Source organism: Dromiciops gliroides, chromosome 1, assembly GCF_019393635.1.
Source record: "Dromiciops gliroides isolate mDroGli1 chromosome 1, mDroGli1.pri, whole genome shotgun sequence".
Taxonomy (NCBI): Eukaryota; Metazoa; Chordata; class Mammalia; order Microbiotheria; family Microbiotheriidae; genus Dromiciops; species Dromiciops gliroides.
In genome coordinates, this window is record NC_057861.1 from 98,728,233 (window position 1) to 99,016,590 (window position 288,358).

At 37.4% G+C, this 288,358-nt stretch overlaps 4 protein-coding genes across 8 annotated transcripts; 2 read left to right on the forward strand and 2 right to left on the reverse strand.

Moving 5' to 3' along the window:
- Positions 1 to 12,546: 12,546 nt before the first annotated feature.
- Positions 12,547 to 67,687, forward strand: OC90 (otoconin 90). The gene is made up of 14 exons (XM_043991651.1): positions 12,547 to 12,601; positions 20,128 to 20,193; positions 22,204 to 22,263; positions 23,579 to 23,753; positions 30,073 to 30,185; positions 30,550 to 30,678; positions 33,962 to 34,003; positions 40,232 to 40,282; positions 42,122 to 42,175; positions 48,448 to 48,564; positions 57,069 to 57,243; positions 62,741 to 62,847; positions 67,190 to 67,487; positions 67,648 to 67,687. Exons 1-14 carry the CDS (start codon positions 12,547 to 12,549, stop codon positions 67,685 to 67,687), a joined length of 1,482 nt encoding a protein of 493 aa, XP_043847586.1.
- An 18,434-nt stretch (positions 67,688 to 86,121) lies between these two features.
- EFR3A (EFR3 homolog A) lies at positions 86,122 to 237,104 on the reverse strand. 5 transcript variants are annotated; one of them, XM_043967141.1, is made up of 24 exons: positions 222,447 to 222,680; positions 211,212 to 211,349; positions 190,249 to 190,325; positions 184,584 to 184,711; positions 177,569 to 177,719; positions 164,462 to 164,583; positions 161,802 to 161,951; positions 155,815 to 155,952; positions 150,670 to 150,748; positions 147,650 to 147,785; positions 140,721 to 140,885; positions 136,318 to 136,432; positions 133,401 to 133,452; positions 130,800 to 130,972; positions 129,766 to 129,841; positions 122,135 to 122,296; positions 121,704 to 121,835; positions 120,207 to 120,274; positions 118,881 to 119,008; positions 109,023 to 109,114; positions 100,655 to 100,703; positions 97,648 to 97,751; positions 90,395 to 90,444; positions 86,122 to 88,597 (listed from the first exon to the last, which is right to left on the reverse strand). In XM_043967141.1, exons 1-24 carry the CDS (start codon positions 222,454 to 222,456, stop codon positions 88,492 to 88,494), a joined length of 2,601 nt encoding a protein of 866 aa, XP_043823076.1. In that variant the 5' UTR covers positions 222,457 to 222,680; the 3' UTR covers positions 86,122 to 88,491. The 5 variants fall into 5 exon arrangements, with proteins under 5 accessions (XP_043823076.1, XP_043823068.1, XP_043823084.1 ...); XM_043967133.1 differs by lacking the exon at positions 222,447 to 222,680 and having other exon boundaries at positions 86,122 to 87,224; positions 88,503 to 88,597; XM_043967149.1 differs by lacking the exons at positions 211,212 to 211,349; positions 222,447 to 222,680 and adding an exon at positions 237,086 to 237,104.
- A 23,371-nt stretch (positions 237,105 to 260,475) lies between these two features.
- LOC122755888 (non-POU domain-containing octamer-binding protein-like) lies at positions 260,476 to 262,107 on the forward strand. Its single transcript, XM_044004860.1, is given in 2 exon segments — positions 260,476 to 261,772; positions 261,775 to 262,107. Coding segments are annotated over 2 exon segments (1,410 nt in total). The 5' UTR covers positions 260,476 to 260,500; the 3' UTR covers positions 261,913 to 262,107.
- Positions 262,108 to 285,661: 23,554 nt separating this feature from the next.
- On the reverse strand, positions 285,662 to 285,916 carry LOC122736603 (40S ribosomal protein S27-like). The gene has a single exon (XM_043978940.1). It carries the CDS (start codon positions 285,914 to 285,916, stop codon positions 285,662 to 285,664), a length of 255 nt encoding a protein of 84 aa, XP_043834875.1.
- Positions 285,917 to 288,358: the final 2,442 nt, after the last annotated feature.

Sequence of the window (288,358 nt, forward strand, 5' to 3'; positions counted from 1 at the left end):
AGGAAAACTCCCAGGAATATTATAGCCAAATTTCAGAGCTCTCAGGTCAAGGAGAAAATATTGCAAGCTGCCAAAAAGAAAGCATTCAAGTACTGTGGAGCCCCAGTCAGAATAGCACAAGATCTAGCAGCTTCTACATTAAAGGACAGAAGGGCATGGAATATGATATTCCAGAGGACAAAGGAATTGGGATTATAACCAAAAATCATGTATCCGGCAAAACATCATAATCTTTCAGGGGAAAAAATGGGACCTGAACTGAATGGAAAATTTGACTTTCAAATACAAGACCCGAGAGAACCATAAAAAAATGGAGTTGGGTGACATACCTGGGGTCATGCAGTGGGTGACTGTCTTGTGTCTGAGGCTGGGTTTTGGCTGGGATCTCCCTGGGTCCAGGGTGGATGCTTTGTCCACTGTGTCACCTAGCTGCCCCATGATGACATCTTTAGGGTTAAATTGAGGGGTGAGGGGAATGTACTGAGGGAGGGGGAAGGGCAGAGGTAGCATGGGGTGAAATCCCACGTGAAAGAAACAGGAAAGGGTTTATGGAGTGGGGGAAGAGATGGGGGAGGACCAGGGCAGTAAATGAATTTTAAACTCATCAGAATAGGCCCAAAGACCTTAATCTCATCAGAGTGGGCTCAAGGAGAGATTAACACACACACTCAATTGGGTGGAGTAATCTATCTAACCCCCCAGGAAAATAGAAGGGGAAGGGGATAAAGAGAGAGGGACAAAAGAAGGGAGGGCAGATTGGGGGAGGGGACAGACAGAAGCAAATCCCTTTTGAAGAGGGATAGGGTGAAAGAAGATAGATAATAGAGCAAATATCATGGGGAAGAGAATAGGATGGAGGAAAATATAATAATAAATTAAAAATTAAAATAATAATCTTAAAAAAGAGAAAAGGGGGAAAATTGTACCAAAAATATTTAAAGCAATTCTTTGTGGTGGCTAAAAATTGGGAATCAAGGGAATGTCCATCAATTGAGGAATGACTGAAGAAGCTGTGGTATATGATTGTAGTGGAATGGTATTGTGCTATAGGAAATGACAAACAGGACGATCCCAGAAAAACCTGGAAAGACTCATATGAACTGATGTATAGTGAAGTGAGCAGAACTGGGAGGACATTGTGCATAGTGTCAGGAGTATTGTTCGATGAGCAATTGTGAATGACAAGACAATGATCCAAGACAATCCCAAGCGACTAATGAAGCATACTATCCACCCCTATAGAAAGAACGAATAAAAAGAGCACTTGTGGATTGTCCATATATAACCTATATCAGATTGGTTGATGCCTTGTGGAAGGGTGAGAAAAGGTAGGTAGGGAGAAAAATTTGGAACTCTAAATCTTATGGAAATGAATGTTGAAAACTGCTCTTACATGTAACTGGAAAAAATTAAATAAATGTTTGTTGAAAAAAAATTCTTGGTGTGACAGGACCACACATGATAAGAGACTGATAGGAAGCCATCAAATACCAAGGGGTTGGAAGACTGTGCAACCTGACAATCTACAAGATTGCCCTGGATCCCAGGCAGTTCCCAACAAAGACAATTAATACCTCATAACTACCTATTGCTTACTAGGCATAGCTAGATTTCCTTGTGAACAGAATCAAAGCAGGGATGGAGAGTAGACCAAGAGGTCTCCAAAGGGACGAGACGCCTCCACCCCCTGTCAGTGGTCGAAAGACTGTCAGGGCTAGGTGATGGTTTAGAAGATAAAGTCTCAGATGGAGATGAAACTAGGTATGGTTGCTGGCTACCCAGGATAGGTGGGGCAATATTAACCGAAAACAGAGAAAAGACAGAGCTGCCCAATTATTACCCTGAAACTCTGTAAGAGGATAACCTTTGAAGAAGAAAAGCCAAAATGAAAACAGCTAATTAGCAAATTGATACTTAAGTGAGGAGATCAAAGAGAGCAATTAGATGTCCTTGATGAATTCAGATCACAAGCCCAAGAAAATTACATCCCTAAGTACTAGTAGAATTGTCATATGAGATTTCTGGATTATTTTTGGTGATATTTTTAAGACTGTTTGACATAAGAGAAGTACTGAAGGCCTAGAGAAGGGCAAATACTATCCTTATTTTTTCATTTCCCTTTATTTTTTGTGGGACAATGAGGGTTAAGTGACTTGTTAAGCCCCACAACTAGTAAGTGTCAAGTGCCTGAGGACAAATTTGAACTCAGGTCCTCCTGAATCTAGGGCCCATGCTTACCTAGCTGCCTCATACTGTCCTGATTTTAAAAGGGGAAAAAAAATGTAAAAGATCTTGATAAGCTTTGAATATTGTGCTAAATTTAAGATTAATTTCAATAGGGATAAATATTATGTCTTACACTTGATTTCAAAAAATAAACTTCTGAGGTAGAATGCAGAGGAGGCATAATTAGAAGTTTAGAAAAAAATCTTAGAGTCTTAGTGAACTTGTAATATCAAGAGAGGTATAGCTTTTGGAATAAGGAAATGATAGTCCCCTGGTCAGTGTCCAAGTATACTCTAGTGTTCGTTTCGGAGCCCCACATTTTCAGAAGGACATTGATAGGCAGAACAATATTCAAATAAGGTCAATCAGGATAAAAGAAAGCTTGGAGCCTATGCCACTTAAAGACTGGTTAAACAAAGTGTAGTTGTTTATCCTGACAAGATAAGACCAAGGAGTAACATGATAACTATCTTTAAGTGCTTGAAAGGCCTAACATATGAAAAGGGATCTGCCCTTGACCCTCAAGCACAGACCTAGGAGCAATATGTAGGTTAAGCCCAAATTTAAATTTGATCTAAAGAAAAATGCTTTGGCAATTAGAGCTACCCGACAGTGGAACAGCTGACATAGTGAGTAGTGGAAGGTCTTATTCAAGATCTTCAAGCAAAGGTTGACAGCAGTTATTCTTTTTCAATTCTGAATTCTGTGGTTCCTTCCAGACAATAACTGATCATGAGAGCGGGACTGTCAACAGCACCACTATGGGAAGTTCCTCAAGGGGAGCTATGGCCATTTCAGTGGGTAACCCTCTCAGTTCAAATCTGACCTCTGAGACTTGCTATTTAGGCAACCTTGGGCATTAATTAACCTCCCTCCCCCTCAGTTTCCTCATCTCATAATGAGTTTAGACTAAAGGATCTTTTAACGTTGCTTCCAACTCTACATCTATGATCCTATAAAATGAAACTAAAAATTATGAAATTAAGTTTATATTGAACACAATACTGGCGATAATTGCAACTCTGCACTAATTCTTACAATGAACAAAGATCAAATGTTGATTTGTGGGGAGTATAATTTTTTAAATGAAATTACATGCACTGATAAAAATACCTAATTAGCTATAAACTAAAGAGAAATGTTAATTAGAGAAGATTTGGGAATTAAAAGACCCAGATTTGAACTTCAGCTCTGCCACATAACTCCCAGTACAACCTTGGGCCGGTCTAATTACCTTTTGGAAACCTTTAGTTTCCTCATCCCTTAAAGGGGGGGCAGGGAGACTTGGCTGAATGATATCTAAGATTCCTTTTAAATCAGTGCTTCTATGATAGCACAATACTACAGTCTTTACTTGACTTTGAATTCTGCTGTATGATCAAAGACAGGATCATCATTACAAAAATATTTGAGGGGTTCATTACATTCATATCATTCTCTTCTGAAATGCCTACTGACAATCAGGAAGAAATTGATCAGACAAAAACTGGACAGGATGGTCTTGGAAATGTTAGTGTTAAGTAAGAATAGTAGTCATTAATTGTGTAAGTGGTGAGTTCATGAATATATTCATTTTACAACGTCCCTCAGTAACTTTCTGGGGAGGCAGTATAGCAGACTGGTTTCTGAGGCAGGAAAATCTGAGTTCAAATTCTTCCAGTAAAATGCACTGGCCAGTTACTTCACCTTTCAATCCCTTGAACAACGTCCTACGACCATAAATTGCCAGAAAGTTGTTGACCTGCTGATTGGTAGAGGTTCTCTTATTTATACATAGGGTGTTCCCTATATGAATCAGCAATTCTGAAACAATTCCATATTCAAACAAAATGCAACCTCAGAACTTTGAGGACTCAAATAATGAGTAACCGATATCTGTATATATTTATACACATATACCTTATTCTAATACAAGGTTTTCTGACTAAAATAATACAAATAATACAACATTTAAATGTTTATATGTAAACACACATGAAATTCATTGGTCCGATTCATCTACTTTTAATTACTACTAGTAAAATATACCTCTAAACAAGAGAAATTATCAATTGTATTTCCTCAAACTTTGGATTAAGCACCAGCATGTGCTCAACACTGTTCTAATTACTTAATTAATATCATCTTAATTACTTAATTAATATCATCTCCTTTGATCCTCACAACAACCCTGGGAAGTAGGTGTCATTATTCTTATTTGACAGTGCCTTGCCCAGGGATCACGCACCAGTTGACTACATGAGGCCTGAACTTAGATGGTCTTGACTCTCTAGACCTGCCACCTGATTGCCCTCATTTAACAGAAAAAAAAGTAGTTTAACAGAAAAGAAGGAAAGATCTTTTTAACAAAGTAAACTAAATAAAAAAATCACAGAGATTGTGGTTTTCTGAAGGTTATTTTTTCCCTTTCGCTACGAGTGGAGGGAGAGGCATTTCACTCATGATCAGTTTCACTCTTTGAGCAATGAATGGATATATGAATGAATGAACAAATAAATAGATAGATAAATGGATGGATGGATGAATGAATGAATGAAAAAGTAAGAATGAATTCAATGAGGAAAGTTCTTCATAAAGATGCACACCCAGGAGCACAAATTTTTATAAAAATTAGGATGATAAAAATATGTATTTTTCATAAACTTCCCTTCTTGGTTCTTACTGAGAAGTGAACTCAGATTTTTCAAAGGAAAGCAGCCTCTTCCCTTAGTGGTCAGAAGGGGAAGGGACCATAGTTAGCCACTTTCTCAGCTGATTATCTCTGATTGTCAGAAGGCTATTATTAGCCACTCCACTCTGAGCTGAGTTGAGCAACTAAAAATTTATTGTGAAAGAGAGAAAAGAAAGTAGGACATAACATATGCATTTCACTGCTTTAAAAAAAAAAAGGCTGGGGGGCAGCTAGGTGGTGCAGTGGATAAAGCACTGGCCCTGGATTCAGGAGTACCTGAGTTCAAATCCGGCCTCAGACACTTGACACATACTAGCTGTGTGACCCTGGGCAAGTCACTTAACCCCCATTGCCCCGCAAAAATAAAAAAAGGCTGGGGGCCTTTACAGTGTGAGGGTAAGAGGGCATTATTATAAAATATCTAATTGAAGAAAAACATATGAACTAGTGAAACTTTTCCCATTCCCTCAGGACCCATCATCTTGTCCTTGAATTAAAATCTTATCCACTCTGTGGGGTTAAGAATTTAAATCCATGCAGAGTAAATATATACATGCATATTCACGTACATGTAGCATATTTATGTATGTATATATTGTATGCATTTATGGTTATATATAGATAGAGATAGGGATATGGATATAGGTAGATAGAGATATGGATAGAGATACAAATACAGATTAGATATAGGTATGGATATGAATATAGACACAGATACAGACATATAGATACAGATCAGATATGATATAAATATGGATGTGGATAGATAGTGATATAGCTAATCTGGGAGTCTTATATCTATGAGTTGGATAAACAGACAAATTAAAAGGGCTAGGTAACAACCAACTAATACAAGAGGATAAATTCAGGAAAATTCATTAACAACAAACCCTTTCAAATGCCTGTGTCCTAAGCTAAAATACCAAACCTTTCAATCTCTAGGTACTGAAGTTTGAGTCTAGCCTAGTCACAGACCTCAGCTCTGCTGAGCACTAAAAGTGGCAAAACTTGTTGTCTGGGTCACCTTTGTTGATCACCTCAGGCACACTGAGGGATTGGTCACCACCCCTCCCATAGGAGATGGATATGATCATCCAGGACAGAAGGAGGGTGGTTCCATCAAGTCTCAAGCCAGGATCAGCAGGAGAGAAGGAATCTCCTGCAACTGAGTCAGTCCAGCTGCCTCTGTGTTATTTGCCTGACCTCAGTGAGGTGGGGGGGGGGAGCCCTTAAAAGCCACAAAATCTTTCAACATCCAAGAGACCTCTGTTGGGATGTGAAACACCGTAACATTATTTTCCTCTGCTTTACCCTTCTCCCCCAAGAATACCAAGCATCCTTGTAAAAACCCCCTCTTCCTAGAGAATCATTGTAAAGACTACGTCTTCCAAGAGTGTCCTCTTGCTCCAAATGCAGATTCCAGAGAAGCTCTTTGCAACCAAAGATACCTATTCGTGCAAGTTTTGCTTTCAAATTGACACAAACAGTGGTATTTTGCAGGACTGGCTATTATACTAACAGCCCAAGAACTGATTTTTATGTATTTTCTGAAGTAATGTTTTATCTAGAACTGACATCTAATCATAGTGAGAATATAAGCCTCTTCTAAAGCTTTAAGACCTTTAAGAACTGACTTACACATAGGCAGAATAAGTGACATCAATATTCTATGACTTGAGAGATACTGAAAGACTTAACTCAAAATCCATGCTCCTGCCAGCCAGCTACAGGACTTTAACCTTTTATTTTTTGAGAGTCATAGAATCAATATTGGAAGGAAAACCCAACGTTCCTCTGGACTAACTCATATAAGTCATAATCAAAGAGACTCTTCAACAATACTCCCAATTAATGGTTATCTAGAATGCTTAAATATCAGTGCTGTAGAAATACATCAATACCTAAGGAAACCCATTCCCTTTTGGACAGCCCCTCCCCCCCACCCCCAGTTATTAGAAAGTGTTTTCCTTGCATGGAACTGAAAACTGCCTCCCTATAATTTATTCCCTAAGTCAAGTGGACTTTGTCTCCAGGCATATCCTGTTTATCTGCAAGCATGTTTTGGGAAGGGGTTAATACATTAACACTTGGAGTTTAGTTCCTTAGTTTCTAGTTGTCCCCTGGGAAGGCTGAGAGCAACACCCCAAGTGAATGGGACATAGGACTGGTAAATTTTGATGTGACAAGGCTAGGTCAGAGGTGGGAAGAAAGGGAAGAAAAGGGAGAAAAGGGAATAAGTAACATCTGAGGATATTATGAAAATGAAGAGCTGTTCTTTTGGAAATGAAGGTATGGCAGGTAGGTGGCACAGTGCATAATAGTGCTGGGCCTGGGGTCAGGAAGATCTGAGTTCAAATCCTGCCTCAGGCATTTACTAGTTGGGTGACCTTGGGCAAGTCACTTAACCTGTTTCCTCATATGTAAAATAGAGACAATAATTGCATCTACTTCACAGGGCTCTTATGAGCATCAAATGAGAAAATGTGTACAGTGCTTTGCAAACCTTTAAGCTCAATATCAATGCTAGCTATTTTTATTTTTTGTACATTAAATGAATTTTCTTAAATCAAATCCTCTTGTCTTACTAACATTACTTCAGAGATATTTTGTCCTTATTTTTAGTTTCTGAAGAATTCAAAATTAATATCTTTGTGAACAAACACTTGAGTGCACTAGGAAAGCTGCCTGTTTAAAGAAACACTGTATTTATAAAGGAGAAAAGTCTCACTAGTTTGGTAAATCCTGGTTTTCTTTAAAGGGATCTTTAAGGGATCTTTGATAAAAGAAAACGGTGTCTGAACATTGAGTCACACTGCTCTCCAGTCCTTTGCTGCTGTCAACAGAGCCTGGTATGCACAGGCCATCCCTACTCAATAACAACTGGTATCAGATGCAGCCAGCTGTGGATGAGGCAGCTGAAGGAAGAATGGGGACATGTTGTGTGGCTTTCATCCGGCTTTAATCACTGAGCAGTTCCTTTGCTAAACCCGAGTCATATCTCTGGGGTTCAAAGCCTTGAAGGAAGGTAGAGAACAGACAATCGATTGTTTTCTAATTAGTGGCAGGGTAACTGAACAGGGGTCCTGCTGGCCAATGTCCTATGCAGGTGAGCATCTTAATATAGAGCCCTGAGTGTTTAAGTCTGGATTATCCTGTCCCCTCCCTCCAATTATGTTTTGACATTTCATGAACAGTTTCACTCACAAATGAGAAGGGGCTGTTGGCTCGAGGGTAATCACTTCAACTGGAGGTAGGGAGTATAAATCACTTAGTCCTCTCTTTGTTCATAGCCATTATCATTCATCCAACTGAACTGGAAGAAGACCGCTTGGGTAAGTGTTCTTTATCCATGTGCTACTGTTGGGTGTAGATATGATGGGTGAGTAGGGGTGGAGGGGGAATGGGGACATCTCAATATGGAGATGGGTAAAACACTTGCTAAGCTCTTATTACTGTGTGGCAGGCTCCGTGCTATAACTAAACTTTAATAATGTACCTGAGGTTCCAAAGAATTGTAAGCATCTTATTCTATAGGGCCCAGAGCCAACAGAAGCTAATGAATCCCCTTTTCAATTCTACCCTCTATGCCCCGCTGAACGAAAGGTTCTTGCAATATGTCTCTGTCTCCATTTGTGTCTCTGTGCATATGGGCAGGAGACAAAGACAATAACTCAGACATCATCACAGCAAGCCCTTTAGGTAGGTGGAAACAACTCCAATTTCTATAGTCTTTAAAGTTATGAAAGCACTGCCCTCCCAACAAACCTCTTAGGTGGGTAGTATGAGTTTGCTGATCCCTTTCTTGCAGATGATGAAACAAGATCAGAAAAGTTAAATCACTTGTTCAAGGTGACACAGCCAGGGGTTGATGAGGCCAAGATCTGAACTCAGCTATCACTGGACCCCAAGTCCAGCATTCTTTCTGTCATACCACCCTAGCTCTGTAAGTAATGGTGAAGAAGCCAGGAAATGAGAGTTACTTCCATTTACGTAGCATTCACCATCCTGTGAGACAAGTAGAGTAAAAATTATCATTCCCATTTCATAGATGGGGAAACAAAGACTTTAAGAGATCAAGTGCCTTGCCCAAGGTCACTCAGTAAGCATCTGAGTTAGGAATTAAACTGAGGTCTCTGGCCTCCCAGGCCAGTGCTCTTTCTACTATGCCGTGGTGCCTGTGGAGGAAGGCTTATTTTACAAACAGGGGCATTCAAAATGATTGCATTGGTACTTTGACATATCAGTTCCTCTATCTAAGTATTTGAAGGCCCTGTTAAGGAACCTCTTCATTATGATCAGAAGAGCTGGATCTCCTTGGATCTGTTCTTCTTGTTTGCCTTTCCTTTGACTCCTCCTCATCATGTATCTCCATCCCTCGAAGATAACATTGACAGGAAAAGAAGAGGGTCGGTATAGCAGTGAGAAGTGAAGAAAACTACATCCCTTTGCCTTGGTGATGGTGGGAAGCTGTGGCATCTTCATGGGCTGGTTCAGTGGTATGAGCCTCAAGGCCTTTTAAAGAATTATACTGGAATCAAAGATATCTTCATCCTCCTCACTTCCTCCTGGGCTAAGTCATTAGCATAGCCTGCCACTTAAAATAGTAAGTGAAAGCAGGGGAGAAGAGCAGCGTGGGTTAATCAGAGAGAAATGAATGATAAGCAGAATAGTGATACAGGACGTGTGGAAACCCAGGGACTGCCAGAACCAATTAAACACTGAGAAAAGGAAAGAATTTTTTGGGGGGAGGCAATGTCAGGGGGTGCAATATCAGGAAGAGATGAATTGCTTTTGTATCTAGTTAGTCAACAATCATTAAGAATATGCCAGGCACTGTGCTAAGTGCTAGAAATACAAATAAAAGCAACAGCCTGATGTCTTCTTTCATGGAGCTCACGTTTCAATGTGGGGAGACAACATGCAAATATGTGTAACTATACAGGATACATACAGAGGAGATGGAAAGTAATCTCAAAAGGCATGGAAAGGTAGGGGACAGGCCTAAGAAGGTGGGATTAGAGCCATCTTAAATCCAGGAGTTAGAGGTGAGGAGAGAAAGAGAGAGCATGGGAGACATGGAAAATAGCCAGTGAAAAGGCATGGGATTCAAAATTGTCTTGTCTAAGGAGCAGGAGATATCTCAGTGTGGTTGGGTTTTAAACTGCAAAGAGAAGTAAAATTTAAGAAGACTGAAAAAATAGGAAAAGACTGGGTTGAAGGCTTTTAAGTGGCAGATGAAGGATTTTTATTTGATCCTTGAGGTGACAGGGAGATCCTAGAGTTTAAGTAAGGGGTTGGCATGACCAGAACAGCTACACTTTAGAGAAATTACTTTGCCAACTGAATGGAGGATGAATTAGGGCAGGGAAAGACCAGAGGCAAGGAGATCAGTTAGGAGGATTAGGCAATAGTCTAAGCAATGAGGGTGTGTACAGGGGTGAAGTAAGTGGAGAGAAGGGAACTTCTATAACAGATACTGTGAAGGTAAAATGACAGGATTTGACAATGTATGTGTGAGGTGAGTGAAAGCCAGGAGTCAAGAATGATGCCACAGTTTCAAGCCTATGGGATTAGAAGAATCATCATGCCCTTGAAGTCCAAAATGAAGGATTGGGGTGGGGTGGGGTGGAGATAATGTTTTAGAGTTTAAGATACCTCTGAGCCATCCAGTTCTAGTTATACAAGAGATGGGAATGTGGAGTTCGAGCTCAGGAGAAAAACTTGGCTGAATATATAGACCAAGGAATTGTCTGCATCACTAATTGAGATAATACAAAGGGAGAAGATCAGAAAGTCCAGGACAAAGTGTTAGGGAACACCTGGGGTTAGTGATTTTGATGAAAATCCATTAATGAAACTGACAAGATAGGATGGATAGAAGGAGAATCAGGAGAGAGCAGTGTCAGGAAAACCAAGGGAGGAGTGAGTTAATTAGTGATTGACAGTGTCAAAATTATAGAGAGGCCAAGAAGGATGAGGACTGAGAAAAGACCATTAGATTTGTCAATTAGAATATATCTGGTGACTTTGAGTCACCATTTTATTCATTATAAACCTAAAATCCTTGTTATTATACATTTAAAAGTAGGAGGAGATAGACGGAAGACTCACTGGTCTCATTAACTTTGTCTTAATAAGATGGATAGAGGTAGAGGAAGCATCTATATGGTGCAATGGATAGAATGTTGGGCCTAAAGTCAGGAAGACTCATCTTCTTGAGTTCAAATCTGACCTCAGACACTTACTAGCTGTGTGACCTTGAGCAAGTCACTTAACACCATTTGACTCAGTTTCTTCATCTGTAAAATGAGCTGGGAAAGGAAATGGCAAACCACTCCAGTATCTTTGCCAAGAAAATCCCATGGATTGAGTTGGACGTGATTGAATAGCAACAACAAGAGGTATAACAAAACACACAATGGTCTGAGAAACAGTAGGCCTGGGCTAAGTCTTGGCTCTTATCCTTATTAGCTGTGTGACTGGCCAAACCAGTTAACCTTTTTGGACCTTAATGCTGTACTATCCAAGAGAGGGGGAACTGAATAAGAGATTCATTAAGGATTCTTACACATTTTACAATTCTAAAGTCTCTTACAACTCTAACATTTTTTAATTTAAAAGTTTCACTTGGTAGAATTTATGTAACTGAGGAATTAAATATTCCAATTCTGGTATTACCAATAATCTTGGAATTAAGTAGGTCCAACTCTGGTAGGTGTCCTATTTTCTCCTTGGTAGAATATTTCCCACAGCACTGGTGTCTTCAGATTCCCTTGAAACTACTTATACTCCCTAGCAGAGGAGAACATTCTCACGGTATCAGGAATCCCGTGCTTTCTATCCGTTGAACTCACTTGATAAGACAGGTTTGATGTCTTAGGAAGTTCTTTGCTTGTCAACCTCAAAAGATCCAGGGGACATGTCATTATCAGGTCTGAATCTCTGCTGAATACATGAAAATTTTGTCTCTGAAGATTTATCCACATTTTATGGCTATCAAGGTACTATCAATATATTGTGTCAGAATGAAATATTTTCAGTTCCCTGCAACAGTGATTATAAAAACAAACAAAAAAACCCCCCAAAAAATGCTAGGAACTAAAAGAGACCTTGAGCAAAAGAATATATTACATCTGGAAGAAATTTTATACCATAATGTTAAACCTGGAATGAAACTTAGAGATTATCTAGTCCAATCCTTATTTGAGAGATGAAGAAATTTTCTCTTAAAAATCCTAACATTTTAATAGCAAATTAAAGTTTGCTAAGTACTTTCCTTCCAAGAACCATGGGAGCTGCAAGTGTTGCTGTCCCCATGTTATGGATAAGGAAGTTGAGGCTCAGTATCTGATTCTGAATCCAAGTCCTGCATTCTAGCTCCTACGGCAGGAGCTTTGGGAGAAGAGAAACGCCTTTCTGAAGGTCACGTGGTACCTGAATAGCAGAGATCCAGGACTGGAACACAGGCTTCTGAAATGCAGTCAAGTGCTCTTTTCACTGACCTATACTGCCTTCCACTGACAAAGGTTTCCTGTATGTATTTGGTTTGCATACTTAGTAGTATCTGTTGAATTGAATTGAATTGAGATGAGCAAGTATTCTTCCTCATGTTCATTCAACAGGTCGCTAATTCATTTCTTATTCTTTGGATGAAAATGATGCTTGCATTTATCTTTATGAGTATGTTGATGTTGCCAATTGCTGGTAAGTGAATATCCTTTTTCCAATCCAACCTAGAGTAAGCTATCTAACGAGCTTTGAAGAATCCTTTTGGATGAGGTCTTAGCTCTCCTAAGAGGAAGGAAGGGACTGGAGAGAAAGAGGTGGTACTTTTCTGTAAGTGTGAATGCAGAAAGTATTTTCATACATGTTAGAAGTCCATTATGGGCATGACTGTCTTAGGTATTTGTGGCCTACCCTCCTGAAGGCCCACACCCTCAGGTCAATAGGGAAATTATATTAGGATCTCCCTCTACTTATGCATTGTAATAAGAGCTGAAATTATTGGTATGGGCTCTTCCTCTAAGCTTGATACCTTAGCAGATGGTTTTGTGTGACAGTTTGATGTGAAAAAAACAAAAAGAAAAAGAAAAAAATTATTCTGGTGGCCAATCAACTTCTTTGGGATAAACTTCCCCAAACATAGTTGGGCTGGTCCTCAAACAACAGAAACACATCATATTCCGAACTCAAGATTTTCTTGTTTTGAAAAATGACCTGTCAGGATAGTCACAGACTTTGGGGCCTCAGTTTCCTTCTCTGTAACACAGAGACAATAATACTTATCCTGGCCACCACCTAACTTGATGAGGAAGGGATCTGAAAGAAGGTAGTATGGCACAATGGAAGGGGTATTCCCTCTAGAGCTAGGAGGTTCAAATCCTGCCTTTGACACCGATTGTGTGATTGACTTTGAGCAAGTCATTTAATTTTCCTAGGCTCCAGTTTCCTCATCTCTATAGTGAAGGGGGTGGGAGTGTGGGGACAGAGATTTATTAAATGGCCTCTGAGGGGGCAGCTAGATGGCGCAGTGGATAGAGTACCGGCCCTGGAGTCAGGAGTACCTGAGATCAAATCCGGCCTCAGAGACTTAACACTTACTAGCTGTGTGACCCTGGGCAAGTCACTTAACCCCAATTGCCTCACTTTAAAAACAAACAAAGAAACAAAAATGGCCTCTGAGGTCCCTTATAATTCTATTGCTATAAAAGGGCTTTGGGAAAATATGACAAGACATGCAAATGAAAGATGTCATTTAAAATTCCATCAACTTATAGACTTTTAAAATTAATCTTTAACTCTACAAATTATCTTTCTTAACTATCCATTTATCAATATCTCTAAACTCTCTTATTTTTCTTCTCTCTCTCTCTCACCACATTGTTACCAAAACTGAACTCTTTTTTTACAACTTCTTTCCAGATGAGCCATCTTTGATCAATAAAAACATTAGATCCAAACCGCTACACTGTTCAATGGCATACGCACTATGCTTCCACATAACATTCACTCACCTCTCTGCTTTACTTAGGTTATTTTCTCTGCATGGAAAGCCCTCTCTCTTCCTCTGTTCTTATTTTAGTTCAAAATGGATTTAGATCCTTTGAGTCCTACCATCTCTGGAATTCAATTTGATTAAACAAATACTTATTAGCATAAAGCCAAATTCATTGAAATATGGGAATTAGGCTAAGAGTCAGGAATAACTTGGTTCGATTTCCATCTCTGAAATATACTAGATATACAGTCAATTTATATAAGCTTTCAGTAACATAGGCAGCTCTCTAAGTCTGCAAGCTGCAGATGAGTTGTCATCTATATCAGTAGAGGGTATCTCCATGCTGGAAGATCCCTATGCAGGTGAAATCATGAGTCCAGACCTCCCAGAAATGTTCAAGGCATTGTTCTTGGCATTGAGTATGCAAAAACAAGCAGTGATTTTCCTCAAGTAACTTATATTCTACTGAGATTGGGCAGAGATAATTCATACAAGTATAACGCCACCTCCAATTACTTCAGACTACGCTGATTTTTCCTGCTGTGAACTAGAATCAGAGAAGTTTCAGAGTTAGAAGAGTTCTTTGAGATTTAAGGCAAATCATTTAATCAGCAAGAAAACTGAATAGCTTATCACTCAGGCCATTTCTGTAAGGATACCACATAGCAGGGACTCTGTCCAAATCTCTCTCTGATCCAACAAGAAACAGAAGACAGTGAACTTTCCCAGCCACAAAGGAAAAAAAATGATGAACAGATGAAAGTCTTGGGGAAAGGCAAGAGATGTGGCATATTTGGTGCAACATTGAGGCTGAAAGAGATAGAAGCCAGCTCAGTTTGACAACCAGTGATTTTCACCACTAGGTGTCTCACACCTAATCTGATACTTTAGATTGATTGGTTGATAATTAGTAGAGATATCTAGGTAGGTGCATACATAGTTCATACCTACGATTGACTCAGGGAAGTGTTCTTATCTGACAAGGGCAGTTATTTTAAGGGGGTGGAGTGTGGGGGTGATTGGTTGATTGAATGGAATCACCTACATTTGAATTTCAATTCCAGTGTCCAACCCACACCGTAGCATGTTGTGCCAACCTATCAATCCAACACTCTTTTCAATCTCATTTTTTTTGCCTTTATGACTTTTCTCTTTTTTGTTCCCTATCTTTCTCTACCTCTGAGTCTTCTAAGTGAATTAGCTCAGTCATAGAATCAGATTTTAGACTCTTAGATTTTAGAGCTGGCAGAGACTTCAGAAGTGACCTAAATCCCTCATTTTACAGATGAGAAGATGGAGGCCCATGGCAGCTAAGGGACTTTCCTAAGCTCATATAAGGGGTCTAGATCAGAGAATGAATCTAAATCTGAATTCTCTGACTCCAAAGTCCACTACACTTTTATGCTATCTTCCAACTCTTGATGATATGGAAGCATTTACAACCTATGGTGAGAGTGTAAGGGAGTTGATTACTAAAAAAAATTGAGAATGAAGGAAAAAAAAACACCTATTGGTAATCATATCAACTAGAATTCTGGAATAGAATTTAATTATCAGTCGCATAAAGAAAATAAAATGTAGTAATTATCAAGTAGGTGATAATATTTTGCAATTACTTCTCCAGTGGAGAGCAGCCATTCTTACACCAGTAGCTGTTGTGCTAATTAAACAGATTGTGGGCAATTATGCTGCATTTGAAAGATGCCAGAGCTATTACAGGGCCTTTGTGCCTCTGACTAGCACCTTACAAGGTTCTTTCTTTCAGAATCACAATAAAGACCTGCTTTTCATTGGGAAGGTTTATATTTTTTTCAAAACATGATGAATGAGCACTCCATGACACTTTTGGCATACAAATGGAATTTCCCTAACTGTAAAGAGTTTTGTTCTCACCGATCATTGCAATAGCCTCCTATCCAGCTTTTGCATTCCTGGGGTATCACACCCCTCAACCATTCTTCACAAAGCAGTGAGATTCATTTTCCTAATGCACAGTTCATGTTACTTACACTATTGACAACCCTTTCATGTATCTCTCTTGCTTACCAAGTCTCCACATACACCACTGTTGACCACCCTCTCCTCCTGGATACCCTCTCCTCTCTGGATTTTCATGCCACTGTTCTCTCCTGGTTTTCCTCCTACCAATCTGACCACTTCTTCATTGGATATGACACCCTCTTAGGCTTGGGTGTATCCCAAAACTTTGTCCTAGGTCCTCTTCTCTCCACACTTGGTTAACTTATCAGTCCTTGTGGGTTTAAATAGCATCTCTCCACAGAAAACTTCCCCCCATTGTGTGTTTTTTTAATAATTTGTTGCTACAGTACTTTCTAAAATTATGGCTACTTATATTTTAATGACTATTACACCCATTTTGGCAGTAAACATTTATTATTAATATCAAATATTAGTAAAGTATTGACTGTGTAGCATTTAACACACACAGGAAGAAAGCCCCAGCACCATGTTGTCTCTCACAGAGTACACATGGCTTCAAGGAGAGTTCAGAACCCCTACCATACCTACATTGTTCTAAGAGGGAGAGTACGCACCAAGCAACAGCATTTAAGTCAAGAGAACAGATCCAAGAAGCTAAGAACTCCATCCAAGAGGACAACCTTCAAGTTGTCAAGGCTTTTGACCTCTTTTGATAATGTCACTATACACTGATCAAAGCTAATTGGTTAGCATCATTCAATTCCTTTGGTTGACATGCTTTGAGGGTGGTCCAAATTAAAATGAGCTCTACCTATAACATAATGGTAAAGTATGCAAAAGACCATCACTGAAGACCAAGGCAGGAGAAGTCCAGGTGTGATTTAATCCCATCAGATCAATTTAGTTGGACAAAAGAGTCTATCTCCATCTCTATTGTACCCTTAGGCTGGCCCCAAAACAAGGTTAGAACTTCCGCAAGAATTGAACTTTCTTGGGTGAAGGAATAGAGGGACTGAAAATGATCTGGGTCCCCCCAAGAAACTCATTATTATTAAGTATTTTCTCACAATTCTATCCATCCCCCAACTCTGTCTTGATCAGAGACATCTTAAACTGAATGTCTCCAGGGTCTAAGTAATTTTCTTCCTCACCCTCACTCTCCAAGTCCTACCACATTTGTGCTCACAAAATCTCTTCTACTTGTTTTCTTCTCTGTAACCACTTGTGACCACCTTTGTGCAGGCCCTCATCATCATTGTACTACTATAGTAGATTGCTGAGTGTTTTCCCTGACTTCATCCTCTCCAATCCATCCTACACACAATTATAAAAATAATTATCTATAACACAAATATTTACAGCATAGTAACTCACTTGGTAGAGCCTCCTGAGCTCATATTGGTCTTATCAGTTACATTTGGACATACTGTAGTCACCCCAACATACTGGTGTCATTTTGGTCCTCTTGGAAAATGAAGGACAACAAGCAACCAACCAACCACCAACAACCTCAATTGGCAATATTCCCTAAGCCCTGGTACTTTTATTTGGTGGGAATACCTCTTTGAATGAGGTATAAAATAACTCAATCAACATGTTTCATGTTTATAATATCATATCTAAAATGTAGAGTATAAAAGAGCACCTGCCTCCAACTGGTGTAAAAATAAATCCATACCCACATATAACTAGCCCATAATTCCTATTCCTAAAACCTTTTTAGCATCAACATGGCAAAGTTGATTAGTCATCTTGAAATTTTAGCTGAAGAGTCTAGTTTAGGGAAATTGAGTATCTCAAATCTTTGGTACTTGGGAGCTTTACTCATACTTAAGATCACTTTATCCTAGAAGAAATTACTTCTAAACAATAGAAATAAGTTTTATTTTGTTTCTGTTTCTGGAGAAAGTTTCAAGGAGAAAGGGTGATCAAAAATACCATAGGCCAGAATAAAGAGGGATAAAAATTTGAGAAAGGGCCAGTGGAGTCAGACATTCTATTCTGGCCATAAATTTTATGTCAACTTTGCCTCTCAGAAAGAAGAACATGGAGAAGGATATGTAGCACCCTCTCAACACTGCCCTTTCCCTTCTCCAGTAGGTTAATAGGTCAATTATCAGGCCAGTGTATTTGATATAGAAACCTTATTGAAATACTGCCGTCCAGCTCAGTTGTTTTGACCTTTGAATGGCTCAATGCCTGGCCAATTATCTAATGATGCTCAGCCAGACAGTGGCATTAGTGAAAAGAGGAGGGAAAGAGGAAGCATCCAAACTCTTGCTTTTTAGTTGTTCCATAACTATTTTCCCAACGTATTGCCTTGGAACTTGAAAATGAGCCATTTTCAAGGTCCATTATAAATTATTTATATGCAGAGACTTTTAGGAAAATGCCCTGCTAAATCCAGATTAGTCTTCTATTCAGTAAAGCAGACCTTACAGGAGGAAACTCTTTGCTGATAGTTAGGCAAAGTTCCTATTTAAATACACGATCATGGGATTGAGGAAGCTAGGTGGTGCGGTACCGGCCATCCCATCAAGAAGGCCTGAGTTTAAACATCCTGACTCAGATATTTACCAAGAGTGTAATCTTGGGCAAGGCATTTAACTTCTCTCTGTCTGTTTCCTCATCCATAAAATGAAGAGGTTAAACTCTATCTTAGGGGTCACTGAGTACAGCCCCTTCATCTTACTTATGACAAAACTGAAGCCCAAGGGGAAGAGAGCAAGTTACCTGTGAGCCTTATAATAGGATTTAAAGCTAGAAGGACCTTAGAAAAATTTGGTCCAATGTACACTTGAAGAAACTAAGTCTGGAAAGGAGAGGTGACTGCCCTGAGGTCACCAAACAGTAGAGGGCATAACTGGCATTTGAACTCAATGTCTGACTACAAATGCAAGACTCTTTCCACTACTCCAGAGATTCTTAACCTTAACCAGGTATTGGACTAGATGTCCTCTGAAGTCCCCCCCGGCTCTGGGTTTCTGAATTATGAACACTAAAGATATTGATATGCTTTTTCAACATGTCAGCTAGTGTTGCTGAATTGTTTTTTTTTCTTTTCTTTAATATTTGGCTATGAGGCAGAGGGTTTTGATCTAAGGTTCATGAACTTTTTAAAAAAAATATTTTGATAACTATATTTCAATGTAATTGGCTTCCTAAAAAAAATGTAATTGGTTTCCTTTGTAATCAATCATACATTTAAAAACATTATTATGAGAAGGGATTCATGGGTTTCATGAGACAATCAGGAAACAAAAGAAGTTAAGAATTCCTGTCCTATAAAATGCCACCTGAACTGGAACATTGAAAAATCTGTCTGTTTGTCTGCCTATCTATCTATCTATCTATCTATCTATCTATCTATCTATCTATCTATCTATCTATCTATCTACCTACCTACCTACCTATCTGTATCTATTAATAGACATATAAATATATAGATATATTTTATCTATGACATATATAACACTTGTGGGACTATATATATATATACATACACATATATACACACATACACACATATACCCATACATAAATTATGTATGTATATACTTTTTTTGTTGACTTATTTCAGTCTTATCTGACTCTTTCTAACTCCATTTGGGGTTTTCTTGGCAAAGATACTGGGGTGGCTTGCTATTTCCTTCTCTAGCTTATTTTTCAGATGAGAAAACTGAGACAAAGAGGGTGAAGTGACTTGCCCAGGGTCATAAGGCTAGTAAGTATCTGAGGCCAAATTTGAACTCAGGAAGAAGAGTCTTCCTGATTCCAAGCCCAGTGCTCTATTCACTCTAGCATCTATCTGACCATATATTTACATACCTACCCACATCCTCATCCACACACCCACACTGTTAGACAGACAGACATAGATAATATATAGAGATGTGTATAGATATTCATGTGTGCAGTGGATAAATGTATATATATGTGTGTGTGTGTGTGTATAATTTACATTGACCATATGTGCATACATACATACACTTCAAACACATGCAGACATATATATATATATATATTCATACATGTGTGTTTTTTCATTTATAATATTTACTAAATCACAAAGAATAGACAAATAGGGCCTAGGCAGATCAGTGGGACAAGATGGTATAGATGGTCCCTGCTTTACATCCTGATGTTAGTATAGCCTCCCTATCTACGATATACAAAAAACGGGTTTCCACTCTATTTGTTCTCTTACCCCTTACCTTCCTTCACCATCCTTACAAAGTAGGGAGATTTTCATTATTTAAAACCGTTCTTCCTATCTCTTTGTCATAAATAGGTGGACAAGAAGGGGACACACCTGACCTTCCATCAGAAATTACTCAGGGACTTCCAAGAAATATAAGTGAGAATCTCTTGAATTTTTCTTATTAAGTCTAACTGGGGGGAGAGATTTTGACAGAGGAGGAAAATGCAACTTCCCATGAGACAGGTAAAGAAGTTTGTTTTCCTTGATGGTGAAGGAGTTAATCTCTGCATTTCAAAAAGATTCAGAAGTTATTCTTTCTCTTGAAAATCCTGCCTCTTGGTATGTAGTCTGCCATGCTTTTCCCCCATATTCACCACTTCTGTTTGATGGGAATAGTCTCCTAATTTATCCCATTGGTGGAATTTCTAAAAACAAACAAACAAAACAAAACTGCCCACAGCTCTGGTGTCACAAAATTGCACAGTCTAGTGTCTGACTACCCCAAAGGTATGTGTTGGTGGGGCTGGGGTTATCTCATGACCTTTCTTTTTCCTTGCTTGTATGGGGAATATCCTGTCTGCTAAGATGATTGTTGTAGGAGGCTGAAGAAGCCATCTTAAGCCAAAGTTATCAGGGTGGTATATTTGTCTGACTTGCCACAAGAAAAGAGGATGAAAGGTTTATCTAGCTTTCAAGGATACATCTTACATGGCAAGGATACATGATAGTATTGGTGCGACTCTGGCTCTGATGAACATCTCAACCCCTTTGTCTCCTCACTCACCATGGAGATAATGCCCATAATGGTAGCTGGTTCACCTTTCTCAGGAAAGAGGAAACCTCCTGAAATGCCTGAGAAGGCCCCAAATATGGGGTCTGGGTATTTTTGTCTCTGTAAAAGTGCCAAGCACTATATTTCTGGTACAAAGCCTTCAGCCTACAGGTCAGTAATCCCTAGCTCCCCTGTGACTTGAAATTCTATATTTTCCATGTTCTAGAGACTTTCCCTTTGCAATAGCTATTTGTTATACAGAGATTGCTCCCTCCCTTGTCAAATGTAGTCTTGGTCATATGTATGTTTTTACTTCTGTCTGTTGGTATTCCATGTTATGAAGAACTATATAAGAACATACCTTCGGGCAGCTAGCTATCCACCCTAGGGGGAAGCTGAAGGGGTTTAACATCTCAATTCATTCATATCAAGCATCCTCAATCTATGACTTCCTTCATATCCTTTTCTTGAAGGGCTGGTTAGTGTCAATAGCCATTCCAATTATTCCCTCCTTTCTCTTTGTACTTTTATGGTAATGCCAGAAGGGGTAGACAGTGCTTGTACCTGACCATTTTCCCATGATGTCCCTTCCTGGAGCAGAGACTTATGTTTAAAAATCTTATCTACCCCACATTTCCCCTCACCCTCATAGACAAGAACCCAGATTTGTTACAATGGGTTTTTTTTTTGTTTGTTTGGTTTGTTTTGGTTTTTTGTGAGTCAATGGGGGTTAAGTGACTTGCCCAGGGTCACACAGTTAGTAAGTGTTACGTGTCTGAGGCCGAACTTGAAGTCAGGTCCTCCTGAATCCAGGGTTGGTACTCTATCCACTGTGCCACCTAGCTGCCCCTGTTCCAATGTTTTTGAAGGCAATTGAAGCAGGCTCTGTGGAGGGCTTGAAACTTGGTCAGACATCAAAGATGCCAAAATCATCCACCGCATCCCAAGCCATCACCAATCATCTTGATTTTTGTCCTGTCACCAGGCTTCAGGGACTCTGGAAGACAGAGAAAGGCTTTGTGTAACTCTGCCTCACTCAAATCAAATTCAAGCAAGAATCACTGGTTCTCTTTGAAAACAGAGGAAAATCAACAATATTGCATGACTGGCGCCTTAAGTGACATTTTTTCTAGCCCTAAGTAAACTTCCTTTTTCTATCTCCCAGGCAATTATTTAGTTGCATGGTTATTGACAACAGCTCTCCCCCAAAAACTCCCCCCAGATGGATTGTCCTACCTTCCTGTGGGAACAGAAAACAATTATAATACCCCATCCTAAGCGTTCTCTAGGTTCTAGCAAAATGGAGATCTTGCCATGTAATGATGTCTTTATACAAACTTATTATCCCTTTCAGGATAACACATTTTTTTTAAACTTTGTATATTTCTTCTTAGATAACATCACATTCTTCAATGGGGCTTTTAAGGATGTGGAAAGTGTAACGTTATTTTTTGGTAAGTTGAATCCCTAGTTTGTAAGGATAATATTGAGAGAGATATTATCATTGTTTGGGATGCTTGGAGTTCCATTCATTCAAAATCTACTCACAAAGGATGGCCCATATAGGTAGGATCATAGAATCCCTGATTTATAGCTAGAAGAGACCTTATAGGACATCTAATCTACCCCCCACACCGAGGAAATGAGGAACCTAAATCCTAGAGATGTTAAGTGATTGTATCAAGGTGTACAGGTATAAGTGCTTGGGAATGCCCAAGTCTTCTCTGACTCCAAATTCAGCATCTTTTCTTCATCAGGTTCTAAGTATCATCCTAGGTACTGGGGGAGACAGGAGGCAATCTAGATGAGTAGAATCACTACTCTAGGGACCTAGAATCCAACAGAGAAGATAGGACACATATGTAAGTTTATGATGCTATATTAGCATTATATAAGAAGTACTTCTTCTAGAATAGATTTATCAGAGCGTAAGAAAAATGCATTTTCCTTTTGTAAAGGGCCCTCTTGCCGATGACTAGAGATGGAAAGTAATTTATCCAAGGATGCACAGCTCCATTGTTCCAAATTCAGGACCCCTAATTATAGGCCACTTCCCTTATTGCCCCTCCAGAATAGTAATACTGTTGTTCTGTCACGTTGTTTGGTCATGACCCCATTTGGGGTTTTCTTGGCAAAGATACTGGAGTGGTTTTCCATTTTCTTCTCCAGCTCATTTTACAGATGAGTAAAGTGAGGTAAACAGGGTTAAGTGACTTGCTCAGGATCACATAGCTAAAAAGAGTCTGAGGCCAAATTTGAATTCAGGAAGGTCTGGCACTCTATCCACTGTGCCACCTAGCATTTTTAACATTTAAATAGCACTTTATAATTGCATAGAATTTTACCTACATTATCTCCTGTGTTCTGAACAATAAGCTTCTCAGACTAGTGATAGGCTATTCCATTTTATAGATTATATAATCTCTAGTATTGATGAGGAAATTGAGGATTAGTAAGTGACCTTTTCTGAGGTGATAAAAGTACTAAATGGTAGAACTGAGATTACAATTTAAGTTTTCTCATTCCTACCCTACGGCTCTTTGCCCTGTGCCACATACAAAATTCTTCCGTGTCTCTCACTGTATTTAACAAAGTGCTGGGAATATATAAAAGTAATCTATAAATGCTTGTTGATCAAGAATACCATGATGGTGTCAAGGTAGTGAGTGGCTTGGACAAGAACTCCTTGTGGCATTTAGATGAAGCCCTTGATTTCCATGTCCTTATTCGCAAAGAACTTATTTTTCCCTTCCCCTCCCCTCTCTGCAGACTGCTTGGGGTCCCATTTCACCTGGCTTCAGGCCATTTTCACCAACTTTCCAGCCCTGATCCATTTTGTGAACAAGTTGAAATGTGCAGCTGGCCTCTGCCCCAAGGACTTTGAAGATTATGGCTGCTCCTGCAGGTTTGAGATGGAGGGGGAACCCATAGATGAGACTGACAGGTGAGTTCCTTTAATCAAAGACTTGGGTAATGGGAGGGAGGTTACTGGCTGCCAGAAGTAACAGGAATTATATAAATAGCTTCATCGGCCAGAGAGGGGCTAGAGGAAATCAGGAGTGCATTGGCTTCTCAGAACATAGTACTCCACTTTGGGAAATCTCAAACTGTTAAATTCTTTCTGGATGTGTGAGTAAATCAATAAAAGAAATATAAGATGGAGAGAGAAAGAGAGAGCGAGAGCGAGAGCGAGAGCGAGAGCGAGAGCGAGAGAGAGAGAGAGAGAGAGAGAGAGAGATCAGCTAGATGGTTCAATGAATGGAGTACTGGGCCTGGAATCAGGAAGACTCATCTCTCTGAATTCAAATCTGACCTGACTCTGACTAGCTGTGCAACCTTGAACAAGTCACTTAATCCTGTCTGCCTCAGTTTCTTCATCTGTAAAGTGAGCTGGAGAGGAAAATGGCAAACCACTGCAATATCTTTGCCAAGAAAACCCCAAATGGGATCATGAAGAGTGAGACGTGACCAAAACAAGTAAACAACAAATGACTATGTCTTTATATACTCAAATATACACACATGTAATATGACAAGATATGTATAGAATGAGCTAGAGCTAGAGTTAGAGAGCTATATAGTGTCCCCAAAGTCTTAGCGTGATTGTAAGTTTGAAGAGATGAAAACTGTACTGTGACACTTTGGAAAGCCTGTATATATTCTATTTTGGACAGGTCTAAATAAGTTTATATTTGTGTAGATGACAAGGGATATAAGAATACATACATATATCTATATCTTCATGTATGTGTTCATATTTCCTGTATATGTGTGTATTCTTACATTCCTTGTATATGTGTATACACACACAAGGATGTTATATTGTTATATGGGTATCCAAGGACACACACATATGTATATACATGTGCATATACAAGAAATATAAGGACACACATACAAGGGCAATATACTAATACATGGACACAAGAAACGTAAGATACACATAGATACATAGACACATATGTATCCATATATAGACACTTATATACATACATATTTTATCTATACATAAGATGCACATGCGTATACATATATACACATGTACATGTATGCATAATACATACATAAATGTGTGGAATACAAGGAAATACACAAACACAAATGCATGTATAAGAATATAAGGATATAGTTGTGTATAGATTCATATATGTGTAGATTCACATACATGTGCATATATGTGTGGATTCACATACAGAATATAAGGATACACACATGTATGTGTGTGCACATATACACAAAGACAAGATAGCAATATAAGGATACACAAGGAATGTAAAATGCACAAATGTATGTACATTATGCAGATATGTATGTATATTATGTGTGCCATAGTCCTTATGTGTGTCCTCATATTGCTATATGGTCCTTGTATATGTATGTGTTCTTATATTACACCACATGTATTATATATAAGGGTATGTATGTAATATAAGGGCACGTGCATATATGTATGTATGTGAATATATACATGTATATGCAAGAACTATAAGGCCACACATATACAAGAACAATATAGCAATATAAGGACACACAAAGAATGTAAGATACACACATATATGTGGAATATAAGCACACGCACATATATACGTACTAGGACATATTTAGAAATATAAGGAGGTGTGTGTGTGTGTACACAATTCACTGAAGTTCTCTAGGTACTTTATTGTGATGTGAAGATGCCCTTAGATTCTCAGAGGTGATAGTTAGGCAGGACCTTTCAGGCTGGAAAAACTTGAAGTAGGGATCCAATGAGAAGCTGTATGTTTGTTGTCCAAGGCCTTGGTTAGCCAAGTTTAGAGACATTCATCATCAGCCTGGCTATGGCGATGACATTTTTGACAAAAGCAACTCGGAAGCCACAGAAACTTAACTGGCTGTCTTACCCTGCCTCAGCTTCTCCATCTGGGAAATGGAGATAATCATAGCCCTTACCTCCCAGGGCTGTTGTGAAGATTAATGAGATAATGTCTATAAAGCACATTGCAAACTTAAAGCACTATAAACATGTTAACTATTATAACTCTATTAAATCATAGAAAGGTTGCAATCTATCAGTGAAGGGAGTACCCACTCTGTTGAAACCATAGGTTATTAACATATTGAAGCAGCAAGCATTTACTTAATCATGATCTTTTTCTACTTTACTCACTAAAAAGTGTATGGAAGGCATGGATATTTACTAAAATGAGGACTATATTTGGAGCTAGAAGACCTGAGTTCAAATCCAGCCTCTACCACTGATCTACAGTGTATAGCCTTAGGAAGGTTACTTAACATCTATGAGCTTCAGTTTTCTTATCTGTAAAATTAAGATGATCATTTTTACACTATTGATCTTACAGGATTTTGAGAATCCACTGAAATGTTTGTTCAAAGGCTTTGTAGAGAGCTAAGGAAATTTGGGCTATTATTAAGCTTCTTGAGGACTGTAAGGTCCAAAATTGTCTGATCTGAAATAAAAGAGATTGAGTCAAAGCTCTGAGCCAATATCCGTTTATTAAGGGAATCTTACCACCCTTTAATGAATAGGACCTCAGTTCTTCCTCACTATCTGAGATGTCCCCTGTATCCAGGGCCTTACTTTTAGAGTTCTTGATACCCAGATGCACAGAAGAGACAGAGTAAAATACAGAGTCTCATTGGTTGATAGACCTTGCTCTTGGTTCTCCAAGAGGGTCAGAAATGATGTATTCACATGGGTGATCACAAGATGGGCAAGGCTCAAGAGACATCTCCAATGACTAAGTGATCATAAGATTGATGCCTCCTCATGTTGGGCAAGAGAGGATTGTCCAGAGGTATAAAAATAAATTGGGGGGGGCTTTCCAAATCACATTAAACCATCCCATCCATCCACGTTGGGCTTGGTCACATTGATTAAGAAAAGATGGCGGGGGCGGCTAGGTGGTGCAATGGATAGAGCACCGGCCCTGGATTCAGGAGGACCTGAGTTCAAATCCGGCCTTAGACACTTGACACTTACTAGCTGTGTGATCCTGGGCAAGTCACTTAACCCCAATTGCCTCACAAAAAAGAAAAGAAAAGAAAAGAAAAGATAGCAGAGGTCCAGAGTTCTCACACCCACATTGGCCTTGGTCATGCACTCATGAGGCCAAAAGGATGCTCTAGTCAGCATTCTTGTGATTAAACAAGTGAATTTTATAATAAGCTAGTGAACTAATAGATTATAGTTTAAAATTACCTTGTAGTTTAAAGTTTGGGGACTATTCTAAGAAAGAATTTATGCTATCTAACTGTCCCTGAATACAATATATGTAAAGTATAAATTAATAGCTATATTAAAATATTAGTTGACTAGGCTGACTAAATGCATATTAATAGATAAATATGACACAAATAGTCACTACCCCTATGGAATCACACTAAACTGAATAATACTGATTAGAATAAATAGGGGTACAAATAGTCAATTATCACAGGACAAACTGTCTTATTAATTTTTATATTTCTCAACACCTAGTAAAGGTCTATGAAAGGAATAAAAATGGTACAAGTTTGATATAATCATGAAAAGCCCTTGACATGGGTCATTAGAGGCACCTGGGCCTCTCCACTCACTTTACTGTATCAGGTTGTTAAAAGTGAAGTCTCAGGCAGCTAGGTGGTACAGTGGATAAAGCGCCGGCCCTGGATTCAGGAATACCTGAGTTCAAATCTGACCTCAGACACTTGACACTTACTAGCTGTGTGACCCTGGGCAAGTCACTTAACCCCCATTGCCCCGCAAAGAAAAAGAAAAAAAAAAAGTGAAGTCTCCTTGTTATAGAAGGGGTTAGCGACTTGCATATTATTAAAAAAGAAATAAACAAAAAAAACCAAACTTTTTTTTTTTCCTGTTTTCAAACCTTCCCATGGACATGGAATGTTTTTAAAGACCTCCAGGCAAAAGGTTGTCTTTGTCTCACAAATTCTCAGTAAGAATTCCTTGAATATACATGTTTACATTCTGAAATGAGAGATAGATTCAGATCAATGAGTTGGTAGGAGGAGGAAATCCTTCCCCTGTTCCCCACTACCTTGTTCTACCGCAGGGATGGGGGTGGGAGGCTCCCAATTGTATAAGCATCAGAGACTCAGAAGCAAAGCAGCAATCCATCAAAGTCATGGCCAGACCAGAATTACTAAATCATGCATGTTGAAAACTGAAGGACGGGTGAACACCCAATTTCATTTTCTTCACATCCTCTGAGAGGGTACTTGGGGCCCAGAGAGAACAATGGGAGAGAGGTAGTTTCCTTGGAGATTTGCATACCAAACCTGAATAAATCTTAGCAGATTTATTCGGAGACCCATTATTTTTCTATCTCAAATGTCACAGGCTTCCTGATTGAAGGCAGCTTTTGCCCTGGGTGGATATGAAGTTTTGATTACCTTGTCCATCAATCAACAAACATATATTGAGCTCCTACTAACATAGTACCACTGTGCTAAGGAATATATATATATATATATATATATATATATATATATATTGGACAGTTACTGGATTAGAGGAATGTCCTATATGTAGAGTGCCTGATTTCAGCAAGGCATTTAGCAGAGAATGAAAGTCAGCACTGTGTCATCATGAAGGGGATAGACTTGAAGTTGGGATTTTGGCTCCACTACTCTGACCTCAGACAGGTCACTTCACTTATGCACCTCAGTTTCCTTTTCTGTCAAATTAAGTGATTGGATTAGATGGACTGACCTCTAAGATCCTTTCCACCTCTATACTTATGAACCAATGATCCTAAATTACTCTCTGGACCTGCAAAGTAGGGACAATTACATGTATGGACCCTAGTTCACTGGACTTTAGTGAAGATCAAATAAGATTCAGTATGTAAAGGACTTTGTCATACATAAAAATCAGCTATTACTAAATCGATATGGCTAAAATGAAGAGACAGAGATTTGATAATTTAGTCAGGTTATATGGGACTATAAAATGCACAAGGAATAGAATACATATGTATATACATACATAATACACATATGTGGAATATAAGGACTTACACAGTGGTACTGGTTAAGCAACTAGACCCAAAAAGTGTTGATCATTGGGTTGATATCAACCTAAACAAAAGTGGAATGTTCTAGATTTATGTTAAGACATAATCTGAGGTATTTACAATCTATCTAGAGTGAAAAGATATAGACACTTGAAATATGGAGCTTATCCAAAGGAACACAACCAGGATGGTGAAGGGTCTCAAGACCATTCTGTATAAAAATTAAACAAAAGAACTGGAAATGTTAAGCCTTAGAGGAGCCTTAGGTGGAACTTGATAGTTATTTTTGAATATTTTAAAGATTTTCTCATAGAAGAGATAATAGATTTGATCTGCTAGGGCAAAACTAAAGGGACAAGGATGGAATAGAGAATCAGTGTAAGGACAAATCTTCTAATAGTTAGAGCTAGCTGAAAGTGAAATATGTTGTCTCTGAAGAGAGGGGGTACTTTGACTAGTGGCTGTCGAACTTTTGCTTGAATCAGCAAGTCATCAAGGAGACTTGGGTTTGAATCTTGGTACAGCTTTGACCTGTCCTGTGACCTAGGACAAAATCATTTCACTTCTTTGGGCACCATTTTCTTCATCTGTTAAACAAAGGAATTGGCCTCAGTGATCTCTAACATCCCTTCCAACCATAACATTATAGGTTCTAATGTTCTATACTCTCAGATCCCTTCTATATTCTAACTATAATCAACTAACTTTAAGTAATGCTATATTCTAACATTCTATCTTCTTCCTTCAAGCTCTGATTCTAAATATCATTTTTCCAGAGGGATTATATTATTCTCCTAATGGAGGAAAAATTATACTATCATTGATCTAGAGTTCCCTTAGATGTAATCTAGAACAACCTCCTTGTTTTTCTGAGGAGAAAGCAGGTCCATAAATTTAAGCAGATTGTATTGGCAGTAAGTGTCAGAGGTGGGATTTGAATTCAAGTCCTTTGACTCTGAATCCAGGGTTCTTTCTATTCTTTTTTGTTTGTTTGTTTTGTTTTTGTAGGGCAATGAGGGTTAAGTGACTTGCCCAGGGTCACACAGCTAGTTAAGTGTCAAGAGTCTGAGGCTGGATTTGAACTCAGGTCCTCCTGAATCCAAGGCCAGTGCTTTATCCACTGCGCCACCTAGCTGCCCTGGTTCTTTCTATTCTAACAAGCTGTTTCTTTATTCTGATGATAAATAAACAGGGCGTTCTTTCCTCTCACTCCCCAAGTTTCAATTTTCTCCCCATCTGTGTATCCAGTTGTTGTTTCCAGCACCGAAAATGTTATGAAGATGCTGATGAACTGGAGTGCACCCGAGACCTAACCAAACTTTCCATGGATGTCACTTGTGACAATCAAATCATCACTTGTGGTAAGTGAAATTCATCTGATTAAGTCCAAGGTATCCTGGTGATTCTAGTATAACTGGTGTGTTTGGGGATACAAAAAGAACTTCCCTTCCTTCCCAGGATACCCACTGTCCAGGGGAACACAGAAGTTGAATTAGAGGATTTCTCTTACTATTCTATCATAGTTTCTGGGGCTAGGACAAGCTGGAAACACAACTGGGACAAATTTGCATGCACTGTCCTAGCGTCCTGCTTACAGAACCCCCTCTTCCCTCATAGGATTCAAAGGATCTAGAGTTGGGAGGGATCATAGGGATCACCTAAAGGGAAATTAAGTAAGTTGGGGAGTTTTCTCACTCCTCTACATTTGTTGGTCAATCTCTCCAGAGTCCAAGGATCCTTGTGAGCATCTTCTGTGTAACTGTGACAAAACGGCCATTGAGTGTTTCCTTCATTCACACATCAACTCTTCCCTGAATGGCCTTGACATTGCCTTCTGCATGTCCACAGTCACAGGTAAGAAAAACCAGATTGGGTTTCTCAGTTTCCTCAACAATATTTGCTGTCAGTCACTGGCTTTACCTTCTCCTCCTCATTATTATTCTCTCTCCAGTATAATTCAATGACAGCTAGTCATAAGGGGCCTTTATAAGCCTTGTTCTCAGTCCTAAGGGAGATCCTGGTTCTCACCTCCAAGATGCTTAAACGCTAATGGGGACAAATAACTTTACTATAAGATAAAGTGAGATAAGTGGGTAAAAAAGAGAGCTAGGCATAGTATGCTGGGAAATATGAGTCAGGAGAAAGAATTTTCAGATAGATAGAGCAAGCTTTTATTAAATGTTTACCATATGTCATGTACTATGCTAAGGGCCAGGAATACAAATATATGCAAAAAAATACAATCCTTATCTTCTTCTTTTTTTTTTTTTTTAATGAGGCAGTTGAGGTTAAGTGACTTGCCCAGGGTCACACAGCTAGTAAGTGTTAAATGTCTGAGGCCAGATTTGAACTCAAGTACTCCTGACTCCAGAGCCAGTGCTCTATCCACTGTGCCACCTAGCTGCCCCTCAATCCTTACCTTCAAGGAGCTTATATTCTAATGGGGGAAGATAATACATGAGAGGAAAACGAAATGGGGGAAAAGCTGGGAAGGTAAGGTTGGGAAGATGGGAATATAGGAGTAAAGATCAGGAGAAGAGCCAAGATAGAAGAGAGCATGAATGGCCTGAGTGTCTATTAAGAACATTAGGTCAACAAGCATTAATTTTATGTTTTTGTTTTTACTTTTGTTCTTTTCTACTGTACTCTTCATTTTTTGAGACTGTCTCTCCATCTTACCCAGGCTCGGCAGCAGCCACTCAATGGCCCAACCATTCAGCTGATTAGTCTAGAAACTTTAATTTGCTCTGTTTCCAACCTGGGCTAGCTCACCCTTCCTCAGGTAGCCTCTGTCTCTCCTCTCCTCCCAGAGGCTCACCATACTGGTGCTGGACTTGATATATACCCCTAATCAGAATTAGCCCTGTGAAAACTTAGAACTCCCAAGCTCAAGTGATCCACCAAGCTCAGCTCAAAAATAGCTCAAAGTGCAGGTATGAACCACCAAGCTAGGCTCAATAAGCATTTAAGAGCTTACTATGTGTCAGGCACTATAGTGAATGCTGCAAATACAAAGAAAGGCGAAAATATCCCCCCTGCCCTCAAGGAGCTCACGGTCTAATGAAGGAAACAACATGCAAACAACTAAGTACAAACAAGCTAGAGATGGGACAAATTAGAGGTAATCTCATAGGGCACTAGCATTAAGGGGAACAAGATAAAGCTTCTCATAGAAGGTGGAATTTTAGCTGACATTTAAAGGAAACCGGGAGGAAGAAACTTGGAGGGAGAACATTCCAAGAATGCAGAACAGCCAGTGAAAATATATAAAGTTCAAAGATGTCTTATATGAGGCTATGTGATTATGAGTGACTTGTACTAGCAGCAGTGATTAATATACAAAAAATGAAATAAGAGTTGAGACCTGTGTTCTAGTTCTGTCTCCTCTACAAATTTGCTGAGCCTCTTGCAACTTTTCCAAACCTTGGTTTACTTATCTGCAAAATGGTGACAGTTCCAACTGCCCTATCTACTTAAATAGGGGTTCTGAGAATGAAATACGAAAATGTGTCATTGTGGGAAATTAGAAAATGCCATTTAAACATAAGCCATTATTATCATGACATGGCTTGCAAATAGTCCCTTGCCTACTAGCCCAGGATGAGCAGCTATTTGTAGCCAATGAATAGGAAATAAGAATGTTCGTTTCATTTATTTTACTCCCACTAGGGACTGTAGGAGAATAATTTTTTAAGCTACAGTCTCAGTAATTCTTTTAATAAGTGGATTACTTAAAATATTTTTGTCCACATACTACAGGGAGGATCAAAAGTCACAGTGTTTTAATAACTTTTTGAAAAATTTTTTCTTTCTTTTTCACCATTTTCAAGATTTGATTTTTCACACATAATGTAAATTCATTTCCTATATATGTTATATATGATGCTATGGTTTTATAAATTAAAAACAAAAAATAAAGGAGCTATTAAATATTGAAACTGCTTCGTGACTTTAGGCTCACTTTATATATTCTGTCCTCAAAGGGTGATTTCTTGCTCTCTTGCTAGGCTGCTGCATTCAAGTGACTTTCTCCAGAAAGTTTAGACTAGGCAGCACTAGTGAAGCAGGAAGACAAATGAATCTGGGGTCAGGAGGACCTGGGTCTAATTAGTGGTTCTGTGACCATGAGCAAATCAATTCTGTGTTATTGTTGTTGTCTAGTGGTTGCAGTCATGTCCAACTCTTTGTGACCACATTTGGGGTTTTCTGGCAAAGACACTAGAGTGGTTCACCATTTCCTACTCCAGCTCATTTTACAGATGAGAAAACCAGAATCACACAACTAGAAGTGTCTGAGACTGGATTTGAATTCAGGTGCTATACCCTAACCCCAGGCCCTCACTCAACTCTATGAGTTTCCTTTATAACATGGAAAGACTGGTTTTTACACTATCTATTTCTCAGGGCTATTGTCAGGAAAGAGCTTTGATGAACTCTCAAGTACTATAGAAATGTAAGCCATTCCCACCCAGCTCCTGTGTATCCACCCCACCATGGACTCCTGCCAGGAGTCTCATCCTTCCCTTTTGATAGCATTCCTCTGGAGATACTGAATACTGTAACGATTGGAATGATACCACCTGCTGGAGACTTACTGTAGAAGAGTTCTGCCCATGAAGCAAAGGTCTTTGAGGGCAAGACCAGGAGTCTTTTCTTTGGCATCAGGAAGTGACGCGGGCTAGTGGGAGGAGGAAGGAAGAGACTGGCGCTCAGTCTCTCTCTCTTTCCTGGGGACTCTGGCGGAGAAGGGAGCTAAAAATGTGTTCTCCCTTTAATAGATAGGAATCTAGGCCTTTCTCTCTCTCTTTACCAAATTCTTATTCTCCTTAATAAATGCTTAAAAGTCTAACTCTTGCTAAGGCTTGTAATTTATTGGTGACCACTCATTAGATATTTTAGACAGACTAGCTAGAATTTTAGCCCTTAACAATACCTTAACCCAAAGGTGTTTCAATATGAACTGAACCAGATTCCTAAAGCCTTTTCATCTTCTTTCTATCAAAGCTTGTCCTGTCTCCCAGTTCTATAATTCTATGATTTGTCCCTGGATGTTCTTTATACCTTGGTTCTGAGGCTGAGCTTGAGAGATTGGAAGCTCAGCTCTCTAATGTTCTCTCCCAACATACTCACTTTTCAGATACGAACAGCAAGGAAGAGATCATGACCCTTCCAACTGACCGTAAGTCTTTCTCATTATACCACGTCTCATTCGAGTACTGAGGCACTAAAATGGGGAGGTGTGGGTGAGTGGGTACAGTTAATATAAGCTTAAAGGAATTACAGCATACTTTCCCTCCAGCAATCCTACTGTGAGACTTTAAATGAATAACTCTGAACCTCAGTTCAGTTATCTGAAAAATGGGGATGACTATACCTTCCCTATGTAGTCAAGTCAATAAGCATTTATAAAGAGCTTACTATGTGTCTGCACTAGGCTAAACACTAGAGATACAAAGAAATGTAAAAATCATCCCTGTGCTCAAGGAAAAAAATGACCTAATGAGAGAGATAATAAACAACCATGCACAAACAAGATATATACAAGACTAATTGGATAGCCTATGAGGGAAGGCACTAGCACTAAGGGGAACCATGAGAGGCTTCTTGAAGAAGGTAAGATTTTAGCTGAAAACTGAAGGAAGCCAAGAGACTTTCAACAACAACCTACTTCCATGGCTGTTTTATCAGAAAATGCTATTTAAATATAATCTATTATTATTATGAAGCTTGCAAATAGCCCCATACCTTCTGGACCAGGATGAGGAGTCATTTGTGACCAATGAATAGGAAATAAGAATGCTCATCTCATTTACTTTACTCCCAGTAGGAATTGTAGATGGAATAAGAAAATGTATGAATATGGGAAATCATAAAATTCCATTCAAATATCAACTATTATTATCATAAGACTTGCAAATTGCCTCTCACCTATTGACTTAGTCTGAGGAACCATTTGAACCAAATGAGTAGGAAAAAAATGCTCACTTCATCCATTTTATAATGTTTTTGAATCATTTAATTCGTGTCTGACTCTTTGCGACCCCATTTGAGGTTTTCTTGCCAAAGATACTGGAGTGGTTTGCCATTTCCTTCTCCAGCTCATTTTACAGATGAAGAACTGAGGCAAAGGAGATGAAGTGACTTGCTAAAGGTCACACAGCTAGTAAGTGTCTGTGGCTAGATCTGAACTCAGATCTTTTTGACTCCAGGCCCAGTGCTCTATTTACTGCACCACACAGCTGCCTGATTCCTTTCATAATACTCAAGTATTATTAAGCCTATTTTATAAATAAATGAGTTCAGAGCACTTAAGTGACTTGCCTAGTACCACACAGCTTGGAGAAAAACCAGGATTCATAGGACCATATATTAAGAGCTAGAAAAGATCTTTAAGACCATCCAAGGCCATCCCTTCATTTTACAGATGAAGTCTATAACAGTTAAATGACTTCCCCAAATCTACCTAGGTTATAAATAGCAAAGTCAGGATTTGAACCCAGGTCCTCCTGACTCCAGGGCTAGCACTCTATCCATTGTACCACCTAGCTGCCCAAACATTTTACAGAAGAAGCTCTGAAAAGTTAAATGTCTTTCCCAAATCTACATAGGTTATACATAGCAGAGTCAAGATTTGAATGCAGCTCCTCTGACTCCAAGTCCAGCACTCTACACACCATAAGAGAATTCCTCCCAAATAAAAGCATCTTCCAGTGGGCATTGCTGGGTTAAGCTGGAAGTATCTATGATGACAGATGTGCTAAAATTCCCAAACTCAGCTATTCCTCTGCTCCCAACAACAGGAAACATTAATTACCTTTCATAATGAGACTAATTCAAACATCCAAGTGCAAAACAGGTCCCCATGCTGTACTTAACAGATGTGAATTTGCATTTGTTAGGATGTAGACCATTAAGTACCCTTTTTCTCCTGCCCTCACTGTTGCCTCCCTTGGATAATTAAGCTGGTCTATGGGCTGCCTCATGATGTTATTGAGGTAGAGGGCTTAGCAACACTCAGAGAATTCACATGGACCAGCAAGAAAACTACAAAAAACATCTGCTCCCCATCATTCCTCACCAAGGTAATGCTGGGCTCATCTCCCCATGACTGAGTGTAGAAGTTCATTACCAGCTGGGGTCCCAAAAGAATTCTTCCCCCTTTACCCTCTATGGTTCAGGGCACAGTCCCAACCAGGGCCATGGGGCTATAGTTAGTCCCCTTTCTCTTTAGGAGCTTCCTGGATGCTTCAGGGTGAATTGAATACTGAATTCCCCACTACTTCAAAGAGAAGTTATAGAGGGCATTTTTGATCCGATAGCAATTGAGGTCCCTTCTAACTCAAAGACTCTATGTATTTAAGAAATCAAATCATGATCTCCAGGGTTTTATTATCTAGTCCTTTCTGGGTAGCTTCTGAAAAGTGTCATGACTTCTCTGGTCCTGGCCATCACAGACTTAACCAAGGGATGCTTAGCATAGAGAATGGCCTGGTAGTCTGGAAGTCCTGGCTCTGCTAATTGCTAGTAGTGTGACCTTGGGTGAATGACATAAAACCTCACAGAATATCAGGTTCCCTGTTAGATTTTTAAGCCTCTTTCTATCCCCAGTGCTTACATAGTGCCTGGTACATAGTAGGTGCTTAATAAATGTTGATTGATTGATTGTACAATAAAAGGGTGGTAGGATCACAGGTTGGATTGGAAGATCCCTAAATTGCTTTCCAATACTAAAAAGTCTATCATTTCCATGAATTGAGCCATTTTGGGGGAACAAATGAATGATGGTAAAGCACTGTGACTGATAAGTGAGAGACCCTAGGATGCCATTGTATCAGAAGTTGGTATCAGACCCAGGCTTGAGTTCCAGGTTTGTCCATGACTGTCTATGTGATTTTGAGCAAGTGAGATCATGTGTGAAAAGCATTTTGTAAACAGTGGAGCCTGTATAATCTTAGATGCTGTCTATCATTCCTTAGATATGTTGTTTCCTTTAGCTAGAATGTAATTTTTTGAAGACTATAACTTGTGATTTTTATCCCCAGTGTACTTAACATATATTATGCATTTAAAATTTAATTTTATTCAAGATGGTAATGAAGATAAGGATGATTGTGATGGGGAGTGGGGAGCCCAACAATGATACTTGTACTCATCCTTGACTGTCAAAGGTCTTTCCTATGAGCAAGAGTGAAAATGATATGTAGGGTCCTCTGGGAGTCATAGGGTGTGGAGCAAAGCAACTTGTAAACACCTAAATGGTGTGGAGATGGAAATTCTAGTCAGAGTCCATGTTCCCTTTTGATGTTCTTTCCTCATTTAGATAGGGAATTTTTTGAGCTACTACTAAAGTCATGGTCAAGGGTATCGCCAGGGGCCAAGGGGAGTTGGGGAAGAAGGTAGTTCCATTCCACATCATGTTCCACCTTCATAGGATCAAGTAATTTAAGACACCAAAGAGTCTGGGATCTTAGAGATCATCTATATCAACTTTCTCTTGGAAAGATGAGGAAATTGAGGCCCAGAGAAGTCAAATCACTCACTCAAAAGGCTTCACTGAGATGGCAGTAGGGCCAGGATTTGAACCGTTTCTTACAGTCTACTCTAAACTTCAGAAAGCTCTTGAAATTATACCTACATTGTCAGGCGTTCTATTGCCTTCCTCCTATTAATTATTTGTATTATTTAATTTGATAATATTTAATTATGTAAGTGGGGCATAACAGAAAATAAAAGATTATACATAGCATAAACTCTGTGGCAAAACTAGGCCAATCATGGTTCACAGAAACAAGCAAACTTGCACTACAGTATTCCTCTGAGCCAGAATCCTTCTCCACCATCTTGGCAAGGCCATTCTCCAAGACCCTCAGGTATATCTATCATCTTATTTTAGAGACACAGGCCTTAGCTGTGAAAATCCCTATAAGTTTGGGAGAATCTATAATGTTGAGTGATGGTCCTTTTTTTTTTTTAAGTGAGGCAATTGGGGTTAAGTGACTTGCCCAGGGTCACACAGCTAGTAAGTGTTAAGTGTCTGAGGCCAGATTTGAACTCAGGTCCTCCTGACTCCAGGGCCGGTGCTCTATTCACTGTGCCACCTAGCTGCCAAAGATGGTCCTTTCTTGATAATTACTCTTATGGTATTTTGTACTTGAAACAGCTTTGATAAGAAGGGGTTGTGTTTGTTTTTAAATATTCCCTTTCCTTCCACAGAGCTTCTTACCCACAAGAGCTCTTTGGCACCATGGACATCAACTGTACTAACAGAAGGTATTATTAGAGGAAAATACAAAAGAACTACCACAAAGAATATGTTTTATTGTTTATTCACTTACTTTGACTCATGATATCCCAGAATGATAGAATCTCAGAGTTGCAAGGAAACTCAGAGGCACCTAGTCCAATCCCCTTGTCTTACAGATGAAGCCCCAGGAAGAGAGTGACTTGCCCAAGATCACAGAGTAATTGTCAGAGTTGGTACTTGAGCCAATCTCTTCATATTCCAAGTCTAGTCTTCTTTCTGCTCTAATACCTTTTTGAGCCTTAGTTTCATCATTTGTAAAATAGAAACAATAATTTCTGCCTTACATGTTTCACAGTGTCCTTATGAATAAAGCACTTTTTGTAAACTGTAGGGATATATTTGTATATACATGTGAACTTTGTTTTTATCACTTTTAATATTCCAATCTTTCTCTATTTTCCCATTTCCTGATGCTCTTCCACACCCTCCTGACCCCAAGATCACTGGTTAAGGACTCATTTGGGATTTTTGTTTGGAGCAACTAGTATACAAATGGGTTTGTTAATAGTCATGAAGATAGCTCGAATGGGAATTGCTAGCAGAGAACTTTGCTGATGTCAAAATGGGACTTTGGGAAAGTAAACATTTCCAAGTGTCTTAAAGAAGAGAAATCCCACTTCTACAGGAAACCTTCCTCAATATCTATTGCCTTCCTTCTTTTATTTATGTTCTATTTATTGTCTATGTAGTTTGTTTTATATATACTTGCATTTTGCCTCCTCCAAAATTAGATTGTAAGCTCCTGGAGGGCAGAGACTATCTTCTGCCTCTTTTTGTCTCTCCAGCTCTTAGCACAGTGCCTGACACACAGTAGACACTTAAAAAATGCTTATTGATTGAGAAAAACTGGGGGTCAGAGACAACTAGAAAGTTCCAGGCTGAATATCTCGCTTAACTCATTGCCACCATAGAAATGTTGCTGACTTTATCAGTGGTGACCTCCCACAACACTGTAGGCCTATGATAGAGGTCCCTGTTGTGATGAGCTAAGCCCTAAACCAGGACTGAAATGGTCCTGAAAATGAGGAGGGAATTATTTGGAGGCACCTAAGGAAAAAAAATGAGAACTGGAAAGGATCATGGAGATAATCTGGTCCAACTCTTATTTTAAAGATGAGCAAACTAAGGTCCCCTCTCTCTATGGTCTTCAAGAGCTGTGCTGTTTCCCTGCCTCTACTACTAACTAAGGGCATGATCTTAGAAAAGTCATTTCACTCTTCTTGGCTAGTTTCTTCACCCATAAAATTATGGGGTTGAACTATAACAAAGCTTCTTTTTGTTTGATTTTCGGTGGGACAATGAGAGTTAAGAGACTTGCCCAAGGTCACACAGCTAGTAAGTGTCAAGTGTCTGAGACTGGCTTTGAACTCAGGTCCTCCTGAATCCAGGGCCAGTGCTTTATCCACTGCACTACCTAGCTGCCCATATAGCAAGGCTTCTTAACCTTGTGTGTGTGTGTGTGTGTGTGTGTGTGTGTGTGTGTTTGGACATCCATGGTACTCTTAGGGAGTTTAGTGAACCCTAGGGACCTTTCTTAAAATAATGCTTTGAAACAAAGTAAAATAAATAGGATGGCAAAGGGAATTTGATCACCTTGAAACAGTTATCAAAATATATATTTTTAAAAATACAATAAATGTCAAGGTTGTATTTCATTATGGGGCAGCTAGGTGGTGCAATACAGTGTCAGGTCTGGTGTCAGGAAGACTCATCTCCCAAAGTTCAAATCTGGCCTCAGACACTTACCAGCTGCATGACCCTGGGCTAGTCACCTAACCCTGTTTACCTCAGTTGCCTCATCCTGGAAAATGAACTGGAGAAGGAAATGGTGAATCACTCCAGTACTTTTGCCAAGAAAAAACTCCATATTGAGTCATGAAGAATCAGATACAACTGAAACGACTGAACATATATATCAATATACCAAATATATATCAATATACCCAAATATACATTTAATAGAAGTTCACTGACCTCAGCTTAAGAATCCTTGGACTAGAACTGGTTCCTAAGGTTTCTTCTAGCTCTATCATTCAGTGTTCTCTCTTGGCATTTACACCAAGTTTGGATTATTCGTTCAAGTTGTGGCCTCTCTTTTCACAGTCATTCCTGAAGTGCCTACAGAGAGCAGCTTGGAGGATTCTTCTGTGGAAGGTACGTAGAAGGGATTTTCCTCAGCATTATTTATCAAGCCCTATAGGGAAGTATCTCCATTAAAATTCTCCTCTGCTGTCTAATGAGAGGGGGTCCCTTCTCAAAGAAAGTGGAAGTGGATTATAAAATGCCAACCACATCCTACAAGGGTAAAAAGGCTATAAGTATAGCCTAGTGATAGATGTTGTCATTCTTCCCAGAACCTCAATAAGATCTGAAGATCTTAGTGGACTTGCAGGCTCAAGATGAATCAAGAATGTGATATCTGACATAATCTAAGGCTGAATTAAAAGAGGCATAGTGTCTAGGACTCGGAAAAGAGCAGTCTCAATGTACTCTGTCCTAGTCAGACCCCAGATGAAAATGTTGTGTTCGTTTCTGGGTGTCATATTTTAGGAAAGACATTGATAAATTGGGGAACATTCAATGAGGAGGAATGGGATTGTAAAAGGATAGGAAATCATGCTATTTGAGTAGTGAGTAAATAAATGACAAAATTTGGCCTTCCAGAGCCAAATTTTTTATCAGTGGTGACCTCCCACAACACTGTAGGCCTATGATAGAGGTCCCTGTTGTGATGAGCTAAGCCCTAAACCAGGACTGAAATGGTCCTGAAAATTAGGATGGAATTATTCGGAGGCACCTAAGGAAAAAAAAAATGAGAACTGGAAAGGATCATGGAGATAATCTGGTCCAACTCTTATTTTAAAGATGAGCAAACTAAGGTCCCCTCTCTCTATGGTCTTCAAGAGCTGTGTTGTTTCCCTGACTCTACTACTAAGTTTTCTTGTTGCAGTGACATTTGTATTAGTCTTTAATAGATGAGTAGGAATTCAACAGTTAAGGAAGGGAAGGAAGAACATCTGGGAACAGGGAAGAATCTGAGCAAAGCCAAGGTGCAGGAGAGCCTTGATTGTGTTCGAGAGGAAACAAACTATCCATGTTAGTTACTGGAGCATGGAGCACAAGAAGAAGTAGAGTTCTACCATGTTGTAGAGGACCTTGAATGCCGTGTAGAAGAGTCAGAAATTTTTCCATCTGCTCCCATTTAATATTCGCTACATCAGAAAACCTGAGGGGTAAACAAGGGCAGATGTCATCATCGTTTTGGTAGAAAGGACAAATTTGTAATTTTGTTGATATAGGAAACTCCTGGTGCAAAACTCTCCATCAATGCAGATGAATACCTTTTCAGCAACTTATAGTCTTAGATAGTTGCCTCAGATACTAAAAGGTTAAGTGACTAGGGTCACCTAGTCAGTGTGTGTCAGTGGCAGTACCAACAACCTTTAACCAAAAAGGGTTAATGTCGGTCTGAATCTGAGTTTTTCTGACTCCAAGGCTAGCTGTCTGTCTCCTACACCATGCTGTATATTACCCTCATTTTACAGAAAGAGAAATTGAGTCTCAGCAAGATTAGCTAGATTTCCCTAGATCATCTAATCAGCAGGAACCCTCTCCCCACCAGACTATTTTTCTTGGTATCCCTTTTCTACTTGCTTCAAAGATCTTTACACATTGGAGGAGGGAAGTGCCTGCTTTCTCATTTTAAGACAGATGAGCTTTACCCAAGCCTTTTGCTTTAGTTGGTTTAAGGACCAGCTAGTTCTTACTGCTCTTGGTCAATAAACACTTATTTGGATTTATAGTCATGTGCTTTCAACTGGCACTACTGTCTTAGTTCATGGAAACCAACAAGTGATGGGAGCCCAGAGAGAGGTTACAAGGTCTCTAATTGGCTTCCTCTTCTATCATAATGAGTCTACCTTCTGAGAACAGAGGTGAGATGGAAGGGAAGAACTGGCTTTCATAGAGAATTTTTTTTTCTATTTTGTTCAGCTGCTGTCAGAGGACATGAAGGTACAATACGCCCAGAGACTATAGCACTGCTAGGTAAGTGGCTCGTGGATTGTTTTTTGCCTTGGATATTTTTATTCCCTGGCTGTGGAACAGATTAATGAAGTCAAGCGTGTTGGTGTATGAGGGCCAGGGAAGAGACAATACAACACAGACGATACCACAAAGAGAGCAATTGAAATAATTAAGGTGGTCAGAAAAAATGGATGTCAATTCAAGAAATATTAATTGAGCAATTACTGTAAGCAGAACACACAATAATTACTATCCTTAGTACCGGGGGCAGAGGTGGGAAGGGGGGTATAAAGTAGAGACCAGGATGGGGAACCACATGGAGAAAAGATCCAGAGCTGCTGAGATAACCAACTATTGTGAATCCTATCAGACTGTTTGCTGAAAGTTAAACCTAAGTACAGATAACAGATTTTCTATTTTGAGCATTATTTCATGTCATTCCTTAGATTAATTTGTCTAACTATAAAGGATGTGATTCATGCTGATTAGCACCAACCCTATATTGGACTTACCAATGGTGGAAACGAGCTAGGGGATTATGATAGCTAATAATTACAAGAGAATGTATATAGTGCTTTAAGGTTTGTAAAACAGTTTGCAATTCGCTCATTATTGTTACTGTTATTATTATTACCTCATTTTATTCTCATAACCACCTTAAGGGGTAGGTGTTATTATTATTTCCATTTTACAGCGGGGGAGGTGGGGGACTGAGGCAAGTGGAGTTTGTTTTTGTGTGACTTCTACAGAGTCATGGAGCTAGGAAATGTCTGAGGCAGAATGTGAACTGGCCTCAGGTCTAGCATGGCTCTACTTATGGGGGTTACTGGAACCTTTAGAAAGGTCACTGAGTAGAGTGTCATCTGGTGAATACTTCCATTGTTGACTCCTTCTGTAGATAACTAATACAGTGACATGTAACTAATGCATATGCCACAATGGCATATCTAGCATTTGGCACAACGCCTGGCATGTGAATGAATGCTTGTTAGTTGACTGCCATGCAGTCTTTTACAAGATTAAGGAAGGTGACGCTTTAGCCAAATACCTGAAGGGTTCCAGACAGATGGCAAATATTAAACAACAAGCTATCTAGCAAAAAACAATGTACCCAGGACACATTTTTAAATTTCATCTGCATTATTAACATTTTCTTGGTTACTTTCTTAGGTCTAGATGATCCACAAAATAATAAACTAAGCCCTGTTTTGTAGCATTTGCCGGTTTCCAAGGTGTAAATGCTTACACTAAAAATTTAACAATCACCTCTCATGAACCAGTTGCACTAGCTCTAGTACACCCCTGGTCCCAAGAAATGGAAAGAAGGAAGAATGACTGTAACATGAACAGTGCTGATTTTTGCTTTATATCTTGCCTTTGTGATCCTGGGTAGGAAGAAATGAGATACCTTGCATAAGAATCTGCATTGTCATTCTATATGCCCAGTCCAAATGTGAAAATAATAACCTTTCAAAAACTCCACTCTGATCCCTCATTGTGGCACAAGGGTGACCATGAACACAGAACACAAGTTCTGTCATGCTAAAAAATTGCTTTTAGCAGGGTCACAGTGACACAGTGTAGCCAGCTTGGTTAAGTAGACCAGTAAGCCAGCCTCTTGATAATAGAAACACATGAAAAACATTATGTATAAAATTGTCCTCAGTCTTACGTGGCCCCCTTCTGGATCTGCAGTGATAATAAAAGTCTAAAAGCAAAAAGACAAAGTGTGCTAAGAATCATACAAATTTTAGACTTCCAATTAATTTTAACTTAGTTGTCAATAAAGATCCTTGCCTGGTGACCAATAAATGGGCATTCTAGAGGAACTGAATCATATTAGTTTTGACATATTTGCTATAAATGCTACGACAAGACAAAAGAAAGTTGTAGCTAAATGGAAGGATGACTCACATATATTTGTCCTTGGAGAAACAAAGTAGTTGATGTTAGTTGATTTTATTGCACTAGACTTAGAGTCAGGAAAAGCCAAGTTCAAATCCAACCCCAGATACTTATTAGCTATATGGACCTGGACAAATGGCAGAAGTAGGTTTTAAACACCAGTCTTCTGATTATTCATCCAGGGTTCTTTCTGCTGTACCAGCACACCTCCCATGAGCTTACAAGGTCCTTTTATGAGTCTCCCCGGAGCCCTCATTTTGTGGAGGGGCTCAGGGCAGGCTTCATTCTCCTCTTTGATTCTCTCTGGCTTCTGCACTTTGCCTCAATAACTTTGCCTCAATTTCCTCAACTGCAAAATGGGGATAATAACAGCACCTATTTCCTAGGATTGTTGAAGAGAAAAATGATATGATATTTATAAAATGATTAGCACAGTTCTTGGCATGTAGCAGGCAATTATATAAATGCTTATTCCCTTCCCTTCCTAATCCCCTCCCCGCTTATCAAAAGGTAAGAGGAAACATCATTTGATGGATTATTTTTTATTGTATTACTTACAATGACCATTTGCAAAAAGACAACCATGACGGTAATCATAGTTTTTTGCCATCTGTTACAAATAATAACAAGGTAAAGAACCCCTATCAAGAACTCAGAAAGACCCACAAAATTAAGTCAACATACTCTAATAGGTGGATAGAGTGGATAGAGTGGTCGACCTCAAGTCAGAAAGACTTGAGTTCAAATCCTGACTTGGTCACTTACTATCTGTATGACTCTGGGCAAGTCATTTAACCCATGTCTGTAACCCATGAATGCTTGTCTGCATCAATAGCACCCACTTCCCAGGGCTGTTGTGAGGATAAAATTAGATAATACTTGTAAAGCACTTTGCAAAACTTAAAGTGTTATATAAATTCTAACTATTATTTTTGTTCGATTTCACCCATTCTATGCAAAAAGGTAAGTGGCCAAAATGGGTGAAAAACATGTAGAAAAGGAGAAAAGTTAAAGATTTGGAAACTATACAGAAACCTCATGCCCATTTATCATGAATACTTTGAAAAGATTGAGAAGAACATCTTAAAAATAAAATCGAGTATATTTTAACAGACAGGAAAGTCCTGGCTACTGATATGGCAATAATTTCCAATGCAGGGAAAAGTGAGTTTATAGGAAATATGGCAAGACCTGAGTAAGCCAGATCATAGTAAGAGTACTGAAAGATAAAACTCAAAGAACAGGAGGAAAAAGTGGGAAAGATCTGCAAAGATTTTTATTGCCAACTTTTTTGTCCACCAGTGACAGAGAAGCCATTATTTTAGGACTTTACTATCACAGTCTCCAATGTATAACCTGCAGAAGTAGAAATATCACAAAAGAAAACAAAGAGAATTCAGACTAGACCAAGACTACACAGAGAAGATATATGCTAGGGTTAACACAAATTGGAGAGAGTTGGGGGGGGGATTCTCAAGATGTTTGAAAAAGGGGAGGATGCCAAATGCTTAGAAACATCAAGAACTTGATTATCTTTCCACCCACCTTCCCCATCCCACACAATCCCAAAAAGCAACTTAGAAGATAACAATTATCCATTCCTCAAACCTACTTTCACATCTCAAGAAAAATTGTATGTGAATAACATGGACACACATCAAAGATTATAGTTCCAGAGATTGAACATAGCCTAAGCAGAAATATGAATCTTTTAGAGGGTGGACATGGAGTAGTCTGGTTTGGCTGCAGCAAAAGGTGCATAGATGGGGAGAAGAGTATAAGATAAGGCAAGAAAAGTAACATGGCCCCAGATTGTGGTGGGCTTTGAATGCCAGGCAGAAGACTTTGAATTTTACAGGATGTACCGAGGCACTGAAGATTTTTGATTAGTGAAATGACATGAAGAGATCTATGCATAGATTGGACTAGACTAGAGGCTATCGTTGAAGATGGTATAAGAAGGAAATAGGCAGGCTTTGGCAAACTTTCCTACAGCAGAACACCTCTTTGCAGTCACATAGTTGGCTGAAAATGCGGTCACTACAAGATCCCCCTGTACTTTTTTTAAAAGTATAAATTATTTGATTCAGAAGAACTAACTGCCCTTTTTGTTGGCTCTGCTACAATAAGATCTCTCCTGTACCTGCTCTAAAACTCACACGAGTCCTTGAAAGATGTAATAACAGGGAGGACTTTATAAGAAAACTTCTAGTTATCATATCAAGTGAGGCTTGATGTAGCACATGGTCACCAAAAAAGCTTTTGCCCCTTTTATAAAGGATGCTGAGTTCTGAGCCCCAATGGAAGAGGAATTTCCTACAAATGATGAATCTTTCCAGATGTTCCTGTTTCCAGATGACATTGTGCTGATAGTATAAAGCCCCAGAGCTTCCTTAATGAGATCCATAATCACTCAAAAGAGCTCAGACAAATGTAGGAAAAACCACAGGGAGGAAGAATGTGGTCCAGGTTGAGACCTATAGTTAATGAGATCATAAAATCTTACATTTAGAGCTAAAAGAGGACCTGAGAGGCCTTCAGGTCTGACCTCATTTTATAAATGAGGATACTGAACCACAGTGAGGTGAAAGGACATAGATAGGGTCACACAGCAATTAAGTGTCTGAGGCTTTGGATTGGAACCAAGATCTTGCTAACTCCAAGACCAGTCTCATATACCTATACGTATATCTGTATGCAAACACACATACACATATAAGTATCTATGTATGTGTGTCTCTATAGACATAAACATATGTACATACTGGGACATGCATAAAGCTAAGTGGCATAGTGGATTGAGCACTAGACTTTGAGTAAGGAAGACCTGAGTTTAAATCCAGCCTTAGACACTCATTAAATGTATGACCCTGGGCAAGTAATATATGTGGTTGTGTGTGAACATGTGTGTGTGCCCACTGTGCATGCATGGGGATACAATGTACACACTCAATATAAACACATGTTGCATGAGTTATATGTAGACATCTGTATATTTGTACATATGTGTGTTTACCCACAATCTTTTTAACGTCAGTATTCTTCCAATAGTGATATATGACTCTGAGTCATAGAATACCATGGTCTCCAAAAGAATTCAATTGAAGGTTCAGCCAAAGAGCAATGTAGAGCTACCTGATGATCAGAAGCAGGTTGTACTATGTTATGTGAAGCATTTAGCATAGGGGAGTAGATTATTACCAAAGAATTATATGATCTGGAAAGGAGATGGTCATAGAAAGAGTAAGAGATAATGGACAGCCTGCATGTTCCACTTATATACAGAACTAGGTAGGGACACTCAGTAGGTTGGGTAGAGCCCTTCTTCAGTAGAATTTATGAGAGGACCTTGGACAAGAGTAATAGAATTATAAGGTATGGGTTTACCTGCATAGCTTACATCCTATACACTGAATTAAATTACCCATATTGGTGAAATCAGAGAAGTATCAAAGTAAGAATAATAAACCACATGTATAAAGTTCTCTGTTATTTCAAAAAGGTTTGCATGTATTCAGGCAAGCAAATACTTGTTAAGCAACTAATATGTACTATGCACTGTGCTAGATGCCGGACATATAAAGACAAATATTAATAGGATTTCCCCTCCAGAAGCTTACATTCTATGGGGGGGAGGGGACACCACATGTACATCTATAAGCATACACTAAATAAATGCAAGGTAATTTGGAAGACAGGAGAGGCCTCATGTGGAAGGCAGCATTTAAGCCAGACTTTGGAGGCAAGGAATGACTCTAAAAAGTGGGAGGTCAGGAGGAAGTGTGTTCCAGGCATGGGGCACACAGCCTTTGCAAAGACACAGAGGTGTTTAATGTAATGGCCTGTGTGATTAGAAAGCAAAAATACCCATTTGGCTAGACCAGTTGAGTGAGGTGGGGAGCAGTGGTATTCTACTGTGTAGATTGGATGAAATCTTGTTATTCCCCATTTTATAGATGAGAAAGTGAGGGCTTAGCAAGGTGCCCTGACTCATCAAAGGGAATAGATACAGTTACTAAGAGTTAGAACTCAAACCCAGTGTACCTGACTCCAAGTAGAAGCCTCTTCCTTCTGGGGTCATTCTAGACCATCACATTCATTTAATCACAACTCCCATTTGATTGAAGTCCATTAGCAATTCAAATGAGTAATCTCCTACAAATAAGTAAGTACAAGAACCAAAACAAAAAAACCCAATAGAGGGCACAGAAGAGATAGTCACCCTTAGAACTAGGTCCTAATGAATTCTCAAGGGTGAGAACCTTGCTTACCCAGCATATCTGAAATCAGAAGAATCTTAAACCCTACTTACATCTTAGGCAGGGCCCACTGACTAATCTGCCCAATGAACACTTTCTATATATGAGCTACCATCTATGTGTTTTTAGGCTTCCAGCAGCCTGTTTCCACAACCAAAGGAGTAATGAATCCTTTGTCTAGCCTTAAATCTGGGGAGTCGGAGGTGCAAGCTTTGGAACTGATCCCTAAGGAGACAAGAGGAAAAGGTAAGTAGGAATGCAAGCACTGTCCTTGGACCCAATTTTTAAAAGTCCCTCTTGGCTATATAGATATGAGAGATCCATTAACTCACTTGAAAGGAGATTCTGACCTCCAAAATGGCAGTATTGCAATTTTGAATTTCCAAGGTGGGTTTGTTTTGCTTGACTGTATATGTCTGTATATGCTTGACTGTATGCTTGACTGTATATGCACACACATGTATGCATGTGTATATATGTGGGAGGGAGAGAGAGTGAGAAAATAATGGGGAGAGGGAAACAGACAGACAAATAGGCCGACTGACTGACTGACTGAGACTGATACTATCTTAGGAGAGCCTCACCCTAGTCAGTAAGGCAAACTCAGTAAATAAGACAAAAGGAATTTATTAGTTCACAAAGGCAGCAGCATTGGGTGTAGCCAGTCTCTATTCAAAACTGTCACTGCTTTTTACGGACAAGAACAAGCAACTTTCATATGAGGGAAAAAGGATTATTTATTGGTACATGTAAGCATGATATGAGATTAGTGAGTATGCACAAGTCTTCTTATGAAGCTTAACTGGTACATACTCAAAGTATAAATAAGGTTTTAAAATGGAGTCACTCAGGTTGACTCATCACAACTAGCTGACATTGCACACACACACACACACGCACATATGTATGTATGCATTTATATGTGTATCCATATGTATGAATTTTTCAGTTCAATTCAACATTTATTAAGCACCTACTACATGTCAGTTACAAACTGTACTAAATGTTCAGAATACAAATAAGAAAAAGATGATCCCTGTCCTCAAGGAGTTTATAATCTAATGGGGGAAGAAAACAACAAAAGGAAGGTAGAAAGGGGAGAAGACCAACAGGGGGTATTAAACATGCATATTGTATACACACCAAAAAGTGCACACATATACACTTATGTGTATATGCACACATGTTATTATAAACACATATGACAACAAATAATGCAAAATTATTAGTAGATATGGTGTTGGAGGTCGAGGGAAGCTAGCTATAGAGTTGTTCCCCCTCAAAAAAGAAATATATATATATATATATATTCATTGGTAGCATTTTTTTTTAATGCATAGAAGAGAACAGAAGGAAATTCAGAAATGGAGAAGCAGGACATCTTTGAAAGTAAAATATTCAATTTATTATATTCTTTTTAAAAACTAAATTTTCTTTTTTCAATCAGTGAAAATCTACATTCTTTCCTTCCCACCTCCCCACCCCATTGCTACTGAAAAAAAATCCTTTGATACAAACACAAAATTTGGTACCAAAAAAAATAACAAAGCAAAAGCAAGTTACTGTATTGACTTTGTCCCCCCAAAATGCCTCAATCTGCACCCTGAATCCATCGTCTTTCTGTCAGGAGGCAGGTGCTGTACTTCATCAGGGGTTCTCTGGAGTCATGGCTGGTCATTGCATTGATCAGAGTTCCTAAATCTTTCAAAGCTATTTGTCTTTATAATATTGTTGTTTTGTATAAATTGTCCCCTTGCTCACTTCACTCTGAATCAGTTCATACAAGTCTTTTCAGGTTTCTTTGAAAGCATTCCCTCCATCATTTCTTACAATACAATAATATTCCATCACATTCATATATCATAACTTGTTAAGTCATTCCCCAATTGATACATACCTCCTTAGTTTCCAATTATATATACACACATAAGCTGCTATAAATATTTTTGTATACTCTTAGAGTTTGTTTAGAATCAATCCCTCCCTTAATCTACCTTCTCTCTTATTCCTCCCTTTTCATTCTTTTACTGGTTTCCTGTTTCCCTATTTAGTAAAATGTACTTTTGTGCCCAATGTATTTAGTAAAATTTAGTAAAACAGTATTTAGCAAACAGTATTTCTGTGCTCAAATGTGTGTGCATTCTTCCACCATTTCATATGACTGTTCACCTGTTCCCCTACCCCTTCTTCCTTAGATGTATTGATTTTTACTTGTGTATAAGTACCTTATGTAGGATACTTTTCCCTATACTTCTCCCTTTTTCCTCCCTAGTATATGCTTCTTCTCTTCCCTTTCCATTCTTCTTTTAAGATAATCAAAATTACTATCAGTACCTCTATTTAATTAGACTCCCTCTATGACTCCTGATGATGATAGTATTCTGAGGAGACACATGTATTATCAACCCACATTAGAATGGAGATAGTTTAATTTATCGTTTCATCCCTCATAATTGTTTGCTCATGCTTATCTTTTTCTGTTTCTCAACTTCTGTGTTTGTACTTCAAAGTTTCTATGTAGTGCTGGTCATTTTATCAAAAACAATTTAAAAGGCCTCTATTTCATTAAAAAGTCCATTTTCTTTCCTATAATATTATACTCCATTTTCTGATTAAGTTCTTGGTTTTAAACCTCTATCTTTTACCTTCTGGTATACATAGTATTCTAAGCTCTCTGTTGCTTTAGTGTTAGCTACAAAATTGTGTGTGATCCTAACTTTGGTTCTCCAGTATTTGAATTATTGCTTCCTGACTGCTTGGAGCAACTAAGTAGGGTAGTAGATAGAGAACTGGCCCTGAAGTTGAGAGGACCCAAGTTCAAATGTGACTTCAGACACTGACTGTGTGACCCCCCCTTAACTCCAATTGCCTAAAACATCTGGGGACATCTCCAGTCATCCTGATTTATATCTTGCTACTGGACACAGATGACTCTGGAAGAGAGATGACCTTGTACAGCCCTCCCTTTTAAAATCCAATTCACTGAGGGCAGCTAGGTGGCACAGTGGATAAAGCACTGGCCCTGGATTCAGGAGGACCTGAGTTCAGATCTGGCCTCAGACGCTTGACACTTACTAGCTGTGTGACCCTGGGCAAGTCACTTAATCCTCATTACCCCGCAAAAAAAAAAAAATTTAAAAAATCCAATTCACTGAAAGTCATGGCATCATCCTGATGTCATGGTCCTCTTGGACAACAAAGGACAGACAACAAAAATCCTGGATGCTTGTAGTATTTTTTTACCTGAAAGCTCTGGAAGCTAACTCTATTTAGCTATAAAGTTCCTAGAAGTTTTCATTTGAAGGCTTCTTTCTGGAGATGACTTGTGGTATCTATTTTCATTTTTTCATTTGGATTTAAGAGATCTGGGTAAATCAATCAATCTAGAAAGATTTATTAAATGATTACTATGTTCCACGAGGCACTGTGCTAAGTGCAGGGGATACAAAAACCAAACAAAAACAAAGAAGGAAGAATGAAAGAAAGGCAGGCAAAAGACAGTCCTTCCACTTGAGGAGCTCACAGTCTAATCAGAGGACAACATGCAAATAAATATATGTGAAGCAAATTATATACAGGAAAAATATGTGCACTATAAAAGGCTTACTTCCAAATGAGAACTAAATTAGGAAAGCAGACACTTCACCTCTGGGAGAGTCCATAAGATGAATAGAAAAACACCAGTTGCAGGAGAAGAGATTCAGGCCTGGGACTGTCAGGATCATAACAAGTAAATGGTAACAGTAAAATGCTGGAGAACTGGGGATGTGAGTGTTTGGCTCCACTTGTCTCCCCAAAGCTTCATGCTTTTGATGGAAGCTACTGGGCATGTTCCATAACCTCTCAGTATTCTAGGCAACTCTCCTCTAAGACTATAATCAAGAGAGAAGGTAGGGCAGTTAGGTGGCACAGTGGATAAAGCACTGGCCCTGGATTCAGGAGGACCTGAGTTCAAAGCCAGTCTCAGACACTTGATTGACACTTACTAGCTGTGTGACCTTGGGCAAGTCACTTAACCCTCACTGCCCCACAAAAAAATTAAATTAAAAAGACAGAGAGAGAAGGTGCCAACCTGCTTTGGTAAAGGGAGCTTTCTTAGCCAGGAGTTACTTATACCAATGGAATCTTACGTTCAGGTCCTATCCCTAATCCTGTCCCTAATGGCCATCCCTGCCCCCCTGTACCTGCACTGATATGCTGTTATGTGTTGGGAGCAGAGTCTGCCATCCCTGTTCTCACCTGATTCGGCTGCTCCTATCTGACTACAGATTCATACTTTCAGCTTTGTGTCAGATGAAAATCTGATCAATATACCATTTATGCTTTTATCCAAGCCATTGATAAAACTTTAAATGGTAGAGAGCCATGCAGAGATCATAGGGATACCCCATGGGAGCTCTTCAAAATTGACATTTAACTACCCTCTCAGTTAGGTTATTCAACCAGTCTTAAATTCATCCAATTGTACTATTGCCTTGCCAATAAGAATAGCAGGAAAGACTTTCCCAAATGCTTTGCTTCACTAGATATTCTTAGCCATCCATTTAATGCTTTCTAGAATCTTGCCAGGTAGCAAAGTCAAAACAAATGATGGCTTCTAATTGGCAGACCTCATTCTCTTCATTTTGTTTTGTTTTGTTTTTGAAGATCAGGATATTTGTTCTTCTCTAGTTCTTTTGTAACTGTCTCTTCTTCCATGAATTTCTGGAGATCACCGACAATTTCTCAGCAATTCCATCTTCTAATTCTTTCAGTATTGAAAGATACCAAAAGATTCATTTGAGAAAGGTGACTTGAACTCATCAAGGGCTGTTATGCCCTTGTTTATCTTGGTTTTGTATTATGCTTTGCTGTCTAAAGATCATTTTCCTTGGGAGAGAAAATAGAAACAAAATAAGCATTGAGTAGCTCTGATTTTCCTTTGTCATCAATTATCTTCGTTTCATCCACTCCAATCAGGGCTCCTGTCCCTTTGTGACCCTCCTCTTTTCCTCAACATAGCTAAGAAAACAAAAACAAAACAAAACAAAAACCTCCTTCATTGTCTAGCTTTTGTTACCAGCCTCTGCTCATTCTGACTTTAGCATTTTTAACCCTTCTCTTTTTATGTTTTTCCTATTTTTTTGAAAATTCAGTGTTATTTTCAGGTCCACATTCTCTCTTTCCCAACCCCAAACCCCCAATGAGTAAGTAAGAAAAACAAAACCTGCTACAATTCATCTTCCTGAGTTTAAATCTGGCCTCAAACACTTACTAACTGGGTGACCCTTGGCAATTCACTTAATCCTATTTGCCTTAGTTTCCTCATCTGTAAAATGAGCTGGAGAAGGAAATGGCAAACCATTCCAGTATTTTTGCCAAGAAAACCCCAAATTGGGTCACAAGGAATTGGACATAACTGAGAAACTGTATATATGAGTATATAAAAAAACTCACATACATATACACACATATGTGGATATACACACGTGTGGATATACATATATACACATAAGCTTGTATGCCTATACATACATTTACACACATGTGTATTGTATGCACACAATACACATATATGTTTCATCATGAGTTCTCTGGAATAGCGGTTGATTGTTACCTTAACATTCTTCTTACAAAACTCTGCTGTGCTTTTGAATTCCTCTTCTGTTACCTGCCTTTGCTTCCATCTTTGTACATACTCTTCTTTCTTGAATCTAAGTTGGTGAGTTCCCAATGCATCTTTAGACCATTCCTCTTTTTCCTCACATTGAAGTTCTTCCTCTTTGTGTGTTGAATATCATCCTTGACAGCTTCTCGTCCCTCCTAGCTTAACTTCTCCAACAGAGTTTCAGCCTTCATTGGAAACTTATGAAATACATTAGACCCAAATCTAGAGTGCCTGTCAGGCTATTTCTCACCTTCCTCTCCTCTATGATAAACTCAATGACAATGGTCATTTTCTTTTCAAGGCTCCCAGCATTTCTATTCCAGCAACCACTTGTTCCAAATTGATGCATTCTAGTCCTATAAAGCACTATCAAAGGAAGGCAAACTCCTGTGGGGACTAGCCTAACCTTTGATGCTGATGTCAAAAAGGACAGCCTAGCCTCTCCTGTCTTGTTAGAAACAAAGCCATTGTTATCAAGTGTGATGCTTAGTAGAACTACAAAGATGGAAACAGCCCTTATTTTATAGATAAGGGAACAAATGTGAGGAGAGGTTAGGTAGTGAAAGAATCAGGAGGCCTGGTTTCCCTCCTACTAAAGTGTTAAATTCTTCATTGGATCTCACAATAGTTTTTCTTTCTTTCTTTTTTTTTTTTTTTGGCACAGCAATGATGGTTAAGTGACTTGCCCAGGGTCACACAGCTAGTTAAGTGTCAAGTGTCTGAGGCTGGATTTGAACTCAGGTACTCCTGAATCCAGGGCCGGTGCTTTATCCACTACGCCACCTAGCTGCCCCCTCTCAATAGTTTCTCAATGAGAAAATGTGAAACCTGCTCTTCTAAGGCATAGGAATATCCATATTCCAGCATTTAGCAGAATATACAAACAGACCTGCTGTATCTAGGCATTTTTTCTTAGGCTCTAGTTTTAAATCTATGTGCATTCCATCACTACAGCAGAGAAAATCAGGAGCAATAATCTCAATTGGACTCCAAGGCTAAATGTCTCATTTGGGTGATTGAAGGTAACTTTTTTGACCCTTTGAAAGATAATTGGCTTTAGATATGAGTAGAGCTTCTTTTAGGGTGATGAGAAGAGGTTTCATTCAAATATCCCTTGCTGAAAGGCAAGTTACCTGTGCTTTCTGACCTTTGGCTCCTCCAACTTTTAATGAGAAATCCTCTGGAGAAAAGATGAGCTTGGGATCCAGCATTGCTTACTGGCTCATTACACATTTGGAAGCTCATCCATATCTCCCCGTGGCAGAAAGACTAAGTGTAAATATTTCCTGAAGTCTTAAAGGGGAAATATTATTGTTAGTAATCAAGTTAGTCAAGGTCCAATCTGGTTCAGCTGCCCCACATTGATCCTGGTGGGGTAAGAGGGTGGTATGTCCATCTCCTGCTCCCCCCCACATACACACACACAAACATCAGGCATTCTATTGAGAGCCAAGAGACCTATATTTGTATTCCATTTTTGACATTTTCTGCTTTTGTAACCCTTGGAAAGTTAATTTACCCAAGATTCGGATTTCTCATCTGCAAAATGGGGACATATGACCTCCCTACTTCATAGCATTTTTATGAGGATCAAATTAAATAATTAGCAGAAAGGGCTTTATTAGTATAGGGTGCTACATAAAGGTCAGATAGCCTTAACAGCAGCAACAATTAAAATATTAACAACAATACTAATAACAGCCACATAGGCTTATAGGGAAATGGGAACAGATTTGTTGCAGGGGACTCAAGGTAATGAGACAGCAGCTGGGCACAGAGGAGGTAGGAGTGGATTTGGAATACAGGAAAAGTATCAATAAAATAGAGTTTTGAGAGCAGAAGGCTAAACCATGCCTTAAAAGAATACTTCAGATCAATTGCACAGGCCTGGGAGTCACAAACAAAAAAAAAATTGGGGAAAAGAGTCATGGATTCTCAAACATTTAGAATTAAAGGGAAATTAAGATATCAGCTAGTGCAACCACCTTATTTTATAGAGAAAAAAACCAAGGCCCAGATTCAAATTGAACACTCCTCTTTATGTTCTTTAAGAGGAAAGTACAGGGCAGCTAGGTGGTGCAGTGGATAGAGCACCAGCCCTGGAGTCAGGAGCACCTGAGTTCAAATCCGGCCTCAGACACTTAACACTTACTAGCTGTGTGACCCTGGGCAAGTCACTTAACCCCAATTGCCTCACTAAAAAAAAAAAAAAAAAAAAAAGGAAAGCACCATAAAATATTGGGACCACACATGGGGGGGGGGGGAGAAGAAGTAGAACAAGAAGATGGGAGCTACCTTGAATCTTGTGATTCTACATCTCCATTATCCATTATCCCCTATCAGAGATGCTGTTGTCAGAATATGGTTAGGATATACAAGTCCCCAAAGTAGGAAATTGGTGGCAGTTTTCTCTGTACCTATCCCTCCTTTGCTTCACCATTGGTCCAAAGGTACTCGGTGCCTAAGCATTGGAGTGTTCTGCTTGGGCCTTTTCTTTAAAAAGATCATAAGCTCACTGAAGGTGGCGGCTGTCTTTTTGTCTCTCTTTGTATCCCAAGAACTTATCTCAGTGCCTGATACATAGCAGGTGTTTAATAAATGTTTGTTGATTGATTATTGCTTGATTATTTAGGAAAAGCAGAATAGTGTAATGGATGGAACACTGGACTTTGAGTTAAGAAGACTGGGGTTCAAATCCCATCTGAGACATCTGCTAGCAGTGTTGAACCTGAACAATTTGTATGTCCCCTCTGGGTCTCAGTTTCCGCATCTGTAAAATGAGGATGTTTAGACTAGATGACCTCTAAGGTCCCTTCCAACCCTAAATCTAGAAGCTTGTGGTCTTCAGCTGACAGTTAAGAAGGTCAATGGCTAGAGAAGTAGTGTGATTTTCCCAGGGTCACACAGTATCACAAACAAGTCTGGAACCAAGGTCTCTTGACTCCAGCCCTATAGCCTTCCAAAGGTCCTCCCCCTTCCCCACAAGGGCTCAAAAGCCACTCTTATAAAGGCCAAGGATTCCACTGTCTTAAAACTCAGGTCCCTTGATGTCCTGAACAGATGAATATTTGATTTTTTTTCTATTTCTTTTTTTTTTAATTAGATTGTGACAGATTCACCTTTGTGCAACTGGGAGACAGTGGAGAAGTCAAGCAGGAGATGCCACAAATTGGAGAAATGCTCTTTTGTCTGACAGCTCAGTGCCCAGAGGACTTTGAATCTTATGGTTGTTATTGTGGCCAAGAAGGAAGGGGAGACCCTGTTGATCCGTTGGACAGGTATGGGGGGGGGGTTACAGCTGTGTGATATGGATGCAGACTGGCACAAAGTCAACTGGTTCATTACAACTGAACCCTGACTTAAACAAGATAACCAGGATCAGGAATACTTTTATCAGGGCTCCACAGCTGTGTGTGTGTGTGTGTGTGTGTGTGTGTGTGTGTGTGTGTGTGTGAGATGGGTTCTGTGGCAGTCTGGTGAATCTTATTGACCCCTGCTCAGAATAATGTTTTTGAATGCATAATATAAAATACATAGTGTTGCAAAGGAAAACAATTACATTGAAACACACAAATATATATACACACAAACACATTTATTTATTTACTTGTTTGTTTGTTTAATTCTTTATTTCCCCATCCAATGTTATAGGCCCCCTGAAACCTATCCATGGATCTCTTGGGGATCTATGGACCCAATGCTAAGATCCCCTGCTATGAATGATCCTAAACTTGTTTTATCAGCAAATACCAGCATGAAGGATATGAATACTCACTATACTTATTTCCAAATGAAGGAGGACAAAAGAATACTAATGAGCTAAACAACCTACATTTATATAGGATTGTATAGTTGCAAAGTATGTGAAGCAGATAATATAAGAAGTGATCAAATCCAGCAGGTCTATTCCAGTCCTTTAGCCCCTTCCCCAAACAGTGTCTCCCCCTCCTCTACCCTGCTTCTTTATTTCTTCCATCTATACTGATATAGCTTGTATGTACATAGTTGTTTATTTGTCTCCCATTAGAATGTGGGAATCTGGAGGACAAGGACTATATTTTTGCCTTTCTTTTTATCCCAGTCCGTAGTGTTTCTATATTTCTTGGTTATAGATGCCATACTACTCCTGGTCTCTGCTGTGGAAAAAAAATAAGCAAAACAAAATGAAGAGAACAAAACAAAAACATATACAAGCCTGAATTTATGTGTCTGATTTCTTGTGACCCCATTTAGGCTTTTCTTGGCAAAAATACTGGAATGGTCTGCCATTTCCTTCTCCAGCTCATTTTTATTTATTGTTTTAATTTTTTTTTCTTTCATCAAACATTTATTTTATTTTCCATTTACATGTAAGGGTGGTTTTCAACATTCATTTTCATAAGATTTAGAGTTCTAAATTTTTCTCCCTCCCCCCTCCACAAGATGGCAATCAGGTTATATATGAATAATCCACAAGGGTTCTTTTTATCAGTTCCTTCTATAGGGGTGCATAGTAAGCTTCCTCATTAGTTCCTTGGGATTGTCTTGGATCATTGCACTGCTAGGAGTAGCTAAGTCATTCACAATTTCTCATTGAACAATACTGCTGTCACTACGCACAAGGTCCTCTCAGTTCTGCTCACTTCACTATACATCGATGTTCATTAGTCTTTCAAGGTTTTTCGGGGATCATCCTGTTTGTCATTTCCTGTAGCACAAGTCCATTCCACTACAATCATATAACACAGCTTTTTCCATCATTCCTCAATTGATGGACATTCCCTTGATTCTCAATTCTTAGTCTCCACCAAGAGTTGCTATAAATATTTTTTGTACAATTTTTTCCCCTTTTCTCTTTTTCATGATTACTATTGTTAACTGTTTCCCTTCCATCCTATTCCCTTCCCCATAATATTTATTCTATTATCCATCTTCTTTCATCCTATCACTCTTCAAAAGGGATTTGCTTCTGTCTGTCCCCTCCCCCACTCTGCCCTTCCTTCTTTTGCCCCTCTCTCTTTATCCCTTTCCCCTCCTATTTTCCTGCAGGGTTAGAGAGATTACTCCACTCAATTGAGTGTGTACATTATTCCCTCCTTGAGCCAATTCTAATGAGATTGAGGTCTTTGAACCAATTTTGATGAGTGTTAGGCTCATTTACTGCCCAGATTAAATAGATTACTCCACCCAGTTGGGTGTGTCTGTTAGTCCTTCCTTGAGGCAGCTCTGATGAGTTTAAGGTCTTTGAGCCTTTTCTGATGAGTGTAAAATTCATTTATTGCCCTGCTCCTCTCCCATCTCTTCCCCCACTCCATAAGCCTTTTCCTGTTACTTTCATGTAGGATTTCGCTTCTGCCCTTCCCCCTCCCCCAATGAATTCCCTTCACCCCTCAATTTAACCCTAAAGATGTTATCATCTAGCTAAGTGACACAGTGGACAAAGCATCACCCCTGGACCCAGGGGGATCCCAGACAAAACCTGGCCTCAGACACAAGACAGTCACCCACTGTACAACCCCAGGTATGTCCCCCAGCTCCAATTTTTTTTTTTATGGTTCTCTAGGGTCTTGTATTTGAAAGTCAAATTTGCCATTCAGTTCAGGTCTTTCCATCACAAATATCTGGAAGTCTTCTTTTTCATTAAAGTCCCATTTTTTCCGCTGAAAGATAATGATGAGTTTTGCTGGGTAGGTGATTCTTGGTTGTAATCCCATTTCCTTTGCCCTTTGGAATATCATATTCCATGCCCTCTGGTCCTTTAATGTAGAAGCTGCTAGATCTTGTGCTATCCTGACTGGGGCTCCACAGTACTTGAATTCTTTCTTTTTGGCAGCTTGCAATATTTTCTCCTTGACCTGAGAGCTCTGGAATTTGGCTATAATATTCCTAGGAGGTTTCTTTTTGGGATCTCTTTCTGGAGGTGATCAGTGGATTCTTTCAATTTCTATTTTAGCTTCTTCTTCTAGAATTTCAGGGCAATTTTCTCTGAGAATATCTTGGAAGATGGTGTCTAAGCTCTTTCCTTGAGCATGGTTTTCAGGTAGACCAATAATTTTCAAATTATCTCTCCTGGACCTATTTTCCAGGTCAGCAGTTTTTCCAAGAAGATATTTCACATTGCCCTCTATTTTTTTATTCATTTAGATTTGCTTTATTGTGTCTTGGTTTCTCATAAAGTCACTGGCTTCTATTTGTTCAATCCTAATTCTTAGGCAATTATTTTCATCAGAGAGCTTTTGTACCTCCTTTTCCATTTGACTTTTCAAGCTGTTGACTTTTTTCTCATGTCTTTCTTGCATCTCCCTCATTTCTCTTTCCATTTTTTCCTCTACCTCTCTAATTTTATCTTCAAAGTCCTTTTTGAGCACCTCTATGGCCTGAGACCAATTCATATTTTTTTTGGAAGCTTTAGATATAGGGGCCCTGATGTTGACATCTTCCTCTGAGGGTGCCCCTTGGTCTTCCTTGTTACTGAAGAAACTTTCTATGGTCCTCACCTTTCTCTGTCTGCTCATCTTGCCTTTCTTTTACTAGACTTTTAGCTCCTTAAAGTGGGGCACTGTTTCTAGGCTGCAGTATCCCAAGCTTAAGAAGTCCCAGGTGGTATGATTTAAGGAGAATCAGGTTCTTCCCTTGCCTGGCCTGTTCTCTGGTCCTTAGATGACCCCAAACCAACTTGCCAATCAACCAGCTTTGTGTGTTGTGGTTGTTAGCTCCTATGAGCCTGTGCTCCTCCCCCACCTGGGCCACTTCTACTTGAGCCTACCACCTGGTTCTCAGTAGGGGTGTAAAATCCAAGTTCTGCCTTAGCACCAGCATAGACCCCTGTAGTCTCTCCCCTGCCCAGGGTTCAGTCCACTCACCCAGACTGTAAGCTTAGTTCCAGATGACACTGGTGCTTCAGCTGATTTAGAGGCTCTGGAGGTCTCCTTTTCTGGTGAGGACTTCCTGAGACTGGATCTGTGTCAGTGTGACTGTGGGGTTGGGACCGACTCTTGTATCAGCACAGCAGCTCCCTCCTTCTGACCTTCCAAGCCGTTCTTGGTTAGAAGATGATTTCAGCACATTCTTCTGTGAGTTTTGCTGCTCCGGGCATTTTCCTATGGCCTTATTTGGATGTTTTTTGGAGTGATTGTGTCATGAGTTCAGGAACTCACTGCCTTTCCTCTGCCATCTTGGCTCCGCCCCGGAAGTCTCTCTAGCTCATTTTTACAGATGAGGAAACTGAGGCAAACAGGGTTAAGTGACTTGTTCAGGATCACACAGCTACTAAGTTTCTGAAGTCAGATTTGAACTCAGGTTCTCCTGACTCCATGGCCAGTACTCTAAAAAAATTAAAAAACTCTTAGAGCTAGAAGATCTTTAATTCAATGGAGTTCATTTCATGTTTATTATCTACTAAGTGCCAGTCCCTGGACTATGTGACTATTAAAGCTAGCAGGGGCCTTAGAGGTTGTCTAGTTCAGAGTTGTGTAATCCAACCTCTTCATTTTACAGATGAAGAAACTGAGGTTCAGAGACATGGAATTGACTGCACTATGTATAGTGAGATTTCTAGAATGTAGCAAGGGCCACTAACTCCCTAGGAGTTTAGTTTCACAATTAATTCTTGAATTAAGTGCATGAATGTCAACAGCAGCATTAGAGCTAAGGTTACAGGTTTTTTATCTGTTATTATGCTCATTTTGTTCAATTGCAATGGGTATCAGTACAATCACATTCACAAATCTTATGCTTACATGGTGGTGATAGCTCAGGGTTCTCTCCTGGATTTTCTTCCATTTTCTCATTATAGTATCACACTGCTGACTTCATCAACTTCAATGGGTTTCATCTCTATGCAGACATCTCTTTCTTGCTTTGAGTCTCAAACCACCAACTGCCTATTGGGCATTTCAAATGGGACATCCCATGGGCATCTCAAACTCACAGCTCTTCACAACCTGACCCCTACCTACCTTTCCAACCTTATTACACTTTATCCCTTCTACTTTATAATACTTTCACATTGTCCTACTGGCTGCTCCTCACACATAGCATTCTATGTACCTTTACACTATTCTCCATGCCTGGAATTTTCTCCCTCCTCACCTCTAACTTTCAGTGTCCATTGCTTCCTTCAGGTCCTATATCCAATGCACCCTTCTGTAAGAGGCCATTCCTGGGTACCCCAGCTTTCTCCTCTAAGATTACCTTCTATTTATTCCATGTGTAACTTGTACACACCTGATTTTTGACATTGCTCTCATTAAAATGTAAGTTTCTTGATGATAGGGACTGTTTTTTACTTACTTTGTACTCCCTGGACTTGCATAGTGCTTGGCAATACTAAGCTTCCTAAATGTGGATTGATTAACAAAAAAACCTTTGAGTTTAAGTGGACACATTATTCTACTTGAATTCATTTGTTGGGTATGTCATAGCATGATTGGATGTATTTAACAATTCACCTCTTGTTAGTGGAAAGTCCTGTAAATTTTCAATCAATATCCACATCAGCATATGACACACATTGTGCACTCAAGGCACAGAAAGCAGAACATATGGACTTTGCCACCATTACAACTTTGTTCCTCCAAAGAATTTGTTGGCCAGTTTCACATAACCCCAGGGAATCATAGAATAGAGTTTTAGGAATGTTGCTGTGATAGGCCTGGTTGACAAGAGAGCATTGTTAAATATATTGTCTTACTTTTTCTTAAAGGAGGGGTTATAGGAGTTTGTTTTGAAAGAGAAAACAAGATTGTGCCTGTATGGTTGGTACCTTTGGACAATTGACATTTTGCTTTGCTTTAGGTGTTGCTTTTCGCATCATTGTTGTTTGGAACAAGCGAAGAAATTTGGCTGTGGGTTAGAGAGGAGTTCAAGATCCAAAGTTACATGTGAGGATCACAAACCAAAATGTAAGTGATTCTATGGCATCTGTTGCTCAGGGCAAGCCAGCAAGGAATCATGGAGTGCCTACTATATGTCTACATGGTCCTTCCCCCTGAGCAGCTTAATAATCTGGTTAGAGATATGAAATAAATGCAATAAAATATATGAATGTATATAGTAGTAGGCCTCCACCAGTCACAGATGACCATGGATCAGCGCCTTGAAGAACCACAGGCCACAGTGTGGCTGAGCAGTCCGATGTGGGAGCCGCAGCTCCTGAGTGCCTTATAACCAGTAACTGCCGCATCCCATGTTGTATCTATCCCATGAGGAGCAGCTGGAGTGTCCTCTCCACGCGCTGGCCTGGGCAGATCAATATGGAAAACAAGCTGTTGGCCATGCAGCAGGTTTTCCCTCTCCGTGATATTGGTGGATCCAAAGGAGAGGCAGAGCCAATACAGTTTGGCACCAGTGCCCCCGCAGGAGTTGCCACAGGGATGCGATGTCCAACATTCAACTGCCTAAGGGACTCCAACTCCTGATTTTTCGTCCGGGTTAACTCCCGAAGTCCCATATATGGGTATAGCCGCAAGGCAGCGGAGGTTTAAAATCAGGGTTTCCTTCCCCTAGGTGGGTTGCCTGCCAAGGCTAACAAGCCCCACCTGCCGAAGTGACTGGTTTTAAGGCACCAGTGACTCACCTTCGCCCCTTCTCCTATTAGTGGAAACAGTTCTGCCACGAGAAGGCCAGGAGTTGGGCTTCAGGTTGTCAGAGGCTATTTGAGATGCACGCTATTGGATCATTTTATAGAGAGTGGGAGCTTATCTCCACCCCCACCCCGGCATGACAAACCTTTTGGAACCATATATATATATATATATATATATTTATATACATATATACATTTGTAAATATGTTATATATGTATATAAATATATATATATAAGTACATATAAATACACAACAAAATAGATATATGCTAAAGTATTTTTAGAAAATAATTATACAATAAGAAAAACACAAGAAAAATTAGCAAAGTAAAAGAAAATAAAAAAGCCATAATAAAACTATAAACAATTCAACTTTCAACTATGCTGAATTTTGTAAAGTTCTAGTGGTGCCTTTGTTTTTTATACCGTTGTTTCTCCCCACCCCACCCCCATTACAATTATTTTTAACAATAACAGAGTTAATTCATATGCATTGACAAAACAATTGTCTGGAATATATGCATATTCTATACCCTTAGTCCCTTACCAAGAGGAAGCTGATGTATTTCATTATGTATTGTCCAAAGATTGATTATTGTGACTAATATGAGTCTGTCTGCCTTATTTATGTTGTTGCAATCATTGTGCATATTGTTCTTCTAATTCTACTTATTTTGATCTTCAAATAGATGCTAGATAGTCAGCATTATCTTATGATGAGCTAGACTAGATGGCTCTAAAGTTCCCTAATTCCATGAAATAGTTATTTTAAATGGTATTAGCTCCAATTAAAAGCAGTATTTTTCAATGCATCAAGCAAAGAATGTGCATTAAACATCTATTATGTGTGCCAGGCACTCTGAGGCCTATTAAGAAATATATAATAGAAGGACTAGAGTACACAGAGATCATGTTAGATGATGATCAGTTGAAGAAAGTGGGAATGTTTAGTCTGGAGCAAAGAAGGCTTAGGTAGAGTACAAGAGCTGTTATCAAATACAAGAAGGACAATAATGTGGAAGGGTTATACTTGCTTTTTTTGACCTAAGACAATAGAACTAAAAGCAGTTGAAAGAAATTGTAAACAGCCAGATTTAGGCTAAAAGTTTAAGCTGTCTAAAAGTAGAAGGGGTTGTTTCCCCAGGATATAGCAAATTTCCTGTCAATAGATATGTTTTAGTAGAAGTCAGATGACCACTTACTGGGGAATTTATAGAGGCATTAGAAATTGCAGCTCAAGTATAGATTGGAGATTATTTCTGCAATATCTTCCAACTTTGTGTATTCTTTTAAGAAGACAGAGCCCCTGTCCATAAGTCACTTGCCATCTAGCAGAGGAAATAATCAATCAATAAGTATTTCTTCAGTACCTAACATGTACCTTACACAGTACTCAGTTTTGAGCATAAAAAAAATAAAAATAGAATGAGTCCTGCCTTCAAAGAGCACACATATAAAAATAAGTAGAATTAACAATACTAAGCAGCATATCCTAAGATCCAAATGAGTGGCATTGGCAGTGTTTTGAACAGAGTAGGCACTTAATGAAGCTTTGTAGAATTGTATTCAGGGGAGGAAGGAGAGATAGATCAGTTTTGTCTGAGATCATCATTGAAGCCCTCATGGAAGAAGTAAGATTTGAGTTGGACCCTGATGGGTTGACTGGTTTTTTAAAAAAAATTATCCTAGTTTCAACTGAATGACAAGGTTTAAAGACATGTAGCAAAGGGTGAAAAATGAGAGTCAGAGTAGATAAGTTCCATTGGGAAAAACCTTCACAGAGGAGATGGGAATTGAGTTGACTCTTGAAAAATGGATAAGATTTACACATGCAAAGATTTTGGGCACTGCAAAAGAAAAATTTGCAAGTGGAGAAGAGGCAGTATAGATAAAGTACAAGGGGACAGCTACTGAAGTATAACTAGTGCAAAGATTGTAAACAAGAGAGAAGCCTGGAATAGTTAATTGATGAACACTGAAAATCAGGATCTGATCAAAGAACTGATAAACCAAAATGCAGCTTAAGCTACCAGGTGAAATAATAATAATAATAATACCAATACCAATAATTTACATTTCTATAACTCTTTAAAGATAGGATAGATAGATAGATAGATAGATAGATAGATAGATAGATAGATAGATAGATAGATAGACAGATGATACAAATACAATCAAAGAAGACAGTCTCTGCCTTCAAGGGGCTTACACTCTATGTGGGAAACAAAATATAAAGGAGTGCTGCAAAGTGGAGGGGGAAGAGTAATTCTATGTGTGAGTGGAGACTTTATACTTGCAAAGCACTTTTGCACTTATCTTTTTCATCTGAGTCTCATAATGACTACATGAATTCTATAAGGAAGGTGGAATTATCTCCATTTGATATATATAGGGAAGCCCTGAGACATGACTATGTCCTAATAGGACAATTGCCATTCCTATCTCACTTTGCAATTCAATAAATTCAATCCATGAACTTTGTATTCAGTGCATATTGTGTAAAGAATACTATACTTGGATCTAGGGCAGATACAAATTACAAAAGACCAGCATGAAGAATAAGGGAGGTGATCATCTGCTTTCCTCCACACCAGTCATAACACACCTGATATATTGTATCTAGTTCTCAGTCTCACATAGCTCTGATGAGTAGGAGTCTGTCCAGAGAAATGTGAGAAGGATGATAAGAGAACCCAAAATCCTACTATATGAGGGATGGCTAAAGGAAATGGAAATGTTTGGAGTGGAGTAAAGAAGATCAGATTAGATGAAGGGGAGCTACACAGGAAAATTCAAATCTGTGTGGGGAAAGCTAGCTGGTGCAGTAGATAAAGCACCAGTCCTGGATTCAGGAGGACCTGAGTTCAAATCTGGCCTCAGAAAGCTTATTAGCTGTGTGACCCTGGGCAAGTCACTTAACCCTCATTGCCCTACCAAAAAAAATCAAATCTGTGAAGGGTTGTCACATGGAGGAGAGAACAAATGTTTGTTTTGCTTGGCCCTAGGTGGCAAAACTAGGAGTAATGAGTAGAATTTACAAGGAAGAACACATTGGGTAAAAATAAGAAAAAAATTTCCTAAATGTAAGAGTCATCCAGAAGTGGACTAGGCTGCTATATAAGTTAGCATGTGAGTTCTCCATCACTGGAAATGTTCAAGCAGAGGCCAAATGGTCACCTATTAAGGTTGCTATAAATGATAGCCATGCTTTACGTAGGGGCTAGACATGACTATCCCCCAATCCCTTCCAGCTGCTTTGGTTCTATGATTCTAAGGTCAACAATCTCTCAAAGTGTTTGCAGTCCAGCAGAGCATTCCATTCCCTTATATTATGATAACACAAATTTGAGCCTGATAGAAGCATTATAGTTAACACATAAGAGGTAATGAGGTAGAAAGAGTAGTCAACCTAAAATTTGAGAGGATCTGAGTTTGAATCCAGATACTGCTAGTAACTTAGTAATAAGGGGCAAGTCATGAAACCTTCAGTTTCCCTATCTTTATAACGGGGCTGATAATATCCTACTTCCCATGTCACAACACTATTCTAAGGAAAGCTTTGGTAAAATGTAAAGTTTTATTATGTACACGTGAATTACTATTGGTGACAAGGATGCAGCCTTCTGAGTTGTCCATTGTTTTGCCTTTGCTTTTTTAGGTAGAGGGCAGAGTCTGTGTGAAAATCTTCTGTGCTCCTGTGATCAGACTGCTGCTGAGTGTATGGCTGCTGCAACATTCAATGAGAGTGTCAGATTCTGGAGCAGATCTAGATGCCAGGAGAATGGAACACTATGTGAAGACAGTAACCATGAATGGCCTTTGGCTCCCAATGATTTAGGGTCCAGGAGCTCAAGCTCTGAGGAGAACAGCAGTGAAGAGTCGGTTGCTTCCCACGTGGGGAGTTTCAGAAGAAAGAAAAGATTTTTGGGAAAGCCATTTGGCCATGCTGGTTCCAAGTCAGCCCATGGACAATAATTCAAGTTTCCTTCATTAGTGAAAGAGAATAAAAGCAGGTGTTCTAGATCTCTATTATTCCAAACTTAAGCTCTCTGAAGCCTTGGATGACTCACAGGCTGAATCACCATAATAAAGACTCTTGTACATTTCCCCCCACAGGTGTGATGGGAAGATTGAGAAAATAAAGAAGGTGCTTTGAAAGTTAGGAGTCCTGCACACACATAAGGCATTATTATGGGAGACTTGTTAGAATGCAAGATCAGAGGTGTCAAGATGCACCTCTTGTCTAATTTGTACTGCATGTATTGTATTGTGGAAATTAAATAAACATTCAAATTCATTTGTTTTTAGAATTTCATCATTTTAGATGTCAATGCACAGGTATTTCTTGGGGCATATATGGGAGAAGGGATGAGAGGGTGATTCTCTGAATACAGTATTTGAATGCTATTCCTGGAAAAGTGGAGCCGATGATAAAACTAAAGGTAGGCAGTTCAGATAAAGGATGTTTTAATTAATTTATATACCACTTACTGCCAGGCAACTAGATGGTGTAGTGGATAGAGTGCCAGACCTGGAGTCAGGAAGGCTCATCTTCGTAATTAAAATCTGGCCTCAGACATTTACTAGTTATGTGACCATGGGCAAATCACTTAACCCTGTTTGCCTCAATTTTCTCATCTGTAAAATGAGCTAGAAAAGGAAATGGCAAACCACTTTCACCTAGTTGCCCAGAAAACCCCATATGAGGTCATGAAGAGTCAGACATAACTGAAAAACAAGTGGATGACAACAAAAACCATTTACTTATATAGAAGCATGCATGTCACTGTGAAACTAACCCCTGTCCCAGAAATGTAGAAATATATTGTGGGGCACCGGGAAAAACACTGACCGGGGAAGCAGAAGATCTAGCTCTGCTAGTGATTCATGGTGCAGTGACTGAACAAGTTGCTTTCCCTTCCTGGGCCTCTGTAAAATAAGAGTATTGAACTAGATGACCTCTAAGTCCCTTTTCTAACTCTAACAATCTGTGAGTACAATTCCACTCAATTCAATTTAAATTCACCACCAGCTTCAAGAGCTTTCTTTCAGGGAGTTGTATACAAGGAGCACAATTTAGTGCAACAAAAAAGACATTTCTTAAACAATAAAGTACACTCTCAATGACACTTCGAAAAGATAAATCTCACGCTATGGATGTTCATGCTGTTCTAGATAGGGTGCTGGCTTTCAGAGGCTTTGTGTCATTGTAAACTGTATGTTTTTATTTATTCAGCAACTTAAAGCCAATGAATTGTAATCTCTGTAGCTAGAAAAAAAATGTTAACCTCTTGTATTCCCTATGTATCATATCTTGAAGTAGGCAAAAAAAAATTAGAATCAGAAAATGCAACAGAAGGAACTTCAAAAGTTATGTAGTACCATTCCTACTCAGGAGTCTTTATATCTTTGACTGGTGGTTGTTCAACTTCTGCTCCAATATTCTTCATGATGGAGCCCTCATTGTGCCTCGTTTTTTTTTTTTTTTTTAGTGAGGCAATTGGGGTTAAGTGACTTGCCCAGAGTCACACAGCTATTAAGTGTTAAGTGTCTGAGGCCGGATTTGAACTCAGGTACTCCTGACTCCGGGGCCAGTGCTCTATCCACTGTGCCACCTAGCTGCCCCTCCCCTCATTGCCTCTTAAGGTAATCTTGTTGGACCACTCTGTTAGGAAAGTTTAATCCTGAGCAAAACCTATGCCTTCCCTTTATTGATTCTGTTTCTGCACTCTAAGGCAAGTCATAAAGTGTATCTTTAAGTAATTTCTAAGACTAAAAAAAGAGACTACTCTGAGCCTGGTTTACCACCTTCAGCATATAGGTTATAAAAATGTTTAATGAAGAATGGGCACTCCAAGGCAACTAACTTTCTTCCATTTTGAACACTATTTCACTTTACTGTCATTTGGAAACCCTTAAATACTTCCCCCACCTCAGCAAGTGTAGGACTCAGAGTCTACTTAGAATTCTGCTTCTTTAGGTAAAGGTTTTGTCAGTCTATTAAATTGGAAAAACTCGGGGGCAGCTAGGTGGCACAGTAGATAAAACACTGGCCCTGGATTCAGAAGGAGTTCAAATCTGCCCTCAGACACTTGATAATTACTAGCTGTGTGACCCTGGGCAAGTCATTTAGCCTTCATTGCCCAACAACAACAAAAAATTGGAAAAACTCCTTTTCCCCAGCCCCTCCTAAAAGAAAAAGACTTCAGAATACACACACACACACACACACACACACACACACACACACACGTGTGTGTGTGTGTGTGTATGTTTGTTTGTTTACTTGTTTATTTATTTATATCCTTTATATTTATTAGAAAATTATTCTTTCCTGGGATCAGGTTTTGAAAGATATGGAAGGAAGGAGCATACAGGATTAGCTTTTTAGGCACCTGAGGTAGTCAGATAGGGACCAATGCTGGGAAGAATGGGGGAGGCTTGAGGTGCTGAATATCCATGAATTAATAATTTATGAAATTATCAAATGGAGGCAGTCATGACCAGGTCTTTGGATACTTGCCAGAAAAAAAACCCCACAATTGACAACAGGAAAAAGGCTCGCAATCACACTTTAATTAAACAGAGTATGGAGGCAAAAAAGCTTGTGAAGGCAGAGACAAGTGATGAAAAGTGATACAGAGGTAGACCACATGGGAAATGGATGGAGTGGGGAAAGAAGGCAGATAGTATGGGGAAGAAGATGGGGAGGGGGAGAGGCAGAGAGTATCGCTCATATAACCATGGATTAGAGTTGGGGAGCATGGATTCGAAAGAGAGGGAAGAGTACTTGGGGGTGGCAGTGGGGCAGGAGTTTGAGGTCTCATTTCTATAGTTTTTTTTTGGTGGAAACAGACCAACTCCCATCTATGACACCTTGGGGTTAGTTCATTGACACAACCAAATTATCTCAAAGTTATCAGTAAAACTTAAACATAACATATCCATATCATCTCAAAGTGATCAGCACTTTTTGATATTCTTCTGGTCTAGAACTGTGATGGTCTGGATTTTGTCTAGAATTCACATATCACAGATCCAGAACCTTGACACCAGCACCTATATGGATTCTCCTGATCCAGCACATGTTATCAGGGTATGAATTTTGGCCAATATATGATAAAATTTGTAAATCCTATTCCTTTGACCTTTGAGACGGTTTGTACATGACTTTCAGGTTCCTCTTAGCAATTTCCTTTCCTGCTATTGTCCCTTTATACAAGCTAACATCAATTTACTGACCATACTGACTAGAAGTGGGGAGGGACGGTGGTCAGGAGGACCAACCAGAATAAGATACACTTTTAAAACAATCCATTTCATCTATTTCATAATTTTGCCACAGCACAGTCCTGCTTAAACCTATTTTTCCTTTAGGTTTGCATGGCTCAACATCAATCGTTTAATCAGATTCTTATTTTTAAGCTATACACAGGTATCTAGGAACAAAAAGCTTGGCTACTCTGCCAAGTGTTTCCCATTGAAACTTCATCACTATCTCAAAGTTAAAAGAGCATAGAGGGCTTTAATATTATGACTGTTTACCTTCAGATGAGTAGGACATAAGTTAGGAGGTGATGGTTTGGGGAGGGGAAGGGAAAAGATTTAAGAGAGTGAGGGGAAAGGAAGAGAGACATCTTATTTCAGGTTAAAATATATTAGGATTGGGGGCAGTTAGGTAGCACTGGACCTGGATTCAGGAAGACCTGAGTTCAAATCCAGCCTCAGATACTTGACACTTAGTAGCTGTGTGACCCTGGACAAGTCACTTGACCATCATTGCCTGCAATAAAGAACTTCAAATTCAACTCATTTATAGATAAGAAACAGGTTAAGTGATTCCCACTGTCTTACATGGTACCTGAGCCCAGATCTTCCTGGTGCCAGTTTCAGCACTCAGCACTAGACTATACTGACTCAGTATTCTGCCACTGAGATGGAAGTGTTCTTGGACATGGGAATGCAGCATAAGAATTATGCCAAAGTTTATAAAGAAATGATTGTTTTGATTGTCATTCGGTTAAACTCAGACTCACAGAATGGAACTTAGAGATAATCTAGGCAGTCAGCGAACTGCAGCCCAAATCTAGTCCATTCTCTATGTACACATAGCCTGAGATAAGAATGGCTTTTACATTTTTTAAACACAAATTTTTTTTTTAATGTAAAAGCCATTTTTAACTTGAGGGCTGTACAAAAACAGGCAGAGGACCTTGGTCCTTGGGCGATAGCTTGCTAACCCCAGATCTAGATAGGCCAACCTACCTCTTTTGGAGATGGAGAAACTGGACCCAAAAAAGATACACTGTAAGGTCACAGTTAGCAAGTGTTTCTTCTAATTCCAACTCTGGGGCTCTTCAGTGGGTTTAGGTAAAGATTTCAACAAATTAAATCAAGAAGCACATTTTATATGTGCTAAGTCCTGGTGATGCAAAGAAAGGCAAAAAATAGACCTCAAGGACTTTAGAGTCTAATTGGCGAAGCAACATGCAAAGAACTATGGGCAAACAAAATACAATCAGGATAAATGGGAGATAATCAACAAAAGGAAGTTACTAATATTAAAGGGGATTACAAAAGCTTTTTTAACTGTGACTCAAAGAAAATCTGGGAATCCTGGAAACAGAGATGAGAAGGGAGAGAATTGTTAAAATGAAGGACAGGAATGACAGGAATAACCCTAACCCTAACCCTAATGCGACCCTAACCCTAATTTCTCCCTAACCCTAACCCTAATGCAATCCCTAACCCTAACCCTAATGAATGACAGGAATCAGGAATGGAGTTATATGTACAAACAAAAGCAAGGTCAGTGCCATGTTGCTTTTAAAACTACCATCATTCCTTGCATATTGTTTTACTTGACCTGAAACTTGAACATTACAGAGGGGATGAAAAAAGTCTAAGGACAGTTTTGGCTGTAGGTTTTAAATCACAGAATGTAGGGTTTAAAGGGAACCCAGTTACCATCAGGTATGGCAAATCCATAACTGAAAGAATCCCCACTGCAATATAGTTTATAGGAAGTCATTTGGCCTATGGAAAATCATTACTTTATACAATACAGATCATTTCTCTTTTGAAGAGTTGTAATTATTCGGTTTTTTTTTTCCTGATTTCAAGCCCAAATTTGCCTCTGAAATTTCTACCCATTTCTTTTGATTCTACCTCTGGAGCCAAACAGAGCAAATCTAAACCCTTTCCCATGTGACAGAGTTTTAAATACTTGAAGATAATTAGTATGTTCTGGGAGTTTTCTCTTCTACAGGTTAAACATCTCCAGTTCAAATGATAATCATATGATGGAATTAATACCATTTACAAACCTGGTTGCCTTTTTTCAGATGCTGTCTAGCTTATCAATAGTCTTCCAAAAAAGTAGGACTCAAAATGAAACCCAATACTCCAGATGTCATCTGACTAGGACAGAGTACATTTGGACTATTACATCTCATTATTAAAAGCTATGCTCCAGAACATTAGCTTTTTGGATTGACACATCACAATGTTGACTCAATTTGGCCTTAAACTCTGGTAAAACCATTAGGTCTTATTTTTTTTCCAAAAAACCCTACAAACCATGCCTACTAAACTTGTACTCATAAAGTTTATTTTTTTTGAGGCAAAGTGAAAATTATCACAAATTTATTAGATTTGTATCAAATTTCATTTTATAAAAATTAAGTCCACATATTATTCTATCCTGTTAAGATAAAGGTTTTATCATACATTATGTTAGTTATACCTCACAGTTTGGAAAATTCTGAAAATTAGATTATGCAATTTATGTCTTTATCCAAGTTATTGATAAAAAGAATAAACAGGGGCAGCTAGGTGGCACAGTGGATAAAGCACCGGCCATGGATTCAGGAGTACCTGAGTTCAAATCTGGCCTCAGACACGACACCAGCTGTGTGATCCTGGGCAAGTCACTTAACCCCAATTGCCTTACCAAAAAAGAAAGAAAGAAAGAAAGAAAAAAGAATAAACAGACCAAGCAGAGATCTACAGGACATGTTAATTGAGACTTCTTTCTAAGTTGACATCAGCTCCTTAATAAATGTTCTTTGAGTGATGCCATTAAGCCAGGTCCAAACTCATATGATGTTAGTTATAAACTCATCTATGTCATCTAATTATACTATTTGTCTCCATCATTTCCATAAGAACAGCATGAGATAGTCTATCAAACTCTTCACCAAAATCTAGTGGAAGTGGGTATAGGTTCTTTTTCTGTTGGCCCATGTAGGTTATGAGTGCCTACGTGGATCTGTCTAGATGTGGCTTTCAGGGAGACAAAAAAAAATATTTTTCTAAAATCTCTTTCTCCAAGGGAGACTTTGATTCCTGCCAGGAAGGAAAGCAGGCAGTTGGGGCCAGTGGCTGGCCAATCTGCTCTCCTTAGAAAGGGGCAAGATATATAGCTGCTCCTTTAAATATTGTTAGTCTAGGAGAAATATTTTTTAGGCTCAAGCTACTATCATTTAAAAAATATATTTTTCTTATTTTGAGGTCAAAGTTTCCTTCCTCCCCTTAGCCCCTCCCCACCCATTGAGAAGGCAATATGATACCCACTCTATATGTATGAAATCATGCAAGACACATTTCCATATTAGTCATGTTGCAACAAAGAAAAGCAAGAAAAATAAAGTGAAAAAATATATTCTTCAATATCCATTCAGAGTTAATCAGCTATCACTCTAGAGATGGACACCATTTTTCCTCGTGGGTCCTCTGGAATTGTCTTTGATCACTGTGTTGATTAGAGTAGTTAAGTCTCACTGTTGATCATTGTTACAATATTGTTATTACTGTGTACAATGTTCTCCTGGTTCTGCTCACTTCACTCTCCATCAATTTATATGTCTTCCCAGGTTTTTCTGAAACCAACTTGCTCATCATTTCTAATAGCACAATAATATTCCATCATAATCACATATTACAGCTTGTTCAGCTGTTATCCAACTGATGAGTATCGTATCAATTTCTGGGTTTTTTGCCACCATCAAAGAGCAGCTATAAGTATTTTTATACATATTATTTTATACATTTTCCTTTCCTTTAATCACTTTTGGATATAGAACTAGTCGTGGTACTGCTGGGTCAAAGAGTATTGTGGTATTGTAGTTCTTTGGGCATAATTCCAACTTGTTCTGTAGAATGGTTGGATCATTTCACAACTCCACCAATAGTGCATTAATGTACCAATTTTTCCACATCCTCTCCAGTAGCTGTAATTTTTATTTTTGCTCATGCTAACCAATCTAGCAAGCATGAGGTGGTACCACAGAGTTGTTTTAATTTGCATTTCTCAGATTAGGAGTGATTTAGAGCATTTTTCACATTACTATTGATAGCTTTGATTTATTCTTCTGAAAGCTGTTCATATCCTTTTGCCATTTATCAATTGAAAAATGGCTTTTATTTTTATAAATTTGTACCAGTAACTATATATTTGAGAAATGAGATATTCATCAAAGAAACTTGCTGTAAAATATTTTTCATCGTTTCCTGCTTTAATTCTAATTTGTGCTACATTAGCTTTTTATTTAAAAACATTTCATGTAATCAAAATTATCCATTTTACTTACCATCCTCTTTCTTCTTTGTGTACCAAGATAAGATAATGGTGAATGATTTAGATATAAAAGGTGATATCATAAGCAAATTAGGGGAACATGGAAAAAATTACCTGTCAGATAAGGGAAAATTTTATCACCAGTGTGAGATGTTGATCTATGCCTAGGTTCTGTCAGACTCTCCAGTTTTCCCAACATCTTTTTTTGGTCAAATAGTGAGTTCTTACCCTCAAAGTTTGGATCCTTGGGTTTACCAAATGATAGATTACTATGGTCATTTATCTCCCTATATTGTGTACCTAATTTTTTCCCATTGATCTGCAACTTTATTTCTTATCTAGTACCAGATTGTTTTGATGATTACCACTTTGTAATACAGTTTGAAATTGGTATGGCTAAGCTACCTTTTGTCACATAGTTTCCATTGATTCCCATGATAATCATCATCTTTTGAATTTTGTTATTATTTTTTCTATAAAATAATTTTGTGTTAGCTTAATAGGCATGACACTGAATAACTAAGTAAATTAATTTAGGCGTAATTGCCAGTTTAGTTACATTGGTTCAGTATACCCATAAGCAATGAATATTTCCCTGTTTGTTTAGATCTTTTTATGTGAAAAGTGTTTTGTAATTGTGTTTATATAGTTTCTGAGTGTGTCTTGGCAGGTATACTCCCAGTATTTTACACTGTCTGCATGGAATTTATCCTCCCTCTTTCTGCTGGGTTTTGTTGATATTTAGAAATGCTGATGATTTATTTGGGTTTATTTTAAATCCTGAAAATTTAGTGAAGTTGTTAATTGTTTCAATCAGATTTGTAGTTGATTACTTAGGGTTCCCATCATATCATTTGAAAAGGATACTAGTTCTGTTTCCATATTGCCTATTTTTATTCTTTCTATTTCTTTTTCTTGTTTTATTATTATAGCTAGCATTTCTTATACAATAATGAATAATGGTGATAATAAGGGATACCCTTGCTTCACCCCTGATCTTCTTCAGAAGGCTTCTAGTTTATCTCCATTACAGATAGATAGTGTTTGCTCTTAGTTTTAAATATTACTTAACATTTTAAGGCTTCATTTATTGCTATACTTTGTAGTGTTTTAATAGGAATGAATGTATTTTGTCAAAAGCTTTTTCTCTATCTATTGATATAATTATATGGTTTTTGTTATTTTTGTTATCAATATGGTCGATTATGCTTATAGTTCTCCTAATATAAAATCAGCCTTGCATTCAAGGTATAAATCCCACCTGGTTATAGTGTTATAATCTTTGTAATATATTGCTGTAGTCTCCTTGCTGTTATTTTTTTTAATTTTGCATTAATATTCATTAGGGAAATTGTTCTATACTTTCCTGCTTTTGCTCTCTCTGATGTAGTATGAAGACCATGTTTTTGTCATAGAAGGAATTTGGTAGGAATCCTTCTTTACCATATTTTATCTAGTATTAATTGTTCTATATATGTTTGGTAAAATTCATTTGTAAATTTATCTGATAATGTCTTGTTCAATTTCTTTTTCCTAAGATATGCTTATTTAAGTAATTTATTTCCTCTTCTGATAATATTTTTATAAATATTCATCCATTTCACTTAGATTATAAATTTTACTGGCATATAACTGGAAAAATAACTCCCAATAGTTCCTTTAATTTCATTTTCATTGTCGGTGTATTTGTCCCTTTCATTTTTGATACTGGTAATGTGGCCTTCTTTCTTTTTAAAAAGAAAATTCACTGATGGTTCATTATATATTTTAAAATAAAAGTAGCTTATTTTATTTATTACATTTTTCCTTTCAATTTTGTTAATCTCATTTTTAACTTTCAGGATTTTTATTTTGGTGCTTAATTGTGGGTTTAAAATTTATTCTTTTTTAGTTGCATGTGCACTTCATTGATCTGCTCTTTCTCTGACTGATATGTGTTTAGAGTTATAAATTTTCCCCTCAGCACTGCTTTGAGTTTTATCTGACAAATTTTCTATTTTAATTATCTTAACAAAATTAATAATAGGTTCATTCTTTGACACACTCATTCTTTAGGATTAAATTATTTGGTTTACATTGTTTAGCATATATTAATCTATACGCCCAGGACCTTTATTTAATGTAATTTTTATTGTATTAAAATCCTAAATGGTTATTTAATATTTCTGGTTTTCTGAATTTGTGAGGTTTTTATGCCCTGTTGCATAGTTAATTTTTGTGAAGGTGCCATGCACAGCTGAGAAAAAATGTATATTCTTTTCTATTCCTATTCAATTTTTTTCAAAGGTTTATCAAATCTAACTTTCATTTCCTTATTATTATTTTTTTTATTATATGGTTAGATTTCTCTAGTTCTGAGAGAATAAAATTGAGGTCCCCAACTAGTAAAGTTTTACTTTCTATTTTCTGCTGTAACTCATTTTGCTTTTCCTTTAACAATTTGGATGCTATGGGGTAGCTAGGTGGTGAAGTAGATAAAGCACCAGCTCTGGATTCAGGAGGACCTGAATTCAAATCCAGCCTCAGACATTTGACACTTACTAGCTGTGTGACCCTGGGCAAATCACTTAATCCTCATTGCCCCACAAAAAAAATTAATAAAAATAAATTTTAAAAAGATTTTGGATGCTATGTTTAGTATTTATTTTACTTCATTATCAATGGTACCTTTTAGCAAAATGATGTTTCCCTGATTATCTCTTTTAATTAGGTCTTTGTTTGCTTTTGCTTTGTTTGAAATTATGATTGCTATCCCTGCCCTTCTAATTTCAGTTGAAGTCAGATTATTCTCCAGATCCTGATTTTAACTTTTAACTCTGTGTGTTCCTATTTGAAGAGTGTTTCTTGTAAATATAATATTGTTGGATTCTGGTTTCTAATCCATTCTGCTGTGGCAAAAATTATTTGTGGTAAAGATTAGTATCAAAAGTTTTAGCTGAATCATTTGAGAGGGGCTACACCTGGCCCACCCTGAGATTACACCTGCTATTGAAGCGGCTTTTGAAGGACCACCCCTTTTGGAGAGGAAAATTCAAGGAACTTCCAGAACACCAACTCTTAAGTGACGGTGGGAATGGAAGTTCACTCTCTCTGGCTGTTGACTTAGCTGTGGTGCACGCAGGGAGTTCAGGCTGGTGGCATCTGGGGACCTGGTGGAGCACGTTTTGTACTCTTTTTTGGGTGACTGCTGAGTTACTGCAGACTGACTGGGTTGATGAGTTAATGACAGAAAACCCTAAGTTTAGTGTTAAGACTATCTATCTGCATTTCTACTTCCTTATTTCCTTAATTGATTTCACCTTTGTGGTCTAATTAACTCCCAAGCAATAAAACCTGATCCTTTATGAACTAAAGCTCAGAGGCTCCTTTTCTTATTGGCCTGGGGGGGGGGGGTGGCTCTGTGTGTGTGTGTGTGTGTGTGTGTGTGTGTGTGTGTGTGTGTGTGTGTGTGTGTGTGTGTGTGTAAGTATAAAAGGGGGAGATTAATGCTCTATATATCCAATTTTGACTCTCACACTGCTATCCACTTCTGTTTTATGGATGAGTTCATCCCATTCATATTCATAGATATAATTACTAACTAGTAATTTCCCTCCATCCTATTTTCTTCTCTTTATCCTTCTCTTTTTATCTATCCAGTCTCTCGTCAAAAATCTATTTTGCTTCTGACCACTGCCTCCCTTATACACCCTCTCTTATATCCCCTCTTTTTTAGCCACTTCCTCCCTACTTCCATGTAAAATAAGGTTTTCAATACCTAACTGAATTAATATATATATGAATATATACACACATATGCATACACTATATATGTATGTGTGTGTGTGTATATATATATACACACACATACATACACACACACACACACACACACACACACACATATATATATATATTTCTTCTTTAAACCAGTTTGGATGTGAGGTTTAAGTATTGCCTGACCTGCCATTTTACCCTCCACTGTAAAAGTTCTTCCTTGCATGTATCTTTTATAAGATAATTTTTCCCATTCTTCCTTCTCCCATTGCATCCCTCTTTCTCACCTTTACATTTTTGAGATCAGCCCAAAATGACAGATTCACACCCATATCTCTATCTATGTAGATTCCTTTTAACTGCCCTATTAATGATATCATTCTTCAGAGTTACATGTATCATCTTCCTATATAGGAATATAAACTGTTTAACTTTATTAAATCTCTTATGATTTCACTTTAATGTTTACATTTTTATGCATTTCTTGAGTCTTGTGCTTGAATATTAAATTTTCAATTCATCCCTATTCTTTTCATCAGGAATGCTAAAAAGTCCTCTAATTCGTTAAATATCTATTTCCTTCCCTGAAAGATTATACTCATTTTGCTGGGTAGGTTATATTTAGTTCTACTCTTAGTTCCTTTATCTTCTGGAATAGCATATATTCCAAACACTCAGTTTCTTTATGATGCTAGCTTCTGAGTCTTTTGTGAAACTGACAGTGGCTCCATGATATGGAATTGTTTTTCTGGCTTTTGTAGTATTTTTTTCCTTGACCTGAGAGCTCTGGAATTTGGATATAATGTTCCTGGGAGTTTTCACTTTCATATTTCTTTCAGGAAATGATTGGTAAATTTTTTTTCAGTTTTTATTTTACCCTTCAATTCTGGGTTACCAGGGTAGTTTTTCTTTATAATTTCTTGAAATATGTCTGGGTTCTTTTTTTAAATCATGGATTTTAAAATTATCTCTTTAAACTATTTTCCAGGTCAGTTGTTTTTCCAATGATAAATTCCTCCCCCCCCCCCCGTTTTTCATTCTTTTGTTTTTCTTGTTTCTTGATGTCTTATGGGATCATTAACTTATATTTACCCAATTCTAATTTTGTTTTTTGGAGGCAATTGGAGTTGAGTTCCCCTGGGTCAGACAGCTAGTAAGTGTCTGAGACTAGATTTGAACTCAGGTTCTCCTGACTTCAGAGTCACTCCTCTATCTACTGAGCCCCCTAGCTGCTCTTTAATTCTAATTTTAAATTAATTATTTTCTTCAGTGAGGTTTTGAAACTCTTTTTCCATTTGGACAATTCTCTTCTTTAAAAGTTTTTTTCATCAGCCTAATTTTGTACTTGTTCTTGATTTTAACCATTGTCAAAGTAGCTTTTTATGGTCAGGTTCTTTATTTGTTGTCTGCTCATTTTTCCAGTGTTTTTCTTTACTTTGAACTTTATATTAAAGTTGGGAGGTGGGAGGGATTGTCCCTAGCTTTTTCAATCTCCTGTTTTCACAACTGATTCTAGAGATCTGTATGTTTGGGGTGTTTCTAAGGTGGTGTGATACAGGGAGAGATGCAGTCACTGCCTTCCTGATCACATGATGTTCCATCCTTAACTCAGGAAGGGTCCTTGCTCCCTTGCAGCTGTAAGCACTAGTACTTCTTTCTTCCTCAAACAAAACCAAGGATCTTCCTCCCTTGCAACTGCAAGTCCTTCTCTCTGCTCTCAAACTGCAACCCAGAACTGAGTATGGGAATGGAGTTGTAAAACAGCAATAGGTCCTACACTTAGGCTAGCACCAATCCCCTGTAATCTATTTTTTTTTCCTGACCATTTGTCAAATCTCCTTACTATCTCTGGGTTGAGAGCTCTTGTAGGTGTTGCTACTGATGTCACTGCTACAGCCTTCAAAGCCCACAACTGGTGTTGTGACTGCACTCCTGCCAGCCACCACCAGTGTCACAGAACTTTTCTTTATACCTCTTAAGTTGCCTTGTGCTTGAAAAATGTCTCACCCTGACCTCACCCTGAGTTGGCCGTGCCAATCCAGAATTCTATTTTATGGGTAATTTTAAAGTTGTTGGATGGGAATGTTAGGAGGGTTCAGCAGGAATGCTGCTTTTACTCTTACCACCTTGGCTCCACCCTCTAAGCTACACTTTTGATGACTATTCCTTAATAGAAAAGGAGGGCCCCAAACATTCTCTCTCATACATGTGTGTGTATATCTATATCTGAAGATGTGTGCAGTGGATATAAGCAGACATAATAAACATGTTTATGCACATGTATGTGTGCACACATATTCCATTCCTACAAAATGCCAGTTTCACAATGAACAGACATAGCAAATAAACATATTTATCAGTCAATAGCAAAATGTTAGAGAAAGTATATATAGAACATATACCAAACAATACTTAAGAGTAAATAATTCCTCCCATTAGGATTAAAATAATTCAGATAAACCAAAATAATCTCAGATCTCTCCTAAGGAGGAATTCCTGATGTCTCTACTATATAGCAAGCTGGGGTTAGGGGCATGAAAGAGACTGACAACTCCTTTACATATCAGCTTCTTCCTAGTCTTTTTCTCCCTTCATTGGCTTGAAAAATGTTTGGAATGTGACATTTCTTTCAAAGCTGGAAGTTCAAAGATTACAGATTTCTCTTCTCTCCCACTGTCACCTACTCTGCCCCTCCTTCACATAGGCACTGGATATGGAGCATTCTCAACCAATGAGAAGAGAGTCCCATAAAACAGTCCTTTTGCATTAAGGGTTACACTAAATATACTATTTCCCTGGTCTACTCATTTAGTAACACTGTCAAAAAAGTCGCTAATGCTAATTTGACAAGCTAATTACATTAATTTCCTCCCACTCCTCAAGCTTTTGCAATCTGGCTTCTGAATTCATTACTAAATGAAACTGTTCTCTCTAAAATGACCAATGATCTCTTAATTGCCAAATTTGATGGTCTCTTAAAGTCCATTTTAACCTCTCTGTTGAATTTGACAATGTTGAGCATCCTTTTCTCTTAAATGTTTTCTTGGCTCTCCTCTTTGACCATTTCTTTTTGGTCTCCTTCAGTGGTTCATCATCCATATCATTTCACTGGCTGTCTCCAATTCCTGGAATTGTTCTTTACTCATCTGTCTCTGGGCCTCCCTGAAATGCCTGCTAAATTCCCACCTTCTATAAGAAACCTTGCCAAGTCTTCTTTAATATATTTTCTACCATTTATCTCCAATTTATAGTTATTTGTTTGTGTATTGTGTTCATGTTGTCTCCCGTATTAGACTGTGAGCTTGAGAGCAGGGATTATTTTGTCTTGTTTTACCTTTGTATCCCCAGTACTTCATATACTGCCTAGCACATTATGACTACATAGTAGGCAAAACAAATGCTTGTTGACTGTTCCATCACAATCCATCCTCCACAGAAATGCTGAAAGGACTTTCCTTAAGCATAGATTTGACTGTATCACTACATTACTCAATAAACTCCAGTGGCTCCCTATTGCCTCTAGGTTAAAATACAAACTCATCTTTTTAGCTTTCAAGTCCTTTACAATCTGACTTCTTCCTTCACTAAAGATCTCATCATGTTATAGACTGCCTAAACCTTCACACAACCTTCCATCTCCAGTTGCTGTGCCTTTACATTAGCTATTGCATCCCTTCTTCACTTTTACCTCATAATATTCCTCTTAAGATGCAAGATAAAGAGCACCTTCTATACAAAGCATTTTCTGATTCCAACTGCAGTACCATTCCTTCCTACCTTGTATTTGATTTTAAAAGTTCTGTACATACTTATATGTGTACATGTCTCCCTGATAAAATGTAAATTTCTTGAGTAAGGTTTAGGGAGCAGGTACTATACTTTGTATCCCCAGAACCTAGGACTGTACCTGGCACATTCATAGAAGCCTTTAAAATGTTGACGAAGCCATGCTAGTAGCATTTTTAGGGGTTCATACCTATCCTTAAATAATGTTTTATAAGTTTTCTAGCAATTGGAGTCAAGTTCACTGGTTTATATTGGAATGAATGGAAGAGACTCCACTCTCTTCCCTTTAAAAAAGTTTGGGATGTTTTCCATTCTGCACTCTTGTGGATCCTCTCTTCACAATTATTCAAAAATCACTGAGAGTGATCAAGTACTCTTTGAGGATGTATGTGAATCAATACTTGGATTTATAAAGGGCAACAGAATGCTATTATTATCTTAGGCCTCAACTATCAGGAGCCATTTTTCTTGTGTCTTTTCTAATCTAACTCATTATCCTTGGCATAGGAAATAGAAGCAAAATAAAAATTTCAGAAGCAGTTCAGAAGCAGCTCTACTTTCTTTCTCTTGTCAGTTAATGTCTCATCCATCTGGAACAGCAGTCTTATACCTACCTCCATTGATCCTCTTTATTGTCATACAACCTTAAAAACAAACAACCACTTCTCATTGTCCTTAGCTTACCTAAGCTGCTTATGAGTATTAGTATTCCTAGTATTCTTCTAGCAGGATCATGGTAGGCTTTTGTGTATTTTATGTTTTGTACATTTTTTAAAAATCCAAGATTCTGGAATTATCTGTGTATTCAAACAAGCCTCAGTTTCCACATTTGTAAATGAAGTCAGCTGAGGAAGATACTAAGGTCTCATCTATCTTTAAGTACTATGATCTGTGATTTAGGTGAATACCATACTTTCTCAGTGAGGAGAGGGCTACATCTGTGGAGTACCCAACTCTATTGACTGCCTACGATGTTATAAGGGTTATTTGTTATTGTTATTTGTTTATGGGTTACTTCCTAAGGAGCTAGATAGTATAAAGTGTTTAGCAACAATGCCTGGCACATAGCAAGTTCTATGTAAAATGTTAACTATTAAGTAATCTCTTTGACTCCCATTTCTGAAGTTTTAAATTGGGGAAAGTAGCATCTACTTCACAGAATTGTTGTGAGGATCAAGATAATAATATGCAAAGTGCCTTGCAAAATTTAAAGCTATATACAAATATTATCTATTTCTATAGCATCTATTATGAATCACCCTGGTAAGAAAAGGTACTAGAGTGTACTTCAACATGCCAAAACAGAAGAATGATACTTCACCCTCCCCTCCCCAACCATTGGCCAAGGGATGAATCTCATAACCTTTGGTTTCTTTAGATCTTTTCCCATGAATTCTATTGGGACACAATTAATCCTTCTTGATGAAAAATTGTGCTAGATTTGTTTACAAAGTTCTCAGTATTGCTGTATTCCTTGCCTCACATATTTTCAAATCATTTCCTCAAAGCCCTATTTCCCTTCAAATGGGAGACTAAGTGGGGGAAATGGTAATGTGGTAGTGACCACTTGAGTTTCTTGGCAAATCAGATCTGCTGCATGGTGGTGCACAGAAACTGATATTGACTGTTATACATAGACTTCTAATTCTAATTCAAAAGGTGATTGGCAGCCTTGTGAAGTGTAGATTTGAAAAACTTCATTGTGATCAATGAAGGAGTAAGAGTTTCATAAAACTGATGATGAAGCATGTTTCCCACATCTTTGCAGAGAGGTGGTGCACGACAATGCAGAAAGACATGTACAATCACGGACAAGGTGTTGATTTGTTCTATTTGATTATAGTAGTGACAGGAAGAGTTTCTGGGAGGAGGGACATATATGAATGTATTATGGGAAGGATTCTAAATCTTCCTAGTCCACTCTCAGGAAAGCCTATTTAGGCACCTGGTTGCCAAATGCTGAGAGAGACCATAAAATCTGGATTGAAAGTGACCTCAGGAGCTATCTGGTCCAATCCATATTCCATCAAGAATCTCCTTGCCCAACATATTCTACAAGATGTCATCCACCTCTTACTTGAAGAACTAGGGAATGCACCATCTTTTCAATTTTAGCTCTACCTCTGCTACAAACTATCTAACTCAGGAGAACAACTAATAGCTTATATTTGCAAAGCATTTTAAATATATCGTCTCCTTTGAGCCTTATAACAACTCTGTGAAGTAGACACTGAGTCTCTGAGAGGTTAAGTGAATAGTCCCTGTTCATACAATTATGAAGTTTTAGAGGTAGGATTTGAACGCAAATTTTCTCCTAATTCCAACCAAATCCAACATCATTTCTACATTAGCACATTAACTTTAATCATTATTGCTTTCCCTCATTGGTGAAACAAGGTTCAATCTGGGATTATAGATTTTACTTTTCTCTGACTTGTCATAAAAATGTCATCCTTTAGACAAAATTCATAAAAAGAACCATGGATATTATAGGTTATGGGGGGTATCAGGGTTGTGAAGGAAACAACAGTAATCTAAAAACCTAAGTGATTCAGTCACAACTTAGGACATAACAGTGAACAAATTTAGAATCATCAATCAGATATGCCTAGATTTAGGTTTGTGCTCAGATAAAAAGATTACATACAACCTCGTGATCCCATTCAAAGGTTTAAGTGAAGGAGTTCCTAATGGAGAAACATATTTCTGAAATATGGCAGGATGATGCTCCATCTTAGTTCAGATTGTTCTTTCAAGCTTAGCACTTAAGGTTTCTCTAACAGAGTTTAAAAAAAAGTGATACTAGTAAAAGAGATATCAAAGTCAAGCATATAATTCATCACCTATAATTTGAAAACAAAACAATAGTACACTTAAGATCTAACTTTTAATAAAAGGTAGGCTAAGATTTACGTGACAATGCTTTCAACTATAGTTCTGAATATTCTTAATCATATAAGAACAGATTCTGATGATGGAAAAGTAATTTTGTTCTCACCTAAAAATATCAGTTTTCAAATACACAGCCACAGCAATATTTGCTATAAAACTGCACATGACATGACTACTTAATTTTTTTTGGTTTGTTTTATTGCTTACATGTGAATCACACAGTGTATCCTTATATTTCATGAAACTAGATTCACTACATTCAGTACAGATTATGCCAGCATGGATAAAACAAGATAAAGTAGTCTCATTTCCATACCTACAACAGCAAGAGATGAATCTTACTTCTGGAAATGAGGTTTATCTTATCTTGAACTAACAAGCAAAGTTTACTATTATTACGAGATACAGTAAGTTCAGAAAAATTTCAAAGCAAGCTCAAACACATACAAAACTTGTTGGACTCCAAGTGACAGTCAAACTTTAATGCAACGGTCACAAGTACTAGAGGCCCAGTGTACTTACTGTATATTCTATACTAAAACTCTTCAAGAAGAATGAAATGATACAAAACAACTGTGTACATTAAAACAGAATACTTGACAGTTTATTTGACTTAATACCTAGAGAAAAAAAAATCAACAGAATCAGATGGTGGACAAATCCAATACTCTCAAGTCTCCAAAATGCCTAAGAGACACATACACGTGTGCCTGCAGTGTTCCTGTGACACAACAAATAAACCAAAGAAAATATGTGTTTTCAGAACTTACAGTCAACAGAGTCAGGTCAGTAATCAAGGATGTATAGGAGTCTACTGTGGTTAAACTAAGGAAAACTCAAACCAACAATTTATGAACAGCCTAAGTGAAAGGTGCAATAATAGCCAATTACATTTCCTAAGGTACATGCGCCAAGACATGCATTAAATTTAAATTTCCCAAAATAAGAAAATATGTACAGCAGTTTGTATATTGCATGAGTGCAAATGAAAATACATTCTCAATTTTTTTATTTTCATATTATTAAATTATATTTCTTTTTTCATACAAAAGCACACAGTGTTAATTTATAAAATGGCATCCAAGAGGATGATGATTGTTCTGCATTCTGTTTCCCCCATTTAGATTCTTAAAAAAAGGAATGTAGGTCAAAAAATATCTTACCTTCAAAAGAAAATCAAAGTGGGAAACAGGACAAAAGTAGGTATTGATGCAAAAATTCTTGTTTGATCAGGGTGTCAGGCTGTAGCAGCAAAAACCCTAAAGGATATTGGATAGGCTATTTTGTTGTCTACAACTGTGAGCACCCAGTTAATTGGAAAATGGCTAGTTTTGAGAACATTCCATCTCGTTTCAATGTGTCATTTCATAGGTTTAACTGATTACAACATGGAGCATGCACTACTATACTTCCAAAAAGCATCAAGGGAAACCATTGTTTTGGTTACATACTGAAAAGATTTACAGTGACTTTGCTTATATCTCTTCATTTTTCCCGTTTCAAGCAGAGCCTAAATAATACACACAAATTCACATGAACACTTTATTACAGTTTTCTAAATGAAAATATTAAGTTCCTTTTAGCTTTTGAGATGCTTATGCTGCTTCATGTAAATGGCAATGTAGGCTGAAAAATCTTCCACTCAAGGTACTGGACTGTGGAACAGATGATTTTTAATCTTCTGAAGAGAATTTCAAAACGGACCATGAAGAAAAAAAGTGTTTATTAACACCCAGTGCCAAGGAATTCACCAAAATACATACCATTTTAAGAAAATACTATCAAAATCATGTCAGTATACACAAACTGTACCACTGGTATTAGCAGACATATAAACCTATGAAATTCAGCACACTTGTTCTCTAAAACCACAGGTTAGTCTAAGGTAATTCTAAAAAAACCCAGATATACATGGGTACATTTGATTCAAATCTTACAAAATGAACTTAAAGTCAACATTTGGGAATGTTGAAACTATAGGGCTGATTAAAAAAATAATCACTATGTAAAATGGTACTGAAAATTTAAATTAACATACTATGAAGAGAAATGTATAGATTTCTCTTTTTTTATTTTTATGAATTCACAAGTGAACAATTAACTTCTTAAAAACGTCTTTCTATACTAAATATATCTCTTTCAATTAATGGAGCCACATCAAAAAATGACTGCAATTTCATAGCATGGCCCATAAACTATATATACATCTATGATGTGAAAAATATTGCACAGTTTGGTGCTCTAAGAGGAAGCTTCACACTTCTCAAGCAGAACAGTTCAACTTTCAGCAGAAAACACAGTATAGCAGTACCAGATTTGTAAAAGTATGTAATTTTTTTTAGATCACAGTCTTTGAATACTTATCACACAAGAGTAATTTGTTACTGTGAATAAGCAATGGTGGTTTTTAACAACTTATTCTAAAGCACAGGAGAAAAAGCCACCAAATATGAGTCTCCAGGATTGTGAGCAAATATATATTTTTGCTATTCTATGCAACAAGAAGTCAAAGCCATTCTTGCTAAAATAGTTCTGTATAAGCTTATAAAATACATCATATAGATATACTCTGTATATTTGTAAATTTCCTTTAAGGATTTGAAAAAAAATAACTTGCTTTGGAAATAAGCATTTATGAAAATTTAAAATGATTCAAAATGTGCTATAGAACAACATGAAAAAAATCTCACTTGTTCAACTTTTAAAAGCAATAGGAATTCAAATGGAAAAGTAAATTGACATGACAAATCTGTATGCTCCAATATACTTAAGAAAATAATTTTAAAATGTCTAAATTGCTCTGGAAATCAATCATCTGGTTCAACTTTAGTTCCATAATTATTTTGAATGAATATGTTAACTGGGATGAAGCAAATTAACCCTAAAAACTGATTTTAGCCTTGATTTTCAACTTTAAACTAAAAATGATTCAGCAGACTCCATAAGACTCAATACACACAGAGATCTGGAAACTTCATCTCATAAACTGGGACAGATTGGTACTGGGGATGTCCAGATGTAATGGTCAGTGTTCCTGATGGACTCGGAGGTGGACTGTAAAAGAAAAAAAAGGCATTAGCGGCAGGTATTTTTAAAATTGGCTGCCCTCCCCCTTCAAGAATTCTATTTTCAAATATATCAGTTGACATGACCTCCCCAGTTAGATTACAGGAATGTGACGTTTGCCAGAAAATAAAAGATAGTATTACTTGCCAACTTATCATTCTAAACTTCAGTTCTAATATTCAAGTCCAAACACTTGATAATTCAAAAGCTACTGTACTCTGAGTGCTCCAGGTCAGAACTGAAGAATGACTTATGTTTTAAAAACAAAAACAGCATTTTGGCTTGCTGGTTTCCAGCAACATTGTAGCAAGGGCATTATTTACTAGACTATGAAGAAGAAAAAAGTTGCTTATAATATTAAGGTCAGAAGCCAAAGCTGGTCCTTCAACAATTAAAAGAATGGTCTGCCACAGAAAAGCAAGCAAAGGGCAATGGAAAATACAGGAATATGGTATTATGCAAAGGAGGAGGGTATGGAAAATGTGAAGAAAGGATGAATAAGCAAAAGAGCAAAATTGCTGAGCTTCTATTATAGGCTAGCATGTAGTTTATAACGTCAAAGAATTCTGGAAGGCTATAGGACGCTAAAAAACAACACAAGGTATGAAGGACAAGATCATAGCTCCAACAAAGAAGCTCACACTTCTGACTCATATTGAATTTGAAATCAACTAAAGGGAAGTTAAACTTAAGCTTTTCACATGTTAAGTCATATCTCCCCCATTCTGTCCTTCACCAACTGATTTTCTGGAATCCTAGCATGGGAAAAAATGAGGTAACATGTAAAGTGCTCTGCAAAACTCAGGAATCCGGCTTGTAAGCTAGTCCTCCTAGCTTTGTGATATCTGCAAATTTGATAAGCATGCCATTTATACCAAAGAAATAGAAAAAACTATCAAAAGTAGACACAAAGTTGTAAGAAATCTGAAGCTATTTTTAGCATAAGAGCAAATAGGTTTACACATCACAACAGGCCAGGGAATGAAAAGGTATTATGATCCTATGGTTTTATTTCATTCCCCTCAATCTAAGTACACACAAATCGATCTGTAATGTCTATTTGGTGCTAGTTTATTTCCTTTCCTTTTATCCCTTATTTGTGCTTCACTGCTGTAGTTATCTATAAGTGAATAACTGCTGTAAGAGATCTATTTATATAAAATTTAAGATTTCTGTATGTATCCAATAGATCAAGTCACTGTGTCTACTTAAGTTCAAGGTCAATCAGCAGTTAGCTAAACTTAATATTACATTACTTTGGCACAAGCACAGAAGCACTATTTTAAAAGGGTACTTTCTTAGAGATTTCTGGGTAAACAGAGAGTATATTAAGAACAGAACAAAGTAAAAGTCAAAATAAAAATGTTCTGACTGTGGCACCAAGTAAGGCAATGTTAGATAAGGTACTGTCCCTCGAAAATCAGTTATTTGAATCATAATATTTATTCTTAACATGCTAAAGCCCTGCAATGAGTAATGTGACACTATGGTTCTTGGTAAGTCACCTCTACAACCTAGTGAGAGTCCCCCAAGCCTTTTCAATAAGCCAGGAAAAAAAAAAAAAATTCACAGAGGCAATCTCTAGAACTCAGCTGGTCTGTTTCTTCAGGACAACAATTTTGTACATACATAAGAGCAGGAGAGTGGAATGGAGAAAAGAAAGAAAATGCTGACTTCTATTTCCTTAAATGTTGTTACCACAACTGTTTAAAATCAGCTTGCAATAATTTCTGTGAAAGAAGAGTTAGTCAATCCTATCAAGATTTTACATTTATAAATCCTTACCGTATGGTAAGCTCCAGTATCTGTGCAAGTCTATCATGAAGAAAGTTTGCCTGTGAGGAGAAAGAGAATAATGGAGAAAGGAACATTAAAAATGCTAAACAAAGCTGACCATTTTCCAACGATTTATTTACATCATTACACATAGGCCTAATTCAAAACAGTAAGATTTAGCCACTAAACCAACTGGTCAAAATATTGATTTTTGTAAATGATGAATGGTTGACGTTTCCCAAGTCTTTTCTGGTTTCTTTGCATACACAGGTACTGCAACATTCAGCACCGCTGTGACCCAGTGTAACTTGAGAATTATTTAACCCAACCAGAATTTAAAAAAACAAAAAACACCAAGTCCACACTTTACAATGGTCACTGATAAACTGATGAGTATCCAGAGGAGGGCGATCAGGAAGGTACAGAGCTCTGTGACCATGCTATGGGAGGACTGGTTGAAGAAACTGAAATTATTTAGCTTAGAAAAGACTTAATGGAAATATGGTAGTTGTTTTCTAGGATTTGAAGGGCTAACCTAGGGAACAGCGTTGCATAGAGAATGCTGAACCTGTGGATAGGAAGACCTGGGTTTGAATCTTACCTCTAATACTGTGTGGCCATGGCTGCAAGCAACTTAACCTCTTTGAGTCTCAGTTTTCTCATCTGTAAAACAGCACCTATAGTACCTACATCTCAGGGTTATTAGGAATCACATTATCTACCACATAAATGTTTTGATGATCACTTATTATGCTTGGCCTTACAGGGCACAACTAGGAGAAGTGGTTAGGATTTGCAAAGAGGCAAATTCAGGCTTCCTATAGGAAAAACTTCATTAAAAGTAGGTATTTATAAAAGTGGAACTGGCTATCTTGGAATGTTTAGAGTTTCCTCCAAAACAGTGGTAACTGAGCAAAGGCTGGATAACTACTTTTCAGGGTTATTCCCTATTCAGGTATGGATCTGACAATGTAGTCTCTGAATTCCATTTCAATTTGAATTCTGTGAATTAAACTCTAGCACCAAATAAAATCTTTACAACTGATGTGTATAACGCCTAACAAGTGAATTACTACATGAAAATATAAGTTGTTTTCACTAAATAGGTTTAAAGTAAAAAATATAATTTGGAAATTTCATTTCCTTTCCTCTCTTTAAGTATGCAATAACTAATACCAAGCAATAACTTCAATAAAATCAATTTAAAATACAGTAGAAAGAATACCTGGTTGGGAATCAGGTGACAAGTCCTAGTCAAGTAAAAAACTCTAGTTCCAGTCTATGTAAAACAATAGCTATGGGCAGCTAGGCGGCACAGTGGATAGAGCACCAGCCCTGGATTCAGGAGGACCTGAGTTCAAATCCAACCTCAGACACTTGACACTTACTAGCTGTGTGACCCTGGGCAAGTCACTTAACCCCAACTGCCTCACCAAAAAAAAAAAAAACAAAAAAACAGCTATGTTTCTTTAGGAAAGTTATGTGACTGTGAGATTCAATTACTTTAATTCTATCTAGTGTTAGAAGGGACCTTAGATATCATCTTGTGAAACTGCTATTTTTCAGTAAAGAAACTGAGATCCAAAGAGATCAGTGAATTGGCCAAAGTCTCACACACAATAAAGGACAAGTGATTTGATCACAAACATTCTAACTATATATTCCATTTTCTCTCCACCACACATAGTACCCTGCACATAATAGGCATTTCATGTTTGCTGAATTAAGTATACCATGCTGACTCCAATTCATCTATAAAATCAAGGGTCTGAACTATATAATATATAACATTCCTATGATCTATAAATGTTTAAAATTCGGGGGCCTTTTGCACGGCAAAATGCTGTATATAGAATCCCATTATAACAGGAATATTATTTCATAATATAAGTGAATATACACATTTCATGAAATATAAATGAAACTTATAAATTCAAATCTGCTTGATCTATGCAGGAAACAACTTTGTGTTGCAATTTAACCTTACCAAATACTCTTTTTTTTTTTTTTGGTTCATTCAATTGTGTCTGTCTCTTTGTGACCCCACAGACCAAAGCACACCAGGTCCTTCTACCCTCTGTTATCTCTTAAAGTGTATCCAAATTCACGTTCATTGTTTCCATGACTTGATCTGTTCATCTTATCCTTTACCTTTTTGTCTTCAATCCTTCCCAACATCAGGGTCTTTTCCAATGTGTCCCATCTTTTTATCATGCCACCAAAGTATTTAAGTATTTGTCCTTCCAAAGATTAGCCTGAATCAATTTCTTTAAGTATTGACTGATTCTATCTCCTTGCTATCCAAGGAATTCTCAAAAGTCTTCTCCAGCACCACGATTTGAAAGTGTCATTTCTGCAGTGCTCAGCTTTCCTTATAGTTCAACTCTCACATACACTGGTACTGGAAAAACCACAGCTTTGACAACACAGACATTTGTCGACAAGGTAACGGCTCTGCTTTTTAGTGTGTTGTCCAGATTTGCTATCGTTTTCCTTCCAAGGAGCAATTTTCTTTTAATTCATGATCGCAGTTGCCATCTGCAGTGATCTTTGAGCTCAAGAACAGAAAATCTGACACTGGTTCCATTTCTTCTCCCTCTATTTACCAGGAAATGATGGGACCAGTTGCCAAGACCTTAATTTTTTTTATGTTAAGCTTCAAGTCAGCTTTTACACCTCTTTCACCCTTCTCAAGAGGCTTCTTAATACTCAGAGAGATTTGAAAACTCATCATCAATTGAGATGGTTCTTTCATTGAAGCAGATTGCAGACCACAATGTAACTCGTGTCTGTGTTCTCTCACAAGGTCACAAGAAAGGATGTACTACCCATATCCATGATTTATTCTGCCACTGGGAGGATACCAATGGAACATTTTGTCTACCTTTAATCTCTTGGTATCACCATTCATCCAGCCTATCTTTCCTTTCTATCACGTAATTCCTTGATGACATCTTTAATTCTGGTCTTTTTCAGTCTAGCATTGTTTATATGATGTAGGTATATGTGCACAAAAACACATGTATAAATGTACACACAGAAACACACTGTCACCTCTCAACAGCCCTCTAAATAATATTAATTTTTATTTTTTCAAAGATAGCTGTCCTCCATGTTTCACTGTTATAGGAGTAACAATGTGGGTAGAATGTTAGTATTTTTTTAAAAGACTGTTTGCTTTCAAGAGAGCTACAAGCTCATTAAATAAGCAATGTAATTTCCTAGAAGGAAGAAATCAAGCCTATTCTCTTGTTCAACTCTGGGCTCTACTCACTGTCTGCCCCAGATATACATATTGAGGGACAAACTCTGTTAACAGCGGCTCATAACCTGAGGTTCACAGTCCCTTGGGGATCCACAACTAGATTTCAAGGAATTTTGATTTCAATTACTTAAAACATTTTTTCTGAGCAGACAACCACAGATTTCACCCTTGCATAAAACCCTTGCATAGGTTGTCTGTCAAAATGAACACTGAAATCTGGGTAATAGATATTCATCTAATTGTTCTTTCCAGGTTGGACAGAGGCCAAATTCCTTTGAGATGTCTTTCAAAAGGCTCTACCATATTGCAGCAGGAGCTTAATGTAATCAGTACAATGGGCGCATTTGTGGCACCTCACTCTTCACAGAAACTGGATCTCTGTCATTGCAGTGGCAAAAACCATTAGCAGTATAGCTCCTTATTTTGCTTCACCTGATGTTTAGGATCAGAAGGTCATTGTTTTTGTTGCATCTTCCAAGAAATCTTAAATGATTTTGATGTACAGAAAGAAGGCAACTTTGTAAAAGTGCTGGTATAGTGGCATTCTGTTATACCAAATTAAGGACTTTTTTTGTAATCAAAAAACAATAAACAAAATGAGTTCTACATCTTTCTGTTCATTGTTAGTCAAAGATGCCCATTGTAAAATATTACTTATAAAAGTCTCCTTGTTTATTATTATTATTATTTTTTTTTTTTAGTGAGGCAATTGGGGTTAAGTGACTTGCCCAGGGTCACACAGCTAGTAAGTGTTAAGTGTCTGAGGTCGGATTTGAACTCAGGTACTCCTGACTCCAGGGCCGGTGCTCTATCCACTCCTTGTTTATTATTAATATGCACAATGAAGATATTCTCAGTTCATGTATAAATGACTTTCAAAGACTTTATGCAGATAGAAGAGGAGGCATATGATTCAGCATTTACCCAAGTACTCTAGTAGACTTTTTCTCCATATTTAAGTACTGCATTTTTTTCCATGGTTCTGTTATCTCCCTCTCCTTCAGAAATACTGTGCTCTCACAATTATGTTATCTATAGAAGAGATGTCCTCTACACAAACTTGACCAAATCCAGTTGATTTTTGCATCTGTGATCCTCTTTTTTTACAATTTTATAAGCTCTGTCTGGACTATGAAGTTAGAGCCAAAGTGAGGTGATTCCTTTGGCCTTGAAGGAGAAAACAGTTTGATATACTGATTTTTGAAAATCTTTACTATTTTTCTTTCTCTTTATCATTTTTAGTCCTCTTTCCATTTTCATCCTGAAATGGCCTATGGCATCACTTTACCTAGTTGAATATTTTGCTAGGCTTTCTTTAAGTAGTTTTTCCTCTCCATTGCATTGCTCTGCTTTATGGAATGATATTTCTTATAACAGTCAATCATCATTCTTCATAAGGTTTTAGAAATGAGTTCATATTTTTAACTCAACATTACCTTTGGTAGCCATCTTGCTAGCAAGTAAGTCAGATGTTTGTTATAACTAAGGCACTTTCTGGACTCATATGTCTCTTTGTGGTAATTAATTTACATAGCTTAAGTTTCAACATCATTTTTGCTATTTCCCAATTGTGATTTTTCATGTACTTTTAGGGTTGTTTCAATTACACAACCAAATTTTTCTCATTATATTTATAATTTTCAAAAATTAATCCTGATCTTAGGGTTGACAAATCAATAACAAGCTTTTTTCCTAAAAAATAGAATATATTTTGTCCTTGATATTACTTGGTTTGCCATTTCCAACACCAACCAATTCTCAGGTTGATGACAGCGTCAATCATCTAAAAGTGTGAAGTTTCTGTATAAAACTTTGACCTTTCTTATTCCTAATTGTTTCTGTTACTCTCCATTCTAACCATTCTCTTGACCAAATATCAGAGAATCAGTTAATTTAATTCAGGAGATCTTATCGAGAATTTCATAGAATTTCACTACCACTTCATCTTCAGCAGTGACAAGCATTATCAACAAGTATGTCTCCTTCCACTTGGCTGCAATTCTTTTCTTCTGATTTCATTAATAAAAAGAATATCCTCTAATAATACATCCAATCACTGGTCACTCACCAGGATGTGCCAATAATAAAATTTAAATGTATTGACAATCTAAAGATTATGCAATTCTTAGCACCTTCTTCTACCATCATCATGGTAGAAGTCAAGTGGGTTATACAGGACAGAAGGTCATTTGAAATGTTTATTATATGGGTTGTCAAAATCCCAAGGAAAAAAGTCATCCCTGAAATTCTATTCTGATGCCCAATATTGCACCACAAAATAGAAGTATGGATATATTAAAAACCTCTTTTTTAATAAGTGAAAATATTGAGCAATAATGTTTTCTTCAGGATAAATTCTTTCCAGATTTTTCTGTTTGAAAATGTGTAGAAGACTCTTCTTGGGGAAAGAGTGATACAAACTTCATGCTTATCTACAGATCACAGATTTTGCACACCACACCACAAACACCACCCCTCCACCCTTTAAATTATTGGTACTATGATCACTGAAGGTTAATGTTCTTTTTTGCATTTAAGGATTAAGATACTGATCAAAGGGAAGAAAGACTTCAATTCTTGAGATCAAGGAAGGAATTAAATAGGGACTACTCTGAAATGCTAATCCAAACTGTATTTTAACTTTTTAAGACCTTTTCCTTGTTCAATATTCCTATAAATGTTAGCTTACAATCCTGGGGCTTGGGGACAAGTCTAAGGACAAGGTGAGGAGAAGGGGTTCAGGTAGGTTATGCCAGTTAAGACCTTTCTCTCTCTGGAACAGACATGTAGAATAATGTTAGGTTAAATAAAATCATTTCTGGCAGACTTGTGTCTAAAACATAGAGTATATGTTATTAATATTTTTTTCCCCAATGGAGATGACCTTGGGTTCCTGAGGACTAGGAGAGCAGAGGACCAAACTAGCTGACTTTGGAAAGGCACATAACTCACAAGATGGCTGATTGGTGATGATTTTTTGAGGGGCTATAGCAACCTAGGACAATGAAAATATATGGTTCTGCCATTTACACTAGTTGCATTTCCTATTTAGTAATTTTATCAATATGATACAAAAAGAATTTCATTTTAACAAAACCAGAAATAACTAATTATTTATAATAAAGCAATTTTCCATGTCCCCTGGGTAGTACAATCTAAAGAAATGAAGTATGTCTTCCTGGAAGAGGAAGACTATTAGCCATGCTGTACATATTATTAAAACAAGGGCAAAATATAAAGTATTACTATAAATATTGCTATTTTGAAGCAAGCCTGTGAATTCTCCAGTGAAGTAAGCTCCCTATAAGGAACTCCTGCTAATTCAGATGGGTAGCTTCTCTAACACTTAAAGCTATTTGGGACACTGCAGGGTTACCTGACTTGCCTAGGGTCATAGAGCCAGAATGTGTCAAAGGTGAGACTTGAATACTGATTATTACTACCACTAATAATTCACATTTTTATAGGACTTAAGGGTTTACAAAGTGATTTCTTTACAACAGTCTCTGAACTGTAATATTACTAGATCAAATTGCATGATTTCATGACTATTTATTGACAGAGCTTTCAGAGCGGAGGGGAGATTTCCTGGTGTCTTGTTAACCTGTCTATAGTTTAAGAGTTCAATTAGGAAATAATTTTTTCACAAGAGAAAATAAGTTCACAAATTATCTAATATAACAATTTAATTGGCATGTCTTTTATCCCCAAATGAATCAAAATTGAGAAACAAACTTGCATTTTGTTCTTTGGGCATCTTTAGGCTTTGTCTCTTCCCTTGTGAAGTCTTTATTCTATACCTCTAGGAGGTGTTAATTAGTTCCACAGAAAAGCTTAAAGCAGACTTCAGTTCCTCTGCAGTTTCAGCAGTTCCATTTGGAATTTCTCACTTGTATTTTTATTAAGTATTACTTAAAAAAAATAAAAACTACTTGGATGCTGACTATTTAAAAAACACAAATAAACAAGATTCTGCCATAAGGCCAAACCAGCTCACTTTGGATTCACACTGTGCTGCAATTTCTTCAAAAGGTGCTTTCTGAAACTTCTCTATCACAAGACGCCTCTTCTCTTTTTCTTGTTCTTCCATTCCATTGGTATCTTTAAAAACATTAAAATGGATTAAGTTACAAACTAGATACCTTAAAGAGCACTTTTGATAGCAAGACATTTCCCATAAAAAACCAAAGAATTTACATGACTAGTGTTAGAATCTACATTGATTTTGTGTGTGTGTGTGTGTGTGTGTGTGTGTGTGTGTGTGTGTGTTGGGGGTAGGGGGTGGGGAGAACACCTGAGATGAAAGGATGGCATAAATAACATAACATGCTTCAAATTTCTAGTTGATTTCAACCTAAGCATAGAAACATTTTTAGAAAGTCTATTAGATGAAATGGTAGGCTAAGACTAAGGAGACTTGGATGGTAAGTCTTCACCTGTGTCAGACTTACATTTTTGGTCTCTGTCTACAAAATGCATAGACATTTACATATAAGTACAATCCAATAGACAGGTGATCTCAGAGATGTGTGTATCCTTCCACCAGTGTAGATAGCAATTGATCCTCACTTCTCATGCTGTAGGAGTTTTGTGTATAGACTCCCTTAAATCCTCCATGGGAGGATTTATGATTGTGCTGTGAGCCTTTACTTTAGATTTCTTGACATTGCAAAGTTATGACTAGACTAACCAAGTTAGTGATGAATCTTTTGAACACTATAACTAAATCTATTTATTGTTATGCTTCACCATGGAAGTTAAGTTCTTATCTCAGTTTTAAAGGTAATAATAACAGCTAATAAAAAATATTTTTTCAAGTCATTTTTCAGTTCTGACTCTTTGTGACCCCATTCGGAGTTTTCTTGGCAGAGATAATGGAGTGGTTTGCCATTTCCTTCTCTAATTCATTTTACAGATGAGGATACTGATGCAAAACAAGGTTAAGTAACTAGCCCAGAGTCAGACAGCTAATAAGTGTCTGAGGCCAGATTTGAACTCAGGAAGAAGAAGGGGTCTTCCTGACTCCAGGCCCAGTGCTCTATCTACTTTGCCACCTACCTGTCCCAATAATAATGATAGCTAGCATTTAGGTAGTGCTTTGCATTTTGCAAAGTGCTTTACCAACAGGATTTAATTTTATCCTCGACAACCCTGGAAAGTAGGTTTTATTATTCTCATTTTACAAATGAGAAAAATGAGGCAGACAGTAGTCAAGTGTACTTATAAGTATACTCCATTAGTAGTAGGCTTCCACCAGTCACGGACAACCATAGATCAGCGCCTTGAAGAGCCACAGGCCACAGTGTGGCTGTACAGTTCACCATTAAGCACTGATTTTAAAAAAATTAATTAGTTTTGAATATAAATTTTAAAATGTATTATATATTATAGTTTTGCATTCCTTAAAAGGTAATGAACCTAATTTAATCTTTTCTGAACTATTTGCGGTCCTCATCAACCTACGTTATATATTTTTTTGTTTGTTTTTTTGTTTTTTGGGGAGCAATGAGGGTTAAGTGACTTGCCCAAGGTCACACAGCTAGTAAGTGTCAAGTGTCTGAGGCTGGATTTGAACTCAGGTCCTCCTGAATCCAAGGCCACTGTGCCACCTAGCTGCCCCAACCTACATTATATATTTTAATAAAATGATATCCTTAGAAACTAATAAGGTATAGGAATATTGGGGGGGGGGAGGCAGGGCAATGAGGGTTAAGTGACTTGCCCAGTGTCACACACCTAGTAAGTGTCAAGTGTCTGAGGCCACATTTGAACTCAGGTCCTTCTGGATCCAGGGCTGGTGCTTTATCCACTGCACCACCTAGCTGCCCCTTTATCCACCATACCACCTAGCTGCCCCAAAACTAATGAGGTATAAAGGACTATTTATTCCCCAGTGCCTCTATTTTCTTCTCTATCCCAATATTAGCTATTTCTTCTGTGTCCAGTCCCTATGGGCAGGGCAGTTGGGTGGTACAGGGGATAGAGTGCCAGGCCTGAAGTCAGGATGGCTCATCTGCCTGAGTTTAAATCTGGCCTCAGACCCTTACTAGCTGTGTGACCCTGGGCAAGTCACTTAACCCTATTTGTCTTAGTTTCCTCATCTCTAAAATGATATGGAGAAGAAAATAGCAAATCACATCAGTATTTTTGCCAAGAGAACCTCAAATGGGGCCATGAAGAGTCAGACACTACTGAAACAACTTAACAACAATCCAGTCTCTACTACCTCTAATGCTAAGTTCTCTTCTCACTCTGATGGTGGGTCCATGGCTCTCCTGAACACTTCATGAATGGACTTTGGTACCACTGTTTTGTTTTTTTTTTTTCCCCAGAGCGCTGTTTAATTTACTCACAGAATCATGTCTTTGTTTCACAGTTACTAGAAGTCTAACCTCTTGGATAGTTTACTTAAAAGGCAGTATAGTATAATAAAAGGAGTGGTAAACTTCCAAATAGGTAATTTAGCCAGGGTCAAATCCCAAACTGGACATTTATTAGCTGTATTATCATGGACAAGTCACTATAAGTCTCAACTTTCTATGGAGATAATAATTTATCCCCACTATTATGGGGATAAATACTCTTGCTCTAACACCGGGTTATGAGAATCAAATGAGATAAATGTTTAGTCACTTGGTAAACCTTAGAATGCTACACAAATGCTAGACATTATTATTACTACTATCAATGGAAAATATTTTAATAACTTTCCCTAGAAAAGTCACAACAGTTAAAAAGGGAAAACATTCCCATATTGAGAAAATAATTTAAGAGGCTCAAACAGTGTGGCTTCAAATCACCTCTATGTCTAACAAGAAACTAAAATAGTACTTTTTGCTTCTTTCTTCTGACATCTAAAGGCAGCTAGGTCGGGCACGTAGGGGCAGAGAGTAGGACACAATTGAAATGACTCAACAAATAAATTCCAACATCTAAAACAAGGATCAACATAAAGTTGAGTTTAAAAACGTTACTAGAAAAAATAAAAATTCCCCAAATCTTACCAATTGCTTTTTTTAATGCTTCAAAAGTTATTTCTTCAGTGGTAGTGACCTGGAAAAAAAATGATTTAAACAGAAATTAGTTGTGGAAGAGACTGCTATAAATATCAATGTAATCTAGTCATAAGTGGTCTCACAATATTCAACGTTTTTCTTCTTTTCCTTTTCTTAAATCACAAAATGCCAAATAGAGCGAAGGAGAAGCTAAAGAATTTATTGAAAAAAATGCTTGTAGCAATAGCCCTTTGTTTAATAAAGAAACTTCACTGTAAATGGAAAGCTTATATGGTTAGTTAAAAAAATAAAATTACAATTTAATACGTAAGATAAATTGCCTGGAGGTGTTCTATATCTGGTACAGAATACCTTCGTGCTGCTTGTGGCAGGATATAAATTTATAATCAGTGTCTATGCTGAAATGTAAGGTGTCCCCAAAGATGACCAGAAAAATCAAGGTACAGGGGCAGCTAGGTGGTGCAGTGGATAGAGCACCAGCCTTGGATTCAGAAGGACCTGAGTTCAAATCCGACTCAGATACTTGACACTAGCTGTGTGACCCTTGGGCAAGTCACTTAACCCTCCTTGCCCTGCCAAAAAAAAAAAAAAAATTAAGGCACAGCTCTAAAAGTTTTTATTAATGTAATATTCCTTTAAAGGCCACCTATATTAAAGCCAAAGGATGAAGCACAGTGCTTTCTCCTGCTACGCCTGCTTTCTGCTATAATTCTCATACTTATAGTGTCCCTACTTCTTTCAGATCCTTCTTTCAGGTTCACAATCTCATTTGATTTGCCCCCTCTCTCTAGTATAGCCCTGAAGAGAGATTCATCACCAATTGTTACAATACTTTAAGTTCTGTCTATCCCATCTTCTCCCCAAGGATATCCTTTAAGTAACTACTAGGGTACTTTTAGCTCAAAGAACTCTCTTACTGGGCAATTAAGGCTTATGCTTACTCCCAGTTATTCTTCAAGGGAAAAGACCTGGTGAGTTTCTCAAACTGCTATCTCTCCTCCAGCCATCTCCTTGAAGGAACCAGTCTCAAGTGATAATAATAGTTCAAGGAAATAGTTCTTAAAAAGGTGGCACAATTTAGTCTATGAGGTCTTCAATATGCCTACCCTGCTTACAATTTCTTCTTCATCCAGACTCCTAAGTGACTGTAACATATACAATTAAAACATCCAAATCCCTAAATTATAAATGGATGATAGAAAGAACATCTCTAACAAGTACTTATTAAGTCTGGTTAAGCAAAGATCTAATTCCATGCATATTCTTCAACATAACTTAAGGACACAAGGGAGACCGATGATTTATCTTATCTTTAATATTATAGATATATACCTGACATTTCATCAGTATAAGAAAGCTGACTAAAAATGAAACTTCCTCTACCAATGCAGAATAACAATTGTTCTGTAATTTACAAAGAGTTTGCTGGAGCATTGGAAGACTAAATGACTGCCAATGATGACACAGCCATTTTATGAAAGACAGGACTTGAATCTAGGCCATCCTGATTCTGAGGCCAGCCATGATTCTGACAAAAAATGAAAATGATCCAATTTATGTTAATTCTATATTTATTATTGTATTACACAAAAATTAAAGCAGACCTTTATATGATTTTAGGAGAAACACAAGATCCTTCAATTGCTGAGACTTTGGATAGGTTAGCTTTCTTGATAAACAAACAAAAAATATGTCTGTAGTCTGACTATATCTAAATTCAGAATTCCTCATACTTTTGTTTTTCCCAAGGCATCCCGACTATAGGAAAGCATGAAAAGACAAACAATATCTCCACTGAAAGTTCCTGAGACATATCACCTCTGAAACCTATCACTCTCATGGGAGACGAAAAGGACTTCAATGGTCATGTAATGTAGTCTATTTTCTAGCTAAAAAAGGAACCCGTATTACAACATATGTGACAATTATTATTCAAACTGTGCCTGAAGACCTCCCATGAGGGGAAAACAACTAACTAGCTACTGAAATAGCATAGTCTACTTACAGATCTCGGTGTTAGGAAGTTTTTGCCTACCTAGACCCTTGGCAACCTCCCTGCACTGCCTCTAGGTCAGCCCTCTGTGGCCAAACAAAAAATTAATTTGCATGGTAACCTTTCCTGAATCTTTTCTTCTTCGAGCTAAATGTTTCTAGTTTTTTCAGCATATTTCATGGTACAGCATGAAGTAGAGGCAACTTTGCCATTCTGGCTGCCTGCCTCTAAACATTCTCCAGTTTCACAACGTCCCTTCTAAAATAGTGCCCAGAATTCAGCATAGTATTCTATGGTCTTACTAGGGCAAAAGTGCAGTGGGACTGTAACTTTCCTATATGTGAATGGGATGATGGTTTAATATAGTCTAAGTCTACATTACCTTTTTTGGCTTCCATATCATATTGTTGGATATCAGCTAGGTGGCACAGTGGATAGAACGCCAGGCCTGAAGTCAGGAAGACTCATCTTCCTGAGTTCAAAACTGACCTCAGATATTCACAAGCTGGGTAAGCCTGGGCAAGTCACTTCAACTCTGTTTGCCTCAATTTCTTCATCTGTAAAATGAGCTAGAGAAAGAAGTGGCAAACCAATCCAGCATCTTTGTCAAAAAAACAAAACAACCCAAAAGGAGTCACGAAGAGTTGAACACAACTGAAATGACTGAACAACAACAAAATCATACCACTGATTCATACTGAGTTTATCATATGTTAATGTCCCCCTCTCCATCTTTTTCAAACTAACTAATCGTGGCTTCCTCATGATTTGCTATGACGTCAGTTTCTTGAACTCAAGTGTAAACCTAATATTTATCTCTACTAAATTTTAGTTTCTTAGATTCAGTCAATTTTTGACCCTATCAAGGGGGGTGGGGGGTGGGCAGAGATTATGACTCTCATCTGGCATGGTACCTATTCCTCCTCTCTTTGTGCCACCTGGAAATTTGATAAGGATCTTATCAATATCTTTATTCAAATCACCGATTTTTTTTTAAAGGTAGACAGTATAAAGCTAAGAACAGATCCCAGGAGTGCTCCATTCAAAATATCCTTCCAAGGTGACATGTTATCACAAATATATTCTGAATCTAGCCAATCAACCATTATGAGATTTCTCAAAAGACTTCCCAAAAATCCAGGTAAACTACATCTGCATCAATACTCTGATCTACTAATTTAGAAAACCTGTTGGAAAAAAAAATATTTTTTCCTTTCCTTTTAACAATCTTACTAGTAAAACATTATGGAATTTTGCCAGAAACCAAAGTAAAGTTCATTGGCATATAGTTGGTGATTCTATTCTTCTTGCTTATCCAAGATAGCCACTCCCTAATTGGCTATTTTCAATGTGTTCTTTCCAGGGCAAAGTAATTCTTGACAGAGAAAAGAGAAGCAAAATGTGAATTATACAACTTTTCATTTTCTTCATCTGCCTTACCTCATTCAATTTGTACTCGTCACGCTACTCTTATAAGACCAGCCAATGCTGCTGTAGCTATTCACACATTACCTGCCATTGTTTTCATCACACAGAGACAGACACATACACACTTTTTAGTTTAAGTTGATGGATAAATTCCTTAAATCTTTCACATTAGTTTCTTCTAACAATTTACTTCCCTTCCCTCACTGGAACAAAATTTCCCTTTTTTGTGCCTTCAGAATATCATTCTCAATAGCTTTCCATCTCTCCTGTGCTGACTTCTATTATAGAATTTTAGTCCTAAGACCCCTACTTAGTCATTCTTTGAGCCCTCTGAAATCTGAGCTATTAAATCTAGGACAAATGTCAAACTATGACCAGATTTTCTCTCTATCACAAATTCAACTGGTTAGGAGAGAAGAGTCACTCCCCTACTAAGGTGCCCATGATTTCTACTCTGGCACTAATTCCTCTGTTGGTAAGAATCAGTTCCAGAAGAGAATTCCATAATAGATTTTAAGTTCCTTGAGGGACCTGGCAGTGACTAATTCACAGTAGAGACTCAAATATCTGTTCATTTAATTTAAAGTTCTTTGAAATATTTTTTTTCATACAGTCAACTCATTTGAACAGATCAATTTTCCAAAAGGGATGTTCAATGATTTTTATTCTTAATATAAATGTTAAGCCAAATAGCTTAAGTATATATGGTAGAAAAATATATTTACTCAAAAGCAGAAAAACACACTTCATATAATGTTTCTCTTAATCAATAGTTAACTACAACCCTCCTCATCCTTTTTTTTTTTTTAATAAGGGATGGAAAATAAGACAAAAGGAAATAGAAGTTTCTGAAAACAGAAAAACCTGAACAGATATCAAGCAGTGACTTCTTTTTTATAAGCCAGATTCTGACCATATAAGGCAAAAGAAAATCACATCCACAGTTGTTTACTCCAATCATTCGTCAGATTGGTCTTTGTGAGCTTGTGGAAAAGAAAGGCAATAGTTTCTCTGATTGTACCTTAAAGTTAAATTATTCTTTTAAGATTATTAGTCACTTTAATAACTAAAGAATATTAGCACAGTAAGAGCTGACAAATTAATTCATGGATTTAAAAGGTTGGAAAAAGTGACACTCCAAATTAACCAAAAAGAATACTAAAAGAAAGTAATCTTTATTACCCTAGGAAAATAGAACTTACATGTTACAAAATCCATAAAGTAAGATGTTTGAATGTATTCATACATTTAAAATTACATTAAAAAACCTTCACCTGCAAGTAAATGTGTGTGTGTGTGTGTGTGTGTGTCTGTGTATGTCTGTGTGTGTCTGTGTGTATTAACAGACCTGATTTCATTGGTATTAGGAACTCTTGGTGAGGAAACTGATAAACACTGATAAGTTTATCAGGAAACTGATAAACATATTCATACCAATAATTCCTCTGAAATTTAGTGTTTTAGGGAGATGCTAAGGCACTGCAAAGTTAAGTATTTTGTCTAGGGTCACAGAAACAATGCAGCATGTGTTAGCAGTGAGGCATAAATTCAGGTCTTCCTGACATTGAAACCAACCATATCTACTGTCATGGCTCATATATACACACACCCACACACAAACAACGCATGCACAAAAATTATAATGTCAACATTTAAATTTTCTAAAAAAATGGATGTCATCTGTTAGAATTTAATTATAGTCTACTAAGAGGAAAACATATATACATGAGTCAATATATAAAATGAGGATGGAAGACTGATCCTTTGATTTCATTGTTCTAAGAATGACTCATCAGATGAAGAAACCCCCTTAATTAATGCAGGTTTGGCACCTTCTCTGCAACTTTTCTTCTCAGAGAGTTGCCTAGAGATCTGACATATTGAGTGAGTTACCCAGAACCATACAGCTAATGTGTAGTTATCTACTCTCATTACAAATGCCATGTACAGGGAACAGCAAGTAGCCCACTTGGGCTAGAATATGTAAGGAAAACTATCTTGTCTATAAGGATACAGAAAGGCATCTTAATAAATATCCTGTAAAAATCAAGATACACTAGTATAAGAAAAGGATGTCAGTTTGGTAGGCTTTGTTCTTACTAAGCCCATACTGACTCCTAGTGATCAGCTCTATTTCTTCAAAATGCACACGAATCCATTCTAGAATTTTGCAGGGCATAAAGAAGCAGCTCACCAGTCTAGTTTCCAGAATCCATCTATTTCCCCTTTTCCATGTTTTAAAAATTTTGATATTTATTGCCTAGCTGGAAACTCTGTACTGTTACCTTGTATTAGAGCATACATTTCCAATAAGTGCTATGTTGAATGCTGTCCTGGTGAATAAGTTTGAAGCTGGAGTTTGGCTCAGCTGAATCTAATACTGTAGGATATTCGACTATTCAGGTGCCCTGGATGAGACTTGTTTGACTTTACTGCAGCAATATAGAACCAAGTTTGCAGTACAGGAGCTTCAAATGGGAACACAGGGTAACAAATGCCTTTTAATATAAAATTCATCTTCTGTTTAAAAACAATGAAGTACCTTCCCTCCCCATGTGACTATTTCACGCTTATCTATGAAATGGACTTCTCAGATCCATTTCCAGATTATTTCAGTAATATCAGGTGTATATAAAAGGCAGTATCTAAATGAACAATAGTAATTAAAAATGAAGTATGAAGAATAATGGATAAGATGGTTTTATATTTGGCAAAAAAACCCTATTATATAAGAAGACCTACATTTAAAAAGTAAACAATCCAAAAGAAGTGAGTAGTAGCAACCAGACAAATAAACAGCAAATAAGAGAGATTACTTGCTGCAACTACTAAAGGGAAATTAAGTTACTACTAGCTTTAAAGCAGAAAAATCTGCAAGTGAAGAGAGAGGAGATTTCTGATTAAATCCAATTGGAAAATATAATAAACTGCCCATAATAACTTCAAGTCTCATTTTAATATTTGGAAATGCATCACTGATGCAGATCACAATGCTTCTATGACATGGTAGAACGTTTTTAAGAGTTTGGTAGTTTTACACACGAACAAATTCTTCACCCTATTGTCATCCTGGTGAGATACTTTCCTGAACCAATCTGGTCTTTGGATGAAAAATTTAACAGTACGGATCATTTCCTAATTCGTAGGAACTGCCAGAGCTTGCTCTTCATTGGCATGGCTTTCAAAAACGTAGTCATGTCAATGCTAGAAGGAGACACTAGAATAAGATTTAATTAAGCCCAGTCACTGACTACTTCTACTTAGTGAAAATCGCATGGATAAGACAAACCAACCACTGCTGCACCTGGCTAGCACAACTGTGTCTAAGAAACCAAGTCTCAACACAAATCAACTATCAGGAAACCTCAAGATCTGGAAGTTGCCACATGGTAACATGAGAAGTGATTTTAGATGGTCTTTTCCTATTTTGATACATACCCTTTTTTTTTTTTTGGTGAGGCATTTGGGGTTAAGTGACTTGCCAAGGGTCACACAGCTAGTAAGTGTCAAGTGTCAAATCTGAGGCCAGATTTGAACTCTGGTTCTTCTGAATCCAGAGCTGGTACTCTATCCACTGCGCCACCTAGCTGCCCCAATACATACCCTTTTAATGCTTTATTTTGTGCAAATGAGTAACAAGGTTTCTTAGGAGGTAAAATATTTTTTAAAAAAGGTAACACATTTTTGCATAAAAATAAAGAAAAGATTTGACAGCTGCTATTTCTGCTTGACTATTGTGATTTTCTTGGATAGATGACTAAGCATAGGTGAATGGGTGAAAATCCTGTAATAGCATTACATGATACACATTACATTATTACATTACATTATATTCTTCAAAACAGGGGGGAAGCTCTGAGATGATTATTTCAAATAAATCAATCTCTGAATAATCTGGATTAGGGGATATTAGGGGTTATATGATAACACTAAAGTCAAAGATATAATTTCCATCAGTGGAAAAATTCCCTAAAAGTAGTTTGCTGCCGTGACCACATGGAACAATTCTATCTGTAGCTAATACATGTTTAATAAAATGACCTGATATACTAATTATATGATATGTTGTATGTACAAAACTTTATTTCTTAGTACAGTCTCCATATTGGCTATGATACTATGAATTTATCCCATGAGATTACAAGATTTCTCTACGATACCATGGCATAGCTACAAAGTTTAAATTGCTTTAGCAGGGAAGTATGCTCTGAAAAGCGTATAACTGAATTGATAAGCTAAATAAGATAAAAAGAACTACATCAATCATGTTTTACCTAAGCTTGACCCAAAAGAAGAGAAATCTACATACGATTCCCTTCCACCATTTTTTTTTTTTTGCAGAGGCAGGGACTATTGAAGTAGAACACTATAAATATCTACTGTTGGCCATGACTGATGTGTTGATAGTTTTGTTGAACTGCTTTTTTCTCCCTCTTTCTATTTTACTTCTTTATCATATGGTGAGGCTTTATTTTAGAGAAGGGAGTTATTGAGAAATTATGTATTATAAGAACACAATGTAAAAAAAAAATTTAACCATGAAATAAAAATGCAGAAAATTACCTTTCAACATCAAAAGGTTCAAACCTAAGTCATTTTAGTGACTAAAACTCCTAAAATATCTCTATTTAAAGGATAAGTTTAGTTGGCATACTATTTATTTCATTTGAAAGTAAGTCACTGGGGGCAGCTAGGTGGCGCAGTGGATAAAGCACTGGCCCTGGATTCAGGAGGACCTGAGTTCAAATCTAACCTCAGACACTTAGCTGTGTAACCTTGGGCAAGTCACTTAACCCTCACTGCCCCACAAAAAAAATTTAAAAAAAAATGAAAGTAAGTCATTGGTAATTCTGTTTAGGTGCACTGGGGGAAAAACCTGACAAATATTATGACTGCTTCAAAACAAAGCTTCCAGGTTAACTTTCAATAACTTACCACATCTTCAACAGGGTTGCTGCCTGGTAAAATATCCACCTGAATGGATACAGTATCCACAATGCTCTTCCTCCTGGAAAGTCGATCTTCATCTAGAAAAAAAAAAATTGTAGATTTTTTTCCCCATCACAAACAAAATTCAATTTTTATTTTTAATCTTGTTTTTGATACTTAAAAAAAAAGCCCAGAGTACTAATATTCTCTACTTAGAGAAAATATGTATAAGAAGGTTCATGAATATGTTTAGTGTTTGGTTAATGGTGGTGAGTTACAAGCTTTGTCCTTCATCATCCCCTCTTCTCTAGTTTTTAGGGCTTTCCCTCAATATTGGTTTGTTACCCTATCTACAGACACACATCTTACCTAACTCCAAAATAGATTTCATTTTCTCCCCCTTAAACTCATCCCTTTTATTTATTTTCCTATTGCTTTTGAGAGCATCACCATCCTTCCAGTAACCCAAATTTGCTACCTTAGTGTGATCTTGAACTCCTCACTCTCACTGTCTTTTCTTTTTCTATAGTCTTGTGTAAAAAGTCTTCCCTCCATTCACAAAGCCACTGACCCAGAGCAAGCCCTTATCAAGACCCTTACTTTGTCTACTGCAAAGACCTTGCCCTTAATTAGCTTCCATCTTAACTACTACAAGACTATTAATTGCCCTTTCTGCCTTAACTTTCCCTCTATTCCAATCTGTCCTACACACAACTCCTACAGTAATTTTCAGAAAGTGTAGGCTCGATCATGTCAACCCCCTACTTAACACAGTCCAGTGATTCTCTATTACCTCTAAGATCAAAAATAAACTCTTCTATGTAGCATATCAAGTTCTTCACAACATGGTCCTTTGTTGCTTTTACAGTCTTACAATCCAGTCTAGCTGGCCTACTTATAATTCTTCACATTTCTGTGCCTTTGTCTTGGCTGTTCCACATGCCTGGAATGCTTTCTTTTCTTTACCTCCATCTCGTAAAATACTTCTTCAGGAAGCCTTGATTTATCACCCTTCCACCCCCACCTCCCCACCGCAGTAGCCACTACCTTCCTTCTAGGGAGTACATTTTTTTTTCTTTTTCTTTCTTTCTTTCTTTTTTTTCAGGGCAATAAGGGTTAAGTGACTTGCCCAGGGTCACACAGCTAGTAAGTGTTAAGTGTCTGAGGCTGGATTTGAACTGAACCTGAATCCAGGACCGGTGCTTTATCCACTGCACCAGCTAGCTGCCCAGGGAATACATTTTTTTTTTTAACTTGCCTTTACTTTACTATTGTCATATTTTCTTTGACATTTGTCAGTTTTAGCCAGTAGTCAATATTAACTATTCTGTTAATGTCAAATCTGTAATTTCTTAATTATATGAAATTAATTGGGGGAGGGAAATAATGCATTAAGATTTTTCACACAGGGGCAGCTAGGTGGCACAGTGGATAGAGCACCGGCCCTGGAGTCAGGAGTACCTGGGTTCAAATCTGGCCTCAGACACTTAACACTTACTAGCTGTGTGACCCTAGGCAAGTCACTTAACCCCAATTGCCTCACAAAAAAAAAAAAAAAAAAAAAAAAAAAAAAAAGATTTTTCACACATTACTCAAATTTAAATGCAAATTTCAGAGGTTTCTCTGAACTGACTGGAAATTATAAGCCTCATTATATAAGTCTTTACCAAGCTTACATTTTGGTTACTGCAGAGAATCTAATCACTTGTATAACTGATAGAGGCACAAAGAAGTGAAATAGTCAATTATTCAGCATCTCTAAGGTTTTTCCACTAATGTATCTTATATATAGCTACATATGTACATGTTGCCTCTCTGGTTAAATGCAATTAGTCCCCTAAGGCCAGGGAGTATTTCACTTTTTTTTGTACTCTGTGTACTTAAGTGAGTGAATATAGTTAAGTGCTTAATAAATGTTTATTTAATGCTGAAATAAATTTTCCATTGGTTTGCATGTTGCTATATATCATCCTAGTTTATTTTCATTAGTCAAACTTCTTGAAGGAATAATCTAAATATGCTAGCTACATCCATCTCCTTACCACTCATTTTCTCAATATCTTTTAATTATCTATTAATTTTCAAGGGTCAGATTGGCGCCTGGAAATTGTGTCTACCGCCTGTGGGTCATGTCAATCAGTGTTACCAGCCAATTAGCTTGGAGCTGTGTGTGGGGATGGCCCTGCTTCCTGTTTCAGAGAGGGCTTCTGGGAAAAGCGGTCTTTTCATTCAGGAACCAGTTGTTGGCAGGAGGAACACACACTCACTCTCTCTCTCTCTCTCTCTCATAGCTAGATGAAGGCTGTTCCCCGACCCCCACCCCCTCTCTTCCTCCCTCCCTCCCTCCCTCTCTCCCTCTCTCTCTCATAGCTAGATGAAGGCTGCCCCCCCCTCTGCTAACCCCTAATATACTTTTAAATTTTTTTTTTTAATTTTTGCAGGGCAATGAGGGTTAAGTGACTTGCCCAGGGTCACACAGCTAGTAAGTGTCAAGTGTCTGAGGCCGGATTTGAACTCAGGTCCTTCTGAATCCAGGGCCGGTGCTTTATCCACTGCGCCACCTAGCTGCCCCCTAATATACTTTAATAAATGCTTAATGCCCAAAGACTGGTGCTAAAGCTTTTCTAATTTAAGGTGACCACTCATTAGATTTTAAACATCACAGCTAGAATTTTAGGCTTTACAATGTGAACCATATTCCACACCCAAACTAGTCTACTGTCCATTCTTCAAATACCTTTCTAACTTGACAACTCTCTAAATTTTCTTTGTTATTTTTTCTACCTAGAATGTGCCCATATCTCTACCAACTAAAATTCTATACAAGGCTAGCACAAATATCATTTTTTTTATAAAGTATTCATTGATTATCCCAGACAGAAGTGATCTCTATTTGAGAACTCCTATAGCATACTGTTTTTATTCATGTCACTTTTCCTGAGTTACCTCCCTCTCCCAACTGTTCTTATCTTCTCACCTAGATTGCAAGCTCCTTATGTATGTATATACTGTCTCCCTGAGTAGAATGTATATTCCTCTAGAACAGAGACTAATTTACTGTTTATATCTACAGCATCTAGTACACTGCCTGTGCTTAATAAATGCTGGTCCAATGAAGGACATCTTTGTATTACCATAGAACCCACCTGTACCTTTCATTTAGTACGCTAATCAACACATATTTCTTAGTTAAATGAATGAAGGTACAATGAAAAAATATTTGTTTTAGTTTTTTTTTTTTTGGTTTGTTTTTTGGGGCAATGGGGGTTAAGTGACTTGCCCAAGGTCACACAGCTAGTAAGTGTCAAGTGTCTGAGGCCGGATTTGAACTCAGGAACTCCTGAATCCAGGGCCAGTGCTCTATCCACTGCGCCACCTAGCCGCCCCGAAAAAATATTTGTTGCACTATGATAAACATTCATGTTATCTTGAAGGACTCTAAATTATCTCCTTGACCTTCTAAGGGAGATTCTTACAGTTAAATATGACCTTTCAATCTGTCTTTATAATTTGTCTGTGACTTGTTTATAGTCTCTATTCATGACCTATACTTAATAAGGCTCATGAGAATTAAGACTTGTTAGTTTTACAACAACACATCCTACTAATTGATAGACCCCACCCAAATTTCTCCCTCAACCAAAAAGCAAAATCAAATAATCACCACCAAAACAACTAATTTTAGATCAGAGGTGGCAATTTAAAGAAAGAACAGAAAAACAAACAAAAAACAGAACAGTATAAGGGACTTTTTTCAGCAAACCCCCACCCAAAAAAACCCCTGCATAAAATGGATATGAAAGGGGCAAAAAATAAATAAATAAAACTGAATGGGAACCTCTGCTGTTTTATTTTTAAAACCATATTCTCTTCACACCAGAAAAGAAAAAAAAAGTTTTTAAGATATATTTTATGACTAACTTTTGCAATGACTATGGCTGGTAATTATTACATAATCTATTGACTAGAATTTAAATGAGGAAAAGGCCAAGTGTAAATATAAGCAGAACACAATTCATCACATCCATAAAAGTAAACAGGCTTCTCAAAGTACACACTCTCACAGTGACAGTATCCAACAGACAACACTCCCCACATTAGCCAGCTTGATCCTATTCCTATTTTTCAAAAAGGTAATAATTTAATATATTCTTTGAGAACTATCTTATTCCTTACTAAATTGAAAAGACTTCAGATGGCATTAATTAGGCATCCCTTGAGCTCTGCATTCTGAGTATTCTTTAAAAAAAATTTATTTCCCCAAGATCTTTTGCATCACTACTTCAAGTTCAACAAGACCATCTGCAATTTCCCTTTTTATCTTTTCATTCTTTATTGTAGTGCCTTAGAAAATCACTAAGTATAAAGGTACTGCCTCATATTTATCTTTTTCTTACTGAAAAATATGTTATTATGACCTAACTTTCTGAAACATCATTGAGACCTAGAGCCCACTGCTATAAAAAATACTTTGCTGCCACCTTGTGTATCTTTATATAATACACATTACACAGGACAGCTTGAAATTGTGTGTGTACACATATGTATATATATGCCATACACAAACCTATTTTTCAAGTCTATATATCAACATACATAAGTATAAAAGTTAATTTAACCAATTACTAAATTTGCAAATGAACTAAGAAGAAAACTAGCTTAGAGCAGTGGATAAAACCACTGGACAAAATTTTTGGTTAAGATTATACTACAGAGCTAATTAGAAAGTTAAATTATATATACAGCATCCCTTGCGTCCAACTTCATAACATTCAACACGAGAAAATATATAAATGAAAATTATTTTATAAATGGGGAAGATAGGAGATACAGTGGATGGAGTGCTAGGCTTGGAGTTGGAAAGCCGCAAGCACAAATCCTGCCACAGACACTTACTAGCTATGTGACCCTAGGTAAGTCACAACCTCTGTTTGCCTCAATTTCCTTGGCTGCAAAATGGAGATAATAATAACACCTACATCACAGGGTCCTGGTGAGGATCACATGAGATAATATCTGTAAAGCACTTGGTGTAGTATCAAGTACATAGTAGGTACTATATAAATATTAGCTATTGTTGTTGTTGTTAAAACCTAAGGCCTCAAAAAATATTAATGAAAGAACACTTAAATATTATAGACATGCTTCTGCATATCTAATTCACATGCATGCAAGGTCATAAAAAATAAACTGAACACATCAGGGAACTCAAGAACTAGCTCTTATTTATTTTTCTTCACTCAGGTGAGAAGTGAAAGCATTTATATTATTCTCATTTATGGTTTAATGCTATAGCTGGTTTTTATAATGACATTAAATGGTTTTATCAGGCTGTTTAGCTTATCCCATTTTTCTGTCCAAAGGATAATTTCACTTGTTTATACCATATCACATTACCTTAAATAAAAACACTGTTTTATTACAGGGAGGCTGAATGTACCTCCTACAACATATCCTTAAGATTGGTTTCAATGGAATCTCTATTTATTCCAATTGCTATATGCTAGCTATTTATTCAGTATCCTAGGCTGAAAACATTGGAATTGACCTTAATTTATCCCTTTGTTCCACTCCTCAATAATATTTTGCAACTGAACTTGATTTCTAAGCTAGTTTGGTTTTTTCCCCCCCATTAGATGGGCAACAGACTTAGAACCTCATGGCATTTGAGGAAGGAGAGGATCTACTCCAAAGCAAATTCAAATTCAACACAAATTCAAAGGTATTATAGAGCCAGTGCTACCAAGGGTTCAGAGCTTCTGAACTGAGCTCCACATGCAAGCTATCTCCTAAATGGGCAACATCTGCCACCAGACTGGGATAAGGTCATGGAGCAAGCATCAAGTGTGAGTTCAATATCAATAGGTCATTGATTATTTGCTGACAAATATGCCTGGCAGAACTCCTTGATATCTCTACCAGCCACTTCCACCCAAACTCCCTATTTTTCCCGAGAATTGACCTCATTGCCTCATGGAAACTGCCTTCATGACCCCATTTGGGGTTTTCTGGACAAACATACTGGAGTGGTTTGCTATTTCCTTCTCCTGTGGATCCATTTTGTCAGGCAGAGTTTAAGTGAATTGCCCAGGGTTACACAGCTAGGAAGTGTCTGATTCTGGATGTGAACTCAGATCTTCCTGACTCCAGACCCTGTACTTTATCCACTGAGCTGCCAGCTGCCTTTGGTGCCTCTAAGTTATTATACTAAAAGGCAAAGGCAACATTCAAAAAGTTCTCACCAAGCAAGACTACTGGGCCAAATATATTAAGAAATTTAATAGGAATAAATGTAATATCATAAACTCAATTAAAAATAATCAAAGTTACAACCTTACATTATAGAAGTCCAAGATTAGGGAAATAAAATTCTCATTGTACTCTTTTTTGGATCACATCTGGAAGCACTGTGCTCTTAACTGGTCATTTTAGAAGGCAAATTTGGGGGGTAGGATGACCAAGATGGTAAAATGTCTCAATACCATGCCCTTTTAGGATGGTTTAAAAGAATTCTAGAGAATTTTGGGTTTAGCCTGAAGAAGAGAAAGAATGTAAATGGGCTGCCTGATTAGAGGTCTCCAAACAAATAATTATGGTACATTCTAGATGGAATTCTTATTCAAGTTAAGACTTCACTAGATGGTCTCTAAGGTTCCTTCCATTTCTAAGACTCTGTGTTTCAGTGGCTTCTATTGGTTTGCAAAAGTTCAAAAAATTAGAATTCTATAAAATATACTTTAAATTTTACTGAAAATAACAAAGAACAGTGTTCTACATTAAAAAGAACTATATAGTGGCAATCAGGGAACATGCATTCTATTTCCTACTCTGTTACTAATTAGCCATGTGATCTCAAGCAAATAATTTCACTTCTACAGGCCTTAGTTTCCTCAAGGGTTACCAAGGGTTCAAAATGAGCATTTTGTCCTAAATGATTTATTTATTAGGTCCCTTCTAGTTTTAACATCCTGTGATTATTTATTCATTATTCATTACTGATTCAGAAGTAAAATGAAGATTTTGCAATTTCTAATGATTATTATTAAGAAAATCAATGATCATTCTAAAGCATTTTTAAAGTCCAATGATTTTATCAAATTATTTAAATCTTAGACAAATGAGAGTTCACTACAAGTCACTGATATATTTTAAGTCATTCCCTCCTCTTCACAAAAACAACAAACAGGCTGTTCTTGAATATATTTGGCAATGTTAAAAAGTACCTGTAAAATACCAAAATTATATTCAATAAGAATAAGAGAAATCACTAGGTAGATATTCCTCTTCTTAAAAAACAGCATTTAAAAACTATCCCTCGTGGGGCAGCTAGATGGCGCAGTGGTTAAAGCACCGGCCCTGGATTCAGGAGTACCTGAGTTCAAATCTGGCCTCAGACACTTGACACTTACTAGCTGTGTGACCATGGGCAAGTCACTTAACCCCTATTGCCTAAAAAAAACAAAACAAAACAACAAAAAAAAAACCTATCCCTCAAAATGCTTATACATACACACACATGTATATGTATACACCACTGATTAATTTGATAACAGCAAAGCCTAAGGAACAGGGAAATTCTTACATCCTCATATCTACTAAGATTTTCAGAATTTTCTGGATCAATGACAGAAAGGCATTAAAAGTGACAAACTATTGGATGAAAAAACCAACCATTTTTAGAAAAAAGAAAAATGCAACAACTAAATTGAAATTAAGCATATCTAAGAATTTTTAAAAGAAACAGAGAGGAATAAACAAAAAAGGGAAAATAAACTATGGCTAAAGGAAAGGTTAAGAATAACCACTAAGACCACAACTACAGAGAACAGTCTTCTGGTCCAGTTCTAAAAGTCTTCTAAAAGCATTCTTATTTTAAGCTAGGTATATACTTTCCTATAGGGCAGCAAGGAAAAGGGGAGGCAAAACTGACACTTGAATTTACCTTTGTGCTTGTGTCTGTGTTTATGAGGTTTTTTGCCTGAAGGAAACAAAGCTAAATCCAAAAATTTCATAAGAATGAAAAAAAAAATTAAGTCTTAATATCACATAAGTTCTATTACTGTGTTTTATTCTAAATATTTTCATTTCCCCAAGAATTCCTGAGGAACAGAATCTGGGAAAGTAAAATATTAAAAACTTACACAGTCACTGAAATTACACTGCAGACTATTATTCACAATTATTACAATAGTACACATTCTCTATAAACAAGATAGGGTGATATTGAGAAAAAATTATTTTAATGACAGTTCCATTAAACCACTTAATTATACTGAAAAAAACATTTTCTTAAGGAGTACATCTACATCATTTCCAATATATAAAATTTCAATGAATTATGTCTGATTTTCTAGTTGAAATTAAGAAATAAACAAAGAAGATAAGGCTAAGACATGCTACATATTTAAATAAAAGCAAATGGAAGGCTGGGCAGTTTGCCAATGTAGGAACATCTAAATATGACTTAAGATAATGACATTTACTATATATATTAAGTTTGAGGGAAATCATTGTTTCTTGGAGATCTCATTTGTACAAGAAAAATGATTAACTCCCTTATGTCAGAAACAAAAATTCAATGTTCTCAAAAGTTTGCATGTTTCACTTTTCGTTACTTCAATAGCTAGTATTTCTGTCACAAGTTAATTTGCTTTATAATATAAATCAAATAATGTTCACATTTCCATTTGAACAGGAAAAATGAAGGAATAAAAACTAACAAGAAGCAGAAGTGACAGCAACATATCTCGTCATGTACAATGTTCCTTTATTTTCTAATCTATAGCCACGAGTACCTCATTCACTTGAGTCTGTCAACGCGCAATGGAAAAAAGACTGGTTTTACTGAGCTTAGCACTTACACCTTTGTGAGAAAATTAAAGCATTACATGATAAAGTACCCATTCTTTGATTTGAGGCAAACAGGTTCTGAATGCAGGCCAACGCACTACCTTCTTTTAACCTATAGAGAATCTCTGTTTCAGGAATGTGTAAACAGTAGTGATTCAGTATACCTTTCCATTGCTTATAGGAAGAAATGCTGATATTCATAAAGAAAGCATAATATTTGCTTCTGTCAGTTATTTGACTATGCTCAGGGCTTGTGATTTGCCTGGTGTGGTCCCTTTCTCCAGTGATGCAAATCACAACTCTTATATCACAATACTTTAGTTAGATAATCTTAGGTTATTGCTGGGAATGAACAAATTCATCCTCCCACCAGGCCAACTTCCTGGTTGAGCCTCTGTGATTTTAGCTAAGCTAGAACTAAGAGAACAGATATGTACTCCACTGTGATGGTTCTAGTCCTTGTAAAATGGAGGAACATAAGAGAATTTATACTTTGCTAGAAGAGCCTTTAGGAAATCAGGAATAACTCCAACCTATGAAGAGGCATTGCAGTGACATTTGATAGTTCTCATCTTAAATACCTCTGTATAAAACCTATTTTCTGTCATTAAGTTTAGCCAAAGAAACACAGATATATTTGCACTAAACAATTTTGTCCAATTTTCTGAAATGAAATAAAAAACAGATTTCATGGGGAAGAAAATATTTATTTTAATTCCACATAACTTTCAGTTAAGAGATGCTATAAAAATATACTACAGAAATTTCTAGGAATTATCATAAAAAGGACAATGAGTAGTACCATGTACTGTCTTTTAAAAAAATTGTATCTCAGAGGACAAATATTTAAGAGAAAATTAAACTCTGTAAGCTACCTTGCCAATATTCTTTTGAAGAAAGCTGATATAATGAGTGTGTGCATACACACACAGAGTAATTGTGTACTATTAATATCAAGAACATGATGAATTCAAACACTACCATAAAAATAATATCTAATTATTCTTATCTTACCTGTTACTTGAGGCACATAGGGCACTGTCAGTCTTTCCACACTATATCCACTGCCCCCTAATGATTCTGCAATCTTGTTAGTCAAGAAATACAAATTTTTTTCGTGTTTCTCTAGAGATTTTGGAAGCCTGTGAAAGTAAACAGTTTGTTTTTATTTGTTGATATTTTATATTTAAATGCAGGCAGATGAAAATACAGATGCCAATAAAGTCATACTTTCAATATTAAGTCTGTTGATGATTTCACAACTATACCTTAATGGAAGAAGAGCAGAGATAATACAAGCAATAATAGGTTATGTAAAAGAGCTTGCAGTATTAAAAAAAATTATTCAAAGCAGTCATTGAAAATATACTAATTGATTTTGTTGTACTGACTACTATTATAAAAAAAACCTGACCTTTAAATACTAGTTTTTTGGTCTTTGAGTGGATCCTATAAACATTTTAAGTTAATAATGATCACTGACTTTAATTTTGATTTTTCTAGTAATCAGACATCTAAATGGGAAATAAAAAGAAAAGGGAGTCTTCTGAATTTATAATACTCAACTAACTTTACCCAGGTAAATCCATAGGTTCAATGATTAAAGCTAGGTGGCAATTTAGAATTTATTTAGTCCAGCTCCCTCATTTTACATAAGAGAAACTGAAGCCTACAGGGAATACATGACTTCCTCAAGGCCACAAAGTATTAAGTAACTCAAATTCATATCCTCTGACTCCAAATCCACAAGGAAAGCTCCTCCTTTGTTTCATGAAACTTGACATCACATGGCTGTTTCTGTTAATAATGGAATGCAGTTTGGATTTGGCCAAATCTCTCAGGAGAGAGGATGGAAGAGAGAACAGAATACATAGATTATTAGTTTAGTCAAAAGTGTAATAATGATTGCTACTTGTTATGGGAAGTCATGAGTAAGACCCTAAGTTCTCTAAAACAAATGTATTTCAAATGTTATCAATGGTGAGATATTATTCTATAAGACACATGAGTTAACCTCAAGTTATTGACCACAAGTTAAAAATCAATTAATCACCTATGATGGGCTAGACACTGTACAAGGCAGTGGGAAAACCAAAACAAGGAATGAAAAAAATTCCTACTTTCAAGGAACTCACAAAATAATTTGCCACATGGCAAATATTCTCCAGTTATGTGTGGATCTACATTTGAAATTCAAGATCTAAAATAACATTTCATTCAGAGGAAGAAATGAGTCATGGGAATGATATGAAAATAAAGAGAATAACAGATAATTAATATAATACACTACATTCCTTAAAAATATGGTAATTTTTATACTATAAAACAAGATTAACATACATGCACTTGTCTCTGAAAATATGTTCTGGTAGAAAATAGGGTGCTTCCACTGTTCTTGTTTCAATTACCTGAAAAATATATTTTAAAAAGCAACACTTAGGTACATTAAAATTTATTACATTTAAAAAAAATTATTCAAAATATAAGTAAATGCTTCAATTTACTTTAGCGATCAACATATTATTACATCCTATGTACAGAATTCAACACATTTCTATCAACTTTATCTCAAACTCAAAATTTAAAAACATTTTATTTATGATAGTTATAGGTAAATCAAGATATTACTGAAAAAAAAACAATTTTTTTTACTTCAAAAGCATTGACTAATCCCTTACATTATGTTGAAATACAGTAGTAGCCAGTAAAGATACACAGAGTAGTTATTCTCCCAGATATCACTGATATGTTTATTATACTTTGCCAACAACCTATTCCTTCAAACTTGTCTCAAAAGAGTAGATACTAACTAGGGCATATTACTTAGGTGTCTGTTGGATATGGTAATCTGGGCACACAGCCAAATTATTTAAAATGGGATTTTTTTTTTTTACCAGAAAGTTAATTTTGAAGATTAAAACTTATGTTGGAAAGAGTTCTTCAGACAGCTAAGTAATATGTCTTTAAGAGTATATTGGGGGGGCAGCTAGGTGGCGCAGTGGATAAAGCACCGGCCCTGAATTCAGGAGGACCTGAGTTCAAATCCGGCCTCAGACACTTGACACTTACTAGCTGTGTGACCCTGGGCAAGTCACTTAACCCCCATTGCCCCGCAAAAAAAAAAAGAGTATATTGGGGCAGCTAGGTGGCGCAGTGGATAGAGCACCGGCCCTGGATTCAGGAGTACCTGAGTTCAAATCCAACCTCAGACACTTAACACTTACTAGCTGTGTGACCTTGGGCAAGTCACTTAACCCCAATTGCCTCACTAAAAAAAAAAAAAGTATATTAAGGGGCAGCTAGGTGGCCAAGTGGATAGAGCACCAGCTCTGGATTCAGGAGGACCTGAGTTCAAATCTGACCTCAGACACTTGACATTTACTAGCTGTGTGACCCTGGGCAAGTCACTTAACCCCAATTGCCTCACCAAAAAAAAAAGTATATTAAACCTTCCAGGTCACCACTGCAGTTGACTTAGAGAATGCTATACTTATAAGTTTTATAACAATTAGCATATTTATCTTGCAAGACATATATCCATCAACAGTATGGTTTAAAAACAAAAGCCAAAATATAAAAAAACCACAGAGATTTAGGCTTGAACTGAAGCATGTATGCATATAATTAAATGAAAATGATAATAAATACTCTCATTAAAAACTCATATAAAAGGAAAGGATATTAAAGGATAAACAATTATTAGAAAATGCTGACAAATATACAATGCAGATGATTACATTACCTCTTATATGGACTTATTTCAAATAATCTGACATTCCATAAAGCAAAAACAGACATACTGAGAAAAAGTAAAATGATCTTCTTTGGACACATTACCTTGCTCACATGTTGGCAAAAAGCAGGAACTGCTATCATCTGACTTAAAAAGTTGAGGTACGCTCCAACTAATGCCATGACAGCACAGCGATGGAACATGGGCAAATTATCCTCATTAATAATGGCATTATCCTTTAATGAGAAACAAACATAAGTAGTACAATATAAATGTTGCCCTTTTTTTGGGAGAATGTACATTAAAAGACTGCAACAAGTATAAAAATCTAACAGGATAATGTCTATTTACAAAGAGATAATAAAATGAAAATTCTGAAGTATAAATTAATGATTACTAAGAAAATTTCTAAGTCTTTTAAAATTACAGTGCTTACTTATTTTTGTACTGGCAAGCTATCACAGTCTATCCTCAGGAAAAGGAAATATCTCAAAGACCATGTTTGTCTTTGAAAAATTCCACTGAGTTAAGTTACCTGTAAAGCAATGGCTACTCGTATAAGATCAATAACCACTTCTTCATTGGCCAGTTCAATAGTAATAAGAGCAAGAGATGTATAGAGTAATTCAAAGTTTTTCTGAACATTGTCTTCTTCCTTACAGCCCAAATAAATGTGTCGGTATAACAGCTGGCCATTCTGAAAAGAGATGAGAAAAAAGACATCCTTTACTTTAACCCAATTAATTCAAAAGCAGGTCATGAACAGGCATACGACCATTTCTTTTTTTTTTTTTTTTATGGCAATGAGGGTTAAGTGACTTGCCCAGGATCACACAGCTAGTAAGTGTCAAGTGTCTGAGGCTGGATTTGTACTTAGGTCCTCCTGAATCCAGGGCCGGTGCTTTATCCACTGTGCCACCTAGCTGCCCCCATATGACCATTTCTTAAGGAGATACTTAACTGAAATTAATGACATAATGATAAGAAAGAGTAGAATTGAAGGATCATGTTGATTCGATTCAATACCTCCTAACAGAATGAATGGATTTGAAGTTAAAGAATATGGGTTCAAATTGCTATCTATTACATGTGTGAATTAACTAAATTATTTAATCATTCTGTACCTCAGTTTCCTGATCTATAAAGTGGGAAAATAGTTCAGACTAGAGCTGGCATTCCAAACCTTTTTTATGTCATGAACTCTATTTCTGGAAGGAGGTCTGCTAAAGCCTTAAGGAAGACCACTTATCAGGACAAAGACTTTAAAGGTATAATATAAAATACAAAGGAAATCAATTATACAGAAAAATAACTGTCAAAATAATAATTTTTTTAAAAAAGTTAATGCATTCAAGGTTAAGAACCATTCGCCCCTTCCAGCTATAAATCCTATTCATAAAAAAAAATAATAAAATGAAACAATAGCAAAAAAAACCCCAAAACCTTTGTATAAAAACTGCTGTCCTTTGCAATTCAATGTAGGAGTCTTTAAGTTATAAAACTTTGCCCATAAGGAACTTACAATCTAATAGTGAAGTTTAAAAATAAACTTAAAGAATCATCATATGGGGCAGCTAGGTGGCACAGTGGATAAAGCACCGGCCCTGGATTCAGGAGTACCTGAGTTCAAATCCGGCATCACACACTTGACACTTACTAGCTGTGTGATCCTGGGCAAGTCAATTAACCCCCATTGCCCCGCCCCCTCAAAAAAAAATCATCATACAAATTAGTAAGTGCAAAGGAGATATTTTAGGGACTGTGAGGTGGCAGAGTAGATAAGAGTACCAAGCCTATAATCAGGAAGACCTGAGTTCAAATGTGACCTCAGATACTTAGGTGAATGAGCCTGGGCAAGTCACTTAAGCTTTGTCTCAGTTTTCTCATCTGTAGAAAGGGTATAATAATCGCACCTACCTCTCCCAGAGTTGTTATGAGGACCAAATGAAATAGTAATTGCAAATGGCTTAGTACAATAACTGGCAAATAGTAAGTAATATATAAATGCTACCTGTTATTATTATATCTCATGGCCTGATGATAAAATCCCATTTTATACATTAAAACCAATAAGAACACCAGTACATAGCTCCTCTTAATTTTCAAGAATATCTGAAAAAAAATTGAACATGAGATAGCTTCCGGCTATTTCCTTTTAAAATGGGCATTAACCCTTTTGACCATTAGACTACTATTTAGGGGACTGAGGAATAACTAACTGAATGGCTTACACCTTCTAAAGCTATAATAAGCATCTAAGACATGTTTGCTCACCTATGAAAACTGGTTCCATGTCTATTGTGTATTGCAAGACTCTCAAAAGTACATCACTGCACATTATTGAATTGATAAGTTATTAGTAAAATTTCTGTGTGAATTCATGGATGAAGAATTAGGATTATTAAACTTCATAACAGGTGGAACAACACTGATTTTTAACTGTAAAGAGATGGAAGGGGCATAACTACCTCAGCATTTTGAAATGAAGGGAATTAACAGATGCTATGTTAAGTATAATATCTTAAGACTGAGGCTTGAAGATAGGTTTTTACTTAAAGCCAAAGAAAGGTGTTGCTCTCAAAATTCATCGATTATTAGAATGGAATTAAATCACAAGGTGAAGCTATGACCTGAGTATTGATTATGATACCAGACAAAACAATTTAACTTGCTGGGGGACAAAAGGTAATGGCTTTGCAAATATAAGGCTTAATCCATGCTGAAGGCAAAGGTTTCTTTCTTAAAAGAGTAAGAGGAAATTGGTTGGTTGGCTGATTATTGTCCTTCGTACTTGAAGACTAAAATGACAACACTATTGTCCAGGTCAATGTACAGTGTGTCCAACTATGCCTGATCAGACTAATACAAGCTTGGAAGGGTCTGATGCTAAGGGAACTGACCTCCAGTGTGGGTTTTTTTTTTTTGTTTGTTTGTTTGTTTTGTTTTTTTAAACACCTTGAATAGTCAGAAGGGATCCTTCTAGGGACTCCTGAATCTCTAAAAGCACTCTAACTCATTAAACCACCCAAGTATATAAATTGGAAATTGGGCCAATAAAAGATGTTTTAATTTATCTAAAGAGAGGAGGTATATATTCAGAAGGCTGCTACTGAAGCCCAAACAAAGCTCAAATTTTTTTTAATAGCATTTTGTCTAGATCTTTACTTTCCTCTTCACAGTCTACCTTATCATACTTATATTTATGCAGTGTTGCTGTATTGTTGCAAGTCATTAAATATTATAATCTCTAAAGAATTAAGAGTTATGAGTGACCAAAAGGACAATGGGAAGGTAGATGGCAGGTTAGGGTAAGCTGTAATACCTTATTATCTATAAATTGTGCCCAAAAAGTTGTATAAAGATTAACACTAGAAATGCAGGTGAGTTGGCCATCAAAATGTAAGAATGAGGATTCATTAATGAACAGGCAATGTGCTCCACTGGCATTTTATAGAATGTCAAGAAAACTAAAAAAAGGCTCCTTGTACAGAGTGGACCTTCCATGAAAGACTTAAAGGTGATATGTTTAATTTAAGATGGGTTAGGAATAAGATGCCACGAATGAGTTATAAGCTATACTACTGACAGGGTTATCCACATCAATGAACTCTAAGATCCATAAATGTGTTATATTCTTCTAAGAGACCAAATGTTCATTGTTGGAAGAAACTTATGTTTAAACATTTCTATACCCAGTCCTGAACATAGTTGGCACTTATGTCCTTACTGAACTGTTTATTCTGAAGAACTAATATAGTCTAAGATATTATATTTTACTGATATATAAACAATCTTGGGACATTTTGATTAAACACCTACAAATGGTTCTAGAAAAACATCTATTAACTGATCTATTAAACTGATTTTTTCTGAAGGATATCATTTGAAATAATTAGAATATATAAAATCCTGTGAAAGAAATTTTATATAATGAAGGATTTTTCTTTTCTTATAAAGTTTCTATTCTCCAAAGTGGGATACACTGATTAGGGATTGGGAGTATATAAGATGTCCCAGTGAGTTACAGTGAAAAAATATATTCAACTTATTTTCATATAAAAAGAAATTAGGAGGCAGCTAGGTGGCACAGTGGATAAAGCAATGGCCTTGTATTCAGGAGGACCTGAGTTCAAATCCGGCCTCAGACACTTGACACTTACTAGCTGTGTGACCCTGGGCAAGTCATTTAACCCTCTTTGCCCCACCAAAAAAAAAAAATCCTAAAAATATATTTAGTGGGAGCAAGTCATACTATAAATTAAAAAAAGAAATTCTGAATGAAAATACTTATACTTCCTTTATACTTACACTTATACATCCTTTTAAAAAATCTCAGATAATTTTTATTAATTATTTTAAAATATTTTATTTTCTGGCCAATTGCCTGTGTTAACAATTTTTAATGTTCATTTGGTTTTTTTTTGTTTCATTTTGCTTTAAATTTGGAGTTCCAAATTCTAACCCTTCCACCTTTCTATATCCCCTTCCTGAGATGGTAAGCAATTTGGTTATACCTGTGCAATCATGTAAAACATTACCATATTGAGAAAGAGAGTGAGAAGAGAGAGAGAAAGAGAGAGAGAGAGAGAGAGAGAGAGAGAGGAAAGAAAGTGAAAAATAGTATGCTTTATTCTGTATTCAGACAATTATCAGATATTCCTGAAGGAAGATAGCATTTTCCATCATGAGTCCTTTGGGACTGTCTTGGATCACTGTTTTGCTGAGAATAGCTAAGACATTCACAGTTCTTCATTGTACAATATTACTGTATATAATGTTCTCCTGGTTTAGCTCACTTCACTTTGTATCAATTCATGTAAGTCTTTCCATGTTTTTCTGATATCATATGTAATGATTGGAATGATGCCACCTACTGGAGACTTGCTGTGGGAAAGCTCCGCCATGAGGAAAATGCCTCAGAGGGCAAGGCCATGTGGCTTTTCCTTGGCGTCAGGAAGTGACGTTTGCTCATGGGTGCTGTCTATCAAGGCTACCAGCCAACCAACTTGAGGAGCCTCCTATTTTCTGGGAGGAGACAGGAAGGAGGAAAGAGGGCCTGCATAGAGAGCTCTTGCTCTTTTTGGGGGTTCCTGACTTGATGGTGGTGGTGGTGGCAGAGAACTTCACAGGAAATTTGAGGAAAGATAGGAATGCCAGGCTGTTGGAATTCTGTTCTCAATCTTTTTCTTTCTATTTTTCAATAAACCCTTAAAAACCTAAACTCGTTTTATCAGTGATTTTAGTCAGTTTCCCCCAAAACTGGGGGAACAGATTAGAATCCACATTTAGAATCTTAAATTACACTCATATAACTTGTCATTTCTTATACCACAAAAAAATTCCATTACATTCATATACCACAACTTGTTTAGCCATTCCCCAATCATTGGGCATCCCTTCAATTTCCAATTCTTATCTACCAAAAATGTACTCCTATTAATATTTTTGCATAAATAAGGGCTTTTCCCTTTTTTTGATCTCTCTGGGACACAGACCTAGCAGTGAGTGGTATTGCTAGATCAAAGGGTATGCAGTTTTATAGCCCTTTGGGCATAGTTCAAAATTGTTCTATAGAATGCTTGGATCAGTTCACAACTCCACCAAAAATGTATGTGTTTGATTTTTCCCCACATCCCCTCCAAAATTTATCATTTTTCCTTTTATTTGTCACAGTAGCCAATCTGAGAGGTACAAGGTGATATCTCAGTTATTTTAGTTTACTTTTCTCTAATCAGTACTGATTTAGAGCATTTTCACATGTAATTTCACAGATAATTTATATGAAATCAAAGGTAACTTTTGACTTCTTTGTCTGAAAACTGTGTTCATGTCTTTTGACGATTTATCAATTGGGGAATAACTTGTATTCTTTATTTAAGAAATAAGGCTTTGGGGCAGGTAGGTGGCACAGTGGATAGAGCACCAGCCCTGGATTCAGAAGGACCCGGGTTCAAATTCGGCCTCAGACACTTAACACTTACTAGCTGTGTGACCCTGGGCAAGTCATTTGACCCCAATGGCCCGGCAAAAAAGAAAAAAAAGAAAAAAAAAAGAAAAGAAATAAGGCTTCAATCAGAGATACTTGCTGTAAAACTCCCCCGTTTTCATTTCTTCTAATTTTGGTTACATTGATTTTATTTCTGCAAAAGCATTTTAATTTAACATAATCAAAATGACCGATTTTATAGCTTGTGATGCTCTCTATCTCTTGTTTAGTCATAAATTTTTCCGTCCTCCATATATCTGACAGGTAAACTATTCCATGTTCTCCAAAGCTGCCTATGGTTAGCATCCTTTATGTGTAAACCATGTACTCATTTTACCTTATCTTGGTATACAGTTTGAAATGTTGGTCTATACCTAGTTTCTGCCATACTGTTTTCAGCTTTTCCCAGTAGTTTTTGTCACATAATGGGTTTTTGTCCTAGAACCGAACATGGAAAAACTGATTGCTTTATGACTGGAAAAGGAGTATGACAAGGTTTGTACAGTGTCACCTTCCTTATTTATCCTATATGGAGACTACATCATGTGAAATGTCAGGATGGATGAATCAAAAGGTGGAATTAAGGTTGCTGGAAGAAATAACGATCATCTTAAATATGCAGATGATACCATTCTGATGTCAGAAAAAGGAATTAAGAGACCTTTTGATGGTGAAAGAGGAGAGTATAAAAGTGGGCTTGAAGTTTAACATAAAAATAAAACCAAAAAACCAAAAACAAAACCTTAGATATTGGGAACTGGTCCCATCACTTCTTGGCAAATAGAGGGAGAAGAAATGGAAACAGTGTTAGATTTTATATTCTTGAATTCCAAGATCACTGCAGATGGTGACTGCAGTCATGAAATTAAACGATGCTTGCTCCTTGGGAGGAAAGCGATGGCAAATTTGGATAGACCACTAAAAAAAGAACCACCATCTTGACGACAAAGGTCCATAAAGTCAAAGCTATGTTTTTTCCAATATGGTTGTGAGATTTGAATTATGAGGAAAGCCAAGTGCTACAGAACTGAAGCTTTGGAATTGTGGTGCTGGAGAAGACTTGAGAGTCCCCTGGACAGCAAGATCAAATTATTCAATAGTTAACTAAATTAATTCAGGCTTTTCACCTGAAGGTCAAATACTGAAACCAATGCTTAAATACTTTGGGCACATAAGGAGAAAACAGGCCTCCTTGGAAAAGACTGATGTTAGGAAAGATTGAAGGTAAAAGGAAAAGAGGATGGCAGAGGACGAGGATGTACAGACAATGTCATGAAAAAAAAAATACATGAGTTTGGACAGACTTTAGGAGATAGTAGAGAACACAAGGGGGCTTGACATATTATGGTCTATAGGTCACAGAATAAGACACAACTGACAACAAGAAATGTTTACTGATCGACTAACCACACCCCATCTTCCCCAAATTTCAGTCTCAGTTCATTCAAAAGACTGTTACTTAGTTGCTATGAATAGTCAAAAACAGGAACTGATCAAATGATGAACCCCTGGACAGGTAGCTGTAGAATACAAGTACTATAAGAAGGACTTAAGGACTCCTAAAGTAACTACTAAAAAGGAGAAAAAATAAAAAAGCTCCATGTCACATTTATTTCTTCTTCTTTGTTATTTTTTGTTAAAAAGAAAAAAAAATTTAACCAAGGACAAGTAAAATTATAAAGGGGAAAAACACAACACATTAACTACATGTTAACCTCTGATAAAGCCTTGTTAGAAATTTCCCCTAAAAATAAAACGAACAACTGAACTCAAAATGTTCAGCCTGGAGAAGACTATATGAGAAACATGACTGTCATTTTAAGGGCTACAAGTAGAAAAGGGCTGAAATAATTTGAATAGCTGCAGTGGGCAGAAGACAAACAAAAGGGAGGCAGATCATTGTTAGATATATAGAAAACTTTTCTAACCATTACAGTTATCTAAAAATGTAATGGCTTTGTGAGATAGCAAATTCTAATTTTTAACTATTCAAGCAGGGGGGAAATTAACACCAATCAATAATACTACATATGAGATTCATATATTGGACAAAAAGTTGGACTACATGACCTCTGTGGCACCTTCCAACGCTAAGATTTTATTTTTATATTAATATGGAACTGACTGAAATAGATATTTATGACTTAATTTATATACCAGTCCATAATAAAAGTTCTCACCTTTTTCATGAAACTTGAATCTTGTCTGGAAATTTTCTCTCTTTTTATCTTAAGGTCACCTACATCTGGTATGATTCTATGGCAACAAGGAATAGATAGATATTTTAATGAAAAACAGTATGACATATTTAATTATATCAAAATGTCACAAGTGAGAAAACAGCTGTGAAAATATGCTGAAGAAATACTATTTCAACATTTTTATATCAATTTCCATTTCAATTATGCCTATGTTTAATAATAGTATTCCACTCAATTTTCATGACAGGAACCACAAAAATAGTATTAACTTAATCATAAGACCATTATCATTTTCAAAGTAAAACCAGACTTTGGTAAAAGCAAAAATTAGATTGTGATTATGTGTTTAAGCTAGTAGCTACTCAAAGACATTATTGATGAAATAAGAAATGGTTCTATCTCTAGGGAATACATCCATCTTAAAATGCATGAACAACTAAAGGCAGACTGGTGTAGTGAATAGAATGTTGGAGGTTCAAATCTCAATTCTGACGTACCAGCAGTGGTAGATATCATTTAACTTATCTAAATCTCAGTTTCTCCATTTGTAAAATGGGGATAATACTAACTGTATATACTTCAAGGGTGTGGTAAAGCTCTAATAAGATAATGTGTGTAAAGACCATTGCCTAATTTAAAGCATTTCATTACTGTGAAAACATTATATCTCAACTAAATGAAAGACAGGTTATATTTTTTGAAACCTGTAGGGTCTATTAGGAGGGAATCTTGAAATTTTCTGTCATAAACTCCTTTGGCAAAATTTGTTAAAGTCTATGGACTCCTTAGATTGTTTTTAGATACACAAAATAAAATATATAAGATCACAATGGAAACCAAAGATTAATTAAAATAAAGATGTAATTGTTTTTCCCTCCAAGTTCATAGAACCCCTAAAATCTACCCAAAATGGTAGATATTGACCCCATCTAGACCCCAAAGAGGTTCCAATCTTACAAATTTTAAATAATGTAGAAAATACATTAATTAAACCAATTTTAAAGTGAGATTACCTGATTCCTCGAAGTTTGGCCCGATTGTCATGTCGATCAATTAGGTTATGCAATATTTCCAGAACTAGCTGTCTCAGTTCACAGTCTTCCATGAGAGATGGAGATAGTAATGGATCAAGAAATGGGGCAGGCAGTGCAGTAACAATGGTCTTAGCTTTGTATCCAGATGTTACCTAAGAATAATTAATATAAATATACACCATTATTACTAAATTTTTCTCTTTTTCAAAACCCTTTTTAAAGTTCCTAGTTGTTCTTTCAAAGACCCATAAATATATATAACATCTGAGGGAAACAGAAATAAAGGCATAAATTAGAATTTACCAAATGAGAAAACATAATTATTGAAACTTAAAAAGAACTTTACTATAATCAAAATAGTTATCATCCTTACATAGTGTAATGAAAATGAACATTCATTTGCAAAAAATAAAGAGATAGACCACACAATAAGGATAATAATTGCAAACTGAATTATGTGCACCTCATCTCACTTTTTTCAAAGCAAGTATTTAAGGAAAATTACATCTTCTTGCTCATTTTGAAAACTGGTATTCCAAAAACTGTTATACTATATACAAGTTAACTAATTTATATTTCAGTGTGTATCTAAGATATACACTGAATGCAGAGGTTTTAAATATCAAAATTCTTTAAATGCATCCAGTAAAGTGGGTATTTTATCAATAGAAAAGAATGACTATAGAAGCAGTTCTTTATACTATGGACCCAAAATACAAATTTAAATGGTCAACAACTTTTTTCTTCTCGTTGCAAAAATATACAGAATAAATTTTAAGTATCATATACTCCTAATACTTTAGATAAACATGGGGAAATATATAGACTATGGCTTACTAATCCATTTTTTTCTGATTCTGCACTAAAAATTTACAAAAATATATAAACAGTGAATTATATATAATATATATTATATATAAAAATATATAAACAGTGAATTCACTGTTAAATGTAGTCTTATAATATGTCAATGCCAACATTGTGCTAGACTTTTTACTTTCCATAATTTCATTCTGAAATAGAGAGGGAACTAGATGTCTACTCACAATATAGGCCAGCATATTAATTAATTAGTAGCATGACTATTACATTAAAAAGAAAAACAGGGCTCCTTTCTGACTCGACAGTTGATTTGTTAATTCCTTGCCCATATGCTCACTTTTGTTGAATTCATTAAATAATTATTTAAAGACTTAAGACATCAGTTTTAAATTTGTATTCACCTAAGTGAACACATGGACATTGAAATAAGGAAACAGCATAATACAGTAGACTGACTGCACACCCAGAAGGGAAGAAGACATATGTTCAAGTTCCCTCTCTGATCTTTACTGTGTGACCATGGACAACACATTTCATTTCTCTAATCTTAAACAATTCTATAAGATTATAAATTGCCAGGGCAAATACCACAGTGGCACATAGGTCCTTAATATACTGGCCCCCCAAAAAAGTGTTAACATTAAGAACACGGGAAATCTCACTGGATTGATTCCTTTTCAGAACTGGTGCAGTTCTTATGACTCATAATAGATTCATTCTTAAGGGTCATAATGAATAATTAATACACTGGGCTAAGAAGGCAGATATACAATGACTTTCCTCCACTTTACTCCTTAGGAGTTCTATCCATTCTCTATCTTCAACCACCCCAAAGTCCTACCCCTCCCCACTGATCAGGGAAGAAAGCTCCCTACTGGGGAGTAGTACAGTCCTGATATCTAGACTTCTTAAGGTTCTTCCACTTAAGAGTTCCATCTATCCCAGGACTCCTCAACCACTTTCTGTGGCTTCTGGAGGATCCTAGTATTAAGTAAGAGCCTATACACAGAGTAAAAAGAACAGGAAACAGACAAAACATCCAATACTTTTAAAGGACTCAGATTAAGGATGTCTTTACTTCCAGATGAAGAATTAATATAACAATGAATACCTGGGTTAAGAACAATAAATATTTATTGAATTAAAAACACTTTCTTTCCACTGCAGAAATTTTTCACTTAACTGAGGGTCTTATTTTTTAGAAATACCAAATGATGATTACCTACAATCTGTTTCTTGGTATCTCATTTTCTTAATCTGCTTTTAAACAATTTTCAAGTGAATTTAAATTATATTCTAATATATAACGAAAGAAATATGACTAATATATGAATTACCTGGGCTGGTAAACTACAAACACTACATTCATTCACTTACCAATTTAAAGTAATATACTCTTTTGATTTGAAATATTATTTAAAAAAAAAAGAACTTGATTTAAATATAAGAGGATGATTGTCAACTCTAGGTTGTGATCCTGACTTTGCTAGATTAGGTCTTGGAGGCCATTTTTTCCTGATTCTTCACCAAACAAGAATAAATAGAATGTTATCTTGGGCTAAGCAGCTAAACTTTTTAAATCATTATGTCTTTATTTATAAACTAAGAGATTTGAATTAGATCTTTAATATTACTTTGTGCTCTACTATTCTATGATTCTATGTAGGAAACTACAAGACTTGTAAAGATCAAATCTTTTTACCCGCGTATCATTTGACCATTCCCCTCCCATTCCACTTTATATCTCAAATAACTTACCATAAGTAAAGATCTCAGCAACATTATCTGAATCCGTCTGGTTCCCAAATCCCTAAAATTTAAAGTTCCCAGGTATTAAATTTAGTATTCCAGATTTGCTTTACCCATTATTAATCACATTACTAATGGCTTTGACTTGAAATATCTAGTCTTTAAAAAGACACTTGTATATGCTTCTCAATATCAAATACAATGGGAAGACTGCTGACTCTGAAGTTAGAGGACAGAGGTTCAAAGGATGGCTCTTCTACTTACTCCCACTGTGACCTCAGGCAAGTAACTATCTTTCTGAAAGGCCTCATTTTCCTCAGAAGTAAAATTTTAAAGCATTGCTCTATATCATTTTTTTGAGGTCTCTTCCAGCTCTAAATGTATAATCCAATAATCCTAAATAGTATATTCAATGTTCACATGTATATAATGTATCCTATTTACATATGAGTTTAAGCTATAGTAGCACATTTATTCATGTACAGAGAAAGGCTTGACTCAAGATTTAAAAGGAAATAAAGCTTTTGCTTTTAAAAAAATCATTAAAATTTAAAAACAAAAACAAAAAGTCAGCTTAAGAAAAATAGATTTAATTCAACTTATTGGGTAACAGTTACAAATTCAAGAAAATTAGCTTAATTTTTTTCCCTCTTTACTGTTTCTAGACTCAAAAATTATAGGTTTAGTTGCTTAAATTTGATGTTGCTGGGTTTTTTAAACCCTAAAATAAGCTTTCACTTCACTTGGACAAATTCTAGCTGCACATCTGGAAATGGGCAAGCCTATTTGTGAAAGAGAGAATTTCTCCATGATTCCCATCCTATATATTATAAGGTTAAAGAAAATGAGGCATATTAGTACCCAAGTCTTTTTTGTACATGCTCTCAACAAAGAGAGTAAGACAATCAAAAAGAGGAAGTTCAAATTTGATGCAAAGGATATAAATGGACATGACTAGAGAGGTAATAAAGTGATGAATAAAATAAGTAAAGTTGTGGCATTTTAGCAAGAATGACACAGGAAATACTGTTAAATTAATTTTTTTTTTTTAGTGAGGCAATTGGGGTTAAGTGACTTGCCCAGGGTCACACAGCTAGTAAGTGTTAAGTGTCTGAGGCCGGATTTGAACTCAGGTACTCCTGAGTCCAGGGCCAGTGCTCTATCCACTGCACCACCTAGCTGCCCCTAGGAAATACTGTTAATGAAGAGAATAATGGTTTGCAGTGGAGACTCTCCTCAAGATGTAAGAGTGAGTAGCAACAGAACAGCCATATTTTCTCACAATTAGTCTATCAATAATTTTTTTTTAAAAGAGCCTTAAATCAAGAAATTATTTTCTTCAAAAATAAAACAAAACAAAACAAAAAACAAAGAAATTGCACTAAGAGCATTTTGCAACCCAGGAGTGTACTTTGGGGAATTTTTCCAGCACAGGAAACGGAGCAATCCAAGGAAACCTAGAGCCTGAAGCTTCAGGTAGCTTCAGAGATAAAGAGAGTTGGATCTAGCCAAGAACACCTGGAACCTACAGCTATGTTGCACTATAGAAGGTGGATTGAACAGGACCAAGTTCTGGATCAGACCACAGAATGAAGATCTGCTTGACCTGCCACAAAACAGTATTCCACATGCTGTATAACATACCCACAGGCAAAAAGTTAGTCCTGATATAACCCAAAGCTTCTTAAATTGTGGATCGTGACCCCATAATGGGTCATGTAACTGAATTTGGGGGTCACAAAAAGTTTGGCAGCAGAAAAAGGTTATGCACACCTATTTTATATACCTATATACCCAGGGTTCCATAAAAATTTCTCAGGCAAAAAGGGGTCACAAGTAGAAAAAGTTTAAGGAGCCCTGATTGTAGCCCACTGGCCAGCCTCTCTTATATCCATTACCAAGACCTGGAATAATACAAATCAATAATAAAGGACTATATTCCTTCCGAAAGTGAACAAGGTCTGGCCCAACACAAAATCTGTGGATGGAAAAATGAGTACACATAAAGAGAACAAAGATAAAAAAGAAATATTATGGAGCCAGTATCCTCAAGACACAAACCTGGAAGAAGAGAATAATTCCATATCTATAAGCAAAGTTTGTACATATGTGCACAAACAAGTAGCTAGGTGGTGCAATGAAGAAAACATTGAACAAGGGGTCATCAGGAAGATCGGAGTTCAAATCCTGCCTCAAAAATTTACCAGCTGTGACACTACTAAGTTATTTTACTTATTTCTCAATTTCTTCATCTATAAAACAATAGTACCTACTTCCCAGGGAGCTATAACTAAACATGTAGATATACAGATGTAGATAAATATCTACATATTTACATACTAGCTAAGTGATCCTCTGCAAGTAAGTCACTTAATCTCTCAAAGCCAAAGCCCCATGCTCTTTAGACAATTATGTTATAAAAAAGTCACTGATCTATATTAGTAGAGGGAGATTTCTCAACATTAGGTCAATGAAATAAAAAATAGACCAAAAGTAAGTAGTTGATCTTTAAGTTCTCATTCTAGGTCTACATATTAACTAAAGCAACCAAACTGGTGAGCATAATACAGAAGCTGATGCATATTTGAAAATAGAAATTGGCTTGCTTTCTTTTTCTATCATTAATTTTACTTAACTGTTTTACTTTGTTACAAGAGATCTCTTTTGAAAAAGGGTAATTTGTTAATGTTTATATTGTAAAAACAAAACATCAACAAAATTGAAAGTAAAAATGAAAAGAAAAAGTTGATGAACTTATTTAAAAAATTAAAATGGACTAATTTTAAAATAACACAAATTTTACAAAATGAATATAGTGTACTGCACAAACATGAAGATTATTCTTCTTTATACTTCTACTTCAGAAGCCCATCAATCTAAAATTAAGTTTAAATTGGTAGTCTGAGAAAACAGAAAAATAACAAACCCAAGCTGACTGGTATCCAAAGTATGGGTGGTAGTTCCAAAAACAGGTACTTTTCCCATAATGAACATCATGATCTCTGATCTCTGATAATCTGGTAAATTACTCCCAAAAAAACCTATAAAATATTTTAAAAAAATTAGTAGGAGAGAATTTTCATTATTTTCAAGAATGCATAAAACTGGAATTAAATTATTAAAATTTCTAATATCCGGAAATGCTTCTGTTCTATAGTACAATTTAAAGATATCTGAATCAAACATTTTCTCAACTTCATTCATTAGTAAACAATACACTCATTGTGACTATTATAGCGGTCCTTTTTCAAAATCACATTAAGACCTAGTCAACTAAATTCAATTCAGTTCAACATTTAGTAAGTTCCTGCCTACTTATATAAAAGGAATTTTCCTAGAAAATTAAGGTATTTTTAATAAGTACTTAATATGTGCTAGGCACTATACTAAGTGCTGAAGGTACAATGAAAGGCAAAAATGGCCCCTGCCTTTAAAGAGCATCAGCATCAGCATCAGCATCAGCATCAGCATCAGCATCAGCATCAGCATCAGCATCAGCATCAGCATCAGCATCAGCATCACCAGCATCAGCATCAGCATCAGCATCAGCATCAGCATCAGCATCAGCATCAGCATCAGCATCAGCATCAGCATCAGCATCAGCATCACCATCACCATCACCATCACCATCACCATCACCATCACCATCACCATCACCATCACCTTACATTCCTCTTGTCTCTGCTTCAAAATCTTTTCACAGTTAGTATTGTTAACTGTTTCCCTCCATCCTATTCCCTTCCCATGATATTTACTCTATCCCAAAAGGGATTTGCTGACTGCCCTCTCCCCCACTTTGCCCTCCCTCCTTATACCTTCCCCTCCTGCTTTCCTACAGGGTTAGATACTTTACTCCACCCAATCGAGTGTGTCTTATTTCCAGCTTGAGCCAATTCTGATGAGCGTAAGGCTCATTCAAGAGCTCACATTTCAGTGAAAAAAACTTGTACACACATGATGTATACAGAATAAAGTAGAGGGAATCTCACTGATACAATATATATATATTTTTTTTTATTTTTATTTTTTTTATTTTTTGTGGGGCAATGAGGGTTAAGTGACTTGCCCGGGGTCACACAACTAGTAAGTGTCAAGTGTCTGAGGCTGGATTTGAACTCAGGTCCTCCTGAATCCAGGGCTAGTGCTTTATCCATTGTGCTACCTAGCTGCCCCCAATGACTTACTTTCAAATGAAATATTAAAGGGGACCAAGAGAGAGGATATCAGCTGAGAACTGGCATAACCAGTCATGGTCTCTCTCTTGATTTCTACTCCCACATCACCAACTGCCTAGGAAACATTTTAAATCCCTGAATCATTTCAAATTCAATAGATCCAAAATAGAATTCATTACCCTTCTCCTCAAATCCATCTGTCCACCATCAAACTTCCTTTTCTCTTTTGAGGGCATCACCATCCTTTTAATCTAAGATTTATAATGTTACCCACAACTCCTTATTATCTCTCACCTGACAATCAATTTCTAAATCTTGCTACTTTTACCGACGGCACCTCTCTCATTCATCCCTTTCTTCTCTACTCACATAATTACCATGTTAGTTTAGATAGTCATCATCCTTCACATAGTCTAAGGTAATGGTCCCCAAATTGGGGACCATACCTCAAGTATCTCTTTACTTCAATCTATCTATCCTCCACACAGCTGCCAAAGTGATTTTGCCTTAAAATGAAAATGTGAGGGGGCAGCTAGGTGGCGCAGTGGATAGAGCACCGGCCCTGGATTCAGGAGTACCTGAGTTCAAATCCAGCCTCAGACACTTAACACTTACTAGCTGTGTGACCCTGAGCAAGTCACTTAACGCCTACTGCCCTGCAAAAAAAAAAAAAATGAAAATCTGATTGTGTCACTTCCCACTTACTCAATAAACTCATAGGGCTCCCTATCAATCACCAAAAAAAGGAAACTTTTGTTTGGCTTTTAAAACCATTCACATACTGGCCCCAACCTATCTTTCTATCTCCATTATATCCTATGGTCCAGTCAAACAAGCCTTCTCTCTGTTCTTAATACATGGCATTCTACCTCGCAACTATGTACCTCTACACTAGCTAGCTATTATTTCTAAAATGCATACTTTCTGGGCAGCTAGATGGCACAGTGGATAAAGCACCAGCCCTGGATTCAGGAGGACCTGAGTTCAAATCCAGCCTCAGACACTTGACACTTACTAGCTGTGTGACCCTGGGCAATCACTTAACCCTCATTGCCCCACCAAAAATAAATAAAATAAAATAAAATAAAATGCATACTTTCCTAACCTTTGTCTCACAGAATGTCTTACACTTCAAACAATACAGTCTACACAATGCTTACCCTAATACCCAATCTTCACCCCAACTCCTAGTGCCCAACCCTTTTTCCCTGTTTACATTTATTTTACATATACATAAATATATACCTTATTTCTTCACAAACAAACCAGTACACAGGCAGATAGTAGGGATTAAATACTTATTGACTGATCTGAAGTAAGCCAGGTTGAATACCTCATATCTTTGAGTTAGATTAAATGATCACATAAGTCCCTTCTCAGTCTATGATTCAATATTTGTAGCAAATAATCAGACTTTACTGATTTACTGACATTTCCTGGAACCATCAATTTTTATGCATATCATTAACTGTCCATGAGTCAAGGCTTACCCTTCTGGTGTGATTAAACAGTGAGTGTCAAAATACCTATACTATACTACATATATATATAAATAATAAAAGCATTTTAATATTTTCTAGTTTACATGTAGAGATGGTTTTCATCATTTGTTTTCCTAAGATTTCTAGTTTCAAATTTTTCTCCCTTCCTCCCCTCCCTCCCCCCCTCCCCAAGACAGCAAGTAATCTGATATAGGTTATATATGTACAATCACATTAAACATATTTCTGCATTAGTCATGTTATAAGAGAAGAATCAGAGCAAAAGGGAAAAATCTCAAAAAAGAAAAAACAAAAACAAAAGTAGAAACAGTATGGTTCAATCTGCATTCAGAATCCACAGTTCTTTTTTTCTTTTGTCATATTAGCCAATCTGATAGGTGTCAGGTGGTAACTCAGAGTTGTTTTAATTTGCATTTCACTAATCAATGGTGATTTAGAACACTTTTTCATATGGCAATAGATAGCTTTGATTTCTTCATCAGAAAACTGCCTTTTCATATCCTTTAACCATTTATTAATTGGGTAATGACTTAGATTATTAAAAATTTGATTTAGTTCCCAATATATTTTAGAAATGAGGTCTTTATCAGAAACACTGGCTATAAAAATTGTTTCCCAGCTTTCTGCCTTCCTTCTAATTTTGGATGCATTGCTTCTGTTTGTACAAAAACTTTTTTAAGTTAACGTAGTCAAAATAATTCATTTTGTATTTCATAATATTCTCTATCTCTTGTTTGGTCATAAACTGTTCTCCTTTCCATAAATCTGAGAGGTAAACTATTCCTTCCTCTCCTAATCTATCTATGGCAAAATACCTATATTACTCTTAAAGTTACCAAATCTAGCATTTGGGAGATAATATAAAGGAGAGAGTGAAAAAAAAACACTAAAATTTTGGTCAATTTTTCTTCATTTTTAATTAAACATTGCAAGTGGCTTGCTATTAGTATAATTAAGGAAAATGTTCCGTATGAATGGTAATCCTACATATGTGTGTATATACATATAGGTATACATAATATTTCAGACTACTATCAATTATCTAAAGGATCAGCAAATGCTATTGGTCTACAAAGTGCTCTGTTATCATATGAAAACATTTAGCAACTCAATGTCAATCAAAAGAAAAAATTATGGCCCATATGTAATCCCTTGAAAATTTATTCATTCTCCTAAGCAATCTGGAAATACCTTTAAAAAGTTTAGTTTGGGGCAGTTAGGTGGCGCAGTGGATAGAGCACCAGCTGGGTTCAGGAGGACCTGAGTTCAAATCTGACCTCAGACACTTGACACTTAACTAGCTGTGTGACTGTGGGCAAGTCACTTAACCCCAATTGCCTCACCAAAAAAAAAAAAAAAAGTTTAGTTTTTCTAATGAGAATATGACTCTGCTGTTGACACTTCTATTTTATATACTAATTATTTTAATATGAAAAAATATTTTAATATTATATATGTAAAATTATTTAAATCAACATTTTACTTGCTTTGCCTATAAAGAAATAGAAAGAAATAGAAAAAGCACATATCTGAAGCCTAAGCTAACATTTTTTCTTCAAAAATCATTGTGTTAAGTTTCATACATTAAGAGCTTTGCTTATTACAAATATTTCTTTGGAAATAATTAGTATTTGAAAATAAAGTTAACTCACCTATTGTCTGAATAATAGCATTCTGGACAATCTTCTCATCATTATCTTTGGTGCTTGTGCTTACGGTGACACTGCCCATAGAGTCCCGTCTTTCACCAGCTTCAAATTCAACACTGAGCCGTAAATGCTTCAATAAGGTGTTAAATACTTCCAGTACTGTGGGACCTGTAAAGCATCATATATAAGAATTGATGTTCTTTTCCAATATTGTGATCTTATTTAAAAATTAGAACATTTTGCACATTTCTCTTCAGAGATGTTGGGCTAAATTCTAAGTACATAAAATATTAATTGTCTGAAGGAAAAAAGAAAGCTAACTTCAGTCAAATTCTCCGTCATGTTAGTGAGTATATCAATGAATCAAAAAGCATTTATTAAATGACAACAATATGTATCAAGCGCTGTGCTGGGAGCTGGCAATAACAAACACAAAAGTGAATTACTTCCGTTTTTCAAGAATCCTAGGTTTTCCTAGAGTAAGGGTTCTTAACCTTCTTTGTGTCATGGACTCCTTAAGCAGTTTGAATAAGTCTAGGGACAGTCCCCTTGTTAGAATAGTATTTTCTAAAACATAAAATACTCAGGATTACAAAGGAAGCCAACTGTTCTGAAAAACAATAATAAAACAAAAACAATCAAAACCCATGTTCATAGATCCTACTTTAAGAACTCATGGTAAAAGGATATAACATATCCACAGATGTGTAAATTCAGGACACAAATAAAATAAATACACAGTGATGATAACATGACTAATGCAGAAATATGTTTAATGCTATTGTACATATATAACTTATATCAGATTACTTGCTGTCTTGGGGAGGAGGGGAGGGAGGGAAAAAAATTTGAAACTAGAAATTGTAATGATTGGAATGACGCCCCCTCGCTGGAGACTTACTGTAGAAAAGCTCCACCATGAAGTGAAGGTCTTTGAGGGCAAGACCAGGAGTCTTTTCTTTGGCGTCAGGAAGTGACATTTGCTGGTGGGAGGAAGAAGTGGGGAGCCTGGCGCTCTGACTCTCGCTCTTTCCTGGGGACTCTGGCAGAGAGCAGAGCTAGGAATGTTCTCTCCCTTTAATAGATAGATGAATGTAGGCCTTTCTTTCTCTCTTTACCAAATTCTTATTCTCCTTAATAAATGCTTAAAAGTCTAACTCTTGCTAAAGCTTATATTTTATTGGCGACCACTCATTAGATATTTTAGACAGTTTAGCTAGAATTTTAGCCCTTAACAAAATCTTATAAAAACAAATGTTGAAGACTATCTCTACATGTAACTGGAGAATAATAAAATTGTTTCATAATTTTAAAAAAGAGAGACAGTGCTTTCTGGGTTTCATGAATAGTCTGTACAAATGTAACAGAAGATGAGATGGAACATTGTATGTAAGGAACAGCAAGACCAGTTTTGTCTAGAAAAGTAGACAAAGTCAGCCTGTCAAAGGTTTTAATTGGAAAAAATTGGAGAGTTACTCACCTATAACATTTATTGCCTTGTAACCTTAGACAAGTCAACTTATCCTCTCTGAGCCCTAGTCTCCTCATCTGTAAAATGAGGTGAACACAGATGACTCCGACCTCTACAATACTATGACTTTGGATAGCACTCTTTTTGTCCAAGAGTGAAAAGCTGGGTTCATAACTGAACTGATAGAAGGAAAATATCTAAAGTTGGATAATTAGTGGGAGAAATGCAGTGCTGTTGTTCTTGTGGAAGAAATGTGTTACAATGGAAAAATCTTTGGTTTAGAAGTCACAAGACAAGGGTTCAAATATCAATTATACTGCTTAATAGCTATGTGACTGGGCAAGAAACAAATTCAATAGGCTTTATTTTCCTCATTTGTAAGTCTCCATTCAACCCTACCTTTTTTTTTTTTAATTTTGCACAGGTGGAAGATGATAGATATGGAACACTGCATGTAATTTTTGGCTTTTTTAATGTGTTGGTTAGTTTTAGTGAATTGTTTTTTTTTCTTTTTTATAATATTTCGACATAAGGAATAGTTTTCTGACAGGAGGAAGAAGATACATTAAGAAATAAGACGTAGAGGGGCAACTAGGTGGTGCAATGGATAAAGCACTGGCCCTGGATTCAGGAGAACCTGAGTTCAAATCTGGCCTCAGACACTTGACACTTACTAGCTTTGTGACCCTGGGCAAGTCACTTAACCATCACTACCCTGCAAAAAACCAAAAAGAAAAACCAAACATAAAACCCAAAAAACCCAACAACAACAACAACAACAATAACAAAATGATATAAAAAGCATCCATAAAAATTTATTTTAAAAGACTAGAAAATTTATTATATGCCTACTATGTGCAAGAAACTCTCCTGGGAATTGATGAGGGCGAGAATACGATGATAAAAACTAGAGAATAATTGACTTTAAATAGCCTATTTTTTATTTGGGAGGGTGGGGATACAACATGGATAGAGATAGGTAAATACATATATATGTATAAAAGCAATTTACTCATTGGGAAAATGAGGAAAATCTATTTGAAAAATATATTGTAGGACAACATCTATAAAGGAAGGTGGTGACTCTAAGAGGCAGAGGTAAATAGAAAGTGCATACAAAGATGGAGACAGGAGAAAAAAATGTCTAGACTGGAGAACAGCCCAGTATGGTAGTTTGATTAGACAAGAGAAAAAGTAAAAAATACAAAATAAATGTAGAAAGGCAGATGGAAGCCAGATTATAAAAGGTCTTTAAATGCCAACCTTAAGAACTTGTATGTCATCTTATACAAAACCAGTGAAGATTTTTAAGCATGATAGTTATTCAGTTGATGTTGTTGTTTAGTCGATTGATTAGTCATGTCCAACCCTTCATGACTTTTCCTATTTGAGGTTTTCTTGGCAAAGATGCTGGAATTTTTTTTGCCATTTCCTTCTCCAGGTCATTTTATAGACAAGGAAGCTGAAACACACAGGGTGAAATGATGTGCCAGTGCCACACAGCTAGTGTCTGAGAATGGATTTAAACTTCAGGTCTTCCTGACTCCAAGACTGGCATTCTATCCACTGTGTCACACACCTATTTGGCTAGGTCTGTTTTATAGGAATATCAAGGTTAGATCAGTATAGAAGCTGACAGTGAAAGGATGGAGAGATAAGGGACAATGGCCTGAGGAGATGATAGTCTGAGTATGTAATAACAAGGTCAAATGAAACTGTTTTTTATCCTCTGTAGTTGGTAAGGAAGCAATGAGTAGTTAAAGAGATATCAATATTTCTTTATGAATAATAAGTAAAATTAATAATAGTAATAATGAGTAAAACTAATAAGTAAAAAAAGGGAATGATCAAGACTATAAACTTCCAAGGAAGATGGTAGTCACGGAATTAAAAGCACAAGTAGAGATTTTGACTTTGGAAAAGAACAGGCACATCTCCAACAGAGACTAGAACAAAGGACAGAAGAATGGGGGACCACAAAAGGGAGTTTTGAGTTGTTGAATAGGAAAGGGAGATCATGATGAATGGTGAATTCATTTACTAACATTATAGTAAAGTAGTAAGTAACGTCTTCTGCTGAGGCAGAATGGGAAAGAGAAGGTAGAAGATCTGAGTAGAAAAAAGTTATGTTGTAAAGTATTAGGTAAAAGTCAAAGAAAAATAAAAAGACTGGGGGAAAAAAACCCCAACTATATCTAATTGAGACTAAGCATGATCTAGTAGAACCTATTAGTATTATGGCAAGATTAAGTGACTTTCAAGTAGTATTTAAGACTGGTGATGTTGAACTCAAATAGAAATGGGACCACTAAACTCGACATAATTTAATTCAATAAGCAATGATTAAGTACATACTATGTGCGAGGTACTGGCATACACATAAGAACAAGAAAGTCTCTGCCCTCAAGGAGATTACAATCTAATGGGAGAAAAGACAAGACACAAAAGGAAGATGGAAAGGGTCTTCTATCTGCACAAGGAGTCTACCACTTCCTAATCACCAATCTCCTCAGATGAGAGGACCTCAGACTAATGGTTCCTAAACATACGGAGTCTTCCTTCTCCTTTTGGGCACAGTATGTCCCCTGAGGAAAGGCTGTTTGAGGACAAGATGGGTATCTTCCATCAACCCTAAAGCAACTATTTCCATCTGTACCAGCACAAGGCACCTTCCACTTCCTGCTACCAGACCAATCTCCAACCGGGATGTGGAGAACCAACCTCCAGTGCAAAGACAACCCTTCCATTGACTTTAGGCCTCCCAGCTCCTGCTACACCTCTTTGTTGAGGGTGGAGGAGTGGCACCTCTATTCAGCAATAAACATTCTCACACCTGGTCATAACTTTCCTATCTCAGTGACTCTCAACTCCTGTAGATCACCATCCAAACCCCATTCCACAAACTCATACCATCTAATTCCTCTTTTCCATCTCCTTCAACCCTCCCATCCCAAATTTTCATCCTAAATCCACTCAACCATTCCCCTATGCCCTCTGGAACACCTCTTCCATAGGCAAGAAGTTTTCCCTCATCTTAAATCTATTCCTCTTTCACTCCTTCCATCTATTAGCTCTTAATGAAACACTATTTTCCCCTGATGGCACAGTCTTTCCTGGCCACCCTTTTCAACACTGGCTGAACCTTCCCTACTTCTCCTAGGTTCGGTGGCCGAGGCAGGGGAATTGAAATAATCCTTGCTCCCTACTGCCACTTCCATGTTCCCCTCATTCCTCCTTCACTCAGTTCCCTCTCTTCCTTTGAGGTTTACGCTCTTCATATCTACCACACAATTAAAATCCTGGTAGCTGCTATGTATAGACTTCCAGGTCACTTCTCTTCCCTCCTCAATGACTTCAATACCTAGATTATAATTTTTCTCTCCCTATTCTCTTGCCCTTATGCTAGGGGCTTTCAACATAAATATCAATTCTCCTGTAAGTAACCTAAATATTCAGTTTTTTAATCCAGTCACTTCCCAGGAGCTATTCCTCCACCCCACCTCAGCCACAAAGACAGTCATACCCTGGATCTTGCTGTCACCCACAAATATAGCACCTCCAGTGCAGAATTCTTCATATTTTTTCATTATCTATAAAATCCAAATTCCTTATCCTGATATTCAAGACTCTCCAGGATGTCCCTACACTAACTTTCTCGGGTTCATAGTTCATTACTCTGATAAGTTATAGCCAAAGTGGATCCCTGAACATGTCGTATTCTTTTATACCTTAGTTCTTCTGCTCATACCAAATTGTCTCTCCAAGACAGTCATCTCCAACAATTCTTAACTAATTTCTGTAAGGGCCAAAATTTCATATGGGGGAAAGTTAATTGGGTGGCTTGCTGCAATATTGGGGTAAGAAAGGAGATTAATAACATCTTTCAAAAAACAAAACAGGGTTTATTAATGGGAACAAATTTAAAACACAAGTGAGGTTAATAAAGCTAGGGACAATGAAAAAGGGAATAGGGGAAGGAAAAAATACAACCCCCAAACTCATCACCAGTTAAAATCAGCAACAGTCCCAAAGAGAACCAGCTGTGCAGTGCTCCCCGGTCCAGACCGCAGGTCCGCCACATCACTGTCTTGCTCACTCTTTCTGGTATACCAAAGTGCACTCTCCTCCCTTCTTTCTCCCAGAAGACCCCTCTCCCACAGGAAACAGGGCCAACCACACACACAGCTCCAAGTTAATTGGCTGGCAGCCCTGATTGACAGAACAAGCGTCTTTACAGAGACGAGTTCCACACACTGAAGACCTCCTGACCTGTCCTCAACTGGCTTCCCATCATGGTGGGGCTTCCCTCATTATAACTGGACCAGGCACATGCAGATGCTCAAGGCCACTGCGCACGGGCACATGCTGGGGCCTCCAATCCCAGCCAAAGATGGCGTCAAAGAAGAAACCCCAAATCACATCCAATTCCTTACATTTCTAAAGCCCAGATTTGGTGCAATCTTTTCCATGAAGTATTCCCTAATCTTCTCCTACTATTTCTGTCCCCTAAAACATATGATTTTCATACTTCTAAATTTTATAGTAATTCTTTGTGTCTCCTATGTCACATTTTGATATCTTTTGTTCTATATTATAAGTTCCTAGAGGGATTTCAATATAATATGTGCTTGAGATCCATTGAATGCATCAATAATAAGTTTACTAGAAACAAACAAAAAATTACTAACTGTTCAAATTTTCTATTAGAAAGTGTGTGTGGGGTGTGTGTGTGTGTGTGTGTGTGTGTGTGTGTGTGTGTGTGTGTGTGTAGGCAATGAACTCAAGGCATAACAACTTAACATTAAAATATTGAAGGTGTGAGAATTGGTATGGCACCCCCTACTGGAGAGATACTGTAGGGACGCTCCACCATGAGGAAAAGGCATGTGATTTGGAAGACGTGGCTTTAGCGTCCAGAAGCTGGCCGGCCAGTGTCCAGGAACTTGTCTCTGTAGAATCACCTGTTAGACTTGTCAATCAGAGCTGCCCACCAATTAGCTTGGAGGGGTGTGTGTGTGTGTGTGTGTGTGTGTGTGTGTGTGTGTGTGTGTGTGGACAGCCCCATTTCCTGTTGGAGAGGAGGCTTCTGAGAGGAGGAAGGGGCGAGAGGGCTCTCTTTCGCCTGGGACCTCGTGTGGAGTGGAGCAGAGATGCTGGCTCCCTAAGATAGACAGATGAAGGCATCTTGGCCTCTTTCTCCCCACCAAATTCCTATGCTCCTTAATAAATACTTAAAAATCTAAACTCTCGCTAAAGCTTCTAATTTATGGTGACCCCTCAATAGATTTTTAGACAGGTTAGCTAGAATTTTAGCCCCTGTACAGATGGCAATATTACAAAGGAAAAAGTAAAGCATCATGATCAAATCTCTTCTTAGAAAACCTTTTCATATGCTGCTGATCCAACAAATATACTAATTAAACGGAAGAGTAAACTAAATATTTCCTTTGATATTACTTACCTATAGATCCTTTAGCAGCAATGGCAACTGATTCTAATAGAACCTGGATAATCCCCGCTCGAACACGTGGAGAATCTTTTTTTCGAGCATCGAGATGTCCTAGGGTCTCTTGGATCACGTGGTGAGAATACTGTGCCTAATAAAGATGAAAAAAGACCTGACATGTAAAAGACAATTCTCTCTTAGCCTTTAAAAACTTACTTTACTTTATCAAGAGAATCTATTACTAATTTTCAATTTAAACAGTTCTCTATTTGTTACATTCATGAAAATGTGAATTTTTAATTTATCACATGGAATGTTGAAATTATGCTCATGTTGATTATATTTGTCTCTAAAATGAAATTAAGTTTTATGTGTCAATGCTCAAATACTGTCTGTCTTTCAAGAAAAGTGAATAATATATTAAGCATAGTAGAAAAGGCTATGGTTTTAGGAAATAAAAACTATCTATCTACATGTATGTATATATGTGCATATATCTATCTATCTATCTATATATGGGGGGGTAAGAATTCCTATCATAAAAAAGGCTAAGTAGTATAGTGAATAACATGCTAGACTTGGGAGTAAGAGAGAGTTGGGTGAGAATCCTATTTCTAGTATTTAAGCAATATGACCCTGGATGAATCATCTAATGTAAACTTCAGTTTCTTCAGGTATAAAATGGGAATATTAACTGCAGTACCTCTACTTCAGATGTTTATCATGAGGATCAAATGAATATAAAACAATACCTAAATGTTAATTATTGTTATACCACACAAAGCCAGATAACATAAAATTTTAAAAAGTGAATGCAATGGACAAGAAGCATGATACAAGAAGGGGCACAGGATTTGCAATCAGAGAACATGCATTTGAATCTCGGCTCTGACTTATTTATTATGTGTTCATAAGTGAATGGCTATCAATAGGTAATGAATGAAATCTAGATAGAGGTCAACAGTATAGGATTAAAGTCTATCTACATACATAGGTTCTTTAAAAAATAATTACTGCAATATTTAATCATTCATATTAAGTTTGGGGTGTAAGGGCCAAATTTAGTATGGAAAGAGTTAAGTAGGCAGCTCGCCTTAGCATTGGGGTAAGAAAGGAAACAGCCTTTTTCAAAAAACAAAACAGGTTTATTAATGGGAACAAGTTCAAAACACAAGTGAGGTTAATAGAACTGGGAAATCTCAATCTCTGGGGTAAAAAGGCCCCAGGCACTCCAAACCTGCCTCCAGCCCAGCGAGCTCCAAAGAGCTATCTTTGCCTCAAAAAACCATAAACTCACCACCACTTGAAATCTATAGCTTTATGGAGAGTTAGCTTTGCAGTCTCTTCTGTTTTGGTCCGAAGGTCAAAACACCAACGGCTCCTCTGTCTGCCTTCCTTCCCCGTTTCCCTCAGAACAACTTTCCTCTTCCTCTAACTGCCTCGAACTGCCTCTAACTGTCTCTACCAGAGGAAGGTGCAGTTCCTAGTCATGCTGAGTCTCTAATTGGCTAAGCACAACCACATGGGCTGCCCCCATTATAATCTGGCCAGGCCCACGTGGGCGTGAGGGAGCCACCAGGGTGCAATGAATGTTCCCTGTGGTCAGAGTTCCTCTTGTTTGTTCAATTATCTCCCAAAGTACACACCCATCTTCTCTTAGGCTTTTCAAGCTTATATTTTTTCTAGTCTGACCATAATGAAGCAAAGATAGGGTTATGAAAACCCCAAATCACAATTAATTCCTTACAGGGGTAAGAGTTATTCAATGATATATGTGAAATTTTTATCACATATCCATCCAAAAAGTATATGTTTAAAAAGGACTTGGAAGATTATTTAGACATGAGTAGGAGTTGGTTGGAAAAAGAAAAAAAAGCTGCCTGAATATCTGACTTTTTCTGACAGAGGCTCCAGGGATCATTTTAAAAAAATATTTTAATGCCCCTGCTATATAGAGCACTCTGCTGATTCCTAATTAGAGCAGAGATCAAAGACAATATTCTTGCTCTAAAGGAACTTACTTTCATCCAAATGTTAATTATCCTGATAAGGGTTTGTTAATTCTCCACTCCCAACATGATAATGAAGATATCTGATATGTAAACAGGGTCTTTAAGGTTGGCAAAGACCTTTATCTAACATTACTTCCTTTGATTCTCACACTTAGATGTGTCAAGTATGTACAAAAATTATCATGAGGCTTTTTGAATGAGGGGACAAGTAAGGTCCAGAAAGGCTAAGTGACATACCCTGGGACACAGGGTTGGCAAGTGACAGCATCCAGCACCGAAGCTGGGCTCAGCTGAGTTTATCCAAGTCTACTGAAGCATGCCATGTTACCTTTCATAATGACTTATGTAACTGGGGAGTCTATTGTATGTATGTTTCTGTTTTAATCAATCAGTACTCTAGATCAGTGAGGAGGACTTCAACTTTACCTCTTGGAATCTTGTTTCCTACAACACAAGCACCACCTTCTACAAACTCATACATATGCACATGCACATGTGTGCATAAATAATCAAATATGCATGCATAATTGCATAAATACAGTGTTCCAAAGTCACAATCACCCATCTCTTCAAAGAGAGGGAGAAGATTCATTCTCTTATCTTTTCTCTTTTTTTTTCTTTGTTAAAGGGAATTGCTCTCTGAGAGGGGGAAGGAGGTAATACATTAGGAAATGTAAGTGATATAAAAATGAAAATATCAGTAAAAATTCATTTTAAAACGAAACGTTATGGAGTTATAAAAAAGTTCATCTAATAAATCATGGACATGAATTCCATATGATTAACTTATATGGTAGCCTTTCCCCCTCATAAGAGGACTGAAGTTTGATAAGTAATTATGAAAAATAAAGCAAAAGTTCAAGATCAACTGAATGTAACAGTAAATGTCCTACACAGGGTGTTGTGAAAGCCTTAGTCTATTTTTAAGCAACTCTGTATTGATTCTTCTTTGCTGAAGACTTAAATGGAATTTATTCAGAACCAATGTTACTTAGTAACTATAATAAAGTAATTAAACCTTACCTGAATGGAATACATTATAATTTTAAAGCAGTGAACTGCAAATTCATTGGGATCCCAGAGGTTATGATTATCTAAATGCCTGTAAGCAAAAGAAAAACCCAATTCAGCATGACCAAGTCTCACAAATGTCAATACCTTTTTTCTCTGATGATTAATATACAAGCAGTCAAAGTACAGTAAAGACTCCATTTATTGACAATCCAGCCTTTAAGAAAAAAACAACCACAAGCAAATAATACTAAACCCATACCCGTTCTCTGCTACATTCAAATAAAAACACTGCAGCTTAAAAGGAGAAAGCTTAACTTACCAAAGTTATTCATTTATGTGGAACACTGCAATTCCCCAAAATGCTACATATGACACTATTCTACTGTAAAATTCAAAATTCAATATTTAGGTTTCTTCAAATAATAATATGAATAGGATATTCAATAATAATGCTGTCATTCCCAATACAAATAATTTCTACATTTCACATAAATGAAAAACATGCAAACTAAAATGTCACCTGAAAAAATGAGAAACCTATACAAATTAACTCAAAGAAAATCTGTTATACAGTCTTATATTTCAATTTGTCTATTATAAAGAAAATCAACTCATACAAAGGCTGCTGCTTTGCTATCTTTAATTCAATGGCTGTCATTTCCTTAAAAACTAGGGACAACTGATATAAATGTTAACAGAGAAATAATGGAAGCTTTCCCAATATGTAATGATGTTCAGTACAACCATTATTATTTTGACAAGCTATATATTAGACATATATAAAACTAGAAATAATAATACTAAGACATAAAACAGCAAGGTAGTAAGAACTGTCAAAAAGGAGGCAATACTATTGATCCATAAATGGAACGAAAGCAAAGCAATAACAATTAAAAAATAAAAATAAAATATTGATCAAAGGATTAAAAAATTCATAAAACATAATTTCTGTATATTATTAAGAACAAGGAAGAAATAAAAAGAGAACAAACATTTAAAAGAAATAATTGTATTAAATATATAAAATTTAAACTATTACCAATTTTCTTAAAACAAAAGACCTAAAGACATACTCATTCCTTCAACTTCTGGCTTCTATGGGAGAAAATAATGGAAGAAAGAATTTGAGATTAAAGAAAAACATGAGCTGAATAAGAAGGTCATCATGTTGGGGCTAAGAGGTATTCAGACTAGTTTGAAGTACAGCAAAGGTTGAATTTGGAGAAGAGAAATTGAAGAAAACTTGAAGGAAAACAGGCTCAGTACTACTATAGACTACTGGGTAATTGGAAAGAGGAGCAAAAACAGGGACAATTAAGGCATTTATAAAAGAATTAAGGGAGATATGAAAGGACTAAGGAGAACTAAAGAAATTTAAGCAGGATAGGGAATGGAGCTGCAGAGGAAAACAAGAATGAATTGGTAAAACAAAACAAGGTAAGTTAACTGGAAAAAAATTGGGAAGGTAAAGAAATCTGATGATAGAATAAATTGGTAGATATAGTAAACTGATGAAACAGGAGGTTGGTAGGGTATGCTTATGGAGATAAGAGCAAAAAAAGGAAATTAAGTGGAGAAGTCAAATAATTAAGAGGTGATAAGTGTTTATAAAAGTTTTAACCAATTCTTTGGAATTCAGATGAAAACATAAGTACTTCAAGGAAAAACAAAAAAGATGAAAATTTCAAATAGTATAAAAGAACAGGTGAAGGCAAAAAGAGCCTTGTACCTAAGTGTGACATATCTCTACAATCCAAGATGATAGAGGATGAAATAATCTGTGAAGAAAGTGAGTGAGGCTCTAGTAGGTGAAGAAAAAAGAATCTTTAGGTGAATTGCTACTTGACTTGTTGAGAGTTACACAGAGGAAAAAGAAAAGGACAGTTGTAAAATTAAGAGCTTAAAAACAGGTTTTAGGGGGGCAGCTAGGTGGCACAGTGGATAGAGCACCAGCCCTGGATTCAGGAGGACCTGAGTTCAAATCCGGCATCAGACACTTGACACTTACTAGCTATGTGACCCTGGGAAAGTCACTTAATCCTCACTGCCCTGCCAAAAAACAAAAACAAACAGTTTTTAGGGGGCAGCTAGGTGGTGCAGTGGATAAAGTTCTGGCCCTGAATTCAGGAGGACCTGAGTTCAGGTCCAGCCTTAGACACTTGGCACTTACTGAGTGACCTTGGGCAAGTCACTTAAGCCTTATTGCCCTGCATTAAAAAAAAAAAAAGAAAGAAAAGAAAAGAAAGAAAGAAAGAAAGAAAGAAAGAAAGAAAGAAAGAAAGAAAGAAAGAAAGAAAGAAAGAAAGAAAGAAAGAAAGAAAAGGAAAGAAACACCAAAACCCAAGTTTTAGGCTCTTCCTGAAAAGGAGGGTGCTGGACACTCTTTTTTTTTTTTTTTTTTTTAGTGAGGCAATTGGGGTTAAGTGACTTGCCCAAGGTCACACAGCTAGTAAGTGTTAAGTGTCTGAAGCCGGATTTGAACTCAGGTACTCCTGACTCCAGGGCCGGTGCTCTATCCACTGCACCACCTAGCTGCCTCCTGCTGGACACTCTTAAAAGAAAGTTGCCTGCCCTCCAATGTATATATAGTTGCTGTTGTCCAGACATTTCAGTCATGCCCAATTCTTCATGACTCCATTTTGGGTTTACTTGGCAAAGATACTTGAGATACTTGCTTTCTCCTTCTCCAGCTCATTTATATATAATACAGCCAAAGAAATATCATTCAGTGAGAGAAAGAAGAGGGATACATAAAGAGTATTACTTACTCAGGGGAAAGAAAAGAGCTATTTACTTGTCTGATAACAACAGAAAAGTTTATGGTCTTCCACTTCACGCAACCAAGAATTAAAATGTAACTTCCCAAGACTTATCAAAACAGATGGCAAATATCCACTTCTAAGAATTTGTGTAGGCATGGACAACACTGTCAGAAGAATCCTAAAAAGCACTGCTGATAAGATTATGAAGTGTTGGGAAAACATGGAAGAGCACAGGGGGATGGGTTGCATTTACTTCGAAGGCAGAGGATGTAGAAATGAAAATCATATTTGAAAAGTCAATAGATGCCTAGGTAGGAAGTATCTGAAAATGGAATTTAGATTTCCGGACCAAGGCTCAATAAAAAGGCTGATATATTCCTGGCCAGAGAGAAAGTATAAATAAATATATTTATAAAGAAAGGTTGGTGAAAATGTATTTGTTGAGCACCTTGCAGATTCAACCAGAAAGTCTTTAAACTAAAAGATAGGAGACTACTTATGTCTATCCTGCCAAGATATATATTTAGAGCAAGGGTTCATTAGCTTTTTTTGTGTGTTATTTGGCCTTTTGGCAGTCTAGTAAAGCACTCAGAATACTGTTTTTTAAAGAGATAAAATGATAGGATTACAAAAGGAAATTATTTATAATGAAATAGTTATATTAAACAACAATTTAAAAAAAATCACAGATGCCCAGGTTACTTCTGCCTTGAAGAGAAGCTACAATCAAGGAAAATATTATCTAGGATTATATTACCTAATTCCCACTTAGAATTGAACTCTTTCTTCAAATGCCCTTTCTTGATTATAATTTTTGATGCATTATAACTAGAAAAGGATTAGCTAAATATTTCTGCTTTTCTGAATTTGAGTTTGATTGTTCTTTAAAATAACCTAGCACATGTCAATTGTGGTAAAGATTCCACAAAAAGTTGAGAAATACATGTTTTCTTTTCAATTCTCATTCATTTCAATCTATCAATGCTAATTTTTAAAGATATATTTAGGTCCTTTCTTTTTTGTTTTTGTTAGATTTGTGTAGATCTGAAAGTGATTCATTAAAGCCCATAAACAGGATAGTTTTGAAAGATACTTCACCCTGAAATTAAAGCCATCTTTCCTTTAAGTATTTAGTTGATATGCCATTCAATGCATATGTACTGATGATTTAGTCATTATCTATGAAACAATTAAGGATGACATAATGAGTATAATAATTTATCTGTTTATCTCTTTTAATAATGCCTACCTTTACTGTGACCTGGCAGGAAATAATTAATTTCTATACTTGCTTTTCTGAATTTAGAAAAAAATTCTGTTCTGATCCCACATTTTAACTATGTCAAACTTTATGGTTCATATGTTTTTCTAAAAAGCAAATTTTTCCTTCTGCTTTCTAAATCCATGGCATTATCTTTTAATTAATGGATAAGTTCACATCATTCATATCCATGGTGACCATTACTGATTTTGTTTTCCTCTCCATCATATATGCTCTTAAGCTTTTCTCCCCTTTTCCCTATTCTTTACAGAGAAGGAAGAAGTAAAAGCAAAAAAAAATAAAGGAACTAACGGGGGTAGCTAGATGTCACAGTGGATAATGTGCTGGCCTAGAGATTCAGGAGGACCTGAGTTCAAATCTGGCCTTAGACACTTGACACTTACTAGCTCTGTGACCCTGGGCAAGTCATTAAACCCTCAGTGCCCCCCCCAAAAAATAAATAATAAAATAAAATAAAAAATAACAATTAGAAAAAGGAACCAAGACAGCAAAGTAAGGCAGGAATTCATCTGAATTCAGATATCACCTTACACTTATCAGATTATCAGATGGCAGAAAAAGAAAATGACAAATGCTGGAGGGGATGTGGAAAAATAGCATGCATTAGGATGCTAATACATGGTTTGAGTTGTGAACTAGTCTAACCATTGTAACTAAAAAATGTGATCAATAAAAAAATTTCACAAGAGAAGTTAACATTAACTCAGCCTAGAAAATAAATGACCTAATCCATGAAGTTAGCTGACTGGAGACCAAGAGATCTCATTATATGCACATCACCAAAAAATAATACTAGATCTGAGTATTACTCAAAAACCTTATTTAAAGAAATTAAATGTGATTTATCAAGGAATAAGAAAAACATATAACTGAACTAAGCATAAAGATCTATAAAACTTTGCATATCCTTTGACCCAGCAATATCACTACTAGGCCTGTATTCCAAAGAGATAAAAATACAAAAAGGAACATGTTTTCATTTTTATATGTGTCGTGTAAAGAAGCTGCTCAGTAATGAAGGTTTAATTCATAAAGTCCAATGGTCCACTGAGAAAGATTATTCATCACAGGATCAGGGAAATCAGAAAGCAACAATAAAACACTACTTACGCAAAAACTGGTCGAACAGCATTACTCATATTCCCATATGTTGCTCGGCCCAGTAATTCTCTGAAACAGTTTTCAGCCAACACAGCAGGGTTTTCCTCTTTGTCACCTTCTGAAGGAGAGGAAGGAGGGCCTATTCGACTGAGAAAGAAGAAAACAACAGGGAATGAATTAAAGACTCTCCATCATCCATTTCTGACTATAAAGTATAATACAATGTTCATTATTTGTGGATTCCATATTTGTGAATTCCCTATTCACTAAAATGCATCTGTAAGCCCAAAATCAATATAGTGCTTTTGCAGTCATTCATTGACAGGCACAGTGAAACAAAATATTTGAGTCACCCAACACACATTCCAATTTGAAGTTGAACAAGGTAATAATTTGCCTTTTTTGTTTCAACTCTCATACTGAAAACAAGTATCATTTTCACAGACTACTGAGTTCCAAGGTTTTACCTGTGCTTTTCATTGGTTATTTTACTGTATAAAATGGGCCTAATAACAGAGCTGAAATACTGTTTAGTGTTCCTAAGTGCAAGAAAGCTGTCAGAAAAAACAGCTGTTCATTCAGGCATGACTTATAGTGCTACTAGTCTTGAGTTCGATGTCCATGAATCAAAAATATGGTATATTCCAAAACAGGAAGGGGAAATTAATCAATCTGTACATGAGCCCACTCTGTAAAGTGCTAAAGTCAATGTTGTGACCAGAGGCCCTGTATTTCCTCTAGAAGAAATAGTTCAGTATTTGCTAATTGCGGGTTCACCATGAATTTATAGAACATACTACCACAAATGAGGAGAATCGACTGTAAATTTTAAACAGAAACATACCACGAAGTTGGATGGAAAAAAACATTTGACTACTAGAAAAGTAAAAATGATTAACTCTTAATATGGATGTTTTGACCAAGAAATAAGATATACTGACTAAAAAGGACAGAAAAAATGGCTAAGTGGGAGTTGATACCCAAGACAAGTCAAGAGAAAGTAAGTAGACTGTTAGCACCTCTTGATGAAATCAAAATATATAGACCAAATGAATTGTATCTCAGGGTAGAAAAAGAACTGGCAGATATAATTAATTGTTCAGTCACTAGAAGTGATCTTTTAAAAGACAGAGAAAATACTAAAAGGATAAGAAATGAGCAAAAAACACCAGTGCTGATAAAAAAGGAAAACAAAATCTGCAGACTATAGATCAATAAACTTGACTTAGATTACTCCAAAAATTCCAAAAATAAATGAAAAGGATGGTTAGTGAGCACCTAGAAAAGGAAGTGAGCCCCCCAAAATCAGCATAACTTCCAAAGCAAAAAGAAACACAAATTCTAAGGTACCATGGTCAGGGTATCAAAAGACTTGTCAGCTTCTACTATATAAACGAAGAGTTATTGGAATGCATTATTCCAAATAGGAAAAGAAATAGACTTATAATATAGGCTTATAACTGAATCCTATGAAGGAAAAAAAGATTTTTATTAGAATAGAGAACTTTCAAGCATTTCTTATGAAAAGTCCAGAGCTGAGTAGAACTTTGAAATATTTAAAAAAAAATCCACACAAAAAGGCAAGAGTAACCTAAGAAAGGTAAATTTCAGCACTTGGAAAGAGATATATGATAATAAGTAATATTAATTTAAGTTTTGCATGGTACTTTTTATTCTCACTATAACCTTAGGGAGTAGGTGCTATTATTATCTCCATTTTATAGATGAGGAAACAGTTAGAGGCAAAGTGACTGGCACAAAGTCCAACAGCTAGTTAAGTTCTACGGTAGGACTTGAACTTGGATCTTCCAACTTGGATTGCTCCAGCAATGGTATCAAACCCAAAAAGAAACATATCTCTTCAAGCCTACATAGTAACTTAGAAAAGCACAATTAACATTATCTATGTTGTACTGTATTTTTATTTGTTAAACATTTTCTAATTACATTTTAATCTGGTTGGCTGCATATGGACAACTCTGTGTTACATATAATGTAGGGGGAAGAAACAAGTGTCCTCTTAGAACCTTAGAGCCTTCAAAGGGTATTAAGAGAATTAAATAAGAAAAGAGAAGGCTGGGTAAAAGAAATACATTAGTGTAACAAAGCAGAAAGAAAAGGGTGGAACTTGCTATTTTTCATAACCCAGATATATGAAAAGTAAATATGCATATATACAGAAAAGAGCTGGGGAAAACAGCCATCAGATGAGTTTCACTTATATTTTTAAAAGGACAGTTGAACATGCACAGTTTGGGAGAAAGCATCAAGTACAATAGGGAAAAAAGTGGAGACTAGTGGTGCTTTGGGGGACAGATTAAGAAGGAAGTCAGACTCCCTTATCCTGAGCGGCACATTAAAAGAAGAGGGAAGAATAAGAAAAGCAAATAACTAGAATCTATGGTGGGTAACCATCATTGGTAGTATAAGAATGTAATGGAATATTATTATGCCATAAGAAATGAAAGGTTTTATTTCAAGAATCCTAAACTTTTTTTTTTTTTGGCAGGGCAATGGGGGTTAAGTGACTTGCCCAGGGTCACACAGCTAGTGTCAAGTGTCTGAGGCCGGATTTGAACTCAGGTGCTCCTGAATCCAGGGCCGGTGCTTTATCCACTGCGCCACCTAGCTGCCCTATCCTAAACTTTTTTATGAACTGATGAAAAGTGAAGCAAGCAGAACCAAAAGAACAATTTACATAGGAACAGCAATACTGCAAAGAAAAATAATTTTTATCATCAATGTAATTTCCAAACATATTGCCAGAGGACCTATTGAAGTATGTTACCCACCTCCTAATAAAAAGGTGATAAGACTCAAAGTGCTGTGAAAGATATACATTTTCAGACATAGCCACTGTATGGATTTGTTTTGCTTAACTATGCTTATTTATTACAAGGGCTATTTTTTTTCCTCTCAGTTTATAGTTAGGGGGGGAAGGGGAGGAGGGTAATTAACAACAGTATTAACAACAAAAAAATATTCCAAGCACTTAGCACAATGCCTAGCACCCAGCAAGTACTTAATAAATGCTTGTTGGTTGACTGACACTTGCCCCTCAAAAGGAAAGGGGGCACTGAAGCATTTGCATAAAAGAATGGAAAGATAAACAAGCAGGACACGATTCAAAGTAACATGTAGAATTTATTATGTATTTTTTTTCTTTAAAAGTATTTTATATATAATATTTTCTATGTTCTCTATGTACACGAAAATGACTGTTTTGGTGTTTAAATTCAGAATTTTTAAAATTTAAATTCTAAAAAAGAATTGTCCATATGGATGTTATAATAAGATTAAAAAATGTAATACATGATTTTATGATTATATTTACTGAGCCCCAAATTTAAAAAGTTGGGTCTCACGTCTTCATCCTAGAAGATCAGTTCACCCTTAGAACCCAAGCCTCCTCCCAGAATTTCATTTAGAGAGGGAGCCCACACTAGCCATCTCTTCCTTTCCCAACAGGTTGAACTTCTCCATCACACCCAGCCCAAGTACTTTCTCTCCCTACTTCTCTCACCCCCCAACATCCCCACTTCACCTTCCTTTTATGTGGTCTACTCCATTAAAATGTAAGCTCCTAGAAGGGAGGAACTGTCTTACTTTCTCTGTATTGTTCAGGGGTTTTTCAGTCCTGTCTGATTTTTTATGACCGCATTTAGGGTTTTCTTCCAAAGATGCTGTGGTGGCTTACCATTTCCTTCTCAATTGTCATTTCCTTCCTCATTTTACAGATGAGGAAACTGAAGCAAACAGGGTCACCTGGCTATTAAGTGTCTGAAGTCAGATTTGAACTTCTTATTAAGATAAGTCTTCCTAACATCAGGCCTGGTGCTCTATCCACTGTACCATGTAGCTGCCTAGTGTATGTATAGGTAAATGTTATATAAATGTTGACTGAATGACAAATAATTGACAGTGACGTATCATACAAATGACAAAAAAAAGAATTAACCATAATAATTACCTCCAATTTTACTGTGCCACTTATCTTAAGAACATATTGCCTTCGACTGTTCAGATGATTTTTTTAGGTTAAACATTTTCCAATTACATTTTAATCTGGCTGGTTGCAAACTGACAACTCTGTGTTACACACAGTGTATGGGGAAGAAACAAGTGTCCTCTTAGAATCTTAGTGCCTTCAAAGGAGATTGAGGGTATTAAATAAGAACAGAGAAGGTTGGGTAAAAGGAATACATTACTGTAACAAAGGAGGAAGAAAGGGGTAGAACTTGTTATTTCTCAAAATTGGGATATATGAAAAGAAAATATGCAAATATAAAGGGTGGGAGAAAACTAATCAGATGAGTTTCACTTATATTTAAAAAGGACAAAGGACATATATTAAAAAGGACAAAGTCCAATCAAAAGGCCTTTGAATGTAGAATCTCAGTTCAAAGGAAAATAGATTTAAAAGGCATTTCTACCACTTATTACCTCTAAGACCCCAAGCAAATCCATTAGCCTGAATAAACAGATTTTCTCATTTGTGAAATGGAAATAACATCTCCACTATACCTCCCTCATAAGGCTGTAAGAATCAAATGAGATACTAAAAATATAAATCCTTTATAACTAAAATTATAATTATTATTGTTTGAAATAAGCACCTGAGCATTGATAATTAAATGGCTTTTTAATCCTCAGGTATCTGTTTAGCACTGTGTATTTTTTCAGCATCATTTTAGGTGAAAATGAAGGATAATAAAAGAATCAGAAACACAGATCATTATTAACCCTGAAAATGAACTGCACATAAAAATTTAAGCACGGTCTAAGTAATGAGCATGACTCATGCAAGGTACAATCAAGTACAAACTTTTGGCTTTAATTAGGTATTACAAATGAATGAAAAGAAAGACTTGTTGAATCACTTTAAGACTATATGTCAATCTAAAATCAGATATGTGTGAGTATAAAATAAAGCGTTTGGCTACCAGTTCTTATTTATATAGTTTTTAAAAACATCTAATTGAGATCATTAATTCTTACTGATTTCTTTTCTGGATATTATAAACTGCCTTAAGAATAAGCATTCTAAAGATCTTATAACCACTAAGAATTGAGTTTTGTTCTTTACCAATATATCTAACTTGCTTTGTATTATAAGTGAATAAAATAGAATCAATTTTAGTGGCTATTAGAAAAGTTTAATACCAACCATATTATTTAAGCAAGTTTCAAAAAGTGGATTAAAAGTAAAATATTAAACATATTAATAATAATCTAAAAGATCAATTCAGCATTATATAATAATTAAATTGTGCTTTCCCCCCATTAAGTAAAAAAGTTAAGAAACGCACCTGCTTCACAAAAATCTATCACTTTACTGTGCTGATAGCTCAAAGAAATCAAAGAAAGAGTTAAAGAACTCATCTGCACAAAAATATTTGTAGCTCTTTTTTTGAATAGTAAAGAAAGAGAAACTTAGGGTACCAATCAAATGAAGAACAGCAAAACAAAGAATGGCAAATGAATATAATATTATTGTGCCATAAGAAATGATGAAATGGATGGTTTCAGAGAAACCTAGGAAGACTTGTATGAGCTAATGTTGAATGAAGTAAGTAAAACCAGAACAATTATAGCATTATAAAAATGAACAACAGTAAAAGACTTAACAACTGTGATCAAGATAATAACCAAACATGATGATTCAAGAGGTCTAATAATGAATACCTACCACCTGACAAGAAAGAAAAGGGGCTAAATATGCAGAATGAGACCCACATTTGGACATGAGGAATACAGGAATTTTTTTTTTTCCACGATGGTACACATTTGTTAAAAGGTAGGGGGTTTTTTGGCCTTAGGTGAAGTGAGAAAGAGATAAAATAAATGCTTATAAACTCAAAAAAAATTTAACAAAATAAAAGAACTTTAAACCTCCCCCCCCCCCCGCAGTTTACCACATAAGTCATTACTCAGATTCGTTAAAAATTTTTCTACTTTGCATAAAAATGTCAACCTTAAGAAATTTTATACTATACCAGTCAACATCTTCTGTTTTTTGCATGTTAAATAACAGAGATGGAACAATTTTGTCCATATGCTGTGGTTCCCATATAGTTGCCCGCAACTCATCATTAACTGTTTTGCGAACCACACCCTGAATTCCTCGGATCCCAGCTATGCGGATTCTAGGAAAAAGAAACCAAAAAAGGATTTTTAAGTTGTTTTAAGTCTGAGAAAGAAAAGTTAGATAGGTTTTTTGGCTTAGCTAGGAGACAACAAATAGAGAAACAGTGATCATTTCTGAAGTCAACAAAATGGAAATATCACTTTCTGCCAAGATCTAAGACATCAAATAATGATTTTATAAAGATTTATAATACATTTAAATAGAATTACTCGATAAATCTTTTTTTAATCCTAGTCAGTTTTTTTTAACAGAAGTACTTCATGTATGCATATTATCATGAGTTTGTGTATGTGTGTATTTCTAATGAAAGGAAAACAAAATATATTACAAACAGTAGAAAAGGTCTAAATTAATGACTAGACCAGAAATAATTAGTGATCTAAAGTCTTTAGAAATCTCATTAAAGGGAGCATGTTTTCTGGTTGCTGAATGAAATATGAAAAGTTGTGAAAGGTCTTCACTGTGCCTAGATGAACCTAGTGCTTCCTTCAACTAACTCTCTCATAAAGTATTATACTCTTTCCCCAACAACTTCCATTTCCAGGAATCTAAAACCTTAAAACCAAATAGTCCAGGGGCGGCTAGGTGGTGCAGTGGATAAAGCACCGGCCTTGGATTCAGGAGTACCTGAGTTCAAATCCGGCCTCAGACACTTGACTTACTAGCTGTGTGACCCTGGGCAAGTCACTTAACCCCCACTGCCCAGCAAAAAAAAAAAAAAAAAAAACAAATAGTCCAGAGAATAACCATATCCAGAATTCACCCAAAATGTTCTCTCAAAAGTAATCAATGACCTATTAATGAATAAACTCAATCTTCATCTTCCTTGAACATTTAATGTTGATCATCATACCTTCTTTCTAGATTCCACAACATGGCATTCTCTGCTTCCCAAGTCTCTAAATGCAGGCTCTGACCTCAACTTTTGTCCTTTCAAATATCCACTCCTCAAGTTTAATGATCACTTCTACAAGGATGACCTCAAAAACTCTCCAGCTCAACCTCTCACACCTCTGGAGTTCCAAATCCACATTTCCAATTGCCTACTGAAATGTTCTTAATGTCCTATCAGTACCTCAAAATAAGCATGTCAAGTTTCGACCAAGATGGAAGAAACATACCATCTAGGTCCCACATACCTTCTCTAGGAAAACCCTACAATTCACACTAGGTTGAAGAGTTAATTAAGAAGTCGAATGAGAAAATATAGTAATTTCTACCCTGAGAATTACACAAAAGAACAGTCAGAAATTTGAGAGCAACAGGAAAGCGAGGTATCAGCAAAGCCAGTGTCAGTATAGTAGCATCCCCCAAAAACTAAAAAATGGGCTTAACATATCGACCCCACAAGGCTAAGTGTTCAGAGGTAACTAGAATATAGTTCTTCCTCCCAACTCTGAAATGGTATTATTCTATGACTTCAAGAGACAACATGGATTAAATAGCATTTTGGAGTATGGTGGTAAAATTACTATTTACAACATTATTTATGAAGGAAAATATGTTTAGCTACAGACAAGTTCCCAAAAGCAAAGTTTTAGAGCATAAACCAATATACCTTGTTGCATGGACATGAAAAAACATTTAATATATCACAAAAAGCTTCAGGTATAAATTTAAAATTGAGAGGGAAATGTACACTATACCTAAATAATACAATTTTTTAAATACCTTAAGAAAAGACAAATAATAATCTATATGGAACTATGCATTGCAGTGTGGAAGCAATCAAGTTTTCAGAAGCTATGCTGAAAGATCACACACTTTTGCAAGCCTTATACCAAATAATAAAAGGCATCAGATACAGGACTGATGTGTCTCCCAAACACCAGCCTGACTGAAGTGTAAAAGACTCATCAATGAAGTCTGGCCACAAAGTGATGAATTCCCTCCTCACAGGAACTCATTTTCTTTGTGTCACCACCACTGAGCAAAGCATCTGGCATATAATAGGTGCTTAATAAATGTTTAGTGACTGACTGATAATGACTGACATTTATTAAAACATAGATATACCACACGTGGTGTATTCTATGCCAGAAGTCAGAGTACTGATATTGGTGGGGGAAAAAAAATGGATTCTTTTTACCCATTTTCCCCTCAAATATCTTGCCAAAGTTGATGAGTCCTGAAATTAAGATAACACTGGTTTTGAAGCATTACTCGCCATTCAGATTGCTAAGTAAATTCCCCTCCCCAAAACAAACCTCAAATAATACTTATCACTTCTCTAAAGCACGTATCTAAATGCAAAATGATGCATATTTGCCAAGTGTTATACCCAGAGCTCCTTCAGTATGAGAGTTCTTTAAGTATAGGGAATATGGCTTATTTTTGAATAGGTATTTAGTAACTATTTCTTCAACACACATATAAGGCCTTTTAGAGATGATTAGAGGATAGCTCTTCATAATTCCTAAAAAACTTGTTATATAACTTGAGTATGAATGAGAAATCAATGATTATATATGTTCTATTAAAATTCAGCTACATAAAAATGATACATACTCTTTCCGTATTTCTGGATCACTATGACAAGAATGGCACATGGCACTGAATCGAGAAACGAAAAAGTCATAACGTCTATGATAAGAGGGTGTGTCTTCTTCAATATTTGCAAATTTGACAAACTACAAAAAAATAAAATGGTAACAATAAGTACTTTTGTTATTTCTTCAAAGGCTCAAAACAATTTGAAAAGTTTTTTATATTATTACAGTGTATAATTCTATAAGCATCAAAAGCAGAAAAAAAAACAGATCAACAAAAGTACCTTTTTAATGTCAATAATGAAAACTTAAAGAATAACAGTAAACAGTAATATAGTTCCTGTAATATGAATAAACTATTCCCCAAATATAAAATTGGTAGTTTGGAATTCTTGTATATTTCTACTCATGAAGAAACAAGTGGAAATGGGCATAAGTTTAAACAGAAGTGACAGGTTAGCTATAAAAATATCAACTATTAATTAAAACAACAATGATAACAATAACAAAAATAGTAATAACAATAATAATGATGATGAGAGGAAGAATGGTATAGAAGATAGAGACCTGGCCTCAGAAACAGGAAGACCTAGGATTAAATTCTACCATTGACAGTGCCAAAGATCCTATTCAACACCTTGAGGAAAACACAATCTCTCAGTGTCTCTGGTATTTCTCTTAAGATTATAAAGGTACTGGGACAGCTAGGTGGCACAGTGGACTGGATTCAGGAGGACCTGAGTTCAAATCCGGCATCAGACACTTGACACTTGACACTTGACACTTACTCTAGCTGTGTGACCCTGGGCAAGTCAACCCCAATTGCCTCACCAAAAACAAAACAAAACAAAAGACTATAAAGGTACAAAGAAAAAGATTTCTTACCAGGTAGGTGCTAAATCACAGATACTTATCAAAAACTACTATTATTAAATAAAATTAAAAACTATTATTATTAAAAGGAAGATTAATCTGAAAGTAAAAGTTGAGCAAATTTATATCATACTCTTTTGTAGCAACCTAAAGATAAACTCATGTTTGTATGTATATGTGTGTGTATGTATACTTTATGTGTGTATATATAAAGAGGCAAAGGGGTATGGGCACAGACCCCAAGATTTCTTGAAATGGTTTTCCACATGTAATTAACATTCAATTAACTAAGCTACCATTGAATGAATCATTTCTTACAATGTATTACAGCATCCCAAAGACCTGAGTATTAGTAACTTACTTATTTTAAAAATAACTTATCCATCTAAACAGGCTCTAGAACAATGAGTAATAGGAATCAGGTAAGAATTTACAGGCATTTTTGTATGGGGAAAAAACAATGAGAAACTAAAATGAGCTTTACAATAAATTTAACAAAATTGTACTTTGCATTAGCAGTCTTTAGAAATATGCTAAAAAAAAGAAGTATGCTATTTCTTGAAATCGACAATTTCTGAGAATTTGATAGATGTTACTTATGAGAATTTTGGACGACCAGTACTGAGATTATGCTCATCAGAATATACCTTCTGAAAATGTCAGACTATTTTTTTTTTAACAGGAATGTTTAACTGTCAAGCTCGTATTCTGTCTGTAAGGTTTTCTGTTTATGTTGGGGTTTTTTTTGGTTTTTTTTTTTTTGGTTTGTCTTTTTTTGGAAAAAGAATGGGAAGAAAATTAGTTCATCTTAATTTATTCAAAATTCTAAGTAATGATATGGATTTCCAGAGATTGTGAAGGATCGATTATTTTTAGAAGCACCTAATGTTAGCCTTGGATAGTCAAATGAAAAAGAATCTGTTCCAAGATATATGAAATACTTATTTCCTTTTGAGAAGCTAGAAAAAATTCTTCCATCTTCCAGTAAGTTAGGGAACAATCTGTGATCCAACTTCTGATCCTGTATCTCTATATGCAATACTAAAAACATCTATGTCTATGTAATGGCTTAATTATCATATGTTCCCTCAAAATAGATCTATAGAATTTAATTTTCACTTAATCTAAAGCACAAACTAGAGACTATAAAATGAGGTAATTTTTGAACAAGAGAACATTGTGCACAGAGACAGCAATATTGTTCGATTGTCTTGGATCACTGTATTGTTGAAAATAGTCAAGTCATTCACAGTTCTTCATCAAAAAAAAAAAAAAACCCTCACACAGTGGTTGTGAAGAAAGTACTATAAACTTTAAGATGCTATGGGTAGGATAAAGCACTGGCCTTGGATTCAGGAGGACCTGAGTTCAAATCCAGCCTCGACACCTGACACTTACTAGCTGTGTGACCTTGGGTAAGTCACTTAACCCTCATTACCCTGCCCCCCCCCAAAAAAAAAAGATGCTATGGGTAATGGGGGCAACTATGTGGTACAGTGGATAAATCACTGGCCCTGGATTCAGGAAGATCTAACTTCAAATCTGGCCTCAGACACTTGACATTTACTAGCTGTGTGACCCTGCAAGTCACTTAACCCTCACTGCCCTGAAAAAAAAAAAAATAGAAAACATAAGAGCAATTATGTTTTTTCCCATCTGAGTTTATGTCATAAAATAATCCGCACTCTGATACTTACTACTTGTGTGACCTATGGCAAGTAACAAAACTCTATGGGCCTCAGTTTTTTATCCTGAAAATGAGAGCTGGCTCCAAAGCAATAGTCTCTAATATCCCTTGCAGCTATAAACTTATGATCCTACAGTAACAGCAACATTGTACAATGATGATCAGCTAAGAATGACTTAGTCATTCTCAACAATGCAAAGATCTGAGATATTTCCAAGGGCTTATAATGAAAAATGCTATCCATCTCCAGAGAAAGCACTGGAGGAGAGTCACAGCATGACTAATATAGAAATATGGTTTTCACAACTGCACATGTACAACCTGTGCTAAATTGCTTGCCTTCTCAATTCGGAACTCAGTTTTAAGAAACAAATGTTTTAAAATTTTTTATGTGCAATTGGGTGAAAATAATATATTAAAAAGAAAAAGAAAATTAAACTTATGTTCCTATGAATAACTGTCATTCATACAGCACTGTATAGTTTGAAAAAAACTCAAAATGCTATCTCATTTGATCCTCAAAATAACCCTGTGAAAAAAAATATTACAGGTATTACTGGTCTATTATACAAATAAGGAAATTGAAGCTAATTAAGTATCAAAGGCCAAATTTGAACCCAGGTCTTCATGAGTCTATCTCTAGCCCCCTTTCCAATATACCATGCTATCTCTCTTCAGATTGTCAATAGCAGTCAAGAAAACAGTGAATTTAGAAATTCTGTAAAAAAAATTTTACACTGTCTGAATACTTCCATTTACTTCAATGCCTCTAACTCTGCTTTGCAATCAACAAAAGTTATTGCAAAAGGAATATAATAAGTATAGCTATTAAAGGAATAAAAGATAAAATGAGCCTGACCTTCAAAAAACTCCATTAAAAGATAATTTTTATTCACTAATACCAGTCATCAATCAAAACACAAGAATTTGTCCCTTCCATAAAAATGAATCATACTTCCAGTAAATATCAGTAAAAAATGCTTAATATCCAGTTTTTATATCACAATTTATTGAATAAAATTAAGTTTAATCAATTAAGTAGAGCATTATTTTGGTCCCTGATTTGCTGTGATTAAAGAAATGGAATAGAGTAAATTCCTTTTTCTAACTAGAAATTACTTTTCATTTTTTTGTATACGAATGAGATGCAAAAAGTTGAATTTAAGTGCTTAGAAGTCTGAAACTGCTTCATTTTTGTCTTTTTATTGCTATCATCAAGTAAAGGGCATTGAATTGAACTGAATTGACATCCACTATTCTGGTCTGGTACAAAAAGATGGGAATGTTTATTGTTCTCTTGACACTTGGCATTGTCCATTTTTCCCACTTAAAACACATCTTCAAAGTTATAATTAAAACAAAAAGGAAAGTAGAACATCCTTGACAACTAACTTGTAAGGAGCATCTACAATGGGCCAAGCACTGGGTAAGGCACTAGAGATATGAAACAGTGAAACAATCATTACTTTCTAAGAACTTGTATTCTCTCAGAAAGACAACATGTACAAACAGAAATATACAGAATTAAACATTAGATAGTCAGGGAATCATATAAAAGGACCCACATGTACAAAAATATTTATAACTGCTCTTTTTGTGGTGGCAAGGAATTGGAAATTGAGGGGATGCCCATCAACTGGGGGGGGAATGGCTGAATAAGTTGTGGTATATGAATGTAATGGAATATCTTAAGAAACGATGGGCAGGTGGATTTCAGAGAAATCTGGAAGGACTTGCATGAACTGATGCTGAGTGAGAAAAGCAGAACCAGAACATTGTACATAGTATCAACAACATTGCGTGTTGATCAACTGTGATAGACTTGACTCCAAGATAGTTCCAAAGGACTCGATGGAAAATGCTCTCCAAATCGAGAACAAAAGATCTATGGAATCTAAATGCAGATTGAACCATACTATTTCTATTTTTTTTTTTGTTTTTCTTTTTTGAGGTTTTTCCTTTTTGCTCTGATTCTTCTTTCATAGCATGACTAATGCAGAAATATGTTTAATGTGATTGTACATATATAACCTATATCAGATTGCTTGCTGTCTTGGGGAGGGGTAAAGGAGGAGAGGGAGGGAAAAAATTTGAAACTAGAAATCTTATAAAAACAAATGTTGAAAACTATCTCTGCATGTAACTGGAAAACAACAAAATACTTTTATGGAAAAAAAACAGCAGCAATAAAAATTTAAAAATAAGATAGTCAGGGAAAGGGAGCACTAACAATTGAAAATATCAGGAAAGCTTTCATGTAGAAGGTGGTGCTTCAGCTGTATCTTAAAGAAAATGAGGGATTCTATGCAGCAGAAGCAATAAGGGAGGGCATAGTGGCAGCCAGTACAAAGGAATGGACACAAGAGATGGAGTGACAGGTAAGGAACAGAAAGAAGGCTAGTGTAACTGGACTGCAGGAAAGTAGTTAAAAATATAATGAAGCTGGAAAGACAGACTGGAGTCTCATTGTGAAGAGCATTAAAAGCCAAACAAGTTTATTCTAGAGAAAAAAGGGAACCACTGGAATTTATCAAGTAGCAATGTAATATGGCTTTTCATTTTAAGAAAAACTCCAACTGCTATGTGAAGGATGAATTGGAGTGGTAAGAGTCTTTAAGCAGGGAAACCAATCAAGAAACCAATGCAATAATACAAATGAAAGGTGATTAGGACCTCAACTCCAGTGGTGACTATCTAAGAAGAGAGGAGCTGATAGAAGATTTGTAGGCAGAAATGGCAAAACCCATCAACTGACTGAATATGTGAATAGAATGAAGATGTAAAGAAGGATAACATCAAAGGTTCATTTCTGAGAGACCAGAAAAATGGTAGTACATTCAAGAACATAAAAAGGAAAAAAGTAGAAGAGTAGGTTTGGGGTTTGTTATGCACAGGAAAGTAAATTTAAAAGCATATGTAATTTAAAGAGAAAAAGCAAAGAACAAATGAAATTATATGTTGAGAAATTATAAAGAATAGGTTTGGCCCCAAAGAAAAGATACCAGAAGACATATCGCCCTTATCTTTGCAAAGATTTAGGGGGCAGTGCATAGGGGGTGGGGCCAAGATGGCAGAGGAAAGGCTTTGACTCCCCCAAACTCCCAATAAACCCATCCACTGACTCCAAAATATGCCATAAGACAACTCCTGGAACAGCCTAACCCACATAAGAACAAACTGAGACTATTTTCCAGCCAAAGAGAGCAACTGGGATCACCTGATCGGGCTTAAAGAAGAGCTAAGTGTGTGATCTGGACCCAGCCTGGAACAGATCATGCCTCCAAGATCTCAGAGTCTTTGGCACCAGTGGCTTATTCTGAGCCTCAGCTCATGGACCGATGAAGGGATTCGGCAGTTGGCTGCAGTAAAGTGGCTGCAATCTCTGCTGGAGTTGGGGCAAAGAGCCCAGGTTCTGAACTAGTGGGCCAAATCAAGTGGTGGTGGCTTAGTGGGGTAGAGCCACAAGCACACCAAACTTCTAACCAGAGAGAATCAGATTTCAGTCAGACATCTGCTCCTAGGTTGAGATGACTAGGCAAAGAAAGAAGTAGACTATAGAAGCTTGGCAGGGGGGGGGGGGGGGCCCGGCAAAGTGGACCAGAATACACCTTAAGAAGAAGATAATAACAAAGTCAAAGCTCCAACATCCAAAGTTTCCAAGAAAAATATGAATTGATCTCAGGCCATGGAAGCACTCAAAAGGGACTTTGAAGAGAAAGTAGGAGAGACAGAAGAAAGATTTAGAGAGATGGAGGAAAGAATAGAAAGATAAATGAGAACAATGCAGGAAAGTCATGAGAAAAAAGACAACAGCTTGAAAAGCCAAATGGAAAAGGAGATAGAAAAGCTCTCTGAAGAAAATAATTGCCTAAGAATTAGGACTGAACAAATGGAAGCTAATGAATTTATGAGAAACCAAGACACAGTAAAGCAAATCCAAATTAATAAAAAGAATAGAGGGCAATATGAAATATCTCCTTGGAAAACCAGCTGACGTGGAAAATAGATCCAGGAGAAATAATTTGAAAATCACTGGGCTACCTGAAAACCATGACCAAAATAAGAGTTTAGACAGCATCTTCAAAAAGACTGTTAGGGAAAATTGCCCTGATAGTCTATTAGCAGAAGGTAAAATAGAAATTGAAAGAATCCACCAATCACCTCCTGAAAGAGATCCCAAAAGGAAAACCTCCAGGAATATTATAGCCAAATTCCAAAGCTCCCAGGTAAAGGAGAAAATATTGCAAGCAGCTAGAAAAAAGGAATTCAAATACTGTGGAGCTACGATTAGGATAAAACAAGATCTAGCAGCATCTATATTAAAGGACCAGAGGGCATGGAATATGATATTCTGGAGGGCAAAGGAACTGGGACTACAGCGAAAAATCATGTACCCAGCATAACTGAGTATAATCTTTCAGAGGAAAAAATAGGACTTCAATGAAAAAGAGAACTTTCAGGCATTTGTGATGAAAAGACCTGAACTGAATACAAAATTTGACTTTCAAATAAAAGACCCTAAGAAGCATAAAAAGCTAAACAGCAAAAAGAAAATCATGAGGGATATTAAAAGATTAAACTGTTTACATTCCTACATGGGAAGATAATACTTCTAACTTATAAGATCTTTCTCAGTAATTAGGGCAGCTGAAAGGAATATACTTAGACACAAGGCACAGGTGTGAATTGAATATGAAAGGATAATATCTGCAAAGCATTTATTTTTTATTTACCCTTGTTTTTTGTGGGGCAGGCAGTGTGGGATGGCTTATGTCTGGGGCTGGATATGGGCTTAGGGCCTCCTGAATCCAGGGCCAGTGCTCTATCCACTGTGCCACCTGCCCCAAGTACTTCTCTTTATGAAGTCAAGGAGAGTATGGAGACAATTTTTTTTTTTTATCTGAGTTCTATGAGGAACTTATGGGGGCGGGGGCGGGAAATAAAGAATGGAAGAAGCTTCTTTCTCGCTAGAATTCAAATAACATGAGAAAACATTATAAAAAGAATTTTAGGAATATTTTGTGAAATGCTGGAAGATTACACTAAATTTGGTTATATTATTTTATTTGATAGCTGAAGAGAAGATACAAAAAAGAATTATCAACTTATTTCCTCAAAAACTGAATTTAACTCATAGTGAAGAGAAATATGAAGATTTCTTGAGATATTTTAAGCAATATCTGGAGTGAACTGATTTAATAAATTATATTTCCTGGAAGGAAATCATGTGCCATTATAGTCAGGGTTAGAGGTTCCTCTGGCTGTGATCTTCCTTATAACTTAAACATTGTCAATTATTTCTTTGTTTTATTACTGATTAATTTTTAAATAAATCGATTAATAAATTATAAAAAAAAAATCTTTGTTTGAAGGGATGGCTCTTTGGGGGGGAGGAGGAATATAGCAGTAAATAATATGCCATGTTTTTAAAAATACCAACCAAAATTTTTTCTTTTCTAAAAAGAGATAAATAAGCTTCCAGGAATAGAGTGACAGTCCCAACTTATTCTACCCTGGTCAGATTTTATCTAAAGGATTCTGGTCAGTTCTGGACACTACATTTTAGTTAAGACAGTGGTAAGTCACAGAGTACCCAAAAAAGAATAAGAATATGGTAAAGGGCCTCAGAGTCATAATATACTGCTGGATGAATGAACTGAACTGGAGATGGGAGTGGATGGCATGACTTGCTTTCAGTCCTCCAGATTCAAGGTTATTCATTACATTTAATCAGAATTCTGAATTCTTTTAAAAGTTCTTTTTCTTTATAATAGCAGTGTCACTGTATAAAATGTTTTTACTGAACTGCTAAATCTGATGGCCATTTCTCAGCTTTTTTCCCTCTTCAGCCATTAAATTATCAATCACTCCCTTCTTGTGAATATATACTTCACCCATACACTGTTACTTTCTTCGGTGAGTTGATGAGCATTTATTAAATACCTACTATTTGCCAGGTACTACTAAGCACTGGGAATATAAAGAAAGTCTCTGACCTCTAGGAGCTCACATTTGAATGCAGAAGAAAACATAAAAACTGTGTTTGAACAAAGTACATACAGGACAAATAAGAAGTAATCAACAAAGGGAAGGCCTAGAATTAAAGGGATTCAGGTAGCATATGGAATTTTAACTGGGACTTGAGGAAGCTTGGAAAGCCAGGATGCAGAGATGAGAAGGAAGAGTGTTCTAGGCATGGAGGACAGCCAAAGAAAAGGTCCAGAACAGAGAAATGAATTATCGTGTTTAGGGAATTGTAAAACTGTTCAGGTCAGTGTTACTAGATCAAAGAGTATGTGGGGCAAAGAAACAAAGCAAAAAAAAAAAAAAAAGAGAGAGTATGTAAGGTGTAAGAACACTGGGAGGGGCTGAGTAGTAGGGAATCATTATGAAGGACTTTGAGGCCAAACAGAGGATATCTTTATCTTGAAGGTGATAGGAAGCCAAGCCAATGGAATTTATTGAAAAGAGGATAACGGGGTAGCTAGCTGATGTAGTGGATAAAGCACTGGCCCTGGATTCAGGAGGACCTGAGTTCAAATCTGGCTTCAGACACTTGATACTTACTAGCTATGTGACCCTGAGCAAGTCACTTAACCCCCCCCCATTGCCCCACAAAAAAAAAAAAAAGAAAAGAAAAAAGAAAAGATAAGAGGATAACATGGTAAGATACTTTGCCAACTGAATCGAGAATTAACTAGAGAAGGAGATATCTGCAGGCCTATCAGCATACTATTTCTACAATGTAATTATGAGGTGACAAGAGCCCTATAACAAAATGTTGGCAGTGTCAGAGGAGAAAAGGAGATATATTCAAAAGATGTTGCAAAGAGGAAATCAACAGGTCTTGGCAACAGATTGGATATGGCGGGGTGGAGAAGAGATAATGAAAGTCAAGAATGACTCCTAGACTGCAAACCTGAAGGACTGGAATGATGGTGCTACCCTCTACAGTGACAGGAAAGTTTAGAAGTGAAGAAGGTTTAAGAGGAAAGATAATGAGTTAAAGATGGCTAGCTGGCATAGTGGATAGAGTGCTGGGCCTGGAGTAAAGATCTCAGTGCAAATCAGCCTCAAACATTTACTAAACATGTGAACCTGGGAAAGTCACTTAACTGTCTTTTTGATTTCCTCAACTATAAAATAGAGATAAAAATAGCACCTACCTGCCAGGGTAGTCATGAAGACCAAAGCACTTAGCATCTTGCCTGGAACACGGCAGACATTATATATACTAGTTAGTTCTAGGCATGTTGAATTTAACTGTCTATGAAAAATTCAGTTCGAGATGTCTGAGAGGCATTTGGAGATGCAAGACTGAAGGTCAGCCAGGAAATTCAGGCAAGATAGGTAGATTTAAATATGATCAACACAGAGATAGTAATTAAATCTGTGGGAGCTAATGAGATCATCAACTGAAGTACTATAGAGGGAGAAGAAAAGATTCAGGACATAGCTCCTGTGAGACACTCAAAGCCAATGAGTGGACATGATCTGAGAGAAGAAGAAATGGGAGATTGAGAATGAACAATTACAGAGAGGATGAGAAGCAGGAGAAGGTGATGTCCTGACAACCTAGGGAGAAGAGTATATCAAGGAAAAAGGGTAATCATTAGTGTCAAAGGCTGAAGAGAGATGGAGGATAAGGACTGAGAAAAAAACACTGGGCTTGGCAACTAAGAGATCATTAATAACTTTGGAGAGAGCAATTTGGATGAATAAGATCGGAAGCTGGATTGTAGACAATTAAGAATGAGAGAAAAGAAAGTGGAGGCACCAATTGTAGACAGTCTTCTCAAAGAGTTTAGCCACAAAAGGCAGAAGAGATATGGGATGATAGTGTAGCTAGAGGATCAAGTGAAGGATGGAAGAAATATAGGCATAGCTATAGAGTAATGTAGTAGCCAAGAGACAGGAAGAGATTGAAGAAAAGAGAGAATGCAAATGATAGAGAAGGCGATGGAACAGGATGGAACAGGATCACTAGTACAAGTAAAGGAGTCTGTCTTGACAAGAAGTAGGACCATCTTTTCATGTTAGACAGAATAAGGAGGAGATTGTACCATAAGGCATCTGAGTGATATAAGATGAAGAGAGAAGGAGTTCATACTGAATGGCTTCAATTTTTTCTGTAAAATATGAAACAAGGTTCTCAGCTGATAAGACAGAGCTAAGAGGAGCCATGGGAGGTTTAAGGAGGGATGAAAATGTTTTGAAGAGTTGATGTGAAGAGTGGGATAGTGAGTTGAAAAGGGAGGTATAAAAGTACTGCTTAGCAGCAGAGAAGGCCAAGCTGAGGTTCTGTAAAATAAATCTGTAGCGGATCAGTCAGAATAGTTGCATCACTTTCTCCACTTTCATTCAGAAGCATGTGCAAAGGAACAAAGACAATGGACAGATGGAAGGATCCTATGTGAAAAGTAACTCAAGAGAAGGGAACAATGTAGAGTTGAGCTGGTTCACCAAGGGATTAAGATGAGGAAAAGAGGTAAGAATGGCTAGTACAGGAGTGATAGCCTGGAAGATAACAGAGGGGCTGAGGGACTAAAGGTCACAGTGTGGACAAAGAGCAAGGTTTGGGGCAGCTAGGTGGCACAGTGGATAGAGCAGTGGTCCTGGAGTCAGGAGGACCTGAGTTCAAATCCGGTCTCAGACACTTAACACTTACTAGCTGTGTGACCCTGGGCAGGTCACTTAACCCCAATTGCCTCACTAAAAAAAAAGCAAGGTTAGATAAGGGGTGACAGAGGGAGAGGCAGATAATTAATAAATTATGATCAGATAAGGAGATTTCAGATTTCTTGAATATGGAGGTGGTATGCTTATGTAAATTTATAGTAAAATCAAGGGTACAAGTCATCTTTGTTTGTGCTAAAGTAGGGTAGAAGAGTAGGTCATGGAAGTGAATAGGCTGAGGAAATGAGAGATTAGGGTACTTGAGGGAATATCATTATGGATGTTGAAGTCTCCTAGTATGAGTACAGTAGTAGGAAGGGGAGCATTTTAGAGGTCTTTAGACAACTACTATCATGATTTAGATTGGGTAGAAGATATGGATTATATAGACCAGACCTCAAAGGAGGAGCAAGAATTGAGTGGTAAGGGGAGAATTTGGAACTGGGAGCAGGGAGCAAGGAGTATTCCAATTTCACCACTCCCCCAGGAAGCCAAGGAAAATGAGTAAAAGCACAGCCAATACCATAAAATGGCCAGGAAAAGTTGTCACATCAGGAGGGAGCCATGTTTTGGGGTAGCCAGAAAATGGAAGGAGTAGAAAAGGAAAAGATTTAATTATCATGAAAGCAAGTTTGTTACCTCTGGAGCAGATATTCCAAAGGGCACAATGGAAGTAGTGGGTAGTATTCAGTTGAGACTTTAGGGTGGGTGGGTTGAGGGGGATGGAAATAAAGTATCTGGTGGGGGGGATGGGCAAGGGGATGAGCAGATATGAGTTATGTTAGTAATGGAGTGAAAGGTGTCTCTTTTCTTCCTAGTGGATACTGGAGATGAGAGGAGACAGCACAGTATGGAGGAGCTGTGAGAAGGCATGGGCGTCAGATGGAAAGCCCCACATCTCCACTCCTCTTACTTCCAGAGGCTGGAGATCAAGCAGAAGACAGCATAGCAAGAGATGAGCACTTCCCCACTCTGATTGGAAATGGAAGCCATGCCCACACCGCCTCTCCTCACTTTGTCCTTCTGGAGGCTGATGCAGCAAGAAATAGCAGTTGTTCCTGTGACTCTGAACCTGCCTGTCTCCTTATCAACTTCCTTTGTACCAGCTTTACCACGTCTGGGAGGCATTTGCTCCTCAACCTTGTTTCTCAGTATCCTTTGCTGCTATCAAGGGTACAGCTCAGTCAGTGCTTCAAATATGAAGTCATTCCTGATTCTCCCAGGTAATTATATATAAATCCTCTTTCAAATTACATTGTGCATAGTGTTTGGCCCTATAAAAACGTCTCTGCTCCTAAGCAATAAAATGTAAATGCTATGAAAAACTGGGACTGTTTCACCTTTGTCTTTGGATCCTTAGTGACTTGCTTAGTTTTTTCAAGACAAGAGATGCTTACTAAATGCTTATTTATGGATTTTTCCAGTTAAAGCTGAGTGGCCTTATATCTATGTATGAAGATTTCCAGCTTTGATACCTTTAATTCCATGTATATATTATTACCCAGAGGTATGATACAGGAAGAGGAAGATGATGAGTATGAAATCAGAGAAGTTAAAAAAAAAAAGAATGAAAGCACATGTGGAAGATGAAAATAGTAGACAAAGCCAAACAGAAATAAATATAATCACCAGAAGAGAAGATGGCAGACATAAAGACAGACTCAACACGTTCAGTCTACAAATTCATATATTTCAGTAACAGGAAACAGACACAGGTAATGAGAAATAATTCTAAAGAACTGTTTGATTCCTATGCTCCTTTTTAACATTTTATTTTAATTGTTTTTAAATAGTTTAGCTATCTCATACCTCCTTTGCCTGGTAAGGCAGTATATTAGAAAAAGATGACACCCTCATAATCAGTGTAACATAATGGCTCTCTTTACTCACAGAATTAGTTCCAAGAACTTGTAGTTTTGGTTCTCCAGACTCCAGCAGCTTTGCTACCATATGCAGGAAGCTTTCTACAAATGGCTTGATGCTTTGAGAATGGCAAGCCATTAGCAACTGGTCCAAGGCCTCCATGGCAATTAAAACATACCTAAGTATAAAGCAAAAGGGAACATAATATATCTCCAGTTAAATCTAATAAAAGGGCTTATCATTCATAGTATTAAAATAGCTTTTTTAAATAGGCAAACAGAAAGAAACAATTCACAATTTAAGTGAAGTTATCAGATAAACATGAACCTGAGTCTCTCAAAGAGGAAGCTAAACCTCATACAAAGGAACTATAGCTAAGGGATTTCAAAAAAGGTTATTATAGATTTTACTCCTACCTCCACTCACCAGCAGCCTTTCCAATCTGAAAATATTTCTGTCCTGAAGTCCACTCTTCTGATTGGCTAGTACTTACTTCTAATTACATGAATAGACTAGGCTATGTTCACTTCACTCCCAGATCCACTTATTCTCCAGATTTTTCTATCCCCTTGCCATCACCCCTGGTGCCTCCCACTACGCTAGACACACACACACACACACACACACACACACACACACACACACACACACACACACACACACTCGCTCGCTCGCTCGCTCACTCACACTCTTCTGGCTCCCTTTTATGAGTTTTTTTTTTTCTCATCGGTATATAAGCTCCTTGAAAGTAGAGACTGGGGGGGGGGGGGCAGCTAGGTGGCACAGTGATAAAGCACTAGTCCTGGATTCAGGAGGACCTGAGTTCAAATCCAACCTCTGATACTTGACACTTACTAGCTTTGTAACTCTGGGCAAGTCACTTAACCCTCATTGCCACACAAAACAAAAACAAAAACAAACAACAACAAAAGTAGAGACTATCTTTCTTGAAAGCTTATATTTGTATCCCTAAGTGTTTTTCTGTTTGTTTGTTTGTTTTTGTGGGACAATAGGGCCTAAGTGACTTGCCCAGGGTCACATAGCTAGTAAGTATCAAGTGTCTGAGGCCGGATTTGAACTCAGGTACTCCTGAATCCAGGGCCGGTGCTTTATCCACTTCGCCACCTAGCTGCCCTATCCCTAAGTGTTTTTCCCAGTGCCTGTCACATGTCTTCATAAATGCTCTATATGCAGAAGGTGATGTTAAAACTGACTCTTGATTCTAAGGTTTTCTAAGAAGTGGAAGAGAGGAGGAAGGACATACCAACCATGGGGGATGACAAGTGGAAAGGGCCAATAATGATGGACAATGAAGTGTCATGAATGAGCAACAGCAAGTCAGTCAGTAGGTCTGGTTCCTGAGTATTTGGAGGGAATAATGTGTAAGAAAACCAGGAAGGGGGAGCTACATGGCACAGCAGATAAAGCACCAGGAGGTCCTGAGTTCAAATCTGGCCTCAGACACTAAATACTAGCTGTGTGACCCTGGGCTAGTCACTTAACCCTCACTGTCCTGCTGTGATAAAATAATGGGATTTAGCAAATACTCAAAGACCCTCCTGGAGATTAATCTAAACTGAATGAATCAAGTGAGAGTGATTGACTGCTGATTAGCCTACTTCAAAGTTAACTAGATTGTAATCACACCTGGCTAGCCCTTAAGTAGGTATTGTTCTCAGAAGCTAGACTGTGAACTTAACTTGAGAACACCTTCAAGTTCAGAGAACCAATGGATTTGGAGGACGACAACCAATCAGCTTGAAGCAGTATGTAAGGACTGGCTCTGTTCCAGTCCTATAAAAAGCTTCCGCAATCAGTTTGCTAGGATGAGTTCCTGATTGAAGCAGGCTTGTGGTGGAGGACTTGAAGAAGAACCAGACCAGGCTGGAACTCTAGGCTAGATAGACTTTTTCTTAACTTTCTGAACTCCATATGAATACCTGTATACTTTAATAAATGTTTAATGTCCAAAGACTGGTGCTGAAGCTTCTAATTTAAGTCGACCACAATTTAGATTTTAAACATCACACTGCAAAAAACAAAACAAACAAACAAACAAAAAACTAGAATGATAGGTTGTAAAGAATGTTAATACCAGTTGTTTTTAATAGAGATAACAGGGAGAAACTGGAGTTTAATTAATAGGTAATTAATGAAAGGAAGGGAATGACACATTAAGTCCAATATTTTAGGAAAATCACTGTCAGTGAGTGAAGGATGGGTAAGTGTGGGGAGAGACTTGAAGCAAGAAAACCAATAAGGAAGCTAATGCAAATAGCTCTGGAGACAGGTATTAAAGGGATTGAAATAGAGTGGTGGCTATGTGACTGGAAAACAGGAGATATATACAAGAGATGCTACAGAGAGGGGAAATTACAAGACATGGCAACTAAATAGACATATGGAGTTAGTGAAAATGAGGAATCAAAGATGGAAACAAAGGTCTATATACTAAAATATCCATAGCAGCACTCTTTGTGGGATGAAAGAACTGGAAATAAATTGGGTCCTGACTGGAGACTAGCTGAAAAAATATTAAACAAAAATAACAATATTGTTGTTCAGTCATTTCAGTCTTGTCTAACTGTTCTTATTTGGTTTGGGGGTTTTTGGCAAAGATACTGGAGCAGTTTGCCATTTCCTTCTCCCTCTCATTTTACAGATGAGGAAACTGAAGAAAACATGGTTAAGTGACTTGCCCAAGGTCACAAAACTAGTAAGTGTCTGAGGCCAGATTTTAACTCAAGAAGACTTCAGGCCTGACTCTCTATCCACCATGCCACCTAGCTGCCCAATATTATTAAGTAGTAAAATTGCAGATAAGAACATTTCATTGGAACATGGAAGGGCTCTATGAACATGTACAACAATAAGCAAAACTAAGAAAATGATACAATGACTATAGCAGTATAAATGAAACAGTCCCTAAAAGGAAACCAAATGCCAAGTAATAGAAAAATCAGTAAAGGTACTAGACATCATATAATGAAACATATTTCCTCCTCCCTCATCACAGAGTGTTCAACATAATATTGTATACAATGTCAGACAAAGTCACTATCAGATGTTTTTGCTTAATTGTTTTTCTTTGTCACAAGAGAAAGCACAATCTGGAAGTGTTTAAATAACTATGATGTAGACAAAAGGCATCCAAAAAAAAATAGATTACTTTTCATCTTAGTCACAAAGAATCCACAGAGAAACACCTGGAATGTTTTTTGTTGTTGCCTTCTGTACAATATTGTGAATCACTGTCCACAGCTTTTCAGGCCCTTTATCTACCAAATCTAATTCCTTAAATCTATTCATCACTTTCACTTCATATTTATAAGGGATGCTATTTTAGGTCATACCTATATGGTTTGATAATTTTCTCTACTTTCTCCAATTTAAGTCTGATGAGGCTTTAGTAATAACTGAGGAAAGAAGGGAAGCAAAAGGGAAAGGAGAAAGGGAAAAATACACCTAAGCGAATGCAGAATTCCAGGGAATAGTGAGAAGAGATGAGATTTTCTTAAATAATCAATTCAAAGAAAAAGCAAAAAAACCCAAAACAATGGAATGACAAAGTCAACAGTTCTCTTCAAGAAAATGAGAGATATCAAGGGAGCATTTCATGCAAAAACGGGCATGTTATAAGACAAAAATAGTAGAGACTTAGCATAAGTAGAAGAAATTAAGAAGTGGCAAGACTATACAGAAGAACTATACAAGAAGACCTTAACATCACCCATAACAATGATCCAAAGCCAGACATCCAGAAGACAAGAATGAAGTCAAGTGGCCCTTAGGAAGCACTGCTTACAATAAGGCTAGTGGAGGTGAAGGAGTTCTAGCTGAATTATTTAAAATCCTAAAAGATGATGCTGTTAAAAGTACTACACTCAATATTCAAGCAAATTTAGATAACCCAACAATAGTGGCCACTGGATTGGAAAAGATCAGTTTACGTTATGATCCTAAATTAGGGCAATGCCAAACAATGTTCAAATTACCAAACAATTGTGCTCATTTCACATGCCAGCAAGGTTATGCTTAAAACTCTGCAAGCTAGGCTTTAGCAATATGTGAACCAAGAATCACTGGAAGAGCAGGCTAGTTTTCAAAGAGGCAGGGGAACTAGAGATCAAATAGCCAATATTCACTGGATTATGGAGAAAGCAAGGGAGCTCCAGAAAAAAACATATATTTCTGCTTCACTGACTACACCTTTCTCTTGTGAATCACTACAAAATGTGGCAAGACCTCTAAGTGATGGGAATACCAGATCATCTTACTTTTCTCCTAAAGAGACCAGTGTGGGTCAAGAAGCAACAGTTAGAACCAAACATGAAACAACTTATTGGCTTAAGATTGGAAATGGAGTACAACATACAGTGTTGCCTGTGAAATGCCAGGCTGGATGAATTAAAAGCTCGATTCAAAGTTTCCAGGAAAAATATCAGCAGTCTTAGATAGTCAGATGATACCACTCTTAAGGCAAAAAGTAAAGAAGAATTGAGAAGCCTCTCTGGATGAGGGTGAAAAAGGAGAGCAAAAAGTAAAACCTGCAGAGGGCAACTGTAGCCATGAAATTAGATGTTTGCTCCTTGGAAGGAAGACTATGGCAAATCTAGACAGCCTACTAAAAAGCAGAGCCATCATCTTGATGACGAAGGTCCATATAGGCAAAGCTATGTTTTTTTCCAGTAACAATGCACGGTTGTAAGAGCTGGACTTATAAGGAAGCCACATGCTGCAAAACTGTGGTACTGGAGAAGACTTTTGAGAGTCCCTTGGACAGCAAGGAGATCAAAACAGTCAATACTTAAAGAAATTAATTCAGAGTATTCTTTAGAAGGTCAAATACTGAAGCTGAAGTTTAAATACTTTGGTCACATACTAAAAAGACAAGGCTCACTGAAAAAGACCCTGATGTTGGAAAAGATTGAAGACAAAAGGAGAAGGGGAAGGGAGAGGATGAGATGCACAAATAGTGTCAAAGGAGCAACAAACATAGGCTTGGAAAGACTTTGGGAGACAGTGGAGAATAGAAGGGCCTGTCATGCTATTGGTGCCTGGGGTCACAAAGAGTCAGAAAAAATGAACAACAGCAACAGATAACTAGATGGATGGATGGATGGATGAATGGATGAGAGAATGAGTGAATGAATGGATTAATTGATCAATTAATTAATGAATGAAATAGCTTGGTCCATATAAAATCTTTCAGAAAGTTAAAAAAGTTAAAGTGTGTTTGCAAAGAAGACTAAAATACTATATCTACTAAGTGAATATAATGAATTTATAAACTAAGGTACACATGAAAAAGATTAATTACCAAGTACAAGGGAAAAAATATAAAAACAAAATTAAAAATAAACACAACCTTACTAGGAGTAATATGTGCTATTTTTTAAAAAGATTTTATTTCATTTTTTCAAAATCAAAAGAAGGGGAAGCTAGGTGGCACAGTGGATAGAGCACCGGCCCTGGAGTCAGGAGTACCTGAGTTCAAATCCGGCTTCAGACACTTAACACTTACTAGCTGTGTGACCCTGGGAAAGTCACTTAACCCCAATTGCCTCACTTAAAAAAAAAATCAAAAGAAGACAATTTATTTCTAAAATTAAATTCCAGAAAGGCGTACAAGTGAGGCAAAACTAACCTGCCTATATCAATCCTTAACATCTCTGAACTTCAGGTTCCTCATCTGTTAAGAGGAGACTGGACTAGATAACTTATAAGTTCCCTTCTAGATTTAAAGTATAACTGCGTGACATACGCCCACCATGAAAAACTGAGTGACTATACAAATACAATATATATAAGCAATGTAATAAATCTCATAGACACCTGGTACACTAGTAAAATTTGTAAAAGCAGGAGGCTAGGAGCCAAAACTGCTATGCTTCAAATTCCTTTTCTTCTATTATGCCTGACAAGCTAGAAGATTCAGTCAAATTCAATTCCTATTTAGAATTTAAGGCCCACACCATGCTCCCAAACTATCTTTCTAGTCTCATTATACATTAATCCCCTTTCCTACAGTCTATGGTCTAGCTACACTGGCTTTCTTACTGCTCTTCAAATAAAAAAATATTCTGATCTCTATGCACCTACACTGACTTTCCCCAAGGCCTTGGAATGTGTTTCCTTCCCTTCACATCATCCCCTGATCCCTTTGGGACAACTCCAACAAATTACCTTTTACCTTCAAGCTTCTTAGTCTAGGATCTTTAGGGTCCATGGAAAGATTTCAGGGGCTCTGTTCCATGAATTTGAATGGGAAAAAAAATACCTCTTTATTTTCACAAACTGAAATTTGGCATTTCCTTCCATTATGAATGTAAGAAATAAACTACTGTAGTATTAGCAGTACTCATGATTATGTAACCAATAGAAATCACAGATATTTCTCAAGCACATTAAAGTTGTTGCATATATCTCAAAATATCATTCTATGAAAATTAGAGCTATCCAAAATAGAATGGTTTCCTCTCCATTAGAAATCTTAAAGCAAAGAGCTAATAACCACTTATAAAGTATGCTTAAGAAGTTAATCTTTTTTTCAAGTACATAAGATCCTTTTTCAAGATCAAATGCCACCTCCTATAGGAACCCTCTCCTAACCCACTCAAGTTAATAACACAGTTTGCTAATTACTTAGGGGACAGCTTTGAACAAATTTCACACATTATTGGGTGCACGTTACATCTCAAAAATGGAATGAAGCTCCTTGAAACAAAAACAGTTGTTTCTGTCTTTGTACCCAGAACCTAGTATGATGCTTTTGCACACAGAGGATGCTCAGTAAATATCTGGGGAATCTGCACTGTGCTGCAGACACACTGTTATATTTACAATTAAAAGGCTTGAAAACCCCCTCCATCTATAACCAATTAATGCTAACTTTATTAGATAATTTAGAAATGAAAAGGGGTAAAAAAAACCATAAAACATAAACCAAAAAAAATAATAATAAATGAAAAGGGGTAAAATTCTTTACATCAAGAAAATGAATTTATCTTAAATACTTAGATGCTGAGAATGATTTTCTTACCCAGACCGGTGTCTGACAACATCTCTGCTCAGTCTGTCAGCCAGGTAAGAACCAATTCGATCTAGTTTCTCTGGGGCAGATACAGCATAAAAGGTCAGTTTCTCCATATCGGCTTTAACAAGACCATCCTAAACATGAGACAAAAAGTTAACTTAATTTTTTTTTTAATTTAAACACGTTATTTTAAATGCTGTAGTCTTAAATTGGGATTAATTTAACTATTACTGCCTTAATGCCAATTACAGTTTAGAAACACCTAAGTGCTTCAAAGTGAAGAAATGACTCATTTAAATACAGTAGAACTTGAAGTCATGGGGCATGAGTTCAAATTCCAGCACAACTATTTACTACTTCTTTGACAAGTCACTTAACCTCTCTGGGACCCAGTTTTCTTCTCTAATAAAGGAAAGGGGGTAGAGTAGAAGGGTCTCTAAGATCCCTTCCAGCTCTAAATCAATAATCCTATAAAGATTTAAATATTCAAAAAATTAGCATTGATGAGGTATCTTATATGCCAGGCATGGTGCTAAACAAAGGAGATCAAAAGGCAAAAGCTACTTTTTGCCCTCAAAGAGTTTATAGTCTAATATAAACTACTAAACAAAATAATCAAATTATGATTTTAAAACATATATAGTAAATTAATTGATATTTTCTGGGATTCTGACATAGACAATTTATAAAAACCAGATAAATAAAAAGTTTTCTTGTTAAAAAGATGGGAAAACAGAATTTCAATTGTTTCTAAAATGCATTATTCTACCTTTGTGTCTTAAAGTATACTAGGAAGATTGAATCTTTCTTTTGTTTCTTTCATGTGAACTACCTCTCCCCAGACCATCTCTCCCCTTCTCCCTCCCTCAGTCTATTCCTCCTATACCTCAACCCTATTTTAAAGATGTCATCATGGGTTAGTTAGGTGGCACAGTGGACAAAGCACCAGCCCTGGACCCATGAGGCCCCAAGCCCAAATCTGGCCCCAGACATAAGACACCCCACCCTGTCTGCCCCACAAAGAACAAAACATAAATGCTTTACAAATATCATCCCTTATATTCAATTCAGACCTGTGTCGTCTTTGAGTTTCTTACAGAGATAGTTCTTATGAGTTCGAAGTATTATCTTCCCATGTAGGAATGTAAACAGTTTGATCTTTTAATATCCCTCATGATTTATTTTTGCTGTTTACCTTTTTATGCTTCTCCAGGGTCTTGTATTTGAAAGTCAAATTTTCTACTCAGTTCAGGTCTTTTCATCACAAATGCCTGAAAGACCTCTTTCTCATTGAAATCCCATTTTTTCCTCTGAAAGATGATGATTAGTGTTGCTGGGTACGTGATTTTTAGCTGTAGTCCCAGTTCCTTTGCCCTCTGGAATATCATATTCCATACCCTCCGGTCCTTTAATGTAGAAGCTGCTAGATCTTGCTTTATCCTTATTGGAGCTCCACACTATTTGAATTCCTTTTTTCTGGCTGCTTGAAGTATTTTCTCCTTGACCTGGGAGTTCTGGAATTTGGCTATAATATTCCCAGAGGTTTTCCTTTTGGGATCTCTTTCAGGAGGTGATTGGTGGATTCTTTCAATTTCTATTTTAGCTTCTGCTTCTAGAATATCAGGGCAATTCTCCCTCACAATCAATCTCTTGGAGGATGGTGTCTAAGATCTTATTTTGGTCATGGTTTTTAGGTAGTCCAATGATTTTCAAATTCTCTCTCCTAGATTTATTTTCCAGGTCATCTGTTTTCCCAAGGAGATATTTCACACTGCCCTCTATTTTTTCATTCAATTGGATTTGCTTTACTTTGTCTTGGTTTCTCATAAGGTCACTAGCTTCCATTTGTTCAATCCTAATTCTTAGGCAGTTATTTTCATCAGAGAGTTTTTTAATCTCCTTTTCCATTTGGCTTTTCAAACTGTTGTCTTTTTTCTCATGACTCTTCTGCATTGCTCTCATTTCCCTTTCCATTATTTCCTCCTTTTCTCTACATCTTCTTTCTATTTCTCCTACTTTCTCTTCAAAGTCCCATTTGAGAGCTTCCATGGCCTAAGACCAGTTCATATTTTTCTCGGAAGCTTTGGATGTTGGAGCTTTGACCCTGTTATTATCTTCTTCTTCTGAGGTTGTATTGTGGTCTCCCTTACCCCCAAAGAAGTTTTCAATGGTCTTCTGCTTTCTCTGCCTACTCATCCTGGCTTACTATTTCTTGGCTTTTAACTCCTTCTTAAAGTGCAGTGCTGCTTCCAGGACACACTGTTCAAGCTACAGCATGGCCCAGGGGATGAATGGGCTTCTTCTCAGCCAGCCTGGCCTTGTTTTTCTTTGATTTTAAACTGGGGGGGGGGGGGAGTGAGGCTGCTTCTCAGGTCCGTTCCTGTTTCCAGCTTCAGAGGGTCCCAGGTGTTTTGGTTGGGGAGGGGGGAGGGGGGAGGGGGGGGGAGGGCAGGTTTTAATATCACCTGGCTTGTTCTCTGGTCCAGAGATAACCTCAAGCCTACTTACTAAGCAACCAACCAGCAAAACTTTCTGTGGTGTGGTTCTTAGCTTCCGATGAGCCTGCTCCCCTACTCCCCTCCCCCACCTGGGCTTCCTGCCACTCAGGATTCTTCCTGGTTCTCCGCTGGGGTGGGACAGTCGAATCCTTCCCCCCAGTCTACTGGTACCCCTGCACTTACCCCCTGGGCCAGTCGTTCAACTCGATCGCACTCGGTTCCAGAAGACACCTGTGTTGTAGCTGATTCAGAGGCACTGGGGCAAATCCCTCGGGCGGGTATCTGGTGTGTCGGCCAGATTGTGGGGTTAGGCTTTATTCGTGGCCCAGCACGGCCCCCTGAAATCTATCTATAGCTGAAGAAAACTCTCAGCCTGTATTTTTGTGTGTTTTTCTTCTCCAAGGGTTACTTTATTGCTATTTTTGGGGTGATTGTATCAGGAGCTCTATGTGTTTAATGTCTTTCCTCCACCATCTTGGCTCCGCCCTCAACAAATTGATTGAATCTTTCTTTTATATAGAACATTGTGGTGCTTCAAGTCATGATTTTATTGAAATATTCTCAATACACAGTAAAAATAACAACTTACATTTTTACAATGTTTTAAGGTTTAAAAACGCTTATTACTTGACAAGCATATGAAAAAGGTAATGAATTTATGATCCCCATTTTACAGTTGAGGAGACTGAAGTTCTGAGGAGTCATAACTTGCCCAACACTACAAAGCTAGTAAGTTTCAGAGCTGGCACTCAAATCTAGGTCACCTATTATGTAGGAGTTTTCGTGTCTGTTAAATCCTTTATTTCAATTTGTATTTTTTACCTTTCTACTGAAAAGAGAATGGAGAAAAAAACTTTTTTTCCCCTTAACTACAGGCACTAGCTGTTAAGATCTAGTTGTTTGAGGTTGTATTTTCTGTACGTGTAGAAAATTTCATGTAAATCCTTTTTTCTTCCAGAAATTAATTCACTTTTTAAGTGACAGATATTTCAAATGAACTTAGAATAAAATTGATCTCCTATAAATTACAATTTTCTGATTTATCTATTATTTAACTTCCTCAATCAAAAAAGTACATTTTCCCATTCAGCATAAGATAAATATCCAAATAGGTGCCACAGTGGATAAGAGCACTGGACCTGGATTCAGAAAGACCCGAGTTCAAAGCCTGCCTCAGAAAGTTATAAAGTATGTGAGCCTGGACAAGTAATTTATCCTGTCTGCCTCAATTACCTCAACTGTAAAAAATGGTAATAATAAAAGCACCTACCTTACAGAGTTGTTGTGAAATTCAAATGAGACAATATTTGTAATGCATTATGGTAATAAATACTTATTCTTCTTATATTCAATGCCCCGCAAATTCATCTTGGATTACCATTTTCTTTAGACCACGTCTCTTTAGGCAAAAGTCTGCTTACTGTCCCCAGAATAGACCTAATGTTGTCTAATTATTGCCTTGCTATGTTTTACTCATTCCATTTCTCTCTCATGAAATGACCTGCCACCTTTCCATCCTATCCACAAAAATACTGCACATCTAACAAAACCTAACACAAGTCTTTTCTTCACCAAGAAGTAATCCTAGACCACTTTGGCTATGGTGATCTACCCTCTTTCTTCAAATTCATAATACTGATTGTCAATTACCACTTACATAATAATCCATCATAAGAAAGATACTGGAAAGGCAGCAAAGTATAACAGTGCAGGACTTGTAAGTCAAGAAAATTTGTGTTCAAATCCTATGACATAAGAAATATAACCTTTGGGGAAGGTAGGTGGCACACTGGATTAAGCACCGGCACTGGATTCAGGAGGACCTGAGTTCAAATCCGGCCTCATTGCCCCACCAATATATATATATATATATATATATATATATATATATATATATATATATAAAACCTTGCACAAATCATGAGATTTCTCAAGGCTCAATTTCCTCAACTATTAAATCAAGCAATAGTAATTGTAAAACAATTAATAATATCCATCTCACAGAGTTTTAGTGATATAATATATATCGCTCTGAAAATCTTAAGAGTTCTCTCTGTACAGACACACACACACACACTGTGTGTGTGTGTGTGTGTGTGAGCATGCACCCGTATACATACAGAGATATATCAGAGCATGGTATAGTGAATATACTGTTGGAATCATGAGACTTGGAATCTAATTCTGTCTTAGTTACTTAATAGTTGTTCAATTATGGACAAATCACTTAATCTCTAATAGAGAAATAATATTTGCTCTACCTATCTCACAGGTTGTTTTGATAAAAGTACTTTATAAACATCAGTATATAATGTGAATTATAATTACACTAATATAATTTAACAATTATCTTTCTCTAAAACACTGTAATTTTAAAAAATAATTCCAATGCTTCTACTACAGCTTAACTTTTCATATTTTATTTTCCCCAAATAGACTTTTCTTCAACACAAATACCATGTCTTGTACTTCACTGTACTTCCCATAGTATCTTACGGATTCAATGGTGTTCAATAAATATTTTTGACTTATAGGTTTTGCATGTCTGAATTTTCATAAATATACTTTGCTTGAAATAAAAAACTAGTAATAAATAGCACCTTAAAGTTTAAGCCAAGCGAAATAATTCTGTGGTTGTGATATCATTATAATGAAATAAACCCAGGAAATATTATTTGGTATTTTTTTCTGAGTACTTTAAAATTAGGATAAACCAGACATTCAAGCATTTTTAAACTGATTGAAGGAAACCAGGTAATTTATTTCTTAACTGAAAATCTCAAAAAAGGCCCATTTTTATACTGCAAAGCATTTAAAAGCACAGAAACTTTTACTATTATTTATATTTAAGCACTACTAGCTAAGATAGAAGTATAGCAGGTAAAAGGGTACACTACACATAGCCTATATAATTGGAAACCCATGTCAGAATCCTTTTTTTTCTAGTCTTTTCTAAGTCTAAGAAAAAGATTTGAAGAATAGACACAAATGTTATTATGGGTTATTTCAAGAGAAAGTATTGACTCTCATCCTAATGAAAGGTTTAAAAGTAAAATTATAGAAAGGAAATTGGGAGAAGCTTAGGGAGAGAAAACAGCAATGGAGAGCATAAGAAGGTGGGAATGAAAGAGTCTGTCAAATAGAAAGATCAATAATTGGGAGGTCACATTTACTTTTGGATCTTCAGGAAATATGTTATCCACCAGACGTTTATAACGAGGGCGCAAAGCAGCACAGCAACAGCATACTCCTATAAGATAAATGAAAGGAAATAATATTAATAATTTTTTAAAAGAATATTAAAATCCTCATTTTAAAGAACAATTTATAAGAAAACTCGCGCTTAAAAAAATTTTAAGCCAATTTATCCAAGCTATTAACCTATATCTCCCCTTATTTTTCTGGCCATACTTTAAAAAAAAAAAAAAAGGCAATAATACTTGATCTCTACTTCCTCTTGTTTTACTAATTTTTCAATCCCTAGATTAAGGATTGAAAGTTGGCTTTGCAATTCATCATTCAAATGAGACTACTCCTTCCAGGGTTTATTAATCATTTCTAAATTGCTCAATCTTATGGCGTTTTTGTTTTTTTAATTCCTCAAGTTTAAATGACCTTTATGTATCATTTGACACTGTAGATCATCCCTTTGATTTAGCTACTTTCTCTTCCCTGGATTTTTTTGACACTGCTCTCAGATCACCTCTTACCTGTGCAACTGTTCTTGGTCTCCTTTGCTGGATCATTATCCATGACCTATCCCTTACCCACAGCATCCCCCATCAGCAGTTTGTCCTAGTAGACATTCTTTTATCTTTCCAGAGCTTGTTCTTAATTTTTTTATGCAGCTTCCATAGTTTAATTATCATCATTATGCAAATGACTTCCAAATCTCCCTCTCCAGCATCTTTGCCTTTTAGATATTTCTAACTTCTAATAAGCATCTTTATGGTGAGGTAACTGAAAAGCATAGTGGACAGAGCACTGGACTTGTAGTCAAGAAGACTTGAATCTAAAGCATGCTTCAGACACTTACTAGATGCACAGCTTGGGCAACCCACTTAAAACTCTTTAGACTTAATTTCCCCATTAATAAAATGTTGATAATAACAGCTCCTACCTCACAGGGCTGCAGTGAAGATCAAACTGCATAATATATGTAAAGCACTTTGCAAACCTTAAATCACAACATACACAAATTATTTATTTATATGTTGTGTGTTATGTGTATAATATATAATTAATGAATATTATTATGTATAAATGTGATTATATGTGTATAAATTTTTTGACTTTTCATTTTTCCTCACCCCAATATCCAAAGAGTTGTAAAGAATTCTCAGCTCTACCTTCATAACATTTCTTGAATTCATCCCATTCTCTCCACATTTACAACCACCACCTTAAATTCAAGTTGTCTCTGACCTGGACTATTGAAATATTAATCTGCCAGCCTATTTTTCAGGGAGAAGTGGGGGGGGGGGTGTCCTGGTTTTGTTTTCTGTCTTCCCTTGTATTGTCAGTGCTTAGCATAGCACCTAGTACAGAATAGGGCCTTAAAAAATGCTGATTTATTAAGTAAGCATTTGCTAACTGACAGCTGCCAAGCTGAACTGCTAACCAAGTCACTGTCCTGCTCAAGAAACCCCACTGTCTCCTTTTACTTCTAGGAGATACAAATTCTCTATTTGGCATTTAAAGCCCTTCATTATCATGCTCTAGACCATTTTTCAAAACTTACTGTACTGTATACTTCTCCCCTTCACACCCTCCACAATCCTGCCAAACGACATTCTACCTCCTATTTCCATGTCACAGTACAAGATAACCGCCATGCCTGAAATACTATATCTCTCTGCCTCTGCCTCACAGAATTTCAAACCTCTTCAGTGCCTACCTTAGAGCCACCTCCTATACAAGGCCTTTCTTAATTCTCTTAGTTTTCAATGTTCTCACATCAAAACAAAAAAAAATTGCATTAATTATTTTGTATGTATTGGGTAAAAGATAGTTTGGTTTGGTGGAGAGAGAACTAACTGGCTTTGAAGTCTGGAAGAACTGAGTTCTGACACATACCCTGAAAGTCACTTAGGCCCTAACTCTCCATTTGCTAAAATCCGTTTACTCTATGTCAATCATTATTAAGAAGAACATAATTATTTTAAGTTTAAAAAAGCTAAAGTTAATACTGTTGTTTTAAATTAGAAATCAACTAATCCTACTGAAAAGTTTGAAAAAGAAGAAAGGTAGGTATAGAATCAAACAAGACAAATCTATTTTTCAAAATGTTTACTAATTTACTTCTTAAATATAGTTATAAAATCTTTACTGATCCCTAATGAACCACATTCCATCATAAATTTTCATTACATCAAATATTTACAAAAGGCATACTTAAAAGTATTAAAATTCCAAAATTTTCATACATTTTTCCATAAAGTTATAATGATCTCTTTTCCAAGTCTTTGATTACAACATTATAATCCACTATCTCCCCTTACATCCTCTCATCTAGGCTTAGCTAGAGAATAAATAATATCAGATGAAGTAAAACACTGTCTTCACTCCATACCTAAAAAATACTGAGAGAATAAAGAATGAAATAGAGTCCATCACTAACTTTACCTTCATATGTCCATTTTTTTTGTTCATGTGGAATGTAAATTTTCCCTCGATTCCATTTTCAAACTATTCATCCATCTTAATATTAAGCTAAGTGTGCCAGACAAGCAGGTACATTTCAATTTCCTGATTTGGGTCAGAAAACTATCTTTAGAAATTAATAGAAGTAGATTTATTTATATAGCCCTTGATGATCTACAAAACAATACAAAATCCATTTTCTCTGGCTCCTCATTAATCAGTGAGATTAGTGGTACATATATTATTATTGCCATTGTATAGATAAGAAAATAGACACAGAAACTACAGGAATATTAGGGAATAGAGGAGAAATAGAACAGGTTGGGATCTCAGTGAGAAAATAACCAATCCCTGAAACAAGGCCAAAAACATTTGGGGAAAAGAGACATCAGAAGTCTCATCATTGAACTATGGTTATAGTAATAACATAAGCCAGTAGAATCAGGACTATATAAAGATTTTTATCTTTATGTTTCCTAAGCAAGAACAAGAGAGACAGGTACGTGGTTGAAGTAAAAAGAGATGAGCTACTTGAAAGGTACAGATCAGATGCTAGAAATTGGGGGGAGGGGTAAATAGGGGGTGCCCTAAAAATGCTTAAGTGGGTATAAAACATAGGTAGAAGGCTGAGCTTTAAAGAAGGTCTGGGGGGCAGTTAGGTGGCCCAGTGGATAAAGCACCAGCCCTGGATGCAGAAGGACCTGAAGGACACTTGACACTTACTACCTATCACTTAACAAGTCACTTAACCCTCATTGCCCTACAAAAAAATTTAAAAATAAGGTCTGAACAACTATTTCTCATATATATGTGTATGTATGTATGTGCATACATGTGTGCGTGTATAATACACATGCCCATATACATACATGTTTTATGTATATACATACATATATATGATTAAAACTATACTAAGACTTTGGAGATGCCATATATATATGTGTGCATATGTGTACACACATATGCAAATGTGTTTGTGAAGGTATATGTAAATATCGTTTGTTGTCATTGTACTGCAATGACCAAATCGCCTCTCCTCCAAAAGATCACAGAAGCTGATAGTTTTACAATGGAATAAAAATGTGAGTAGAATTACCTAACTACTGTATTAGTTATATTCTCCTTTTAAAAAGTCCTTTCCTTTGAATTCCATCAATCTAAACTCCAAACATCAACCTCTAGTCCCAAATTCCCAACTAATTGTTAAATATCTTCCCATGGAAATTCTTCCAGCGCCTCAAGCTTAACATCTCCCAATTCAATTATCATCTTTCTCCCAATACCCACTTCTCCTCCTGAATTCCTTCTTTTAAAAATAGAAATATCATTATCTCAATCATCCAAGCTTGAAATCTTAAATTCACCTTGCAATTTACTCTCTCCATTTCTCAAACAACCGAATAATTTCCAAGACCACATTTAATCTTGAGAGGCAGGTCATATGGTAGAGAGAGCCTGGACTTCAAGTCTGGAAAACCTGGATTTGAATTCTATTTTTAACACTTATTAGCAGCATGACCATGGGCAAGTCATTTGGAGCTTCAGTTTCCCCATCTATAAAACGGAGAGAATAACTGTAGAACCTACTTTGCAAAGTTGATGTTTAAGCTCCAACTAGAAAATGCATGTGATGCACTTTATTATTAATTCCTCCTCAAAGTTTTTCCCATTCATCCATTATTATGATAGTCCTTAATCTGCTATCTGTGAACTTATTTTTTCTAATACTTTCATAACTATATTTCAATATGATTTGTGTCCTTTATAATCCAATGAATTTTATTTTATGCATTAAAGACATTATTCTGAGAATGCATCTATAGGTTTCACTAGGCCACCAAAGGAGTCCATGACACAAAATAGCTTAAGAATTCCTACTAGTCTACTAGACTTTCTATTCTCATTGCGATCTCCTTAGTTTAGTCCTTCCATTACTTCTCACTTTGCTGCCATAACCGCCAGTATATCTAATGTCCCTGTCTCCAGAATTTTCCCCTTCTCGCCCTGCAAGTATAAATATCATTCACCAGCTCAAAAATCTTCAGTGGGAAGTCTTGTTATTCAGTCATGTCCAACTCTTTGTGAGCACATTTGAGGTTTTCTTGGCAAAAAAAACACTGGAGTGGTCTTCATTTCCTTCTCCAACTCATTTAACAGATGAGAAATTGAGGCAAACAAGGTTAAGCAACTTGCCCAGAGCCACACAGCTAGTAAGGCCAGATTTGAACTGAGGAAGAGGAATTTTCCTGACTCCAATTCTAGCACTCTATTCACTGTGTCACCTACCTGGGACGTCACTACCTACCAAAATAAATACAAAATTCTTTCCGTTGAGCATTCTGGGTTCTCCATGCTCTGACAACCTCATTTTTTCCAGTTTAACTCCAAAATTGCCCTACGTATCAGCCAAACTATTCACAATTCCCCAAATGCTCCACACTTTACTTTTGTGTACATCTTTGCAAAATTCACTCACTATCTGGAATGCTCTTTCTCTTCCCACCCCCTAATGCCTAATGAATTCCTACTCCATCCTTTCATATCCAGCTAAAATTATCACCTTTACAAAGACTTCTCTGATCCTCCCCCATTCCTTTAATAAAATGTTATTCTCCCTTCCTTTGAATTTCCAGAGGGCTTTGTATTACTGCTAAGAAATGTATATTCTGTCTTGAAATTTTATGTATTTGCTTCACTAACCACTACATATCACCCAAAGACTCTCAGAGATTATGTTTTATCTCTTATCATTGCAATCCTCTCAAAAGCCAAGCACAATGCAGGTAGGGGAAAAAAAATGTGATAAAATCTGTGATGTATTACATAGTGAGTAGCCACTCAAGTATCCATTAAATAGAAGTGGCTCACCTTTACAGAGAGCTTTACAGTTAACAAAAGAATTTCTTCTCAACCACCATCAGTGGTTGAGTAAGTAAAGTTGAGTAAGCTAAGTAAAGTTCATTTTATTACTCTCATTGAATACATATGATGAAACCCAGATTTAAAAAGGCTTTCCTATGGTCAAAAAACTTCTAAAAGGATACATGTTCTCTATGCTTCTTTTAAGGATTAAAATCATATGATCAACTGATTTAGGTTAGAAAATTATTGTTAGAAATTAATAAAAGCAGTTTTATTTATATAGCTCTTAAGGGTCTACAAAGCAGTACAAAACCCAGATTCTCAGATTCCTCAAAAATCTGTGAATTGGGTGGTGCAAGTATTATTATTGTTGTTGCCATTTTAGAGATGAAAAGAGACACACAAACTAGAGAAATATTAGGGAACAGAGAAGCAACAGGATAGGTCAAGATTCGAGTGAGAAACAACCAAGCCCTGGTATATTTTATTTCTATAAACAAAAACATGTTTTTACCCAAGAAATTAATTTATCATGATCACCTATCTCAAACATAATAAAGAATAACAATTCTAGAAGACAAAGAATAAATTACAGATTTAATGGCTAGAGTCAAAAGTCTCTTCCTAGTAGTAATAAACCATTTATGTCAAATAACAACAGTAATGGCTATTTAAGTATAAGAACAACACCACAAATGGTCCACTATTATACTAGAGGCTAGTTTAAGCAAGAACATTCAATATAATAATTTTTTAAAAATTAACCTACTCAAGCACAGAAACGAAGGTACATCCCTCGTTGAGTTAAATTCATATGGTTTTTCCAGTTCAGCTGTGGATACCTGAATATAGTCCTTCATTTTGTGTAGGACTTTCCTAGGTCTCCTTCCTCTGTGTCCTGTTGTGGTCGGCCACTAGCTCACCTTACTTCTAATTAGACTGATTGTACTTAAGTACTGTAACTAATCTAACTTGTCTGTGACATCAACTTAAAGCTATCAAGCACTTGGAAAATAATCCACATCATATTCTGCTAAAAATTCCCACCCAACAAAGATAAGATTAACAAACTATCATAAACGCATTATGTTTGTGGTCTAGTTAAATTTTATTTTTATGTAATATTAAAATTCAATTTTGGTAGCAGATTTCTGCTGATGGTAAACTATTTCCGTGAACTGGCTCAAACTGCTGCAATTTCATAATATGAATATATTTTAACTGTCTTCGAGATCTGATCATGTCATTCTTTGCTCAAAACCCTTCAATTTCTCCCTACTGGCAAAAACATAAAATGCAACCTCCTTAGCCTGACAGTAAAGGCTCCCACAATTTTTATGTCACCTTCCTTTTGGACATTACTTCATAGTCTATGCTCCAGGCCAATCTCCCAGGATACAGTCTTCACTTTCACACTTCTTATTTATATGGTTCCATGGGTAGAAATCCTGACTATCATTTAAAGTCTGTTCAAGTGCCATAATTTTCATGAAGCTCTCTCTCCGGATGTCTCAGTCAAAAATAATGTCATGGTTTTTTTTTTTCTATTTTAATTTATGGCTTCCATTTGCTTTTTTACATGCTGATTCCAGATATATTCCACTAAGAGAAAAATCTCATATAACGGAAAAAAACAAGCACAATTTACTGACAAAGCACACACAGTCCCGCACCTCCTAACCAAGAAGAAGAATGCATTACAATACCCCTTCTTCAGAAACAAGAAGCTTACTGCAATGAATCTGAATTCAAAAAGTCTTTTGTTGCTGGTTTTTATTTATATTATTATAGACAATGTGCATGGTGTATTCTTGGTTCTGATTTGTTCTATCTGGATTACTACATAAAAATCTTTTCATATTTCTCCAAATTTTTCCTATTTTTATTTCTTTCATTGCAGTGCTAATCCATTACATTCATATTATTTCTTCAATCATTCCTTATTTGATGGGGAACCCACTTCTCTTCCAGATTTTTGCTATTAGTACAGAGTATTGCAATGAATAAATTGTTATATATGTGACTTTTATTTCTGTCACCAACCTTGTAGTATATGGTTCATCAAAATAACTTGTATCACACTCTTATTTTATACATGATTAACAACCACTACTAATCTTCACTCTTTCCTTATCTGCTGCATGCCACCATGCTGCCTATAAAAATGTCCACATCTCTCCCACCCTTAAAAAAAAAAAGAGGGGCAGCTAGGTGGCACAGTGGATAGAGCGCCGGCCCTGGAGTCAGGAGGACCTGAGTTCAAATTTGGCCTCAGACACTTAACACTTATTAGCTGTGTAAGTAAAGAAAAAATTTTAAAACCCCTTCCTTTGGGCCAACCATGTAGAAAAGCTATTGTCCTATATCCCTAATCCCTTGAGAAACTCCTTGAGAAAGCCACCTATAATTAGCACCTATCCTGCCATCCTCTCATTCTTTGCTAACCCTTCTTGAGTATCTCTTTTTTTTGGGGGGGGGGGGAGGGGAGGCGATCAGAGTTAATGTCTTGCCCAGGGTCACACACCTAGTAAGTGTCTGAGGTCTTTTTTGAACTCAGTTCCTCCTGACTCCAGGGCCAGTGTTCTATCCACTGCACCACCTAGCTACCCACAGTGTGTCTTTCTAATCTCATCATACAACAGAAGAAAAAGTGCTCTCTCCAAAGTTAATGATTTCTCAGCTAGGTGACACCACAGAGAACATTGGCCCTGGAGTCAAGAGGACCTGAATTCAAATCTGGTCTCAGACAGTTGACTTGATACTACCTGTATGACCCTGGACAAGTCACTTAACCCCAATTGCCTCAAACACCATGGGCTATCTCCAGTCTTCTTGATGTATATCTTGCCACTGGACACAGAAATGGTGCTGGAGGAGAAAGTGAGTGAGGCTGGTGACTGTGCACAGCCCTTCCTCATTTAAATCCAATTCATTGCAAGTCATGACATCTGTCATGGTCTTCTATGAGAATGAAGTACAAACAACAACAAAGCCAGTGGCCTACTCAGTTCTAATCTTTTCTCAACTCTCATCCTTCTTGACCCCTATACAACCATGAGGGTGACTTCTCCTCAATATTCTCTCTGCTCTGGGTTTTCATGATACTGTTATTATCTCCTGGTTCTCCTCCTGCCCTTCTGACTATTCTCTATCTTATCTGCTTTGTAGAAGTCTCCTGTGCCCATTAACCACAGATTTCCCCCAAAGATATGTCCTGGGCCCTCTTCTCTTCTCACTCTATACAATTTCTCTTGGTTATCTCAACAACTCCCAAGGATTCAATTAGCATCTCTATACAGATAATGCTCAGATATATTCATTCAAGCTTTAACCTTTCTCCTGACTTCCAGTGTCACTGTAAAAACTGCCTATTGGACAGCTGAACTGGATATCCTATAGACATCTTAAACTCAACATATCTATAACATAACTCCTTCTCTTTTCCCCCAAACTCTTCCCTTTTCCAAACTTCCTTCCTACTACTATCAAGGACACCACACTAACCCCTAGTCACCTAGGCTGTGGATACAGTAATAACATGAGCCAGTAGAATCAGGACCAAATAAAGATTTTTATCTTTGTTTCCTAAGCAAGAACAAGAGAGGTGAGTACTTGGTTGAAGTAAAAAGAGATGAGCTAGTTGAAAGATACATATCAGATGCTAGAAATTGGGGGGGATGTAAATTGGGGGTTCCCTAAAAATGCATAAGTGGGTATAAAATATAGGTAGAAGGTTGAACTTTAAAGAAGGTCTGGGGGGCAGCTAGGTGGCGCAGTGGATAAAGCACTGGCCCTGGATGCAGAAGGACCTGAGTTCAAATCTGCCCTCAGACACTTGACACTTACTAGCTGTGTGACCTTGGGCAAGTCACTTACCCCTCATTGCCCTGCGCGCGCGCGCGCGCACACACACACACACACACACACACACACAGAAAAGGATCTGAACAACTATTTCTCATATATATATGTATACACATACACACCCATATATGTGTGTATTTATAATACACATATCCATATACATACATACACATATGCATATATGTTTTGTGCATATATACATACGTATATATGCTTAAAACTATCCCAAGGCTTTGGAGATGCCATATATATGTATGTGTGCATATGTATACATGCGTATGCAAATGTGTTTATGTATGTAGTTTGTTGTCACTGTAGTACAATGACCAAAGCTCCTCCTCCAAAAGATCACAGAAGCTGATAGTTTTACAATGGAATAAAAAATAAAAAACTAATTATAGTATTGGTTATATTCTCCTTCTAAAAAGTCCTTTCCTTTGAATTCCATCAATCTGTGTCTATCCTCCTGCACACAAGAGGGAAGAAATTTCACATCTCCTCCACAACCAGGAATACTGCACTGTTCACAGTAAGAATTTGTTATCTACTAGATGAATTAGGTTAAACTGAATGGGTAAAAGCACATGACAGAGACATTACAAATGAAGAATCAACAAAATGTGGTTAATAATATGATTAATAATAACACACATTTAAATAAAGCTTTAAGTCCTAATCTTAACAAGCCAGAGAAATGCTGTTGTTATCCTCATCCTATAGATAAACTGAGGATCAAAATGGTTAAATAACTTGCTCAGTATCACACAACTAATAAGTGCCATAATGCTGTTTCTGCTAAAGTCACATAGAGGATCATAAAAGGATTCAATAACATCCCATGGATCTCAACTTGAGGAAGGTATATCTCTTAAGAGGATCTTAATCCATTAAGAGAGTATTTTATTACACCAAGTTCTTTCCACATGTAATTGTATGCCTTCTTTCCTTTCATTCTCAATTTCATTATTTGCTCTTTCTTCCCAGATAAACACACTAGGGAAGACACAGACACAAATGGAATTATTTAATTTGGACTTAAAGATGGTTTCTTCAATCTTTCTCATCTGTGGATTGTTCTCCAAAACTCGTATAGAAATTGATTAGAACTCAGGATGCATTTTCCCACAGAAACATTATAAAGAGTGCTTAGATTCTCACATCAATCCACAAAAGTTTTAGCTACAATACTAATTAGAACTGAACTCCCATTTATAACACCATTTCTATAGGAAAATGAGTCCAGATGGCAGGAATACCTTCCCCTAAAAGGACCCCAGTTACAAAAGAGACAGGACTTCCATGATAGAAGGCAAGGATCTTAGGATTTCTTTCCAGTTAGGAGGATCTTTAGGGATCATTTACTCCAAACATCATTTTATAGGTTAAGAAAACTAAGTTCCAGAGTGTGACTTGCCCAAGGAGTAAGTACTAAGACAATTCAAAACCAGGGCCTCTGGCCCCAAATTCAGGATTCATTCTACTATATCATGTTGCTTCTAGCAGAGGATAGTTTGGGGCTGAGGAAAAGGATTTAGATGGGGATTCTAAACAGTGTGGGGAAGAGAAGGGAGAACACAGGACAGGTGATCTATAGATATTTGTATAGATATACAGGAAGAATAGAGCTTGAGCAAGGGTAATTAAATACAATGCAGGCCTGGATTCCCCTTTTCTTCTATTTCTCCTTGAAGAAAGCAAAGGGTAAATGATGACTAGCTATCAGGCACCAAGAGGGGTACCAAATCAGGTAGGAGAGTGGCCTATATGGCTCTGGCCTTTCAAACACTAGCTTCTAGGATTCTGAATGCTGCAATGAAAGCTGATAAAGGTGAAGAAGAGGTTGAGTGAATGGGTAGAAGAATAGCAGGATAAGGATTTCTACCTTACATTCCTTGTGCTTCCTTTTGCTACTAGTCCCTTCACATATGTGAGAATAAAATGATCTTAATATACTACTATAGTTCTTACAAAGAGCTTCACAGATATTTTTGCACAGGATTTTCACAATGATTATCTGTAATAATGCAAATACTATCATCTTCATGTTACTAAGAAAGAAAACGAGACTTTAAAAAAGTTTAGTCATTTGCTCATGACCATAGGAGCATAGATTCAGAGCTGGAAAGTACCTTAAAAGTTATCCAACCCAATTTCCTCAATTTTCTGAGGAAACAATGGTCCAGAGAAATGAAGTGCGCCCCTGCCCTATGTCATATAGGTAACAAGAAGCAGAGCCAAGACAAAAACTCAGGGCTATATCCAAGCAACAAAAATCTCCTTCCCCATCCCTGACTGCCCAAAAAGTGAAAGTACTTGAGGCTGTTACACTGAAAATAAAACACAAGCTCACAGCTGGGCCTCTGACCTAAAGCTTCAAGTAGCAATTCTTAAAGAAGTTTGTATGACATGCACTCAGCCTACTGTTAGAACTATTATTTAGATGAAAAAACAATAATTCTTCTAATATACTAAGATATCCAATGAGGCACACATCTTACTTATTAACTGCCAGAAATGAAATTCAAACCCAGAACCCTCCCATTTTCCAGAGTTACCAGCTTGCTAATCTATTCATAAACTAATTTCTTGAATTTTTCAATAGATCATTTCTTTCTCTGTATTTGTATCCCCAATACTAAGCACAGTGAATAATAAAATGTGGGCATTTAATAACTTTGTTGATTGATTGGTCTTTTTACCTCAAACAGATGACACATACCCTATGAGAGCTGTGTGGATTTTGTTTTAAGAACCTTAGTACAATATACAATTAATTCAATAAACCAATATAACCAAATGCTAGCAAATGTCATTCTCCAAAACAAACTATCTTGCTGCTGTACTAGAAATATAAGGTACTATTTCAATTTACCGATGTGTAAGCTATTCAATTTCATTAATATCAACTTTCAATTTTCCCTTTATAGTAGTTTTTTAAAAGCACTAATCAAAATACTACTACATAAAAGATAACATTTACTCCCTTATGCCTAACATGGACAAATGTGTAACAGCACTTCTCTGACAAGATGAAATATTATTCAGAATGGCTGTCACAGGATAAAAGAAAATTACAATAGTTTTGCATTTCAGAAAGTAATCTCTTAACAGGTCTCGCTCAGAAGTCTTCTGAAATTACCATTTTTTAAAATCATAAACATTTAAAATACAAAATTCCCAATTACTTTAATCATGATTTGGTCTATAGCGAAAATATGAAATGATCCAACAGATAAAAAGAGAAACTAGAGACCTAGGCTGGGGACAAGAGAAAGCAAGGGATCCTATCTCTTCCCACTATACTAAAAGTGGGGTCAGGTTCACCTCAGGATTTGGACCCTGCCTTACAAACCAGTACAGGACCAGAAGATCCTAGTGGATATTCTAAAAGGGCTAAAAATCTTAAGAGATTCAGGCTACAGAAAAGAGAACACATGTTAATCCTATGCCCAGCTGATTATTTTGAAGGTAAGTAGTTATATGAAACAATTAAAAATTAAAGTCTATTTTCTTTTTATTTACATGGGGAGGGGAAGGGGAGAATTCAGGAATTATGAAAGAAATTCAGTTTCTTCTCACTATAATTACAAGTATATACAAGGCACAATTTAAAAGTACTGGCTGCCCCTTTTCCTACTTACTGGAAAACAATTCATACAATTTTTGTTTTAAAAGAAGTAGGAGATAGTGAAGAAAGAGTAGAAAGTAAAAGTTGCTAAACAGGGGAATGAATTTTCATGGGATACTATATAAATTCATTTTCTAAATGTCTTTTTAAAACATAGAGTCTCTTCGGTCTAAAATTATTCCAGGTGTATCCCTAACTAGAAATAAAACTTTTGGTTCATGTTCACTTTCTAGATCAACAGATATTTAGGACCCCACCTACTGCTAAAACAAACAAAAACCCAAGCAAAATTAAGCCTGGTTCTGCTATGAGATACTAATATGGTGATATCTGAGTTCTTAAATAAGTTCATTATCAGTCAATCAGTAAATGTTTTTAAGAACCTACTATAAGCCAGGCACTGTACTAAGCACTGGAGATACTTAAGAAAGACAAAATATGTCCCTCTCCTCAAGCTCACAATCTAAGGAAGGAGACAACAAGTAAACAGCTATGTACAAACAGGCTATGTATAGGAAAAATAATAATAATAATAATAATAATAAGGAAGATAATTAAGAGGCTTAATGATCAACAGAGATGATACAAGAAAAGCTTCTTGTAAAATTGCCAGTAAAACTCATGGTACTCAATTGTTAACATATGTAGAAAGCAGTTTTTAAACCTTAAAGTGTTACATACAAAGTACTATCATTATGATTATTATTAAAATACATAAGAAATATTTTGTTCTGGGTGATGTGGACAGTGACAATTTGGGGAAATATACAGAAAGGGACAGGGATGAACTACCACAGAAATCAGGGAAGCTTGGCCTGAAGAAGAAAGGACTTGGTTAAGGGGGTAAGGGAATAGACAGCCATCCCAAAATATTTAAAGGACTATTGTGAAAAAAGATTTAGACTTATTTTGCTTGGCTTGGCCTTAGGAAACAGAAGTAGGAGAAATGAACAGAAACTCCAGAGGTAGATTATATAGCACACTACAAGGAAAAACTTCATTACTCTTAGATCTGTTCAAACCTAGACAAATGGCACCAAGTCTTTTATCAATGAATGTCTTTAAGTACAAGCTAGATGTCCAGCTGTCAAGAATACTATATATTCCAGAGCTTGCACAGTGCTTAGAACATAGTAGGTATTTAATGATAATTGACTGACTGTAAATTAGAGGTGAACAGATGACCTCTGAGTTACCTGACAACTTTTAAATTCTAAGGTTCTCTGTAATACATTAAATCCTAGATATTTATGTAAAAAAGATAACCTCTTGGAGGGTGGAGACTCTAATAATTCTTTTTGTGCCTAGAATTTACTACATACTCAAATATTTATTGAATGAAAGAATAACAAACACTAATATTTTATATCTTTAGGCAACCTGTAAAAAATGAGTTACCATAATAGGAATGACAGAAAATTTAGCAGAAAAAAACATGATATTATGTTAAATTTTGTGATAGATTAAAAAAACAAAAACAAAAGCCAGGTACACTCTAACATATTTAACCCAGATTTCTATAAAGAACAGATTACTGAGGACCCCATGAGCTAACAATATACAAGGAAACTGATTAGAGGGGATTAGATACTCTCAAAAACAAAATACTGAGAATCCAAATGACAGTTATGATGAATAGATTATTCCAATTATTCAATCAAAAATTATCAAGTATCTACCACTTTTATTCTTATTCTTCTTATTATTAATACAGTATTCAATTCCCCAAGGAAATTTTAGGTCATGGGATCCAATCTGTTATTTAAGCTAGAGGCTAATAAATTTCAGTTCTCTAAATCAGAGAATAATCTAGAATTTTAGTAAAGTGTGAGAAATTATTATTAATAATCAACATCATTGGGAGATTTCAGGTCTCCCGTTCCTCTAAGGTCCTTAAAAAGTTCAGCTTTTTTATTTTATTTTTTGCGGGGCAATGAGGGTTAAGTGACTTGCCCAGGGTCACACAGCTAGTAAGTGTCAGGTGTCTGAGGCCGGATGTGAATTCAGGTCCTCCTGAATCCAGGGCCGGTGCTTTATCCACTGTGCCACCTAGCTACGCCAAAGTTCATTTTTTTAAAAGACACTTCTGATAATGAGATAAGACTGCATTAACTCTACTGTTCTTGGTCAGACCCCAACCCAACCCTGCAAAGAATGTAATGTAGGGCGGGGAAGCCCAATGTGTTCTTCTCAGGCTTGAGTGGGATACACATTCTTTGAATTGATAACCTAAAGCTAGGGGTGGTCCAATATAGAGATACTTTCACTATATAAGTGGCAGCTAGGTGGCACAATAGATAGAGCATTGGCCCTGAAGTTGGGAGGACCTGAGTTTAAATTTAACCTCAGGCACTTATTAGCTGTATGACCCTGGGTAAGTCACAACCCCAACTGCCTTAAACATCCAAGGCCACCTTCAGTTTTCCTGATGTATATCTCGCCATTGAACCCAGATGGATGGTTCTGGAGGAGAGAGTGAGGTTAGAAACCCTTCACAGATCCCCTCACTTAAATCCAATTTACTGCAAGTCATGGCATCACCTCCTGATGTAATTATCTTCTTCAAGAACTAAGTACCAACAATAACTTTCCCTATCCAAAGGGATACTCACCGAGCCCTTCATTTTAATATAGCCCACCTCTAAACATGTTAGATTTTATTGCTGTTTGATGGACCACCTGTTTTGAAAGATATATAAACTGTGAGTCTACCTGCATGATTGTCTTTGGTTTAAGAGAGGCAGCCAAATGTCTATCCTTTTATTAATAACCTGCTGGCCCTATTAATAAAATTATTAAATTACCGAGAAATTATGTCTCTTGAACCTTTTTAAACATCACAAAAGGAAGTGGTGATCACTAACAGCTAGCATGGGTTCATCAAGAATAGATCATAAAGAAAACCCTTATTTATTCGACGGTATTACTAGACAAGTAGAACATGGAAGCCCACAAACAAAATACAACAATTTCAGCAAAAGCAACCAGCAAAGTCACTGTTAATATCTTTTGTAGGCAAAATAAGGAGAAACGGGCTAGACATTAGCTATCTAATTAGTACATTACTTTATATTAGCTATATTCAGAACTGGTTAAAAGATCTACCTCAAAGATTAATGATTAATCAATCAAAATCAACCCAGACAGCCTTCTCTCCTTTAGGGCAATCGCATCTGGCCTCATTCTGTTCAACATTTCTACCAATGAAGGCAAGAAAGTGTGTTCATGAAATCTTCAGCTAACAGGGCTGGATAATATCGCTGAAATCAAAGTTGATAGGGATATATAACATAAACTAATAGAATGAGAGCCAGGAGAATTAGAGGCCATGCAGCCGTAGTCTTTCATAATCACCATAAATTAGATAGCAAGCTCCATGAGTATAGGGCTGTTGTTTTACTTTTTTTTTTTTTTTTTGCCTCCAGCATTTCCCTGAAAATAGTGTTTGCTTAATAAATGTTCACAGAATTCTCACAGAACATCATCACTCCCCATCACCATCATCCTTCTTTTCCACAGGCACTCCCAATTTTGCATATTAGTTTTTCTCAAGTGCCAGAAATATTGCATTTGATTTTCATAAGTCGTGGAGTTGCTGCAGATCTTTCTAAAATTTGGCTCATAAACTTCAGTTAAAAGATAGATGAGGGGCAGCTTGGTGGCACAGTGGATAGAGTACCAGCCCTGGACTCAGGAGGACCTGAGTTCAAATCCAGCCACAGCCACTTGACACTTACTAGTTGTATGACCCTGGGCAAGTCACTTAACCCCAATTGCCTCACACACACACACACACACACACACACACACACACACACAAAAGATAGATGAGAATCAGATAGAGATTTAAAGTAACATAAGGAGTATAATTTTTCAGTTTTAGGTTTGCTGGATACTACCGAATAATCAAGGAAAGCTGGAGGTTTTGCTTAAGTGTTAAGATTAAGAGATGTTTAAAATAATCTCTAAGACTAATTAAGTAGAATTTTATCCAAAGATCAGATAATTTTAAAGTTGTATCCTGTCCTTTGATTATGTCTGTTAAAGTCCATTTTACTAAAGGACTGTTTTAGTGTGAAATACGGGAAATTAATTCTTAAAATGAGCATTTGTCTCAATTAAAGCATTTCTCACACTCATTAGGCTAAGCAATTTCATAGTTTTATACCTTTTGGCATCTCTTATAAAATGGGGTCTTCACATTCTAAGGTTTGGAGCTTTAACTAGAGGCCTCATTTCTTGAACTATTCAATCAACTAATGTTTATTAAGGCCTTATTATATGGAAAGTATACTTTACATATGGAAAGTACAAAGAGAATCACTACCCTCCAGGTTCAATTCTTAGATCTTGTCACATAGCACACTTAGCACACAGTGGGTGCTTAATAAATGTTTATTAATTAACTGATACCAACTAGGCAAGTCACTTCACTTCTCTAAGCTTTAGTTTTTTTATATACAAAATGGGAATACTGCTTGTACCTCCTATATTAGAATCGTTGGAAAGAAAGTAAAATGTATACAATTGTTTAAATGTGAGCCTGTTACTAAAGGTTATACTTTTAAAATGAATGAACATATCAATACCAAATTAATAGAAAAGGTAATGTTTAAGTTCAGAGGAGGATGATAACCAGTGTCCTAAAATGAACACAGAACCCTTCACAAGTATACTGTTGATCTGGCAAAAACCTATTGTTGTTGTCAGTCGTTCCAGTCATTCGACACTTTGTGACCCAAATGGGGATTTTCTTGGCAAAGATATGGAGTAGTTACCATTTCCTTCTCCAGCTTATTTTACAAATGAGGAAACTGAGGCAGAGTTAAGTGACTTGTCCCAGCTATTAAGTGTCTGAGGCCAGACACATTTGAATTCAGGACTTCCTGACTCCAGGCCCAGTGCTCTATTCATTATGCCACCTACTGGGTAAAACTATTAATTTGGAAAGCAGAATGATAGCATCTTCAAATCATGCTATCTTAGAACTGCCAAGTCACATGAGCAACAAGAAGAAGAAATAGATATTTACTCTAATCCCCACAACCTCTCTCAAAGAAATTATGTGCTAACAATAATACAGCTTTGGTGGAATGAAGGAATTCCCTTATACTGTACGTTTTTGTCACTAAGGAGGGCTGAGGGAAAGGGAGTTATGGTATTCAGAAATAACAGCAACGTTTTAAAAGGCATCAATAAAGTGTTTTTTAAAAGAAATGCATTGTGGGGAAATGTTATGGGGCCCCTGGGTACCTCAGAAGTTTTCTGAGGTAAATGAAAGAACCTGCTCCTTGAGAAACTAAACCAAAGGACAGACACACCTAAAGAGATAAGTGGCATCAGATCTGGACTGAGTTAGCTCCAGGACCACCACCCAGCATTCCAGTCTCCCCTAGCCCTAGGGAGCTAAGATTAGGTGTGGCTGCAGCCTTTGTGGCATGACGGGGAGAGAAATGGCTTGAGAGATCTGAAGCCACCCCTCACTTCCCCCAGCCACCACCAGTGGTCTTCCCCCAATAAGGGAACGTTCCACAGTCAGATGATCACCTCATCGGACCACCATCAGTCCTCTATAAAAGTTTCTGCCTGTCTATTGCTCGAGAAGAAAGGTATTTCAGAGAACCATGCCTCTGTGCCGTGCCTTCTCCCCATGAGAAGAAGTCAGGATTTCTCTCTTGGTTTACTTCCCCTAGCCCCTAAATAAACTATTATTTTATTCTAATTGTATATGTGTGCAAGAGGGTGTAATTCTTTAAAGAGGAATTCCTAAGAACCCCTAAACCAAACTCCTACCTATTTCCCCCATAACAGGAAATATAAAATAGTACTAGCAGTAGTTTGACAAAACATCAAAACTGTACAATACTCAAAGTCCATAGGAACTTAATGCTCACTGAATGAATGAACTTATCAATCTTATGTCCAATTTTCCAATTTGAATAACTAGTATTAGTATATACTTATACAACAACTAATATTGGTATATAACCATGCAAATACAAAGTAGAGGAAGGGTTCTCAACTTTTTTTTATTTCATCGACCCCTCTGACAGTCTGATGAAGCTTATGGGGGCCCTTTCAGAATAATGTTTTTAGATAACTGAAAGAAATATAAAATCTCTGTTCGAAGTTAGTGAAAATAAAGATTTTTTTTTTCTGTTCTAGTTTATGGACCTCCTGAAATCTATCCATGGATCCCAGGTTAAGAAAAGATGGTATAGAGGGAGAAGAGAAGAGGGCTAAAGAAAGGAGACTGAGAAAGAGCTCAGAAAACCAGAAGTGTTTCAAAAACCTACAGTGGATGGAGTAACCAAAAGAAGAGCGTAATTAATGGTGTCAAAGACAGCAGAAAGGTAGGATGAGGACTGAAAAAAGGTCTTTAGATTTGGCGATTAAGAGGTCATTGGTAACTTGGGAGAAGGTGCTTTCAGTTGAACATGAGGTTGGAAGCCTGGTTGCAAAAAATTTAGAATCAAGTGAGAGGAGAGTAAGTGAAAGCACCAGTTTGTGGATGGCTTTCTCAAGCAGCACAGCTACAAAGGAGAAGAGGGATATAGGAAAACAGCAATCTGAAAGAGTAGGATCAAGTGAAGATTTTTTTTTTAAGAATGAAGGAGTCTCATGGGTGTGTTTCTAAGAAGCAGGGGAGAAGACAGTAAATATGATGTCTATATCCTTTAAATATATTTTAATACAATTAAAGTTAATAAACATAGCAATGACAGTAATTCTCCATATAGAAATTTTCACAGCACCCACACTTCTTATGCCATATGTTGAACCAGCTCAAGACCAAATGTACTTCACTGTTCTCAAACAATCATAACTGGAAAATTTTAATAATTTGTTCAAATGGAATATATCGTATATATTTTTTCTCAAGGCATCACAATATGAAAGCAATAAATCAATATAATGCTTTTTGTCAAAGGCTAAAAGGTTGAAAATTTTTGGAAAAATTTTACAACTTTCTATTTCCCAAGCTGAATGCCCAACACCTAACAGTTCAGGAAACAATAGGTTTGTTAGTTCAAGTATGAATTCACAGCTGTTAACTAACCACAGACAAATAGTACTCAATAATAATTTAATACTGACTTGGATTGCTGGAGATTTTTAGCAGAGGTTCCCAATGATGTGGCCTGTGCTGGTTCACATTTTTATAAATGACATGAACATATAATTGGTATACTTATCAAATGGGAAGATTACATGAATCAACACAGTGGACAATATCTAGGATCCAAAAATATGTCAATTGACTGAAACTAATACAAAGAAAAGTTTTAAAAATAAATATAAAATCTTAAACATACATTTGAAAAATCAATTCCACAAGCACAAGATATGGTTGGCAAACCTAATAGCTTGGAAAAAGATCTGAAGAATTTATTGGGAATAAGCTCAATGACAGGTCAGTCAATAAACATTTATTAAGCGCCTACTTATACATAAGTGTGAGAACTAGGGTGCCACCCTCTGCCGAAAAAGACATTGTGAGATGACCTTTTTCTAAGGTCAGACTGGCATCCCAGAAGTTGCCTCTATTCATAGAACCGCCTGTAAGTCATGTCAATCAATGGACCAGCCAATTAGTTTGGAGCTGTGTGTGGGGACTGCCTGGCTTCCATTTCTACAGGGGGCTTCCGGGAGAACTGGCTGGGACTCTGTCTCTTTTTGGAAGTGTGAGCTGCTAGGTGAAGGCCTGATTTTCTCTCTATCCATCCCACAAAGATCTGAGCTAAGTTTTTCCATTCTTTCAGAGACCTGTACTCACTCTCTCTCTTCACTAACTTCTAAAATACTTTAATATTCAAAAACCTAAACTGTTGCTGAATTTATCAGTAAATCTTAGCTAGTCCCCCACACACACTGGGGTGGGGGGGGTGGGAATGGTAAGGCAACACACATTGGATTTTAAACATCACATATATGGCACAAGTGCTAACCACTGGGGATACAAAGAATGGCGAAAGACAATCCCTGACATCAAGAAACTCACAATCCAACGGAGACAACATACAAACAAGTGTGTATAAACAAGCTATATATGGGATAAAAAAGGAAATCATTAACAGAGGGAAGACACTAGTATTAAAATGAATTGGGAAAGACTTCCTGTAAAAGGTGGGATTTTACCTGGGACTTGAAAGCCAGGGAATCCAGGAGGCAGAAATGAGGAAGAAGAGCATTCCAGGCATGGGGGACAGCCAGAGAAAATAGTTGGGGCCAAGAGATGGAGTGTCTTGTTCAGGTAACAGCAAGGAGGTCGTGTCACTAGATAGAAGAGTAAGTGGTAGGGTGTAAGGTTTAAAAAGACTAGAAAGGTAGGAGGGGGCTAGGTTATGAAGGGCTTAGAAAGACAAACAGAACATTTTCTATTTGATCCTGGACCAGGTAAGGAAGCACTGTAGTTTGCCGGGGAGCAGGGGAAGTGACATGATCAGAAAACCACACTGGTGGCTAAATAGAAGATAGTAAAAGGACTGCGGATAATGCTAAATAAGAATTGTTAAACTTTAATGTTTAGCTTGGAAAATAAAAGACTTAGCAGGGTAGTAACATCTATGAAAGTCTGCCCCCTAGCAAAAGAATGTTTAGTTCTTTTTAGGAAGCATTAGGAACATTAGTTAGATGCTGCAGACATTTTTCAATTAATTTAAGGAAAAAGAAAATAATTAATACCACATGAAAATGGAATGTACTGCCTTAAGAGACAGTGACTTCCCTATCATAGAAGATTTTGAGAAAAGCTGAATTGACCACTCAGTTGAAGATTGTATAGGTTCCTGTTTATATTCTGTTTGGAATGGCATGGCCTCTAATCCTGAAAAAGTATATTTACAAATCAAATTAAAAAACAAGAGTACTCCAAATTACTGAGTACTTATACTAAAAAATATATGGCTATGGTGAACCATAATCAAAAAGCTGATTTTCCCTTAATTTCATATCTTTATAAATTTATGTAAAGTAAGTAAACAGAAGCAGGAAAGCATAAAACTGTCCACAACAATGTAAACAAAAATAAATAAGTAAAACTAAGGACAGTATCCTTATGATGAACAAGCTCAATCCTGCGGCAAACTGAGAAAATATCCTACTCTCCTCTTCTTTACAGAAGTAGGAGGCAATAGGTATGGAATACTGCATGTACTATATGACACAGATGATGCATTGATTGCTCTTCCCTTTTTTTTTCCTCTTTCCTTTTCAACTTTTATTACAAGGAATGGCCCACTAGGCAGGAGGACAAGAACAAAAAAAGTCGATAAAAGTTTAAATAGTATTTTTTTTAATTAAATCTTTTTTTTGGGGGGGGGGGAGCAATGGGGGTTAAGTGACTTGCCCAAGGCCACACAGCTAGTAAGTGTCAAGTGTCTGAGGCCAGATTTGAACTCAGGTACTCCTGAATCCAGGGTTGGTGCTTTATCCACTGCACCACCTAGCTGCCCCTTTATTAAATCTTAATATATTGGGGATATAGTTGATATATGCTAAAACACAGGGAAGTTATTGATTTTGTTCATTTATATTCTGAAAGGTGGTTAGGTAAAACCCGTATAAATCAATAATAATAGGTTCTAAATAAAAATTTTCATTTGAGAAAAAAACTCAATATTTTACTTCAATCCTTTAATAAATTTCCATCACACTAAACAGAAAGACTAACTGGAGAAGCATCATTTTTTACTTCCAAAAAAACACCCAAAAAAGCCAAACATCAGAGCTGCCTGCTGATACTTCAAAAATACAAGAGGCACAGACCGAAGCAAGTTATTTTTTCCTTTCTTTCATTTTTTTCTTTTATTCAAGTTTTCTTATACAAAATGACTAATATGGTGATGCTTTACATAATTGCACATATATAACCTGTATCTGATTGCTTACAACCTGAGGGAGGGGTTAAGGGAGGAAGGAAAGGTGGGATAAAATTTGGAACTCAAAACTTTAAATAAAAATAAAAGGCAAATTTTTTAAAAAAGGAATACAAGAAGGAAATAAAGACCATTTTTATTTTTCAAAATGAATTACACTTGGCTAATTCTTCAGGAAGATTAATGGAGCTTTAATTTGTTTCTACTTAAATACATAAGTAAAAATTTGATTTTTACACAGTAATTTTAGACCTGCAAAAATTCTATTGTTGCTGTTGTTACTGAGTCGTTTCAGGTGTTCAATTCGCCATGACCCTATTTGGGGATTTCTTGGCTAGATAATGAAGTACTTTGCCTTTTCCTTCTCCAGTTCATTTTCCAGGTGAGGAAACTGAGGCAAAGAGAGTTAAGTGACTTGCACAGCTAGTAAGTGTCTGGGCACAGATTTGAACTCAGGTCCCCCTGACTTCAGGCCCTTCAATCTATCAACTGCTCTACCTAGACTCTCATAAAAAGTGTTTGGTAAATTGAACTCAACTGTGAAATACCATATTATACTTCTGTGGGCCATTTGATATATAGCTTACCCAAACATTACAGTAATCTCAAACCTCTGCTTGCCATACATCCTTCCCTTCTTTTTCATATCACTAAATCAGTAATTCTTAAAATCTTTTAAGCTCACAATTAACAATTGCCCATAATTCAAAATGTCCTCTAAATTTACTGTAAACTGAAGACAGGGACCTCCCCTAGAACCCAGAATAGTGTTCTCCATACAATTTTTGTTATCGATCAATCATTTTAGTCATGTCCAAATCTTTGTGACTCCATTTGGGGTTTCCCTGGCAAAGATACTGGAGTGATTTCCTTCTCCAGCTCTTTCTACAGATGAGGCAAAAAGGGTGAATTGACTTGCCCAGAATTACATGGCTAAGTAACTGTCTGAGGCTGGATTCAAACACAGGTCTTCCTCACTCCAGGACCTTCAATCTAACCACTGCTCCACCTAGTCACTCATAAAATATTTAATGAATCAATTCAACGGTGAAATACAATATTATACTCCTTTAGGACATTTGATCCTGACCCCAACACTATGAAATACCATTCCTATGTGACAAGTTGCTAAGTGCTTGGATTTTGATTCTTAATTCACTAGTCTTTCTAATATAGTACTATACTTTCTCTCCCTAAGACCTTTAGAAAAATAAATCACCTCCTATATGGTTTAGGTTTTCACCTCACTGCCTCCTGCAACTTTATAAAAATTGCGTTCATAAAATTATTTTAAAAATTCAATTGTGTCAATTCTGTCACTGTATCTAACATCCACATAAGGGTAATATCAAAGTCCATTTTATCAGTAGTTAGAAAATTTCAATCATTTCTCTTAATCAGATTTGTTTTGTGACCTCCTAAATCAGAATTGGTCTTTGCAACTCCAAGTCCAGTACTTTAGCCTAACCTTTATATTAAAACTGTACATAAGTTTATGAGGTTCCACAATTGATAATGGCCAAGCTAAATCACCTGCCTTTTATTCTTCTGAGCAGGCAATGTGAGATCCATTTAAAAGTGCAATCTCAGCTTCATAGCAAATTGCCAAGGCAGCTGTTCAAAAAAGTCAATTAAATAGTAGGGGTGTGATGAACACTTAGCTTTAGCCAGGAACTGCTCCAGCACAAATAGCCTAGAGAATAAATAAGATTTAAAAAAGGAAAGGGCAGAACAGAATAATTCACCAACTGGGAATAAAAAACAAAATAATGAAGTTTTAGAAGAACAGAATTTCTCCTGAGGACAAGAATTATAAACACCTACCACCAAAACAATCAAAGAAAGTGGAAGTGGAATGTATCTAGTACATAAAATATTCAAATAAGCTTAAGGGGGACCGGGAAGGGGGGGGGGACTATAATGAAAATTACCTGTCAATAATCCCAGAATTTACAAAGCTTTGGAGGGAAGCAAGTGACAACTTTCAAAGGAGGAAAAGTTTTAGCCTGGTTTTCCCAGCACTGAAAAAAACTGAGCTGTTTCAAGAATAAAAAGAGTTCAGCAAATAACTATGAAAAGAGAATTTTGACAGTTTTGACATATTAATCATAGTAGAAATTGCCGTTAATTCAGAAGAACGTATTCATTCATAGTTGGTACTCTTGCTAACAGACAAGATCATTTGAGAAAATAAAACCTATTAAGATGTTCCAACATAAATTGACTCATTCTAAACCCTCAAATTTTCATATGACTGACAATATTACCACTTAAAAAAGCAAAACTCAGCTCTCTTACTCTTTAAGGATGGCAGTGATAAGTAAAAAGCACTATTATTTCTTTTCCTTTAAAACAACCATTTTCACCTACTGCTAACTCATTCATTGAATGATCCCACTTATATTCAAAAGCAAAATGATAGCAACCAGGCAGCTAACATTACTTCTCAAAGGACATAGTTTACTGCCAACATTATTTAATCACTTATTCAAAAATTTAGAGGGAGGGCTTGGTGGAGTATCAGCATCTAACTAGAATATTGCTCCATGGCATTTTAACTAGATCCAGAAAAGATCAAAATTTAAATTACCTTGAGTTTCTATCATATTCATCTACAATGTAACTAATTTTATGCTGTAATAATTTTTATAACTAAGTTTGCATCTAAAGCCATCTTTCTATGTCCTTGAGTTAAGTTCAGGAATTTAGCTTTCCAAGTTGGTTTAAAAGTATAATTAGAAGAAAAGTTATAGCCTCTGGGATATTGCATCTCTTCTAGTAAGTCTGGTAGTTTTAGTCCCCTAGTGAAAATTACAAAATGAAGAAGGGTCCCATTAAACAATTAACTTTCTTTAATTGTCAATGAGGAGCATGATTAGCCTCATCTAAATGCCAGCCCACCTTTCTTGGTATAGTAAATCATAATGTTCCACAACTACCAAGACCCCTTCTTTCTTGTTTGTCAAGAAAGTGTCTGGCTTCAGACACTTGACACTTACTAGCTGTGTGACACTGGGCAAGTCACTTAACCATCATTGCCCGTGCCAAAAAAAAAAGTAATATAATTAAAGGTGGCCAGATTTCAGGATCTCCAAAAGACCATTTAACCAGTAATGTAGTCTAAAACATGTATATAGAAAAATGTTTTCAAATTCCAAACAAGAAATTCAAATGTAAGCTGCTGGTACTTTGGGAATCATTTAAATAAGTGATATTGTTAGACTATAAACTTGTGGTCAGCCGTAATATTTTATTTATCTCTGTATCTCAGTGATTTGCAAGGGAAAGGCACTAAAATGCTTGTTGAATTAACCTAAACAATCCCATTCAACAGCTTAATTCACTGAGCTACTCAGATGCATTTTGCAGTTTACTCAATTATTAGGATGGAGTTATAATAAAATCAACCATTCTAAAGGGACCTTTTACAAAGGGTTTTTGTTTTTGTTTTATGATTAAGACAACTGATTAACAACATGTTTTTAAAGCCCTATCTTTTCCATTTTACTTAGCAATGAATTGAGGTCTCAACCAAGTATTTGTCCTAGGGCTTGCAAGCAGTTTAAAAGCAACTTTTTGAGAATACTGGTCCTACCCATGGATACCATTCCATGTGGAGCTGGTTCTCCATCTGGGTAAGAATACAAATTAGGCTCCTAAACTTTCATAACAGAATGTCAACTCTTGCCTCCCCCATATTTAGAATTTAAAGCATATGGATCCCTACTCAATGAACAAAACAGATTACTGGCACTTCCATGACTCTGGAAAATTCAAACATGACAAAGGTTCACTTGAAGCAATTAATATTTGAGAGACATAGTTAACAAGTACTATCCCTTTATTAAGTTAGATCATCTGAAAGCAACATACCTACACTTTACCTCAACTACACAAAGATAGTTAATGAGTGTTATTTATAACTTCAACTTAGGGTAGATATAAGAAATGTCCATTTTAATGTGATTTTTGTACACCTTCCATTCTATTATCAAAAGCCTGGACCACTCACTAAACTCCAACCTTAATCCACTGTCTATAAAGTTTGTATTTTCAGAAAAACTTATACTTTCTTTTATCAATTAGAATTGCATAACCCAACATGTTTTCTTTAGTTGCCAGGAAATGCACATCTAAATTCAATTCTCAACTTCTCTAATTTCTCCATTAACTGGGGGATATGGGGGAAGAAAGTAGGGATCAATATGGATAGAAAAAGCAGCAGCAACAATTTATTGTCTATGAGTCTTGAAAACTTTATCAAAAAGCAAAGACTATAATCCGAATAAAAATTTGGAAGTGATGATCTTTAGTCACTTCATAAATTATCGTATTAGAATACAAAATAAACGTTATTCTCCCTTCAGGTAAGTAACCCTAGAAATGTGACAGATAAAATAGAGATCAAACAAAGAGGACAAAAAGGTAGGCTTTGGAGTAAGACTTTGCCATCTCTGGTGAAATAAATTTACTATTTATTAAGGCCTAACAATTTTGTTTTAAAAGGAATGCAAGACTTATTTCAGAAAAGAGAATAAAAACAACAATAATAACACTATCTCAATAAGCTCACAGCTGTTTAATCTTTATGATGGTCTTTCTGCACAATGATCTCATTAGGGTATGATTACCCCTACCGGCTTAAGGTCACAAGCCAGAAAAATAACAAACATGACCAAAGATATTAAAATACACAAAACCTAAGTGAACAGGCTTTTAAAAATGATAGTCCAACTTTCAATTTTCTGTAGCAATAAATAATAGCTTTTACACACATTACATGAAAACGCTAAAAACTAAACATCTTGCTATTCCTTGAACAAGACATTCCATATCCAGACTGGAAATTTTCACTAGCTGTGCCTCAGGGCCCTGCCTCCACCTCCATTCTCTCCTGCCTTGCCTGGAATGCTCTCTCCCTCTTCATTTCTATGTTCTGGCTTCCTTCAAGTCCTAGCTAAAATCTCACCTACTACAAGAAGCCTTTTCTGATCCTCCTTAATTCTTGTTCCTTCCTCTGGTAATTATTTCCAATTTACCCTGTAAATAGCTTATCTGTACATAGGTGTTGCATGTGAGAGCTCCTTGAGAGCAAGGAATGCCTTTTGCCTTTCTTTGAATTCCCAGCACTTGGCAGAGTACCTAGAACATAACAGGGACATTAATATATGCTATCTGATTGACTGCTAGCTAACTGACAGCTAAGTGACAAGAAATTTGACTATTTAAACTACAAAAGCAGTAAATGTAGCAGTTTTCACGTAACATGAAGCCAAATCACAAATTTTCCAAATCACAAGGCTAAGGAATATGCACAAGCATACTGGGCTAATGAGCTAAGATAGTAGAGTAGATCCCCTAACATTTCCTATGAAAAGTAAGAATATTATAAAGAAGAGGAGGCAATGACTAACATGATAATGTTTTACATAATTGCACATGTATCACCTATATCTGCTTCTTGCCTCAGGGAGGGAGGAGGGGAAGAAGGGAAGGAGAGAGAATTTGGAACTCAAAACTTTAAATAAAAATGTTTATTTTAAAAAAAGAAAGGCAAAATGTTCATTTCTTTCAGACCTATTACATACATCCCTGATTAAGGTTCTGTAAGCCTTCTTACCTGGAATTACAACTAATTAGTGAACATTAATAGCAAATAGCAGTTGTCTATTCACTATGCTTAGAGGTATAAAATTGCTTAGGGTCACAACCCAAGATTCTTAATGATGCTTTATGAGTTTGACTTATCTTCCCAGACTTAAAAAATATAGGGGGGCAGCTAGGTGGCGAAGTGGATAGAGCACCGGCCCTGGAGTCAGGAGGACCTGAGTTCAAAGCTGGCCTCAGACACTTAACACTTACTAGCTGTGTGACCCTAGGCAAGTCACTTAACCCCAATTGCCTCACTAAAAAAAATATATATATATATATATATATAGAAACTTAGAGACCAAGTTCTTCTAATCATGTTTGTAGGTTTGAAAAATCTTGAAAATGAACATAATTAAAACAGCCAAACAAAAGCTGAGCATTAAAGGAGCACTCCTGGAGGAATATTCCTATAGAAGGTCAAGTTCATTTCCATCAGTGGCCCTTTTCACTTTCAGGTGAATGAAGTATTTCAATCAGGGTTGTTGTTGTTGTTGGGTGTTCTTTGTTTTGTTTTTTTTTTTTCTTATGTTCCCTTTATAGAGAAAAGGCTCAGATAATTTTCAAGAATATTTTTTTGTAAATCAAACCTGAAATGATTACTGTTTCCACTGTACTACATTTTTTATTTGATTCTTATTACCATATGCCAATTTTAAAAGCAATTACATGGGCAAGATTGAAAATATAATCTTTATTTACTATCATCATAAATTATTTACCATGAAGTAGCAAAAAACAGCAAAATTTTATAGCAAATCAAAAGAAAAGCTTTTTTAACTAAACAAAGTTTTTAAGAGGTAGTCAGTCTTACATGATTTCAACCTATCATTAAAAGAAACATTTAGAAAGTTTTTAGGAAGCTACTTATTCTACAAAGAGAATTACCATGAAGTAGTTCTAATCTTTGCACTAATATGATAGCATTCACTGGCCTCTTTTCTAAACACTCATAACTATTATACTGTTAGATTCTTTGCCCCTGGTCCCAATTCTCTAAAAATGATTCACCACCACTTTTCTAATTTAAACATTACTACCAGGTGTCCAATTAGATAAAAATAAGCTACCAAAAGTATGGATACCAAATAGAATAAAACAGAAAAAAAAAATCTGTCCTCAAATTCTTCCACTGGCTATTTCATTAACAATTAAAAGTGTTGGTTTAGTTTATTAATGCAAAATTTATCACATCACACTTGATAACCATTTTCGTAAAGTGCATCAAAATTTAAAAGATGAATTGTTTTTCTATCTCCCCTGACAAGACACTAAGGGCCTAGACTGTTATACTAGGTCTTTCAAGGACACTAATAATGCAGCACGTACAGTTTTCTTCCCCTTTTCTTTCTAGAATAAAATGGACAAGGAAAAAAAAAGACACAATTTTGAGAACTGTGAGGTTGCTGGGCAAGATGAAGAAATGGTTAATTTATCATGTTAATGCTATTATATGAAGTTTTTTTTTTAATAAAAGAAATCATCCCACTTCATTTATAAATCAATAAAATAACAGACATTAAGCATAATTTTAAGTCAATGTCACTTTAATATTTATTTTTAGCATTTTATAAACTAAAGCTGCAGAATAATCCCTATTTACCCTCTATTAGAGAAAACATGAGATTGAGCTCAGTCTCACCATTATGTCCTGTATTAATCTCCAAATACAGAAGATTAAAAAAAAACAGTTTATTTACTAACTCTAACAACTCTACGGGGAATAGTACTTACCTTATAATCATGTACTACATATTCCCAATTCTAAGATATGCAAAATCTTTTCTTCCTCCCCTCACATATGGATTCACTATCATCTCTTCCCTTTATGTGGCTTTTTTAAAGCCACAAGCATCTGGACTTATTTAAAATAGGCCATCAGGAATGGAGCAGCACTGCTTGCCCCAGGATGCTGGTAAAAACCTATTTCTTACATGCTAGCTAATTTTTTCACAAAGAAAGTGTTTTTAAACACTTACCATTTGTGGACCACCATCACAGTACCATGGGATACAAAAACAAAAGTGAAACAGAACCTGCCTTTAAGGAGTTTACAATCTGGCCTGGGTCACAAGACTTGGATAGATAGGTATATAATATAGATACAAGGTAATTGCGGTAGAGAAGGAACTCACTAGCAGTTCAGTTGATCAGAAATGATCAAGTAGCAAATGATGCTTGGGATGTGTCTCAATGAAAACTAGGGAGTTTGATAGGTGAAGAGACAGTACAAAGAGAAAATAGAGTGAGGAACAGAAAGGACAGCTTGACTTGGAAATAATATGTAATAAACCTGGAAATGCTTGATGTTGGAAAGGTAAGCCACAGACTAGTAGTGAAGGGCTTTAAATAGCAAAAACAGGAGTTTGTTTATACTTTATCTCAGAGGTAATACTGAGCCACTTTAGTTTACTCTAAAGCGCTAACCCAGTCAGTCCTGAACTTTAAGAAAATCTCCCAAAGATTTAATTTCTACTCCTTTGATCAAGAGCACCAATTGGAACTATTCATTCTCCCTCCCCAAAGAAATTCAAAAGGTCCTGAAAATGTAGGGACTGAGAGTTGTGTTTTTTCCATTCCTGGATTTGCCACTAACTTAGTTCTTAGGCAAGTAGGACCTTAGTGTTTCCTCAAATATAAAGTGACAAATTGGCTTGGAGGTCACTCTTCCAGCTCTAACACTCAAACTGTAGCCCACATTCTCCACTCACCCTTATAGATCAGCACCCTCTCACTCAATTCAATTAACATGTAGCCTGTTAACAAGAAGCCTATAACCTTCTGGAGAGCAGGAACTTCGTGCCTTTTGCTTTTCTTTATATCAGAGTGCACCTGAAAAAGTGCCTGATATACAGATGGTGCTTAATAAATGTTTCTTGGCTGAATTGGTATCTCTAGCATTTAGCACAGTGCCAGGCATACAACTGCGTTGTTGCTCAGTAGTGTTGGACTCTTCGTGACCCCATTTGGGGTTTTCTTGGCAAAGATATTGAAGGGGTTTGCCATTTTCTTTTTCAGCTCATTTTACACGAGGAAACAGAGGTAAACAGGGTTAAGTGACTTGCCCAGGGTCCCACAGCTAGTAAATGTATGAGATCAAATTTGAACTCAGGTCTTTTCAACTCCTGACCCAGAGCTCTAACCACTGTACCACCAAACTGTCCTCCCTTATACAGTAGGCACACGATAAATACTACTTGACTTACTGTATTTCCAGTGCTTGGCACAGTGCCCAGCACAGAACAGGTGCTTAATAAAAGCTACTTGGCTGACTACAAGGCATTTGTAATAGAAGCTTTAGCCCATTCCACACATACTCCCTCGGCCTCCCTCCCCCTTCCCCGGCACACCCGCATCTCTTCTTCCCCTTTCTCTGCCCCAGCCCCCTTCAAAGCCCCTAATTCCTTCCCTGTCCCTACTGCCTACCTCCATCTCCCCGCCCCCACCCCCAATCTTCCCTCCCCCACCCCCACCCCCCCCACCAAATCTTCAGTAAAGGCCTCCCCACCACTGCGTTCCCAATACAACACACCTAGGAAAGACCCTCCCCTTTCCCCCAGGATGGGGAGGGGAGGGTTGTGCAGCACGCACACACACACACACACACACACACCCTCACACACACATATACACTCACACACACATATACACTCACACACAACATTCACACGCTTCCGGGCTCTCCTCAGCCCCGCCCCCTCCCTCACTCCTCTCAGACCTTTCCGACTGTCAGTCAGTCAGTTTAGGACGGGTCAGACAATCACACAGACAGAAAGACGGACATCCGGGGCCTCTCCCGTCCCCTCTCCCCGCCAATAGCCGGCTCCGATCCCGGCCCCTCACTCACGGGCAGGCATGATGGTCCCAAGACGCGCTCGCCTCCTGAGGGCTCAATGAGGACGGGTGATCGGAAGGCCAAAGTACACCATGATGACGGACCGGCGCTGGAGGGAGCTCCCAGGAGGCCTGGGGGTAGCCGAGGCCAGGGCCCAGGGGGCGGGGACGGGCGCCGCGCCAGGGGCCCTGCTCTAAGTGAAAACGGGCGCCACCACCGCCAACGCCGGGCGCCCTCCCACTCCCGGCTCCCCGGCTCCTCAGCTCGAGAGCGGGGCGGTGTCACCGCACGCTGACGTCAGCGCGTCTCCGGCGTGGACGGAGGCCCGCCCCCTTCCTTCAGCCGGGCGAGAAGGGGGGCGAGGGGGCGGGGCATTGTGCTGGAAAGGCCTGCTTTTCTGACCCGCTAGGCAAGACTGGGCCAAATCTGATTGTTCCAATAGGAGAATTGATATCACCATAGTAGCGTTATAGATGTGGACTGGAAGAATCTCCCGGCCCAAAGGATCCCTCTCATGTGGAGATTAATAGTAAACATTTATTAAGCGCCTACTGTATGCTAAATGTGTTAGGTATACCAACAATAATAAAATACAGACCCTCATCTTAAGGAACTCACAGTCTAATGGGGTATACAACATGAAAACAAATTACTTTAAGGTTCACAAGTCACGTGACTCGTAATAATCCTGTGAAATACATAGTGTGGGCATTACCCCACATTTTAAAGATGTGGAAAGTCAGGTTTAGAGAAGTTAATTAACTATCCCCGAGGTCACACTTCAGAATTTGAACCCAGATGTTCTGACTTCCAAGACTATTCTGCAGTATTTGCAGAATCAGATAATTTAGAGCTAAATGGATTCTTTTAGATAATTTTGCCCGCTGGCTTCTTTTACAGATGTGGAAACTGAGGATCATAAAGGATTAAGTGTTGGGGCAGGTAATGTGGCCGACTTCCAAACCCACGTCTTGTGACTCTGAATCCAGGGCTCCTTCTACATTATGTTGGCCCCCATCTCTGTGTTTTATAACAACTAGAGATACCATCCTCAACAATGGTTTAGGTAATTTTTTTTGCTTAACTTTTGATTAAGTAAGATTTGATGTCTCCAGATTTGGAGGGGGGGGGGAACAGAAAAGTAAAGTTACATATAATTTGGTGAACTTTCAAGATCAGTTTTCAAAAACTTGATTAAGGAGGCTGAAAGAAAAAAATAGATCAATGTTCGGGGTGTAAGGAAAATTGATCATAGAACTCAGAGATGCTCATCTCCAATATTGTTTGTGTTTTCAAGAAGGATGATCTGTGGACTGGAAAGAATAAAACAAAAATGACCAAGAGGGAATTGAATCCCCAGATAAGTAGATAGGAAGAAAGCAGGTAGCTGCCCTTGATGAGTTCAAATGACAAGGCACAAAACATTGCAAGAAATGACAGATGAGATTATTGAGCCATTGTCAGCAACCTTTGATAGACAAAGATGAAGAGTTGCTGTAAGATGGAATAAGGACAAATATTGTGCTGATTTTAAAAAGAAAGAAGAGAGGGAAGTCAACAATCTGTAGCTGACTGAGCTTGACTTTACTGTGTAGTGGAAGTCTAAAGCATATTCTTTTAAAGAGATGGTTGTAGATGAACATCTATAAAAATGATCACACAAAGCATGGTTTCATAAAGAACAGAACATACTAAATTCATCTTATGTCCTTTTTTGGCATATAGATCAAGTTGTCACTGAAGGTATAGTTTACCCAGATTTAACAAAGAAATTGAGAAAATCTCTTGTCCTATTCTTGATGAAAAGATGAGAGTTAGACAACAATACTGTTCAGTGGATTCAGAATTGGACCAAAAGAGTAGATGTCACTTGGAAGGGGGTTTTGAATGGAACGGTAAAGGGCTCTGGCCATGGCCTTGTACCATTTAGCATCTCTAGTGATAACTTGGTTAAAGGCATAGATGGCCTTCTTATCTAGTTATAGGTGGTACAAAGGTAGGAGTAATTAACACATTGAACAAATTCATGATCCAAAAGACTCTCAACAGATTAGAACTTTGTACTGAATCTAATAAAATAAGATTCAAATGAGATTTAATGGCGAGTTGTGCTTTAAAACTGTCATTAGTACAAGATGAGATAGGCATATTTAGCTTAGAGCCTCAGTTTTCCTTATCTGTAAAATGAAAATAATATCTATAGAAGTTGTCCGGCTCCATTCATACAGAGAAACTCTGGAGTTGAGTTCCCTCCCTCCTCTTTGCAATGGTTGAGTCCACACCTAAAGGTTAGCGTAGCCAAAGGGTTTGTCTGTAGCTGAGGGTAGCTCCTTAAGCTACAAAGGAGTAGCTAAGACAGTACAGTGGATAGAGCACTGGCCCTGAAGTTGGGAGGACCTGAGTTCAAATCTCACCTCAGACATGTACTAGCTGTGTGACCCTGGGCAAGTCACTTAACCCCAATTGCCTTAAACATCTGGGGCCATATCCAGTCTTCCTGATAACATATCTTGCCACTAAACCCAGATGGCTATGCAGAAGAGACTTTGTACAGCCCTTCCTCACTTAAATCCAATTCAGTGCAAGTCATGACATCTATTATGGTCCTCTTCAAGAATGCAGGACAAACAACAACTACCCTTATACTACCCATTTGAAGCCATGCAGAGGTGCAGGAGAGTGGTAAGTAGCAGCAATGCTTGACACTTCCAGAGCCATTAAGGAAAGAAAGAAATAATCACTTTAATTTAGCTCCTACTATGTGCCAGGCTCTGTACTAAGCATTTTTACAAATATCTCATTTGTTCCTCCCAACAACCCTTTGAGGTAGGTGCTATCCCCAATTTACAGACAAAGCAGTCACATGACTCTCCCAAGTTCACAAAGCTAGTAAGTGTCTGTGGTCAAATTTGAACTCAGATCTTCCAGACTCCAGGCCCATCACTCTATCCAGTACTCCACCAGCTATCTCTAATCACTTACATAAAGAAAGAATCTGCTGAGAGCCTTGCCAGCTGTATTAGTATGTGAATAAGACTTTGGAAGATTCTTCACTGAAAGATGCCTTTATTTTCCCAAGAACTTTTTTGTGAATTCTCTCTTTTAAGAAAATTTTCCAGAAAACTTTTCTGCACTAATTTTATGAATTATATTCTTGCAAGAGGAGTTGGTGTCAGTGGACTAGATAAGAAGTTTCCTAGATCTTTTGTTTGAGGACTATAAGCCAGAGAAGTGAGAAATTCAAAGTGGACCTTGCCCTTTTGCTGTGAGTCTCTGATGCAAAAGGTTACAGTGTGAAGAAAGAGAGGGGGTTAGATTCCCTTGGGGAATAATTTTATTTTGTTTTGAATAATCCTAAATACTCCCTTTTGGAAAAGTCCAGATAAGGATGAGGATGATGACATTATTATCATATTAACACAAGTATTCTTCCAATGATTCTGTATGGTTGTCAATCATGAAAAACCAGCGATTTCTGAAGAATCCAAATTTCAGGCAGCCAAATCAATAGTGGAAATATGCATGATAGGTATTAAGTAGGCTGTAGTACATTACCAATGAGGAATTTGTGTACAAGGAGTAATGGTGCAAAGGATATAAACAAGGACATGCATGACAAGGTGAGAATAAAATAAAAAGGCTAAATGATAATAAATTGATGGTCAGTGTTCTCTCTCAGTAATGAAAGACAAAACCATGGAGATCACTGAGTGCTTTGGAAAAGGAAGTGCCCCTGATAGGTAAAACTCAACCCTTACCGGTGAACAGTTATTGAGGGGGGCAGAAATATTAATGAGGATGTGGGCTAAAAGTTTTCAGCTCCTCCTGCTGAGAAGGGAGCTTGATTATGAGACTCAGCTGCCTCCAGCAATCTGGACAAAGGAATCCATCCCTAACCACTCTAGTTGGTTTTCTCCTTCATAAACTGGGGTTACCCTAAACACCAATGGAGGGGTACAATGACCTATATTTATTTCCCAAGGCCAAGAATTCACCTAGATTAGATTCTTTTACACTCTAAACAGAAGTAAGGTCTTCTAGTTTGATAATGTCCTGCCCAAAATCACAGAGCATGTACCCAGAGGATTTCTGCAAGCTCATTTATCAGCAACATCCTTCAGAGACATTGGCTGGCCTATAGGGGCTAGTCTCTGAATGAGGAAATAGAAAAAAAACTTAATCCAATAGTTACTTATTAATATAATAAAAATAATAATTTATTTTACAAGGAGAGGAGATGGGTTAGTAGCATAAAAAGTACAAGAAACAATTGACATCTGGAGAATTGTGTTCAGTTCTGGACACCACATTTTAGGAGGAATAAAGTAAACTGGATTATGCCCAAGGTGAACAACCAGTTTAGTGAAGAGCCTTAAAATCGTGACATGGGATCAGCAGAAGGAACTAGGGATGCTTAGCTTGAAGGGAAAAAAAATGACCCAGGAGGAACACAATAGCTGTTACATAGAAAGGGGATTAGATTTATTCTGTTTGGTCCCCTAGGGCCAAAGTAGGATTGAATCGTGGAAGTTGCAGAGGCAGATTTATTCTTGATGTAAGATAAAACATGTTCCTAACAGCTAGAGCTACTAGGAAATGTTATGAACTTCCCTAGAAGGAACTGGGCTTCCCTTCACTAGAGGTCTTCAAGTAAAGACTGGATGATCACCTTTTTTATCAACCTTTATGGTTGAAGCAGCCCTAAGTCACTGACTGGGTAACAAAATGGCCCAAGGCAAAGAAGAATGCAGGGGTTTTTTTTCCCTGTTCCCTGTGCCCTTGTGTAATAGTTTAAAATTTTTTCACTTACATAAGATACTTATCAGCTATACTGACCAGTTGAAAACTATTCCCACTTATTAATCAAAGTAACACTTACTGGCCCAGGAATATTTATTAGTACTTGGCTAGTTCCCTTGCCTAACTCCAGGAGGTAACTAAGATTAGTTTCCCAATTCTATGAATTCCATGATCTTTGACTAACATTTTAGCTGACCTAATGTTGGTTGCTGTTGTTTTGCCTGTTAGTCACATATGTCTCTTCATGACCCCATTTGCGGTTTTCTTGGTGAAGATGCTGGAGTTATTTGCCATTTTGTTCTCCAGCTCATTTTACAGGTGAACAAACTGAGGCAAACAGGGTTAAGTGATTTGCCCTGGTGATTCAAACTCACATCTTCCCGAATCCAAGCCCAGCACTCTATCCAATGTTCTACCTTGCTGCCCCTGAGCTAGTGTAGAAGAGACGAAGACCCAAGTGTCCCTACCAATCATCCAGGAATGAAAAGCGTTTGTAGCCTGGAGTTGCCACATGAATAAGGGCAATCTTTCACAGGACCCTAACTAAACAGCTTTACTTGCTTTGTGGTGGTCTCAGGTGGCAGAGCTGCCCCGAAGGCTCTGGAGATAGCAGATCAGAAAATAGGTAGGGCAGGCCTGAAACTATACATGTAGGAGTCAGTGGGATAGAGATGAATGCTGAAGTCACCAGATTAAATCAACACATAGAGGGAGACAATACGGATGAGAGAATACATTGTCAAGGATTGATCCTACTTAAATTTCTATCACTTGAGATTAAAGGAAAAAAAGAAAGACCAGAAACAGAGGATGCAGGAAGGGAAAGACAATCAGTAGTGTAATATTGCTGAAACCAAGGAAGGCTTCTGTAAGAAAATTTTAAGGAGCAAGTAAATTTGCTATTCAGTTTTCCAGAACAAATAACTTACAAATACTTTGTTGTATTTTTGTCCCCAGGTGAGGATTTCTGTGCCAGAGGTGAAATTACCAGCCAAAGAGCCTTAGGAATGTTTATGACGAGGCAGCAAGTATTTATTGAATGCCCAAAGACTATTTGCCGGTATATTATTTGTTGGGAAATACAGTCTATAGTCCTTGCTTTCAGGTACCTTAAAATCTAAAAAAAGGAGATAAACCTTTAAAATATCCAATTTGCATATGAGATGTAATCTTGCTTAAAACTGAGAGCATTATGAACAATAACAGCAGATAGCAGGGATGGGACCAGCTGGTAAGGAACTTTCCAGCTAAATTTAGAAATTTGTGCTTCAAAAGGTGATGAGAAATCTCATCTAGAATGGGGATGGGGAGAGAGACAGAGACAGAAAGGGAGGGAAGAAGGGAGAGAGAGAATCTATATCCTTCTGCTTCTTAATAAAATTACATGATTGAAGACATTCTACCAGAGGAGGAGCCTTCAGATTCAACACCATAAGCAACTCAAGATTTGTATACATCTTTCAGACTAATGATTGCTTAACCAAGAATTTCTGTTCTGTTTCTATCCACCTAATATAATTTCGTGCCATAATGTAGCGTGCCCACAAGAAGGTAATTGTACTCCCTGATAGGTCCCAGGTTTTCTAAATTGGAACCACAAATAAAGAGCATGACAAAATCTCCTAAACTGTAACTGGGCTCTTTTGTGTCCTCAGGGCCTCTGAAACAAGGGTTATACATTGATCACTAGTTTGAATTCCTGTAGGTACCTGCCATTCTTTTCTATTCATCCTCAGTAACCCGCCCTTGTTCAATGGAAATTTATAGATATATTGAAGAACTGGCCAATGAAAATCTAGTCCAGTAAGTATGAGCTTTAGGCTCTGTCTGCTGGTGAACTCTGCTGGTTCTTCCAACCTTTCTAAGATCACAAGGTCTCTAATCCTCCTTCATCTAAAAATAGGAAAGACAAGGATAGAAGCAACATAAGTGCTTTATGGCCTGGAGGCCCGAAGGTACCCAGGTGGGAAGAGCCTGAGCCCCCACCCCCTCCTACCCCCAACCTCCTAGGAGGCCCACAGCAGGCTTACCTCACTTACCACCAGGGAAAAGAGACTCCATTTAGCCAATTAGTGCCTTTTTTAATGCACACTTAGTTCCAGCTCATGAGCTATCAAAAGGCTTTTCTTAACCCCACAGTAAATGGACAGGAAACAAGTACCAACTACCTGATGATGTGAAGCATTCAAATCCAGATTATTTGAATCAGAGTCTAGTGCTCTATTCCGTGTTCTACTGCTTCTCAAATATTCTCTACTCCGCATCCTTTACTCTGATTTATGGATTTCCATACAAAAGAATATCTTGATTAGCAATGCTACTCTACCATCCCTTTTTTCTTTTGAATAAATTATACCCTTTTATTGTTGTATTTCAGGCATAGTTCACATTCCCTTAAGTGCCACTACACTTAGTAATGTCTCTGAGATTAAATGTACTTCATGGCATTAGGAACTCTAATTCCCATCAATCTGCATATTTGTGTTTGGCCCTCTAAGGATATGATGATTATAGCTGCTACTTCTCTGGGCAGTCTCCTGATCATTTCTATTGTTATGCCCCATGGGCCACAATTTCTCATTTATAAAATAAAGGGGTTAGACTAGATGATCTCTAAGGTTTCTGTCAACTCTAAATCTACAATCCTGTCATTTATCTTTCTCTGTCAGGCCTGGTATTCTGTCCTAAGTCTGTTCAATCTGACTTAGTGGTTGTCAACCAATTTTCTCTCCCTTCCCTATTATTTTTAGTTTAATGTTATATCTTGTATTAAATGTGTATATTATCAACATGCCTTTTTGTCAGCTTTTATTCTCTTTGAAAACTCAGTCAGTCCATAAATGTTTACTAAATGCCTACTGTGTGCCATGTACTGCACTAAGAGCTGGGGATGCAAAGAAAGGCAAAAGATAATCTTTGCTCTCAAGGAACTCTCAGTGTAGTGGATGAGATGACAGGCAAACAGATATGTGGAATGCAGCTATGATCCAGAGGAAAGGATATGAGAAGGGAGAGCATTCGGGGCAGCTAGATGGTGCAGTGGATAGAGTGCTGGGCCTGAAGTCAAGAAGATTCATCTTCCTGAGTTCACATCTGGCCTCAGACAACTTACTAGTTTTGGGATCTTGGGCAAGTCTCTTCACCATGTTTGCCTCAATTTCCTCATCTGTAAAATGAGCTGGAGAAGAAAATGATAAAGCACTTCAGCATCTTTGCCAAGAAAATCCAAATGAATTCATGGAGAATGGGACAAAACTGAACAACCACAAGGGAAAATGCACATTTGGGAGTTGGAATGTTTTGTGTGAGGAGCAGCAATGAGGCAGATGTCACTGGATCTCAGAGTATCTAATGGGGAGGTAGGGAGAGGGTGTAGGTTATAAGAAGACTAGAAAGGTAAAAGAGTAGAAAGGTATGAAGGGCTTTGAATACTAGACAGAGGGTTTTATATTTGATACTGGAAGTGACTGTGATTATAGAATGGGGGGGGGGAGGAGTGACATGTTCAGATCTATGCTTTAGGAAAATCACTTACCTGATTTTTATAGAGTTAGGAGAGACAGTTCATTAACAACTGAATTAGAATAATGAAAAGAGCCATGGGATAGATCTTCATTCCAGCTTTGCCACAACTCAGCTGTGTGACTTTGGACTAATCTTTTCTCTTGGCCTCCAAGAGAAATTTACCTTATTTACCTTAATGGGTAAAATAAGAGGGTTGAACTAGATGAACCCAGATCTCTTTTAGTTCTAAAATTCTGTGACTTGTCATACAAACTAGTTGTGCTACCTTGAACAATTCAATTTGCCTCAGTTTTATTATCTATAAAATGGGGGAGCTGAATGAAATAGGAAAGGGAATAAGCATTTATATAGCACCTGCTTTGTGCTAAGTATTTTGCCAAGCACTTTACAAATATCTTATTTGGTTGTCACAACAATCCTGGGTAGTGATGGTGTTATTTTCATCATTTTACAGACAAAAGAACCATAGCTCACAGAGAAGCCCAGGTTGAATGGCTAGTGGTGGCATCACCATCATCACCACCATCATTATTGTCATCTCTAATATTTATATAGCACATATTGGATATCAGGCACTGTGCTAAACACTTTATAATTATTATCTCATTTGATCCTCACAACAGCCCTGATAGGTAAATGCTGTTATCTTCATTTTTACAGTTGAGGAAGCTGAGGCAAACAGAGGTTGAGTGACTTGCCCAAGGTCACAAAGCTAATAAGTGTCTGAGGCTAGAGTTGAACTTAAGTCTTCCTGACTCCTAGCCCAGTGCTCCATCCACTGTGCCTCCACTGAAACACCAGCTCCTAACTAAATGATCTCTGAAGCTGTTTACAAATCTAGAGTTCATATAATCTAAGTCATTTTTTTTCTTTGTTTGTTTGTTTGTTTTTAGTGAGGCAATTGGGGTTAAGTGTCTTGCCCAGGGTCACACAACTAGTAAGTCTTAAGTGTCTGAGGCCAGATTTGAACTCAGGTACTCCTGATTCCAGGGCTGGTGCTCTATCCACTGTGCCACCTAGCTGCCCCAATCCAAGTCATTTTCAATCATGGAACCCATTAGGAAGGAAAATAGGTTCTAATCTCATGTTAGGTAGCTTTTAAACTAAAAGACTGCATGGCAAGGAGATCCTGGATCTGCATGGATGTTGATATGTTTCTGTTTAGAACATTTCAGGTTACAGTTTAAAGACGCCTGGGCTCCCCATTTCAGTTGAATTCTTCCCTTGAACACATAAACCAAAAAGAGTTGAAACAGTGAAGAGAACAAAGCACCAAGGTAGGTGGATAATCAAACAATGCATTAGCCAACCCTTTCAATGCCAACAAGTACATCCTGCATATTACAGTCTCCTTATTCCCAGAGCCAAATGTCACAGTCATTTGTGCTTTGTGGAGACAAAGGCAAATGGATAGTGAACAAAACAGTGAAATAACAAGGTTAAGAGTTCTTGATTAAAACAGACAAAGCAGCTGGAAAAGAGTCTTTAGAAACACTATCATTTTAAATAATTAGAAGAGAGGCATTATCTATCATGGTTATTTACTAAAATACTAGCTAACATTAACATTTAAGTGTGATTTAATGGTGCTCTCTTTTTTCCCTGTAAAAACACACACAAGCATACTCACATACAAGCATACACACAAACACAAGTGCACACACAAATGTACACATAAACACACACACAATCTTCCAAATAGGATTATTTTACTAGCAGGCTCTTGGCTGAGCAGAAGCACTTTAAAAAAAAAAAAAAAGGACACATCCTTTGCTGAGCAAATGAAATAGACAAACTAAAAGAATCAAAGAATATTCTGTCCAAGACATCAGTAAATCCAGACTCCTTAACAACATGTTAAAGGAAAGGATAAGAAGCTTTTTAGAAGGGCATTATCACCTCCCTTCCAATTTTCCAGGAATATGAGACTGTAACCTCTTTTAGGTCAAGAACCACGCTTTTCATTTCTTGGAAAGAGCCTGAATCCAGGGTTTAGTGTATTAATGCCAACCTGGAAGAATGTCTGTATTAAATAAAGTGCCAAATGGATTTATCTGTCCTTTGTCCTTCTTTGTTCAATATTTTTTTCTTCCTCAGTGAGTTGGAAGAAAACACTTCATGCATGACATAGCATACATATTAAATTTTAGGTGACACAGACTTGGGTGGAAAGCTGACATATTAGGTGACACATAATGATTCCAAAAGATTACAATAGGAGGGGCAGCTAGGTGGTGCAGTGGATAGAGCACCGGCCCTGGAATCAGGAGTACCTGAGTTCAAATCTGGCCTCAGATGCTTGACACTTACTAGCTGTGTGACCCTGGGCAAATCACTTAACCCCAATTGCCTCACCAAAAAAAAAAAAAAACAACAAAACAAAATTAAAAAATATTACAATAGGATAGAGTAATGGACCTCATCTAATAAGATAAAATTTATGTCCTTCACTATTTTAAGATGCGATTTTGTTATTATAGGTGTTCTTGCTACTGGCATATATCCCAACTTTTCTATTGCTTACATCTTCATGAAACGTGGCTCATATAATTCATCATCCCTTGGCCAACTCCCAACTGGTGAACATCTCTGAACTTAATTGAACAGATGAATGATGCATCACCTGCCATTTGTCTAATTCATAACTTTTCCAGGCTTTCAAATATTATTTCATTTTATCCTCACAACCCTAGGAAGTAGTTGCTATTATTATCCTCATTTTGCAAAATGAGGAAACTGAGGCAGGTAGAGGTTAAATAACATGTCCAAGGTCACGCAGCTAGTTAAATATCTGAGACCGTCTTTGAACTCAGGTCTGAGGGGAGAATCTGTTGAATAAGATTGAAGGGCATAGGTTTAAGGACATGTGTGGAGGAATGGGCCTTCAAATCATGATGAAGCACTGAAATATGAATTCTTTCAAGTGGTTTTTAAATGGAAGCTGGATATTGATTTGTCAGGGAGGTTGTACAGGAAATTCCTGCTGAAATATAAATTGAATTAGATATTCTCTAGGGTGCCCAGTCAAAGATGAGATTCTATTATTCTATGGCCCTGTGGAAATGAGTTTTGGGTGGTAAAGGATCAAAGGGAAGAATTTATCACAAACTCTCAGAGAAATACTCTTAGATTTTTCCTATGAAATAGAATGGCTATCTGGCCCTTAATGAGAATTACTGGCCAGAAAAAGTGAAGGTAAACATGAAATTACCTTGAATGAATTTTCATACATAAATAGAAAGCATATTTTAAAAGTAATGAGATTACTGTGATTGATCAAGCTGGCTGAATAGCCCAAACTCAGAAGACATGCTTAGGATTCAGCTTTATTCTTTTCTAGTAGTTCTGCACAGTAAAGTAAATTACTCCTTTGGAGCTCAGAGATCAACACTCCATTTGTACCAGGGAAGAGAGGAAATGGAGAAAAAGCTTTCCAGATACCTCTACACCTAGTGCATTGATGAGTCTCACAACTGATATGTCTTGTATGAGTGAAATAGTTGAGTTATGTTATTTTATATAGGAGGAGAAGCTTGGAATGTTCCAACTCTTCTTTTGATAATAATCAGCTTTCTATAATAATCAGTTTTAATAATCAGCTTTCTATAAGAACATATAATGGAAGCCTTTTTAGGATAGTCCGCTCTAGAGGTGGCCAGGTGGTTCATTGGATAGAAAGCTAGGCCAATGTCAGGAAGATATGAATTAAAATCTGGCCTCAGACACTTACTAGTTGAGTGACTCTGGGCAAGTCACAGCCTCTGTCTCTGTTTCATCAACTGTAAAATGGGGTTAATAATAGCACCCACTTCAAAGGGTTGTTATGAAGATTAAATGAGATATTCTTTGTAAATTGATTTGCACAGTATCTGGCATTTTTCTGTACTTAATAAATGCTTTTTTCCCTTCCTAGTCCAGCACATTTCTATATATGTTGTAAGAGTGTTGTGAGAAAATTATTAATAATGGGGTGTTTTAGGGACTCAGGAACCGCCCCCCCCCACACACACACAGGAACTCTGGCTGGTTTTTCAGGGCCAGGCCAAAGTCAGGAGAATGTCAAAGGAAATGTAGATTGACCTTGCTGACTCCCTAAAGGAAGTTAGCTCACCTAGACCACCCCCAAGTCATGCCAATTTATGGACTTGAATATTACTGGCCAATTAGTTTCGATCAAAGTGCAGTGACCCACCTCTACCTGGGAGAGGATAAAAACCCTCAAGAGGGGTCTCTCGATCTCTTGGAATTCTTCCCTCTCCCACAATGCCCTCTGACTCTTGCTCCCTATCCTATGTATTTAAGGCTTCTAAACTTTAGGAACCATGTGCTCTCACTTTCTTTAACATTTAATATTCTCTAATAAATGATTGATGCCCCAAACTGGTGCTATAGCCTCTAATTTCTAAGTAACAATATGTTAGAAACCATAGCAAAAATTCCCTAAAACTTGGACAGAGATAGGTACCCCATAAATTTTCAAATGACAGTATAATCAATGTTGACGTGATTAATGATTATTGCTTATATTTGTATATCCATCCATAACCATCCATCTCAAGTTATGGAATTGTCCCTGAGTTTGCAAATACTGTGTGTGTGTGTGTGTGTGTGTGTGTGTGTGTGTGTGTGTGTGTGTGGTGGGGAGGGTCCATAAGTGTTTGAAAACCCTGGGGCACATCTTTGACTCTATGAGGCATCAGGGAAGGGTGTTAGTGGATGATAGCTTGTACATTTTGAAAAATGTAAAAGCCTTTCTTAGGTTGTTGGCCCTCTGTTTCTAATTTGTTGATCCCTCATTAGTCCAACACTCCAACTGTCAATCAGTCACTAAACAATTACTAAGCACCTGCTAAGTGGCATACAGAAAGGCAAAAATAAATAAATAAATAAACAAACAAACAAACAAACAAATAAATAAATAACTAATTCTGTCCTTGTCTTCCAAGATCTCACAATCTAATGGGAAAAATTAAATTCTAACAAATATGTACAAACATGCTTTATGCAAGATAAATTAGAAATATTTAACAAGAGGGAAGGCACCAGAATTAAGAGAGATTGGAAAAGAAAGCCAGGGAAGTAAGTATAAGATAAGGAGGGAGAGCATTCCAGGCATGGGGGACAGCCAGTGAAAATTCCCAGAGTTAGGAGAGGGAGTGTCTTGTTCAAGGAACAGAAAACGTCCGGTGGCACCAGATTTGAGTATGCGTTTGGAAGAGGAAAAAGGTGTGATGTATAAGGATACTAGAAAGGAGTCGGGGATGCAGGTTATTAAAGGTTCTAAACCCCAGAGTATTTGGTCCTGGTGGTTATAAGGAGTCCCTGAAGTTTACTGAGTAGGAGGGTGACAGAGTCAGACCTGGGCTTTAGGAAAGTCACTTTGACAGATGAATAGAAGCTAGATTAGAGTAGGGAGCAGGCAGACCCACCAGAAAACTATTGCAATAGTCCAGGTGTGAGGTGATGAGGGCCTGCACCAGAGTGGTAGCAGTGTCAGAGGAGAAAAGGGGGCAAATATGAGAGATGTATTGGGGTCATGTTAAAGATGAGGGAATTGAGGCTGAGAGATGTTAAATGACTTGTCCAAGGTCATACGAGCAGTAGGTATCAGAGGTGGAATCTGACCCTAAGGAGTCTTAGAGATCTGGACTACTCTTCCTCCTTAATTTTAAAGATGAGAAACTAAGAGAAAGTGAAAGTGATCTGGCTGAGGTCACAAAGATAGGGAGTAGCAAAGCTAATACTAAAAATTTAAGCCTTTGGATTCCGAGTTCAGGGCTTTTTTTTCATAATTACATGTATTGCATTAGATAGTAATAAGGTGGTTGTACCCTCCTCATTCTGTTGGGGCAGAAGTCCTGAGAACTATAGGCCCTAGGACATAGAGTACCTGGTAGCTGAACAACACAAACTAAATATAAAATTTTGCTCCAGAAAAAGAAAATATTAATAGGGATTCTCAGCCACATGGACTACAGGAGAAATAATCAAATCTATAATGAATATGAAAATAACCGAGCCATTAAACAGATAGACTTTCAGCAGATACTATCAGCTCAACAACATACAAACCTACCAAAATGACTTTTTACATACTGAAAATATGTTTTAAAATAATGCTAAAATGGCCCACGATTATGGCTGTAAAGAGCATTACAATGTATTGCAATCGATACCTCTCTTAGCCCCGTGGTGTCTGCCTGAATATTAGGTCACACAGACTTTAGATTTCTCAATTTCTTTTGTTGGGGTGGGGGGAAGGGGGAGGAAGAGAATAAGGGGAAGGGAAAAGATAAAGATAGACTTCTTATCACCCTTCCACTCACCAGAAGAGTAGCCTTCTATTTGCCCATAGAGGAAATGGGCTGCATCCTTTGTCAGAGAGCCAATCATACTGCTGCCGCCTCAGAGCTGAATGTAAAGGAAGACAGGAAGAGAGATTAAAAGCAAACATCCCAGACAAACCTGGCAGAAGCCCCGCCTACTCATTGCAGTCAAGTCAGGTCCCACGTTCCCCAGTCACGTTCCTGTAAGCCTTTTCCTCACTTCATCTCCAAAGAGGACACAGAGCAAGCTCTGCCAAGAAGATATTTATACTTTTAAAAGGATCCACGTCCATTAATGTATTGAATACTGCCTCTCTCAATCCTTCCAGATGGCTCATCAGGGAGTACAGTCCCACCCGAAGGGTGGGGAGGGAGGGTCCAGCTTTCCCACAATAGATATGCCCTCAATATAACCACTTGGGACTAAGGTGAGGAAGGAAAGGCTTATACTACTGCACCTGCTTTAGTGAAAGAGCTAGAAGGTGTTGGTTGTCCATTATGACAGAGGTTGAGGAAGTTAGAACCAAGGACACACAATGTAACTACTTTTCTCCGCCAGCCTCTCTTTCAATGGTTAGGGTTCTTAGTAGGTAAGATAGTACATAGTTGTTAACATCTGCCTTCTGGTTTATCCAAGGAGATCAGGTTGCTAGGGTTGGATGCCTTCTGGTTCACTGAGAAATTTCCCATCCTCATCCTCGTCCTTGTCCTCCTTCTCCTTAACCCTTTCCTCTCCTCAGCAGTTTTGCCCCAACTTGAGAATAGGGAATGATTTTAATTCATAAGCTCTCAACCTTTGGACTTCTAGGTAGAAGAAGAGGAGCCAGGAGAGATGGAAGCTTTGTAGGTTTTTTTTTCCCTTTCTTAAAAAATGTCTAAAAGTTTACTTTATTTTTGTAATCTGGCAAATGTGACAAAGCTGTTGTTAAGATGCATTGATAAATTATGTTCTCTGTTGTTTGGATGCTACACTGAGGGGGGCTATAAGGAATGGCTGGGTAAGATCGATATAAACTGCTGTATTTTTGAGAGCAAAGTTTCTGGCTCTGGCACTGGTGTTAAAAAGTTATCGATTACTTTTTACAACTTTCTTGGGCAGAGAGCATATTCATCAGAGTTTTTATGGGCAAATGAGTCAGCAACAGTTTAAGGGTAGCTATCTGGTGGATTTGGCATTGAGGAAGACATCTGCCACAGTTTATTTTGAAAGGAAAATAATTTGCTAGGGGAATAGACTGAGGGAGTTGCTAGAAAGTCTTACCCTAAAGGAAGGAGTAATCTGACTCACAAAAGTGTAGTGGAATGCTGGTAAGTGGCTCTCTGGGGGAAAAATGTATGTAGGACACACTTTTAATTTTAATCGGCATTATTAACATTTTCCTGAGTCACTTTCATAAATTTAGATAATCAACAAAACAAACAAATTGACAAATAAATCAAGCTTTGATTTGTATCTTGCCTAAGTGCAAATGCCAAACTGGCTCTCTGGCTCTAGCATACCAGTAAAAAAGGGGAAGGAGAGTAAAGGTGATTGACAGCCCTGCTTACCTACTTATCAGCACACAGCAAGCTACCAGCTCTACTTCAAGCCTATTCATCACCTTATGAGATTGCATTATCCCAATGATATAAATGAAAAGACTATTAAAAGGAAGTTGAATTCAGAATAATGGAAAAGCCAATGAACGTCTTGGAGAAGAGGTAATGAAGTCTACTTTCTCCTTCTAAGCAGACACGTAGAGATCTGCTTGGACTGGAAATGAAACATGTTATCAAACAAGGTTTCTACATTGTATGTTTTTGCTTAATTACTTTTCTCTTTGTCACAAGGGAAAATTCAGTCTGGAGCAGGCAATGGTAAACAACCATATTGAAACAAGAAAGACATTTAAAAAGATTCATTACCTCCTAAATAACATGGGCACTAATATCTTATGTATTAGGTTAGCAACTCATCTCAGAAGTTTGGCATTTGGAAATGAAAAGATGGGGAGAATTCTAAGAGTAGCAAGAAGTTTGTACAAATCTCACAAGTAAAAAATGTGTCTGAGTCAGAGAAATTCTTGCCCACAGAGCACTGTTAAAAAGCTAAATGGGGTGGGGAGTGGAAAACAGCACACGGTGCTAATTGAAAGTGTAATTTGGCAGAAGCAACCCCCCATTTTATAATTAAACTGTGTTTCAAATTAACTTGCTCAAACCACAGTGAAGTATTTGAGACTTTTTAAAGGTGTCATAAAACTAGGTTCAGTGGAATGTTGAAGCTTGAACAGAAGGAATCATTTAATGACTCAGGATACAAATATAGTACAAAGAAAGAACGGTTAAAAAAAGAGATAAATGTCATAACTAATTAAATTCAACAAATTAAAACCCAAACAAGCATTTGCTTAGTGTCTATTTTGTTTTAGGTATTAGAATTTCCAAGTTTTCCTAAGTCAAAAATCAGTTTTGATTGGATTTGCTTTCAGAGAATCTCAAAATCAAGGAGCTGGAATAAAATGTACATGTGGGTATTGTTGGAATATAATCTCCTGGAGATAAGAACTGCTTCACTTATGTCTTTAGATGCTCAGTGCACAGTAAAGTACCTGGTTTATAGCGTATGCTGACTAAATTCTGGCTGATTGGTTGACCTCAGCTGCCATCTGATTCAAACACTGCCTGAATTATATTCCTCCTCATCACAACATTACTGACAAATAGTCATTCAGCCTCTCCTGAAAAACCTCCAGTGATAGGGAACTCACTATCTGTCCAGACAGTTCATTCTACCTAGGGGCAACTCTCATTGGTGAAATTTCTGCTCTTAGGTAACTTACATTCTAGTTTTGGAGGTAAAATGAACTCACCTGAAATCATTGTAGAGCAATATTATGATAATCCAACAAAGTGAGAGTAAGTATGTAAGGCATTGTGCTAGGTGCTTGGGATACAACAATAAAAATATCCTAGCCTCTGTACTCAAATTGCTAAAATTGGAGGGTGGAGGCCCCATATAGCATATATAATAAGCATAGTACAAAGAAGTCTGTGATGAAGGACAGAATGCAACTTCTCTGGACATTATCATTCACACTTAAGTTTTCAGGAGCATTTTAGACTAGCAGGTACTTTGTTAATTCATACTGTGCTTATAAGTCCACTAAAACTCCTATAGCTTTTTTTTTTTTTTTTAGTGAGGCAATTGGGGTTAAGTGACTTGCCCAGGGTCACACAGCTAGTAAGTGTCAAGTGTCCGAGTTCAAATTTGAACTCAGGTCCTCATGAATCCAAGGCCAGTGCTCTATCCACTGCACCACCTAGCTGCCCCTCACCAAGCTCTTTTCAGGGCTTCTCATGCACCTTTGGTATCCACCTGGCATTCAAATATCATGTGTGGCTCCAAGAAGATGTAGCATGCACATTTGCAATACCCTAGTAAACCATCTCAATAGATGTGTTAAACCAGGCTGAGGGTAACCAACAGGACTCAACCCCATTGCTGAGTTAAAGGGGTGTCTGTGAAGACTTGACCTGGGCAGAATAGGTGGATGAGAACAATTTGTTCCAGTGCCCATGAAGGTGGCTGAAGCACCTTGACCTAGAGCTTGGTTGGACATGGAAGACACCTAGGTCATCCATTGCATCCTGATTCATTGCCAGTCATCTTGACTTTTGTCTTGCCACTAGACTTAGATGACTGCGGAAGAGAGAGTGAGGTTGACAGCTTTGTGCAACTCGGCTTCACCTAAATCTAATTCATGCACAAGTAAAGACATCCTTTTCAAAAACAAAGGACAAACAACAACACGTCAGTCAACAAGTATTGATTAATTAATTACTCTGTGATAGCCACTGTGGAAAATACCTAGGAGACAAAGAAGGGCAAAAACATTGTCCCTGCACTTAAGGAATTCACATTCTAATGGGGAAGACAATAGGCAAATAATTATTAACATATAAGATGTATACACTGTAGGGGCAACTAGGTGGCGCAGTGGATGGAGCACCGGCCCTGGAGTCAGGAGTACCTGACTTCAAATTCGGCCTCAGACACTTAAGACTTACTAGCTGTGTGACCCTGGGCAAGTCACTTAACCCCAATTGCCTCACTAAAAAAATAAAAAAATAAATAAATAAAGATGTAAACACTGTAAATGGAAGGTGGTCTGAAAGGGAAGGCACCAGCAGTAGGATGATCCCTTGCAGAAGGTGACTTTTGAGATGAGTCTTGAAAGACGAGGTGACAGTGAAGAGGAAGAGCATTCCAGGCATAGGGGACACAGCCAGAGAAAAGGCCTGGAGAGTAAGGGGTTAGAATGTTATGCAGAGAAAACCACAAGTAGGTCAATGTAGCTGTATCGTCAAGTGTGTGACAGGGAGTAAAGTATAAGACTAACAACATAGGAAGGAGACAGACTGTGAAGGACTTTAAGTGACCGCGCATTTTATAGTTGATGCTGGAGGTAATAGGGAGCTTCTGGAGTTTGTTGAATATAGGGCAATGTTTGACATGCACTTTAGGAAAATCACATAGGGAGGTGAGTGGAGAATGGAATGAAGTGGGGAGAGGCTTGGAGTAGGGAGGTCAATGAAAAGACTTTTCCAGGAGTTAAGGCAAGAGAGTGGCAGCTCCATGGAGCTCAAGGAGTAGAGAGGAGGGATATATAGGAGAAATGTTGTAAAGGTAAAAATGATGAGACTTGACAAGAGATTGGACATGTGGAATGAGTGACAGAGAGGAATCAAGGAGGACACTAAGATTTTGAGCATGGGTGACTGGGAGAATGGTAGTACCTTTAATAGTAATAGGAAACTGGGGCTGCTAGGTGGCATAGTGGATAAAGCACCGACCCTGGATTCAGGAGGATCTGAGTTCAAATCTGGCCTCAGACACTTGACACTTGACTAGCTGTGTGACTCTGGGCAAGTCACTTAACCCTCATTGCCCTGCCCCACCCCCCCTTAAAAAAAGTAAAAAAAAAATAGTAATAGGAAACTTGGGAAGAAGCAAATGGTTTCTTTGGTGGAAGAAGGGAAGGGAATTTGGACATATTGACTTTGAGATATCAATCTCAAACATCCTATTATCTACATAGAGATGTTCAAGGGGAATGTCCCTGCTTGACCCTAGAATCTCTTTCCAGTGGTTAGCCTTTTTTTTCCTTTGGCGGATTGCTGCCTACATCACTGGGCCATATGGCCAGGTTGGAAGTGCTGAACGTGAGCCTAATATGGTAGCTGTGCCTTGGGAACCTTTGCTTTTGACTAACTTCTTCCTGCCTAGTTCAGTAATTTCATACTTTTATAAAGACCCTCTGCTTTAGTTCCTAACCTAGAACCAGTGGCACTATCAGGATAAGTATTAGTGTTGGTGGTAGTTGGGTTAGTGCTAATGGTGGTGATAGTGTTAGTAATGATGGTAATGGTAGTAGCAGCAGCAATAACATATTAATAATAATAATAATGTCAGTATGATACTGGACTCTTCTCTCATACTCACCCAATATCCAATTTATTGTTATATCTTGTTGTTTTTTACCTTCACAACATCTTTCCTGGATGTCTCCTTCCCTCTACTCACATAGCAGCAACAGGCTTGGTGCAAGCTATCTTATCAGGGATAGAACATCGGCACATCAGACATATGGGCTATGGGGAAGTCAGTATTAATAATGCTTAGAGGCCCACTGTCTCCAACTCTGCTCAGTCTGAATCAGTTTAAGATCCTCCTGCTGTCCTAGTTACTCAGCTAAATTTTTCTGGCCCTGATCCTGGTTCCTTTTCCCATTCTCTTGAAGGTCATCCAGTTATACAATCATAGAAACCAAACCTGCAAGATCTTCAGCATGCCCTAATAAGCTGTCCTTTAAAGGACTTAGGTCCTTCTGAAAGAATGTCATCAGTTCTGCCTCCTCCCAGTCTAGATCTTAACTGGTGAAATGTATTTATATAAATTAACAAGTAAGCATTACCCCATGTTGAAATCACAACAGGACTACAACATTATTTTACTCGAGATGGTAGTACTGAAACATGGGCAAGCCCTATCTTATATTTTGATAGTTCTCTAGGAAGGGGTCTTCTTTCTCTATCAAAAGGTTCCAGAGAACCCCTCCTAAGTTCTGTATCATAAAGGCTTTTCAGACTTGATTTCTTTCAACAGTACAAGGCTCTTTTGTAACAGCTAGTTCATCCTACCAAGAAAGGTCAGTATCTGTTTTCCTTGACCTTTAAAGATATGTTTGATCTGCAATTACTTAGCAGATCTCTGTCAATACAAAAGGTAAGTATCCAGAGCTATTATCTTTCAGAAAGACAGTATTCTGAATATAGCAGACAGGGACTACAACTATCTTTCTTTTCAGTATAACCTGTGTTGGAAAAAATTAGGGTTTTCAGCACAGCAATTTCCTGGATCATTTAGATGCCAAAAAAGAATGGGAACTACAGCACTAGGAGTTGAAATGTCTAAGCCATTCTAGCATAAAGTAGCAGACTAAAATTCATCATTTCTCATGCTAAAGTGATAACATTTTAAAAAGAGAGCCATCTGCTTTTTGGGGAAAACATGTCAGAGATATCTGAAATACAAATGGGACAGTAAATTTGCAGTATGGACCAGAGAAGGGATTTGCTCCCCACCATGAGCCTAGCAGCAAGACAGGAGGAAGCTGGAGACATCAGAGAGATGCTGGAGAGAGATTCCTGGAAAAAGAAAGACCTTTGAATTTCCCCAGTCTTGCTTTCTGACAAGTGTGGTAAAAGGTTTTTACCTGACTGGTCTGCCAGAATTGGATTATGTGAAATGATTCCTTCTCTTCCTCCATGAGAATTTGACTATGGGAAGTTGGGGCCTGCTCCCCTAACAAAAATGTTCAGGTGTGCTCGAGTATAGGTATTGAAGATGGAGAAGCGGGGAGATGAGTTTTCAGACCTTTCTAGGAGTGGCTGGCTCAGCTGCTTGAAGAGTTTTAATGTAGCTTTTGCTTTTACTTTCATTCAAAAAATATACTCTAACCTATAAAGTGAGTGTATATAATTCTTCTGAGTCACATGAAATTGAGGAGATTAGAATATTAATGAGAATGGGAGCATGAGACATTTTGCTAAATTATGAATTATTGGGGATTTCCATAATTTGTACCCTATATTAGATGAACTGGAATCTGGATTTTATAAAGCACTAAAAGGAGGTTGGGAGCTAAAGGATCCAGGCAAGCCAAATCCATGCTTTTGTGAAAGGACTCAATACAGATTCAGGAGAGACCTTGCCAGTCTCTGGACAAAAGGGGATTCCATCTTGGAGCTCAAAGCTTTGAGCGCCACCTGGTGGCTCATGAAGATGAAACTCTGGGTAGCTGTTCCAGTCCTAATGCCTAGGAGGCACCCAGGGTTAGGGTGCCCTTTACCCACCTTTATTCTTTTGAGGGACAATGAATGGTAGGTGTTTCTGTGGAGAGAAGCAATGCCAGACTTGTCTTAGGCAACTCTGAGTAATTTAAACTTATTTTCTTTGTTTTTTTTTTTTTTTGCCAAAGATAATGACCTGTGGACTAAGGGGGATAAAAACTTTAAAATGTTGCTAAATAAATTAAAATGATAGAGAGAGAACCTGAGTGTTCTTGATGAGGTCATCACCAGTTACAGGTGATCTGTCTCTGAGGATATTGAAAAAAACTGTCAGATATGATTGTTGAATCACTATAAAAGATATTTGAAAAAGTTAGGAATGGAAGAGATGCTGTAGGACTCAAGAAGTGGAAATGCTGAACCACTTTTTGAAGGTAGAGAACAGAGTCAGCAAATTATAGAATAACAAGGTTAACTTTGATTCCTACCCAAAGTCTCAATCATATTATTAAAGGGAATTATTAGACATTTTGAAAAGCAAACATTGATCACTACATGATTTCAGCAAGAATAGGTCAGATTAACTTTATTTTCTTGTTTGACAGAGTAACTATATTGATAGGTCAGGGTAATGCTATATAGTTGTAGTCATCCTAGGTTTCAGCAAAAGGCTTGACAAAGTCTCTCTATCATAGTATTCTTGAGGACTAGACAGAAACATGGCACTAAATAATAATACTTCAAGATGATAGATTCAGGCAGCAAGGTGGCCCAGTGGATAGAGTTCTAGACCTGAAGTCAGGAAGACATCTTCCAGAATTCCAATCTGGCTTCAGATACTTCCTAGCTATGTGATCCTGGCTAAGTCACAATCCTGTTTGCCTCAATTTCCTTATCTGTATAATAAACTGGAGAAGGAAATGGTAAAATCACTCCAGTATCTTTGCCAGGAAAATCCCCAGTGGAGTCACAAAGAGTAGGACATGACTGAAAAATGACAGAACAACAATGGATTCAGCTCTAGTTATATGGTTGGATTCAAAGAGTATTCCTTAAAGGCTGGATGGCTGCTGGGAAGGAAGACTCAAGGGGAGTGTTCTAAGATATCTATTCTTGGCTCTGAGGTGTACATTTTTCTTAGTAGCTTTAATAAAACCATTTGCAGTTAACAAAGCTGGAAGAGGGAGTTAACACATTGGATGACAGAACTAGAATTCAAAAGCCCTTCACAGGCAAGGCCATTGGGCTGAGTCAAACAAAAAAATAAGGCTAAATATAAAGACTTATACTTGGGTTCTATGAGGCAGCTAGGTGGTGCAATGGATAGAGCACTGGCCCTGAAGTTTGGAGGAGCTGAATTCAAATCGCACCTCAGACACTTACTAGCTGTGTGACCGTGGGCAAGTCACTTAAACACAATTGCCTTAAACATCTGAGGCCATCTGATGTACATCCTTGCCGCTGGACCCAGATGGCTCTTGGGGAAGAGAGTGAAGGTTGGTGACCTTTCGCAGACCTCTCTCACTTAAATCTAATTCATTGCAAGACATGACATCACCTCCTGATGTCATGGTCCTCTTTGAGAATGAAGGGCAAACAACAACAACACCTGGGGTCTAGTATGTGGCTATAGAGTAGTTTATCAGAAGAGAATTGGGAATTTTTAGTGGACCACAAGATTAGTATATGTCAACATTCTAATTTGGCAGGCAAGCAAGGTAATGCAACCTGAGACTGCATTAGGAGGAATATAGGCCTAAAAAGAAGATAATATAAATTAATTAATGAAAAATTTATTAAGCACTTATATTGTGCTATGATGGTTATACAAATACAAAACCAAGAAATTCCTTTCCTTAGAGAAGCTTACATTCCAGGAGAGGAAATCAACATATATAAGGGAGTGGTAGTTAGGAAAGGACATTTTGGTTTGGGAAATCACATTCAAGGTTAAGTAGAGCCATAGCGGAATCAACTGATAATGCCTTTTCCAAAAGCAATTTTGATTTAATTATTGTTCCAAAAGGAAGAAATAGAAAGCAGAGTGGGAGGGAGGGAAGGAGGAGCAAAGAGATAGCAAGAATAGATGGTAGTATAGAGTGTGAAGCATGACTTGGGATCTGACCCATTGTGCATTGTCCCTAGCTGACTGAACAATGCAGGCAGGAGTAAAGAAACCTTAGAGGAGAAAGGTGGTAATTATTTGTTTGCAGAGCTGTTATGTGGGGGAAAAGACTAGATATGTTCTGCTTTGCTCCAAAGGGATGAAATTTGTAAAGAGGCAAAATTAGACTTGCCATCAGGAAAAATTTTCCTAATGTTTGGAGCTATACCACTATAGAATGAATTGCCCTGAGGAGGTAACGGTTTCTCTCTCACTAGAGGTCTTCAAGGCATATTGTGGAGGGGATTTCTATTTGGGTATAATTCTGACAAAATGGCTTCTGATATTTCTCCAAACTTTTGGATCCTTTGATTCTACAAATAACCCAACCTGTAGCCCTGAGGGAAAATGGGGAGATGTAGATAGAATTTGGGAAACAGTGGAGATATGCTCCCTCAAAGACTGAAACTTTTTAGAAAGTTCTAACAAGAACAGGATGTACCTTGTCTGGATGCTGTGGCACAGAAGAGACATATGATTTCAGCTCACCATAAACTGTGCACTTAGGGTTTCCAGTACATGCAGAGTGCCTTGGTCAAAGTCCCTCCACAAGGAGAGGTTGAAGAAGCTACTTCTAGGAGATACCTGTTGACATAGAATCTAAGTGACTGGGAGAGACTTGAGTGTGTATAGACATTCACTAACTGGTGCCAGTATGCTAACTATATGGTTAGGAGGAATATTTTTCACTTGGCTAGGTCATCCAGCCCACTCCTGTATTTATAAGGAGATCTAAAAATTGTTTTTACATTAAAAATATAATAAAACTTTATTCAAAAATGTAAATACCATTCTTAGCAGAGAGATTTGACCTGTTGGCCATAGATCTCTGCTCTAGGGAGGTGGGATGAGGAGAATCTTCAAAAGCACCTGTCAACTTAATTTTTTTTATAATAACCATTTTTATTTAAAGTTTTGAGTTCCAAATTCTATCTCTCTTCCCCTCCCTCACCTCTCCCCTCCTTGAGGAGGTAAGCAATTAGATGTGGGTTATACATGTACAATTATGGAGAACATTACCATATTAGTCCTTTTGTATAAGAAAATAAATAAAATAAAAAACGAAAGAAATAAAGGGAAAAGTAACATGTTTCAGTCTGTATTTAATCAATATCAATTCTTTCTTTGTAGGTGGATAGTATACTTCATCATTAGTCCTCTGGGATTATCTTGGATCATTGTATTGTTGAAAATAATTAAGTCATTCACAGTTCTTCATCAAACAATATTGCTGTCACTGTGCACAACGTTCTCCTGGTTCTGCTCACTTCACTATGCATCAGTACATATAAGTCTTTCCAGGCCTTTCTAAAGTCATCCTACTTGTCATTTTTTATAGCACAGTAATGTTCCATTATAGTCATCTAATGGCTTGTTTAGTCATCCCACAATTGATGGCATTCTTTTGATTTCCAATTCTGAGGCACCACAAAAAGAGCTACTTCAAATATTTTTGGGCAAGCAGGTCTTTTTTGGGATGTCTTTGGGATATAAACCTAGCAGTGAAATTGTTGGATGAAAGGGTATGCACAGTTTCAGAGTCCTTTGGGCATAGTTCCAAATTGCTCTCCAGAATGGTTGGACCAGTTCACAACTCTACCAGCAGTAGATTAGTGTCCCAGTTTTCCCACAGCCCCTCCAACATCCAATATTTTCCTTTTTTGTTATATTTGCCACTCTGATAATTGCGAGGTGGTACCTCAGAATTTGTTTTAACTTGCATTTCTCTGATCAATAGTGATTTAGAGGGGCAGCTAGGTGGCACAGTGGATAGAGCACTGGCCCTGGAGTCAGGAGTACCTGAGTTCAAATCCAGCCTCAGACACTTAACACTTACTAGCTGTGTGACCCTGGGCAAGTCACTTAACCCCAATTGCCTCACTAAAAAAAATAGTGATTTAGAGCATTTTTCATATGACTATGGATAACTTTGATTTCTTTGTCTGAAAACTGTCTATTCATATTCCTTGATGATTTATCAATTGGGGAATGACTTGTACTTTTATAAATTCCACTCAGTTCTCTATATAGTTGAGAAATGAGGCCTTCATCAATGATACTTGTTGCCAAAATTCTTCCAGTTTTCTGCTTTCCTTATAATTTTGGTTACATTGGTTTTGTTTGTGCAAAAGCTTTAAAATTTTATATAATTAAAATTATCTCTTTTACATTTTTTAATGTTCTCTATATTTTCTTTGGTCCTAAATTCATCTCCTATTCATAAATCTGAAGATAAATTGTCCCATGATCTCTCCTTTTTTTCTTTTTTCTTTTGTGAGGCAATTAGAGTTAAGTGACTTGCCCAGGGTCACACAGCTAGTAAGTGTCAAGTGTCTAAGGCCGTATTTGAACTCAGGTCTTCCTGACTCCAGGGCTGGTGCTCTATCCACTGAGCTACCTAGCTGCCCCCTCCCATGCTCTCTAAATTTTCTTATGGTATCACCCTTTATGTATAAATCATGTACCTATTTTGAACTTATTTTAGTATATGGCATGAGATGTTGGTCTATATCTCATTCCAGCCATACTGTTTTTCAGTTTTCCCAGCAGTTTTTGTCAAATAATGAGGTTTTGTTCCAAAAGTTTGAATCTTTGGGTTTATCATATACTAGATTACTATAATAATTTACTATAGTATAATTCATGCTTATTCTATTCCACTAAGTCAACTTTAGACTAGTTTTTTTACCTCACTCTCTTCCACCTTACTTTTGAGGTGGGATGGGAGGGGTGATCTTGTTGAATCTTTTGCTCATGTCAAGTGAGAGATAATGCTATAAAGAGAAAGGTTTGGGGCCTTCTCCCCACTAAGGCCATGTAGACCTCAATTCTTGGCTTCTGCATTTATTCTTATCTATTTTCAATAAGGAAGATTGATCTGGAAGTCAGGGGAGAACCAAAGAAATCTAGCAGTCATTGTCCTACCTGGGTTTTTTGACCAATAGAGTATCAATGTCCTAAAAAACAAAGAATGACTTTTGGGAATAACCTATAGCACCCAGATCAAGGTAACTGAGTTAAGGAATCATCCAGCAGTCATCATATATCTGTATATAAATGGAGCAGGACCAATGTTATGTAGGAATTATGATAAGAGTGAGCCCATTCTTCCTTAGAAACCAAGGTAGCATAGGGAAATAGTTTATTTGACCACCTGGCCCCAATTAGGGGAATGTAATAGCTAATTAAAGTTAAAATGGTACTGGGATCTTAGTCACTTGCACCTAACAGTGTATGTGGGGGGAGAAGACACAAGTGGTGGGGAATCAAGTGAATGGCAGTAGAGACTAGGCACGCCCAGATACCTTAGCATTCACTGGAAACATGAGTGATAGATGTAGACTATCTGACTCTGGTATAGAGGGCCAGAAAAAAAATTAGATGGGAATATAGACAGAGATTTGCTTTTTCAACACAAGGAAGAGGTTCCTAAAATCCTTCAAGATCCTTACAAGTTGAAATTTAAAAGCTTAGAAATAATTGAAACTCTTCTTATTATAATTATTTAGTTGCCACAATCAGTCTCAGAGACTTGTAACATGTGAGACAGGTTAGAGAGTGAGGCCCTTGAGAAAATGGACAAGCATCATATGTTTGTGGAGTGCAGACTATGGAGAGCATCAAGTAGAGAGTTAACTAGCAGAAAAAAGGATGAAAAATGCCAGTTGTTGAAAGAAAGTAAAACCACAAAATCTGAGAGAAAAATGACCAGAGCTTAGAGCAGAGGAGAGCTAATGAAAGGAAAACTAAGGAGGTGAAAACGTTGGGTAAGGAGAAGAATGACGATGGTGAGATGACCACTCTCTGCTAGGAATATAGGAAAGCTGAGGTTAAGTAATGGAAGAGAATGATAGGCAGGATCACCTACAGTGAGCAGTTGTCTGTAGCTGAGTGTGACAGCAGGTGAGAGCTGCTGAAAACAGGCTGTGTGGAAGAGGCAGAGGAAACAAAACCCTGGTACCTTGCCTGGAGCCTGATTCAAGGTAGTGCTGTAAGTAAAAAACACTATAGATCTTTGGGGAGGTCATTCACCCAGAAACACTGTGTTGTTACTTTTAAAGAACTCAGATGCAAAATCTGTTTTCATTAACTCATATATAATACTGTTCATGTTTTGAGCTTTGTGAACCTGTGCACTTTTAAGGGGAAACCGGCAACTACCTGTGAGGAGGACCCAATAATGACATTCACAACCATTCATTCAGGGGACAGTGATCTAGAAAAATTGAAAGGTCTTCTGAGTGTACCTTGACCCTTTATATTAGGAGTGAGCCTCTGAAACAAGAGTGCTATGGAAAAAAATCCAGTTTCCAACTTATTCTGCTCTTTTTGCTCTCTCTTCTCACTGACAATTAGAAATTTGTAATAATCTACTTCTGGCTTGCTTCTTTTCTATCCTATTATCTTCTAGTATAAACAAATAAATAAAAGCTATTAAAAGTCATCTCTGCCCCCCATGGTTATGCAACCCAACCCAAAGCTATCCAACCCAATCCAACTGGCACTTAACTACCTACTTTGTACAAAAGTTGAAGCTAGCCACTAAGGATACAAAGTCAAAATGAAAAGCAGTCACAACCCTCAACTTACATTCCACTTCAAAAATAATGCTTAGTTGTTCCTAGAACCATAGTACTTTTGTTGTTTTGGTAACATTATACAATATTAGCTAGGTATCACCTATCTTCAGAAAACATATTAAACAGTATCTCATGTAAATGAGCTTTTGATTACATCCTATGAGAAAAATAAAATTTTTAACCAAATGATGTTTTTAATTTTATGTTTTTAATATCTACTTTCAAACTTTTTTCTCCTCTCATTAGTAGGGAACAATGAAGTACATACCTTTGGTTTCATTGTTGTAGGGAGCTCCTAGTGACTAAACTTCCTATACTTGACTTTTCCCTTATGAAATGGTCTCCCTGCACACACTTTCCAGTACTGGCTGCATCATGACTCATTCTCCTCAGGTCACTGGTCAAGACTGAGGAGTTGGAATAGTCTTTGCTTCCCATTGCCTCGTTCAGGTTCTCCCTCTTCCTTCTTCACTAAGTAACTTCTCTTCATGCTATATATGCTACCACCCAATCACAATCCTGGTAGCAGTTGTCTACAGACTTCCAGGTCACTCCTTTTCTTTCCTCAGTGAATCTGAGAACTGTCTTACAATAGATCTCTCCTCACCAACTCCTGCCCTTATACTAAGGGATTTCAACATATACAGTCATCCTCCTTCAAATACCCTCACCACTCAGTTCCTCACTCTACTCTCCTTCCACACACAAAGATGGTCATACTCTTAATCTTGCCATCACCCAGAAATGTTCATGAAATTCCCTTATCTGATCCTAACCTACTGGCTTTTTACCTCTTCCTCTTCCTTTGCATAACCTCATTATTTGTATTCACATCACAGGGGACCTCCTTTCCTTGACCCTTCAATTCTCTCCCAGGTCATCTCCCCTGCACTAGCCACCTTCTCCTCTTTTCCCCATCCTGACTCCTTGGAGAACGAATTCAACTCTATACTCCTCATCTCTTAAATCCCTGGGCACCTTTATCATATCACCAATTATGCCCATCCAAGCCTCAGCCTTGTTTCAATCACACTTACAAACATGCTACTATACAAAGGTGGAGAAAAACATGCAACCATTCTGACTGGGTCCACTACAAATTGATGTTACCTAGCCTCAACCTAGCCCTCACTGCTTTGGGGCAATACTGATATATCTCCTTAGTCTAATTACTCCACAACAGCTCTTCCAAACCTTTTACACTCCTCTCCTTCCACACTTTTAGCTGAGAACCTTGCCTCCTGTTTTAGAGAAAAATAATTGAGGGCATTTGCTGTGAACTCTTCCCCTTTTTTCTAATTTTCTATCATTCACCCATGTCTTCTGCCACATTCTCCTCCTTCACCCTTGTTTCATATGATTAAGTGGCTATACTCCTTTCCAAGTGATCCCATTCCATCCTGTCTCCTCCAAGAGATTGCTCCGTGTCATCCCCACTCTTTTATTTATTTTCAAACTCTCCCTCGCCACTGACTCCTTTCCTATACCTGCAAACATGATTATGTCTCCCCTATTCTGAAAAAAAGACTCTCATTTGATCCTTCCATCTGTAACAATTGGAATGATGCTACCTGCTGGAGACTTACTGTAGAAGAGCTCCGCCCATGAGGTGAAGGTCTTTGAGGGCAAGACCATGCGTCTTTTCTTTGGCGTCAGGAAGTGACGTTTGCTTGTGGGAGGAAGAAGGGGTAGCCTGGCGCTCTGACTCGCTCTTTCCTGAGGACTCCGGTGGAGAAGGGAGCTAGAAATGTGCTCTCCCTTTAATAGATAGATGAATGTAGGCCTTTTCTTCTCTCTTTACCAAATTCTCCTTCTCCTTAATAAATGCTTAAAAGTCTAACTCTTGTTAAAGCCTATAATTTATTGGCGACCACTCATTAGACATTTTAGACAGTTTAGCTAGAATTTTAGCCCTTAACACATCTCTGCTATAGACCTATTTCTTTTCTGTCCTTTTGTGGCTAAACTCTAAAAGGCTATCTATAATAGGTGCCTTGACTTTCTCTCCCCTTACTCTCTTCTTAACCTCTGGCTTCCAGCTTTATCATTCCAATGAAGCTATACTCTCCAGAGTTACTAATAAGCTTCTTTTTAACATCTCTACAACCTTTGACACTATTGATTACACTTTTCTCCTTGATATTCTCTTCTTTCTAGGTTTGTGGGACACCATTCTCTCCTGGTTTTCCTCCTACTTATCTGACCACTCCTCTGTGTCCTTTGCTGGATCCTTCTCCAGATCATACCCTCTAATTGAATGTGTCCCTCAGGTTTTTGTTCTGGGTTCTCTTCTATTCTTTCTCTATACTACTTCACTTGTTGATCTCATCAGCTCCTGTGGATTTAATTTTTATCTTTAACTTATCATCCTTATGTTAATGGTTCTCAAATCTACCTTTGCAGCTTGAATCTCTTTCATCATCTCCAGTATTGCATCTTCAATTGCTTCTTTGACATCTCAAACTGGATATTGAATAGATATCTTAAATTCAATATGCCTCAAACAGAATTCATTATTTTTACCTCTAAACCTTCCCTGCCCCCACATTCCCTATTAATGTAGAAAGCAAAACCACTCTCCCAGTCCCTCAGGCTTGCAACCTATGAGTCCCCCTAGAGTCCTCACTATCCCTCATCTCTCATATATCCAAGATTTTGTCAAGGACTCTCAATTTCACCTTTGCAGCATCTCTTGAATATATGCCCTCTTCTTCTCTCTGACACTTCCTCCACTCTGGTGCAGGCCATCATTACCTCACATCTTGATTACTGAAACAGCCTGCTGGTGAGTCTGTCTCTCTCAAGTACCTCCCTACTCCAATCCATTCTCCATTGAGCCACTAAAGTGATTTTCCTAAAGCACGGGTCTAATCATATCACTACCCCTTATCCCCTCCAAATAAACTCCAGTGGTTTCCTATTGTCTCCCAGAGCAAATACAAAATACTCTATTTGTCATTCAAAGCCCTTCATAATTTATATCCCCTTTTACCTTTCCAGTCTTCCTACACCATACTCCTGGCCACATACTCTTTGATACAGTGATGCTGGCCTCCTGGCTCTTCCACATATACTCCTTGAGGGCAAGGACTGTATTTTGCCCCTTTTTTATCCCTTGTGCTTAGCCGAGTACCTGGAACATAGTAGATGCTTAATAAATGTTTATTAAATGCATCGACAACTATTCTGCAGCATAATCTTAAAGAGTTGACTCAGAGAAAGAAGTTAAAAGTGTCTTGCTCAAGGTCACATAACCAGTAGGTTTCAGAAGAAGGACTTGAACCCAAATCTTCATGAATCCAAAGCTAGTTCTCTATTTATGCCAAACTGCCTCTTACTTTTTTCTTCTTTTTTAAATAGTATTTTATTTTTTTCAGTTACACGTAAAGAGAGTTTTCAACATCCATTTTTGTAAGATTTTGAGTTCCAAATTTTTCTCCCTCTCTCCATTGCTTCCCTCTTCCTGAAGCCAACAAGTGATCTGATATAGGTTATGCAGTACAATCATGTTAAACATATTTCCACATTAGTTATGTTGTGAAAGAAGAATAAGAACAAAAGGGAAAAACACAAGAAAGAAAAAAAAAGTGAAAATAGTATGCTTTCATCTGCATTCAGATTCCATAGTTCTTTTCCTGGAGCATTTTCCATCATGGGTCTTTTGGAATTTCCTTGAATAATTGTATTGCTGAGAAGAGTGAAGGCTATCACAGTTGATCATCAGTAATACAATATTGTTGTTACTCTGTACAATGTCCTTCTGGTTCTGCTCACTTCATTCAGTATCAGTTCATATAAGTCTTTCACTTAGCTGAAAATTTACCTGCTCATCATTTCTTATATTATAGCACAATAGTATTCCATTACATTCATATGCCACAACTTCTTCAACCATTTCCCAATTGATGGTCATCCCCATGATTTCCAATTCTTTGCCACCACAAAAGAGCAGCTATAAATATTTTTGTACATATGGGACCTTTTCCCTTTTTTATGATCTCTTTGGGATATAGACTAAGTAGTGGTATTGCTAGGTCAAAGGGTATGCAGAGTTTTATAGCCTTTTGGGCATAGTTCCAAATTGCTTTCCAGAACTCTCACTTTCAAAGTTATGGGTGAACCCTTATGGAAAACTTATGGGATGGCATGGACAAGCATTGTATAGGATGAGGCTTGAATGGATTGAAATTTACATCAATGAATGGAATACCCATATCAAGATCACAGATCCATTGAAATGTCTATGTGTATGTCCACGTATTTATATTGAGTTGTTTTTGTTGTTTTGAGTCTGTGATTTGTTTTCTGTGGTGAACTTCTGGTGTGGAAATTTCTTCCCTTGATGCCTTCTTTTCTGAGATTACCTTTCACCTACTCTGTATGCACGTAATATGTAGCTCAATTTTTTTCATGTGTGTTTTCCTCCATTAAAGTGGGACTTGTCTGAGGGGATTTTGTTTTGTTTTTTCTTTTCTTGGTATTCCCAGCACTTAGCATGGTGCCTGAAACATGCTAAAGGCTTAATATTTGGAATTTTATTTTTTCCCAATTTCTTTTCCTCCTCTCCACCCCCCTTAATAACTCAAGAAATTCAATGTAACTTATACATATGTAGTCATGCAAAACATTTCCACATAAGTCAGTTTGTGAAAGAAAAAAAAACAAAAACCTTTAGAAAAAGGAACTAACAAAAAACATTCTGTTTCAATCCGTATTTATATACCATCAGTTCTTTCTTTGTAGATGGACTGCATTTTTCATAAGTCCTTCAGCGTTGTCTTGGATCATTGTATTGCTAAAAGCAACCAAGTCATTCACAGCAGATCATCTTACGATATTGCTGTTACTTTGTATATAGTACATTTAATTTTACATCAGTTTGTGTATGTCTCTCTAGGTTTTTCTGATAGCATTCTGCTCATCATTTGTTATAGCACAATAGTGTTCTATCATAATCTCATCCCACAATTTGTTTAGCCATTCCCCAATTTATGGGTATCTTCTCAATTTTGAATTCAAGTTTTTTAAAAAAATCTCTTTCAGGATACCAACCTACTAGTGGTATTACTAGGTGGAAGAATATGCGTGTTTTTATAGCCCTTTGGACATAGTTCCAAATTGTTCTACAGAATGTTTGAATCCATTTACAACTTTACCAAGAGTGTATTAATGTTTCATTTTCACCATATCCCCAAAACATTTGTCATTTTCCTCTGCTGTCCTATTGATCCAATAGGTACGAGGTGGTACTCAGAATTGTTTTGACCTGAATCTCTCCAATCAATAAAGAGTTAGAGCATTTTTTTTTCATGTGGCTATGGGTGGTTTTGATTATTTCATCTGAAAACTTCATGTCTTTTTATCATCTATTAATTGGAGAATGGTTCTTATTTAAACAAATTTGACTCAGTTCTCTACGTCTTTGAGAACTGAGGCCTATCAGACAAACTTGCTTCAAATTTTTTCACAGTTACTGTTGCTTACTGTATTTCCCTCCATCCTATTCTCTCCCCTTGATATTTACACTATTTTCTATCTTCTTTCACCCTATCCCTCCTGAAAAGTGTTTTGCTTCTTACTAAAAAGGCTTAATAAATGCTTAAGTTTAGTTGACTGACTGATAGAACATGAACACCTGCTCATGTTCATACAGCAGACACATGGAAAAAAAGAGGATTTGAATCCAGTTTTTTCAGAGCTGGCTTTCTTTCCATCATAATGGGCTGCCTCTTTTTGATAGTAGTGTAACTCTAGGAATAATTAGGATATTTGTGCTTCTTCTACTTTTGTGTAGTATTACTACAACATCATGTTGTAGGCTACTGGAAAGTCCATTTTGGACTTACTAAGCAAAACACTGTTATTTGTCTCATGATCCTATTTATAATTTAAGTGTAAAATAGGATCAGTATGTACAAATTTACCTTCAATATTTACTCACTTTATTTCCTGAGTGAACTTTAAACAAACCAAATTACAAGGTATAGAATGGTAGTAAGAATAAAATGGGGGTAGGGTTTGTACAGAAATAGTTTCAAGCAGTAAGAAAGCAGGATGATCTCTGGCTCTTGATATTGTGTTTTAATTTGTGAGTGTCCCCAAACTCCCCACACCATACACCTCAATTTAGTTTCTTCCCATTTCCCAGGCTCTTAGTTAGAAGTTACCTGGTGCAACTATCTATTCCTTTGCTGTCCTGGGAACTCATGTTCTACAGTTTCAGTAAGGAAAAACCTTCTTTAGCTTCAGAGAGACAAGACACAATTTTGAAATATGATTTTATTAGATACAGTTCCTGATCTGGGCCCAACCAATCTGATCTTTTAACCTGTACTCTAAAATTGGTGCCTAAGAGGGGCAATTGCTATTTCAGGTTCTGGGGTTAACTACTATTTTAACACTGTAGCATTACATTAACCAAATCCTGTTTTTCACTCATACTATGACCTCCAATCCCTTTACTCCTCAGTTCTCTCCCAGGCCATCACCCCTTCACTAACAACTCTCTCCTCTTTTCCTCATCTTGTTCCCTTGATGAACCAGTTTAACTGAGTTCCTTTTTTCCCTTTCTCTTCATCTCATATGTCTTCTGCTTCTATTTCCTCCTTTACCCCTATCTCATATGAAAAGATGGCTCTACTCTTCACCTAGGCAAGTTTTCTACCTACAAGTGATTCCATTCCATTTTTTCTCTTTCAAGTGTCCTCTCATTCCCACTCTATCACTTATTTTCAGTTTCTCCCTATCTACTGGCTCCTTGCCTACTGACTACAAACATGCCCATGGCCCATATCCTCAAAAAAACCTCATTTCAACCTCCCATCCCTGTTAACTATTGTCCTATATCTTTTGCTCTTTGTGGCAAACTTTTATGAGAGGAGTGTCTACCATATATGCCTCCATTTCCTTTATAGTCATTCTCTTCTTATCCCCTCACAATCCAGCTTCTAATATCATTGTTCCACTAAAACCCCTCTATCTAAAATGACCAGTGATCTAATTGCCAAATCCAATGAACTTTTATCAATCTCCATTCTTCTTGACCTCTCTGCACCCTTTGGCATTGTCAATCACACTCTTCTCCTTGATGATCTCTTCTTCCTTGATTTTTCAGATACTCTTCTCTCAGGGTTCTCCTCCTATCTAATTACCTATTTCCTATATTTTCCCTTAATCATCCTCCTCCCCCCTACCTTGTAAGTTTTCTATTACTTTTGAGGGCACCACTATCCTCACAATTTCCCAGGTACAACTTAGGTATCATCCTTAATGCTTCATTCTTGTTCATTCCCCATATATAATCTCTTGTCAAGGCTTGTCAATTTCACTTTTTACAGCATCTCTCAGATATTCCCCTTCTCTCCTCTGGCACTGCCATCATCCTGGTACAGGTTTTCATTACCTCATGCCTGCACTGTTGTAATAACCTACTGGTAGGTCTGCCTGCCACAAATCTCTTTCCACTCCAATGCATCCATTATTCAGTCACCAAAGTGATTTTCATAAGGCACTGTCATTTCCCAGTCAATAAACTTTAGTGGTTCTCTATCACCTCTAGGATCAAATGCAAAATTCTACTCGGTATTCAAAGTCCTTCATAACCTAGCTTTCCCTCTCCTACATTTCTAGTTGGCTTGCCCCTTATACCCTCCTTCCTCCCACCCCTCCCATACACTATGCTTCATTGATACTGACCTCCCTGCTATTTCCTGAACATGACATTTCATCTGTCAATGTTGGGCATTTTCTCTGGCTTTCAGTCATGCCTGAAATGCTCTCGTACCTCATCTTCCCATTCTGACCTCCCTGACTTCCTTCAAGTCCCAGCTAAGATTTTACCTTTTACAGGAAACTTTTCCCAATCCCTCTTAATTTTAATGCCTTCCCTCTCTTATTTCCCATTTATCCTGTATATAACTTGTTTATACATATTTACATGTTATGCAAACATTAGATTGTGAAAGCCTTGAAGGCAGGGATTATCATTTGTTTTTCTTTGTAGACCCAGTGCTTAGCACACTGCCTGACACAAACTAAGTACTTAATAAATGCTTATTGAATGATCAACTAACTGATAGAGGAGGTGACTTTCCTCTACTTAATTGGGTCCTGTGTAGAATAGTGGTGCAGTTGATAGAGTGTATGACCTGGAGTCAGGAGTCTTGAGTTTAAATCTGGCCTCAGATACTTACTAGCTATGTGACCCTGGGCAACACACTTAACCCTGCTTGTCTCAGTTTCCTCATCTGTAAAATGAGCTAGAGAAGGAAATGGCAAACTACCCCAGTATCTTTGCCATTAAACCCCCAAACAAAGTCATGAAAAATCACATGTGACTGAAAAATGACTGAACATATAGCATTGACCCACCAAATTCAAAGTCCCAAATTCTCTTGGGTTTGCATTTGACTTTTCAGGGTTTCCCTGCTGGGCTGGTGGCAACAACTGGTCTGAAATCCTGGTTCTAAAGTCATCAGAGCTTGAGTTCCTAGGTCCAGGGATCCTACCAATTACACCAAGAACTGAAAAGGACAAGTGAAATAGACCCAAAGCCCAACTAATTGAGTGAGTAATAAATATTTGTCAAATTCATAGTGTCCTGACCATCCTGTTGCCTGCCTCATGGTCTGTTTCATGAAGAAATGGGTTCCCTTTTCATTGGATGCTTTTGAACAAAGGTTAGATGATCAGTTCTGATAATGTTAGAGAGTTAACTCCCAGTCAAATACAATTTGGGCTAAATACTTTCTGAGGTCCCCTCTAATAGTGTTATTCTGTGAAATCTTCTCATCTGAACTTTTCATTTTAATAACATCTTACATTTATAGATAGATACTTATGGTTTGTAGAATGTCTTGCATGCATAGACAGATGAAGAAATGGTGGCCATGAAAGATGAAGAAACTTGCCCAACACCATTTAACCAAATCTCATTTGAGGATGACTTTTATTTGTGCTCATACCCAAGGCAGGGAAACTCAGTAGCCCCTCAGGGTTTTCTCCAGCCTGGCATAAATGTAGCTTATCACTCTGATTTAACAGGATGAATGAAATTCTTCCTCTTCTCCATAACTCTATTTGACTAAGTTGGTTTTTATATAATCATGCTGCTGTTTTGTAATGTTTTACTCCTAGTAAGGAGCCAATAAACTTGTATAGAGAAAAGGGGCAGCTAGGTGGTGTGATAAAAATTATTTGTGGTTAAGATTAATATTCCCGGGTGCCGAACTAGGTTGAGTGGTTTCCGGCGGCCGTGCGCTCTTTTCTGGAGGCGCTAGAGGCGGCGGAGCGGTGCCGCTACTCCGGGGAGACACGGCTTTGCCTCAGGGTGCAAAAATGCAGAGCAATAAAGGCTTTAGCTCGGACAAACAGAACCATACTCCAAGGAAGCAGCACCAGCACCAGCACCAGCATCACCAGCAGCAGCCGCAGCCGCAGCCGCCACCGATCCCTGCAAATGGGCAGCAGGCTAACAGCCAGAATGAAGGCCTGACTATTGATCTGAAGAATTTTCGGAAGCCAGGGGAGAAGACTTTCACCCAGCGGAGCCGCCTCTTTGTGGGCAATCTCCCTCCTGACATCACTGAAGAGGAGATGAGGAAACTGTTTGAGAAATATGGAAAGGCAGGCGAGGTGTTCATTCACAAGGACAAAGGCTTTGGCTTCATCCGCCTGGAAACTCGCACCCTAGCCGAGATCGCTAAAGTGGAGCTGGACAACATGCCCTTACATGGAAAGCAATTGCGAGTGCGCTTTGCCTGCCATAGGGCATCCCTGACAGTTAGGAACCTGCCTCAGTTCGTGTCCAATGAACTGTTGGAATTGGCTTTCTCTGTCTTTGGCCAGGTGGAGAGAGCTGTAGTGATTGTGGATGATCGAGGAAGGCCTTCAGGGAAAGGCATCGTGGAATTCTCAGGGAAGCCAGCTGCCCGGAAAGCTTTGGACAGATGCAGTGAAGGATCCTTCCTTCTGACTACATTTCCTAGGCCAGTGACTGTGGAGCCGATGGACCAGTTGGATGATGAAGAAGGGCTCCCAGAGAAGTTGGTCATCAAGAACCAACAATTTCACAAGGAACGAGAGCAGCCACCTCGATTTGCCCAGCCTGGCTCTTTTGAGTACGAGTACGCTATGCGCTGGAAGGCACTGATTGAGATGGAGAAGCAGCAACAGGACCAAGTAGACCGAAACATCAAGGAAGCCAGAGAGAAACTGGAGAAGGAGATGGAAGCTGCTCGCCATGAGCACCAGGTCATGTTGATGAGGCAGGATTTGATGAGACTCCAGGAAGAGCTGCGGAGAATGGAGGAGCTACATAACCAGGAGGTGCAGAAACGCAAGCAAATGGAGCTCAGGCAGGAGTAGGAACGCAGGAGGCGTGAAGAGGAGATGAGGCGGCAGCAGGAAGAAATGATGCGACGCCAGCAGGAGGGCTTCAAAGGAAACTTCCCTGATGCGAGAGAGCAGGAGATGCGGATGGGCCAGATGGGTATAGGAGGTGCTATGGGCATAAACAACAGAGGATCCTTGGGAGGTGCTAATGTGCCAGCTGGTGCCCCAAGTGCTCCAGGGCCTGGTCCAATGATGCCCGATGGAACCATGGGCATCATTGGACCCCACCACCCAGTGACCGCTTTGGCCAGGGTGGTACAATGGAAGGACTTGGGGCAATGGGTGGAAACCCTCCCGCATTCAACCGAGGAACTCCTGGAGGGGACTTTGGCCCAAACAAACGTCGCAGATACTAATAGAGTCACAGTGTCGAGTTTCCCCTGACCCTGCAGACAAGGACCCTTTTTGGACTAGCCAGGATTCTACCTTAGAGGGGTGTTGGGGCTCCGCTCCTCCTACTAGTTAGGCCTCCCCACTTGAACTACTCTAGGTAGGAAATTTGCTGAGGGCAGAGAGGGGTTAGGGAGGGGCATTTAGTGAAGCAGTTCTATGTGGCGAATTCCTAAAGCTTCAATGTGAAGGCTACATTGGGGCTAGGGGGAGGCCATGGCACAAGCAGACCCGGCTATATCCCTGTTTCCCTTGACCATTCCACCTTTCTCCCCTCACTGCTCCCTCAGTCACTTAGACACAATCCTTACCCCCATTTCCTCTCTGGTTAGGACCTCAGGTGTGTCCATGAAGTTCTGGCAACAATACCAATAGAAGACCTCTTCCCTCTTCCCAACCCAGTGTTCCTTTTATGTCCCGAGAAGAAGGTTTTGTTATCTGCTTTTAGGTTTCCATTCATTATCTGTTTTGTTTTGTTTTTCCAACTTCTCTGTATCTTGGATGGGGGGTGGGGGGGCAGCCCAGAGTAGAGGAGCTTTGCTGCCTCCCTCTGGGAGGTGCTGGTGTGTCGTTGTGAACACCCTTTCTTGTTGGTCCAAGTGCGAGCTTGGAGGCAGGGGCAGGGGCTGCTGGGTGCTGGGGCTTGCCTGTCTTCCTGGATCTGTGCTGCACAAGTTTCACTGGTGTAGCTGGAGTTTGAGAAATGACAGGAATGCAGCAGCAACATTATTATTAAAAACAGATTTTAAGCCTTTTGAAAAAAAAAGATTAATATTCCCGTTTTTAGCTAACTCATTTGGGAGGGGCCACACCAGGCCCACCCCGAGGTTACATATGCTACTGAACTGAGAAGGAGAACTCTCCATAGGCAGTTTTGAAGGACCTCTCCTTTTGGGAAAGGAAAAATTGAACACTCCCTGAACGGAGGGGGAGGGCTGCTTCTGGAACGCTAGGCTTCTGGAATGTGAGCTCACTCTTGGCTCGCTCTGTCTGGTGACTCCCCTTGAGGTGGCACGTGTTCGTTCTCTCTTGGAGTGGTGTGAGCAACTGTAGACTGTCCAGGGTTGGCGAGTTAGTTATGGAAAACACTAAATTGTTTTTGAACTAGCTTAATTGGAAACAGTCTGGGGTTGCATAGGTTAAGCTTAGGGTTAATAATATCTATCTGTATTTCTATTTTCCTGTTTCCTTATCTTTGATTTTTTAGTAGTTTCACTTTTGTTGTTTAATTAATTCCCAAGTAATAAAATCTGATCCTTTTGTGAATTAAAGCTTAGAGGCTCCTTTCTTATTGGCCTGGGAGAAATATCTAAAAAGGGCAGTTCAGAGGGGAGGGTAAACCTAAAAGGTCCCTCATGTTTCCAGTACTCCAATATTAAGGCAAGTCATCTAAATAATGCTCCATATATCGAATTTTGGCCCTCACAGTGGCAAAGTGGGTAGTTTGAAAGACCTGAAGTCAGAAAGGCTTATCTTTCCGACTTCAAATTTGTCCTTAGACACTTGTTAGCTGTGTGACCCTTGACAAGTCACTTGACTTTGCTTCAGTTTCCTCATCTGTAAAATGAACTGGAAAAGGAAATAGCAAATCACTCCAGTATCTTTGTCAAGAAAACTCCAAACAGGGTCACAAAGAGTAGGACATGACTGAAGTGGCTGAACAACAACAACATAGAGAAAGAGACTAAGAAGGGCCTTTAGAGAGTCAAATATAAAGGATTCACCTAGCCCAGACCCTACAGTCTGAGTCTCATTCATTCTGTATTTCTATTCAGCTTCTCATGCACTTTATTTATTTTTAAAATAATAAACATTTTTATTTATAGTTTTGAGTTCCAAATTCTATTCCTCCTTCCTTCCCTTCCCTTCCCCTTCCCCTTCTCCAAGGTAGCAAGGAATACGATGTGGGTTATACATGTGCAATTATGTAAGACATTAATCTATATTAGTAATTTTGTACAAGAAAACTTGCATAAAAATGAAATAAAGTGAAAATAGCATGCTTCCACCTGTGTTTAATCAATATCAATTCTTTCTTTGGAGGTGGATAGTATGCTTCATCATTAGTCCTTTGTGATTGTCTTGTATCATTGTATTGCTGAGAATAGTTAAGTCCCATTTACAATTCTTCATCAAACAGTATTGCTGTCTCTGTGCACAATTTTATCTTGGTTCTGCTCACTTCACTATACATCAGTTCACACAAGTCTTTCCAGGCCTTTCTGAAATCATCCTGCTTGTCATTTCTTATTGCACAATAATATTCTGTCACCATCATATACCACAATTTGTTTAGCTATTCCCCAATTGATGGGCATTCCCTTAATTTCTAATTCTTAGCCTCCACAAAAAGAGCTGCTAGAAATATTTTTGTACAAATAAGTCTTTTTCTCTTTGGGGGGATGTCTTTGGGATATAAACCTAGCAGTGGTATTTCTGGATCAAAGGGTATGCACAGCTCTATAGTCCTTTGGGCATAGTTCCAAATTGCTCTCCAGAATGCTTGGATCTTTTCATTTCTTCTGCACTTTAAACTGCAGAGATTGATAAATTATTACCATGTTAGGCTATAAAATGCATAGAATAAGAGAAGAAATAGATTCATGGAGCTGAGGTTTCCTAAGCAACTCTATAAAAACTAATCACACCAGGAAGGGCTTTGGTTGATGAAGGAAACAATTTTAGGTTTCCAAGAGATAGCATAAATTGCAAAGATGAAGCATTTAAAACTCATGGGGAAAAATGCCCTATTGGTGACAAGATTTGGTTTTAATCTTTGGACCTGCAAGGATGTAATCTTCTAGGGAGATGAAAAAGCCAAGCCCTAGGAGACAGCATATATTCTGCAGAAACAAAATCTGATAATTGTCATGCATTTGCACACACTGATGTACCAGAGAAATTGAATGGTGAGTCCCTCTGGGGAAGATTTTTGTATATAATCAGTTGCTTTGATTCTTCCCAATGTACTAAAGAAGCTTATGAAATAGATCCCTAAAGTCATCATTGTACCAGAGATCTTAATGGCTATTTTAAGACTGAAAGTGTCCTGATATATGCAGAGAAATTTTGTTGCTTTAAAGCAAACAGCAGGGTGGAAAAATCCAGTACTCAGAATTAGAGCCACCCACAGCCAGGTGTAGTACAATCATCACTGGACTAGCCTGAAGAACTGGACTACAATACTAGGCTCTGTCACTTATTATTAACTGTATGACCTTTGGAAATGATTTCACATATCTGAGTCTCAGTTTCCTTATCTAAGGAATGTAGATAATAATCTGTTCTATGAAACTTAAAGGGTTTTTCAAATCAGTTCCGCTAACATTTATTAAACAATTGCTTTATGTAAAGTGTTGTTCTAGGTGTCTTATGAAGACAGAGACAAAAACCAGTTCCATCCCTCCTCCCAAGAGCTTTCAATTGCTGTGAGGATGGTCAGGGACAGCTGAAGGCCCACAAGTACCTGGATGTGTTGGACCACAAAAGGACTGAGAGTGGGACCTGTCTGAAAAACATATGTTGGGCCACAGGAGGCCTAGCTGAGAATTCTGGGAGGCAGAATTGATTTTGTAGGCCTCAGACAATGGAAGCAAGATGGTTTGCAGTGAGCATATGAGGCTGATGGGTGGGTCCTGCTGTCAACTTTAAAAGATGACTCCAGGGGCAGCTAGGTGGCGCAGTGGATAAAGCACCGGCCCTGGATTCAGGAGTACCTGAGTTCAAATCCAGCCTCAGACACTTGACACTTACTAGCTGTGTGACCCTGGGCAAGTCACTTAACCCCAATAGCCTCACCAAAAAAAAAAATAAAATAAAAAATAAATAAAAAAGATGACTCCATCATGATATGCTGACAAAGTCCTTACAGTCAGTATTGGTGAAGGAAGAAGTTGAGAACAAGGGGTATTGTCTGCTATAGGGAGATGAACAATTGGTTCTGAAAATGGATGGAGATCAAGATAACAGTATCTGATATCAGTGCTTTTTGGTTATATCAGGGTGGGCACTGGGACATTAATGTCTGTGTGACATTGTAACTCAACAATCAAACAGGCAACTATTAATCTCTTACTATGTGCAGACTGAAGTACTAGAGAAATAAATAAAATAAGATATATAAACAATACATAGATAAATAGAAAAATATATAGATAAAATGTGACACATAGACATATAGCTAAAAGTGAAACATTCTTTTCCCTCCAGGATCTTATACTCTGATGCTGGAGAAAACATATACACAAGTAAGTGTATTGTGTGAGTGAGTGAGTGAGTGTGTGTGTGTGTGTGTGTGTAAGGGGGTGGCCACCTATACTGTAATGCCTTAGATATCTCATATAGGATATGTGGACACATTCTCTATACTGGCTTGCTCCCTTCAACCTGTTCTCATACTTGCAGTTCTATTTCCAGAAAAGGACCAACATCACGTGGTTACCCTCAAATTCTCTCAGGGTCCTAGGGGAATACACTCTCCATTAACTACTTGAGTTCTTTAGTCCCAATCAGTTTGCTTCCATTTACACAAATTTACACTCATAATGAAGATACTTTTATGTATTAAATATAACATTTACTTAGCAACAACACAAAAAGAAATAACATCACAGGTATCACATATGAAAACAAATGCATAGGTAATAAACATATAATAATTCACATACAAACCTAGGTCACACTCTCCCACCAAAGTACTCAATATCTTTGGGAAGAGTGGGGACACACAAATATTTGGTACCAAAGCACATAAGGGAGGGAAAAAAACCAAACCCTTGAGTTCAGGGAAATATAATTCTGGACTGTGGGTTTTGATACCATTGATCTATTCAAGAACATCTATGGCATATGAAATTGATTCTCTGCTAACTGCCTTTCTTCTTAACCTCACCTTTCTCTAGTTTGGGAAGTACTCTTTTCCTTTGCTCTCAAACTGAAGAACTGATAACAAGCTCTTTCAACTCACAATCCCTGACTGCCCTATAGCTCAAAACCTTCCACTGGAATGTTTCCTAGAAACAGTCGATCAATACAAATAATAAGTTCTCATTATAAGAATAGTAGATATAAATCATGCTTTCCTATAAATCTGGATTGCACTGTACATTTAAGTGTGAACCTACTCTTTACATGGACAATGTGTCCATGCAGAATACCCATTCCATTCCTTTTATTTGTTGTCTTCCTCCTTAGAATGTAAACTTCTTAAGGTGAGGGACTCTCTTTTTGCCTATATTTATGTTTCCAGTGTTTAGTACAGTGCCTCACACATAGTAAACACTTACTAAATTCTTGCTGACTAATTAACTGACCAATTTTCCCTTCCCTTGCACTCAGAGCATGAATCCCTATGGGATAGGGTATATTTTATTATTTTCAGGTTATCCTTTGAGTTCTAATTACCATTACCATTGCTAATATAGCTCACCTGCCCTCACTGGTTAGCTTTCCTGTAACAGTAAACACAATTAGCTCAAATCAAAGGGATTTGCTAAGAGAGCAGAGTAAAAGAGTAGCTATAAAGCAATCTCTCCTCTACAAACCTAGGGTACACTCTTCTATAAATACAGATCATATCCATTTGGAGAGTGAGCACAAACCTAGATTATGAAGGTGGTAAGGAAAATATGTAGGAAGGATATATGGTAAAGCATAAAGGGCAACTCATGCCCTTGGTATTTCAAGGCCTTGAAGTTCTTTCCCTCTTCATATAATATACTGCCTTGAGTGGGGAGGGGGAATGAGAGCACTTATTCTCTCCTTTTGTTACTTAGGAGCACCTTTATTTTGGACCCACATGCAAAAATTATCCTTGGGCCCCAGTTTCTTCATCGTGTTTCTTCATATGTGAAAGTTGAAGAAGATCCCTTATTTTGTTTTTGTTTTTGTATTCCTAGGGCCTAAGCATAGTGTCTTGCATATAGGAGACATTTAACATGTGTTTGTTTAAGGTGATTATCAGCAATTTGACTTCTTTGATCATTTATTTTTCTTTTGAATTCTTTGCAATACTTAGTGCTTGTTTATTAATGTATGGTTTAGAATTGATGACTTCTCAGGTTCTCAGCTCTGTGAATCTCTGATCATACTATATAGCAGGAATTCATGAAATACTTTTTGGATTAATTGCAATTGAAGAATCTCCTCTGTTCTGCTCTGATTCCCATTTGTCCATCTCAACACCATGTTTTCAGGTGTACTGATTATTGGGAATTCTTTCCTTATGTTACATCCAAATGTTCTTCCCTCTAGGGCCAAGCAGAACAAATATAATTTCCTTTTCTACAAGACTCTCCTGCTTCTGTTCACTTCACTATACACCAGTTCATATGTCTTTCCAGGCCTTTCTGAATTCATCCTGCTTGTCATTTTTTATAGCACAATAATATTCCATCACAATCATATACCACAGCTTATTTAGCCTTTCCCCAATTGATGAATATTCCTTTGATTTCCAATTCTTAGCCACCACAAAAAGAGCTGCTATGTTTTTGTATAAATAGATCTTTTACTCCATTTTGGGATGTCTTTGGGATATAAACTTAGCAGTGGTATTGCTGGGTCAAAGGGTATGCACCATTTTATAGCCCTTTGGGCATAATTCCAAATTCACAAAGTCACAATATTGAGTAGAACAGGTGAGACTTTTTTGACTGCTAAACTAATGCTTTTTGGGGAAGGATCTGATCAATTCAATTATACTAAGAGATCAATAACTGATTATTCACTTAAAAAACTCCATGGCAGGTATTAGGAGGTATGGTATGACTAAAAATGCACTGATTTTATTCTGTTGAGTCCACTGGAGCATTGAATTGAGGAGAAGTATCCTGGAAATCTTGCTGATGGAAAGCAAAGAGCTAAAAGAAGAGGAGCATTGAGGGAGACATATTGCTGGTGCCTAGCAAGAGTGACATCCACCCTGAGCTCCTCTTCCCTTGTGTGTTTTGGAACTGTGGTAATGACTCCCATCCCTACCCCTAATAAATAACTGAGCACACTAGAAGAAACCACACCAACGGGCTGTTTTAAGAAAAGCGGAGAAAAAAATGCACATCCCTGACCTTGAGCTTGTGAAGAATAGGAATTGGTGGTAATTAACTATTAAAGTGTTCAACTAGACCAAACAGCCCTCAATTTGGGGCTAAGAGTATGACAAGGCCATTAGGATTGCAAAGGGAAATTCAAAGGTTAGGTTTCCTTTTTCCATCTCATGTTGCCCTGAGCAGAATAAAATTGTAGAGAGTAAAATTAAGGTGAAGGAAAGGGGAGAGCACTAAAATTGAGTTAAGATTTGAGTAATTTTTGCTCCTTTTATTTGGCTCAGATACTCAGGGAAGAGAGGAAAGGAATGCTTATTCTGGGCTACGCACTGGGTTCAGTGGGTTTTGTTTTTTTTTTGGTGAGGCAATTGGGGTTAAGTGACTTGCCCAGGGTCACACAGCCAGTAAGTGTTAAGTGTCTGAGGCTGGATTTGAACTCAGGTCCTCCTGATTCCAGGGCCAGTGCTCTATCCACTGCGCCACCTAGCTGCCCCTGGGTTCAGTGTTTTTAACAAATATTATTCTGGTTGAAATCTGCAAGACAAGTGCTATTATTACATCCATTTTTCAGTTGAGAAGACTGAGATAGAGATTAAATCATTTGTCCAAGGTCACATAGCAAGTAAGTGTCTGAGGCCAGATTTGAATCAAGGTTTTCCTGATTCCAGATGCAATACTCTATATATTGTACAACCAGCTGCCTCTAGGGAAAAGGTGTGTGGGTGCATGTGTAGTGGTGGTGGTTATGGCTATGGACAGAATAAAAACCTAATCAAAACTTATTGCTGGGGGGGCAGCTAGGTGGCACAGTGGATAAAGCATTGGGCCTGGATTCAGGAGGACCTGAGTACAAATCCGGTCTCAGACACTTGACACTTCTTGTGTGACCCTGGGCAAGTCATTAATCCCCATTGTCCCCCCCCCCCCAAACAAAACAAAACAAAACAAAACAAACAAGAACCTTATTGAATTTCATGGGTTTGTTTGCGAATTATAATGGGGAGAAATTGGGCTTCAATACACTGAATTTCATTGTTTTTCCTTATGAGGATGTCTTGGATGTATCCACCAGGGATCATCAAACTAGAGACTGATATCTGGAATTATTTGGATGCTTGCATCCAAAATGAACTCTTTTTCTTTTGCTGGTTGGTTTTGCATTTAAAATGTGGCTGAGCTTGGCTCTGTGACCGAGCCCCTCTCCCATTTTTAATGAGTATCTAAACAGCAGAGTCAAAACTGCAGAAATTTCTATCTGTGAGTTTTGGCCTTGAGAGCTTGGCAACAGGGAGCCTTCCCCATCTGCCTAACAATCTACCTTTGGAATCCTGTAGTGTGTGTTAAGGAAGGAAATTGAATAGATTCAGAATTAAAATAAAAATTAATGAAGCAGGGATGTAATGGAAGGGAGTGCTGTCTGGGGGCTCAGAGGAGACCCAGGTTCATGTCCTGTATCCAGTAGTTGTTAACAGTGTGATTCCAAGCAGGTCACTTGGCCTCTTGGTCCTCAGTTTCCTCAACCCTGGTTTGCAGTGCCTACTTCACAGGCGCTACCTACATCATTGTGCCTACTTCCAGGGCTATTTCTATCATTGTTCTTGTATCTTTCGTCAGCCTGATTCAGCCTCCCACTGACGGAGTCCATATAATAGTAGCCCTAAGACAAGGGGTAATGACCACCCTACGTGAGAACATTACCTAATACCGAAGAACTGGGGAGACTTAAAATGATTCTCAAGTTTAATTTCAAAGATGCTGGCATACTTATGTAGATTTTGAGAAGGCAGCTGGTGTCCTATTGGCCCAGACACCTTGGGGACTTAGAAGGCATATTAGATTCCTCATTCTTACTCTGAATGTAGACTGACTAGCATGTCTTTCTTTCCCCAGTGCTTAGCACAGTGGCTGGCACAAAACAAACATGTAATTACAATGAAAGCTAGTACTTATATAGAACTTTAAGGTGTGTAAAAGTAATTTATGAGTATTAATTAATTTTAGCCTCATTATACCTCTGGGAAGTAGATGCTGTTGTTATCCCCATTTTACAGGTGAAGAAACTGAGGCAGGTAGAGATTAAGTGACTTGTCTGGGGTCACATAGCTAATAAGTATCTGAGGCCACATTTGAACTCAGTTCTTCCTTACTACAGGGTGTTTTGAGGGGGACATGTCAACATTTATCTTCACTTTTACTCAGAAGGAAACTGAAGTGCAATATCAATACAATAAGACAGAGAGGGCTCAGTTATCATTTATCTCCATTTTTTACTGGAAAAGATACTGAGGCACAGAGAGGCTAAATGACTTTCACAAGGTTACATTGCTCACAAGTGGTGGAAGGAAGACTAAGGCTCAGTTCTTTGATTCCTAGTCAAGTGTTACTCTACCATTTGGATTCTCCATGACATCACAGAGCTGAATAAACAGATGTAAAAAAAAATGAGAATAGTGAGACCTGTTTTGGCATATAACATACTATATATACATTTATAAATACATACATACATATAACCAGTTTACTTTTACTGATGATAATTAGCGGATTGAAACATAAATTAACCATAGATTTCTCAAAGCATGCAATCATTAACCAAAGTGGGCAAACAATATGTCCTAAGAGTGAGCCACCATCCTATGTTTTAGAGGTTCTGATAGTCTTCTTTCTTCTGGGATTCAATAGGACCACGTGTCTTGCCCTAGGGGGTCATCAGGCAAGTCTCCAAAGTGTCCATGAACCAACTAGCACAGACTGTCCTTGAGTTAACACAAACTTGCTTGAATCTCAAATGTAAGGAAGAGACTCAAGGCTTGGGACCCCTGGATGGCTTTTTATACTCTTAACCATGGGTGTTCCTAAATTGTTTATCACATAATTTTCCTGGTAGTATTCTTCAAAATTACTGATGAAGTTGTTTATAATATGTTTTCGTTAGTGGCATATCAAATCAGAGGGTCCACATATGTTTGTCAATTGTTTACACGCATATTGCTTATTATATCACACCATACAAGTGTTTATCTTATTTTTGAAAAACAATTTAAAGAAAAACAACATGCTCAGAACAGTTCAGTTACAAAATGGAGATTTGAAACAAACAGAATAAGGTATGCTAAGCTGACAAATTTATTCTTACTGTCTTAGTAAGGTGCTACATTTAGGGCATCAACGTGGCTTTGCTGCACAGTGGACTTTGGATTCCTTCTCCAGTATGAATTCACTGCTCCAAGTCACACTGAAAGGTAAAGAAGATTTACCATCTCATGTCTCAGATTTTGAGCATTAGTCATGGAGATTGCAATCCAAATGTATGTCCACATTGCCACCTGAAGCAATGCTGTTCTTGCTGCCGGCAGTAAATCAGGAGTGGCAGGAGTATTGATTACCATAGCCTCCCCAAATAGAAGTTAATTATTTGCTTCCAGTTGCAGACTCAACAAAAATGGTTTGTCCAAGCTGATTTCCTTTCAGGAAAACAAACAAATAAACAAATGAAATTATGCTTTTGTGGTAAAAGTTCCTGGGCTCCTAATAGATTCTGGAATCCATCCTTTTCCCCTAAAATAAACAGTAGCCCCAACCAACTAACCAACCAACCAAACAATGGACATATATGTGTAAGTACAGGTACGTATAGGCATTTGTATCCGTGTGTGTGTATCTGTATGTATGTACATTCACATGTATGTCTGCATGCATTAATGTATATGTGTACTCATGTTTATGCCTTTATGTTTTTACCTGTTTACCTTTTTTCCACCTCTCTCCAAGTCTTCTTCTCCCCTTGGTGGCAGTGCAATGCTCAATATTGACCCAGAAGACATGAGTTCAAGTATCTGTTCTGTCATTCTTCCTCTCTATGTGAATTTTTGTGAAATGGGGAGGGAGGTGTTAGATCAAATGATCTTTACAGTCTCTTTCATCTCTAAACAGCCTACAAATTTTTTAGACCATAGATATTTCCTCTGCACCATTTAACAGGCAGTCTGCAGATGCTATCAGAGATGCTCTGCGTGGCAAAAATTTAACAAAAAGCTTTATTATTGCATGAAGTTAGATAGCAAAATCATCTACAGATGGTCATCATTTACTGCAGGTTGCTCAGCTCAGTGGTAGAGTATTTTCAAAACCTGGAAATGCAGCTCCAGGGTATAAATATCATGAATACATAAATCAATTAATAAACATTGATTACATTGAGCTAAGTGCTAGACGTTTTCCCACACCAATAAGAATGCTTAAAGCCACAATAATTAGCTCCTATCCCAATAGCATTTTTTACCTGTCACTGCCTGTGGAAGAACATCTTCTATTTGGATGGCACTGTGTATTTTTAAAATGCTTTCAGAACTTTGTGCTCACAATGTAGCCAAGGTTCAGAAAAGCAACCCTTATAAGGACTACTGGATACACAGGAAAACAAACTCATACTTGTACTGTTAATGGAAACATTTTACTTTTTTTTGCAGGGCAATGAGGGTTAAGTGACTTGCCCAGGGTTGCAGTTAGTAAGTGTCAAGTATCTGAGGCCAGATTTGAACTCAGGTCCTCCTGAATCCAGGCCTAGTACTTTATCCACTGCACCACTTAGCTGCCCCCAACATTTTACTTTTAATAATATTTTATTTCACCCCAATTGCATGCAAAACAATTTTAACATTCTTTAATTTTGTTGAATTCCAAATTCTCTCCCTCCTTCCCACCCCCCTCCTCCCTGAGATGGCAAGCTATCTCATATAGGTTATACATGTACAATCCTTTAAAACACATTTCCATATTAGCCATTTTGTTGAAGAAAGCTCAAACCAAAAAAAAAAGAAGAAAGAAAGAAAGGAAGGAAGGAAGGAAGGAAGGAAGGAAGGAAGGAAGGAAGGAAGGAAGGAAGGAAGGAAGGAAGGAAGGAAGGAAGGAAGGAAAGAAGGAAGGAAGAAAGGAAGGATGAAAGAAAGAATGAAAGAATGGAAGAAAGAAAAGAAAGAAAAGAAAGGAAAGAAAGGAAAGAAAGGAGAAGAGAAAAATAGTATGCTTCACCTGCATTCAGACTCTACCAGTTCTTTCTCTGGAGGCAGATAGTATTTTTTGTTTTAATCATGAGTGCGTTGGAATTGTCTTGGATCATTGTATTTCTGAGAACAGTCAAGTCATTAACAATTGTTCATTGTACAATATTGCTGTCATGTGTACATGTTCTTTTAGTTCTGCCCACTTCACTCTGCATCAGTTATGTATGTCTTTCCAGGTTTTTCTGAAATCATCCTGCTCATCAAATGGAAATAATTTTTGCATTGCTCAATTATAGGAAATAACAAAATATAACAGGACAACTTTCTATTGCCTTCAGCTGTAGAAATATCATGGGAAAGTCATACAAAGAGTCAATAATTTAGGGGGAGAGATAATGGAATATGACTTTTTTATTGAATTTTTAATTCTTTAAATTAATGCCTGGGGCAGCTAGGTGGTGCAGTGGATAGAGCACCGGCCCTGGAGTCAGGAGTACCTGAGTTCAAATCCGGCCTCAGATACTTAACACTTACTAGCTGTGTGACCCTCAGCAAGTCACTTGACCCCAGTTGCCTCACTAAAAAAAAAAAAAAAAAAATTAATGCCTTCTGCTCAGGAGAAAACAATAATCCCAGGAGATAAAAGGACCAGGCAGGGACACAAGTTACAGAGATAATCTCTCAATAAACATTTATTAAGTGACTATTGTGTCCAGAGCACTGTGCTAGATAGTAAGGGAGATAGAAGCTTTACACAAGATACAGTCTCTCACCTCTTGTTACTTACAGTATAGTTTAGAAATTAGACAATGGCAAGTATTGCTATAATAATCAATACAGTTATATGTTATTAATTATATTTATGGAATATTATAACAAAATAATATTAACATCATGATTATATAATTATCACAATACTAATCATTGTGAGTTTTACATGATGTATGTAATATTAGAAAGTTTCAGTGTGTGGTGGCAAGGGAGGGGTTAGTCTTACCAACCTTTTATCTATTTATTGCTGTACTCTGGTGCAGAAATTAGACAGCAAAACCAACTTCAGATTGCATGATTTACCACTAGTTGCTCAGCTCAGTAGTGGAGTCTTTATGAAACCCAGAAATGTGGCTCCAGGGCACAATGAATCATAAATCTACCAATTAATTAATAAATATTGATTAAGTGCCTACAGTCAGGTATTGAGCTAAGTGCTGGACATTTTCCTACATAAACAAGAAGAGATAAAGTCACAATCCTAATAATACGGCAATCAGAGAAGGCTTCCCTGGGGAGGTTGCATTTGAGCTGGGCTTTAACGAATGGAAAGGAATCTAACAGGCCAAATTAGGACGAAGGATGAGGGCAGCTAGGAGCATAGAGCACAAGTCTTGGATTCAGGAGGACCTGAGTTAAAATCAGACCTCGGACACTTACTAGCTATGTGACCCTGGGCAAATCACTTAACCCCAACTGCCTCCAAACCCCGCCCCCCAAATCCCAAAAGCAGTTAGGAAAAAGTAGAAAACAAATAATGTAGTGTGAAAGCATGCAGTACATATTTGGGGAGTTGGGCAGAGGGAGTTTCCAGAGAGAGTTTGAATAGAATATTGAAGGAATATAGGGGAGAAGGATGGAATATGAGAACAAGTTGGAAAGATAAGTTCCCTTCTAGCTCTAAATATTTGATACTATTATCACTTGCTGATTGTTCATTTCAAATTGTCCCTTAGACATCTCAAACTCAGCATCTCAATATTTTTGCCCCCAAGCCTAACTTCCAAACCTCCTTTTTTTCTGTTGGGGGCACTGCCATTCTTCTAGTAGTCCAACTTTGCCACCAGTATCATCTTTGACTCTTCACTCTTCTTTACCTCATATATCAAAGAAATTGTGAAGTTCTAATGATTTTACCCAGAAAACATCTCTTGCATCCATCCCCTTTTCTCTACTCCCACAGCCTGCATATTGTAGTGGATAGAGTGTTGGACTTGGAGTCAGGAAGAACTAAATTCAGATCTTGCCTCTGACACTTCAAGGTGGCATGACCCTGTGAAAGTCAGTTAACTTCTCAGTCTCAGTTTCCTCATCTGAAAAGTGGGGATCATATTAGTAGCTCCTACCTCACAGGATTGTTGTGTGGTTCAGTGAGATAATAAGGAGATAATAAGGAGAAAAGTGCTTTGCAAACCTGAAGGTGCATACAAATGAGAGCTATTATTTAAGGTGGCAGCATGAAGCAAAGTGGCAGAGGTCAGATCCTGCCTCAGGAACTCAGCTGTGTGACCCTGGGCACATCATTTACTTAACTTCTGTCAGGCTAGTTTCCTTGTAAAAGGAATAATAATGGTACCCACCTGACAGGGTTGTGAAAAGCAAATGAGATAACAAGTGAAAAAGTGATTCACAAACCCTAAAGTACTATATAAGTTCTAGCAATTATTATTACCTCTAACTCTTAGATCCTCTTTCTTTTTTATATTTTTTTTTGCAGGGGAGTGAGGGTTAAGTGACTTGCCCAGGGTCACACAGCTAGTAAGTGTTAAGTATCTGAGGTCAGATTTGAACTCAGGTCCTCCTGAATCGAGGGCCAGTGCTTTATCCACTGCACTACCTAGCTGCCCCTCCCTATCTTTCTTTAAGGCTCCACTCAAGTATCATCTTCTGTGTGAGGCCTTCCTTAGCTGCTAGCAACCCTCCATTTACCTTGTATTTATATATACATTTATTAACATGTAGATCATCATATATGTATGTATATATGCCATGTGTCTATATATAATATATGTATATGCATACATATATGTGTTCATGTTTTTATATGTTGTATCTCTTTATAAAATGTAAGGGCAAGAGAGATTTGATTTTTGTCTTTGAAGCCCCAGCACCCAGCATAATGTCTAACACATAGTAGGTGCTTAATAAAAGTTTATTGGTTGACAACTCCAAAGCTTATCACCATGGAATATGTAGTGAATTGTGGTGCTACAGAGAGAAACGATGATGTTAAAAAGAGCAATACATTAAAGGGGAAAGAAAGCAAGCTTAGTTTTAGATGCTGGTGGGACCCTAGATGGTAATGTTTTGTAGGCAGGGGTTTCTGGGTCTCAGGAGATGTATTAAGGCTGCAATTCCACATAATAAGAGCCATCCCCAGATGGAATGGCCTGTCTTTATATTCAATGGGCCCCTTCTCACTGCAGGTTTTCAAACAAAGGATAGAAGAACATTTGGGGGGGTTATGTTCCTGGGGATTCTTTGGATATAAACCGGATTAGATGGTCACCTCTGAGGTTGCTTTTAATTTGGAGGTTCTGAATTTCTGAAATTCCTTTTCTATCAGTCATCTATCTTGGCTCCAGAGAACAGAATTAGAACCCACGGATTGAAATTTTAGTGTGGACCATTCTTCAGAGATGAAATGCATGTGAGCTCCCTGAGGGCAGGGATTTTTTTTTGGGGGGGGGGGGAAGGGGGAGTTCTTTGTTCTCCCAGCGTTTAGCACAGTGCCTGACACAAAGTAGGCACTTAGTAAATGCTTTAATTGACTGACTTACCACAATAGTTGTCATTTAATGAATGATTTTATCCTTTTTTTCATTGTGCTGTACAATTTAGTCTGTGTGTGTGTGTGTGTGTGTGTGTGTGTGTGTTTGTGATAGTGATCAGATGGTCTTGGACTCAGGAAGGCCTGGATTCAAGTGTTGCTTCTGACACATAACAGCTTAACTTCTTATTTATAAGTTGTAGATGAATTGCTTATTTGCATATATGGACAAAAATTCTATACTAGAATTTTCCTACCTGGATGAAATTACAGCTTTGTACTAAAATGTTGACACTTGTACTAACCAGTTTATATCTGTGTTTGTTTTTTTGTTTTTTTGCAGGGCAACAGGGGTTAAGTGACTTGCCCAGGGTCACACAGCTAGTAAGTGTCAAGTGTCTGAGGCCAGATTTGAAATCAAGTCCTCCTGAATCCAGGGCCTGTGCTTTAATCCACTGTACCACCTAGCTGCCCCCATTACCTTGTGTTTTGATGGCAATATAAGCTCTTTAGCTTTAGGACCTTTGTTTGATACACATTTTTTTTTCTGTTTCATGATCTGTGTCTTTAGGAGATGCTCAACAAATAATTATTAATCACTTGATTTGAGGTAGAAAAGTTTTGTGGATATGCACTTATGAAATGTGAATTGTTAGCTTTGGGGCATTAGATGGCACTGTAAGAGAGGTTTAAAGACATGAAGCTTTGATTCCTTCCACTAATCATGTGCAAAGCAAACAGGTCTTTTAAATTTAGCATCTAACTCCTCTCCCTGCCTCCTTCCAAAGTATTGTTGTGCTTATTTTATGGGATTTGGGGGAATTTGCTAATTTGAGTAATAGACTGGAGGAATATTTGAAAAAATAAATCACAGTAAAGCCTATGCATTTCCCAGAATTATCTTCTTGAGAGTAAAATAAGCTTTACTATTTATTGAAATGCCAAGGAACAGATCTTTCTGAAATCTTTCTGGTGAGGGGCGGGAGGGGAAGGTCACTCATTTAACTGTTAGGGACCACTTTATAAAAGCATTTGCAAAGTCCTCCTGGATGATCCTGTGATTAATGGGAACAATTGTTTAGTAACAGAGAAGTCCACCTTCTTTCTGGCATCTGAGGATCATTTGAAGTAACTGGGAAAATGTTTAGCCTGGAGAGGAGAAGATTGGAGGTGAGAGAACTACTGATTGCTATTTTCAAATATCTGAAGGTTTTCCATGTTTGTTCTATTTCGACCCAGAGGGCAAAATCAGAAGCAATGAATGGAAGTCCCAAAGAGGCAAATTTAGATTTGAAGTCAGGAAAAACTTACTAATGATTGGAGTTGTCCAAAGAGGGAATGTGCTGCCTTAGGAGGTGATGTGTTCTCTCTCATTGGAAATCTTCACAGATAATCTGAATAATCACTTATTGTTGTGGTGGGTATTCTTTTTCTGGAATGGGTTGGACTATATTGCTGCTGAATTCCCTTTTAGTTCTGAGATTCTATAATTCTGTTCCCAGCAAATCCTACCCTCTTTCCCCATGGCATCAGTCACTTTAGGAGAGTTGAAACTTTATCTTTGAAGGATCATGCAGTGCCCTATATCTTGCTCATTATTTTAGTCTTAAGCAGTTCTCTGCCCAGTCCCCTTCGGAGCACTGACTCTGGGAATGCATAGTTTTAGTTTGGCTTTGTTGGATCTGGCCTCCTAGGGAACTTGGATTTCATACTGTCTGGTAACTAGCCTTGCCCTTCCAAATGCCATGCTTGTTTTAGGCTCTGGTCCAGTGACTGGTGTACTTGTCCAAGTGAGATGGTTCCTATATATTGTATCCTCCTAGAGAAGGGGTTGCCACTCTCTAGAGAGTATAGGGTTCCAATGATCTATATGCTTTTGTGGAGATATGGGTGAATCCCAGGGTCTTAGGAAATTAATCAGAAAGAAACCCTAAAGGCCCAAAGAGGGGAAATTGCTTACTTGTCTAAGGACACATAGGCAATGAGTAGCAGAACTAAGATTCAAACTGCAGCTTCTGACTCCAAATCCAGTACTCTTTCTACCCTATGTACAATGATGTGCAAAAGGTGGCTACTGAGATGTTCAAAATACTTAAGTTGGAGGCTTAGGTGAGTATTGAACACAGATTCTAGGTAGGGGTTCTTAAATTAGAATCCATGAACTCATTTAAAAAAAATAGGTTTTATTGATATATTTTATTTTTTATATCATCATATTTCCCCCTAGTCCTTATAGAGAGCCATCTCATGTAACAAAAATAGTTTTAAGGACAAAAAAAGGTAAAAATCAATATAACTGATCAATATATTGAAAACATCTGAAAACAAGTGTCATGTGTAATACTTGTGGACTTCCCACTTCCATGAAGGGGTATATTGGGAATGATCTCTCATATGTTTCCTTTCGAGTCATACTTGATCTTTATAATTTTGCTATGTTCAGTTTAGATTTTTGTGTGTGTGTATGTGTGTGTTCTTCTCTCCATTTACATTATGTATATAGTTTTCTTCCCTCTATTTACCTCACTTTGCAGTAGTTCATGTAGGTGTTTCCATGCTTCTCTATAGTCATCATATTCATCCATGCACTTTTTAAAAAAAACATTTGTATAACTATTTCAATATAATTGTTTTCCTTTGCAATCCTATGTGTTTTATTTTATGTGTTCAAACATATTCTTCAGCAAAGTCCATAGGCTTCACCCAAATGAAAAGGGGTGTCCTATTTGTCCAAACCCTGCTCTAGAGGTACTTATCTGAATCTCAAGATTCTGAGACTTTTCCCAAATCTACCCGGAAAAGAAGCAATGCTGGGAAATGAGAGGCCCTAAATTATTTATGACAGAATTTCATAATGCTATGAAGCTCACTAATTATTTCCCTTATTCCATGCTTTTGTGTAAATGCCTCACAAACCACACTTTTATAAAAACCACCTTACCAGTTATTTGTGTAAAAGTGTGAGTGTGCTGTCCTTTGCCTATGTAGTGTGTGTCCACATAGGTCTGTCTAAATGTTGCTCATGGGGGGGGGAATAAATAGATATCTCTAGAATCTCTTCCACCCACCCTTTCCCTTGAGAGACTTGGATTACTTCCAGTAGAGGAGCAGGAAGTTGAATCAGAAGCTCTTGACTCTTCTCTACTCAGAGAGGAGGAAATGGGCTAGAATTATATCTATCTGTCACCTTAATTTTTTAAAGTATATTTTATTCCCCCAATTACATGTTTTTTCTCTGTTTAGAATTTTATTTTCCAAATTACACGTAAAAACAAATTTTGACATCAATTTTTTAAAACTTTGTGTTCCAACCCCCAAAGAACTCAAGCAATTCAGTATAAGTTATACATGAGTAGTCATGTAAAACATCTCCACATTAGCTAGGTTGTGAGAGAAAACAGATAAAAACAAAAATTCAGATTAAGGAGCTGTCAAAAGAAATATGCTTCAATCTCTTTTCGGATATCATCCATTCTTTCTCTGTAGACGGATTGCAATTTTCATAAGTCCTTCATAGTTATATGGGATCATTGCATTGCTGAAAATAACCATATGCTTCCCAGCAGATCATCTTACACTATTTATGTTCTTTTGTATACAGTACATTTCACTCTGCTTCAGCTCATGTAGGTCTTTCCAGGTTTTTCTGATAGCATCCTGTTCATCATGACTTTTACATAGTACCTTAAACTTGATAAAGAATTTTCTTCCCAATAGCTCACCAAAGTAGTTACCAAACATTTTGCCATTATAGTCAATCATCATAAGTGTTTTCTTTCATCCCATTCCCTTGCCATGATATTTACTCTATTTTCTATCTTCTTTTACCCTATTCCTCCTCAAAAGTGCTTTGCTTCTGACTGCCCCTTCCCAGGCTCTGCCCTCCCTTCTTTCACCCTTCTCTCCTTATCCTCTTCCCCTCCTACTTTCCTGTATGGTTAAATAGATTACTCCTCCCAATTGGGTGTGTATGTTATGCCCTCCTTGAGCCCACTCTGATGAGATTAAGGTCTTTGAGCTAATTCTGTGTTCTAAAATTTTCTTCCTCTCTCCCTCCTCAACCCTCCCTATGAAATCAAGCAATTCAATATAAGTCATACATGTGCAGTTATGCAGAACATCTTCACCTTCCTCGAAAGTGTTTTGCTTTTTTACTGCTCCATCCCCCAATCTGCCCTTCCTTCCTTCCCTTCTTCTCTGCCCCTCCTCCCCTTATCTCCTTCCTCTCCTACTTTCCCTCAGGGCAAAATTTATTACTATACCCACTTGAGTACCTATGTTATTCCCTCTTTGAGCCAATTCCGATGATAGTATGGTTCACTCACACCCCCATTTTTTCTCCCTCTTCCCCTCCCCTCCATAAGCTTTTTTCTTATTTCCTTCATGTGAGCTACCTCTTCCCAGTCCACCTCTCCCCTTCTCCCTCCTCCATTGTATTCCTCCTACCCCTCAACCCTATTTTAAAGATGTCATCATGGGTTAGCTAGGTGCTAGAGTGGACAAAGCACCAGTCCTGGACCCAGGATGCCCCAAGTCCAAATCTGTACCCAGACACCTCCCTCTCTGTCCCCCCAAAACAAGGATAAACAAAACAAAATAAATGCTTTATAGATATCATCCCTTCATATTCAGTTCAGACCTGTGTCCTCTAAGTGTATTCCTTTCAGCTACCCTAATACTGAGAAAGTTCTTATGAGTTTGAAGTATTTTCTTCCCATGTAGGAATGTAGATAGTTGAATCTTTTAATATCTCTCTTGATTTCTCTTTCCTGTTTACCTTATGCTTCTCTAGGGTCTTGTATTTGAAAGTCAAATTTTCTATTCAGTTCAGGTCTTTTGATCACAAATGCTTGAAAGTTCTCTTTTTCATTGAAGTCCCATTTTTTCCTCTGAAAGATTATAATATGTTTTGCTGGGTGCATGGTTCTTGCCTGTAGTCCCAATTCCTTTGCCCTCTGGAATATCATAGTCTATATCCTCTGGTCCTTTAATTTAGATGCTGCTAGATTTAGTTTTATCCGTATTAGAGCTCCACAGTATTTGAATTCCTTTTTCTAGCTGCTTGCAACATTTTATCCTTGACCTGGGAGCTCTGGAATTTAGCTATAATATTCCTGGAGGTTTTCCTTTTGGGATCTCTTTCAGGAGGTGATTGGTGGATTCTTTCAATTTCTATTTTACCTTCTTCTTCTAAAATATCAGGGCAAGTTTTCCTGACAATATCTTAGAAGATTCTGTCTAAACTCTTATTTTGGTCATAGTTTTCAGGTAGTCCAATGATTTTCAAATTATCTCTCATTGGATCTGTTTTCTAGGTCAGCTGTTTTCCCAAGGAGATATTTCATATTGCCCTCTATTTTTTTTTTTTTGCAGGGCAATGAGGGTTAAGTGACTTGCCCAGGATCACACAGCTAGTTAAGTGTCAAGTATCTGAGGCTGGATTTGAACTCAGGTCCTCCTGAATCCAAGGCCAGTGCTTTATCCACTGCTCCATCTAGCTTCTCTGCCCTCTATTTTTTTTTTTTATTCATTTGGATTTGCTTTACTGTGTCTTGGTATCTCATAAAGTCATTAGCTTCCATTTGTTCAGTTCTAATTCTTAGACAATTATGTTCTTCAGAGAACTTTTGTATCTCCCTTTCCATTTGGCTTTTCAAACTGTTGTCTTTTTTCTCATGACTCTCCTCCATGACTCTCATTTCTCTTTCTATTCTTTCCTCCACCTCTCTAAATCTACTTTCTATCTCTCCTACTTTCTCTTCAAAGTCCCTTTTGAGAGCTTCCATGGCCTGAGACCAATTCATATTTTTCTTGGAAGCTTTGGATGTAGGGGCCCTGAGGTTGTTATCCTCTTCTGACGGTGCACCTCGATCTTCCTTGTTGCTAAAGAACCTTTCAATAGTTCTCAACTTTCTTTGCTTGCTGATCTTGCAGTCTTTTACTTGACTTTTAACTCCCTCTTACAGTGGGGCCCTACTTCCAAGCTACACTGTCCCAAGCTTCAGAGGGTCCCAGGTGTTTTGGTTTGAGGGAGGGCAGGTTTTTCCTCTTTCTTGGCCTGTTCTCTGGTCTGAAGATAACCTCAAGCCAACTTGCTAATTAACCTGTCAGCAGAACTTTGTGTGCGGTGGTGGTTCTTAGGTCAGATGAGCCTGAGCCCCTCCCCCATATGGGCCTACCATGGCTTAACATTTCTTCCTGGTTCCCTGCTGGGGTGGGATAGCTGAATTCCTCCTTAGGTCCTGCAGAAGCCACTGTATTCCCCCCCCCCCCCCCAGCTGTTCAGTCTTCGTACCCGACCATAAGCTTAGCTCCAGAAGACTCTAGTGATGCAGCTGATTTAGAGGCTCAGGGGTAAGTTCCTCTGGTGCAGCTTACCTGGGGTATGTATTGGTGCAAGGGTTGGGATCTTCTTGCAACCCAGCATGGCCCCCTCTAATCTGTTTTTGGATGGAAAATAATCTCAGTCTGTCTTTTTGTGGGTTTTTCTGCTCCAGAGTTTTTTGTTTTGTTTTGTTTTGCTTTGCTTTGTTTTGCTGTTTTGGGGGTAATTGTGTCAGGAGCTCTGTGTATTTAATGTCTTTCATCCTCCATCTTGGATCAACCCCCAGAAGTCCCCTCCTCGCAATTACATGTTAAACTTTTTTAAACATTATTTTAAAATTTCAGTTTCAATCCTATCCCTCCCTCCCTTTCCTTCTCCCTGAGATGGTAAGCAGATATGTTATACATGAGCAATCATGTAAAACATTTCCGTATTAGTCATTTTGTACAAGAAGACTCAAATAAAATAAAATAAAAGAGAATGAAAAATACCATGCTTCAGTCTGTATTCAAACAATGTTAGTTCTTTTTCTGGAAGTGGATATTATACTTCATCATTGGTTCTTTGGGATTCTCTTGGATTGTTGTATTGATGAGAAGAGCTAAGTCATTCACAGTTCTTCATTGAACAACATTGCTGTTACTGGATGTTTTTCTGTTTCTGTTCATTTCACTTTGCATCAGTTCATGTAAATATTTCCAGGTTTTTCTGAAATCATCCTGCTTGTCATTTCTTAGAGCATATCAATATTCCATTACAATCATATACCACAGCTTGTTTATCTATTACTTAATTTATGGACATTCTTTCAATTTCCAATTCTTAGCCACCACAAAAAGAGCTGCTATAAATATTTTTGTACAAATAGTTCTTTCCCACCTCCTTCCCCTCTTTTAGGTTTCTTTGGGATTTAGACCTAGTGGTGCTAATGCTGAATCAAAGGGTATGCACACTTTTATAGTCCTTTGCTACCCCCTTAATTTTATTAGCCTAGGGGAAATAATTTTTAGGTTCATGTCATATTCCTGATTACTATTCTTTAATGGGGAAGGAGTGTCTCAAGCTACACATCTAAAACTTGACTTGTCTCCTATCAAAAGCTAATTTCACAATGAACACATGTAGGAATAAAGCATTTATCCAAGCTCATAGCAACAGAAAGCAGAGAAAACAAACAAATGAGAATATATAGTAGACAATCACAGAATAAATTAGTTTTTCCATTGGGAGCAAAATATCTTAGCTCAACCAAGAGAGATTATCTCAGATTTCACTCAAGGGGAAATTTCTTTAAGTCTCTAGTGTAGTAAAGCTGTGGATAGACCCATGATTTATGTGCCAGCTCATTGTGATGTTTAAAATCTAAGTGTCATGTCTAAAAAATCTAATGTATGGTCACCTTAAATTAGAAGCTTTAGCCCCAGTCTTTGGGCATTAAGCATTTATTAAAGCATACTAAGTATTAGAAAAAAAAAAGAATAAATGGAGTTAAGAAAAGGCCTATCTAGCCTGGAGTTCCAGCTTGGTCTGGTTCTTCCTAAAGTCCTCCACCACGAGCCTGCTTCAACCATGAACTCCTCTCAAACTGAGTGTGGAAGCTTTTTATAGGTCTGGAGCAGAGGTGGTCCTTACACACTGCTTCAAGCTGATTGGTAGGTGTCATCCAAATCCATTGGTTCACTGGACTTGAAGGTGGCCTTGAATTGAGTTCAAAGTTCTTAGCTTTTGAGAACAATACCTTCTTTTAAACTGTACCAAATTTGTTTTATTCTTTATACTTCCTCATTCATCTTGAATCAGTCATTAGTGCTGCTTCCTTCTGAAGGAACATCCTTCTGTAACTCTTGCCTTTCCTCCTGTAGGCTGACAAAGTACAGTGGAGCATCCGACACAGAGAACCACCATTTGTGCATGGCTGAAGACAGTGGTGATTTTATAGCAGCCCAGACATTTTAAATCCATGAAATATGAGTTTGGACTCTGTACCAGATGCTTCTTCTTGTGTTTCCACTTCTCCTCCTTGGGAGACAGGTGCAGGAGATCTTTCGCAAGAGACATGTTGGCACAGGGAGATCTTCACCGCTGGAAAAAGAGAACAATACCTTCTTTTTTCTGACAAAAAGTATTCTATTGTTTTTTTCCAGTTACATGTAAAGATAGTTCTCAGCATTTGTTTATACAAGTTTTCCAATTACAGATTTTTCTCCCACACTCCCTCCCCTCCCTCCCCCCTCCCCTAGACAGCAGGTAATCAGAAATAGGTTTATATATATATATATATAATAACATTAAACATATTTCTGCATTAGTCATGTTATAGGAGAAGAATCAGATCAATGAGGAAAAACCTCAAAATAGAAAAACAACAGCACCAAAAACAAAAGAAAAATAGTATGGTTCAATCAGCATCTATACTCCACAGTTCTTTTTTTTTCTGGATTTGGAGATCCCCTTCCTTCATGAGTCCCCTGGAACTCTTCTGCACCATTGCACTGGTGAGAAGAATCTAGTCCATCACAGTTGATCAACACACAATGTTGATGATACTGTGTACAATGTTCTTCTGGTTCTGCTTATCTCACTCATCATCAGTTCATGCAAGTCTTTCCAGGTTTCTCTGAACTCCTCCTGCTCATTGTTTCTTACAGCACAATAGAATTCCATTACATTTATATACCACAACTTGTTCAGCCATTCCCCAATTGATGGGTAACCCCTCAACAATACCTTCTAAGGGCTAGCCAGGTGTGGTTACAATCTAATTAACTTGAAGTAGACTAATCAGCAAAGTTAATCACTCTCACTTAATTCAGTCAGTTTAGATTAATCTCTAGGTGGGCCTTTGAGTAGCTGCCATATCCCATTATTTTCTCACATTCTCCACATGTCAGATTCTTCCCTTATTCTTTCTCTCCCTTCAAGGACCTAAAAAGAGTCTGAAATAATGTGTCTTCTCTCTCAAACCTGGAAACCAAACCAGTATCTTTATTCTTCCAAACTATCACCAACCATCCACCCCTTACTCAGGCATAGAACACGGAGTTGACACGTCTACCCTCTAACTCTTCTATTTACCTTAGGTTATAGTGATTAAGGCTTCTCATATTGAATGGGTAATATCACAGAGAATAAAGGTAACTTTTTTCCCCTTAAGACATAGGTGAACAATTAAGTCTGGAGTCCTCTTAATATTTAGGGATCATCCTAACTCATAGTACAATTTGATACAGGTCCCACATTCTGATAGCTACGGAACTATATTTCAAACCTATGTTTGTTCCCTTAACTTTCACCCCCCTTTCAATTGGCAGTGGTAATTAAAATGCCACTGGTGCTCCTAAAGTCTTCCATTCTTGACCAGAACCACACAATCCCTAATAATGTATCACAATTTCCCATTATATATTTCAAATTGGACATCCTGGAGACATCTTTAACTTAATATTTCTATAACTTGACTCATTATTCCCCCCTCCCCCCAAACCCTTTCCTCTTTTCCTCCCCTTTTTGTTGGAAGTACTACCATCCTTCCAGTGTCTAAAGTTCATAACTTCAAAATTATCTTTGCATTCTCATTTATCCTTCACTCCACATATCCAATAAGTTGCCAAATCTTGTTTCTACCTTCATAATATCTCTCTTATTTCACCCTTTCTCTTCACTCACACAGCTACCACCTTAGTTCAAGCTCTCATCACCTCTTGCTTAGATTATTGCAGCAGCTTCCTAATTGATCCCCTGACAGAAGTCTCTCACTGCTTGAGTCCTTCCTATACACTGCTGCCAAAGTAATTTTCCTTAAGTGCAGACCTGACCATGTGATTCCCCTACTCAATCAACTCTAGTGGCTTACTATTGTCTTTAGGATACAATATAAACTCATCTGTTTATCTCTTAAAGTCCTAAACAACTTTGCCCCACCCTACCTCTTCAGACTCTTTGGAAGGAGGAGGTGGCATCATTAGGGATTGAGTGACATTTCTCCTTTCACACGCTTCCATTCAGCTAACTGTCCTCCTTTCTCTTTGTTTCTTATTCATGACAATCCACCTGCCATTATTTTGCCTGTGCATTGGTTGTCTCTTATGCCTATAATGCATTTATTCTTTAATTCTGCCTTATAGAGTCCCTCTTTTCCTATAAGATCTGATGCAAATACCACCTTCTACATGAAGCCTTTCTTGATTCCCTACCTAACTGCTCGTGCCCTCCTTCCCATAATACCATATTTAACTACTGTGTGTTTGTATTATACAGACATACTTATTACCTTCATATTTATGCTGCATGCATTTTTGTTTTTGTTTTTGTTTTTTTTAGTGAGGCAATTGGGGTTAAGCGACTTGCCCAGGGTCACACAGCTAGTAAGTGTTAAGTGTCTGAGGCCGGATTTGAACTCAGGTCCTCCTGAATCCAGGGCCGGTGCTCTATCCACTGCGCCACTTAGCTGCCCCTGCATGCATTTTAATATGTGCTTTTTGGCTCTTCTAATGGAATGAA

Excerpts from the sequence above, each read along its gene's own strand:
- OC90 (XM_043991651.1), top strand. The coding sequence starts at position 12,547 with ATGAAAATGATGCTTGCATTTATCTTTATGAGTATGTTGATGTTGCCA. Across the intron at positions 34,004-40,231 it reads CATGACCCTTCCAACTGACC|TCATTCCTGAAGTGCCTACA; the intron begins GTAAGTCTTTCT and ends CTCTTTTCACAG. Across the intron at positions 62,848-67,189 it reads TGAGGATCACAAACCAAAAT|GTAGAGGGCAGAGTCTGTGT; the intron begins GTAAGTGATTCT and ends TTGCTTTTTTAG.
- EFR3A (XM_043967141.1), bottom strand. Across the intron at positions 147,786-150,669 it reads TTATAATGTATTCCATTCAG|GCACAGTATTCTCACCACGT; the intron begins GTAAGGTTTAAT and ends CATCTTTATTAG. Across the intron at positions 100,704-109,022 it reads GCAACCCTGTTGAAGATGTG|GTCACTACCACTGAAGAAAT; the intron begins GTAAGTTATTGA and ends TTTTTTTTCCAG.
- LOC122736603 (XM_043978940.1), bottom strand. The coding sequence starts at position 285,916 with ATGTCTCTTGCGAAAGATCTCCTGCACCTGTCTCCCAAGGAGGAGAAG.